Source organism: Saccopteryx bilineata, chromosome 8 (genome assembly GCF_036850765.1).
Source record: "Saccopteryx bilineata isolate mSacBil1 chromosome 8, mSacBil1_pri_phased_curated, whole genome shotgun sequence".
Lineage (NCBI taxonomy): Eukaryota > Metazoa > Chordata > Mammalia > Chiroptera > Emballonuridae > Saccopteryx > Saccopteryx bilineata.
Window position 1 is genome coordinate 97,112,764 of NC_089497.1, and position 274,964 is coordinate 97,387,727.

The 274,964-nt window shown below is 39.3% G+C and overlaps 2 protein-coding genes, 1 long non-coding RNA gene and 2 pseudogenes across 4 annotated transcripts; 2 read left to right on the top strand and 3 right to left on the bottom strand.

The window, feature by feature from the left end:
* Positions 1 to 26,054: 26,054 nt before the first annotated feature.
* LOC136311729 (syncytin-1-like) lies at positions 26,055 to 27,506 on the bottom strand. Its single transcript, XM_066240826.1, has one exon. It carries the CDS (start codon positions 27,504 to 27,506, stop codon positions 26,055 to 26,057), a length of 1,452 nt encoding a protein of 483 aa, XP_066096923.1.
* Positions 27,507 to 69,417: 41,911 nt separating this feature from the next.
* LOC136312093 (uncharacterized) lies at positions 69,418 to 148,477 on the bottom strand. The gene is made up of 4 exons (XR_010726888.1): positions 147,858 to 148,477; positions 93,212 to 93,365; positions 92,024 to 92,144; positions 69,418 to 69,550 (listed from the first exon to the last, which is right to left on the bottom strand). It is a non-coding gene; the product is annotated as an uncharacterized lncRNA (long non-coding RNA).
* On the top strand, positions 147,804 to 189,090 carry SPTSSB (serine palmitoyltransferase small subunit B). Of its 2 annotated transcripts, XM_066241532.1 has the most exons (4): positions 147,804 to 147,919; positions 149,150 to 149,310; positions 159,967 to 160,061; positions 188,607 to 189,090. In XM_066241532.1, the coding sequence occupies exon 4, from the start codon at positions 188,627 to 188,629 to the stop codon at positions 188,867 to 188,869; it is 243 nt and encodes an 80-aa protein (XP_066097629.1). In that variant the 5' UTR covers positions 147,804 to 147,919; positions 149,150 to 149,310; positions 159,967 to 160,061; positions 188,607 to 188,626; the 3' UTR covers positions 188,870 to 189,090. The 2 variants fall into 2 exon arrangements, with proteins under 2 accessions (XP_066097629.1, XP_066097630.1); XM_066241533.1 differs by lacking the exons at positions 147,804 to 147,919; positions 149,150 to 149,310 and adding an exon at positions 155,435 to 155,617.
* Positions 189,091 to 195,427: 6,337 nt separating this feature from the next.
* On the bottom strand, positions 195,428 to 195,509 carry LOC136312329 (U4 spliceosomal RNA; annotated as a pseudogene).
* A 40,416-nt stretch (positions 195,510 to 235,925) lies between these two features.
* LOC136312300 (U2 spliceosomal RNA) lies at positions 235,926 to 236,036 on the top strand (annotated as a pseudogene).
* Positions 236,037 to 274,964: the final 38,928 nt, after the last annotated feature.

Below are 274,964 nucleotides of genomic sequence, written 5' to 3' on the forward strand. Positions count from 1 at the left end.
AGAAACAACTGCCAGTCTAAGAGTTCAAGTCTCAGCTTCAGGCCAAGAGCCAACAGCTGCAGGAGCTGAAATGGTCACTGAAGGAGCAGCCGTATCCATGCCAGAGTTGGTGGGGGTAGGCATTTCCAACTCCTCCTCTGAGGATGAGGAGGCTCAGGCTGAAGCTGCTGTCCCCACTCAGAACCTGGCCAGTGGTCACTCAGGAGGTAAAAACACAAGCAGAACTAATGGAGTTGGGGGCACAATTCAGGCAGAAACACACTGAGCCTCTGTAATTTTGCTGCTGTTTTGGGACATAGAGGTGGGTGGCATCATGCTCTATGGAACAGGGATGGAGAAATTAGCCACCATTACCACGTACTCCTTAAGGCAGCATCTTCTGAACTGCCATGACAATAGAGATGAAGAGGGAAGCCTGAGGCTCCATGTGAAATTGGCAATCCACTGGTCCCCTTCTAATGTGCAGATGGTGTTGGTATTAGAAAGTAATAGGTGCTTTTTTTTTTTTTTACAACAGCAGCAGCTAAGAGAATCATCAAGGTGGCACATTCCTTGAATGTGTTTGACCCCGCCAGACCCTTTAAGTTTGCTGAGGAGTTTGGATGGGGTTTGTGGAAATGAACAGCACACTATGGAAAGGTGCTGATGTCTGTGAATAAAGAGCTATTAAGTTAGTTGCCTGTAATGGACCTTTACCTTGGTGATTTGTACAGACAGCTGGGCTGTCTATTGTGGACTGATCATTGAGCAATGTAGTGGTCTCTTGGACTGTGACCAGAGGGGGACACTGGCTCCCTTGTTGGATGGACAGTATGAGAGACCCTGATGGGGGGGGCAGCTCTGGTGGAGGCTCTATTGCACCAGGAAATCTGCTCTCATCCAATTGGAGGGACACATCAAAGACACTTTACGGTTCCCATGGACACAGCCCTGGACTAAACAGGCTGTGGGAGCGGGGGGGCTAGAAATGGGCGTCTAGTTAGTGCCTTGGGCAGAGTGCTAGGAGAGACATTGTGAAGGGCACCTTCATAATTATATTAATTGTGTAACTTGTGCTGTTACTGTGGTCTGTTTGTTTATGTAATGTACCTCACTCCTCACAGAGACCATTATGGAAGATACTTGTCATGTAGATTGTGAAACAAGCAACCCTAAAGGGGTGAAATATTGGGCAAATCAGTGTGTTATTAGTATGTTAGACTTGATTGCTTGCACTTTGTCTAATTGGTGCATGAGCAAGGGGCAGCGCCATGTGGTATAGTCTATGTAAGGCTGTGGGTGCTTGCCCTCAGGATGGCAGCTTGGAAATTGTGAATTTCCTGCCTGCTTAGGAGTGGCTATTGTTTGCTGGAGGTCTACTGCCCCGCCTCTGCCCCACTGAGCCTGTTTTTGGTTTGTGGGTCTGGAGAAAGAGAGGTGTAAGGCCAGTAGCCATGGCCACCATCACAGCCACCTGGCCCATGCAGGTTCACATTTGATTTGGACAGACGGTAATGAAACAATGGAGCCAAGAACTGGTGGGCCATCATCTTTAATCCTAGTTAACACTCAGTGGGCAAGAAATACACACAGTGGGAAAACACTTCCCTTTCCATTCAGGGCCACTGACTTGTCCAAGTTTCCTAGAATCAAAGATTTCTACCTCACCAGCCTTATTCACCTCTGTTCCCCATCTCCTTCTTTCTGCATAAATTCTGCACAAACTGGCCTCTCCTTCAGCACTCCACCAACTTGGCTGCTTCTCCTCTCCTCCACATGACCTTTCTCTGCCCTCCTCTAGCATGGGCTCCTCTGCCCATTTTATAGTGTAGAAATCAAAACCTTTAATCCAATATATATACAAGAAATTCTCTGATACAGAGTTACTTATCTGAGGCATAATGAGATTGCTCATAAGAGTACACCACCCCCTATGCAACAGTAAAGGGTGTGGGGAGAAGCTTAGTCTTAAAACTAAGCCTTAGGTTATAATGACCCTGCCTGTTTACAGCCTGTCCCCATATCCAATGCAATCTATAAGCCAGCAAATATATATATCATATTTACAAATTTATTTGACCAACATTCCACCCTTTTTGCTCGCTTCACAATCTAAAGCACAGGTATTCCTGCACAAGAAAATTAGGCACATTACACAAATTACAACATGACAAACCATATGATTTAAACAATCACAAAGGTACATTTCACCAGTCTCTGAGCACTTTGCCAAAAGTACAAAACGTCTTCAGACCTCTTTCTAGCCATAAGAAAAACTTCCCAGGACAGGGGAAGGGCCTCCAGCATAGCTGCCCCCTGCCCTCAACAGTGTATTTCACATTGTCCAAAATTTGTAGGTCCATTCAACAAAGGAGCCAATGCCCACTTTGGTCATAGTCCAGGAATTAGTCCAAGCACATGGGGCCTCAGCCACCCCCCTCATCCCTGCTGTGCTGGCAGGTCTTACACTGTCCCAAAGAGGAGCACATGGCAATGGCAGTCAGCATTTCCATCTCTGCTCTGGAGAGCATGATGGCATTCACTCCTATGTCCCAAAATCACAGACCTACAAGGGGTATAGCAAGAACTCCTTCTAGCTGGGCTCTCATCTTCTGGAGACTGCGGATTGCAACTCCAGTTCAATTCTTCTCGTGCTCCAAAGAGGAACTGGAAACGCCAGCTCCTGCTGCCAGGCTTAAGCCTTTAGCCTCCTGCTGCTGCTGGCTCTCCACAACATTCAGGGCAATCTGCAACTCACAAACCTGTGATTCCTTCTCCAGCAGCTGCTCCATTTCCAAGCAAATCTCACAAACCTGGTGTTGGGCAGATAAAATGTATTATGCTCACTTTGTTAAAGAGGCCGTTGCCCAGGTGATATTAATGTGTGTTGAGAATTGTAGCATGAGGCTTGGTTTTGGGATTAAGCCTTTCCCACCCTTTTTGATGAGGGGTGGTACAATCCAATCATGCCTCAGAGAAGTGACTTTGTATTAGAGACTTCCCTATTTTGTATATTGGATTAGAGGTTGTGAAGCTACACTATAAAATAGGGGTAGAACGGGAACTTGCGGCTTGGTTCCTGAGGTTAGCATGAGAGAGCAGAGAGAATAGAGCCAGCAGCGGGAGGAGGCCATGTGGAGGAGGCCAGGAAAAGCAGCCAAGATGGCGGAGTGCTGAGTGAGATGCCAGTTTGTACAGAGTTTGTATCTGGGATAAGGAAGGAGATGGGGAACTGAGGAGAATAAGTCTGGTGAGCTAGAAACCTTTGATTCTAGGAAACTCGGATAAATCAGTAGCTTTGTGAGCACTGAATGTGACTGGGTTTTGGAGCCCAGTGTGTATTTTTACTTGCCCGCCGGGTGCAAGGTAGGATTAAAGGCTATGGCCCACCAGTTTTTGGCTCCATGGTTTCTTTACCGACTGTCCGAATCCAATGCGAACCTGCAAGGGCCGGGCTGCTCTGATGGTGGCTCTGGCTTTGGCTTCTGGCTTTACACCTGGTCGGCCTCCTCCGGTGCTTGCTCCAGCCCCAGGGTCGGTATCTCTTTCTCCCACATTTGCTCCAGCTCCTTCCACTGCTCGGTTTTTAGGTCCTGGGCAGCCTCTTCAACAGAGCTCTTGGTTTCCTCATGCATGGCTGTAAAAGTCAGCCAGCCTACAGCCCCCAAAAGGACAGCCATGGGGAATCATAACAGCAGCCAGTCCTCTACTCCACTGCTCAAAGGTGGTGGTGGCTCCATACCAAACTGTATCTAATACTGCCACAGACTACACCAAATGTAAGGCCAGTAGCCACAGCCACTATCACAGCCACCTGGCCCATGCAGGTTCACATTTGATTCAGATAGTCAGTAATGAAACAATGGAGCCAAGAACTGGTGGGCAATTAGCTTTAATCATAGCTTGTACCTGGCAGGCAAGAAATACACACACTGGAAAATCAGGACTCCCAAAGCCACTGACTTATCCAAGTTTCCTAGAATCGAATGTTTCTACCTCACCAGCTTTATTTACTTCTGTTCCCCATCTCCTTCTCTCTGCACAAATTCTGCACAAACTGGCTTCTCCTTCAGCACTTTGCCAACTTGGCTGCTTCTCCTCTCCTCCACTTGGCCTTTCTCTGCTCTCCCCCAGCAGGGGTTCCTCTGCCCATTTTATAGTGTAGAAATCAAAACCTTTAATCCAATATACAAACAAGGAAGTCTCTGACACAAAGTCACTTATCTGAGGCATAATGGGATTCCTGGAGAGAGTGCACCACCCCCTATTATGCAACAGTCAAGGGTGTGGGGAAAAGCTTAGTTTTAAAACTAAGCCTTAGGCTATAATGACCCTGCCTGTTTACAGCCTGTCCCTACACCCAATGCAAACTATAAGCAAGCCAACATATATATCATATTTAAAACTTATTTGACCAACAAGAGGGAAGCAGTTTTCTCTGCCTGCTTGCTTGTCTACTGTTGCAAGATTGTCTTGCCATTTTCTGGCTCCACAGTTCCTCTACCATCTGCTGAATTTAATGAGAACCTGCATGGCCATGGCCACTGGCCTTACACTTACCTTAATTGTAATCTTCTTTTCCAGCCCCCTCAGGGCAGGCATCTCTCCAGAGCAGAAACCAACAATCTCCCTCATTGTTGCTATTATATGTTAGTTGCTAACTGTTAACTATTTTATGCCTGCCTCTGTAAAAGTAGTTTCAGTAAATACATTTTTACTATTTATCCAAACCCAAAGATTTCTCCCCTTTGCTTTCTCCTGCTTCCCTAATTTATCACTAGTCAATTTTACGTAGCCCCTACTGACTTCCGCTTTGATTCTAATGTATAAAGTAAGTGATAAAACTGCCATTTTCCAGAGCATTTTCTCAATCCTTTGAGACTCTGCTTCCCAGCATTATCAACAATTCAGTTCAAATAAATTCATGAAAATTTTTTACAGGCTTGGATATTTCTTATGTTGACCATAGATAATTGAGGTAAAGCACCCAGCAACTGGCTGGAAGGTAACAACATTAAGGGCAATCTGCAACTCACAAACCTGAGTTTGAGAAAATGCTCCAGATTGAGAAAATGTTCCAGAAAATGGTGGTTTACCATTTATTTTATGCATCAATAATTAAAGGGAAAGACGTAAGGGGTTATAGATGAAATTGATTTGTGATAGATTAGGAAGGAGGAAGAAATCTTTGGATTTGGATAAATAGTAAAAATGTATACAGTGGTACCTTGAGATACAAGCAGACCAACATACAAATTTTTAAGATATGAGCTGGGACTCGGTTCATATATCTGTTCAAGATCTGAGTGAAATTCCAAGATACTAGTTGTTGATGCATTGGCACATGGGTCCAGTATCGGTAGCCAAACACTAGCATCTCGTTCTTTCTCACATGTTACTTTCAGAATCAAGTCAAATCTCTTGCACTGTACTCTTTCTTGCATCATTTTGCATTTTTTACTAACTTTTTTTGTGTGCTATTATGGGGCCAAAGAAAGTGAGTGTAAAGGACAGTGGGGAGAAGAAAAGAGAATGATGTCAATAGAAGTACAGCAATAAATAATAGAAAAACATGAGTGTGGTGTATGAGTGATTAAACTGGCAAGGCTATAAGATCTCAATACATCTACAATTTGTACCATCCTTAAACAAAAGGATGCCATCAAAGGTGCAAATCCAGCAAAAGAAACTACAATTTTGTCTCAATTAAGGACAAATATCCATTAAGAAATGGAGAAGCTTCTGCTGGTGTGGGTGAACGAGAAAGAGCTGGCAGGAGATACAGTGACAGAGACTGTAATATGCAAAAAGGCACGTATTATTTACGGCAACTTGAAGAAGAAAGAACCATCAACCTCAAAAGAGGCAGCAGAAGATACATTTAAGGCAAGTCACAGCTGGTTTGAGAATTTCAAGAAGAGATCTGGCATCCACTCAGTGGTGAGGCATGGCAAAGCTGCAAGTGCTGACCTTAAGGCAGCTGAGGAGTACATTGCACATTTTGCTGCGCTTATCACAAAGGAAGGCTACATCCCCCAACAAATGTTCAACTGTGATAAAACAGGATTGTTTTGGAAAAAAATGCCTTGGAGGACTTTCATCACTGCAGAGAGAAGAAGCTGCCAGGCGATAAATCCATAAAGGACCATCTGACCATTGCATTGTGTGCAAATGCTAGTGGTGACTGTAAAATAAAGCTGCTGCTAGTGTGTCATTCCGAAAATCCTTGAGACTTTAAGACTCACAAGATTCTTAAAGAAAAACTGCAGGTTATGTGGCGCACCAATGCTAGGGCATGGGTTACATGGCAGTTTTTTATTGAATGGGTAAATCTTATCTTTGGTCCTACAGTGAAGAAGTATCTTCAAGAAAATAAATTCCTGATGAAAGCATTACTAATCCTTGATATTGCTTCAGCCCACCCACCTGGTCTTGAAGATGACATTCTTGATGAGTTCAAATTCATGAAAGTCCTCTACCTCCCACCAATACAACTTCAATTTTGCAACCTACAGATCAGCAGGTCATTTCCACCTTTAAAAAGCTTTACACAAAGCACTTGTTCCACCACTGCTTTGAGGTGACTGAGAATACAATTCTAACCCTTTGAGAGTTTTGGGAAGATCACTACAACATGGTGATATGTTGACGCATTATTGACTTGATGTGGCAAGAGGTTACAAGAAGAACCTTGAACTCGGCATGGAAAAAGTTATGGCCTGATGTTGTTGCAGACAGGGACTTCAAGGGATTCGAATCAGAGACTGAGACGAGGTAGAAGCATTGGAGGAGATTGTGTCCCTCAGAAAGTTGATGGGTCTGAAGGTAGATGAGGGTGACATAGATGAGCTTGTCGAGGAACATGAGGAGGAACTCTCAACTAAGGAGTTGAAGGAGATACAGATGATGCAACATACGGAACTTCTGCAAGAGATTAGTAGTGAGGAGGAAGTGATTTCTGCAAGTGAAATTAAAGACATACTGGCAATGTGGAAGAAGCTTTCAAGTTTCATTGAAAAAAAACACCCAGGAAAAGTTTCAACAGGTCGTGCTTCAGCACTTTTTAATGATACTTGTTTGTCACATTTCCATAATATTTTAAAAGGCAGGCAAAAGCAAACCTCTTTGGATAGATTTTTATTCAAAAGTCCTGCAATTGAAAGTGCCAAAAGTGCAGCCAAAAAGGCAAAAACAGGTGATGATTAAGTGAAAAATACGTAATGTTAAGCTTAGGTTAAGTTTAGAGTTGGAAAAAAGTGCATTTTTTTACAATTAAGTTTTTGTGGTTTCATTTTAAGTAAAGAAAGTGCAGTTTTAGTTTTGTTTAAAGTAAAGAAAATGCAGTTTTAGTTTACATTTAGTGTTAAGAAAGTGCAGTTTTAGTTTACATGTCTACAGTGCCTGCATTCCTTCCTCCCTCCCTCCTCCTCTGCCATTCACCTCTGTTAGCCACAGTCATCTGTCTCCAAGGTAAGAATACAGTGCTAAATAACACTTTTTTCTTTTATTTCATATATCTTGTATGCATTGGTAAAATATACATGTGTGATTCTTAATTAGAAACATGTCTTTTTTCATAATTTAGGATGGTTTGGGATGTTTCACAGGGCTGGAACAGATATAATCTATTTTAGTTATATTTTAAATGGGAGAAATTTGTTTGATATACAAGTTGACTGACTGACGAGCTTGGTTACAGAATGAATTAAACTCGTATCTCAAGGTACTACTGTATACTAAAACTACTTTTTACAGAGGTAGGCAGGTAAAATAGTTAACAAAGTTAACAATTAACATATAATAACAACAATAAGGGTGTTTGTTGGTCCCTGCTCTGGTGGGGCACCTGCCCTAAGGGGCCCAGAAAAGATTGTGCTTACATTTCAAAGTCCTATTATGAGGTATGTTACTATAGATGCAAAATAATAATAATAAGACAACAGACAGGCTAGATTAAGGTAAGCACTAACCTTTGTTAGAGAAAAATACCTCCCTAGGACATGACTACCCACCATGCACTGCTTTTAGTTAGAAAGTTTTGTTACCAGAAGGAGTTGATTCAGGGTATTTCTTTGCATTCAGTCAATCAACAGAGACGAACTGGACTGAGTATATAAGAGTGTCTTTAATTCAGAAATTGTGATACTGTAAAAGGCAGGGGAGTCCTGTCCACTAAACTACCTTAACACTTTACTGGTGCTGGCAGTTTTTATAGGGTTCAGGGAAAAAGAAAAAAGTAAAAAGTCCATATAGTTAGTCACATAACAATCCATGTTCAGGAGGTAGAGGCTCAGCTGCAGAAACATCTCTGCAAGTTTTTCTGATGTAGCACAAGCCTAATCAGCATGGTTCTATCTGTCATCATTGGTAAATCTTCAAGACAGACAGGGTCAGGTGTTTCCTGGAAACAGCCAGAACCTGGCACCTCTCGGACCATCTCCCTCTGAGAATTATCTGTGAAAAGACTCCCTGTTTTCTTAGCATTCAGAGTAAAGATTTAAGATCAGTTAACTAAATTTTTAATTAATTTCTAGGCCTTAACTTTTCATAGTAAATCTTAGAGCTAGGCTTTTACAAACAACTATTGTAATTTAAACTCCCCTAATTGCCAGGTTCCTCCCCAGTGTAAGCTTTTCCTGACATTCCTGCAAAGGTAAACTTTTTGCTATATTTCAAAATAAAAATCAGGGAGTCATTAAGAGAGAGTAGCATGCAGATGAACTATTTCTCAATCCCTATATATCTCCTATTTGTTACAACTGAAAAGCTACTATTACTGAACCCAAATTTCTAACTTTTGGGCTCCCCTATCAGTTCTAACTTCAGACCCTTCTGTGTGGTTACCTTAGGTTTCTGAGTTTACAAGGCCACCAAGCAGGTCCTCCGCTGAGCTTCAGCTGTCAGGTTCAGCATTTGACCCCTTTTTCATGTACAGATCTCACCTAACCTAATTACATCTGCAAGGACCCTTTTGCCAAATAAGGTCATATTCTGAGGTGAGGGGGGAGTAGGACTTCAGCATATGAGTGGGGGAGGAAAGGCACAATTTATCCTAGAACAGAAGGTTACAAGACTCATCATTCTATGAGTTTTCCGGACTATAAACTGCAATGTAAACAAGCAGGACCTAATTATAACTGGTCATCAGCCTTTTCACACTGCAAGCTAATTTGAGCTGGAGCCTGAATGTAAAACATTATGGATATTAAGAGAAAGAATCTGACCTTCCTACAGAACAGCAGATCTTTCTATGATTTTATCTGGTTTTTTTAAAGTAGAGGCGCCACAACTAATATCTTAAATTTATTGTTTACTTTCATCTATTTGCAATTAACAGTTCAGCTAAAAATCGCTTCCTGGACAAGATGGGATTTCAGGAACCCTGCAGTGGGAAAGGAAAAGCATGACACAGCTTGACAAAAGAGCTTGCCTGAAGAGCTTCAGCTGAAAATGTGAACATTCAATGTTGCTCAAAACAAGGAAGCCAAATTCTAAGGCCTGGAAGTATTTTTGTCATGACAAAATTTTTGTATGTGGTTTTTTGTTTCTGTTATTTAAGTGATTCACACACAGTTGGGTTTTTTTGTTTGTTTATTTGTTTGTTTTTTAAATAAGAGAGCACAGGATGCACAAAGCATTTGCAGTAAAAAATAGAAGAGGCCTCCTGCTGCACCTTCCAGCTACCCAGGTCCCCTTCCTGGAGGCAGCTGCTCTGCCAGGGTCTTTGTTCTCTACAGTTAAAAACACTGGTGCCCAGAGCTCACACCAGAGAGCTGTGGACTGTCCTGCACCTGCTTTTATCTCCTTATCCTATATCTTGAAGATCCTGCCCTATCTGTAGCTGTTTCATTTGTTTTAAGAGCTCCATTTACAGTGATCCAAATACAGGATTCTTCTTTGGTAGGAATTTTATCAATATAAGCACTACAGTGCTTCAAACAATACTATAATGTGTCCCCACCCTGTCCCTACTTCTACTGAGGACCAAGAAGGCAAGTTTATGCATACTGTTAAGCCAAATTCGGAGGGACCCAAAACATGGAAGACAGGAACAAGGTCCATCGGTTACACATCAAAGTTTTATTATCTAGCTTGGCCAAGCGGCGGCTACTCTGACAGAATTCTGAAGGAAAGCGTGCACCAGCCCTTTGTTCTACTTAGTTTTTATAGTTTTGTAAGTGGAAAGTACAGAAGCAAAAATTGCAATTAGGAGCCCCTTACCACTAGTGGTTATAGTCATATGTCCTTTAATGTGATAGGACCACATTCAATTTGCAAGCCATACATCCTTTTGGGGAAAACAAAGTTTACAAGCCAACACAATGGTAGAAAGATGTCTCTTTACATATTAAAAGGCATTCCTGTATTATCTAGTGTTCATCTGCTATCTCTCTGTCCAGAGTCACACGTGTTAACCACACGCATTTACATAGGAGAGGTAGTTTTGGTGGGGACAAATTCCTGCAAATGGCTCATTGCTATGAGAAAAGGTTTATTTTGGCTTTTCTCTCCCTGTACCTGGCTAGCCATTCACCCTTTTCCCCACACGCATAGTGGAATATCTGGGGATCCATGTTTTCCTCCCCTCTGCATTTACAATACAATGCCAAGGGCCATCCTGACTATGCCAATCCCACAGTACAGAGACTACTCTCACAATTTCTCTGCACATCTTAACCCAAATCAACAAAATGTTCTTCAAGCCTCTTAAAATATTAATACTAATTCTGTAGCCTTTGGTACTCTACAACACCTGCGGGTAAAATGGCTCAGTGCCTCCTCACATACAAAACACAATATCAAGTAGAAGGATGGACAGACTTAATAATCAAGGTTTTCAGTGGTACCAGTGTACTGAAGAAGCTCTTGGTGACTTGCAGTTAAAAAAAAATTAAAAACCAGTTTTAGGGATTGCTGTATCCTTATCCAGTCTCTCTTATTAGTCCTTTGCTAATAAAATTTACAAGTGAAAAATAATCATTGATCCTATACTCCAATTGCTAATAGCCTTAGTGTGGAAATGTGATTTATTTGAAACTCCCCTGTTGTTGGACATTTAGGTGGTTTGTAGTTAACCATTCAAAATAATTCTGAAATATATATACTATGACCTTTTTCAAATTGTCTTATTGCCCCCCTAAATAATTTGGACATTCGTTCCTAACATTTGAGAGCATGGACCCTGTCAGGCAAATGAGTTGTAAAATCTGTATTTTCTGGTTGTGTTCACCCTTTTTGTTAAAGATGGCACACCTGTCACCCAGGTGATAATTTTAATGACCTCTTGCTTGGGAAGGGGCTTGATTATGCTAATGTGTGCTGGAGGAGGGCATTGTCCCACCAAATGTTTTAAAAGGAGGAGCTAGGAGGTCATTTTGAGAAGAGTGACCATGTTCTTATAGAGAGGAAGAGCCCATGGTGTAGCAAGGCAGGGAGGCCATGTGGAGAAGGCAGCCAAAATGGCAGAATGGGGAGGAGGCAGCCTTTGATCCTAGGAAAACTCAAATGAGTCAGTGGCTTTGGGAGCCCTGAATGGAAAGGGAAGAGTTTCCCACTGTGTGTATTTACTCGTTTGCCGGGTGCAAGCTAGAGTTAAAGGAAAATGGACCACCAGTTTTCTGTTCATTTGTTTCTCCATGATCTGTCTGGGTCAAATGCAAACTTACAGGAGCCGGGGGGTCATGATACTGGCTGCAGCTACTGGTCATACAGACCCCATTGCAAATCTGAGGGAACTTTCACCTCTCCTCAGAAAAAAGACAAATACGTGCAAAATTCTTCATACAATTTTAGGAAACCTCCCCCAAAAAAGACCCCCAGGTTAAGAACCCAGTACCAAATTGTGCTCCTACCAACAATGCAAATGCCATATTTGCTCATACCCTCACTTTATTTTCAAACTCTCCACTTATTTTATAGATGGGAAGAAAATTATTTTCTTAATTTATATTTTTTATTGCTTATGAACTGTGAACACTTTTAAAAAGTTAATTGGTCATTTATTTTTGTACAGTATTTAAATATTTTATATGATTCAGATTTTAAATATTAAATTATAAATTTTAACTCAACACTTTAAAAGCAGATGATGAATTGGAAACACCCATCCCACAATTTCCTTGACTGAAAGAATAGTCTTTGATTTCAATTTTGCATGTCTTAAGATTTCCACTAGGGGGCAATATTAGCTCGTCTATTACTCTGGCTTCTAAAGCAGGCAGACAGTTCAATTTCTGTTCTCTAGAAAATATTTTTCTGAAAAACATTTACAAAGAATAAAGAGTTATGTGTATAAAACATTGTCATATAAAAGTGACTTTATTCTATTTGTTTCAACCCAAGAAAATATACAAATGGATTTTCAATAATTGTTATAATCAGTGCTTCAAATAGAAACTATGCCTTTATGAGCATTCATTATTACAAAGATTAACTAAAAGTATCACTACTTAGAGAATGGTGTTTACAGTATGATTTATTTCTTTTTAAAATTTTATTTAGAAAATTAACTTTAACAGGGTGACATTGATCAATAAGAGTATGTAGGTTTCAGGTAAACATTTCTATAGCATTTGAATTGTTGATTATGTTGTATACCCATCATCTAAAGTCAAATCTTTTTCCATACCTTATATTTGTCCCTCTTTACACCCTTCCCCTCATCCCCTACATCTCCTCCCATCCACCTCCTCCACATCCCCTTCCACCTTGTAACCACTTCACTTGTATCCATGTCCAAGACTCTCAGTTTTATATCCCACCTATTGTGAAATCATACAGTTCTTAGCTTTTTCTGATTTATTTATTTCACTCAGTATAATGTTCTCAAGGTCCAGCAATGCTGTCATAAATGTCACCATGTCATCATTTCTTATGGCTGAGTAGTATTCCATTATATATATGTACCACATCTTCTTTATCCAATCTTCTATCGAAGGACACTGTTGGTCAAATAAGTTTGTAAAATATGATTTTTATGTTTACTTGCTTATAGTTTGCATTGGGGGCTGGGCAGCCACGTGTGTGCTTGCCCTCAGAACAGGTCAGTTGATTGCAAATTGCAGATTGCATTCCTGCTTGGGAAAGGCCACTGTTTTGCTATATTTGCTGGTGTAGAGGTTTTCGCACCAAAAAGTTTTAAAAACAGAGCAGAAGGAGAAGAGGCAGAGGAAGCTATATTTGCAGAGTGAGAGCAGAGAGAATGCAGAGTGCTGAGGGAGAAGCCATGTTGGCAGGGAAAAAGAAGGTGTGCAGATGAAGAACCAGAGGTGAGGGGCTTTTGTGAGCTCTGCTGAGACTGGTGAGGCCTTTGAATCTAGGAGGAACTGAAGAAGATTCTCCTGGTTGTGGAACCAGATAATGTGTCAGGGCTTTGTGAGCTCTGAATGAAGAGAGAAGTATTTCCCTGTGTGTTTGCTTGTCAGCCAGTGCAAGACTTTAATTAAGGAATGGCCCACAATTTTTTGGCTCCACTCTTTCTTTACCATCTGCCTGAATTCAATGAGAACCTGCATGTACATGGCCATGACAGCCATGGCCCCTGGCCATACAGACACTTTAGTTGTTTCCATGTCTTGGCCACTATGAAGAAAGCTGCAATAAACATAGGCAGTGCATGTGTTTTTACATACAAATATTTTCGAGTTTTGAGGATAGATACCGAGTAGAGGAATTGCTGGGTCATATGGTAATTCTATTCTTAATTTTTTGAGGAACCACCATGCTTTCTTCCATAATGGTTGTACTAATTTGCATTCCCACCAGCAGTGAATGAGAGTTCCTTTTCCTCCACAACCTCTCCAACACTTATTACCTGTCTTGTTGATAATAGCTAATCTAACAGGTGTGAGGTGGTATCTCATTGCAGTTTTGATTTGCGTTTTTCTAATAGCTAGTGAAGATGAGCATCTTTTCATATATCTGTTGGCCATTTGTATGTCCTCTTAGAAGTGTCTGTTCAGATCCTCTCCCCATTTTTTAATTGGATTTTTTGCTTGCTTGTTGCTGAGCTTTGTGAGTTCTTTATATATTTCAGGTATTAACCTCTTATCACAGCTGTTGTTTGAAAATATCATCTCCCATTCAGTTGGCTGCCTATTTGTTTCACTGTCAGGTTTTTTTGTTGTGGTTTTTTTTGTTGTGGTTTTGGGATTTTTTGGTTGTTGTTGTTTTGTTGTTTTTTTTTGTTTGTTTGTTTGTTTGTTTTGCTGTGCAGAAGCTTTTAAGTTTGATGTAGTCCCATTAATTTTTTTTATTTTTTTGCCTTTACTTCCCTTGCCTTTGAGGTCAAATTCATAAATTATTCTCTATGGCCAAGGTCCATGAGCTTAGTACCTATTTCTTCTATTTAATTCATTATTCAGATCTTATGTTTAGGTCTTTGATCCATTATGTATTTTTATGCAGGGGGCAAAACTGTAGTCAAGTTTTGTTCTTTTGCATGTGGCTTTCCAATTTTCCCAGCACCATTTATTGAAGAGGCTTTCTTTACTCCATTGTATGTTCTTAGCTACTTTATCAAAGATAATTTGTCCATATATGTGTGGTTTTATTTCTGGGCTCTCTATTCTGTTCTATTGGCCTGTATGTCGGTTTTTCTGCCAATATCATGTTGTTTGGATTATCGTGGCTCTACAGCATAATTTGAAGTCAGGTGATGTGATACCTCTGGTTTCATTCTTTTTTCTCAGGATTGCTTTGGCTATTTGGGGTTATGGTTTCATACAAACCTGGTAATTTTTTTTCTATTTCTTTAAAAAATGACATTGGCATTTTGATGGGGATTGCAATAAATCTGTATATTGCTTTAGGTAATATGTCTATTTTAAATATGTTGATTCTTCCAATCCATGAACATAAAATATTTTTTTTATTTTATTGTCTTTTTCAATTTCTTTCAATAATGTTTTATAGTTTACAGTATATAGGTCCTTCACACCCTTTGTTAAGTTTATTTCTAAGTATTTTGTTGTTATTGTTGTTGCAATTGCAAATTTTTTTTTTAGTTCATTTTCCAATGTTTTATCATTGGCGTATAGGAAAGCAGTGGACTTTTGTATATTGATTTTGTATCTTGCAGCTTTACTGTATTGGTTTATTGTTTCTAATAGTTTTTTGGTAGTCTTTGGAATTTTCTATATACATGATTATGTCATCTGCAAAGAGTGATACCTTTATTTCTCCTTTTTCAATATGGATGCTTTTTATTTCTTTCTCTTGCCTGATCACTGTAAGAACTGATCACTGTTCAGAACTGTTGAATAAGAGTGGAGAAAGTGGGCAGCCTTATCTTGTTCCTAATTTTAGAAAAAAAAGCCTTCATTTTTAAAAATTTAGTATGACATTACTTGATGGTTTGTTATATTTATATATAGCATTTATTATGTTTAGATATTTCCCTCCTATTTTGATTTTATTGAGTGTTTTAAACATTAAAGTGATGTTCTATCTTATTAAAAACTTTTTCTGCATCTATTGATAGGATCATATGATTTTTGTTCTTTGTTTTGTTGATATGCTGTATTATGCAGATTGATTTCTGTATGTTGAACCATCTTTGTGCTCCTGGAATGAATCCCACTTGATTGTGATGTATTATTTTTTAATGTGTTCTTTTAGTTGATTTGCTAGTATTTTGTTTAGGATTTTTGCATCTGTATTCATTAGAGATCTTGGTCTGTAGTTTTCTTTTTTTGTGTTATCTTTGCCAGATTTTGGTATAAGGGTTATGTTGGCCTCATAAAATGTATTGGGGAGTACTGCTTATTCTATTTTTTGGAAGACTTTGAGAAGGATAGGTACCAAATCTTTTTTGAATGTTTGGTAGAATTTACTAGAGTAGCCATCTGGTCCTGAACTTTTGCTTCGGGGAAGGTTTCTGAAAATTGTTTTTATTTTCTCTCTGCTTATAGGTCTAGTGAGGTTTTCCACTTCTTCATGACTCAGTCTAGAAAGATTATATAGTTCTAGAAATTTATCTATTTCCTCTAGGTTGTTGAATTTGGTAGCATATAATCTTTCATAATATTCTACTATGATTCTTTGTATATCTATGAGGCCTGTGGTAATTTCTCTTCTTTCATTTTGGCTTTTGTTTATATGAATCGTTCCTCTTTCTTCCTTAGTGAGTTTAGCCAGTGGTTTGTTGATTTTATTGATATTTTCAAAGAACTAGCTCTTTGTTACATTAGTTTATTCTATAGCTTTTTTGTTCTCTATTTCATTTAGTTCTGCTCTAATTTTTAGCATTTCCTTTCTTCTGATGACTGGGTTGACTTAGTTCTTCTTTTTCTAGTTTTTTAAGGTGTAATGTTAGGCTGTTTACTCAGGATTTCTCTTATTTCTTGATATAAGCCTGTAATGATATAAACTTCCCTCTTACCACTGCTTTTGCTACATCCAATAAATTTTATGTTATGTTGTTATTTTCACTTGTTTGTATATATCTTTTGATCTCTGCTTTTATTTCTTGTTTGATCCAGTCATTTTTTAGAAGTATGTTGTTTAATTTCCTCATTTTTGTGGGTCTCTTTACTTCTTTTTTACAGTTGAATTTTAATTTCAAAGCCTTATGTTTGATATAATTTCAATCTTCCTGAATTTGTTGATGTTACTTTTGTGGCCCAACATATGGTCAATCCTTGAGAATGTTTCATGCATACTGGAAAAGAATATATAATTTGATGTTTGGGGATGAAATGTCCTATAAAAGTCTATTATGTTCATTTGGTCCAGAGTGTCATTTAAAACCAATATTTCTTTATTGATTTTCTGTTTGGATGAGCTATCTAAAGCTGTCAATGGTGTTTGAAATCTCCAAGTATGATTGTGTTTTGTCTGCTTATATTTTTAGATTAGTTAGTAGATGTCTTATATATTTTGGTGCTCCCTAGTTTGGTGCATATATATTAAGAAGTGGCCTGACCAAGTGGTGGCACAGCAGATAGAGCATCAGACTGGGACACAGAGAACCCGGTTTGAGACCCAAGGTCACCAGCTTGAGTGCAGGCTCATCTGGTTTGAGCAAAACTCACCAGCTTGGATTTAAGGTCACTCAGTCTTCTGGACCCCCTTGGTCAAGGTATATTTGAGAAGGCAATCAATGAACAACTAAGGTGCCGCAATAAAGAATTGATGCTTCTCATCTCTCTCCCTTCCTGTCTGTCCCTTTCTGTTACTCTCTCTTACTCTCTCTGTCTCTGTCACACACACACACACACACACACACACACACGCACACACACACACAAAAGAAGTGTTATGTCTTCTTGATACAGCATCCCCTTTATAATTTTTAAATATCTATCTTTGTCTCTGGTTACCTTTGTTGTCCTGAAGTCAGCATTGTCAGATATGAGTATGGCTACACCTGCTGTTCCTTGGATATTATTGTTTTGTAGAATCATTTTCCAACCTTTTTCTTTGAATCTACTTTTGTCCTTGCAGCTTAGATGTGTATCTTGAAGGCAGCATATGGTTGGTTTTGCTTTTTGATCCAATCTGATACTCTGTGCCTCTTTATTGGTGAGTTCACTTCATTTAAATTCAGGGTAATTATTGACACCTGAGGATTTTCTATAGCCATTTTATGTTTTGCTTTCTGGTAGTTCTGTATCTTATTTGGTTCTTCTCTTTTTTGTTTCTGTCAGTTGTTTTTGTTTGGTGGTATTCCATACTTCTTTCACGTGTTTCTTCTTTTTTTAAGCTGTGTGTTAATGGGTGAGCACCATTAAGTTATTAAGAGAAAAACACTTATATGTACAAAAGTCCTTTGTTTTATGAGTGCTTCTGCATTCCATTCTCCTTTGCTATTGCAGATCTTTATGTTATTGTTGTCACAGATTGTTCTTGTTTTTATTGTGACCTCACTGGAGCTTTTATTTGTAGTTCTGATTTATTTTGTTCTTTGTATCTAATTGAATAACCCCCTTGGGTATTTCCTGCAGTGTGGGGTTTTCTGGTGATATATTTCCTCAGCTTCTGTATGTTTGTAAAAGTTTTTATTTCTCCTTCATATTTGATGGATTTGGTATTCTTGGCTGGTAAATTCCTCTCTTTCAGTACTTTATATGTTTGGCTTCAGCTTCTTCTGGCTTGTAGAATTTCTGTTGAAAGTCTAATGATAACCTAATGGGCTTTCCTTTATATGTTATGTTCTTTTTTTTTCCTAGCTGCCTTGAGGATTCTTTCTTTGTCATTGATTTTTGACAATTTTATTACAATGTTCCTTGGAGTAAGTCTGTTTGGTTGTGGTAACAGCATTCAGTTTGCTTCTTGGATTTGAGGCTCTAATTCTTTCCATAGGCTTAGGAAATATTAAATTATTTGTTTGAATAGACTCTCCATTCCTTTCTCCCTCTCTTCTTCTTCTGATATACTGTATCCACTATTCTTATATTGCTCTTTCTGATGGAGTCAGACAATTCTTGTAGAGCTCTCTCAGTATTTTTAATTCATGAGACTCTCCTCTTCTCCCTGTAGCATCTCTAGTTGCCTGTCTTTGATGTCACTGATTCTTTCCTCTATCTGGCTTGTTCTATTAGTTAAACTTGCTACCTCAGTCTTCAATTCATGTATTGAAATCTTTATCTCTGTTTTTAAAGTTATATTCTCCTTGGTGATTTATTCATTTTGTTCATTAATTTGTTTTCTGAGCTCATTAAGTTACCTATTGGTGTCTTCTCTCATCTCATTAAGTATTTTCAGAACTTTAATTTTGAATTTTCTATTATTTAACTCCAAAGTTTCCATGTGATTGAGATTTTTTTCTGAAAATTTTTTATTTTCTTTCTTAACTACATCTCTGTCTTGTGTAGCAAAAGTATTCAATTTCTTCTTCCTTAATGGCATTTGAGAGTGATATGTTAAGAACCCTAACAAAAATTTAAAAAACAACTAAAAAGATGAAAAATTAGGGCTGACCAGTGGTGGCACAGTGGATAAAGTGTTGACTTGGAATGCTGAGGTCTCCAGTTCACAACTCTGGGCTTGCCTGGTCAAGGCACATATAGGAGTTGATGTCTCCTGCTCTTCCCCCTTCTCTCTCTCTCCTTTTCTTTCTTTGTTCTTCTCTCTATATATATCCTCTCTTTCTAAAAATGAATAACATCATTTTAAAAAGATGAAAAATTAAAATAAAAAATACAGTAAAATTTTTAAAGTTATGATAAAGAAAGAAAAACAGATAAAAAGATCAAAAGCAAAAACAAAATACCCACAAAAAAAAGAATAAAAAAAGAAAATAAAATTTAAAAGAGAAAAAAGAGTAAAAAGAAAAAAGGGAAAAAGAGGGAAAAATGAAAAATAAATCTCAGTTTTGAGAGGTTTCTTTTAGTAGGTGTTGCTGTATTGCAACTTTTAGCTCTGTGAATTTCCTGGGTTGTCCTCGGATGAAAGGTTTTTGTTGCAATGATATAGGTGGGGCTGCAGTAGTGTTGGTGGGTGGGGTGTGTTGTGATGGTTTTACAATTCTAGCAATGGCTATTGCAGGCCTCCATGCACTCCTTCCCATGTCTCAACAGACCTGGGGATTGGATATGGAGCACTTGTTCTTCAAGGGAGAGAGTGGCACTGGAGAGCTAGCTGTGGCATTTGTCTCTGCCACTCTCTGTACTGCAAGATGAGGGAGGTGGAATCTAGGAGGCTGCACTTTAGCTTTCTGTCTTTGCCAAGTGTGGCTGCAGGCAGGCCACAGGAACACTGGGCATGACCCTGTGCTCTGGCTGCTTTGGTTTATCTCCTCTTCTACCCCCTATGTCTCACTGTTCCTTCTGGCAGAAGAAGACCCAGTCACTCTGTATTCCCCTCTCTGTACCCCTCAGACAAAATCCAGAGAGCCCAAGCTTCCCTCCTCCCTATAGTCCAGCAGAGAAAAAAAAAACAGTCACTCCAAGTTTGTCTCCTCTCCTCTCCAAAGTCCACCACAATTGCATTTTGTCTTTTGCCCCACTTCTCACCCTGTCCCACCTTTAGTCCGTTCAGTGCATGGATATTTCAGGCACACCTGCAAGCCCAGCTGGGGTTCCTTCTCTGCATTATAATTATTCAATTTGTTAAAATTTCAGGGGAAAGATCAGGAGTATCTCTCATGACACAATTAATCTGTCATCATCTCTACAGTATAATTTATAATAGAAATTTCATAAACCATTAGTCTCAACTGAGAAAAAAAATATTGACTTCTGAAAAACATCTTGAAAGACAGCCAGATTTATTCTTGATTCCAAATATTTTATTTTATTAGTTGACATGTACTACAAGATAAAGCATGGGGCTTTTTTATTCCATAAACCTTTACAGGACATCCACATTTGCAGGACATTTTTCTAGGGACTGCAAATACAGTAACAGAGAAAGCAGGAATGCCTCCCCTCTAGGAGTTTTATGCTGAGGGCAGAGTGGGGAAGACATACAAACAGACATGTCACATGCTATTCACTAGAAAACTATAGGTGCTGAGAGAATAAAGCTGGGAAGGAAGATTAAACACACTGGGGAGATGGAGGTGGCTAGTAGAAGCTTTATACATGAGCAACATCTGAATGAAGGAAAAAATGTCTTATAAAAACAAGCAGAGTTTTGCCTATAATGCCCCCCACCCCACCCCCATAGCAGAGAAGCCCTGTTCAAGGGCCCATTTCATGCCCTCTGCTGATTCAACACAGAGAATGGACAGTTAAAAAGAATTGCCAAGGAGGAATCAAAACAGTACTGCTAAAAATGAACAGTTTTTAAATCTTTCTAAAGTGTATCAGATTTTGGACTGATTGGCTCTCCTCCTCTGACAAACTAACTTTTCACATTGTTTTATCCTCTAATCCAGGGGTCCCCAAACTTTTTACACAGGGGACCAGTTCACTATCCCTCAGACCGTTGGAGGGCCAGACTATAAAAAAAACTGTGAACAAATCCCTATGCACACTGCACATATCTTATTTTAAAGTAAAAAAACAAAATGGGAACAAATACAATATTTAAAATAAAGAACAAGTAAATTTAAATCAACAAACTGACCAGTATTTCAATGGGAACTATGCTCCTCTCACTGACCACCAATGAAAGAGGTGCCCCTTCCAGAAGTGCAGCGGGGGCCGGATAAATGGCCTCAGGGGGCCGCATGTGGCCCGCAAGCCATAGTTTGGGGACCCCTGATCTCATCAAATGTCACCATCTCAGAGATGTCTTCCCTGAAAGGAGCTAAGCTGCACAATCTCTACCCCTCTTCATGTCCATTGCCCATTCTTTCTCTTTCCTTTGTTTTGCTTTGATTTCCTTTGAGGCCTTTATCATTCCTGAAATTCTGAAGGATATTTCTTTACCTGTTTTATCTCTTCCATATAGGCAGCACACAAGGTGGATTTTGTTTACTCCTCTCCCCAGCACCTAGAACACAGCGTGCAGGAGAAGCTGCTCAATAAATATGTAGGGAGTCAATGAATTGATGTGAATCAGATCAGACAGAAATGAAAGAATAAAGTATTGGAGCTGGCAGAATCAGGAGATATATATATATATAGATATATATATAGATAGATATATATATATAAATTAAGCTTGACCAGGCATGGTGCAGTGGATAGAGCATCAGACTGGAATGCAAAGGACCCAGGTTCAAAACCCCAAGGTCGCTGGCTTGAACATGGACTCATTTGGTTTGAGCACAGCTCACCAGCTTGAGCGCAGGCTCATCAGCTTGAGCGTGGGATTGCAGACATGACCCCATGGTTGTGTGATAAGGTGCCAAGGAATTGCAAAATTGTTAACATTAGTATTTTAAAAGGAAGAGTCAAGCCCCCTTACCCCTTCTTTCTGAGGAAGAAAAAACAAGAAGAGCTTACAGGGGCAAAAGTCAGCTAGTCATAGTTTAACTAGTTTCTATAGTTCTCTGGAAGGACTGACGCCACTTGCTAGAGAGAGCAAAAAAGATAGAGCCTATCTGAAAACCCCTTCCTCTTCTCTTTTCTTAGTAGCCTTCAGAAAACAATGTTTATATACCTTAATTAAAAATTCCTACACTAATCCTGACTCACTCTCCCATCCTGGAGTCAGGAGAGTGAGGTATACCTGTAGAGAAAGGGCTCATGAGCCCCCCCCCCCATTTCCCCATGAACACCTGTATTCTGTAACATTTTATGTGCTTTCTAATAATCATCATTTTGAAATTCTTTGTGTGTACAAAACTTGTAAACTAAGCAAGTGGGGACTAGCTTTAGACTTTGTAATAAGCTAACCCCAACACTCTTAGCAAAAGTAACTTCATTTAGCTTCTCTCCTTATTCTAAACTAAACATTTTCCACTATTGTGGTGACAGAGATAGGTTGTAAATCCTAGAAGGTTTGGGAATGTCTTTGTCAGGTATGTAAAACATTCATCACTACTGTGTTATCTTATGGTCTTAGTGTGTAGGAATGTTTTTTCCTTTTGATAGATTCTATAGATAAATGTGGCAACAAGACAGCAAAAACTCAATAAGCTTGTTAGTAAATGACTTGTGTACCATGCTCCCCTTCTTTTTCCCCCCAAGCAGTATGTGATTATGTCTATAAATCCAGTCTCAGAGCTATATTCTGGACTGTATAATTTGGGTTTGATAATGCTCCATGCATGTTGTCAGTTTAATAATAAAACTCCTTCTAAAATTTCTTCTGTAAACTGCCTTGGTGTCTCTGTGGAACTCATGAATTAAATTATATTACAACAGGCCTGACCTGTGGTGGTGCAGTGGATAAAGCATCAACCTGGAAACGCTGAGGTTGCCGGTTCAAAACCCTGGGCTTGCCTGGTCAAGGCACATATAGGAGTTGATGCTTCCTGCTCCTCCCCCCTTCTCTCTCTCTCTCTCTCTCTCTTTCTCTCTCTCTCTCTCCTCTCTATAATGAATAAATGAAATCTTTAAAAAAATTATATTACAACAGTTGCTGTCTTGAGCCCAATGTTGCTGGCTTGAGCCCAAGGTTGCTGGCTTGAGCAAGGGGTCACTCACTCAGCTGTAGTCCCCCCCTTATAAGTCAAGGCACATATGAGAAAGCAATCAAAGAACAACTAAGTTGCTACCACAAAACTGATGCTTCTCATCTCTCTCCCTTTCTGTCTGTCTGTCCCTATCGGTCTCTCTTTCTGTCTCTCTCACAAAAGAAAAATAAATTAAATGTAATGGGATGACATTGGTCCATAAGAACATATAGGTTCCAGGTGAACATCTCTATAGCATTTGAACTATTGATTGAATTGTGTGCCCATCACACAAAGTCGAATCATTTTTCACCACCATATATTTGTCCCTCCTTACTCCCCTCCCCATGTAATATTTGGGATATATTTTTACTTTAAAAAAAAGAATGTTTGTTATTTATCTGAAATTCAAATTCAACTGAGATCTTGTACTTTATTTAACAGCTCTACCCCTAGATATTTTATTTTTTGGGCAAAACACACCAAACCATGATACATTCACTTTCATGCTTAATGTGGTCAGGAGGTGGCATGACAGGATAGGAAGTAGATCCAGCAGAATTAAGGTCAGGTAGTAGTGCTGGGACCATGAGGCTATTGAATGTTGATTTTAAGAAACTCACTTTCTTGTTTGCCATAAACAAATATGATTTAGTTAAGTTATGTGTTCATTAAATACTATGTGCCAAGCACATAAGTTATTTCACAAGGAACAAACTTTCTTCCATCCAACTTTTTACTTTTACTTTACTGACATCTTGCAAATTAATTACCTTCTCAAAAATTTTTATCTAGTCATTCTTGCACAAAATCATGAAAAAAAATGAGCTTTTGCTTTGCATTGTTTTGCTTAAGGGTGAATGTCTCTATGGACAAGAGCTACACACAAAATGAGTCTTTCCATCTGACTGTGCCTGAAGGAATTTTCTCTACCCTCTTCATAACACCCTTGCACTAACTTAAGATCATTTTCATGACTGTGTAGGGTAGCTATGTATTCATCAGCACTACGTGTTGTTATTAAAAATACATTTATTTCCACTGTCATCGCCTCTTCTGGCAAATGTGATTCTTTATCCCTTGAGTTTACAAAGGGGCATTTTAAACCTGACTGCCTTTCTTTCTTGTCTATATCTTTTTCTATATCTGTTCAATTGGCAGCATTTAGTAACATTGGGTTGCTTTGGGTTCTACAACCCACCTATTCCACACCCTGTGTCTGTCATGAGGCAAATGAGCAGGTGTGACATTTAAGCAGCATAAATTTATTAGTAATCTCCCACAAGATTAATACACTTTGAATCTCTCAGTAGAGGTCTGTACTTTCATTCTCATACTTGACAGTGAAAATGATGAGATTAGAAAAGCCATTTGAAGGAGGGAGAAAGGATAGTTCCCTAAAGAACTAAAAATGGTGCCCTCAATACACCATCGAGGAACAAATTGAAATGAACAAACCAAGTTTTTTGGTTGGACTTTGACTATTTTGTTGTTTTGACTTTGGGGGCAGGTGTTATGGGTAAAATGTACTCTCCTTACAGGTAATTGCTTTGAGCTCTTTTCCTGGGCAGTTGCTGAAGTGGTAGAAGGTCCTTATGTCTGAGAAGTCTTTTTCTAGGGTCATTGGGCCCACCTTATCCATCTGGAAGTTCTGACAAGGAACAAAGGGCCCACTGGTATCAAAGGAATTGAGGCAGAGTCAGCTAAGAGGTAGAAGGAAGAAAATGGCCATCAGGTACACTGCAGGGGAACAGGAGCCCAGGCAGCCTCTCCAGCTCCTGTCCCTAAGGCTCTGTAGAGGAAACACTGAGATCCACCCCCACCGCCCACAGCAGCCTCTCTCCCCACAGGGGGCTGCATTCCCCCAGGGCCCAGAGAAGACCTTCTCACTTTAAAAGTTTAAACCCTGCAACAATGCAGTTATAGTTGTCTTGTCTACCATAGTAAGTTTACTGTATAGTTTTACAACTTAAAAATTATTGAAGCTGTGAAAAAATTCAAGTTATGTAAATTACACTCATAAGCTTCAGGGTATGTGCGCCCAACCTGGATGACTGCCTTGCAGATCTCCTCACCCCGTCCTCAACGATGTGCAGAAACCCCTCTGCTTACTTATGTCTATAATTCCTGATATTCCTTGTGGGCCCAAGCCCACTAAGAGAGAAAATCCCAATCCAATCCAATTGGTAAACCCATGTATGACCAGTGGCTGCAGCCTCCATCACAGCCACCTGGCCCATGCAGGTTCACATTAGATCAGAGGTCCCCAAACTAGGGATTGCGGGCTGCATGTGGCCCCCTGTGGCCATTTAGCCTGCCCCTGCCGCACTTCCAGAAGGAGCACGTCTTTCATTGGCGCCGCAAAGCGTGGCATTGCTCATGTAAAGTACTACTGCCATTTTGTTTTTTTACTTTAAAATAAGGTATGTGCACTGTGCACAGGGATTTGTTCATAGTTTTTTTTTTATACTCCAGCCCTCCAAAGGTCTGAACTGATCCCCTGTGTTAAAAGTTTAGGGACCCCTGCATTAGATTCAAACAGACAATAATGAAACAATGGAGCCAAGAACTGGTAGGCCATTAGCTTTAATCCTAGCTTGCACCAGGTGGGCAAGAAATACACACAGTGGGAAAATGAAGCATCCACCAGGTATAATAAAAAACAAATGTCGGAGACTTTCAGAGGTAGGTATAGATGTAACTTTATTGGCCAGTTTCACCTGCGCAGGGGCGAGTTCCCTGATGTCCAGAGACACCGTACTCAGTAGGAGCTACAAATGGGAACCGCCCTGGGCACTTACAGCTAGTTCCTTATATATCCTAACTAAGCAAGCATAATACAGAAGCAAAAATAGCGGTTACTTATTTGCTAAGGGAGTTGCACATAGCATAGCAACAGGGGCTGGGTCTAGCTCATTGGCGAACTTCAAACATAAACTTCTGATAAGGGTCTCTAACCAATGGAATGCAAATGTTTGTCTTCCTTTGTTCTTAGCCTTACAGGGTCCCTATCCTTACCTCCCTGTCTCTGCATCTACACTCTGGCAATCCCAGCACACTTTCCTGAATCTAACAATTTGATCTTTTCTTGATCCTTACATTCCCTACTCCTGTTGGGGTATAATCAAACCCTTGATTCTTCATCAGAGGGAAGGAGGGTGTAGGGTTGAGACAGGACCATTAACTTAACAGTGTCTATACGATCTTTAACGAAAGCGAGTAGTTTATTTAAAATTATAGGGCCTAAGGATATAAGACACAGGAAGCCAATACACGGACCCAAAAGGGGAAGTAGGTATGGCAACATCCCATTAAAGCCACTCCACAAAGGGCTTTCGAAGAGTTCTCTTCTTCTTTTTACTAAGTCCTCCTGTAGTTTCTTTATTCTATCCCTGACTATTCCAGATTTGTTAACATAAAAACAGCATTTCTCCTGTAATGCCAGACAAATTCCCCCTTGCTCTGCAGTTAGTAAATCTAGACCTCTCCTATTCTGTAGGACCATTTCAGCTAAGGAATCTAATTGATCTTGTATGTCTTGGATGGACCGAGACACAGATTGGATGTCGTCAATCAACTGGTGTGATAATTTATTATAGGAGTGAAGGGCCACCCCTAGTCCAGCCGTTCCAGATGCTATTGCTCCAGTTACTCCTAGACCAACTAACAGGGGGATTAATGTAACCGCTCTTTTGAGCCGTCCACTAATGTAATCTAAAGTGGGAACAGGGACGGGTTCATCACCAGGGATGATGTCTATATCTGGCATTAAAGTTGCTAGTATGCAAACCCCGGTCCAATTCACAGGTAAATAGGAGAAAGCTAAATTACCTCCGCATAGCCATACCTTCCCCGTATCTGCACATAAGGGTGAACTGGAGTTGATGAACCGGCTGCAATTAGCAAAATCTGCCAATCCAACATCTATGTCTAAACTATTATTTTGTGGGTAACTGATTACACAGGAAACATTGAAAAACTCTAGGGGTTGAACTCTAAAAGGAATGTTGCCACTGCAGTTTCTATTTCCTAAGACAAGAGCAAGTGCAGATTCATTAACTGCGCAGGGGATTGCAATAGGTATTGGTGTGCCTAGAGTCATACAAAGCCAACAGTCAGCAGCCAGAATTGGGTTGGTAAGGTTCAGAGCCTTATAGGTAGCTAACAATATCTCAGAGGTTTGGGTATCCAAATCAACATCCCGGCCCTTAGGCAATGTTAGAGGGTGATAGTCTATTCTAGGGAACATGTTCTCAAGTATTTGCTCTAATTTCTTCTGGACTCGAAACTCTCGTACTGCATCTTGAGGCCCACCCCCATCTGAGATATGCAGCGGTAGCTCCCTGGTCCAGCACACTGGTTTTCCCGCTGTACCTCTACATGAGGCTTGCATATAGTGGTTTGTCCCAATATCTGGTGCTTTTTCTTCTCTGTTTCTTATTAGAATTGCAGTATATACTGTCAGATTGCCCTTAATGCATTCTTGTAATTCCTGATAGCAAGTGGAATGCATTTGATCATAAATGGTTTCGCACTCCCTGGGGCACGACTTATCCTTTCCTACGGTTGGTGGCATACTGTGAGGCTTTACACGACAGACCCAACGTTGTTCTAAACCCCCCGTAGGTAGCTGACTTTGTGTTCCTCGTGACCATCCCCCTGAATTTAAGGGTCTGCCTGTTTTAATATCCATAAGAGTGGGTATCCACCATTGATAAGTGAGGTAGGCTACCTTATTGGTGCAGTCTACTGTCCTTGTCCATTGCTCAGGTGGTACACTATATGTGCCACCCTTACACTAGCATGGGGGCCCATATAATTTTCTAAGAAATGTTTCAGGGTCTACAGGAGGTCCAAACCCACTGTTAGCAAAATCAAATAGTATTCCTAGGACACAAATGAAAATCTTAACCTTAAAGGATCCTTGGGGTCTGTATGTACTCTCCATCGCTTGGGATCAGTCTCTTGTTCACTGAGCATAGCGGGTTTCATGTGGGAGAGGTGAATCCAATAAGGTTTCTCAGCCACCTTGACTGCAGAGGGAGTGCTGAGTAAATGGTCCTTGCCACCGTGGTTCTAGGTTTCCTCGGCGGTGGTTAAGGATCCATACCCACTGTCCAGGGTCCGGTGGTGAGGGTCTCTGGGTGTTGCTTCCCGATTCTGCAATCCTTTGCTCCTGCAGTTCCCTTACTTCTCTCTGAATCTGCTGCAATGCCTGTAGGGACTTGAGGAAGTTATGATTAGACACCTCTATTTCCTCTCTGGTAAGCTGGGGAACCAGGGGAACTGGTTGTCCAAACATGAGCTTGTAGGGGGTCCACTTATTAATATAAGGTGTACATCTAACCCAGAATAGGGCAAAAGGGAGTAATTCTACCCAGTTCTCGCCGGTCTCCTCCTTCAACTTAATCAAAGTTTCTTTCAAAGTCCTATTCATTCTTTCTACTTGTCCTGAACTTTGAGGCCTGTAAATGCAATGCAATTTCCAATTAATTCCTAGCCTCTTAGCTAATTCCTGGGAAATCTTAGAGATGAAAGCTGGTCCATTGTCAGATCCTATAGCTATAGGGATTCCATATCTAGGGATGATCTCTCTTAGTAGAATTTTACAAACTGTGGAAGCGGTTTCACCCTTGGTAGGAAAGGCTTCCGTCCATCCTGTAAAGGTATCTATTAGCACAAGTAGATACCTGAATCCTGCCTTTCCTGGAGTCATTTCCGTGAAATCTATTTCCCACAATTCTCCTGGGCACTTTCCTCTATACCTAACTAGAGGGGGAAGCTTCTTATTAATAGCGTTGACCTTAGCACAAGCTTTACATCTAGAAACTATAGATTGAACTATATTTCTAATCTGGGGTCCCCCATAATACTTCTTAATTAGTTGTTCCATCTTATTTTGCCCTAAATGGGAACTTGCATGGATCTCCTTTGCAATTTCTCCTATTACTCCTTGGGGTAGGTATAGTCTAGTATCTGGAAGTTCTATCCATCCTTGCTTATTCTTTTTACCCCCTAGTTGCCTTCCCTCTTGCTCTTCTTCAGGAGCATACTTAGGGTTTGGAGGCAGCAAGGGTTGAGGCAAGAGTGGAAGAATGTCTGCAGTCCCTCTTTCCGCAGCTTCTCTGGCAGCCATGTCAGCAAAAACGGTTTCCTTGAACAATGGGAGAGTCCCCTTTTTGATGTCCTTTGCAATGAATTATGGCTACTTTAGAGGGAAGCCAAATGGCCTCAAGCAGTGCCAAGATCTCAGTTTTATTTTTAATCTCTTTTCCTCCTGCTGTTAGCAAGCCCCTTTCCTTGTAAATGGCACCATGAATGTGGGCAGTGGCAAAGGCATACCTGCTGTCCGTGTAGATGTTGGCCACTTTGCCCTCAGCTATCTGGAGGGCCTGTGTCAGTCCAATTAGCTCTGCTCACTGCACAGACATACCTTTTGGCAATGCCCTTTGCCACAAAACACTGTTCTGGGTGGTTACAGCTGCTCCTGCATATCTCTGTCCATCTCGGACATAGCTGCTTCCATCAGTGAACAGCGTGAGGTCTGCCTTCTCATAGGCCTGGTCCTGAAGGTCCGGTCTGGCCCCTGTGACAGTGTCCAGTATCTGTCTGCAATCATGGACCACTGTTGGGTCTGGCAAAGGTAGCAAGGTGGCAGGGTTTAGGGCTGCTGTTTTCAAAAACTGCATTGCCGGGGGATTCAATAGCTGTGCCTGGTACTGCGTCAGGCGAGCGTTTGAAAGCCATCTATCTGGTGGGGCTCGCAGCACTTGTTCTAGATAATGTTCTCCAATTATCTGGAGGTCCTGACCCAATGTCAGTTTATTAGCTTCTTTGACTAGGGTTGAGGTAGCAGCAAGTGCCCTCAGGAAAGTTGGTCAGCCAGACGCTACGGGATCTAGCCCTTTGGACAAGTATGCTACAGGCCTCTTCCATGTCCCAAGCTCTTGGCTAAGGATTCCTAATGCTACCCCTCTCTTTTCAGCAATGTACAGCTGAAAGGGTTTGGCCATGTCTGGCAAGGCCAACGCTGGGGCAGTCACTAGGGCCTCCTTCAATGCCTGGAAAGCTTTCCTTTTTTTGTCTGTCCAAATAAACTGTTCTTCCCTTCCCCTAGTCAGCTCGTGCAGTGGCCTGGCCAGTTCGGCGAACCCTAGTATCCAGAGTCTGCAATAGCCCACTGCTCCCAGAAATTCTCGTACTTGCCTCTTGTTAGTAGGTTCTGGGATTTGTAATACAGTCTGAATTCTTCGACTGGATAATGTCCTTTGTCCCCCTTGTAAGTTATACCCAAAATAACTTATGGTTTGGGTGACAATTTGGGCCTTCTTGGCAGAGACTCGATACCCCATCGGCTGGAGGTCCAGGAGTAAGTCTAGGGTAGCCTCTTTACATTGTCCTTCTTCTGCTGCAGCAATGAGAAGGTCATCTACATATTGAAGCAGTACAACTGATGGATGAGCAGCTCGAAACCCCTGCAAGTCCTTGCTCAGAGCCTCATTAAAGATAGTGGGGGAGTTCTTGAACACTTGGGGAAGCCTGGTCCATGTATACTGCCCCACTAGTCCTTTCTCTGGATCATTCCATTCAAAAGCAAATATGTCCTGGCTCTTGGGGGCTAATGGAATACAGAAGAAGGCGTCCTTCAAATCTAGTACTGAGTAATAGATATGAGTAGGGGGCAACGAGCTTAGCAAAGTGTAGGGATTTGGCACTGTAGGGTGAATAGTCTCTACCCGGGCATTTACTTCTTGCAGATCCTGCACCGGGCGACAGTCCTGGGTCCCAGGCTTCTGGACTGGGAGCAAAGGTGTGTTCCAGGCTGACTGGCATTTCCGGAGGATACCTGCCGCTAATAAGCGCTGCAAATGCTGTGCTATGCCTTGCTTAGCCCATGCAGGTATGGGGTATTGCCTTACCCGCACTGGACTAGCAGTGCTCAGCAACTGCACTATGATAGGTGGCTGATGGGCGGCTAGGCCTGGAGGGTTGGTTTCTGCCCACACTCTGGGCACCTGTTTCCGTAACTCCTCTGGGACCCCGATAGCTTCATCCTTACATTCCTGGAGGGCTGCTATCAAATATTCTTCAGATATGGGCACCGTTACCTCCAGACTACCTCCCTTGCTGTTCTCTCAAGAGCTGCTATCTTGTTGCTGGAAGGTGATGGTGGCATGGAGTTTCTGGAGGAGGTCTCAGCCCAACAGAGGGTAAGGACAGTCTGGAATGATTAGAAATGAATGGGTGATGGTGCCGCGGCCCAAATTAGTAATTCTTGCGGTGGCCCGTGGGTAAGTTACTGCTTTTCCCATTACCCCTACTATCTTTGTAGTTTCTTTTTGTATTTGTCCTTGAGGGCTTTTCAAGACTGAGTAGGTGGCTCCCGTGTCAACTAGGAAATCAGTGGGCTTTCCTTAGACTGTCAAGGTGACCATGGGCTCCTGGGAGCCAACAGGGCCCCATCAGTCCAATTGGAGCAGTACTTGCAATTCCCGCTCGGGCCTTTCAGCCCGCAGTTTAGGGCAATCCTTCTTCCAGTGTCCCTTCTCTTTGCAATATGCACACTGATCTTTGTTTATTTGCTTCTGCGGTGGGCCTCTCCCCTTGCCTTGGGGCTGCTGACCTTTCTTTCCCTTCCCTTCAGACTTGTGAGCGGCAAGGAGGATTTTTACAGCCGCTCTTCCTAATTCTGGGTCATCCCTGTTTATGTATACTTTCTGAGCTATTTCTAATAGCTTACTTCTATTTTCTCCTTCAAATCCCTCTAATTTCTGAAGCTTTCTTCTAATGTCTGATGCAGCTTGCGTCACAAAGGCTATATTCACCAACCTGCGATTCTCTTCAGCCTCTGGATCTATAGGGGTATATACCTGGTAGGCCTCCATTAGCCACTCTAAAAATGCAGTGGGGGACTCTTCCCTTCCCTGAATAACCTCACTTACCTTACTGAAGTTAGTAGGTCTCCTGGCTGCTGCCTTTAAACCCCGAAGCACAGCCCGGTGGTAGTGGAAGAGTGCCTCCCTTCCCCCAGAAGGATTTGGGTCCCAATGCGGGGTTTGTTTAGGAAGGACATTCTCAACTTCCCCATCCATTCCCCCATCCTCTAAAACAACCTTTGCTGCTTCTATCATTATCCTGTTTCTTTCTTCTGTAGTAAAAAGAGTTTGCAAGACCTGTTGACAATCATCCTACGTTGGCTGGTGGGTCCTAGAAACAGTCTCAAGCAAAGATATTAATCCCTGCGGTTTCTCAGAAAAGGGAGGGTTCTGATGCTTCCAATTGTACAAGTCACTGGTAGAAAAGGCACATAAATGAGGCGAGGAGGCACCCGTGAACCAGCATCTGGTGCCAGCAGCGCCTCCCGGAGCGGTAAAATGGTTGTGTTCTCCTGGGTTCCTCCCGCCAAACCCGCCGAAGAAGAAGGCAAGATGGCGGTTTTTCCTGCCAAACCCAAAGGAGAAGGCAAGATGGCAGTTCTTCCCGCCAAACCCTAAGGAGAAGGCAAGATGGTGGTCTCTCCCATCAAACCTGCTGCTTCCCCGTATACCGCCCCTCCTCGGGTGTGAGGCGGACTTAAAAACCCCTTCTCGTCCTGCCTCGAAGAATCAGGTTCCTCCTGCCGTGGATAGGGTGGGGGAAAATTCACTGGGTCTAAATGATCTTCTGGTGCCCCCGGCAATGCTGGGTAAAGCCTAGATGACAGCGTACTGGGCTGTTCCAGGGGCCCAAGTTTTTCAGAATTTCCTTTCTTTTCCCTGTTTCTCTGTCCTGCCTTCTGATTGCTTGCAGCTAAGCACACTGCCCTTTTTTCTCGCTTATTCTCCCTCAGGCACTTCTTGATATACCCTGGCTTCTCGATAGCAATATCAATCCATACATCTATATACAAAAACTGATCTGGGTGGGGCACCCAATGTATGATAGCTCGTACAGCAAACACAACAGGAAGATCAAAGGTGCCATCAGCGGACCAGCCAACATTAAGGGTTGGCCACTCGAGCTGACTCAGGGTGTGAAGTGTCTCCCGATCTGGAGCTGGTCCGCCATATCCCTGAGCTCGTTTCTGAAAGTCAGAAAAATTAGTTAGTACACAATCCAGTGGAGAATTAGGGACAGACTCCTTCTGACCCATTTTGCTGCTTTCAGTTTGGATCCTCTTCTTTTCTGCTTCTTCAAGGAAAAACCACACAAGAACTACCATGCTTAAAAGTATAAACAGACTTAAACACATACAAGCAAGCTTCTCATTTGGATTTCCCCCTCTCAGTGAATTGCCCGACAGTTACACAGCGCAGCGCAGCGACTTCCTAATGTGACCGGTCACTTCCTAATTTTCAAACTCGTCTCAGAGAGCAGCGTCCTGCCTCTGAGAGTCCTGAGTAGGTCACCAGCAGCGTCCTGCCTTCTACCACAGGTGATATGCTCCGGAGCCCAAACTGAAACCAAATGAGGATCCTTAAAGAATACTTACTTAGCCAGAGCTGTCTCCTTGGTCTCCGACCCAAAACTGCGCCGAGGCAGATCCCGGGCAAGCCCCCATCTGAAGCATCCACCGGGTATAATAAAAAACAAATGTCGGAGACTTTCAGAGGTAGGTATAGATGTAACTTTATTGGCCAGTTTCACCTGCGCAGGGGCGAGTTCCCTGATGTCCAGAGACACTGTACTCAGTAGGAGCTGCAAATGGGAACCGCCCCGGGCGCTTACAGCTAGTTCCTTATATATCCTAAGTAACCAAGCATAATACAGAAGCAAAAATAGCGGTTACTTATTTGCTAAGGGAGTTGCACATAGCATAGCAACAGGGGCTGGGTCTAGCTCATTGGCGAACTTCAAACATAAACTTCTGATAAGGGTCTCTAACCAATGGAAGGCAAACGTTTGTCTTCCTTTGTTCTTAGCCTTACAGGGTCCCTATTCTTACCTCCCTGTCTCTGCGTCTACACTCTGGCAATCCCAGCACACTTTCCTGAATCTAACAATTTGATCTTTTCTTGATCCTTACAGAAAACACTTCCCTCTCCATTCAGGGCTCCCAAAGCCACTGACTTATCCAAGTTTCCTAGAATCAAAGGTTTCCTGCTCACCAGTCTTATTCACTTCTGTTTCCCATCTCCTTTCTGCACAACTCTGCACAAACTGGCTTCTTCTTCAGCACTCCACCATCTTAGCTGCTTCTCCTGGCCTCCTCCATGTGGCCTTTCTCTGCTCTCCTACAGCATGGGCTCCTCCTAGAATGCAATCATTCTTCCCCTGGAACAACTGTGATCTCTCTTCCTTTTAAAACCTTTTGACATTAGAGCCCTCTCCCTACACACATCAACAAAATCACACCCATCCCAAGCAAGAAGGGCAAGTAATATTATCACCTGAGTGACAGGCCTCCATGTGGGCAGTGCTATCCCTAACAAAGTGAGTATAATATATTTTATCTGCCCAACAACCCATTAAATAGTGTCTTTGGGTACCTCGGGCTTTCTGGGGTGAAGGCTGAGCATCTGAAACTTCCTCCATTTCCTCACACTCTGAGACGGCAGTTCAGAGAATGATGTTGGGCCCTCACACATTCCTTAACTGCCTTCTAATCTCCTAGTCTGGTCACCAGACCCTACCTGGCATCCACTGCTCAAGCTGCAATGGAGCCTGAGAAACTGTCAGGTCTGTCTCAGATGGGTCTGATAAGGTCTGATCTGCAACTTCCATTCTGCCTCCAGCCCAGGTAGGATACCCTACCCTTGCAAAGAGTGTCACTTTGTCCCAACCACATTAATAACCACACACACACATACACACACACACATACACACACACCATTAAGTTCACCTATCAGTGCCTTTAGCTATCTAGATAATTTTCTATACCATTATGGAAACTTCTCAAAAACAGATATTCTGGGGAATCTGGCCCTCCCTCCACCTACTTGACCTTGCCATTGCCCACATTGTTATGGGTAGCATCACTCTGTGAGATGTCCCTTTCTGAAGAAGAAAGTAGAACAAAAGCCACTCTTTCTTCACCTCTGCTCTCACCCTTACCTAACCTAAAAATGTCTCCATGCCCAGCACTTTGGCCTAAACAGGGTCATTCAGATATCTTGTCTCATCATGTGCTCCCTCTGCCTCTGTTATCTCCTTCTGCCCACAAAGATGGGGTCTCCTCTCCCCTGTCCCTTTTGTGGGGAGACACACTACTCACCCCAAAGAGTGCCCAGATGGGATGCCCCTCCTGTTCCCTAAAGCTTTTGGTTTAAACTTGAAGGCAAAAAACTGGAATTTAAAAGAATGGTTATAGAACAAAACAAAACTGCATCTGTCAATATTTTCCAAAATGTGATTGATTCCTTTATATCTATTTTCTCAGAAGCAGAATTTCTGAACTCCTTTCAAGAGTGTCTTCACAGGTTTTTAGCATCCTAATTTGCCAGTACACCTATAGAATTCCAAAAAGGCCTTTTCATTATCTCATTTAAAAAAACAACAAAAAACAAACACCCATCTAACCAGTTCCCCCAGCTTTGATGTCAGGTCCAAAGCAGCCCTCACTAAGGGGCTGGAGGCTGCAGAAGAGCTGTGTGGAGGTGTAAACACAGGGTACAGTTCAGAGACAAAATGACTCATGGAGTCTGGGCAAATAAAAATATGCTAGGAAAATTCAAGGCCAGCCTTATTAATGAAGTAGATTTGATTTTATATGATAGTGAACACACATACATAATTATTTTAATAATCTTCATACATAATTATTTTAATAATCTTCAACATCACACAGTGAAGTCACACCTGCCAGTTTCCAAGGGTGAGAACACTGCCTTGTGAAACTTATCGCCTAAACCCAGTTTTATCTAGCTTGTTTTAAAAATTAACCTGAGGACAGAACACCAAGGAGTCAGGCAGAAAGACCAAACTCTCCTTCTTTCCATCTTTTTGTTCTGTTCAGGCTCTGGATGGACTGGACAAGTCCACCCACACTGAGGAAGGCAATCTGCTTTATTCAATCTACTGATTCAAATGTTAATTTCTTTCAAAAACACTCTTACCATCACACTCATAAAGTTTAATCTGGGTACTCCATGACACCTAAAATTAACCATTTCACATAGTGTATCCCATTTAATTCTCATCTACCATTTTTTTAGATGAGGAAACTGAGGCTTGGAGAGATAAAGTAATTAGTGAGCGGTAGAGGTGGGAGGACCAGGCAACCTGGTTGCAGAGACGCATTACTAACTGCTGACTCCATTATGATGCAGTTTCTCACCACTACTTTGAAGGGTTAGCTTCTGGGGATCCTTGTGTCATGGAAACTTGTATCTGCAAGACCAAAAGGTGGATGCTATCTACCAAAGCCTGTATTATGTGGAAGCTGTACTCTTGGTTCAAAATGGAAAGTTTTCCTGAGATAATAAAATAATTTCCCTAAAAATACTTCTTTAGTCATTAAAAGTAAGAAAAAAAATCTAGACTAATTACAACTTTTAAGTAAATTAAGATTTTGTGAAGAATTTTTAAAAACATAACCTTCCAATGTGGTTGTCTAATTGAGTAAAGTTTTAGTATGACTCAATTTCATTTGGGTTTCTTCAAGAACTCATTCAAATACTGATGTAATTTTGGCACAAAAAGTCACTTGCAAGGTCATGTAGTACAAACAAAAAGATTTTCTCATTACTGGTTATTTCCAGATAGTATATGTCTTTCTGAATATTGATTAGATCTCAGGAAAGTTAGAGATTATTTCTGGAGCCTTATTATATCTCAAATAGATTAATGCACTGCTTAACAACAGGGATGGATCCTGAGAAATGTGTCGTTGGGCAATTTTATTGTTATGCAAACATAATAGAATGTATTTACACAAACTTAGATAGTATGCTCTACTGTAATTGTATGTGCTATATTTTTATATGACAAGCAGTACAATAGGTTTGCTTACACCAGCATCACCACAAAGACATGAATAATTGTAGTATAAGACCTGAAATGTGGCTTTTTTTTTGTAATGCAAGTGCCTACTTAAGCTTTGATTGTCTTGGCATCTTTTACAAAGAAGCATCCATTTCAAAGAGACCTCTTACTCATGAAGACTAGATAAAGAGCCTGGCTGCCTCCCCCCACTAGTGCTCCTTTGTTCATTTAGGTAGAAGATCATTTGGGTTACTTATTTTTTCTTTCCTGTGCTTTAAATTCCTCCTGTTATGTTTTAAATTCACCAATAAAAAGTGAGCCCTCTAAACCCTCAAGGAAGAGTAAAGATAGTGAAATTTTAAAATGGAGTCACTTTAACCAAAACTGATAAATTATTAATATTATAAAAGTTGAGTCATGAGGAAACTACTTTTCTTTTTTTGTCTTAACTAGCCGGGGAATGTAAACTTTTGAACTTCCTTGTCCTGAGGCGATGCTTGCACATACATCAAACTGCAGATAACCCTCTGATTAGCCACAAAAGGACTGAGGGTGTGATGAGGCCTCCTGCACCCATCCTCCACACCACCTGGCATCCATCATCCAGACCACCTGACATCTGGCTGATAACTGTACTGAACCAATCCAAGGAGTGATAATTCAGGACTGAAACACTCATGGACTTGACTTTTATGATAAGCACTCTTAACTTTTCTTTCTTCAAAACACTTCTGGGTTTTGTCTAGCTGTGCTTATACTTTGCAAACTCTAAGACCCTTGAATAAATCTTTGTCATTTATTTTTTGCCAAAGCCTCCTCTCTGACGCAACCCAATAAAAGCACAACCTGAGGAACTCTCTCTCTCTCTCTCTCTCTCTCTCTCTCTCTTGCATCTTGTGATCATAATAAGAACCACCAGAGCCCAGGTCAGCTTCCTTAGCAGATAGAGCATCAGTCAAAAATGTGGACACCCTGGGTTCGATCCCTGGTCAGGGCACATATGAGAAGCAACCATCTGCTTTTCTCCCCTTCCCTCTGCCCTTTTGCTCCCTCTTTTACTCCCATAGCCAGTGGCTCAATTGATTCGAGCATTGGCCCTGGGTGCTTCTAAAGCCAGTAGTCAGGGTTGCCACTATCAAAGTAGCCCGGCCCATGCAGGTACACATTGGATTCGAACAGTCGGTAAAGAAACAATGGAGCCAAGAACTGATGGGCCATAGTCTTTAATCCTAGCTTGCACCCGGTGGGCAAGCAAAAAACACACACTGGGCTCCAAAACCCACTCACACTCAGTGCTCACAAAGCTACTGACTTATCCGAGTTTCCTAGAATCAAAGGTTTCTAGCTCACCAGCCTTATTCACCTCTGTTCCCCATCTCCTTCCTTCTCCCTGCACAAACTCTGCACTAATTGGCTTCTCACTCAACACTCCGCCATCTTGGCTGCTTCTCTGCTCTCTCCTCTGTGCTTTCTCCTCTTAATGCTAATCTCAGAAACCAAGAGCAAAAGCTCCCATTCTGCGTCCATTTTATAGTGTAGAAATCCAAAACTTTAATCCAATATACAAAATAGGGAAGTCTCTAATACAAAGTCACTTTCTGAGGCATAATAGGATTGCACCACCCCACATGAAAAAAGGGTGAGAAAGGGAGATGACGTCAGAGTAATGGCGGAGTAGGAAGCGATACCGATAAATCTCCCCCAAACCTCAACAAGATCTTCAACCAGAAACAGAAAAACCTATCCTTGGAGCCTCCAGATGTTTCGCAATACACCCAAAGGTATGATCGAGCGAAAAATTGGCTAAATATATAACCAAACCCCGAAGGAAATAGGGAGTAAGAAATGCTCCGCCTTCCTCACTAACCTAAACAGGGCGGCTTTCTCTGGTAACTGTGAATATAGAAACTGAGGCGGGCAAAGGGGGTGAATAGATCCAGACCGCGGCACAAACGGCCGAACCAGGCTGTGGCACAGAGATCCAAGCCAAGGAAAAACTGTTCCTGTGACAACCTGGGCAATACAGATAACACTCGCGCCAAACCCAGACAAAGAAAGACAAGTGGGGCAGCCATTTTACCTGATCCCGTGGTAGCCACATAGTGGGTGAGAGATTCCTTCAAAGCCCCCGGAGGGTGCGCCCGTGTTACTCCACAGAGAGGCAGAGTCAGAGGCCTTTGTGTGGGCCGAAAGCCTCCGGGCTGCCCCAGCACCCGGGGAGAGCCGCACACGGGGAGGAAGCGAGAGCTAATTCCAACACTGGAACTTTTCAGTGCAGGCGGGAGGATTCATCAGAGGGCGAGACTCCGACCTCACATCCTGGTCTGCGCGCACGGAGAGTGGGAAGGAGACTCCTCCCAGCACCTCCGGAGTGGGAGCCCGTGTTGTCCCATGGAGGGGCAGAGTCAGGGACCTTTGTGTGGGCCGAGGGCGGAGTCACGGGCTGCCCCAGCGCCTTGAAAGAGCGGCACACGGGGACGAGCGAGAGCCAATTCCAACATTGGAACTTTTCAGTGCGGGCAGGGGGTTTCACTCAGAGGGTGAGACTTCCGGTCTAACATCCTGGTCTGCGCGCGCAGACCTGCCTGTGTTACCGGACAGAGTGACAGAGCCAGAGGTCTTTGAGTAGGCGAAAGCCCCGGCTGATTATGCTAGCAGCTCTGACTGACTGAGCCTTACCCAGAGCCCTGTGCTGAGTGGAAATAAGAGTGGGGAGTTGACCGCTCTTTGAGCCTCTTACTATCCAGGCAGAGGCAGCAGCAACCCCATAGTTGGATTCTCAGGCTGCTGGTTGAGGAAGGAAAGACTAGGAGAGAGGCTCCTAAAACACGGACTCTCTCACTGTCAGAGCCTATAAACGCTAATGAGCCTTGACTGCCAACGAGATTGAAGCACAATACATGACATCGCCATAGAGACTTATCAACTGCAAACCTCTACCTGAGCGTGCCAAAGGGGCAGAACCTGGGGTACAGAGTCGCCGACAGGAAGAGGGAGAGAAAAGAAAAAGCAAGAAGATAACCTCTCAAAATCAGAATAATCTGCAGACTTTATAACCTATCCCATTTTATTATATTTGTTCGTTTGTTTCTCTTATCTTCATCCTTGATTTTTTTTTCTTCTTTTTTCTTTTTTTTTTCCTCCTCCAATTTGGTCGTTTAACTCCCTACCGGTCTTACTCTCTCCTCTCCTTGAACTACACTACCCATAAGTGTTACATCTCCCATTATCTTTTCTTTCCTCTTCCTTCCTCTCTATGAGGGTTGCACTCCAAAACCCTTAACTCTCTCTCTCTCTCTCCTATTTTTTCTTTTTTCTTCTTTTAGTGGTTCCCTCTTTTTTCTCTCTCTCTCTCTTCTTTTCTCCCTCTATATTAGTTTCTTCCTTTTTCCTTTACATCTCCTCTCATTCAAACCTCAATAACAAATAAATTATTTTATCTGGGACTCAAACTTATGTTTGTGGCAATTTGGGGGGTTTTTACTTCACCTTTTTAACTCACTAGCAGTGCTACCATCCCTGGCTCTCCATTTTCTCTAGTTCTTGTTCCACTAAATACAATAGTAATTTTTTAATTTGTCCCCCCATTTTCCTGTTTCCCTCTTCCTCACCTCATCATAACTCTTAGTCAACCAACACCTAAACGCAAATCATTTTATTCTTGATCCAAATTTTTTCATTATTTGCTTTTTGTGGGTCCATACCACCACCCCTTTAATTATTTTTTTTTCTTGCCCCTTTATTACTTTTCTCCAATTCAGGCCCTCCATTACAGGCATTGTTTGTTCCATTAAATACAATATAATTCATAGTTCACCACAAGATTTTCTCAAGAAAGAGGGGAGAGGAGAGGAGAGAAAAAAAGGAGGGGGGGAATAATTTCCTTTTTTTTAATTTTTATTTTATTTTATTTTTCTTTATTTCATTATTAATTTTTTTAAAAAAAACAATTTTTTAAATTTTTTATTGTTTTAACTTTTTATTTTTTATTAAATCTCATTAATACTATCAACAAAACCACGCTCAGATGCCATTAAGGAAGAGAAAATCGAATATCATGGATACAAAAGAAAGAGAGGTAACACAGATAGAAGAGGAAAAATCTATGGAGAAAAAATTTAATATATTGGAAACCTTGGAGTTAAATGACAGAGAATTCAAGATAGAAATCCTAAAAATACTCAGAGATATACAAGAAAACACAGAAAGGCAATTTAGGGAGCTCAGAAAACAACTCAATGAACACAAAGAATATATGTCCAAGGAAATTGAAACTATAAAAACAAATGAAACAGAGATGAAAAACTCAATTCACGAGCTGAAAAACGAGGTAACAAGCTTGGCTAATAGAACAGGCCAGATAGAAGACAGAATTAGTGAAATAGAAGACAAGCAACTTGAGGCACAACAGAGAGAGGAAGAAAGAGACTCAAAAATTTAAAAAAATGAGATAGCCCTACAAGAATTATCTGATTCCATCAGAAAGAATAACATAAAAATAATAGGTATATCAGAGGGAGAAGAGAGAGAAAATGGAATGGAGAACATACTCAAACAAATAATAGATGAGAACTTCCCAAGCCTGTGGAAAGAACTAAAGCCTCAAATTCATGAAGCAAACAGAACTCCAAGTTTTCTTAACCCCAACAAACCTACTCCAAGGCACATCATAATGAAATTGGCATAAACCAATGGCAAAGAAAAAATTCTCAAGGCAGCCAGGGAAAAGAAGAATACAACATATAAAGGAAGGCCTATTAGATTATCATCAGATTTCTCAGCAGAAACCCTACAAGCTAGAAGAGAGTGGACCCCAATATTTAAAGTCCTGAAAGAGAGGAACTTTCAGCCACGAATACTATACCCATCAAAGCTATTCTTCAAATATGAAGGAGAAATAAAAACATTCACAGATACAGAAAAGATGAGGGAATTTATCATCAGAAAACCCCCACTCCAGGAATTACTAAAGGGGGTTCTACAATCAGATACAAAGAACAAAAAAAAAATAAAGCCACAAGTAAAAGCTCCAAGAAGAACACAATAAAACCAAATTTAAACTGTGACAACTACAAAAAGAAAGGGGACAGAAGATGGAAATTAACAGTAGCAAAGGATGATGGAGTGCAAAAGTACTCACAAAATAGTGTGCTACAATGAACAGGGTAGGAACCCTTTTCATTACCTAAAGGTAACCACCATTGAAAAAACCACCACAGAAGCACATGAAATAAAAAAGATAGCAACAGTGGAAAGATGTATGGAATAAAACCAAATAAAAACAAAAGATAAAAAAATGAAAGAGAAGGATCAAACAAGACACAAAACTAACAGAAAGCAATCTATAACATGGCAATAGGGAACTCTCAAGTGTCAATAATTACACTAAATATAAATGGATTAAACTCACCAATAAAAAGGCACAGAGTAGCAGAATGGATTAAAAAAGAAAATCCAACTGTATGCTGCCTACAGGAAACTCATCTAAGTAACAAGGATAAAAACAAACTCAAAGTGAAAGGCTGGAAAACAATACTCCAAGCAAATAACATCCAAAAAAAAGCAGGCGTAGCAATACTCATATCTGATAATGCTGACTACAATACAACAAAAGTACTCTGAGACAAAAATGGCCATTTCATAATGGCTAAGGGGACACTGAATCAAGAAGACATAACAATTCTTAATATATATGCACCAAATTAAGGAGCACCAAAATATATAAGACAGCTACTTATTGATCTTAAAACAAAAACTGACAAAAATACAATCATACTTGGAGACCTCAATACACCGCTGACGGCTCTAGATCGGTCATCCAAACAGAGAATCAACAAAGATATAGTGGCCTTAAACAAAACACTAGAGTACCTGGATATGATAGACATCTACAGGACATTTCATCCCAAAGTGACTGAGTATACATTTTTCTCCAGTGTACATGGATCATTCTCAAGAATTGACCATATGTTGGGCCACAAAAACAACATCAGCAAATTCAGAAAAATTGAAGTTGTACCAAGCATATTTTCTGATCATAAAGCCTTGAAACTAGAATTCAACTGCAAAAAAAAGGAAAAAAATCCCATAAAAATGTGGAAACTAAACAACATACTTTTAAAAAATGAATGGGTCAAAGAAGAAATAAGTGCAGAGATCAAAAGATATACACAGACTAATGAAAATGACAATACGACATATCAGAATCTATGGGATGCAGCAAAAGCAGTGATAAGAGGGAAGTTCATATCACTTCAGGCATATATGAACAAACAAGAGAGAGCCCAAGTGAACCACTTAACTTCACACCTTAAGGAACTAGAAAAAGAAGAACAAAAATAACCCAAAACTAGCCGAAGAAAGGAGATAATAAAAATCAGTGCAGAAATAAATGAAATACAGAACAGTAAAACTATAGAAAAAATTAATAGAACAAAGAGCTGGTTCTTTGAAAAGATCAATAAAATTGACAAACCCTTGGCAAGACTTACCAAGGAAAAAAGAGAAAGAATTCATATAAACAAAATCCAAAATGAAAGAGGAGAAATCACCACGGACACTGTAGATATACAAAGAATTATTGTAGAATACTATGAAAAACTTTATGCCACTAAATTCAACAATCTAGAAGAAATGGATAAATTCCTAGAACAATACAACCTTCCTAGACTGAGTCAAGAAGAAGCAGAAAGCCTAAACAGACCTATTAGTAGAGAAGAAATAGAAAAAACCATTAAAAACCTCCCCCAAAATAAAAGTCCAGGACCTGACGGCTATACCAGCGAATTTTATCAAACATTCAAAGAAGACTTGGTTCCTATTCTACTCAAAGTCTTCCAAAAAATTGAAGAAGAAGCAATACTTCCAAACACATTTTATGAGGCCAACATAACCCTCATACCAAAACCAGGCAAGGATGGCACAAAAAAAGAAAACTACAGACCAATATCTCTAATGAATACAGATGCTAAAATACTAAACAAAATACTAGCAAATCGAATACAACAACATATTCAAAAAATAATACATCACGATCAAGTGGGATTCATCCCAGAATCTCAAGGATGTTTCAACATACGTAAAACGGTTAACATAATACACCATATCAACAAAACAAAGAACAAAAACCATATGATCTTATCAATAGATGCAGAAAAGGCTTTCGACAAAATACAACATAATTTTATGTTTAAGACTCTCAACAAAATGGGTATAGAAGGAAAATATCTCAACATGATAAAGGCCATATATGATAAACCATCAGCTAACATCATATTAAATGGCACAAAACTGAAGGCTTTCCCCCTTAAATCAGGAACAAGACAGGGTTGTCCACTCTCTCCACTCTTATTTAATGTGGTACTAGAGGTTCTAGCCAGAGCAATCAGACAAGACAAAGAAATAAAAAGCATCCATATCGGAAAAGAAGAAGTAAAGGTATCACTTTTTGCAGATGATATGATCCTATACATCGAAAACCCCAAAGAATCCACAAAAAGACTACTAGAAACAATAAGCCAATACAGTAAGGTCGCAGGATACAAAATTAACATACAGAAGTCAATAGCCTTTCTATATGCCAACAATGAAACAATTGAGAATGAACTCAAAAGAATAATACCCTTCACAATTGCAACAAAAAAAATAATATACTTAGGAATAAACATAACAAAGAATGTAAAGGACTTATATAATGAAAACTATAAAGCATTGTTAAGAGAAATTGAGAAAGATATAATGAGATGGAAGAATATTCCTTGTTCTTGGTTAGGAAGAATAAATATAATCAAGATGGCTATATTACCAAAAGCAATATACAAATTTAATGCAATTCCCATCAAAATTCTAATGACATTTTTTAAAGAAATGGAGCAAAAAATCATCAGATTTATATGGAACTATAAAAAACCCCGAATAGCCAAAGCAATCCTAAAAAAAAAAGAATGAAGCTGGGGGCATTACAATACCTGACTTCAAACTCTATTATAGGGCCACGACAATCAAAGCAGCATGGTATTGGCAGAAAAATAGACACTCAGACCAATGGAACAGAATAGAAAGTCCAGAAATAAAACCACATATATATAGTCAAATAATTTTTAATAAAGGGGCCAACAACTCACAATGGAGAAAAGAAAGCCTCTTCAATAAATGGTGCTAGGAAAACTGGAAAGCCACATGCAAAAGAATGAAACTGGACTACAGTTTGTCCCCCTGTACTAAAATTAACTCAAAATGGATAAAAGATCTAAACATAAGACCTGAAACAATAAAGTACATAGAAGAAGACATAGGTACTCAACTCATGGACCTGGGTTTTAAAGAGCATTTTATGAATTTGACTCCAATGGCAAGAGAAGTGAAGGCAAAAATTAATGAATGGGACTACATCAGACTAAGAAGTTTTTGCTCAGCAAGAGAAACTGATAACAAAATAAACAGAAAGCCAACTAAATGGGAAATGATATTTTCAAACAACAGCTCAGATAAGGGCCTAATATCCAAAATATACAAAGAACTCATAAAACTCAACAACAAACAAACAAACAATCCAATAAAAAAATGGGAAGAGGACATGAACAGACTCTTCTCCCAGGAGGAAGTACAAATGGCCAACAGATATATGAAAAGATGCTCATCTTCTTTAGTTATTAGAGAAATGCAAATCAAAACTGCAATGAGATACCACCTCACACCTGTTAGATTAGCTATTATTAACAAGACAGGTAATAGCAAATGTTGGAGAGGCTGTGGAGAAAAAGGAACCCTCATACACTGTTGGTGGGAATGTAAAGTAGTACAACCATTATGGAAGAAAGTATGGTGGTTCCTCAAAAAACTGAAAATGGAACTACCTTATGACCCAGCAATCCCTCTACTGGGTATATACCCCAAAAACTCAGAAACATTGATACGTAAAGACACATGCAGCCCCATGTTCATTGCAGCATTGTTCACAGTGGCCAGGACATGGAAACAACCAAAAAGCCCACCAATAGGCGACTGGATAAAGAAGATGTGGCACATATACACTATGGAATACTACTCAGCCATAAGAAATGATGACATCGGATCATTTACAGCAAAATGGTGGGATCTTGATAGCATGATACGAAGTGAAATAAGTAAATCAGAAAAAAACAGGAACTGCATTATTTTATACATAGGTGGGACATAAAAGTGAAACTATGAGACATTGATAAGAGTGTGGTGGTTAAGGGGGGAGGGGGGAAAGGGAGAGGGAAAGGGGGAGGGGGAGGGACACAAAGAAAACTAGATAGAAGGTGACAGAAGACAATCTGACTTTGGGTGATGGGTATGCAACATAATTGAAAGACAAGATAACCTGGACTTGTTTATCTTTGAATATATGTAACCTGATTTATTGATGTCGCCCCATTAAAAAAATAAAATTATAATTAAAAAAAAAGGGTGAGAAAGGCTTAATCCCAAAACCAAGCCCCCGGCTACAAGAATTCTGCCTCCCCACAGCCCACAGAGACAAACATTAATATCACCTGGGCAACGGCCTCCACGTGGGAAGCGCCATCTTTAACAAAGTGATCATAATACATTTTATCTGCCCAACAGTGCTGAGGATGGTTTGGTTGGTCCAAACATGTCAGCCGCAGGTGCAAAAAATAGCTAAGTTGATTTGAGCATCAGCCCCAGACTGGGGTTGCTGGGTGAATCCCAGTCAGGGTGCTTGAGGGAGTTTGTCTCTCTATCTCCTCTCTTCTCACTTCAAAAAGAAAAAATAACCCACCAATGTATGTCCAGTCATAATATTAGTTTCGAAAGGAGAGATGTCTGTGGAAAGCTGACTGGGACTCAGGTGAATACCCCAAGCATTTCTAGCTGATGGCATTGGTATGAAGAAATAAAGCAACACAAAACAGTAATGTGTTATCCTATTGTTGTAAGGTACCAAAAAGGTGAAAAATTAATATTGATATTCTGGGAGGAAAGGTCAGGCTTTCCTGTCCTGTCCTTCCTTCAGGGAGAGGAGGGAGAAGAATGTAGAAGTTTCTGGCTTGCAGGAACAATGGGTTATTTAGTTTTAAATCTAAAATAAAGGTTAACTGAGAAACTTCTTCTCTTTCAATAGGAGACAGGATTTACATACCACCTTGCATTGATTGTAGTTCCTCCCTCTTCCTGGAATCTTGAGAGTAAAATACCTCTGGGCTAGTGAGGGAAGAGGAACCCTAAAATATTTGTAAACATCTTTTACTGTGTTATCTAAAAAGTCTTAATGTTTCTGTGTTTCCCCTAAACAAATGTTGTCACCTTGTGCCATAATGTCATTCTCTCCCCCGCCCATGTGTGATCAAGGGCATATAAACTGGCCCCTTAGAAATATTGGGGACTGCATGATTTGGGTCTGCTGCCCCGTGTCAGCCATATGTGGCCAGCATATTTAATAAATCTCCTCCTTTAATAAAACTCTTCAAAATTCATCTGGAGTGGGTGTATCTATGTAAACCTGATGGAGTGAGGTACAGTGCCTTTCAGAATCTGGGGTACAGTACTTTATAATATATGGGGGCTTGTCCGGGATCTGATGTTTCACATCACTGGATAAAGACACCCCAAATTGGATGGACTCTTCACTGAGCTTCCCAGCCCCACTTGAATCTCGAGGAGAGCTGCCACCTAAGACATTCCAGGGCTCCCGGTTTTCCTGTGGGTCCCTACAGTTCTCTGGTAGATGCCTCCTAGTTCCCAAATTTGACAATTTGGACAATTCAGCAGATAAATCAAGGAGGTAGGTAAAGCAACTCTTTTTGCTTTACTAAATCCTAATGTTCCTCTGAATTCTTGCTTTCGCTTTTCTGTTTGGGACTGGTACTGGTCAATTTGTTTGAGACTAGATGTAGGTAAGGTAGATTTGTGACTTTACTAATTTGTAACTCCAGTGTGTAGGTAAGGCAGATCTCCTGTTTTGCTGATTTGAAACTCTGGAAACTTGTAGGTAAAGCAAACCCTTTTTGCTCTATTAATTTGAAACTCCAGAGGTGTAAGTGAAACAGATCTTTTGCTTTGCTGATTTTAAACTTCAGTGTGCAGGTAGGACCAACTACTTTGCTGTTCAAAACTAATCTCCACATTTGGTGGTGTTCTTAGAAAGAAACCTGAGTAGGGACTGAGTTGATACTGAGCTGATCAGTCCCATCTCAGGACTTTTAGGGACATTTTTGTATTGTCAAGACCTCATTCTTGGCTTTCCTTATGTCTATCTAGAAATCTCTGGTTTAAAGGAATCTCTCTAGTGCATGGTCTGCATGCACCTGAGAGGCCATGAGGGGGAGCCCATCCCTCATATATGAGGCTTTGTCTTTGTCAAAATATCCAGTATTCTTTTAATTAAAATAAAGCACACATTGTTTGTGTGTGTGAAGTCCTTTGTTTAATGTCTAAATGTGTCTGTTTTTATGGCCTGGCTTGAGTCTTTTGTGTCAAAATTGGAAGTTTCTGACTAAAAAGCAATCTTAAGTGGTTCTTTTTGTTCTCGAATTCTAGCTTCAGGGCACTCAGTCTGATTTCTCCCCTGAAGAAATTATTCTCTTCTGTTGGCTTCTTCCTCTGGTTTAGTGTAATAATTACTATCCCTATAGTCAAACACTCTTTTATTCTGGGTGTTAGTTAACTATCTGTCTTATCTTTCTTGTTTTTACTAGTGCACTAATTTCTGGATTTTCCTGAAGTAGTTTTAATTCTTTAATTAGTAACCTTGGCTATTAAATATGGAAGGAGGGGCCAGTTCACAGAAGACCTCTTTAGGTTGTCTTTTAAAGCACTTTCAAGAAGCTAATGGAGACAGCCATGAATATAAAATTAAATGGCCCAAGAAAAGGCTACACTCTCTCTGTGAATCAGAATGGCCTACTTTCGGGACAGGATGGCCAACAGTTGGAACCTATGACATACTTCAAAGATATAGAACACAGATCCCAAAAATTTATATGGAACCAAAAGAGAGCACAAATAGCCTCAGCAATCTTGAAATAGAAGAATAAAGTGGGAGAAATCACACTTCAAGATATCAAGTTATACTACAAAGCCATTGTACTCAAAACAGCTTGGTTTTGGCATAAGAACAGGCATATAGATCAATGGAACAGAACAGAGAACCCAGAAATAAACCCACAGCTCTATGGACAACTGATATTTGACAAAAGAGGTAAGGGCATACAATCAAGTAAAGACAGCCTCTTCAACAAACGGTGTTGGAAAAATTGGACAGCTACCTGCAAAAAAAATGAAACTAGACCACCAACTTACACCATTCACAAAAATAAACTCAAAATGAATAAAAGACTTAAATGTAAGCTGTAAAACCATAAGCATCTTAAAAGAAAACATAGGCAGTAAGCTCTCTGACATCTCTCGCAGCAATATATTTGCCAATTTATCTCCACGGGCAAGTGGAGATTTCTCCAAGTGAAATAAAAGACAGGATAAACAAATGGAACTATATCAAACTAAAAAGGTTTATACAGCTAAAGACAATAAGAACAGAATAAAAAGACAAACTATACAATGGGAGAACATATTTGACAATACGTCTGAAAAGGGGTTAATAACCAAAATTTATAAAGAACTTGTAAAACTCAATGCCAAGAAGACAAACAATCCAATCCAAAAATGGGCAAAAGAAATGAATAGACACTTCTCCAAAGAGGACATACAGATGGCCAATAGGCATATGAAAAAATGCTCAACATCAGTAATCATTAGAGAAATGCAAATTAAAACCACAATGAGATATCACCTCACACTGGTTAGAATGGCGCTCATCAACAAAATAACACAGAATAAGTGCTGGCGAGGATGTGGAGAAAAGGGAACCCTCCTACACTGCTGGTGGGAATGCAGAATAGTACAACCACTGTGAAAAACAGTATGGAGATTCTTCAAAAAATTAAAAATTGAACTGCCTTTTGACCCAGTTATACCACTTTTAGGAAGATACCCCAAGAACACTATAGAACTGTTTCAAAAGGAGAAATGCACCCCCATGTTTATGGCAGCATTGTTCACAATAACAAAGATTTGGAAACGGCCCAAGTGTCCGTCAGTGGACTAGTGGATTAAAAAGCTTTGGTAAAAATATACTATGTAATACTACTCAGCCATAAGAATTGATGACATTGGATCATTTACAACAGTGGTTCTCAACCTTTCTAATGCTGTGACCCCACAATACAGTTCCTCCTATAGCAGTGACCCCAAACCAAAAAATAATTTTGGTGGTTACTTCATAACTGTAATTTTGCTACAGTTATGATTCTGAATATAAATACCTGATATGCATTATGTATTTTCCGATGGCTTTAGGCAACCCCGCCGGGGTCGCGACCCACAGGTTGAGAACCGCTGATTTACAACAACATGGATGGACCTTGATAACATTATACTGAGCAAAATAAGGAAATCAGAAAAAACTGAGAACTATATGATTCAATACATAGGTGAGACATAAAAATGAGACTCAGAGATATGGACAAGAGTGTGGTGGTTACGGGGGGGGTAGAGAGGGAGGTGGGTGGGGAAGGGGCGGGGCACAAAAAAACCAGTTAGAAGGTGTCGGAAGAAAATTGGACTTTGGGTGATGGGAATGCAACATAATCCAATGTCAGAATAATCTAGATATGTTTCCTCTGAACATATGTACCCTGATTTATCAATGTCATCCATTAAAATTAATAAAAATAAATAAATAAAAAATAAAAGTTAGAAATTGTTAATAATATCTTTTTATGTAATGTTTAGTTTATTATTATTTTAAAACAATATTGTTCAATGCTAAGTAATATAAGAAAAGGAGTCATATCCTGAAACTTCTGCAAATCTATTTTTATCATGCTCTTTGTTTAAAATTTCTTTTGAATACTAATGTACTGAGTTATTCAGCAGCGGAGAGACTCTGGAATCCTAAAGGAGACACCAAAGCTGTTTTTCTTGATTTAATCCAGCTAATAATGTTGTTTTTGTCTTTTTCCAAGGGTTTATGTAAACAGATAAGAACCCTCAAGCCCCTCAATGAGATCTTCTGACCATGGCTTTTAAGGTCTATAATGACCAAGATAGTAACAGGAAAAGCAAATAGAGCACAAAAGAGATCAGGAAAATACCAGTTCTTGGCATATACCCTTAAAGGGTCCAGCACCCCAAAAAGGCTTCACAATATTCCATCAGGGCCCTGCTTCAAGAGTGGAAAGGAAGGTCATTGAGCTAAAGCCTGCCAGGCTTCTTGGCCCCACCAGGGGACATGCCTTTGCTGTGGTAAAAAAAAAAGAGAGAGAGAGAGAGAGAGACATGAGAAGGTAAGCTGCCCCCTTGCTCCACAGAGGGAGAGTTCAGTCTCTTCCAGCCCTAATCCAGCTACCTGTGACCTGACCTTGCTCAGCCTGCTGGGACTTGCCATTGAAGGCTAAAGGTACCCAAAGCCATTGGCCCCATCTCACAACACTGTTTACGAGCCTAAGGTATTTCTTCTAAGTAGCCGGTAAACCAATTTCATTTCTTGTAAAAACGAGGGTCACTTACTATGCCTTGCTTAATATTTGAGTTTTATTTATCCCTCAAAGATCTCTATTGTGGGTATTGACAGTCCAATTTCTGTTACTTTGTTTATTGTTTAGTGTCTCCTTTATTCCTCTTGTCTCAATGCTCCATGCCTATTTTAGGCTGGGACCTGCTCCTAATTCCAGTTAAAAGCAGTGGACATTAGGACTTGGACTCAAGCTACAGAGTGTGGAATGTAACCACAACTTCAGTACCTTATAGACTTTTCCTGAATATGTGTGACTCCTGCTCTTTGGGACAATTCTCAGACTGAAGTGGGAATTGGGTTACATTTGCAAATAATATAAAGCAGTAATAGTGTCAACATAGACTTAGTAAAATTACATTAATGTGATAAGGGCATTTATAACTGTAAGGTTTTATTTTAACCTGTTATATTAGCTAGAACTTTATTTTTTTAATAATATAGTAGGCTTTAGTCACTTTATTATATTAAGACATTTGTTATAAAATTTGTTAAAATTAGCTATTTGAATCTTATTGTTTATTTATATTTTTCCTGTCTGCATCAAAATTGGAACATAGTAATTCAAATGAGTAAATGCCACCCAAAACCAGTGGGGTTTTGGGACCTTATTGCCAAAGGTTTATTCAAAACCAATTAGAAAAAGATTTTACCAGTAGTAAAAGGATAATTAGAGAAGCCAAACATAGAATCTGTTACAGAAGGCATAATATCTGAGTATTTAATTTGTGTCCAAGTGAATAATAAGCAAAATAAGAAAATTATAAAAAGAAACAGGGAAAAGGAATTTTTCCAGGTAAACATTTAGAAATAGACTTTAATAAAATAATTGACAAATAGATAAAAGCTTTTCTTTCTAAAATAGGATACAATAACAGTTATAAAAAAATGGGAAGAGGACATGAACAGACACTTCTCCCAGGAAGAAATACAAATGGCCAACAGATATATGAAAAGATGCTCAGCTTCATTAGTTATTAGAGAAATGCAAATCAAAACTACAATGAGATATCACCTCACCCCTGTTAGATTAGCTATTATCAACAAGACGGGTAATAGCAAGTGTTGGAGAGGCTGCGGAGAAAAAGGAAACCTCATAAACTGTTGGTGGGAATGTAAAGTAGTACAACCATTATGGAGGAAAGTATGGTGGTTCCTCAAAAAACTGCAAATAGAACTACCTTATGACCCAGCAATCCCTCTACTGGGTATATACCCCAAAACCTCAGAATCATTGATACGTAAAGACACATGTAGCCCTATGTTCATTGCAGCACTGTTCACAGTGGCCAAGACATGGAAACAACCAAAAAGCCCTTCAATAGAAGACTGGATAAAGAAGATGTGGCACATATACACTATGGAATACTACTCAGCCATAAGAAATGATGACATCAGATCATTTACAGCAAAATGGTGGGATCTTGATAACATCATACGGAGTGAAATAAGTAAATCAGAAAAAAACAAGAACTACATGATTCCATACATTGGTGGAATATAAAAACGAGACTGAGAGACATGGACAAGAGAGTGGTGGTTACCAGGGGTGGGGGGAGGGAGGACGTAGGAGGGAGGGAGGGAGAGAGTTAGGGGAGAGGGAGGGGCACAGAGAAACTAGACAGAGGGTGACGGAGGACAATCTGACTCTGGGTGAGGGGTATGCAACATAATTTAATGACAAGATAACCTAGACATGTTTTCATTGAATATATGTACCCTGAAATATTAATGTCATCCCATTAACATTAATAAAAATTTATTTAAAAAAAAAAAAAAAAAGAAATTGCTATATAGAATACTTTCCAGGTTTAGTTTTTCCATTCTAGGGTTAGGGCTACATTTATATCCACAGTATCAAAGCTGGTAGGAAAGAAATCCAATATTAATTAGAAGCTAATTTGAAGTTACATTGTGCCAACAGGCACCCAAAAGTTCAGGACAAATAACATGCATGAATCAAAGTATAAAGGAAACATAACTACCCCTTCCTTAAGTACTTGCAGAGTTTACAGCAGGGGTCTGGAAGCTATGGCTCACGAGCCAGATGTGGCTCTTTTGATGGCTGCATCTGGCTCACAGACAAATCTTTTTTTTTTTTTTTATAAAAAATTTTTATTAATGGTAAAGGGATGACATTAATAAATCAGGGTACATATATTCAAAGAAAACATGTCTAGGTTATTTTGTCATTAAATTATGTTGCAAACCCCTCGCCCAAAGTCATATTGTCCTCCGTCACCCTCAATCTAGTTCTCTGTGCCCCTCCCCCTCCCCCTAACTCTCTCCCTCCCTCCCTCCCATGTCCACCCTCCCCCCCACCTTTGGTAGCCACCACACTCTTGTCCGTGTCTCTTAGTCTCATTTTTATGTTCCACCAATGTATGGAATCATGTAGTTCTTGTTTTTTTCTGATTTACTTATTTCACTTCTTATAATGTTATCAACATCCCACCATTTTGCTGTAAATGATCTGATGTCATCATTTCTTATGGCTGAGTAGTATTCCATAGTGTATATGTGCCACATCTTCTTTATCCAGTCTTCTATTGAAGGGCTTTTTGGTTGTTTCCATGTCTTGGCCACTGTGAACAGTGCTGCAATGAACATGGGGCTACATGTGTCTTCACGTATCAATGTTTCTGAGGTTTTGGGGTATATACCCAGTAGAGGGATTGCTGGGTCATAAGGTAGTTCTATTTGCAGTTTTTTGAGGAACCACTATACTTTCCTCCATAATGGTTGTACTACTTTACAGTCCCACCAACAGTGAATGAGGGTTCCTTTTTCTCCACAGCCTCTCCAACATTTGCTATTACCCGTCTTGTTGATAATAGCTAATCTAACAGGAGTGAGGTGGTATCTCATTGTAGTTTTGATTTGCATTTCTCTAATAACTAATGAAGCTGAGCATCTTTTCATATATCTGTTGGCCATTTGTATCTCTTCCTGGGAGAAGTGTCTGTTCATGTCCTCTTCCCATTTTTTAATTGGATTGTTTGTTTGTTTGTTGTTGAGTTTTATGAGTTCTTTGTAAATTTTGGATATTAGGCCCTTATCTGAGCTGTCGTTTGAAAATATCAGTTCCCATATAGTTGGCTGTCTGTTTATTTTGATATCAGTTTCTCTTGCTGAGCAAAAACTTTTAATTCTGATGTAGTCCCATTCATTTATCTTTGCCTTCACTTCTCTTGCCATTGGAGTCAAGTTCATAAAATGTTCTTTAAAACCCAGGTCCATGATTTCAGTACCTATGTCTTCTTCTATGTACTTTATTGTTTCAGGTCTTATATTTAGGTCTTTGATCCATTTTGAATTAATTTTAGTACACGGGGACAGGCTGTAGTCGAGTTTCATTCTTTTGCATGTGGCTTTCCAGTTTTCCCAACACCATTTGTTGAAGAGGCTTTCTTTTCTCCATTGTGTGTTGTTGGCCCCTTTATCAAAGATTATTTGACCATATATATGTGGCTTTATTTCTGGGCTTTCTATTCTGTTCCATTGGTCTGAGTGTCTATTTTTCTGCCAATACCATGCTGTTTTGATTATCGTGGCTCTATACTATACTTTAAAGTCAGGTATTGTAATGCCCCCAGCTTCATTCTTTTTCCTTAGGATTGTTTTGGCTATTCGGGGTTTTTTATAGTTCCATATAAATCTGATGATTTTTTGTTCCATTTCTTTAAAAAATCTCATAGGGATTTTGATGGGAATTGCATTAAATTTGTGTATTGCTTTGAGTAATATGGCCATTTTGATTATATTTATTCTTCCTATCCAAGAAAAAGGAATATTTTTCCATCTCATTGTATCTTTTTCGATTTCCCTTAACAATGCTTTGTAATTTTCATTATATAGGTCCTTTACGTTCTTTGTTATGTTTATTCCTAGGTATTTTTTTGTTGTTGTTGCAATCGTGAAGGGGATTATTTTTTTGAGTTCGTTTTCTAATATTTCATTGTTGGCATATAGAAAGGCTATGTACTTTTGTATGTTAATTTTGTATCCTGCGACCTTACTGTATTGGTTTATTGTTTCTAATAATCTTTTTGTGGAGTCCTTCGGGTTTTCGATGCATAGGATCATATCATCAGCAAAAAGTGATAACTTTACTTCTTCTTTTCCGATATGGATGACTTTTATTTCTTTGTCTTGTCTGATTGCTCTGGCCAGAACTTCTAGCACCACGTTGATTAAGAGTGGAGAGAGTGGACGACCCTGTCTTGTTCCTGATTTAAGGTAGAAAGTCCTCAGTTTTATGCCGTTTAATAGGATGTTGGCTGATGGTTTATCATATATGGCCTTTATCATGTTGAGATATTTTCCTTCTATACCCATTTTGTTGAGAGTCTTAAACATAAAATTGTGTTGTATTTTATCAAAAGCCTTTTCTGCATCTATTGATAAGATCATGTGGTTTTTGTTCTTTGTTTTGTTGATATGGTGTATTACGTTAACCGTTTTGCGTATGTTGAAACATCCTTGAGATTCTGGGATGAATCCCACTTGATCATGATGTATTATTTTTTTAATATGTTGTTGTATTCGGTTTGCCAGTATTTTGTTTAGTATTTTAGCATCTGTATTCATTAGAGATATTGGTCTGTAGTTTTCTTTCTTTGTGCCATCCTTGCCTGGTTTTGGTATGAGGGTTATGTTGGCCTCATAGAATGTGTTTGGAAGTATTGCTTCTTCTTCAATTTTTTGGAAGACTTTGAGTAGAATAGGAACCAAGTCTTCTTTGAATGTTTGATAGAATTCACTAGTATAATCGTCTGGGCCTGGACTTTTATTTTTGGGGAGGTTTTTAATAATTTTTTCTATTTCCTCCCTGCTGATTGGTCTGTTTAGGCTTTCTGCTTCTTCATGACTCAGTCTAGGAAGGTTGTATTGTTCTAGGAATTTATCCATTTCTTCTAGATTGTTGTATTTGGTGGCATATAATTTTTCATAGTATTCTACAATAATTCTTTGTATATCTATGATGTCTGTGGTGATCTCTCCTCTTTCATTTTGGATTTTATTTATTTGAGTCCTGGGCCTTTTTTCCTTGGTGAGTCTTGCCAAGGGATTGTCAATTTTGTTGATCTTTTCAAAGAACCAGCTCCTTGTTTTATTGATTTTTTCTATAGTTTTTCTGTTCTCTATTTCATTTATTTCTGCTCTGATTTTTATTATCTCCTTTCTTCGGCTGGTTTTGGGTTGTCTTTGTTCTTCTTTTTCTAGTTCCTTAAGGTGTGAAGTTAAGTGGTTTACTTCGGCTCTCTCTTGTTTGTTCATATAGGCCTGAAGTGATATGAGCTTTACTCTTATTACTGCTTTTGCTGCATCCCAGAGATTCTGATATGTCGTATTTTCATTTTCATTTGTCTGTATATATCTTTTGATCTCTGCGCTTATTTCTTCTTTGACCCATTCATTTTTTAAGAAGTATGTTGTTTAGTTTCCACATTTTTGTGGGTTTTTCCCCCTCCTTTTTGCAGTTGAATTCTAGTTTCAAGGCTTTATGATCAGAAAATATGCTTGGTACAATTTCAATTTTTCTAAATTTGCTGATATTGTCTTTGTGGCCCAACATATGGTCAATTCTTGAGAATGTTCCATGTACACTAGAGAAAAATGTATACTCTGTCACTTTGGGATGAAGTGTCCTGTAGATGTCTATCATATCCAGGTGTTCTAGTATTTTGTTTAAGGCCACTATGTCGTTGTTGATTCTCTGTTTGGATGACCGATCTAGAGCCGTCAGCGGTGTATTGAGGTCTCCAAGTATGATTGTATTTTTGTTAGTTTTTGTTTTAAGGTCAATAAGTAGCTGTCTTATATATTTTGGTGCTCCTTGGTTTGGTGCATATATATTAAGTATTGTTATGTCTTCTTGATTCAACTTCCCCTTAATCATTATGAAATGACCATTTTTGTCTCTGAGTACTTTTTCTGTCTTGTAGTCAGCATTATTAGATATGAGAATTGCTACACCTGCCTTTTTTTGGGTGTTGTTTGCTTGGAGTATTGTTTTCCAGCCTTTCACTTTGAATTTGTTCTTATCCTTGTTTCTTAGATGTGTTTCTTGTAGGCAGCATATAGTTGGATTTTCTTTTTTAATCCATTCTGCTACTCTGTGTCTTTTTATTGGTAAGTTTAATACATTTACATTTAGTGCAATTATTGACACTTGTGGGTTCCCTACTGCCATTTTATAAATTGCTTTCTGTTAGTTTTGTATCTAGTTTGATTCTTCTCTTTTGTTTTTCTATCATTTGTTTTTGTTTGTTTGTGTTCCATACTTCTTTCCTCTGTTGCTGCCTTTTTTAAGTCAAGTGTTTTTGTGGTGTTTTTTTCAAGGGTGGTTACCATTAAGTAATGAAAAGGGTACCTACCATATTCATTGTAGTACCCTATCTTATAAGTATTTCTGCACTTCATCGTCCTTTGCTACTGTTAATCTTCATCCTCTCCCCCCTTTTTTTCCTTTGTTGTCATAGTTTAAGTTTGGTTTTATTGTGTTCTTGGTGGAGCTGTTACTTGTGGTGTTGTTTTCTTTTGTTCTTTGAATCTGGTTGGAAAACCCCCTTTAGTATTTCCTGGAGTGGGGGCTTTCTGTTGATAAATTCTCTCATCTTTTCTGTATTTGTGAATGTTTTTATATCTCCTTCATACTTGAAGGATAGCTTTGATGGGTATAGTATTCTTGGCTGAAAGTTCCTCTTTTTCAGGGCTTTAAATATTGGGGTCCACTCTCTTCTAGCTTGTAGAGTTTCTGCTGAGAAATCTGATGATAATCTAATAGGCCTTCCTTTATATGTTGTACTCTTCTTTTCCCTGGCTGCCTTCAGAATTTTTTCTTTGTCATTGGTTTGTGTCATCTTTATTATGATGTGCCTTGGAGTGGGTTTGTTGGGGTTAAGAAAACTCGGTGTTCTGTTTGCTTCTTGAATTTGAGGCTTTAGTTCTTTCCACAGGCTTGGAAAGTTCTCGTCTATTATTTGTTTGAGTATATTCTCCATTCCATTTTCTTTCTCTTCTCCCTCTGATATTCCTATTATTCTTATGTTATTCTTTCTGATGGAGTCAGACAATTCCTGTAGGGCTTTCTCATTTTTTATTATTTTTGATTCTCTTTCTTCTTCTCTCTGTTGTGCCTCAAGTTGTTTGTCTTCTATTTCACTAATCCTATCTTCAATCTGGGCTGTTCTGTTAGCTAAGCTTGTTATCTCGTTTTTCAGCTCGTGAATTGAGTTTTTCATTTCTGTTTGATTTGTTTTTATAGTTTCAATTTCCTTGGTAATATATTCTTTGTGTTCATTGAGTTGTTTTCTGATCTCCCTATATTGCCTTTCTGTGTTTTCTTGTATATCTCTGAGTATTTTTAAGATTTCTATTTTAAATTCTCTGTCATTTAGCTCCAAGGCTTCCAATATGTTAAGTCTTTTCTCCATAGATTTTTCCACATCTATTTGTGTTACCTCTCTTTCTTTTGTATCCATAATATTCGATTTCCTGTTTCTTATTGGCATCTGAGGGTGGTCTTGTTGATAGCACTAATTAGAATTAATAAAGAGTAAAAAGTAAAAAAAAAAAAAAAAAAAAAGGTAAAACACCCCACACAAAAAAAACAGTAATAATTTATTATTTCCCCCTTTTTTCTCTCTTCTCTTTCCCTCCTCTCCCCTCCTCAGGGAAATATCGTGCCTATAATGGAGGGCCTGATTTGTGGTGAAGAGTTCAAGGGGCAAAAAAAAGGGAGTAGGAACCTACTAAATGCCAAAAAAAAAAAAAAAGGAAGAAAATCTTAGACAAGCATAAGATGATTTGCTTGTAAGTGATGGTCAACTAAGAGATATAATGAGAGGAATAAGAGGGAACCAGAAAAAGGACCAAAACAGAATAATAAAGAAGAAAAATTAAAAATAATAAGTAAAAATCTGTTTTATTAAGTGGAGCGAAGACTAAATACAATGGAGACCTTGGGTTGGGAGGACCCAAAATGCCACAAAAATAAACAAACAAGAAAAAAAAAAAAAAAAGCAAAAAAGAGAAATAATGCCAAAAAAAATCCTTGAGTCCCAAATTAACTAATTTGTTCATGATTGAGGATTATATGGGAGGAAATTAAAATGAGAAAAGAAAAAACGAATAGAAAGGAAAAAATAAGAAAAAGAGAAAAACAAAGGAAGAAATAAAATAGGAAGAGAAAAAAACAAAATAAAGGAAATCAAAAAAAAAACAAAAGAGGAGAGAGTTAAGTGTTTTGGAGTATAACCTTAAAGGAGGGTGAGGATGAAGAAGAGAAATAAAATGCAACACTCATGGGTAGTGTAGTTCAAGAAAGGGGAAGCATAAGATGGGCAGAGAATAGAAGGACCGAGGTGGAGGAAATAAAGGCAATAAGATAGAAGAAACAAACAACAACAACAAAGAAATTAGTGGATCAAGTTGTAAATTCTGTGGATTTTTCTTGATTTTGAGAGGTTAACTTCTTCCTTTTTCTTTTCTCTCCCTCTTCATGCTCGGTGACTCTGTACCCCAGGCTCTGCCCCTGTGTCACACTTAGGTAGGGATTTGCAATTGATGGGATTCTATGGCAATGTCATATAATTGGCTTTAGTCTTGCTGGTAGTCAAGGCTTATTGGCAAACGTTGCAGGGTCCAACGATGAGAGAGTTTGCTTTCCTGGAGTCTCTCTCCTAGTCCCCCCTTTCTGAATTAGCAGCCTGGTGATCCAGCTATAAGGCTGCAACTGCTTCTGCCTGGGGAGTAAGAGGCTCAAAGAGCTGGGAAATCCCCACTCTATCCCCACTCAGTGCAAGGCTTTGGGAAAGGCTCTGAGAGTCAGGGCCTATAGTGTAATCAGGCGGGGGTGGGAGTCAATATTTTTCAAGGTGACTGTTCAGCGCCTATCATTTAGTTGGACTTCTCAACCCAGGCTTTCCACACTTTGTAGCCTGTTTTGGCTGGGAAGAAGAGGCACTAGTCTCTGTTTGCGACTATTGTAGTATAGATCTTATTATCTGCCAAGTCCTTCTTGTTAGCGTTTATCCCTGAATATGGAGGCTCTATTAATCAGAAGTTGCCCCCGCCCCTTTAGCGAGAGGCACTAAAAAATATCACGCCTCTTGTCTTGGATCGCTGAACTGAGAGAGATCTTATCAATTAGAACCGAGGGTGCTCAGATTTCATGGGTTAAGCTAATTTCAGTGATTGGGTCGCAGCTGTGCTTCCGAAGGTATTTTAGGCTGCCTGTGCACGCCCCTCCCCCAACGCTTGATTGTTAGCTTGAATGGCTGGGTGAGGTGCACCGCCCACGGAGAGAATCTCCCAAGCCTCTCCCGCTCGCCCCGCCGCTGGCAGCTGGACCGCACCAGGCGCAGGATAATGGAGCACCCTGGATGTGCGGGCCAGCAGGGCGCCCTGGGCGCGTGGAATGCCCAAGGCATGCGCGCGAATGGGGCGCTCCGGGCACTGGTGGCCGGCGACCCCCACTCGCAGTGTGCGGGCCTCTGGGAACGTCAGCGGTGCTCAACCGGACCGGGCACGCGCGCGGCTGTTCGCGGCGGCCGCTTGCGGCGGCGGCTCGCGACTCCCAAGTATGGGCTGACTCACCACAGGCGCACTTCCTCACGGTTTGAAAGAACGTCCCTGTGGTAGATTCCTCCACACCCTCATCTCTCAGATTCAAGTGATAACAGTCCTTTCGCTATCAGTTTGTGTGGAACTCCGGAATGCTCCGGGGATAAATTTTTCTGTTTCTAGTTGATAAATTTGTTGTGATTTAGGGGAGAGCTGTCGGACGCGCTGCTCATGGCGCCATTTCCGTGACGTCACCGACAAATCTTTAATAAAAATAAATAATGTTAAAAATATAAAACATAAAAAAAACATTCTCATGTATTCCAATCCATTCATTTCCTACCGCTCATGTTCATGGTTGTGGGTGGCTATAGCCAATCACAGCTATCCTCCAGGACAACACCAAATTTTTATTGGATAATGTGTAATATACACAGGTTGTTGTATGGCTCTCATGGAATTACATTTTAAAATATGTGGCATTCATGGCTCTCTCAGCCAAAAAGGTTCCTGACCCCTGGTTTATAGGTTACACAACAGACTGTTCAAAAGACTGTCTGAGAGGTGATTCCAGTATTGCTAGGAGATCCAGGACATCATCCAAGGACTGACTCTCACATGGAAGGGTCCACACACCATAATCCCGACAACTCCCACTGCTGCCAAGGTCGAAGGATAGTGTGCCCTACTCCAACCACAAACTGGAAGCTGGTTGGTCTACATACAGCTAAAGAATGAATAAACTCACTAAGGACTCCCTTCTTAATCAGACTTTAGGGAAAAGGGAAACTAGGGTTAAATGAAAACCAACCTAATTGTCAATAAAGGTTAAAGGTTTTAAAATTAAGAGTTCCAACTAAAAGTAAATTGTTATAAAAGCCAGTTAATTGTATATAAGTTGCAAAAGACTTGTACAGTTTATAGGAAATTAATCAGTAATATTTGTTTCTTTAGTGAACTTTATTGCTATTAATGCTATCTGTTAAATATCTGTTATATGTTATAAGTTAATATTTCTACAAAACATTCTCATGCTCTTCAGTAAATTAAGGCAAGGATTTGACTTAGGAAATAAAACCAGTGGGGATTATTGTAAGGTACCAAAAAGCTGAAAAATTAATATTGATATTCTGGGAGGAAAGGTCAGGCTTTCCTGTCAGGCTTTCCTGTCCTGTCCCTCCTTTGGGGAGGGGATGGAGAAGAATGTAGAAGTTTCTAGCTTGCAAGAACAATGGGTCATTTAGTTTTATCTAAAATAAAGGTTAACCGAGAAACTTCTCTTTCAACAGGAGACAGAATTTACATACCACCTTGCATTGATTGTAGTTTCTTTCTCTTTCTGGAATCTTGAGAGTAAAATACCTCTAGGCTAGTAAGGGAAGGGGGACCCTAAAATATTTGTAAACATCTTTTATTGTGTTACCTTGAAAGTCTTAATGTTCCTGTGTATCCCCTAAACAAATGTTGTCACCTTGTGCCATAATGTCATTCTCTCCCCTGCCAATGTGTGATCAAGGGTATATAAACTGGCCCTTGAGAGATATTTGGGACTTCACAATTTGGGTCTGCTGCCCTGTGTCAGACATATGCGGCTGGCATATTTAATAAATCTCCTCCTTTAATAACACTCTTCAAAATTCATCCAGAGTGGGTGTGTCTACATAAACTCAATGGAGTGAGGTACAGTACCTTTCAGAATCTGGGATATGGTACTTTATAACACTATGACATTACAACAGGCATGGTGTCATTAAGTGATTAGAATTTTTTAGCTCTATTAAATCTTATGAGTCCACCATTAAAAAAGGTGACCAAAACATTGTTATAAGGCATGTGACTATAGATTCCAGGAGAAGATATTGTTACTGGACTACAACTGGTCCAGAGTTCATGTCACCTGCTGCCACAATAACCAATAAGCAGAGACTGGATCAGAGAGAAATAGGCTTCTTTAATCAACTTTGCTCAGCAACTTGAGAAGACAGAGGGCATATCCTAGCACAAAACATGCTTTACAATCTCAGTTGTGAGGGCTGATTAAATATTTTTTCAGGTGAGGTTAGTACAATGGGAGGGCATACAGTTAAGTTAGTCAGAAAGTAGGATAGCTGGTTCCCAGAATTGTAAGTCATCAAGCAGGATGGCCGGTTCCTGGGGCATAATTTCTTCTCTATGACTTTCCAATCTAATCATGGTCTTTGTTTCTTCTTCGGTGCCAGTCATCTCCTCAGGGGGCATGGGAATGTCCTGCTTCAGTAGTTCTCCTCAAGGATATGGGAATATCAGGCTTCAGTAGTTCTCCTGCATTTTGGGACATGTGGTGCACTAGCAACCATATATATGTTATTGATTGTATACTATATGAATTTCCTATCAATATTTGATTGGTGACTATTACAGGCATTACTTTTAAGAGTTATTCCTAAACAAGATAAATTTTATTTAATTTAAAGGCACAAATTCTCATAATATATTGGTTTTAGCAGGTTATCTCCAATGGTTACATAATAGTTCCACTGTTTTTCAGGTATGACTTAGATCCATAATATAAAAAATAAGTTTCAGACAGATACACCTAAGGAACACAGAGGCCTCACCCATTGAACTCCTGTGGCCACACCCTTCTTATACATAGACAAAACGGGAAAGCAGAGAAATGCAACACAAATGAATCAAGAGAAATCGCCAGAAAAAAATTTGAATGAGTCAGATATAAACAAATTACCAGATGCAGAGTTTAAAATAATAATTGTTAGGATGCTCAAAGATCTTAGAACAGCAATAGATGGACATAACAAGCACCTAAATAAAGAGATAGCAAATATAAAAAAAATTGAAATAATAAAAAAGAATCAGTCAGAAATGACAAATACAATATCAGAAGTGAAAACCACAATGGAAGGAATTAAAAGTAGGATGGATTAGGCTGAGGATCAAATCAGTGAGTTAAAGGACAAGATAAATGAAGGCATGGAAGCAGAGCAGCAAAAAGAAAAGAGACTCAAAAAGTTTGAGGAAACTATAAGAGAGCTCTGTGACAACTGACAGCATGAAGAGAAATAACATCCGTATCATAGGGGTTCCTAAAAAAGAAAAAAAAAAGGATAGAAACCTTGTTCAATCAAATCATAGCTGAAAACTTTCCTAAATAGAGGCAGGAAAAAGCCACACAAGTTAAAAAAGCACAAAGAATTCTATTAAAGAGAAACCAAAAAAAATCCATACCAAAACACATTATAATTAAAATACCAAAGCTAAGATATAAAGAGAAAATACTAAAAGCTGCTAGAGAAAAAAAGACTATCACCTACAAAGGAGCCCGCATAGGAATAACATCCGACTTCACAACAAAAACACTTGAGGCCAGAAGGGAATGGCAAAAAACATTCAAAGTAATGTAGAACAAGAGATTACAACCAAGACTACTTTATCCAGCAAAGCTATCGTTTAAAATTGAAGGAGAAATAAAAAGCTTCCCAGACAAAAAAAAAAAGAAAAGAAACCTCAAAGAATTCATTACAACCAAACCAATGGTGCAAGAAATGTTAAGGGGTCAGTTGTAAACAAAACAAAGGGGAAAAAGAATATAGTAAAAGAGGAATGTATGCTTTAAAGAATAAAATGGCAATAAACAACTACATATCAATAATAACTTTAAATAGAAATGGATTAAATGATCCAATCAAAAGACATAGGGTAGCTACATGGATAAGAAAACAGGACCCATACATATGCTGTCTATAAGAGACACATCTCAAAACAAAAGATACACATAGACTAAAGGTAAAAGGATGGAAAAAAATATTTCATGCAAATGAAAATTTAAAAAAGCTGGGGTAGCAATACTTATATCAGACAAAATGGACTTTAAAACAAAGGATATAGTAAGAAATAAAGAAAGTCACTACATAATGATGAAGGGAGCAATCCAACAGGAAGATATAACTATTATAAATATCTATTCACCTAATATAGGAGCACATAAATATATAAAGCAGTCTTGGATATAAAGGGCAAGATTAACAGCAATACTATAATAGTAGGGGATTTCAATACCCCACTAGATAGATCCTCAAGAAAGAAAATTAACAAAGAAATAGCAGACTTAAAGGACACACTAGATCAACTGGATTTAATAGATATCTTCAGAACATTTTATTCTGAAGCAGAAGAATATACATTCTTTTCAAGTGCTCATGGTACATTCTCTAGAATAGACCACATGTTAGGGCATAAAAGCAGTCTCAACAAATTTAAGAAGATTGAAATCATATCAAGCATTTTCTCTGAGGCCATTGTACTCAACACAGCTTGATTTTGGCATAAGAATAGGCATATAGATCAATGGAATAGAACAGAGAACCCAGAAATAAACCCACAATATTATGGACAACTGATATTTGACAAAGGAGGTAAGAGCATACAATGGAATAAAGACAGTCTCTTTAACAAATGGTGTTGGGAAAATTGGACAGCTACCTGCAAAAAAATGAAACTAGACCACCAACTTACACCAGTCACAAAAATAAACTCAAAATGGATAAAAGACTTAAATGTAAGTCATGAAATCATAAGCATCTTAGAAGAAAACATAGGCAGTAAGCTCTTCTGACATCTCTTGCAGCAATATATTTACTGATTTATCTCCATGGGCAGTGAAATAAAAGACAAAATAAACAAATGGGACTATATCAAACTAAAAAGCTTTTGTACAGCTAAAGACCATATGAACAGAGTAAAAAGACAAACCACAAAATGGGAGAACATATTTGACAGTATGTTTGATAAGGGGTTAATAACCAAAATTTATGAAGAACTTGTAAATCTCAACACCAGGAAGACAAACAATCCAATAAAAAAATGAGCAAAAGAAATGAATAGACACTTCTCCAAAGAGGACATACAGATGGCCAATCAACAGATGAAAAATTATTCAACATCACTAATCATTAGAGAAATGCAAATTAAAACCACAATGAGATACCACCTCACACCAGTCAGAATGGTGCTCATCAACAAAACAACACAGAATAAGTGCTGGCGAGGATGTGGAGAAAAGGGAACCCTCCGGCACATCTGGTGGGAATACAGACAGGTGCAGTCTCTGTGGAGAACAGTATTGAGATTCCTCAAAAAATTAAAAATTGAACTGCCCTTTGACTCAGCTATTCCACTTTTAGGAATATATCATAAAAATACCAAATCACTGATTCAAGAAAAGATATGCACCCCCATGTTTACTGCAGCATTGTTCACAATAGCCAAGATCTAGAAACAGCCCAAGTGTCAGTCAGTGGACGAGTGGATTAAAAAGCGGTGGTACATATACACAATGGAATACTATGCGGCCATGAGGAAGAAGAAAATCTTACCTTTTGCAACAACATGGATGGACCTGGAAACTATTATGTTAAGTGAAATAAACCAGGCAGAGAAAGAAAATATCATATGACTTCACTCATTTGAGGAATCCAAGGAACAACATGAACTCAGAGTGGAATTAAATCTGAAGGGAAGGATGGAGGGACCTGATGAGAGGAGGGTAAGGGAGATGTTGAGGGTAATACGGAGGAGGGTGAGATGCAATCTGGGCAACACTAGAATCTATGTAAACAGAATAAATTAAAAAAAAAATAAAGAGAGAATAAGTTTCTGCTCTGATACCACTATAGGTTTAAAGGGGGGAAAGTTATGGAGCAGTGATGAGATGTGTTGAAAAATACAGCTCTAAAGAAATTCTTGAGAAAACAGATGTAAATAGGAGTGATAAACTGAGAATAACAGATCTCTGTAAGCTCCTTGGTTAAACTTCCCTGAAATGTAACGTAATTGTTAACCAGGTCATAAAATGTCATTCAGAAAACCCACAACTTTTTAGGAACTGCGGTCTATCCATCTCTTTTTGTTTTTTTAATTTTGAAATCTACTTTTCTATAACAAAGAAACATAAATACTTCCCTATAAACTTCCACAACTCTTTGTTGGTATGCATATTAACACACCATAAACAAACTTCTGTGTAAGCTTATTTACCACATACATACACACATAGTCCACACACCACATATCACATACCAGATTATAAACTAGGGCAAGGATTGTATCTCAATGTTTTTTAATCTTCCACAAGTCCTATTCAAGTTTCTATAAGCAGTAGGTGCTTAGTAACTGTTGTTCAAGTTGAACCAATGTTTGCTTTAATGGTTTAAAATTTTAGCTCAAGAGAGAATTTCTAAAGGAGATATCTAAAAGACGCCATAATTTTATGGAACACTAGAATGGTGTGCAGACTAAATTGTATTTTTCATCAGTTCTGTCATTACGCTTAGGTTCAGCAGAATTGTGCTAATAAGTCACTATGGTAAATTTCCAAAGTTTTAGGTAACCAAATTCAAAATCTAAAGCTATTTTGACAAAAAGTATGTCAAAAAGACTGACTGTACCAGCTTCTGGTTAAATTAGTGCTGGATAAGCTTTATTGACTCCCTTTTAATTTCTCAGTACTGAAGGCTCAGTGCAGAAAGGTTGAACTTAATTATATCAGCTTTCAGAAAGTATGGCTATCATTCCTGATTCTACCACTTTTTCCTCTAGAACAGTTTTCTCTAATTAAAGAGGTGACTGGTTTGTGTGAGATTTTGTTTTCTGTTTTGTTTTTTTCTCAAGAATGTCTCAAAATGAAAGACCTGAAGAAAGCAATGCCCATGCAGGAAAGGAATACAAGTGGATGCATCTTTGAGGAAGCAGGGTAACCAGGGAGATGCAGGGGATGAAAGAAAAGGGAGCAGAGAAGTGAGTGAAAGGTACGGCAATGAAAATGCAAAATAAAAAATAGAGAAGTGAGTTTTCATAAATGTAAAGGCATCACCGCGGCAGAGCCAAGGCTCCATCTCTTCTTTACTCGGTTACCCAGAAGCACTTATCACATTACTTTGACCTTTGTAGGTCTCAGAAAACATTAGTTGTGTTTCTTAAAATTGAGCATGCATAAAAATCACTGGGGGACCTTATGACAATGCAGATGCTAACACAGGGTGTCTGGAGTTTGTTTTGAGAGCTTGCATTTCTCACAGTCTTCCAGGTGACGCTGATGTCATCTGGGGACATCATTTTCCAAGCACTTTCCACAGTATAGGTGTTAGTTGACACACAAAAATATAGAATGGAATTTCTCAACCATGACACTTGATATTTGGGGCAAGATAATTCTTTGTTGTGGGGACTGTCTTTACATTGAAAGATGCTTAACAGCATCTTGTCCTGTATGCACTAGATGCCAATAGCAAATCTCTTAATTATGACATTCAAAAGTATCTTCAGATACTGCTAAAGGGTGGCAAAATCACCCCAGCTAAGAGTCACTGAAATGTCAAATGTTTTGGGGATGTTATTGGGGGAAGGCTGTTAGATAAAACGCTTGCAAGCAGCCCTGTCTCTTTCAGTTCTGTGCCAGCCCTGACTCTTATCCAACCTTGGCCTTCCTTGAAAAATAACAGGGGCAAGGGGGAAGATCAGCAGTGAAAGCCTTCATGCCAACACTTCTGATGAAAATGTTACAGCTCGGCCAAGTGCAGCCTGGCCCGCCTCCAGAGGAACCTGCCATCCAAGAATCTCCCCCCTCCTTGCTGCAGCACTGGCACAATCTGGAAATATTTCGAGCAACCAGAAGAAAAAAAGTAGTTGTGCCTATTTTTCGGGTGTAGGTAAATGTTAAATTAGTAGATATTCTTACTATTTCAGCAGTGTCGAGTCACACACACAAACATGTGTTGATATATCTCAGAGATTCTTTCTTTCCTTGTATTTGTTGAGGAGCAGAAAAATCACTCCACCTTTATTTAGTTTTTATGGCTGGACTAATAATAAAATAGACACAATACTAAATCAACAAGAGAAAAACCAACTTAATATGTGCACACAGGAGAATCAAGATATGGTATTCAGATTATAGAAAGAAGTCCAAAGATGACCAAGCTGGCACCTTCTCATACTTTGTAGACAGAGGAACAATAAATATGTGGGAAACTGAGAAGACAAAGGAAGTTAGTGCTCATTAGACAGGAATCTAAGAGGTTTGGCATAGGCAGTAAATCAGGGAAGGTGCTGTGAGGTTTGCTTGTATGGGCTGACTCCGGATTTTTAACTCTTGTAATGAGGTTGTCGCTTCAGCCTTCAGGAGCTGTGAGTGCACCCATCACAGGGAAACTGATATCCTGCATTGAGAGGGACAGAGGTGTGTCACAGAGCTCCTCCTGCTCCTGCTGCTTCTCAACTGAGTTTAATTCAAAATAATCAATGTGTCATTGTGGAACATCTTGGGGTGGCCTGCCCTAGGCCCCAACAAGGGAGCAAATAGCAAATACCATATTTGCCCATGTATAAGATGATCCCATGTATAAAACTCATCTTAATTTTGGGGCCCAAAATTGAGGAAAATAAATGTATTACATAAAGTTATTGAACACAAGTTTTATTCATCATAAAATTCATACAACTCCTCGTCACTGTCAAAACTCCTCTCCATTAGCTTGTCCTCATCTGTGTCTGATGACGAATCACTATCTTCAACAATGAGCACATAAAACAAGCCTGAAAAAAACAGGAAATGCAAGTAAAAAACAAAAAACAAAACTACAACCACTTTGTAAGACACACCGTTTTTAGACTCTGAATTTTTCCCAATAAAATGTGTCTTATACCTGGGGATATATGGTATGTTTAGAATATTTCAGAAACAACAAAATTCTCTCCCACCCTGACAAATATATATATATATATATATATATATATATATATACACTGCTCATAAAAATTAGGGGATATTTCAAAATGAATATAAAGCAATAAAATATCCCCTAATTTTTGTGAGCAGTATATTTCAGAAACATAGGAGGCCATAGGGTATATTTCAGTTTTTTCTTCCTGTTAAAAGGCAGGTAAAATAACCTTTTATCATTTCAATGTTATTGTTTTCTCTTCCCCACTTAACTTCCAAATTAGTCAAATTCTGTCCCAAAACATTTTTCTTTACTTTTTTTACTCTGTATTATTCCATTGCATTGAATAAATTCAGTTGAATATTGGGCTATACTAAGTGGGCTATACTAAGTGACAAATTGGTGTATGACAGAGAATAAGACAGTGTCTTGTTTCAAAGAACTAAATTATCTAGTTAGGTAAGGTAAGACTGACACAAATAATGCAACTAGTGAACAACAGAAGCAGTTCTAAGACTCCCTGATTCTTGAACTATGTCTAGGCCACAGACAACCCCCAACTAATTCTTGTGGAGTGAGGAATGAACCATTAATGTTCCAGTTTACAGATGCCATCAAAGATGACAGATGACCCATGAGCAGTCATACTGGTCAGAGAAGGCCTCATGGAACCAACTGCAGAACTTAACCAAGCCTCTGCACTGAGACACTAAACTCCAGCATGGCTTTTAGAAGTGTAAGGCTGTGTCTCTAGGATGACACAGCTGCCCATAAAAATGTCTACCTGAGAGAGCCCACCCACCAGGAAAGTTGACTGCTTTTCCAGCCAATACCTGAAGACAGGCCTCAGCCTCCCTTTCCTAGAGCATTTACTAATAGGGGTTTATAATTGTGAAGACTTCCTCACTCCTACAACTCAAGAGTGTCTTTCACAAGGACTTTGAAAGTCATTAGGCAGGACAGGACAGGATCTCTCTGGTAGAGGATAGAATCCTGACTTTTCCCATTGCCACTGAGCACTCATAGCCACCAAGCACTCATGGCTGGCCTCATCTCCTTTGCACTAACCAACCCTTTGTCATTTTCTACATGAGTCCCACTGTCACAAATGAGTGCAGCAAATAATTTTCAGATCTCAGGTGGGAACGGTGGAGGATTAGAAAATATACACAGAAAAAAAAAAAAAGGATGGGATCAGGAGGACCCATTGCACAGCTGATGGCTTGCAAGAGCGAGTCTCCACCTCCAAACTGCTTCATTTATAGGGCCAAGAGCAAAGCCATTAGCAAATCGAAGAGATTTCTGATACACAGTCACATTTCCGAGGCAAACTAAGAATTCTCCCCAGAGCCCAAAAAACCCCCGCCATGTATAACACCTTAACTTCACAAAACAAAGGGTAAAATGAAAACTGCCTCCAGTCTCTCTGAGGAACATGGGGAGTGGGACAAGTGGAAACACAGCTAACACGGAAGTGTGGGCAAAGGCATAGTCTTTTGCAATTTAATCAAACAATCAGAGATTTGTGGGGAAGAGCTTATACTTTTGGTTTAAGTCTTAAACTGTAAAAACTTTTGTCAACTTGCAGTCCCCCACATCCCACTCTCTCCCCATCCTTACTAAAACAAGAAGGCAGAATTTCCCTGTCATCAAACCTTTCAGTCAGTGTGCCCTCTCCTAGTCCATTTCTTAGACATTGATTGGTGCCCTGTATTCCAAACTCACTACAACCCTTGTCATTCCGACCTGCTCCCATTTACCTACTGAGACTTCTCCCCACCAGCAGTAGCACATGGGGAGTGTGGGCCGAGGGGCAAACTGGTATACACCCCCTGCAGCAGTCTAATATCTGAAGTAACCCCCACTGCACCTACTATCACAATTGCTCAGAAACTGGCCCACACCAGAAGCCCCTAACAGCTGAGGAAAGAGTGAAAAAGTAAAATGGAGTAACTATAGTTAAGCTATTAAATACTAAAATCAATTATGCTGAGGCATTAGAACAGGCATGGCCAACATACAACCCGTGGGCCAGATCTGGCCTGCATAATGAGTTTATGCGGTCCGCGATTAAATTTTTAATATTCTCCGCTACTTTAAAAATCTCAGCTACTCAAAGCAGAAGCATCTTTGATTATTGGAAATCGAGATATTTAAGAAGATAGTGATACACAGAAAAGAATTCCACATGTGACTAATCTAGGGTTAACTTCCAATAATTGGTAGAATGGATTCACAATACTTCTTTATTTAAAAAAAAAAAAATTCCATTATAAAGATTTACAACTTTTGTACTCATCTGTACTCAATATGAACTGTTTGACATTTAGTGGCAATGTGAAACCCACATTCTTTAATGCAAAGTTTGCCAGTGCGCACCCAAGATCAAATAATTTATTATTTTTGTGGTCAAGTGTGCTGAATCAAGTGGCATTGTAGCATAGACAATAACTGCAGTTGATAACTAAAAACGTGTCCAGGCTGTTTGTAAAACAAAATAATTGTTTTATTTGCAATATAACCCTTTCAAGCTCATTCTATTAAATATTGTTTCAGTTTATTGTGATACAGTTTGGATATTTATACAATATGTAATTATATTTTTATTAAAATAATATTACATATTAAAATTTTTATTCACATTTATTCATAAATTACATAATAAAAATTTGTTTACTTAAACAAATCATTTTTGTATTTAATATTTTTAAATTTTAATATTTCATCCGGCCTGTGAAAAAAGTTTTCTTTGTAATCTGGCCCAGGGGCAAAAACTGTTGGCCACGCCTGCTCTGGGAGATGTGCACTAGCTGGGGAACTTAAACTTGTAAACTCTCCAGTTATGACTGGATCTATATCTATATATCTACTATGTCTATACCTATATCTATATCTATCTGTATCATCTATATCTATCTATATTTTTATATAGCTCATATATCCAGACTAGCAGGCATCAGACATCAGGAAGATATCATCTCACACCAATCCAGAATCTAAGAATGAAGGACTGTTCTTCTCAAGAACGTAATTTATAGTATAAGAACTCTTAGCTTTTTTTCTTCTTGGGTACACTCACTCTGGATACTACCTAGTTGTACTTCCAGTTTGAAAACACTAAGGACTTTGAATAAACATTATCATTTATTTCTAGCTAAAACTTGATTCATTTACATCTGGTCAACATGGTAAATTAACTTAAATTTTGCTCCCCCCAGGAGTGGTGGGGACTGGAGGGAAAGGCCTTCCTGGTGGGAGGAGATGAACACACTGTGCTGGGGCTTCCTCCTCTTTTATCCTGCACCCATCTGAGCAGAGAGGTCAGAATGGACCTAGGAACTCCGTTAGTACAATTTCCTCAGTACAAGCTCAGGACAGTAAGACCAGGAGGCATATGCCTACTACCATCATCAACTGCTGCCTTTACCCTGGCACATCGACCCTACACCAGGAATTGTTTCTTTCTTTCTTTTTTTATTTTCTTTTTTTTTTAATTTCTATTTTTGTGTGTGTGTGTGCGATACAGAGAGAGGGACAGATAGGGACAGACAGGCAGGAAGGAAAAGAGATAAGCAGCATCAATTTTTTGTGGCAGCTTTTTAGTCTCCTTCATTGTTCATTGATTGCTTTCTCAAATGTCCCTTGCCGAAGGCAGAAGAGGGGCTACAGCAGAGCAAGTAACTCCTTGCTCGAGTCAACAACCTCGCTCTCAAGCCAGGAACCTTTGGGCTCAAGCCAGCAACCATGTGGTCATGTTCAAGCCAGGGACCTCAGGTTTCAAACCTGGGTCCTCTGTGTCCCAGTTCAAAGCTCTATTCATGGCACCACCACCTGGTCAGGCAGGAATTGTTTCAAGTGCTTCATCCCCCCCTTTCTTTTTAACAGAGGAAGACACCTAGGTTCAAGGAAATTAACAGTCATGCCTGAGGTTATACAGATAACAAGGGGCAGAACTGAAATTCACACCCACTTAAAGAAAATTAATTTAATTTCCAAAGATTTTACAAATATAAAATTTAAAAGAAACAACTCTGTTTTTCTCCAAGTTTAGAAAAAAAATGAAACTGCATTTTTAACTACATTATTTTTTTAAATGTGTACAAAATGATTAGTCCTGATGATGTAGGTTAAAAAGAATATGACATAGAGTTAGAAATATGCAAAGTTTTCTGTAGATTTACCCATAATCACATTTCCTTAAATTTGGCAAAGTTTCAGTAATCATTGATTTAGTACATAAAAATGATAAAATAACATGTTATCCTGAGAAAAGCTAATGCTTATTATAGATCTTAATTTGGTAAAAAAAAAAAATTGCAAATATCAAAAGCTCCATAAGGGGGCAACATGGGGCCAACACAGATGAAACATTTCCAAAAAAATCTGATTCCTCTCTTTAACCTCAAAATTTCTACAGCTCCAGATTACTCCAAAATAATGTTCTAGGAATTGATTTTAAAAATTATTGCCAGCAATTTCAAGCGCTGTGAAATCTTCCCAGTGACAATCAGAGCTATCAAAGTTAAGGAGTATAAGAATTAAAGTTAGGCCCTGGCCGGTTGGCTCAGTGGTGGAGCGTCGGCCTGACGTGCAGAAGTCCCGGGTTTGATTCCCTGCCAGGGCACACAGGAGAAGCACTCATCTGCTTCTCCACCCCTCCCCCTCTCCTTCCTCTCTGTCTCTCTCTTCCCCTCCCGCAGCAAGGCTCCATTGGAGCAAAGATGGCCCGGGGCGCTGGGGATGGCTCCTTGGCCTCTGCCCCAGGCGCTAGAGTGGCTCTGGTTGCAACAGAGCGACGCTCCAGAGGGGCAGAGCGTCGCCCCCTGGTGGGCGTGCCGGGTGGATCTCGGTCAGGCGCATGCGGGAGTCTGTCTGACTGTCTCTCCCTGTTTCCAGCTTCAGAAAAATACAAAAAAAAAAAAAAATTAAAGTTAGAATTTGAGCAAGTTTCTTGCCCTCTTTGGGTCTTCATATTCACTTTTGTATACAGGACTAACATCACATGCACTGCTTACTATAGACGGCCGATGTGACTTTCTAATGCCGATGTGACTTTCTAATGCAATGCTATGCCTACACGTGTAAGACTTGATTAAAAACTTTTAATTTAAATAGGTTGTTGCATTACATGTTTAAAACCAAGACCCTCAAGACAACATATGCCCAAAATCAAAAAAGTGAACATTCTGCAACATGAGGCCCCAAAACCCTGATGTACAGGGAAACCAAGGCCTCAACTAACACCCCTCCTCAACAACTTCCCCCTAGCAGGGACTAGGGGCCCTGGGGGCCATTTCTCAAAGCCAGTGGAACCCAGGTGGGCAAGCTCCATCAGGGATGGGGAATTTCCAGTGGATCTCTAAACACTTTTTGGTATTCCATGTCCACACTTATTAAGGACATATATACAACATAGATTAAAGTTATACATTTAAAAATGCCTCAGATGTAATAAACGTTTCTGAAGATGATTTTATGGGCTTTTATAAAAATAATGTTGTGCCAAGTAGATTGTCTAATAATTTATTTACTAGCTCTTCCCTTTAAAGATAGAAGCTTTAGGTGTCATTATATCCCTGCACTCCAGGGCAGTTCTGGGTGATGTGAATGATACCTTGCTTTGCTTTGTTTATATTTAAGAACTAACTGTGTAGCCTGCCTTAGAGTTTATGATTTTTATAAGAATATTGCTTCATAGTTTAGTATTTTGTGTACATGTTAACCTTCGGAACTAACTCTGAAAGCATTTTCAAATTCTATCATTCAAGGTTCTTTACTTGTAAGGGGGCAGATTTTTCAGAAGTCTCAAAATGAGACTGCTAAAAATCAACTGGTAGAGTCACCAAATCCTCCAGTGACCTGATGGAAGTCAATGGCAGGGGTCACCAAAGAAGTGATGAGATGAGATCAGGGATTTGGCCTCAATCATAAAATGAATTTTCAAATGGGTACCCTGGGTGATAAAAATATGTTTAGCCTTTTTTACAAATGTTAAATATTGGGGGGGGGAGATGATCTCATTCCAGAAAATTCATCAGTTGAGAAATAATAACATATAACCCTTACTCAGACTCATAATAGGTCCCATCCTTGAGGGAAAAAAACCCCAGCTTGTTCAACCTGGGTTCATCCATCTACTGAGTCAATATTTGCACATTCAAAACTTGCAGGTATTAAATGTACATATTTGCTTTGAAAAGAATGTTTGGAACTGGAAAACATTAGATTCTTAAAAATAACCATTTGACCTCTGACTTTTGATCTACCACACATGAAAACTTCTCAAGAGAATTTTAATTCTTACAACCTTCAGAATTATTGCAATTGCGATGAAAAACCCATAGGTAGAAACAGAAGAATTTTATGCCTCTGGGACCACACTCCTCCACAGAGCTTTCCTCGGTGTTCGACTCTGAGGGCTGACCTGGCAAGTGCAGAAGAGGTTCTCAGGAAGTGACAGGAGAAGCAAAGCAGGAATGTGAGAGAACATGGGGGGGAATGTTCTGTTTCATATTAAAACAAAACCCCATGACAGTAGTGTTGTAATAGAAAAGAGCTGTGTTGTGAGCACCAGAAATAAAAGTGTAGAGTATAATAAATATAGATTCTGTTTTGGAAAGAGTTAAAAGAACGTTTGAAGGCAGAGCCACCCTAGACTCAGGTGCTGGTTTAGAATTAGCAGAGCCTTTCACAAAGATCTTTAGTGTGTGTCTATAGGAAGTCTCAGCAACGTCTTTTTTTCCCAGGCTCCACAACTCCCTCTTCACACACACACACACACACAATTGTGAAAACACTGGCCAAATTTCCTCAAACATTGGGTTATATTAACTTAATGCTTATTGATATTTTCAGACCAGCCTTGGCCAGACTGCTTGGCTGGTTAGAGCATTGTCAGGACAAGCAAAGGTTGTTGATTCAATCCCCAGTCAGGGCACATACAGGAACAGATTCATGTTTCTGTCTCTTGCCTTCTCCCTTCCTCTTTTGCTAAAATCAATAAATAAACTTTTTTTTTTTAAAAAAAAGAAATTTTCAGATCAGTATGTACATGTGGATGAGACCTTACCTCCTACAATCCCTGATAAATAAATTTTTGCCCTATAAAGGAGCATCCATCCCCAGCCTGGGAAAGCTGGTCCTCAGCATGGCTTATACCTCTCAGCTTTCAACCCAGTGACCTGTGTGCTGGTTTTCACTGGGGTTCTCACCCACCTGAGCCTCTCCCTGACATTGGTGTAAACCTTTCCCAGTGTGTTTCTTTCACACACCAGCCTTTCACACCGCAGTAAGCCTGCGGTTGTACCATGCCAGAGAATATTTGACTATCCACAGTGATCTGACACTTCTGAGAATTGTAAGAAGATACAATTGTGACATTCGAATAAAAGCTATAAAATATATTAATAGGCTTTAGAAATAACTTCAAAGGAACTAGTCCAGTAAACAGGTGAGCCCAGACTCCCAGGATGGCTAGGAGCTGAAGAGTCCTTGAGATAGAGAAGTCGTTAGACTCCCAGGATGGTTAGGAGCTAAGGAGTCCTTGAGATAAGGAAGTCACAAGAACTCCTAAGACAGTAAATGTAACCACATCCTAGGGGATAGATAGGGATATTTCCAGCTGGGGCTTTCAACTGTATGACTGGTTACTAAGGCACGTGACTAGAATTTAATTTGGGGGAGCCAATTGCTAAATGCCAAATTTGCTTCTGTATGAACTGCTTGCTTGCTATGCTATAAGAACCCCTAGACTGTAGGCGCTCGGTGTGGCTCTTGTGACTACCACTTGAGTTCACCCCTGCGCAGGTTTGTTTTGTTTTGCTTTGTTTTCTTTTTCTCTTGGCCATAAAACTTCATCTGAAACTCTCCAAACGTCTCCAGTGTTTGTTTTACCCGGCGAGTGCAACAACAATGTGTCTTCAGCATCAGCTCTTCCAACTTGCACATCACTGTCAGTCCTTCCTCACTCTTTCATATACCCTTCCTCCTCTTGTCCCAGCAACAGGGGCAGCCCTCCATCAGGGACAGCCTGCCTGAGGACTCCATGGAGAAGCTGAAATTGGACTTTCTGGTGAGCATCTATACAGGGGTACTTGCTGTGTTAGAGAATAAATTCAAAGATGTACAAGATATATCCCCCACCCTTAAGCTGATTACCATTAAGTGTCAAAGGTAATCTGACCTTTTAGCAAACTGTTCTCATACCACTTCCTGGGGCATGAAGAAATGTAATATAACTAGATTGTCAAGAACAGGGTTTTTTTATATGGAACCAAAAGAAAACATGAATAGCCTCAGCAATCTTGAAATAGAAGAATAAAGTGGGAGGTATCACACTTCCGGATATCAAGTTATACTATAAGGCCACTGTACTCAAAACAGCCTGGTACTGGCATAAGAACAGGCATATAGATCAATGGAACAGAACAGAGAACCCAGAAATAAACCCATAGCTGTATGGACATCTGATATTAGACAAAGGAGGTAAGGGCATACAATGAAGTAAAGACAGCCTCTTCAACAAATGGTGTTGGGAAAATTGGACAGCTACCTGCAAAACAATGAAACTAGACCACCAACTTACACCATTCACAAAAATAAACTCAAAATGGGTAAAAGACTTAAATGTAAGCCGTGAAACCATAAGCATCTTAGAAGAAAAGATAGGCAGTAAGTTCTCCAACATCTCTCGCAGCAATATATTTGCTGATTTATCTCTGCCGGCAAGTGAAATAAAAGACAGGATAATCAAATGGGACTATATCAAACTAAAAAGCTTTTGCACAGCCAAAGACAATAAGAACAGAATAGGCCCTGGCTGGTTGGCTCAGCGGTAGAGCATCGGCCTGGCGTGCGGGGGACCCGGGTTCGATTCCCGGCCAGGGCACATAGGAGAAGCGCCCATTTGCTTCTCCACCCCCCCTTCCTCTCTGTCTCTCTCTTCCCCTCCCGCAGCCAAGGCTCCATCGGAGCAAAGATGGCCCGGGCGCTGGGGATGGCTCCTTGGCCTCTGCCCCAGGCGCTAGAGTGGCTCTGGTCGTGGCAGAGCGACGCCCCGGAGGGGCAGAGAGTCGCCCTTCGTGGGCGTGCTGGGTGGATCCCGGTCGGGCACATGCAGGAGTCTGTCTGACTGTCTCTCCCCATTTCCAGCTTCAGAAAAAATACAAAAAAAAAAAAAAGAACAGAATAGAAAGACAAACTACACAATGGGAGAACATATTTGACAATACATCTGAAAAGGGGTTAATAACCAAAATTTATAAAGGACTTGTAAATCTCAACATCAGGAAGACAAACAATTCAATCAAAAAATAGGCAAGCCCTGGTCGGTTTGCTCAGTGGTAGAGTGTTGCCTGGTGTGCAGGAGTCCTGGGTTCAATTCCCGGCCAGGGCACACAGGAGAAGCACCCATCTGCTTCTCCACCACTCCCTCTCTCCTTCCTCTCTGTCTCTCTCTTCCCCTCCCGCAGCCAAGGCTCCATTGGAGCAAAGATGGCCCAGGTGCTGAGGATGGCTCTGTGGCCTCTGCCTCAGGCACTAAAATGGCTCTGGATGCAACAGAGCAACACCCCAGAGGGGCAGAGCATCGCCTCCTGGTGGGCATGCTGGGAGGATCCTGGTTGGGCGCATCCCGGTTGGGCGCATGCAGGAGTCTGTCTGACTGCCTCCCCGTTTCCAGCTTCAGAAAAATGCAAAAAAAAAAAAAAAATGGGCAAAAGAATTGAATAGACACTTCTCCAAAGAGGACATACAGATGGCCAATAGGCATATGAAAAAATGCTCAACATCACTAATCATTAAAGAAATGCAAATTAAAACCACAATGAGATATCACCTCACACTGGTTAGAATGGCGCTCATCAACAAAACAACACAGAATAAGTGCTGGTGAGGGTGTGGAGAAGAGGGAACCCTCCTGCACTGCTGGTGGGAATGCAGACTGGTGCAGCCTCTTTGGAAAACAATACAGAGATTCCTCAAAAAATAAAAAATCAAACTGCCTTTTGACCCAGCTGTACCACTTTTAGGAATATACCCTAAGAATACCATAGAACTGTTCCAAAAGGAGAAATGCACCCCCATGTTTATGGCAGCATTGTTTACAATAGTGAAGATCTGGAAACAGCCCAAGTGTCCGTCAGTGGACGAATGGATAAAAAGCTTTGGTAAATATATACTATGGAATACTACTCAGGCGTAAGAAATGATGACATTGGATCATTTACAATAACATGGGTGAACCTTGATAACATTATATGGAGTGAAATAAGTAAATCAGAAAAAACTAAGAACTATATGAATTCATACATAGATGGGACATAAAAAAATGAGACTCAGAGACATGGACAAGAATGTGATGATAATGAGTGTCAGGTGGGGGAGTGGGGAGAGGGTGAGGAAGGAGAGAGAGGGGATGGGGGGAGGGTAGTGGCACAAAGAAAACCGGATAGAAGGTGACAGAAGACAATTTGACTTTTAGTGAGGGGTATGCAACATAATCAAATGTCAAAATAATCTGGAGATGTTTTCTCTGAACATATGTACCCTGATTTATCAATGTCACTGCATTAAAATTAATAAAAATATGATAAAAAAAAGAATTCAGAGACTTATTGTACTTTAAAAGTGTTGGTCTTACATAAAATGCACACATTTACTTGTATTTAGTGTAAACATATTGTATGACTCTCGCGGAATTACATTTTAAAATATGTGGTAGATGACGTCAGAGTAATGGCGGAGTAGGAAGCGATACCGATAAATCTCCCCCAAAACTCAACAAGATCTTCAACCAGAAACAGAAAAACCTATACTTGGAGCTTCCAGATTCTTCGCAATACACCCAAAGGTATGATTGAGTGAAAAATTGGCTAAATATATAACCAAACCCCGAAGGAAATAGGGAGTAAGAAATGCTCCGCCTTCCTCACTAACCTAAACAGGGCGGCTTTTTCTGGTAACTGTGAATATAGAAACTGAGGCGGGCAAAGGGGGTGAATAGATCCAGGCCGCCGCAGCAAAAACGGCCGAACCAGGCTGTGGCTCAGAGATCCAAGCCGAGGAAAATCTGATCCTGTGGCAACCCGGGCAATACAAGCTAACACTTGCGCCAAACCCAAACAAAGAAAGACAAGCGGAGCGGCCATTTTACCCGGTCTCCTGGTCGGTGCGCAGTTAGTGGAAGAGAGATTTCTTCCTAAGCCGCGGAAGTGGGTACCCGTGTTGCCCCACGGAGAGGCAGGGTCAGAGGCCTTTCTGTGGGCTGAGGGCAGAGTCTCTGGGCAGCCCCAGCGCCCTGGGAAAGCCACGCACGGGAGGGAGTGAGAACTAATCCCAACGGTGGAGATTTTCCGTGCTGGAGGCTGTTTCACTCAGAGCGAAACGCGGCCGGCCTCATATCCTGGTTTGCGCGCGCAGATAAGGAGTGAGCGATTCCTCCGAGTGCCTCGGCAGTGCGCGCCCGTGTTATCGCACAGAGGGGCAGAGTCAGGGGCCTTTGTGTGGGCCAAATCGGAATCTCGGGCCGCCCCAGCGCCTTGCAAAAGCCGCACACGGGGACGGAGCGAGACTCAATTCCAACGCTGCAACTTTTCCCTGCGGTTGGGGGTTTCACTCAGAGCGTGAGACTCTGGCCGGATATCCTGGTTGCAGACAGTGAGTGAGAGTTTCTTCCAAGCACCCCGGAAGTGGGCGCCCGCTAGTGTTACCGGATAGAGTGGCAGAGCCAGAGGTCTTCGAGTGGGCGGAAAGCCCGCCTGATTATGCTAGCAGCTCTGACTGACTGAGCCTTACCCAGAGCCCTGTGCTGAGTGGAAATAGAGTGGGGAGTTGCCAGCAATTTGAGCCTCTTACTATCCAGGCAGAGGCAGCAGCAACCCCATAGCTGGATTATCAGGCTACTAATTGAGGAAGGAAAGACTAGGAGAAAGGCTCCAGGAACACGGACTCTCTCACTGTCGGAGCCTATAAATGCTAATGAGCCTCGACTCCCAACGAGAATAAAGCACAATACATGACATTGCCATAGAGACTTATCAACTGCAAACCTCTACCTGAGCGTGCCAAAGGGGCAGAACCCGGGGTACAGAGTCACCGACCAGGAAGAGGGAGAGAAAAGAAAAAGCAAGAAGATAACCTCTCAAAATCAAGAATAATCTGCAGACTTTATAACCTATCCCATTTTATTATATTTGTTCGTTTGTTTCTATTATCTTCATTCTTGAGACTTTTTTTTCCTCCTCCAATTTGGCCGATTAACTCTCTACCGGTCTTACTCTCTCCTCTCCCTGAACTACACTACCCATAAGTGTTACATCTCCCATTATCATTTCTCTTCTCTTCCTTTCTCTCTATGAGGGTTGCACTCCAAAACCCTTAACTCTCTCTCTCTCCTTTCTTTTTTCTTCTTTTAGTGGTTCCCTCTTTTTTTCTCTCTCTCTCTTTCTTTTCTCCCTCTATATTAGTTTCTTCCTTTCTCCTTTACATCTCCTCTCATTCAAACCTCAATAACAAACAAATTATGTTATCTGGGACTCAAACCTATGTTTGTGGCATTTTGGGGGGTTTTTACTTCACCTTTTTAACTCACTAGCAGTGCTCCCATCCCTGGCTCTCCATATTATCTAGTTCTTGTTCCACTAAATACAATAGTAAGTTTTTAATTTGTCCCCCCATTTTTCCATTTTCCTCTTATTCCTCTCATCATAACTCTTAGAAAACCAACACCTAAAAGCAAATCATTTTATTCTTGACCCAAATTTTTTCCTTATTTGCTTTTTGTGGGTCCATACGCTCTTTTTTTTTTTTTTTTCTTTCTCTCTTTTTTGCCCCTTTATTACTTTTCCCCAATTCAGGCCCTCCATCACAGGCATTGTTTGTTATAACTCACAGTCCACCACAAGATTTTCTCAAGAAAGAGGGGAGAGGAGAGGAGAGGAAAAAAAGAGGGGGGGAATAATTTCCTTTTTTAAAAAATTTTTATTTTATTTTATTTTTCTTTATTTCATTATTAATTTTTTTTAAAAAAAACAACTCTTTTCGATTTGTTATTTTTTTATTTTTTTTAACTTTTTATTCTTTATTAAATCTCATTAATACTATCAACAAAACCACCCTCAGATGCCATTAAGGAAGAGAAAATCGAATATCATGGATACAAAAGAAAGAGAGGTAACACAGCTAGATGAGGAAAAATCTATGGAGAAAAAATTTAATATATTGGAAACCTTGGAGCTAAATGACAGAGAATTCAAGATAGAAATCCTAAAAATCCTCCGAGATATACAAGAAAACACAGAAAGGCAATATAGGGAGCTCAGAAAACAACTCCATGAACACAAAGAATATATGTCCAAGGAAATTGAAACTATAAAAACAAATCAAACAGAGATGAAAAACTCAATTCACGAGCTGAAAAACGAAGTAACAAGCTTAGCTAATAGAACAGGTCAGATAGAAGAGAGGATTAGTGAAATAGAAGACAAGCAACTTGAGGCACAACAGAGAGAAGAAGAAAGAGACTCAAAAATTAAAAAAAATGAGATAGCCCTACAAGAATTATCTGACTCCATCAAAAAGAATAACATAAGAATAATAGGTATATCAGAGGGAGAAGAGAGAGAAAATGGAATGGAGAACATACTTAAACAAATAATTGATGAGAACTTCCCAAGCCTGTGGAAAGAACTAAAGCCTCAAGTTCAAGAAGCCAACAGAACTCCAAGTTTTCTTAACCCCAACAAACCTACTCCAAGGCATATCATAATGAAATTGACACAAACCAACAGCAAAGAAAAAATTCTCAAGGCAGCCAGGGAAAAGAAGAATACAACATATAAAGGAAGGCCCATTAGATTATCATCAGATTTCTCAGCAGAAACTCTACAAGCTAGAAGAGAGTGGACCCCAATATTTAAAGTCCTGAAAGAGAGGAACTTTCAGCCACGAATACTATACCCATCAAAGCTATCCTTCAAATACGAAGGAGAAATAAAAACATTCACAGATACAGAAAAGATGAGAGAATTTATCATCAGAAAACCCCCACTCCAGGAATTACTAAAGGGGGTTCTCCAATCAGATACAAAGAACAAAAAAAAACAGAGCCACAAGTAAAAGCTCCAAGAAGAACACAATAAAACCAAATTTAAACTGTGACAACAACAAAAAGAAAGAGGGGGAGAAGACGGAGATTAACAGTAGCAAAGGACGATGGAGTGCAAAAGTACTCACAAAATAGTTCGCTACAATGAACAGGGTAGGGACCCTTTTCATTACTCAAAGGTAACCACCATTGAAAAAACCACCACAGAAGCACATGAGATAAAAAAGATAGCAACAGAGGAAAGATGTATGGAATACAACCAAATAAAAACAAAAGATAGAAAAACGAAAGAGAAGGATCAAACAAGACACAAAACTAACAGAAAGCAAGATATAAAATGGCAATAGGGAACTCACAAGTATCAATAATTACACTAAATGTAAATGGATTAAACTCACCAATAAAAAGGCACAGAGTAGCAGAATGGATTAAAAAAGAAAATCCAACTGTATGCTGCCTACAGGAAACTCATCTAAGTAACAAGGATAAAAACAAATTCAAAGTGAAAGGCTGGAAAACAATACTCCAAGCAAATAACATCCAAAAAAAAGCAGGTGTAGCAATACTCATATCGGATAATGCTGACTACAAGACAGGAAAAGTACTTAGAGACAAAAATGGCCATTTCATAATGGCTAAGGGGACACTGAATCAAGAAGACATAACAATTCTTAATATATATGCACCAAACCAAGGAGCACCAAAATATATAAGACAGCTACTTATTGATCTTAAAACAAAAACTGACAAAAATACAATCATACTTGGAGACCTCAATACACCGCTGACGGCTCTAGATCGGTCATCCAAACAGAGAATCAACAAAGACATAGTGGCCTTAAACAAAACACTAGAGCACCTGGATATGATAGACATCTACAGGACATTTCATCCCAAAGTGACTGAGTATACATTTTTCTCCAGTGTACATGGATCATTCTCAAGAATTGACCATATGTTGGGCCACAAAAACAATATCAGCAAATTCAGAAAAATTGAAGTTGTACCAAGCGTATTTTCTGATCATAAAGCCTTGAAACTAGAATTCAACTGCAAAAAAGAGGAAAAAAATCCCACAAAAATGTGGAAACTAAACAACATACTTTTAAAAAATGAATGGGTCAAAGAAGAAATAAGTGCAGAGATCAAAAGATATATACAGACTAATGAAAATGACAATACGACATATCAGAATCTATGGGATGCAGCAAAAGCAGTGATAAGAGGGAAGTTCATATCGCTTCAGGCATATATGAACAAACAAGAGAGAGCCCAAGTGAACCACTTAACTTCCCACCTTAAGGAACTAGAAAAAGAAGAACAAAGACAACCCAAAACCAGCCGAAGAAAGGAGATAATAAAAATCAGAGCAGAAATAAATGAATTAGAGAACAGAAAAACTATAGAAAAAATTAATAGAACAAGGAGCTGGTTCTTTGAAAAGATCAACAAAATTGACAAACCCTTGGCAAGACTTACCAAGGAAAAAAGAGAAAGAACTCATATAAACAAAATCCAAAATGAAAGAGGAGAAATCACCACGGACACCGTAGATATACAAAGAATTATTGTAGAATACTATGAAAAACTTTATGCCACTAAATTCAACAACCTAGAAGAAATGGATAAATTTCTAGAAAAATACAACCTTCCTAGACTGAGTCAAGAAGAAGTAGAAAGCCTAAACAGACCTATCAGTAGAGAAGAAATAGAAAAAACCATTAAAAACCTCCCCAAAAATAAAAGTCCAGGCCCTGACGGCTATACCAGCGAATTTTATCAAACATTCAAAGAAGACTTGGTTCCTATTCTACTGAAAGTCTTCCAAAAAATTGAAGAAGAAGCAATACTTCCAAACACATTTTATGAGGCCAACATAACCCTCATACCAAAACCAGGCAAGGATGGCACAAAAAAAGAAAACTACAGACCAATATCTCTAATGAATACAGATGCTAAAATACTAAACAAAATACTAGCAAATTGAATACAACAACATATTAAAAAAATAATACATCATGATCAAGTAGGATTCATCCCAGAATCTCAAGGATGGTTCAACATACGTAAAACGGTTAATGTAATACACCATATCAACAAAACAAAGAACAAAAACCACATGATCTTATCAATAGACGCAGAAAAGGCTTTCGATAAAATACAACACAATTTTATGTTTAAGACTCTCAACAAAATGGGTATAGAAGGAAAATATCTCAACATGATAAAGGCCATATATGATAAACCATCAGCTAACATCATATTAAATGGCACGAAACTGAAGGCTTTCCCCCTTAAATCAGGAACAAGACAGGGTTGTCCACTCTCTCCACTCTTATTTAATGTGGTACTAGAGGTTCTAGCCAGAGCAATCAGACAAGACAAAGAAATAAAAGGCATCCATATCGGAAAAGAAGAAGTAAAGGTATCACTTTTTGCAGATGATATGATCCTATACATCAAAAACCCCAAAGAATCCACAAAAAGACTACTAGAAACAATAAGCCAATACAGTAAGGTCGCAGGATACAAAATTAACATACAGAAGTCAATAGCCTTTCTATATGCCAACAATGAAACAACTGAGAAGGAACTCAAAAGAATAATCCCCTTCACGATTGCAACAAAAAAAATAAAATACTTAGGAATAAACATAACAAAGAATGTAAAGGACTTATATAATGAAAACTATAAACCATTGTTAAGGGAAATCGAAAAAGATATAATGAGATGGAAGAATATACCTTGTTCTTGGCTAGGAAGAATAAATATAATCAAGATGGCTATATTACCCAAAGCAATATACAAATTTAATGCAATTCCCATCAAAATTCCAATGACATTTTTTAAAGAAATAGAGCAAAAAATCATCAGATTTATATGGAACTATAAAAAACCCCGAATAGCCAAAGCAATCCTAAAGAAAAAGAATGAAGCTGGGGGCATAACAATACCTGACTTCAAACTCTATTATAGGGCCACGACAATCAAAACAGCATGGTATTGGCAGAAAAATAGACACTCAGACCAATGGAACAGAATAGAAAGTCCAGAAATAAAACCACATATATATAGTCAAATAATTTTTGATAAAGGGGCCAACAACATACAATGGAGAAAAGAAAGCCTCTTCAATAAATGGTGCTGGGAAAACTGGAAAGCCACATGCAAAAGAATGAAACTGGACTACAGTCTCTCCCCCTGTACAAAAATTAACTCAAAATGGATCAAAGATCTAAACATAAGACCTGAAACAATTAAGTACATAGAAGAAGACATAGGTACTCAACTCATGGACCTGGGTTTTAAAGAGCATTTTATGAATTTGACTCCAATGGCAAGAGAAGTGAAGGCAAAAATTAATGAATGGGACTACATCAGACTAAGAAGTTTTTGCTCAGCAAGGGAAACTGATAACAAAATAAACAGAAAGCCAACTAAATGGGAAATGATATTTTCAAACAACAGCTCAGATAAGGGCCTAATATCCAAAATATACAAAGAACTCATAAAACTCAACAACAAACAAACAAACAATCCAATAAAAAAATGGGAAGAGGATATGAATAGACACTTCTCCCAGGAAGAAATACAAATGGCCAACAGATATATGAAAAGATGCTCATCTTCTTTAGCTATTAGAGAAATGCAAATCAAAACTGCAATGAGATACCACCTCACACCTGTTCGATTAGCTGTTATTAGCAAGTCAGGTAATAGCAAATGTTGGAGAGGCTGTGGAGAAAAAGGAACCCTCATACACTGTTGGTGGGAATGTAAAGTAGTACAACCATTATGGAAGAAAGTATGGTGGTTCCTCAAAAAACTGAAAATAGAACTACCTTATGACCCAGCAATCCCTCTACTGGGTATATATCCCCAAAACTCAGAAACATTGATACGTAAAGACACATGCAGCCCCATGTTCATTGCAGCATTGTTCACAGTGGCCAGGACATGGAAACAACCAAAAAGCCCATCAATAGATGACTGGATAAAGAAGATGTGGCACATATACACTATGGAATACTACTCAGCCATAAGAAATGATGACATCGGAACATTTACAGCAAAATGGTGGGATCTTGATAACATGATACGAAGCGAAATAAGTAAATCAGAAAAAAACAGGAACTGTATTATTCCATACGTAGGTGGGACATAATAGTGAAACTAAGAGACATTGATAAGAGTGTGGTGGTTACGGGGGGGAGGGGGGAATGGGAGAGGGATAGGGAGTGGGAGGGGCACAAAGGAAACAAGATAGAAGGTGACAGAGGACAATCTGACTTTGGGTGGTGGGTATGCAACATAATTGAACGACAAGATAACCTGGACTTGTTATCTTTGAATATATGTATCCTGATTTATTGATGTCACCCCATTAAAAAAATAAAATTATAAAAAAAAAAAAAAAATGTGGTGTTCATGGCTCTCTCAGCCAAAAAGGTTCCCGACCCCTGGTTTACATAAAAGCAGAAAGGTTTTTAATACCAAGGGAAGAAGTTCAACTGAATTCAATGGGTCACAGCCATCATAAAGGTTCTGGTGCAGGGGTTACTAATATGAAACATGAGTTAGTAATACTATTCTGTAGATAGCCCATAGTTGGAGGGAAAGTGTTTTGAAAGCAGAAAGACCAACTGGAAATCTAATGTAATTCTCCACAGAGAAACCACCAGGGTCCAAGCCAGAGAAGGGCAGAGGAAATAAAGAAATATGAGAGACCTTGCAAAGGAAGAATACACAGGTTCGGAGCAGAGAAATGCAGTCAAGGCAAGACTTCAACCCTGGTTCCAGGGAGAGAAGTGGTAACAGGACCCCAGATCCTCTTTGAGTTCATAAAAATCTGCTTCTGAGACACTGAAAACCTGATTCCCCCAAAAAGAAACTGCCATGGCCACGGTGTAAAGTCTACTTTCCCTAGTTGTTCATTTAACAAGTATTTATTTAGTACTTCTATGTGCTAGGCTATTAAGTCAGAAATAAATAAGGTACAGACACCCTGGGAGTTCATCAACCAGTCCCATAACTTACAGGTAATTATTTTGGTGTCCTCATCTCTAAAATATAGAACTACCACTCGATTTTTGTTTATGACTTTTCCCATAACCAATTTTTATGCAACTGCCACTATTTAAATGCATGCTCTCCTTGAGCTATCACTAGATGCTGCCGAAGTGTGAGTAAATAGACTGTGCTCCCCTTCCCAGCTGTATTGTCAAGAACACAAAGCATAAAAGAACACTGTTTCAAATGGGATTTCAGACATCACCAAGGAACAGAGGCCAAGAGCCTTCGCAGGACTTAGCAGAAAGTATCCTCCTCTGCATGCTACTGTCAGATGGAATCTGTGCACCAGGATGAGTATGGGAGTCATCTACGCGGTACTTGAAGTCACGCATCATAGGGTTTGTTATTTGGAAACACCTATTTTACTTGAAGACTTAAAGTACATTGTTGATTTGAAATAAGCTTATATTAAAACACACCAAAACATTGTGCAGTAGGATACAAATTTTACATGGACTGTAAGGTTGTCTAGATACATAGTTAATCTCAAATTACATTGTATGCACATAGATAGCACTTTTTTTTTTACTAAAATCTTTGCATCCATATAAATTGTTAGAAAACTGAACTCATCAAATTTTACATCAAATCCTGAGGAATGTGACACAGAGTGCAATTTAAGGGTTAATTAAATACCCAGAATTGGGGAGCTGGGAGCCTAGTAGTAAAACATTGTTTCCTTTTGCTTTTCCTACAGGTCTTCTTTAACCACAGCCTAATTAGCAGCCTGAACAAAGGTATCTTCTTGCAGATGTTTACCATTTTCTGGAGAAGGGGTGAGAAAAAAAAAAGTGACTAAAAATAAATACTGGTTGTATTCCTATTTTCAGCTCTTTTAAAGCAAACAAATCTCACTATGCCCCTCCTAAGTGCTTTATAGTTTTGAGGACTTGACTGACAAGTAAATTTTCTTATCTCTATTGAGAGTCTATAAATAATGAATAGTGTCTCAGCAATGAAGGGAGGATTAGTTCTTTCATACAATGGAAATCCCAGAAAGCCAAGGGCATCCTTGGTAGAATGAAGAAAGGCAACTTCTTCAGGAACTTCTCACCAAGATCTGGGAGGGGAGCATTAAACTATTACTTTTACAGATGGAGAGACAGACTTAGGTTGGGTTGCCTGAGAGCACCCACAGATAATGTGTGGCAGAGCTGGGATTGAACAAAGCCTGTCTATTACACATGCGTCCTATTTCCCCTTTGCACCATGGAAGACATGTCTTCCTAAAGCATTTTCAGGTCTATAACCCAATGTCATCTAGACCAGTGGTCCCCAACCCTTGGGCCGCGGACCAGTACCGGTCCGTGGGCCATTTGGTACCGGTCCTCAGAGAAAGAATAAATAACTTACATTATTTCCATTTTATTTATATTTAAGTCTGAACGATGTTTTATTTTTTAAAAATGACCAGATTCCCTCTGTTACATCCGTCTAAGACTCACTCTTGACGCTTGTCTCGGTTACGTGATACACTTATCTGTCCCACCCTAAAGGCCGGTCCATGAAAATATTTTCTGACATTAAATTGGTCCATGGACCAAAAAAGGTTGGGGACCACTGATATAGACCCCCTGCTCTGTCTGGTTCATCTTGGGTCAGCCTCAGAAATTTGTTCACTCCACCTAAAAAAACTAAGGATTTGCCAAGGGCAACCTCAGAGTAGGGATGAATTTCTGAAATTTGATGTTCTGAGTTTTTTTCAGTCAAAGATGAGGCAGAATCAGATGGAATCCTGGAGTCATATGGGGCAGAACTCCCGATAAAGACCAAAAGCAAACTGGCCTTGGAAAATGAGAGGGAAGCAGAGGCCCTGGGTCTGAAAGGCTCAATCCTCCTCCTGGACTCATCATTTCCAGCGGTAGGACCTCACGTTGCCTCACTTCTCTGAGCCCCAGCTTCCTAATTTGGAAAACGAAGGTACTGGAACTTTCTACCTATCCAACCTCATTACACTGATGATCAAAAGAAGTAATGAGAACAGCCCAGGTGTGTTCAACAGGATAATGGACAAATTATAGTATATCCATACAATAAAATATTACTTGGCAACAAAAAGGAATAAATTACTGAAACATACAGCAACACAGATGACTCTCAAAAGTATGATACTAAGGGAAAAAAGAAACACAAAATACTGTGTGATTTGATTTATATTAAGTTTTCTATCAGGAACAGCTAACCAATGATAGAAATCAGGGTAGTATTTGCAAAAGGCTGAAGTGGAGAGAATTGAGAAGGAAAATGAGGAAATTTTCTGGGAGGGGGATGGAAACGTTCTATACCTTGATAAATCATACACATTTGTCAGGACTAATTGAATGCACACTAAATACCTACAACTTTCACCATATAGAAATTGACAAGAGAAAAATTCTAAGAAATCCTAAGTTAAATTATAGCAGGTTTGAGGATAAAAGGAAATTAGACAGTTAACAGGGTCACCTACAAAAAACTGCTCCTTTTTCTAAATGCATGTTTGAACTCTGAATCAAGTTCAAGGCAGCTCTTTCAGCTGTTATCTAGAAAGAATAACCAACCACCAGATGCCACTGGATCTTGCTTATCCATGAACTTTCCAGACTTATCAAATACTTCTTCCTTATAGGCTAGTCACTTATCCCAAAACTTACTCTACTTCACTTTCACCCCTCCCTCTTATCTATAACCAATGTAAATTTTTTAAATTTATTAACTTTAGAGAGAGAAAGGGAAAGAGAGAAACATTGATTTGTTATTCCACCTATTTATGCAGTCATTGGTTGATTCGTGGATGTGCCCTGACCAGAGATCAAACCTGCGATTCTGATTTATCAGGACAGTTTTCTAACCAACTAAGCTACCCAGCCAGGGCACCAATGTAAATTCCTTCAAAACAACATCTTTTCCCCCAGACTCATTGTGTAAAAGAGCTCTGTCAACCCCAGGATAGCAGACATGTTTCTTTTCCAAGTAGACCTGCTGCTGGTGGTTCAGGCTGTCTGGCCCAGAATCTGGTCCTTTTTCTGGCTACCATATGGCTCAATAAACCTTTTTCTTCAAGATAACTCTCAGTATTTAAGGTTTTTGTTTAACAAAATTGTACCTCAATAAAAAGGAAAATAAAATATAAAAAACTTTGGTGAATAGAAGAGCTTTGTACAAATGTAAAATTCCATGGTTGCTTACCAGAAAGTTGATCTTCTTTACGTCCCTGCTGCAGTGACTGTGGTGGCTCCAAAAAAGGAACTCAAGTGAGGTTGCTTTATTTTATTATCCAGATTATGACTGGGTCTGAGCATAGGAACTTCTGAGGAAAGCAAATAGCATACAAGTAAGGCAACACTAAATTTAGAAAAATGAATCATAGTCTAGTAACAAATTGGCATATGGGCCATTCCACAGCATATATACATTTCACACAATATATACACCATAAATATATATATATATATATTCCACCCTATATATATTTTTTCTAAATCAGACTCTCTAGATTTTTATAGGAAAGGGAAGTTATTTAAAACTTAGTTCAAGAAAAGCAAGCTGCAATAAAAAGAATAATGGGCCCTGGCCGATTGGCTCAGCGGTAGAGCGTCGGCTTAGCGTGCGGAGGACCAGGGTTCGATTCCCAGCCAGGGCACACAGGAGAAGCGCCCATTTGCTTCTCCATCCCTCCGCCGCGCTTCCCTCTCTGTCTCTCTCTTCCCCTCCCGCAGCCAAGGCTCCATTGGAGCAAAGATGGCCCGGGCGCTGGGGATGGCTCTGTGGCCTCTGCCCCAGGCGCTAGAGTGGCTCTGGTCGCAACATGGCGACACCCAGGATGGGCAGAGCATCGTCCCCTGGTGGGCAGAGCGTCGCCCCTGGTGGGCGTGCCGGGTGGATCCCGGTCGGGCGCATGCGGGAGTCTGTCTGACTGTCTCTCCCTGTTTCCAGCTTCAGAAAAATGGAAAAGAAAAAAAAAAAAAAAAAGAATAATGGCCTTTACCCTGGGCACACCAGCCTCTTTCAAAATGTTCTTGTTTCTACTCATAACAGCCCCACAAAGCAGATAGCGTTATCTCTATTTCATGGATAAGAAAGTCAAGGCTCAGGAGCAGCTAAATTATTTGCTATAAGATACATACCAAGAAATCAAACCTGTGGGTGTCTGGTTCCATAGCTTCTTTGCTCCATCTTGACAGGCTACACATATTTTTCATTCCTGCTTAGTGTTCTCATTAGTTATCTTCACGGTTGTAAGTAAATTTCTCATTACACAACAGTCATAGCAGTAATATCTAACATTTTTTGAGTATTTATAAAGAGTCAGGATTTAACATGTATTAACTCATTAAATGCTTAAAACTTAGTAAAGAGGTAGCCATTATTACTAACCTGATTTTACATATAAAGGCACTGACTGCCCCAGCCACATAGTTCAGTTGGTTGGAGCATCGTCCTGGGGTGCAGAGGTTGCTGGTTTGATCCCCGGTCAGGTCACATACAGGAATAGATGTTCCTATCTATCTCCTTCTCTCTCCCTTCCTCTCTAAAATCAATAAAATAAACATTAAAAAAAAGACACTGACCAAGAAGAGTAAAAGCACTTTCCCAAGGTCACACACATAGCAAATAGCAAAGCCAAGATTTGTGCTCACACTAGCTCTCCAGTCACTGCACTGCCTTTTCTCAATGCTCACCAGTGGGTGGCTCACCTTTGAGAAATCCAAAGTGCAAGGCATTATACAATATGATTAAAACTTTTATTTCAGAAAAGAGTAGAAACACTTTCAAGTTTCCTAGGAAAGGTCTGCAACCAGAGGCTAGTCCAAGGTTGTAAAACAGCATACATCTTCGCCTATCTCAGACTCATAAGAGCTGTTAGGGCTACTGGTATATCTACAGTAGAGGCAAAGACAGAAGCCTTTACACATCTTTATTAACAAGTATCATAAGAAAGTCACAAGATCAGGATATGACTCCATCATGACTGCCTGTCTCTTAGAAAATTTCATTCATCTAGTCCAATGGTTCACCCCAATGCCTCCAAAGAATGTGTCAGATTCTCAGGATAATGTCTCACTCTGTAGTACTTGGAGCAGGAAGAGGGGTAAAGGAAAGGGAAGAAAGTGTGAGCTTGAGGAAAGAAGAAATCCAACTGTTCCTGATACTCTCTTCCTCTCCCTTCTCCTAAAAAACTACTGATCTAAGGCTCATATTAAGCAGTGCGATTTAATAAGTTCACACCGGTTTGGCAGAACCAATACCTAATTTTTTGTTGAGTTCGGTGAACCAGTTGTTAAAATGGCACTTATAATCAGGGTTCTCTCTAATGGGGACGCCTGGGCAGTCACCCAATATGGAAATCACAAATTTACATTCCTTACTTTTTTTTAATATTCATCTATGCAACAGTGTATTCTAAGCACCTGTAGTAATGTTCATTCTGTCCATAGGTGAAAAAAATTGCAAGCGAGGATGCAAATCAAGAAGCAATATGGAAATACCTTAAATAACAGTTCTATTGTTGTTGTCAGGTTTTATTTAATATTTAATTCATTAATATTTTAAAACTCTTTCTTATAAGCTAGTTTTGTGTATCTATTCTATTGTTGTTTTTGGAGAGACAGAGAGAGTCAGAAAGAGAGGGACACACAAGGACAGACAGACAGAAAGAAAGAGAGATGAGAAGCATCAGTTCTTTATTGTGGCTCCTTAGTTGTTCATCAATTGCTTTCTCATGTGTGCCTTGATCAGGGGCTACAGCCGAATGAGTGACCCCTTGCTCAAGCCAGTGACCTTGGGTTCAAGCCAGCAACTTTGGGCTTCAAGCCAGTGACTTTTGAGCTCAAGCCAGCAACCATGGGGTCATATCTATGAACCCACACTCAAACCAGTGACCCTTCGCTCAAGCTGGTGAGTCTGAGCTCAAACCAGCAACCCTTCGCTCAAGCTGGTGATTCTGTGCTCAAACCAGTTGAGCCCACACTCAAGCTGAATGAGCCCGAGCTCAAGCCAGCGACCTTGGGGTTTCAAGGTCTATCCTCTGTCCTTGAAACCAGTCCAATGCTCTATCCTCTGTGCCACTGTGTGGTTAGGCTGTTCTATTGCTCTTATTTAAGTATTAAATGCATAAAATAATAGAGTACCTTTCATTATATTATTTTTTTATACTTTGTAATGTCAGTGGCTGAGGATAGGCAGGTCCGCGTTGGATTCGGGCAGACGGTAGAGGAACTGCAGAGCCAGAAAGCATTAGGGCCATTCCGTTTAATAAAGTCTCACACACAAAAAAAAAATTTTTTTAAAAGAATAAAGTCTCACAATGCAGACAAGCACACAGGAAGGGAAAACCTGTTCTCCTCCAGCACACAAACAGCAAAATGGCCCCTCACAGTGATAGGCAGGCATTCCACCAACCGTAATCCCCCTGAGCACAAACACCCATAGCCTTATATAGGCCATATACACATGTGGTGCTGCCATGTGCTCACACACGAATCAGGCAAAGGGCTTACTTGCAGCCAGTAAACCTGCAAGCAAGCCTAACACAGCTGCCCCACATATTGGTACTTAAAATGTCCATTAGGACAGAGAACCGGTAGTTAAATTGTTTAAATCCCACCACTGCTCATATTCCTATACACAGAGTGCTCAAATTTTAGCTTGCAGTAGAACCACCTGGAGCAGGGAGGACTTTCTAACAAGTTTCCAGGTACAGCTAATGTTACCACTGGTCTAGAAACCACACATTGAAAACCACTGACCTATAATATTAATTTCTACCAAATCGCTTCTTAAATATTTCCAGTCACAATGCACACTAACGTGGAAATAAAACTGCCCACCCAACAAAGCAGGAAGTCACAATTTTATTTATTGACAAAGAGGAGATATTACCAAATGTTAAATAGAAAAATACTTTGCAAGAATAAATGCTAAATGTGTTTATTTCTGAAATGCAAGTAAGAAAAGTTGCTATATTTCACAAAATAAAATAGTTTCATATATATACTACCAGCAAGCCCAGTTCAAAACTGTCCACGTACAATGTTTATCCCTGGTCAGAGGAAAACCCCTGCAGACTCAGAAGCTAATATGCAGGTTCTGCATAAAAGTTAACAGCTCAGTTGAGCTCAATTTGTTTAACCAGTGTCTGACTCCAGTCACAGTGAGAAGCAGAGATCAATAAAACTTCATAATGCTTTTCTGTTGGTCTCCAGACTTTCTTTGCACAAAGAGATAAAGGATGAGCAATACTGTGATAGCCATAAACCATACCTGCCTGCTCATTAGAGCTCATTACATTACAGTCACACAGAATCACAAGGCACTTTTTAAGGGGTGTCTGTGTTTTTCTGAGTCATTTTGGAGAGACACTACCCTTGGTTTGTTGCCAATTCACTAAACACTAGATATGAAAGGACCTTAGAAATCTTTTTAGTTTAACTTCCCTTAGAAAACAAGGATCTTTTCTACAATACTTTTAGGAGATGTAAATATAACAGTCTTCAGAAAGATAAAGACAGAGATCTTCAAGACATCTCTCTTTCAGAGTTCCTTTACCTGGCTCCCTGACCTATTCTTCACATGATAAAATTGTGTTTAAAATAAATCTTTCAAAACTGTAGTGTCTACAACAGCTCAGTTAATTTATCATCACAAAATTGAAAGCTCCACAAGGGACAAAATCAGCCTGACCTGTGGTGGCACACTGGATAAAGCATCAACCTGGAATGCTGAGGTCACCAGTTTAATACCCTGGGCTTTCCTGGGTTTTGAGAATCAGCTACTATGAGTTGATGCTTCCTGCTCTTCTCCCACCTTCTCTCTCTTTCTTCTCTCTAAAATCAATAAATAAATTTTTAAATAAACAAAAAGGATGAAGTCAACCTGTGTTTGTCACCACTGTATTCCAGAGTGGGCACCTCAGGATGTAAGCACTCAATAAATGTTCATTGGATAAATTAATGAATAAATGAGATCATCATAGGTATTCATATCTGTAAAAACATTTTGAAACTTTCTAGAATAACCCTAAAGTGTTGTTCTATTGCTGAGGTTTGCATGAGGATGGAAAGACCAAGTTTTAGCTTCAGATCAGGAGGAACTGTATTTTATACCTAAGATACTTACTAGTAATACCAAAGGAACACTTCAAAATAGTCAGAGGAAACTAAAATGTGTAAAAGCCCAAAGATGCAAATACAAAACATTAAATTAAATATTAGTGTTGTAAAAATAGAGCTGCCATATAACCCAGCAATTCCACTTCTGGGTATTTAACCAAATGAAAAAACACTAATTTGAAAAGACATATGCACCCCTATGTTGATTGCAGTATTTTTTTAAGTAGAAGGAAGGGAGATAGTGAGACAGACTCCTGCATGTACCTGGACCAGGGTCTAACTGGAAACCCTGGTCTGGGGATGATGCTCAAACTAACCAAGCTATTTTTAGTGCCTTTGGATGATGCTCAGACCAACTCGGCTATCCTCAGTGCCCAGGGCTAATGCTTGAAACAATCAAGCTACTGGCTGCAGGAGGGGAAGAGGGAGATAAAGGGGAGAGGGAAGAGGACAGAAGAAGATGGTTGCTTCTCATGTGTGTCCTGACCGGGAATTAAACCCAGGATATCTGCTTGACAGGCTGATGCTCTATCCACTGAGGCACTGGCTAGGGCTTTTATTTTATTTTATTTTTTATTGATTGCAGTATTATGTATGATAGACAAGATATGGAAGCAACCTAGGTGTCCACTGCTGAATGAATGAAAATATGTGGTACATATAAAAAATGAAATATTACTTGGCAATAAAAAGAATGATATCTTGCCATTTGCAACAACATGGATGAACCTAGAGGGTATTATGCTAAGTGAAATAAGATAGAGAATAACAAATACTGTACAATTTCACTTATATATGAAATCTAAAAAGACAGAAATAAATACACAAAACAAACAGACTCATAGATATAAAGAACATTCTGATGGTTGCCAAAGGTGTGGAGGGTGGGAAGAGATGGGCAGAAAAGGGTTTTCACTGAATAAAAATGCAAGAAATCATTGGGGGGGAAATTCTGGTGCTTTATCAAGTGTCTGTGCATGTAACAGAATGTATCTATAGCTCATTTTTATTAGAGGGTAGGGAAATAAACAGTTCTCAACGGTCTCTAACTATTGATGTTTCCCATGTTTCAATGCCTGAATAACTTACCTGGGCTTAATGAACTGGCTTTGGTTGGCTCACACACAGAGCAATTTAGAGAGAGGAAACACCCTGACCTACCTTTTCCTTGAGCTGTTTGAATGAGTTCTCTGACAAGAGAAGGCTGGGCTTGGGCATACAAAGGCAGGATGAAGGACATCCTTGGAGAAGATGGCATTCCATGTACCTGGCCCCCAGGGAAGGGACAGGAGCTAGAAGGAGAGAAGGTGAAGGCCTCTGAGGAAGTGATTCTAAAAGGTTATCTCTGGCTTCAGGGGGAGAAAAAATTTTATATATATAATGATAAGTGGTATAAGTTTTTTTGACTTTTTAATTTTCATTGAATCCTAGCAAGGTTCTCTGTATACATGAACATAAAATCTACTCTGAAAGAACATTAGTGATTCAGTTAACTCATTTCTTCCTAGATTATAATTTTACCTCTTAACAAAAAGGAGAAGATGGCAATGGAGTAGGTGGATGTTCCAACTCCCACCTCCCAGAACCAAAGTGGATTACAACATAACTTGGAAACAATCATCTTGAGAAACCAACTTTGGACTAAACTAAGAGGAATCTATAACCAAGCATCACCAAAGGAACCACACTGAGCTGGTAGGAAGGGCAGAGACATGGAAAGAGCTGCCCCGCTCCAAGGAGTGAGTGGCGGCCCTCACGGCAGGGAGAGGGAAGGGTCGCCCAGAGACTTGTGGTTCCTCAGTCCAAGGAACAGAGCCCCAGCCTAGACCACAGAGACTAGAAGAGGCATACACACAGTATTCAGCTGAGACAAGAGCCAGGTTATTGCTTCCAAGAGGAAGACAGAACTCTCAGACCCAGGCTCTGTCTTCAAGGGACTGCACAGAAAACCTGGCTCACAGCCACTTACCTGGGGCTCTGAGAGTGGGGAGAGTGGAGATAACTGGAGTTGCAAGAGGAAAGTGTAATCTCAGAGGCATAGGGAGAGACACTGTAGGAGACAACCACCCTAACTTCTGGGCTGACTCACTCCCCAAATCTAAAGTGGCCATTTTTCCTGGCAGAAGCAACAGCAGCAAAGGAAAGCAATTAATTTGCCCACTGGAGGCTCTCCTGCTCCAGCTAGAGCAAAGAGTCACTTAGAAGCAGGGGGTGCATCAGAGACACAGGTTTTGAGTCCTGAGATCTGGGCTATACCACCCCCCACATGCATTGAATACCTGCCAAAAAGCAGGCAGGCCTGGCTGTGGTGGCGGTGCTCATACCCATGTGCTAGTGGTGGCAGTGGTGGTGGGGGCAGCACTAGGCCTGCACCCCCAGCCCACACACCTGGCCTGCACCGCTGGCCCACATACCATTGCACCATGCTTGGTGAGTATGGTCCACGTGGCAGAGGCCAATGCTGCAGTGCCCATGCCTGTGCACTCGAGGAGGTGGCAGGCCAGGAGGCAGCCCACACCTTGGGAATACAGAGGGCACACCCACTGGCCAAGAGTAGATAAAAGCCAGCCTAGATGTGCAACTGATATTTGCAACAGTACCTGGGCCCAGCAGAGGAAGCCACAAATTCTGGATCTCCTGTATCTCCAAGAAGGTTGCTAAGGGCCAGTCATAGGCAGTGACCCCACTGGTCTACACCAGGTTTCTGCCAGAAAGGTCCAGGGCTGGCACATCCAGCAGCCAGATACAAAGAGCATAAGTTCGAGACCAAAACAATCCTTGTTAGAGTGGAATCTTAAGGAAGGGATCATCACACCTGATCCAGTTAAGGCATAGAAAATGCTAACACAAAAAGCAAAAAGAACAGTAGCAGCAGACAAATAGCCCACAATGGATTACAAACAGCTGATGCCAACCCAAAAAGATCTAGAAAAAACACAACTGGAAATTGGAGGAAGACAACACCAACCCTAGACTCAGCTAGCTACACAAACAACACATCCAAATGAGGAGTCTATACACAGACAAAATGGGAAGGGAGAGAAATGCAATCCAAACAAATCAATAAGAGAAATCTCCAGAAAAAGAACTGAATGAGCTGGAAAATAACCCATATACCAGATGCAGAGTTTAAAATGATAATTGTTAGGATGCTCAAGGATCTTAGAGCAACAATGGAAAGACATAAAGAGATAGCAGGCATCAAAAAGGACATTGAAATTATAAAAAGAAATCAGTCAGAAATGACAAATACATATCAGAAATAAAAACTACACTAGAAGGAATTAACAGCAGGCTAGATGAAGCAGAGGTTCAAATTGGCGATTTAGAGGACAAGATAAAAGAAAGCACAGAAGAAGAAAAACGAAAATAAAAGAGGATCAAAAAGTCTGAGAAAACTCTAAGAGAGCTCTGTGACAACATAAAGAGAAACAACATCTGCATTATAGGAATTCCTGAAGAAGAGAAAGAATAAAAGGTAGAGAACCTGACTGAAGAAATTATACGTGAAAACTGCCCTAAATTGATAAAGAAAAAAGTCACACAAGTTCAAGAAGCACAGAGAGTCCCATTGAAGTGGAACCCAAAGAGACCTACACAAAGACACATCATAATTTAAATACCAAAGTTAAGAGATAAAGAAAAAATACTAAAAGCTTCAAGAGAAAAGCAGTCAATCACCTGCATAAAAAGGCCCCATAAGGATGACATTTGACTTCTCAACACAAACACTTGAGGCCAGAAGGGAATGGCAAGAAATATTCAAAGTAATGCAAAACATGAGCCTACAACCAGGACTACTTTATCTAGCAAAGCTATCATTTAAAATTGAAGGAGAAATACAAAGCTTTCCAGACCAAAAACAAAAAACAAAAAAAAAAAACTCAAGAATTTACTAAAACCAAACCAATGTTGCACAAAACATAAAGGGGCCTGTTGTAAAAAAAAACAACAAAAAAAAAAAACAAAGGAAAACAAAATTAGAAAAAGAAGAATTTAGGTTTAAGAATAAAATGGATATAAACAATTACATATCAATAATAACCTTAACTGTAAATGGATTAAACGCCCCAATAGAAAGAAATAGGGTAGCTGCATGGATAAGAAAACAGGAATGATACATATGCTGTCTACAAGAGACACACCTTAAAGCAAAAGACACACATAGACTGAAAGTGAAGGGATGAAAAAAAGTATTTCATGCAAATGGAAATGAAAAAAAGCTGAGGTAGCAATACTTATATCTAAAAAAATAAACTTTAAAACAAAGGCTATAGTAAGGGATTAAAAAGGTTACTATATAATGATAAAGGGAGCAATCCAACAGGAAGATATAACCATTATAAATATCTATGTGCCTAAAATAGGAGCATCTAAATATATAAAGCAGATTTTCATAGATATAAAGGGCGAGATCAACAGCAATACTATAATAGTAGGAAATTTTAATACCCCACTAAAATCAATGGATAGATCCTCAAGAAAGAAAATTAACAAAGAAAGAGCAGCCTTAAAGGATACACTAAATCAACTGGTTTTTAAAGATATCTTCAGAACCTTTCACCCTAAAGCAGCATAATATTTGTTCTTTACAAGTGTTCATGGTACATTCTCTAGGATAGACCCCATGTAAGAACACAAAACAAATCACAAAAAATTTAAGAAGATCAAAATTATATTAAGCACCTTCTCTGATGACAAAGACATAAAACTAGAAATCAACTAATAGAAAAACTAAAAAACATTCAAATACTTGGAGACTAAATAGTATTTTATTAAATAACTAATGAGTTAACAATGAGATCAAGGAAGAAATCCAAAATTTCCTTGAAACAAATGAAAATGAACATACAACTCAAAATTTATGGGACACAGCAAAAGCAGTCCTGAGAAAGAAGTTCATAGCATTACAGGCACACTTGAAGAAGAAAAAATACAAAGAAACAATTTAACCCTGCATCTAAAAGAATTAGAAAAAGAACAGTAAATAAAGCCCAGAGGATGTAGAAGGAAGGAAATAATAAAGATCAGAGTGGAAATAAATGACATAGATGCTAAAAAAAATAATACAGAAGATGAATTAAATCAAGAGCTGGTGCTTTGTAAAGGTAAACAAGATTGATAAACCTTTAACCAGACTCACCAAGAAAAAAAGAGAGAGGACTCAAATAAATAAAATTAGAGGCTGCAAGATGGTAATGGAGTAGGTGGATGTACCAAGTTGCACCTCCCAGAACCAAAGTGGATGACAAACTAATTTTAAGAACCATCATTTGGAAAAACCAAGTTTGGACTAAACTAAGAGGACCTTAACCAAGGAACACCGAAGAAACCACACTGAGAATGGTAGAAAAAGCAGAAATGTGGAGAGGGCTGCCCAGCTCCCAGGAGCAAACAGCATCCCGGAGAGACTTGCATGGCAGGAAGTGAGTTTAGCAGAGAGGGGAGGGCCTTGGGCCCCAGGAACAAAGCCCCACCCTGCAACCCCAGAGCCTAGAAGAAGCATATGGACAGTATTTAGCTGCAAAACAAGTCAGGATACTGTTTGTGAGAAAGAGACAGATTTCACAGACCCAGGATTCTTCTTAAAGAGACTGCGCAAACAAACTCTTTTACAACCACTTACCCAGGTCTCCAGGGGATGAGGAGAAAGGAGAGGACTGGAGTAGCAGAAAGAGAGTGTAATCTAAGGAGGCACAGGCAGAAACATTTTGAAGGACAGCCACCTTAACCCCTGGGCTGAGTCACTTCCCAAATCTGAAGTGAATATTTCCCCTGAAAACGGCAATACCAGCAAAGGGAAGCAGGACACCAGCCAAACAAGCTCTTGTGCAGCACTCAGAGCAGAGTCGCTTAGAAGGAGGGAGCCTTAAGGAATATGGTATTGAATGATAGGGTCTGATGTGCAGGGCTCCTAACCACACTGCTAAGGGCTACCCAGAGGGTGGAAGGCAGTGGGAAGCAGAAGTGAGGTCCCATCAGCAGGGGTGAAAGCCAGGATGGCAATGACAGAGGCCTGGTGTGAGCTCAGTCTCACCCAGCAGGGGCAGAAAGGGCACACAAAAGCGGTCCTGCAATCCCACCCACAGGGGAAAGGCGAAAGCCTGGAATCTGCAGAGACCCATGGCTGAGCGCGGGCATGCAGTTCCACCCGGCCCACAGAGCCGGGGGTTTGAGGCCCAACTCACAAGCACAGCTCCGCCCATAGGGGCAGGGCAAAAGTCCAGAAATAGGCCAAGACCCACTCCTAAGCAAAAGTGATCACCCCAGCCCACAGTGCCAAAGCTTGCAGCTCCGGGCATGTCATACAGCTCCACCAGTGGTGGCAAGGCGAAGGCCAAGGCTTGTAGATCTCAGCACATGAACACAGCCACTCCCATGGAGGAGAGGCAGAAACTGCAGATACAGCCACAGCCGGCAAGTGCTGGCAACGCCCATACCCAAATGCCTGAACGCCTGAGGCAGCGGCAGAGGGGCTGGTGGGCCTGCAGACAGACCACACCTAGGAAAGACAAAGGCCATGCCATTGGACTACAGTGGCCACACCCTCCTTATACACAGACAAAATGAGAAGGCAGAGAAATGCAACCCAACTGAATCAAGAGAGATCCCCAGAAAACAAATTGCATGAGTCAGATATAACCAAATTACCAGATGCAGAGTTTAAAATAATGATTGTTTAGGATGCTCAAAGATCTTAGAACAACAATAGATGATCATAATGAACAACTAAATAAAGAGATAGCAAGTATAAAAAAGGACATTAAAATAATAAAAAAGGATCAGCCAGGAAAGACAAATACAATATCAGAAATGAAGAACACAATGGAAGGAATTAAAAGCAGGATGGATAAAGCTGAGGTTCAAATCAGCAAGGTAGAGGACAAGATAAATAAAGGCATAGAAGCAGAGCAGCAAAAAGAAAAGAAACTCAAAAAGTCTGAGAAAACTCTAAGAGAGCTCTGTGACAACATGAAGAGAAATAACATTCACATCAGAGGGGTTCCTGAAGAAGAAGAGAAAGAGTAAAGAATAGAAATTTTGTTCAATCAAATAATACCTAAAAGCTTCCATAAATTCATGCAGGAAAAAGTGACACAAATTCAAGAAGCACAGAGAATTCCATTAAAGAGAAACCCAAAAAAATTTACACCAAGACACATCATAATTAAAATACCAAAGCTAAGTGATAAAGAGAAAATATTAAAAGCTGCTAGAGAAAAAAAGGCTATCACCTACAAAAGAGTCCCCATAAGGATGACATCCGACTTCTCAAAAGAAACATTTGAAGCCAGAAGGGAATGGCAAGAAATATTCAAAGTAATGCAGAATAAAAGATTACAATCAAGACTATTTTATCCAGCAAGGCTATCATTTAAAATTGCAGAAGAAATAAAAAAACTTCCCAGATAAAAAAAAAAACAACTCAAGGAATTCAATACAACCAAACAAATGCTACAAAAAAATGTTAAGGGAAGTGATGTCAGAGAAATGGCGCCATAAGGAGCAATACCAATATATCTCCCCAAAATTTCAACAAGTTCTTCAACCAGAGACAGAAAAATCTATCCTTGGATCGTCTAGAAGTCCCACACTGAACACGAAGGTATGATTGAGCAAAAAATTGACTAAATATATAATCAACCCCAAAGGAAAAAGGAAAAAGGAACACTCCGCCTTCCTCACTAACCTAAACAAGGACTGCTTTCACTTGGAACTGAGCATATAGAAACTAAGGCAGGCAAAGGGTCGGTGAATAGAACCAGGCTGCGGCACAAACATCTGAGCCAGGCTGTGGCATGGATGTCGAAGCCGAGGAAAAATTGTGCTTGTGGTGACCCAGTCAACACAAGCTAAAGCTCACACCAAACTCAGACAAAGAAAGGCAAGTGCAGCAGCCATCAGCCCCGATATCCTGGTTGGCGAGCTTGGATAGAGTGAGAGAGGTCCCTCTGAGCACACCGTGAGTGAGCGCCCATGTTACTGGACAGAGGGGCAGAGTCAGAAGCCTTTGTGTGGGCCGAGACTGGAGTCTCGGGGTATCCCCTGCACCCTGAAGAGTGGAGCGCAAAAGCAAACTTCCCTATGCTCGAACTTCTCCGGGCGGGCAGGGCACCTCATCCGGGGTGAAAGGCAGCCACCTGATATCCTGGTTGGCGAGTGCAAATAGTGGGAGAGAGGTTCTTCCTAGCAACCAAGGAGTGGGCACCTGTGTTCACTGACAAAAGGTCAACGTCAGAGGCCTTTGCGTGGGCTGTGACCAGAATCTAGATGTCGTCCCTGCGCCCTGAAGAGCAGCATGCAGGAAGTGCGTGGAAGGGAAATTCCCTATACTCAAACTTCTCTGGGTGGGTGGGGTGCCTCACCCAGCCATACAAGCTAACAGACCCAGGAAGGATTAGCTCAACCCGCAGTCTGCTTGCCTCCCAACTGACCTATGGACCCTAATTGACAAGATCTCTCTCATTTCAGTGATCTAAGACAAGAAGCATGATTTTTTTAGTGCCTCTTGCTATGCTACGCACATAGGGGTGGGGGCAACTTCTGATAGGCAGAGCTTTCATACCCAGGGCTATATGATAAAAAGAGGGATTTGGCAGCTTGTAAATCCTCCTGCTTTGCAAACAGCGACTAGGGCATCTTCTACCCAGCCAAAACAGGTTACAAAGTGCCAAAAGCCTGGGGAAAGTGGTCCCACACAGTACTGAGGTATTCTGGACATGCCTAGAGGCGCATAGAAAAAAGCTTGAAAAGAATTGGCTCCCAGCCCCGCCTGATTATACTAGCGGCTCTGACTGATAGAGCCTTACCCAGAGCCCTGCGCTGAGTGGGGATAGAGTGCGGATTTGCCAGCTCTTAAAGCCTCTTACTCTCCAGGCAGAGGCAGCAGCAACCCCATAGCAGGATCATCAGGTTGCTAATTCAGGAAGGAAAGACTAGGAGAGAGGCTCCGGGAAAACGGACTCTCATTGTCATAGTCTGCAAATGCTAATGAGCCTCGACTGTTAACGAGACTGAAGCCTAATATATGACATTGCCATAGAGACTTATCAACTGCAAACCTCTACCTAAGAGTACCACAGAGTCACTGACCAAAAAGAGGGAGAAAAAAGAAAAAGCAAGAAGATAACATCTCAAAATCAAGAAAAATTTACAGACTTTATAACTTTTTCCATTTTATTTTTGTTCGTTTGTTCCTTTCATCTTCTTGTCTTGATTATTTTCTCCTTCTTCCACTTTGGTCATTTAATTCTCTACCGGTTTTACTCATTCCTCCTTTTGAACTACACTACCAATAAGTGTTACATCTCCCATTTTCTTCCTTTCCTCTTCCTTTCTATCTATCAAGGTTGCACTCCAAAACCCTTAACTCTCTGTCTCTCTCTCTTTTTGTTCTTTTTTCCTCTTTCTTTTTTTCTCCCTCTATATTAGTTTCTTATTTTCTTCTTTATTTTTTCTCTGATTCAATCATCAATCACAAACAAATTATTTTATTTGGGACTCAAATTTTTCTTTGTGGCACTTTGAGTGTTTTTTACTTTGCATTTTTAACTCATTAGCAGTGCTCCAAACCCTGGCTCTCCATTTTATCTAGTTTTTGCTCCACTTAGTACAATAGTAATTTTGAAATTTTCCCCCCTTTATTCTGTTTCCCTCTTACCCTCTCATTATATCTCTTAGTCAACCATCACTTAAAAGCAAATCATTTTATTCTTGACCCAAATTTTTTCCCTTTTTGCATTTTGTGAGTCCATACCCCATTTTTTGCTCTTTTATGACTTCTCACATACTCAGGCCCTCCATAATAGGTAGATTTTGTGGGGTTTTTGCACAATAAAATTCACTATCCATCACAATTTTTTCTCAAGAAGGAGGGGAGAGGAGAGGAGGAAAAAAAAAAAAAGAAAAGGAAAATAATTGAAAAAAATAATTTATTTTTACTTTTTATTCTTTATTAATTCTCATTAGTACTATAAAAAAAGCACCTTCAGATACCATTAAAAAAAAGAAAATGGAATATCATGAATACAAAAGAAAGAGAGGTAGCACAGATAGATGAGAAAAAAATCTATGGAGAAAAAAATTTAATATATTGGAAATCTTAGAGCTAAATGACAGAGAATTTAAAATAAAAATTCTAAAAATACTCAGAAATATACAACAAAACACAGAAAGGCAAATTAGGGAGCTCAGAAAACAACTCAGTGAACACAAAGAATATATTATCAAGGAAATTAAAACTATAAAAACAAATCAAACAGAGATGAGAAACTCAATTCATGAACTGAAAAACGAGGTAACAAGCTTAGCTAATAGAACAGGCCAGATAGAAGGTAGGTTTAGTGAAATAAAAGATAAGTAACTTGAGGCACAACAAAGAGAAGAAGAAAGAGACTCAAAAATTTAAAAAAATGAGAAAGCCCTATAGGAATTCTCTAACTCCATCAAAAAGACTAACATAAGAATAATAGGTATATCAGAGGGAGAAGAGAAAAAAAACGGAATGGAGAACATAAACAAATAATAGATGAGAACTTCCCAAGCCTGTGGAAAGAATTAAAGCCTCAAATTCAAGAAGAAAACAGAACACCAAGACTTTTTAACCCCAACAAACCTATTCCAAGGCATATCATAAGGAAGATGGCACAAATCAATGACAAAGAAAAATTCTCAAGGCACCCAGGGAAAAGAAGAATACAACATATAAAGGAAAGCCTATTAAATTATCATCGGATTTCTCAACAAAAACTCTACAAGCTAAAAGAGAGTGCACCCCAATATTTAAAGTCCTGAAAAAGAGGAACTTTCAACCAAGAATACTATACCCATCAAAGCTATCCTTAAAATACAGAAAAGAAATAAAAATATTCACACACACAGAAAAGATGAGGGAATTTATCATTAGAAAACTCCCAAGATCGTCAGAGTAATGGCGGGGTAGGAAGCGATATCAATAAACCTCCACTAAAACTCAACAAGATCTTCAACCAGAAACAGAAAAACCTATACTTGGAGCCTCCAGATGCTTCGCAATACACCCGAAGGTATGGTCGAGTGAAAAATTAGCTAAATATATAACCAAACCCCGAAGGAAATAGGGAGTAAGAAATGCTCCGCCTTCCTCACTAACCTAAACAGGGTGGCTTTCTCTGGTAACTGTGACTATAGAAACTGAGGCGGGCAAAGGGGGTGAATAGATCCAGGCCATGGCACAAACGGCCGAACCAGGCTGTGGCATGGAGATCCAAGCTGAGAAAAAACTGATTCTGTGGCACACCGGGCAATACAAGCTAACACTCGCGCCAAAGCCAGACAAAGAAAGACAAGTGGGGCAGACATTTTACCTGATCTCCTGGTCAGCACACGCAGTTAGTGGGCGAGAGATTTCTTCCTAAGCCCCGGGAGTGGGTGCCCGTGTTACCCCACAGAGAGGCAGAATCAGAGGCCTTTCTGTGGGCCAAAAGCAGAATCTCTGGGCAGCCCCAGAGCCCTGGGAAAGCCACACACAGGAGGGAGCGAGAACTAATTCCAACGGTGGAAATTTTCTGTGCTGGTGGGGGTTTCACTCAGAGGGAAATGCGGCCGGCCTCATATCCTGGTCTGCGCGTGCAGATAGTGAGTGAGAGATTCCTCCGAGTGCCTTGGCAGTGCGCACCCATGTTATCGCACACAGGGGCAGAGTCAGGGGCCTTTGTGTGGGCCAAAGCGGAATCTCGGGCCAACCCAGCACCTTGCAAAAGCCACGCATGGGGACGGAGCGAGGGACAATTCCAACGTTGCAACTTTTCAATGCGGTTGGGGGTTTCACTCAGAGTGTGAGACTGCTGGCCGGATATCCTGGTCTGCACGAGCAGATAGTGAGCGAGAGTTTCCTCCAAGCGCCCCGGAAGTGGGCGCCTGCCTGTGTTACTGGACAAAGTGGCAGAGCCAGAGGTCTTTGAGTGGGCGGAAAGCCCGCCTGATTATGCTAGCAGCTCTGACTGACTGAGCCTTACCCAGAGCCCTGTGCTGAGTGGAAATAGAGTAGGGAGTTGCCAGCTCTTTGAGCCTCTTACTATGCAGGCAGAGGCAGCAGCAACCCCATAGCTGGATTATCAGGCTACTAATTGAGGAAGGAAAGACTAGGAGAAAGGCTCCAGGAACACGGACTCTCTCACTGTCGGAGCCTATAAATGATAATGAGCCTCGACTGCAAAGGAGACTAAAGCACAATACATGACATTGCCATAGAGACTTATCAACTGCAAACGTCTACCTGAGCATGCCAAAGGGGCAGAACCCCGGGTACAGAGTCACCAACCAGGAAGAGGGAGAGAAAAGTAAAAGCAAGAAAATAACCTCTCAAAATCAAGAATAGTCGGCCTAGCGTGCGGAGGACCCGGGTTCAATTCCCGGCCAGGGCACATAGGAGAAGCGCCCATTTGCTTCTCCACCCCTCTGCCATGCCGTCCTCTCTGTCTCTCTCTTCCCCTCCCGCAGCCAAGGATCCATTGGAGCACAGATGGCCCGGGCACTGGGGATGGCTCTGTGGCCTCTGCCCCAGGCGCTAGAGTGGCTCTGGTCGCAATATGGCGATGCCCAGAATAGGCAAAGCATCGCCCCCTGGTGGGCAGAGCTTCGCCCCATGGTGGGCATGCCGGGTGGATCCCGGGCGGGTGCATGGGGGAGTCTGTCTGACTGTCTCTCCCTGTTTCCAGCATCAGAAAAATGCAAAAAACAAACAAACAAAAAAAAAAACACATGCAGAAAAAAAATCAACAATAATCTGCAGACTTTATAACCTATCCCATTTTATTATATTTATTCTTTTGTTTCTCTTATCTTCATTCTTGATATTTTTTTTCCTCCTCCAATTTGGCCGACTAACTCTCTGCCGGTCTTACTCTCTCCTCTCCTTGAACTACACTACCCATAAGTGTTACATCTCCCATTATCTTTTCTCTCCTCTTCCTTTCTCTCCATGAGGGTTGCACTCCAAAACCCTTAAAACTCTCTCTCTCTCTCTCTCTCTCTCCTCTTTTTTCTTTTTTCTTCTTTTAGTGGTTCTCTCTTTTTTTCTCTCTCTCTCTCTTTCTTTTCTCCCTCTATATTAGTTTCTTCCTTTCTCCTTTACATCTCCTCTCATTCAAACCTCAATAACAAACAAATTATCTTATCTGGAACTCAAACTTATGTTTGTGGCATTTTGGGGGGTTTTTACTTCACATTTTTAACTCACTAGCAGTGCTCCCATTCCTGGCTCTCCATTTTATCTAGTTCTTGTTCCACTAAATACAATAGTAATTTTTTAATTTGTCCCCCCATTTTTCTGTTTTCCTCTTATTCCTCTCATCATAACTCTTAGACAACCAACACCTAAAAGCAAATCATTTATTCTTGACCCAAATTTTTTCTTTATTTGCTTTTTGTGGGTCCATAACACCTTCTTTTTTCTTTTCTTTTTTTTCTTTTTTTTCCTTTTTTTTTTTTGCCCCATTATTACTTTTCCCCAATTCAGGCCCTCCATTACAGTCATTGTTTGTTATAATTCACAGTTCACCACAAGATTTTCTCAAGAAAGAGAAGAGAGGAGAGGAGAGAAAAAAAGGAGGGGGGTAATAATTTCCTTTTTAAAAAATTTTTATTTTATTTTATTTTTCTTTATTTCATTATTAATTTTTTTAAAAAAAAAACAACTCTTTTCGATTTTTTATTTATTTTAACTTTTTATTCTTTATTAAATCTCATTAATACTTTCAACAAAACCACCCTCAGATGCCATTAAGGAAGAGAAAATTGAATATCATGGATACAAAAGAAAGAGAGGTAACACAGCTAGATGAGGAAAAATCTATGGAGAAAAAATTTAATAAATTGGAAACCTTGGAGCTAAATGACAGAGAATTGAAGATAGAAATCCTAAAAATTCTCTGAGATATACAAGAAAACACAGAAAGGCAATTTAGGGAGCTCAGAAAACAACTCAATGAACACAAAGAATATATGTCCAAGAAAATTGAAACTATAAAAACAAATCAAACAGAGGTGAAAAACTCAATTCACGAGCTGAAAACGAAGTAACGAGCTTAGCTAATAGAACAGGTCAGATAGAAGAGAGAATTAGTGAAATAGAAGACAAGCAACTTGAGGCACAACAGAGAGAAGAAGAAAGAGACTCAAAAATTAAAAAAAAAATGAGATAGACCTACAAGAATTATCTGACTCCATCAAAAAGAATAACAAGAATAATAGGTTTATCAGAGGGAGAAAAGAGAGAAAATGGAATGGAAAACATACTCAAACAAATAATAGATGAGAACTTCCCAAGCCTGTGGAAAGAACTAAAGTCTTAAGTTCAAGAAGCAAACAGAATTCTGAGTTTTCTTAACCCCAAAAAACCTACTCCAAGGCATATCATAATGAAATTGACACAGACCAACAGCAAAGAAAAAAAAAATTCTCAAGGTAGCCAGGGAAAAGAAGAATACAACATATAAAGGAAGGCCCATTAGATTATCATCAGATTTCTCAGCAGAAACTCTACAAGCTAGAAGAGAGTGGATCCCAATATTTAAAGTCCTGAAAGAGAGGAACTTTCAGCCACGAATACTATACCCATCAAAGCTATCCTTCAAATATGAAGGAGAAATAAAAACATTCACAGATACAGAAAAGATGAGGGAATTTATCATCAGAAAACCCCCAATCCAGGATTTACTAAAGGGGGTTCTCCAATCAGATACAAAGAACAAAAAAAAACAGAGCCACAAGTAAAAGCTCCAAGAAGAACACAATAAAACCAAATTTAAACTGTGACAACAACAAAAAGAAAGAGGGGGAGAAGATGGAGATTAACAGTAGCAAAGGACGATGGAGTGCAAAAGTACTCACAAAATAGTTCGCTACAATGAACAGGGTAGGAACCCTTTTCATTACTCAAAGGTAACCACCATTGAAAAAACCACCACAGAAGCACATGAGATAAAAAAGATAGCAACGGAGGAAAGATGTGTGGAATACAACCAAATAAAAACAAAAGATAGAAAAACGAAAGAGAAGGATCAAACAAGACACAAAACTAACAGAAAGCAAGATATAAAATGGCAATAGGGAACTCACAAGTATCAATAATTACACTAAATGTAAACGGATTAAACTCACCAATAAAAAGGCACAGAGTAGCAGAATGGATTAAAAAAGAAAATCCAACTGTATGCTGCCTACAGGAAACTCATCTAAGTAACAAAAATAAAAACAAATTCAAAGTGAAAGGCTGGAAAACAATACTGCAAGCAAATAACATCCAAAAAAAAGCAGGTGTAGCAATACTCATATCGGATAATGCTGACTACAAGACAGGAAAAGTACTCAGAGACAAAAATGGCCATTTTATAATGGCTTAGGGAACACTGAATCAAGAAGGCATAACAATTCTTAATATATATGCACCAAACCAAGGAGCACCAAAATATATAAGACAGCTACTTATTGATCTTAAAACAAAAACTGACAAAAAATACAATCATACTTGGAGACCTCAATACATCGCTGAAGGCTCTAGATCGGTCATCCAAACAGAGAATCAACAAAGACATAGTGGCCTTAAACAAAACACTAGAGCACCTGGATATGATAGACATCTACAGGAGATTTCATCCCAAAGTGACTAAGTATATACATTTTTCTCCACTGTACATGGATCATTCTCAAGAATTGACCATATGTTGGGCCACAAAAACAACATCAGCAAATTCAGAAAAATGGAAGTTGTACCAAGCATATTTTCTGATCATAAAGCCTTGAAACTAGAATTCAACTGCAAAAAAGAGAAAAAAAAAATCCCACAAAAATGTGGAAACTAAACAACATACTTTTAAAAAATGAATGGGTCAAAGAAGAAATAAGTGCAGAGATCAAAAGATATATACAGACTAATGAAAATGACAATACGACATATCAGAATCTATGGGATGCAGCAAAAGCAGTGATAAGAGGAAAGTTCATATCACTTCAGGCATATATAAACAAACAAGAGAGAGCCCAAGTGAACCACTTAACTTCACACCTTAAGGAACTAGAAAAAGAGGAACAAAAAAAACACAAAACCAGCCAAAGAAAGGAGATAATAAAAATCAGAGCAGAAATAAATGAATTAGAGAACAGAAAACCTATAGAAAAAATTAATAGAACAAGGAGTTGGTTCTTTGAAAAGATCAACAAAATTGACAAATCCTTGGCAAGACTTACCAAGGAAAAAAAAAAAAGAATTCTTTTTTATAAACAAAATCCAAAATGAAAGAGGAGAAATCACCATGGACACCGTATTTATACAAAGAATTATTGTAGAATACTATGAAAAACTTTATGCCACTAAATTCAACAACCTAGAAGAAATGGATAAATTCCTAGAACAATATAACCTTCCTAGACTGAGTCATGAAGAAGCAGAAAGCCTAAACAGACCTATTATTAGAGAATAAATAAAAAAAAAACATTAAAAACCTCCCCAAAAATAAAAGTCCAGGCCCTGACGGCTATACCAGCGAATTATATCAAACATTCAAAGAAGACTTGATTCCTATTCTACTCAAAGTCTTTCAAAAAATTAAAAAAGAAATAATTCTTCCAAACACATTTTATGAGGCCAACATAACCCTCATACCAAAACCAGGCAAGGATGGCACAAAAAAAGAAAACTACAGACCAATATCTCTAATGAATACAGATGCTAAAATACTAAACAAAATACTAGCAAATCGAATACAACAACATATTAAAAAAATAATACATCATGATCAAGTGGGATTCATCCCAGAATCTCAAGAATGGTTCAACATACGCAAAACGGTTAACGTAATACACCATATTAACAAAACAAAGAAAAAAAACCACATGATCTTACCAATAGACGCAGAAAAGGCTTTTGATAAAATACAACACAATTTTATGTTTAAGACTCTCAACAAAATGGGTATAGAAGGAAAATATCTCAACATGATAAAGGCCATATATGATAAACCATCAGCTAACATCATATGAAATGGCACTAAACTGAAGGCTTTCCCACTTAAATCAGGAACAAGACAGGGTTGTCCACTCTCTCCACTCTTATTTAATGTGGTACTAGAGGTTCTAGCCAGAGCAATCAGACAAGACAAAGAAATAAAAGGCATCCATTTCAGAAAAGAAGAAGTAAAGGTATCACTTTTTGCAGATGATATGATCCTATACATCAAAAACCTCAAAGAATCCACAAAAAGACTACTAGAAACAATAAGCCAATACAGTAAGGTCGCAGGATACAAAATTAACATACAGAAGTCAATAGCCTTTCTATATGCCAACAATGAAACAATTGAGAACGAACTCAAAAGAATAATCCCCTTCATGATTGCAACAAAAAAAATAAAATACTTAGGAATAAACACAACAAAGAATGTAAAGGACTTATATAATGAAAACTATAAACCATTTTTAAGGAAAATCGAAAAAGATATAATGAGATGGAAGAATATACCTTGTTCTTGGCTAAGAAGAATAAATATAATCAAGATGGCTATATTACCCAAAGCAATATACAAATTTATTGCAATTCCCATCAAACTTCCAATGACGTTTTTTAAAGAAATAGCGCAAAAAATCATCACATTTATATGAAATTATAAAAAACCCCAAATAGACAAAGCAATCCTAAAGAAAAAGAATGAAGCTGGGGGCATTACAATACCTGACTTCAAACTCTAAACGTGGCCGTATAAGGCCACGACAATCAAAACAGCATGGTATTGGAAGAAAAATAGACACTCAGACCAATGGAACAGAATAGAAAGTCCAGAAATAAAACCACATATATATAGTCAAATAATTTTTGATAAAGGAGCCAACAACACACAATGGAGAAAAGAAAGCCTCTTCAATAAATCATGCTGGGAAAACTGGAAAGCCACATGCAAAAGAATGAAATTGGAATACAGTTTGTCCCCCTGTACTAAAATTAACTCAAAATGGATCAAAGATCTAAACATAAGACCTAAAACAATAAAGTACATAGAAGAAGACATAGGTACTCAACTCATGGTCCTGGGTTTTAAAAAGCATTTTATGAATTTGACTCCACAGGCAAGAGAAGTGAAGGCAAAAACTAATGAATGGGACTACATCAGACTAAGAAGTTTTTGCTCAGCAAGAGAAACTGATAACAAAATAAACAGAAAGCCAACTAAATGGGAAATGATATTTTCAAACAACAGCTCAGATAAGGGCCTAATATCCAAAATATACATAGAACTCAGAAAACTCAACAACAAACAAACAAACAATCCAATAAAAAAATGGGAAGAGGATATGAACAGACACTTCTCCCAGGAAGAAATACAAATGGCCAACAGATATATGAAAAGATGCTCATCTTCTTTAGCTATTAGAGAAATGCAAATCAAAACTGCAATGAGATACCACCTCACACCTGTTCGATTAGCTGTTATTAGCAAGTCAGGTAATAGCAAATGTTGGAGAGGCTGTGGAGAAAAAGGAACCCTCATACACTGTTGGTGGGAATGTAAAGTAGTACAACCATTATGGAAGAAAGTATGGTGGTTCCTCAAAAAACTGAAAATAGAACTACCTTATGACCCAGCAATCCCTCTACTGGGTATATACGCCAAAAACTCAGAAACATTGATACGTAAAGACACATGCAGCCCCATGTTTATTGCAGCATTGTTCACAGTGGCCAGGACATGGAAACAACCAAAAAGCCCGTCAATAGATGACTGGATAAAGAAGATGTGGCACATATACACTATGGAATACTACTCAGCCATAAGAAATGATGACATCGGAACATTTACAGCAAAATGGTGGGATCTTAATAACATGATACGAAGCGAAATAAGTAAATCAGAAAAAACCAGGAACTGCATTATTCCATACGTAGGTGGGACATAAAAGTGAAACTAAGAGACATTGATAAGAGTGTGGTGGTTGCGGGGGGGGAGGGGGTTAATGGGAGAGGGAAAGGGGGAGGGAGAGGGGCACAAAGAAAACTAGATAGAAGGTGACAGAAAACAATCTGACTTTGGGTGATGGGTATGCAACACAATTGAACGACAAGATAACCTGGACTTGTTATCTTTGAATATATGTATCCTGATTTATTGATGTCACCCCATTAAAAAAATAAAATTATTAAAAAAAAAAGAAAGAAAAAAACTCCCACTCTAGGAATAACTAAAGGGGGTTTCCCAACCAGATACAAAGAACAAAACAAAACAAAACCACAAGTATAAGCTGCACTAAGAATACGATAAAACCAAATTTAAACTGTGACAATAAAAACAAAAAAATGGGGTGGAGAGGATGGAGTTAAACAGTAGCAAAGGACAATGCAGTGCCGAAGTACTCACAAGATAGTGTACTACAATGAACAGGGTAGGAACATTTTTCGTTACTTAATGGAAACCACCCTAGAAAAACCACCACAAAAGCACATGACTTAAAAAAGATAGCAACAGAGGAAGAAGTATGGAATACAACGAAACAAAAACAAATGATAGAAAAACAAAAGAGAAGAATCAAACAAGATACAAAACTAACAGAAAGCAATTTATAAAATGGCAATAGGGAAACCACAAGTGTCAATAATTACACTAAATGTAAACGAATTAAACTCACCAATAAAAAGACACAGAGTAGCAGAATGAACTAAAAAAGAAAATCCAATTGTATGCTGCATACAAGAAACACATCTAAGAAAAAAGGATAAAAACAAATTCAAAGTGAAAGGCTGGAAAACAATACTGCAAGCAAATAACATCCAAAAAAAAGAGCAGGTGAGCCTGACCTGTGGTGGCGCAGTGGATAAAGCGTCAACCTGGAAACACTGAGGTTGCCGGTTCAAAACCCTGGCTTGTCTGGTCAAGGCACATATGGGAGTTGATGCTTCCTGCTCCTCCCCCTTCTCTCTCTCTCTCTCTCTCTCTCTCCCCACTCTAAAAATAAAAAAGAATAAAAAAAATAAAAAAATAAAAAAAAAAGCAGGTGAAGCAATACTCATATCTAATAATGCTGACTACAAGACAGCAAACGTACTCAGAGACAAAAATAGTCATTTCATAATGATTAAGGGCACCTGAATCAAGAAGACATAACAGTCCTTAATATATATGCACCAAACCAAGGAGCACCAAAATATATAAGACAACTACTTATTGACCTTAAAACAAAAACTGACAAAAATACAATCATACTTGGTGACCTCAATACACCGCTAACGGCTCTAGATTGTTCATCCAAACAGAGAATCAATAAAAATATATTGGTCTTAAACAAAACACTAGAGCACCTGGATATGATGGACATCTACAGGACACTTCATCCCAAAGTGACAGAGTATACATTTTTCTCCAGTGTACATGGATCAATCTCAAGAATTGACCATTTGTTGGGCCACAAAAATAACATCAGAAAATTCTGAAAAATCAAAATTGTACCAAGTATATTTTCTGATCATAAAGACTTGAAACTACAATTCAACTGCAAAAAAGAGAAAAAAAACTCACAAAAATGTGGAAACTAAACAACATACTTTTAAAAAAAATGAATGGTCAAAGAAGAAATAAGTGCAGAGATCAAAAGAAATATACAGACAAATGAAAATGACAATACGACATATTAGAATCTATGGGATGCAGAAAAAGCAGTGATAAGAGGAAAGTTCATGTCATTTCAGGCCTATATAAACAAATAAGAGAGATCCCAAGTGAACCACTTAATTTCACAGCTTAAGAAACTAGAAAAAGTACAAAGAAAACCCAAAACCAGCTGAAGAATGGAGATAATAAAAATTAGAGCAGAAATAAATAAAATAGAGAACAGAAAAACTATAAAAAAAAATTTAGAACAAGGAGCTGGTTCTTTGAAAAGATCAACAAAATTGACAAACCCTTGGCAAAACTCACCAAGGAAAAAAGAGAAAGAACTCATATAAAAAAAAATCCAAAATGAAAGAAAAGAAATCATCACGAATATCATAGATATACTAAGAATTATTGGAGAATACTACCAAAAACTATATGCCACTAAATTCAACAATCTAGAAGAAATGAATAAATTTCTAGAACAATACAACCTTTCTAGACTGAGTCAAGAAGAAACAGAAAGCCTAAACAGATCAATTAGCAGGGAAGATATAGAGAAAACTATTAAAAGCCTCCCCAAATATAAAAGTCCAGGCCCAGATGGTTATACTAATAATTCTATCAAACATTCAAAAAAAACTTGGTTTCTATACTCCTCAAAGTATTCCAAAAAATTGAAGAAGAAGCAATACATCCAAACACATTTTATGAGGTCAACATAACCCTTATACCAAAACTTGGCAAGGATGGCACAAAATAGAAAACTACAGACCAATATTTCTAATGAATACAGATGCTAAAATACTAAACAAAATACTAGCAAATCGAATACAACAACATATTAAAAAAATAATATATCATGATCAAGTGGGATTCATCCCAGAATCTTAAGGATGGTTCAACATATGTAAAACAGTTAACGTAATACACAATATCAACAAAACAAAGAAGAAAAACCACATTATCTTATAATAGGTGCAGAAAAGACATTTGATAAAATACAACACTACTTTATGTTTAATACACTCAACAAAATGGGTATAGAAGAAAAATATCTTAACATGATAAAGGCCATATATGATAAACCATCAGCTAACATCATATTAAATGGCACAAAACTGAAGTCTTTCCCCTTAAATCAGGAACAAGACAGGGTTGTCCACTCTCTCCACTTTTATTTAAAGTGGTGCTAGAAGTTCTGGCCAGAGCAATCAGAGAAGATAAAGAAATAAAAGGTATTCATATCAAAAAAAGTAAAGGTATCACTTTTTGCAGATGATATGATCCTATACATAGAAAACCCCAAAGAATCTAAAAAAGACTACTAGAAACAATAAGCCAATACAGTAAGGTCGCAGAATACAAAATTAATATACAAAAGTCCATAGCCTTTATATGCCAACAATGAAACATTAGAGAATGAACTCAAAAAAATAATCCCCTTCACAATTGCACCAAAAAAATAAAATACGTAGGAATAAAGACACATGCAGACTCATGTTCACTGCAGCATTATTCACAGTGGCCAAGACATGAAAACTACCAAAAAGTCCATCAATAGATTATTAGATAAAGAAGATGTGGCATATATACAATATGGAATACTACTCAGCCATAAGAAATGATGACATCGGATCATTTACAACAAAGTGGTAGGATCTTGATAACATTGTATGGAGTGAAATAAGTAAATCAAGGAATGTAAAGGACCCATATAATGAAAACTACAAAGCATTGTAAAGGGAAATCAAAATGATACAATAAGATGGGAAAATATTCTTTGTTTTTAAATAAAAAGAATAAATATAATCAAAATGGCCATATTACCCAAAGCAATATACACATTTAATGCAATTTCCATCAAAATTCCAATGACAATTTTTTAAAAAATGGTCAAAAAATCATCAGATTTATATGGGACTTAATAGTTTTTATAAAACCCCAAATAGCAAAAGCAATCCTAAAGAAATTGAATGAAGCTGGGGGCATTACAATACCTGACTTTAAACTATATTATAGGGCCACGATAATCAAAACAGCATGGTATTGGCAGAAAAATAGACACTCAGACCAATGGAACAGAATAGAAAGCCCAGACATTAAACCACATATATATGGTCAAATAATTTTTGATAAAGGGGCCAACAACACACAATGGAGAAAAGAAAGCCTCCTCAAAAAATGGTGCTGGGAAAACTGGAAAGCTACATGCAAAAGAATAAAACTCGACTACAGTTTGTCCCCTTGTACTAAAAATTAATTCAAAATGGTTAAAAGACCTAAATATAAGACCTGAAATAATAAAGTACATAGAAGAAGACATAGGTTCTAAACTCATGAACCTTGGTTTTAAGAGCATTTTATGAATTTGACTCCAAAAGCAAGGAAAGTGAAGGAAAAGATAAATGAATGAAATTATATCAGAATAACATATTTTTGCTTAGCAAGAGAAACTAGAGAGTGACGTCACGGAAATGGCGCCGTGAGCAGCGCGTCCGACAGCTCTCCCCTAAATCACAACAAATTTATCAACTAGAAACAGAAAAATTTATCCTCGGAGCATTCCGGAGTTCCACACAAACTGAAAGCAAAAGGACTGTTATCACTTGAATCTGAGAGACGAGGGTGTGGAGGAAGCTACCGCAGCGACGCTCATTCAAGCCGCGAGGGAGTGCGCCTGCGGTGAGTCAGCCCATATACTTGGGAACCGCGAGCCGCCGGGAGCGGCCGACGCAAGCCGCCACCACGAGCGGCCGCCACGAGCCGCCACCGCGAGCGGCCGCCACGAGTCGCTACCGCGAGCCGCCGCGAGCAACCGCGCGCGCGCCCGGTCCGGTTGAGCACCGCTGACGTTCCCAGCGGCCCGCACACTGCGAGTGGGGTCGCCGGCCACCGGTGCCTGGAGCACCCCATTCGCACGCGTGCCTTGGGCATTCCACGCGCCCAGGGCGCCCCGCTGGCCCGCACACCCAGGGGACTCCATTATCCTGCGCCTGGAGCGGTCCAGCCGCCAGCAGCGGGGCGAGCGGGAGAGGCTTGGGAGATTCTCTCCGTGGACGGGGCACCTCACCCAGCCATTCAAGCTAACAATCAAGCGTTGGGGGAGGGGCGCGCGCAGGCAGCCTAAAATACCTTCGGAAGCACAGCTGTGACCCAATCACTGAAATTAGCTTAACCCATAAAATCTGCGCACCCTCGGTTCTAATTGATAAGATCTCTCTCAGTTCAGCGATCCAAGACAAGAGGCGTGATATTTTTTAGTGCCTCTCGCTAAAGGGGCGGGGGCAACTTCTGATTGATAGAGCCTCCATATTCAGGGATAAACGCTAACAAGAAGGACTTGGCAGATAATAAGGTCTATACTAGTTGTAAGCAGAGACTAGTGCCTCTTCTTCCCTGCAAAAACAGGCTACAAAGTGTGGAAAGCCTGGGTTGAGAGGTCCAACTAAATGATAGGCGCTGAACAGTCACCTTGACAACAATTGACTCCCACCCCCGCCTGATTACACTGGAGGCCCTGACTCTCAGAGCCTTTCCCAAAGCCTTGCACTGAGTGGGGATAGAGTGGGGATTTCCCAGCTCTTTGAGCCTCTTACTGCCCATGCAGAAGCAGTTGCAGCCTTATAGCTGGATCACCAGGCTGCTAATTCAGAAAGGGGGGACTAGGAGAGAGAATCCAGGAAAGCAAACTCTCTCATCGTTGGACCCTGCAAACGCCAACAAGCCTTTACTTCCAGCAAGACTGAAGCCAATTATATGACATTGCCATAGAATCCCATCAACTGCAAATCCCTACCTAAGAGTGACACAGGGGCAGAGCCTGGGGTACAGAGTCACCGACCAGGAAGAGGGAGAGAAAAGAAAAAGGAAGAAGTTAACCTCTCAAAATCAAGAAAAACCCACAGACTTTACAACTTGATCCACTAATTTTTTTTTGTTGTTGTTGTTGTTTGTTTCTTCTATCTTTTTGCCTTTATTTCCTCCACCTCGGTCCTTCTATTCTCTGCCCATCTTATGCTTCCCCTTTCTTGAACTACACTACCCATGAGTGTTCATTTTATTTTTCTCCTTCATCCTCACCCTCCTTTAAGGTTATACTCCAAAACACTTAACTCTCACTCTCTCCTCTTTGTTTTTTTTTTTTTGTCTTGCTTTATTTTGTTTTTTTTCTCTTCCTATTTTATTTCTTCCTTCGTTTTTCTCTTTTTCTTATTTTTTCCTTTCTATTCGTTTTTTCTTTTCTCATTTTACTTTCCTCCCATATAATCCTCAATCACGAACAAATTAGTTAATTTAGGACTCAAGGCTTTTTTTTGGCTTTATTTCTCTTTTTTGCTTATGTTATTTTTTTTTCTTGTTTGTTTACTTTTGTGGCATTTTGGGTCCTCCCAACCCAAGGTCTCCATTGTATTTAGTCTTCGCTCCACTTAATACAACAGATTTTTACTTATTATTTTTATTTTTTCTTCTTTATTATTCTTTTTTGGTCCTTTTTTCTGGTTCCCTCTTATCCCTCTCATTATATCTCTTAGTTGACCATCACTTACAAGCAAATCATCTTATGCTTGTCTAAGATTTTCTTCCTTTTTTTTTTTTTTTTTTTTTTTGCATTTAGTAGGTCGCTACTCCCTTTTTTTTTGCCCCTTGAACTCTTTACCCCAAATCAGGCCCTCCATTATAGGCACAATATTTCCCTGAGGAGGGGAGAGGAGGGAAAGAGAAGAGAGAAAAAAGGGGGAAATAATAAATTATTACTGGTTTTTTTTGTGGGGTGTCTTACCTTTTTTTTTTTTTTTCTTTTTACTCTTGACTAATTCTAATTAGTGCTATCAATAAGACCACCCTCAGATGCCGATAAGAAAGAGGAAATCGAGTATTATGGATACAAAAGAAAGAGAGGTAACACAAATAGATGTGGAAAAATCTATGGAGAAAACACTTAACATATTGGAAGCCTTGGAGCTAAATGACAGAGAATTTAAACTAGAAATCTTAAAAATACTCACAGATATACAAGAAAACACAGAAAGGCAATATAGGGAGATCAGAAAACAACTCAATGAACACAAAGAATATATTACCAAGAAAATTGAAACTATAAAAACAAATCAAACAGAAATGAAAAACTCAATTCACGAGCTGAAAAACGAGGTAACAAGCTTAGCTAACAGAACAGCCCAGATTGAAGATAGGATTAGTGAAATAGAAGACAAACAACTTGAGGCACAACAGAGAGAAGAAGAAAGAGACTCAAAAATAATAAAAAACGAGAAAGCCCTACAGGAATTGTCTGACTCCATCAGAAAGAATAACATAAGAATAATAGGTATATCAGAGGGAGAAGAGAAAGAAAATGGAATGGAGAATATACTCAAACAAATAATAGACGAGAACTTCCCAAGCCTGTGGAAGGAACTAAAGCCTCAAATTCAAGAAGCAAACAGAACACCAAGTTTTCTTAACCCCAACAAACCCACTCCAAGGCACATCATAATAAAGATGACACAAACCAATGACAAAGAAAAAATTCTCAAGGCAGCCAGGTAAAAGAAGAGTACAACATACAAAGGAAGGCCTATTAGATTATCATCAGATTTCTCAGCAGAAACTCTACAAGCTAGAAGAGAGTGGACCCCAATATTTAAAGCCCTGAAAGAGAGGAACTTTCAGCCAAGAATACTATACCCATCAAAGCTATCCTTCAAGTATGAAGGAGATATAAAAACATTCACAAATACAGAAAAGATGAGAGAATTTATCAACAGAAAGCCCCCACTCCAGGAAATACTAAAGGGGGTTTTCCAACCAGATTCAAAGAACAAAAGAAAACAACACCACAAGTAACAGCTCCACCAAGAACACAATAAAACCAAACTTAAACTATGACAACAAAGGAAAAAAAGGGGGGAGAGGATGGAGATTAACAGTAGCAAAGGATGATGAAGTGCAGAAATACTTATAAGATAGGGTACTACAATGAATATGGTAGGTACCCTTTTCATTACTTAATGGTAACCACCCTTAAAAAAACCACCACAAAAACACTTGACTTAAAAAAGGTAGCAACAGAGGAATGAAGTATGGAACACAAACAAACAAAAACAAATGATAGAAAAACAAAAGAGAAGAATCAAACTAGATACAAAACTAACAGAAAGCAATTTATAAAATGGCAGTAGGGAACCCACAAGTGTCAATAATTACACTAAATGTAAATGGATTAAACTTACCAATAAAAAGACACAGAGTAGCAGAATGGATTAAAAAAGAAAATCCAACTATATGCTGCCTACAAGAAACACATCTAAGCAACAAGGATAAAAACAAATTCAAAGTGAAAGGCTGGAAAACAATACTCCAAGCAAACAACACCCAAAAAAAAGCAGGTGTAGCAATACTCATATCTAATAATGCTGACTACAAGACAGAAAAAGTACTCAGAGACAAAAATGGTCATTTCATAATGATTAAGGGGAAGTTGAATCAAGAAGACATAACAATCCTTAATATATATGCACCAAACCAAGGAGCACCAAAATATATAAGACAGCTACTTATTGACCTTAAAACAAAAACTAACAAAAATACAATCATACTTGGAGACCTCAACACACTGCTGACGGCTCTAGATCGGTCATCCAAACAGAGAATCAATAAAGATATAGTGGCCTTAAACGAAATACTAGAACACCTGGATATGATAGACATCTACAGGACACTTCATCCCAAAGTGACAGAGTATACATTTTTCTCTAGTGTACATGAAACATTCTCAAGAATTGACCATATGTTGGGCCACAAAGACAATATCAGCAAATTTAGAAAAATTGAAATTGTACCAAGCATATTTTCTGATCATAAAGCCTTGAAACTAGAATTCAACTGCAAAAACGAGGGGGAAAACCCACAAAAATGTGGAAACTAAACAACATACTTCTAAAAAATGAATGGGTCAAAGAAGAAATAAGCGCAGAAATCAAAAGATATACACAGACAAATGAAAATAAAAATACAACATATCAGAATCTCTGGGATGCAGCAACAGCAGTAATAAGAGGAAAGTTCATATCACTTCAGGCCTATATGAACAAACAAGAGAGAGCCGAAGTAAACCACTTAACTTCACACCTTAAGGAACTAGAAAAAGAAAAACAAAGACAACCCAAAACCAGCCGAAGAAAGGAGATAATAAAAATCAGAGCAGAAATAAATGAAATAGAGAACAGAAAAACTATAGAAAAAATCAATAAAACAAGGAGCTGGTTCTTTGAAAAGATCAACAAAATTGACAAACCCTTGGCAAGACTCACCAAGGAAAAAAGACACAGGACTCAAATAAATAAAATCCAAAATGAAAGAGGAGAGATCACCACAGACATCATAGATATACAAAGAATTATTGTAGAATACTATGAAAAATTATATGCCACCAAATACAACAATCTAGAAGAAATGGATAAATTCCTAGAACAATACAACCTTCCTAGACTGAGTCATGAAGAAGCAGAAAGTCTAAACAGACCAATCAGCAGGGAGGAAATAGAAAAAACTATTAAAAATCTCCCCAAAAATAAAAGTCCAGGCCCAGACGGTTATACTAGTGAATTCTATCAAACATTCAAAGAAGACTTGGTTCCTATTCTACTCAAAGTCTTCCAAAAAATTGAAGAAGAAGCAATACTTCCAAACACATTTTATGAGGCCAACATAACCCTCATACCAAAATCTGGCAAGGATGGCACAAAGAAAGAAAACTACAGACCAATATCTCTAATGAATACAGATGCTAAAATACTAAACAAAATACTGGCAAACCGAATACAACAACATATTAAAAAAATAATACATCATGATCAAGTGGGATTCATCCCAGAATCTCAAGGATGGTTCAACATACGCAAAACGGTTAACGTAATACACCATATCAACAAAACAAAGAACAAAAACCACATGATCTTATCAATAGATGCAGAAAAGGCTTTTGATAAAATACAACACAATTTTATGTTTAAGACTCTCAACAAAATGGGTATAGAAGGAAAATATCTCAACATGATAAAGGCCATATATGATAAACCATCAGCCAACATCCTATTAAATGGCATAAAACTGAGGACTTTCCACCTTAAATCAGGAACAAGACAGGGTTGTCCACTCTCTCCACTCTTATTCAACGTGGTGCTAGAAGTTCTGGCCAGAGCAATCAGACAAGACAAAGAAATAAAAGGCATCCATATCGGAAAAGAAGAAGTAAAGCTATCACTTTTTGCTGATGATATGATCCTATACATCGAAAACCCGAAGGACTCCACAAAAAGATTATTAGAAACAATAAACCAATACAGTAAGGTCGCAGGATACAAAATTAACATACAAAAGTCCATAGCCTTTCTATATGCCAACAATGAAATATTAGAAAACGAACTCAAAAAAATAATCCCCTTCAAGATTGCAACAAAAAAAATAAAATACCTAGGAATAAACATAACAAAGAACATAAAGGACCTATATAATGAAAATTACAAAGCATTGTTAAGGGAAATCGAAAAAGATACAATGAGATGGAAAAATATTCCTTGTTCTTGGATAGGAAGAATAAATATAATCAAAATGGCCATATTACCCAAAGCAATATACAAATTTAATGCAATTCCCATCAAAATCCCTATGAGATTTTTTAAAGAAATGGAACAAAAAATAATCAGATTTATATGGAACTATAAAAAACCCCGAATAGCCAAAACAATCCTAAGGAAAAAGAATGAAGCTGGGGGCATTACAATACCTGACTTTAAAGTATATTATAGGGCCACGATAATCAAAACAGCATGGTATTGGCAGAAAAATAGACACTCAGACCAATGGAACAGAATAGAAAGCCCAGAAATAAAACCACATATATATGGTCAAATAATCTTTGATAAAGGGGCCAACAACACACAATGGAGAAAAGAAAGCCTCTTCAACAAATGGTGTTGGGAAAACTGGAAAGCCACATGCAAAAGAATGAAACTCGACTACAGCCTGTCCCCGTGTACTAAAATTAATTCAAAATGGATCAAAGACCTAAATATAAGACCTGAAACAATAAAGTACATAGAAGAAGACATAGGTACTGAAATCATGGACCTGGGTTTTAAAGAACATTTTATGAACTTGACTCCAATGGCAAGAGAAGTGAAGGCAAAGATAAATGAATGGGACTACATCAGAATTAAAAGTTTTTGCTCAGCAAGAGAAACTGATATCAAAATAAACAGACAGCCAACTATATGGGAACTGATATTTTCAAACGACAGCTCAGATAAGGGCCTAATATCCAAAATTTACAAAGAACTCATAAAACTCAACAACAAACAAACAAACAATGCAATAAAAAAATGGGAATAGGACATGAACAGACACTTCTCCCAGGAAGAGATACAAATGGCCAACAGATATATGAAAAGATGCTCAGCTTCATTAGTTATTAGAGAAATGCAAATCAAAACTACAATGAGATACCACCTCACTCCTGTTAGATTAGCTATTATCAACAAGACGGGTAATAGCAAATGTTGGAGAGGCTGTGGAGAAAAAGGAACCCTCATTCACTGTTGGTGGGACTGTAAAGTAGTACAACCATTATGGAGGAAAGTATGGTGGTTCCTCAAAAAACTGCAAATAGAACTACCTTATGACCCAGCAATCCCTCTACTGGGTATATACCCCAAAAACTCAGAAACATTGATACGTGAAGACACATGTAGCCCCATGTTCATTGCAGCACTGTTCACAGTGGCCAAGACATGGAAACAACCAAAAAGCCCTTCAATAGAAGACTGGATAAAGAAGATGTGGCACATATACACTATGGAATACTACTCAGCCATAAGAAATGATGACATCAGATCATTTACAGCAAAATGGTGGGATCTTGATAACATTATAAGGAGTGAAATAAGTAAATCAGAAAAAAACAAGAACTACATGATTCCATACATTGGTGGAACATAAAAATGAGACTAAGAGACATGGACAAGAGTGTGGTGGTTACCAAGGGTGGGGGGGGAGGGAGGACATGGGAGGGAGGGAGGGAAAGAGTTAGGGGGAGGGGGAGGGGCACAGAGAACTAGATAGAGGGCGGCGGAGGACAATCTGACTTTGGGCGAGAGGTTTGCAACATAATTTGATGACAAAATAACCTAGACATGTTTTCTTTGAATATATGTACCCTGATTTATTAATGTCATCCCATTACCATTAATAAAAATTTATTAAAAAAAAAAAAAGAGAGAAACTAACAACAAAATAAACAGCCAACTAAATGGGAAATGATATTTTCAAACAACAGCTCAGATAAGGGCCTAATATCCAAAATATATAAAGAACTCATAAAACTCAACAACAAACAAACAAACAATCCAATAAAAAAATGGGAAGAAGACATGAACAGACACTTCTCCCAGGAAAAATACAAATGGCCAACAGATATATGAAAAGATGCTCATGTTCATTAGTTGTTAGAGAAATGCAAATCAAAACTACAATGAGATACCACCTTACACCTGTTAGATTAGTTATTATCAACAAGACAGGTAATAAAAAATGTTGGAGAGGCTGTGGAGAAAAAGGAACCTTCATTCACTGTTGTTGGGAATGTAAAGTAGTACAACCATTATGGAAGAAACTATAGTGGTTCCTCAAGAAACTGAAAAGAGAACTACCTTATGACCCAGCAATCCCTCTACTGGATATGTACCTAAAAACTCAGAAACATTGATACGTAAAGACACATGCAGACTCATGTTCATTGCAGCATTATTCACAGTGGCCAAGACATGAAAACAACCAAAAAGTCCATCAATAGATTATTAGGTAAAGAAGATGTGGCATATATACAATATGGAATACTACTCAGCCATAAGAAATGATGACATCAGATCATTTACAACAAAGTGGTAGGATCTTGATAACATTGTATGGAGTGAAATAAGTAAATCAGAAAAAAACAAGAACTGAATTATTCCATTCGTAGGTGGGACATAAAAACGAGACTAAGAGACATGGACAAGAGCGTGGTGGTTTCTGCAAAGTGGGATGAGAAGAGGGAGGGAGAGGGGAAGAGGAAGGGGGAGGGGCACAAAGAAGACTAGATAGAAGGTGACGGAGGACAATCTGACTTTGGGGGATGGGCATGCAACATAATTGATTGACAAGATAACCTGGCCATGTTTTCTTTGAACATATGTACACTGATTTATTGATGTCACCCCATTAAAATTAATAAAAATTTAAAAAATGTTAAGGGGCCTTTTGTAAACAGATCAAAGGGGGGAAAATATAGCAAAACAGGAATACACTTTTAAAGAATAAAATGGCAATAAACAACTATATATCAATAATATCCTTAAATGTAAATGAATTAAATGATCCAATCAAAAGATAAACGGTAGCTGCATGGATAAGAAATCAGGACCTGTACATATGCTGTCTACAAGAGACACACCTTAACACAAAAGATACACATAGACTGAAGATAAAAGAATGGAAAAAAATATTTCACACAAATGAAAATGAGAAAGAAGCCGGAGTAGCAATACTTATATCAGACAAAATGGACTTTAAAACAAAGAATATATTAAGAGATAAAGAAGGTCACTACATAATAATAAAGGAAGCAATCCAACAGGAAGATATAACCATTATAAATATCTACGCACCTAATATAGGAGCACCTAAATATATAAAGCAGACTTTGATGAACTTAAAGGGCAAGATCAACAGCAATACTATAATAGTAGGGGATTTCAATACCCCACTAGTATCACTAGATAGATCCTCAAAAAAGAAAATTAACAAAGAAATAGCAGACTTAAAGGACATACTGAATCAATGTAATTTAATAGATATCTTCAGAACCTTTCACCCTAAAGCAGCAGAATATACATTCTTTTCACATGCTCATGGTACATTCTCTAGGATATACCACATGTTAGGACACAAAAGAGGTCTCAACAAATTTAAGAAGATTGAAATCATATCGAGCACTTTCTCTGATCACAATGGCATGAAACTAGAAATCAACCACAACAGAAAAGCTCAAAAATACTCAAACACTTGGAAACTAAATAGCATGTTATTAAATAACGAATGGGTTAGCAATAAGATCAAAGAAGAAATTTAAAAATTCCTAGAAACAAATGATAATGAGCATACATCAACTCAAAATTTATGGGACACAGCAGAAGCAGTCCTAAGAGGGAAGTTCACAGCATTACAGGTATACCTCAAGAAGCTAGAAAAAGCTCAAATAAACAACTTGACCCTGCATCTAAAAGAACTAGAAAAAGAACAGCAAGTAAAGCCCAGAGCTAGTAGAAGGAAGGAAATAATAAAGATCAGAGCAGAAATAAATAACATAGAGGCTAAAGAAATAATACAGAGGATCAATGAAACCAGGATCTTTGGTTCTTTGAAAAGGTGAACAAGATTGATGAACCTTTAACCAGATTCACCAAGAAAAAAAGAGAGAGGACTCAGATAAATAAAATTAGAAACGAGAGTGGAGAAATAACAACTGACACAACAGAAATACAAAATATTGTAAGAAAATACTATGAAGAACTGTATGCCAAAAAACTAGGCAACCTAGATGAAATGGACAAGTTCTTTGAAACATATAATCCTCCAAAAATTAATCTGAAAGAATCAAAAAACCTAAACAGACCAAGTACAACAAATGAGATTGAAACAGTTATCAAAAACTCCCAACAAACAAAAGTCCTGGGCCTGATGGCTTCACAAGTGAATTCTACCAAATATTCAAAGAAGAACTAACTCCTATCCTTCCCAAGCTATTTCAAAAAATTCAAGAGGAAGGAAGACTTCCATGCTCCTTTTATGAGGCAAGTATAATTCTGATTCCAAAACCAGGCAAAGACAACACAAAGAAAGAAAATTATAGGCCAATATCCCTGATGAATTTAGATGCTAAAATCCTCAATAAAATATTAACAAACCAGATCCAGCAATATCTGAAAAAAAATCATACACCTAGATCAAGTGGGATTTATTCTGGGGAGGCAAGGCTGGTACACAAATCAATTTCACAATCAATCAATGTGATTTATTACATAAACAAAAGGAAGGAGAAAAACCACATGATAATTTCAATAGATGCAGAAAGAGCATTTGATAAAATCCAGCACCCATTCATGATCAAACCTGGGTCCTCTGCGTCCCAGTCCAATGCTCTATATACTAAGCCACTGCCTGGTCAGGCTGTACGTTTTTGTTTGTTTGTTGTTTTAATGAGCTCTAGTCTTGTTTTTATAATTACTACTAAAATTGTCTTGACATCTGCTAAATCCTTCTTCTAAGCCTCCCTGAATGAGAACTTGAAGATGGGTCCATGAAAAGCAGATATCTGTAAACCCTGAGGAGTGTGCATTGCGAGAGGGCATGCATCTAAGAACTCCTGACTACTTATAAAGCCAATCAGTGAATTAAAAAAATAAAAAATAAATAAAAGGCATGATGAAAGAAAAATATCAGTATAGAATATTTGGGGCAAATGAAATGTAGCATCACTGAGATATTAGCAAACTCACACTATTACATTGTTTCAGTACGCAGCAGAAAAGAAAAGAAAAGAACACCACTGATTTTAAGTCCTTAGAAGGACTTAAGTATGGATTTGCAGTTTCAAAGACAACTCACAGAGACTTCTGAATATGCCCTTCACAAAACTGTGTTGCATCCAAAAGCCATTGCATTAAGACACTTCTTGATAGAAGACATTTTTCAAAAGTAAGAGGAAATTCCAAGTGCTCATTTTGTTTCAGCTATTGTTCTACTTTTTAATTGCTCTGTCCTTTGTTATTATTGATTTCAGACTGAAAAGGAGGGCTTCCCATTTATTCATTTTTATCCTCAAATGTCTTTGAGAGGCAGGGTATTGATGGGGAAAGGATAGTATCTTCCTGCCTCTGCAGCTTCTAAACTTAGAGACAGTCTCTGAGCCAAATGCCTCACTGGGGGGGGGGGTGCCAATGTTGATACACTGCTGACTGAAACAACTAGCTCAGCTTATATACATCAGTGAACAAAAATCCATGCTCCTAGATTCCTCACAGCTTCAGATCTACCATCAGGTCCTACCAGGGATCCAAATTCAGCTCTGCTCTTTGTTCCTCAATATCAGGTCCTTCATTGCTGATTGCAGTGGGTCCTGCTCTGGCTCTGTTCTCCTGGGACCTGAAAAATCTTTAGTCTTCAAAAGGACTTAAGTTTGGATTTGCAGTTTCCAAAGACATCCCAAAGACTCTTCTGAGTATGCCCTTCACAAAACTGTGTTGTATCCAAAAGCCCCTGCAGTAAAAATAGTTTTCACCCTTATAACCTGGAACTGATCATTTATTGTTCACACAACAGTTTGAGGAAAATACGTAGGTAACCTATTACCTACGTAATATCAAAATCATATCTCAACTTTCCTTAGTAACATCAATAATCTGATTCTTTTATTTTTAAGAAACTATGAGCCTACTTAAAACTAAGATGAAAAAATAAAGTGTTCTAATTTTTATTTATTTGTCTCCTGAATTAGACTTGGATACTTTCTATGGAAATGCAGCTTCATGACAAAAGTCTTCATCTTCCTATTTGTCATCTCTAAGAAACTCCTAAGTAGAAATGTGGAGCAGCTCTATCTCCGCCATACAAGCTCCATTATCTACGTTAATGGAAGATAAAGTTAACATGAAATAAAACTCAAGTAGTTCAAATATGTTACTGTAAATATCCATGTTACTTACTACCTATTTTTACCAAAGTCGCTGGTAAATTAAAAAACAAAACAAAACAAAACAAAAAACCCAACTTTTAAAGATGATCTCTTCAATTCTAGCCGGGTCACTTTCTAACTAAGCAACTTCCTCTTTCATTCCAACCTGAAATTCTGAAGTCAAACTCATGACTCAGCAAAGTTACAAATTTCACAGACCTCTGGAATGATTTGCATACAGTGGAATTACAAATGTTACAGTCACCTATGCCCATGGTCTTATTTCTTGGCCTCCATTAATGTTTATCTTGCCTTTATATTTATTGATGTGACTCTCAAATAACTAATAAAATAAGAACTAAGATACTTTGTTATTCACAGCTTTATCTGCAACTCACAGCTTTATCTGAAAGTTCTGTTGCAGTTCACTGCTATTTCAGAAGTGCCCTGTCCCTATATTTACATATTTCTACAAAGAATATCCTTTTTTAAAATTTATTTATTTATTTATTTTAGAGGGTGGAAGGGGGGGAGCAGGAAGCATCAACTCCCATATGTGCCTTGACCAGGCAATTCCAAGGTTTGAACCTGCAACCTCAGCGTTTCCAGGTCGACGCTTTATCCACTGCACCACCACAGGTCAGGCCAGAGAATATTCTATTATCACAAATGTTAACCGGGCTTCCTTGGAAAACACTTCCTGGAGTATGAGGTCACTTCTTTTTTAACTGCTTATCATTGAAATTTTTTTCATCTTGGGTCTAGGCAGCCATTATCATTCTTCCAGTTCAGGCCTGAAAGGCATCAATCACAGCAGTTTCTTTTAGATCACAATGTCTGATACCCTAGATAACAGGGATTTCTCTTAATGCACCTACTGTTTTCATCCACAAGAAACTCTCACTGGTGCTCTCTTCTAGTTTCTAATGAGAGCTCTGTGACCAGTAATATCTACCCAGGTCTACACTCTCCTCTTGGTCCATTTGGTTGTCTCACCTTGAAAATGTATTCCTGATTGACATGTTCTCAATAAATAATAGACACCCATTTCTTGCTCCCCTTTCAAATGCAGTAATTTAACAACTGTTTCATCCTGTCACAAGCTTCTTTATTGGATACTCAGCCAAATGCTTAACTGGATGTTCAATTCTGAAACCTGAAGTAGAGACAGCATTCTAGGAGGTGTAACCTTGTAAAACAGATTTCTACCTCTGAAACATAAATAGAGAAGAGAGTTTAGAAGGTTTGCAACATCTTTAACTCCATCCCTAGTAGTCAGAACTTAACTATCGTTAAGTAAAGATTCTTATAGTCTCACATCAATGAATCATGTGGCATGGAGATAACTGCAAACTGCTTTTTCAAACTCTTTGCTAACAAGTTAAAGAAAGAACATTGGCCCTGGCCAATGGCTCAGTGGACAGAGCGTTGGCTTGACATATAGATGTTCCAGGTTCAATTCCTGGTCAGGTCACACAAGAAAAGCTACCATCTACTTCTCTCCCCTTGCTTCTCCCCCTTCTCTCCCTTTTACCCTCCTGCAACAAGTGGTTCAGTTGAGCATGGCACTGAGGATAGCTCAGTTGGTCTGAGTGCATCAGCCTCAGGTGCTAAAAATAGCTCAGTACTCAAATATCAGCCCCAGAAGGGGTTGCCGGGTGGATCCCGGTAGGGGTACATGAGAGAGTCTCCCTGACTATTTCCCCTCCTCTTACCAAAGAAGGAAAGAAGGAAGGAAGGAAGGAAGGAAGGAAGGAAGGAAGGAAGGAAGGAAGGGAGGAAGGGAAGAAGGGAGGAAGAAGGAAGGAAGGAAGGAAGGAAGGAAGGAAGGAAGGAAGGAAGGAAGGAAGGAAGGAAGGAAGGAAGGGAGGAAAGAAAAAAAAAGTCTCCTGAGTGAAATCCTTCTTTTAACCTGAAAGAAGCTATATGATATGACAATATACATTTTTAATGTAATTCAATAAAATCACTTAGTGCCATCCTCTTTTTCTCCTGATTTTCTCCATGTGCTTCTTGGCTTAAAAACTTTTAGAAATAATACTAAGCAGAAATGTTAAATTTGTGCTCTAATTTTGAGTAGGTATCTTTGGCCATGCCAATTAACTTTCTTGGTCTTAATATATTATCCGTCAGTTAACTTTTTTATTATTAAATAAAATTAATACTTTTTCTGTTTCCTTAATGAAATGCTGAAGCAAAAAAAAAGAAATATAACATACACTTTCTACATATATAAAAGGTATTTTCTAAATTCACTTTAATAAGCAGAGGTGTTGACAAGCACAATTCAAGACAATAAGTTAGAAAGAAGGGATACAGGCTTGACTAAGAAAGACATAGTCCCTGGATGTTGCTAAGCTTCATTCATATTTGGGGTTTAGAAAAAGAGTTTAATGAAAGAAATGTAAGACATGTACACTGGAAACTACAATACTATCAATAAATTAGAGATTTAAATAAATAGAAATATACACTATCCTCATGAATCAGAAGGCTTAGTATTGTTAATATGATCTGCTCCCCAGTTCAACCTATAGAAAGGTATAAAAATCCCTATCAAAATTTCAGCTGCCTTTTTCACAGAAATTGACTACTTCTAAAATGAAAATGAAAAATGCAAGGATCCAGAATAGTCAAAACAATCTTTAAAAAGAAGAACAAAATTGGAAAATGAACTCTTCCCAATTAAAAATTTTTTAATTAAAAAATTACTTTTTATAAAGCTACAGTAATCAAAACAGGATGGTACAGCATGTGGCTAGATTTATTGGTCAGTAGAACAGAATTGAGTATCCAAAAATAATCCCTGATATGTGCTTGTCAAATTGGGCCGCTATAACAAAATACTATAAACTAGATGGCTTATAAAAAATAGAAATTTATTTCTCCATTCTGGAGGCTAAAAGTCTAAAATCAATATGCCAATATGGTCAAAATCTTGTGAAAACCCTTTTCCAGGTTGCAGTTGATAGACTTGATGCATCCTTATTAGGTGCAAAGAGGAAACCTAGTTCTCAAGCTTCTTCTTTTTTTATATATATAAATAAATTTTTATTAATGCTAATGGAGTGACATCAATAAATCAGGGTACATATATTCAAAGAAAACATGTCCAGGTTATCTTGTCATTCAATTATGTTGCATACCCATCACCCAAAGTCGGATTGTTCTCCATCACCCTCTATCTAGTTTTCTTTGTGCCCCTCCCCCTCCCCTCCCCCTCTCCCTCCTTCCCTCCCGCGCCCCCCTCTCCCCCTACACCCAGTAACCACCACACTCTTGTCCATGTCTTTTAGTCTCGTTTTTCTGTCCCACCAATATATGGAATCATGTAGTTCTTGGTTTTTTCTGATTTACTTATTTCACTTCGTATAATGTTATCAAGATCCCACCATTTTGTTGTAAATGATCCAATGTCATCATTTCTTATGGCTGAGTAGTATTCCATAGTGTATATGGTTGTTTCTATGTCTTGGCCACTGTGAATAATGCTGCAATGAACATGGGACTACATGTGTCTTTACGTATCAATGTACTGAGTTTTGGGGGTATATACCCAGTAGAGGGATTGCTGGGTCATAAAATAGTTTATTTTCAGTTTTTTGAGGAACCACCATACTTTCTTCCGTAATGGTTGTACTACTTTACATTCCCACCAACAGTGAATGAGGGTTCCTTTTTCTCCACAGCCTCTCCAACATTTGCTATTACCTATCTTGTTGATAATAGCTAATCTAACAAGTGAGAAGTGGTATCTCATTGTACTTTTGATTTGCATTTCTCTAATAACTAATGAACATGAGCATCTTTCCATATATCTGTTGGCCATTTGTATTTTTTCCTGGGAGAAGTGCTGTTCATATCCTCTTCCCATTTTTTTATTGGATTGTTTCTTTGTATGTTGTTGAGTTCTTTGTATATTTTGGATATTAGGCCCTTATCTGAGCTGTTGTTTGAAAATATCATTTTCCATTTAGTTGGGTGTCTATTTAATTTGTTGTCAGTTTCTCTTGCTGAGGAAAAACTTTTTAGTCTGATGTAGTCCCATTCATTTATCTTTGCCTTCACTTCTCTTGCCTCTGGAGTCAAATTCATGAAACGCTCCTTAAAACCCAGGACCATGAGTTTAGTACCTATGTCTTCTTCTATGTACTTTATTGTTTCAGGTCTTATAATAAGGTCTTTGATCCATTTTGAATCAATTTTAGTACAATGGGGCAAGCTTTAGTCCAGTTTTGTTTTTTGCATGTGGCTTTCCAGTTTTCCCAGCACCATTTGTTGAAGGGGCTTTCTTTTCTCCATTGTGTGTTGTTGGCCCCTTTATCGAAAATTATTTGACCATATATATGTGGTTTTATTTCTGGACTTTCTATTCTGTTCCATTGGTCTGAGTGTCTATTTTTCTGCCAATACCATGCTGTTTTTAATTTTCGTGGCCCTATAATATAGTTTGAAGTCAGGTATTGTAATGCCCCCAGATTCATTCTTTTTCCTTAGGATTGCTTTGGCTATTTGGGGTTTCTTATAGTTCCATATAAATCTGATGATTTTTTTTCCATTTCTTTAAAAAATGTCATAGGAATTTGATGGGAATTGCATTAAATTTATAAATTGCTTTGGATAATATGGCCATTTTGATTATATTTATTCTTCTTATCCAAGAACAAGGAATATTTTTTCATCTTATTGTATCTTTTTTGATTTCCTTTAACAAATGCTTTGTAGTTTTTGTTATATAGGTCCTTTACATTCTTTGTTATGTTTATTCCTAGGTATTTTATTTTTTTGTTGCAGTCGTGAAGGGGATTATTTTTTTGAGTTCGTTTTCTAATATTTCATTGTTGGCATATAGAAAGGCTATGGACTTTTGTATTTTAATTTTGTATCTGGGACCTTACTGTATTGGTTTATTGTTTCTAGTAATCTTTTTGTGGAGTCTTTGGGATTTTCGATGTATAGGATCATATCATCAGCAAAAAGTAATACCTTTCTTTTTCTTTTCTGATATGGATGCCTTTTATTTCTTTCTCTTGTCTGATTGCTCTGGCCAGAACTTCTAGCAGAACATTAAATAACAGTGGAGAGAGTGGACGACCCTGTCTTGTTCCTGATTTAAGGTGGAAAGTCCTCAGTTTTATGCCATTTAATATGATGTTGGATGATGGTTTATCATATATGGCCTTTATCATATTGAGATATTTTCCTTCTATACCCATTTTGTTGAGTGTCTTAAACATAAAGTTGTGTTGTATTTTATCAAATGCCTTTCTGCATCTATTCATAAGATCATGTGGTTTTTGTTCTTTGTTTTGTTGATATGGTGTATTATGTTAACCGTTTTACATATGTTGAACCATCCTTGAGATTCTGGGATGAATCCCACTTGACCATGATGTATTATTTTTTTAATATGTTGTTGTATTCGATTTGCCAGTATTTTGTTTAGTATTTTAGCATCTGTATTCATTAGAGATATTGGTCTGTAATTTTTTTGTGTGTGTGCCATCCTTGCCAGGTTTTGGTAGGAGCGTTATGTTGACCTCATAAAATGTGTTTGAAAGCATTGCTTCTTCTTCAATTTTTTGGAAGACTTTGAGTTGTATAGGAACCAAGTCTTCTTTGAATGTTTGATAGAATTCACTAGTATAACCGTCTGGGCCTGGACTTTTATTTTGGGGGAGGTTTTTAATAATTTTTTTCTATTTCCTCCCTGCTAATTAGTCTGTTTAGGCTTTCTGCTTCTTCATGACTCAGTCTATGAAGGTTGTATTGTTCTAGAAATTTATCCATTTCTTCTAGATTGTTGAATTTGGTGGCATATAGTTTTTGGTAGTATTCCCCAATAATTCTTTTTATATCTATGATGTCTGTGGTGATTTCTCCTCTTTCATTTTGTATTTTTCTTATATGGGTCCTTTCTCTTTTTTCCTTGGTGAGCCTTGGTTTGTCAATTTTGTTGATCTTTTTAAAGAACCAGCTCTTTATTTTATTAATTTTTTCTATAGTTTTTCTGTTCTATATTTCATTTATTTCTGCTCTGATTTTTATTATTTTCTTTCTTTAGCTGGTTTTCAGTTGTCTTTTTTCTTCTTTTTCTAGTTTCGTAAGCTGTTAAGTGGTTCACTTGGGCTCTCTTGTTTGTTCATATAGGCCTAAAGTGATATGAAATTCCCTCATTTACTGCTTTTGCTGCATCCCAGAGGTTCTGATATGTCATATTGTCATTTTCATTTGTCTGTATATATCTTTTGATCTCTGTGCTTATTTCTTCTTTGACCCATTCATTTTTGTAAATTATGTTGTTTAGTTTCCACATTTTTGTGTGGGTTTTTTCCTCTTTTTTGCAGTTGAATTGTAGTTTCAAGGCTTTATGATCAGAAAATATGCTTGGTACAATTTTGATTTTTCTGAATTTGCTGATATTATTTTTGTGGTCCAACATGTGGTCAATTCTTGAGGATGTTCCATGTACACTAAAAAAAATGTATACTCTGTTGCTTTGGGATAAAGTGTCCTGTAGATGTCTGTCATATCCAGGTGCTCTAGTGTTTTGTTTAAGGCCAATATATCTTTATTGATTCTCTGTATGGATGAATGATCTAGAGCTATCCACGGTGTATTAAGGTCTCCAAGTATGATTGTATTTTTGTCATTTTTTGTTTTTAGGTCAATAAGTAGTTGTCTTATATATTTTGGTGCTCCTTGGTTTGGTGCATATATATTAAGGACTGTTATGTCTTCTTGATTCAGTGTCCCCTTAATCATTGTAAAATGACCATTTTTTGTCTCTGAGTACTTTTGCTGTCTTGTAGTCAGCATTATTAGATATGAGTATTGCTACACCTGCTTTTTTTTGGATGTTATTTGCTTGGAGTATTGTTTTCCAGCCTTTCACTTCGAATTTGCTTTTATCCTTGTTGCTTAGATGTGTTTCTTGTAGGCAGCATATAGTTGGATTTTCTTTTTTAGTCCATTCTGCTACTCTGTGTCTTTTTATTGGTGAGTTTAATTTGTTTACATTTACTATAATTATTGACACTTGTGGTTTCCCTATTGCCATTTTATAAATTGCTTTCTGTTAGTTTTGTATCTTGTTTGATTCTTCTCTTTTGTTTTTCTATCCTTTGTTTTTGTTTGGTTGTATTTCATACTTCTTTCCTCTGTTGCTATCTTTTTTAAGTCATATGCTTCGATGGTGGTTTTTTAAGGCTGGTTACCATTAAGTAATGAAAAGGGTACCTACCATATTCATTGTAGTACCCTATCTTATGAGTGTTTCTGTACTTCATCATCCTTTGCTACTGTTACTCTCCATCCTCTTCCCTTTTTTTTGCTTTTGTTGTCACAGTTTGAATTTGGTTTTATTGTGTTCTTGGTGGAGCTTTCAGTTGTGGTTTTGTTTTACTTTGTTCTTTGAATCTGGTTGGAAAACCCCCTTTAGTATTTCCTGGAGTGGGGTTTTCTGATGATAAATTCCCTCATCTTTTCTGTATTTGTGAATGTTTTTATTTCTCCTCTTATTTGAAGGATAGCTTTGATGGGTATAGTATTCTTGGTTGAAAGTTCCTCTTTTTCAGGGCTTTAAATATTGGAGTCCATTCTCTTGTAGCTTGTAGAGTTTCTGCTGAGAAATCTGATGATAATCTAATAGGCTTTCCTTTATATGTTATATTCTTCTTTTCCCTGGTTGCCTTGAGAATTTTTTCTTTGTCATTGGTTTGTGCCATTTTCATTATGGTGTGCCTTGGAGTAGGTTTGTTGTGGTTAAGAAGACTTAGTGTTCTGTTTTCTTCTTGAATTTGAGGCTTTAGTTCTTTCCACAGGCTTGGGAAGTTCTCGTCTATTATTTGTTTGAATATATTCTCCATTCCATTTTTTCTCTCTTCTTCCTCTGATATACCCATTATTCTTATGTTATTCTTTTTGATGGAATCAAAAATGAGGGCTTTCTCATTTTTTAAAATTTTTGAGCCTCTCTCTTCTTCTCTCTGTTGTACCTGAAGTTTCTTGTGTTCTATGTCACTAATCCTACCTTCTATCTGGCCTGTTCTATTAGCTAAGCTTGTTACCTCGTTTTTCAGTTCATGAATTGAGTTTTTCATCTCTGTTTGATTTTTTTTTATAGTTTCAATTTCCTTAGTAATATATTCTTTGCATCCATTGAGTTGTTTTCTGAGCTCTCTAAATTGCCTTTTTGTGTTTTCTTGTATATCTCTGAGTGTTTTTAGGATTTCTATTTTAAATTCTTTGTCATTTAGCTCCAAGCTTTCCAATATATTAAATTTTTTCTCCATAGATTTTTCCACATCTATCTGTGCTACTTCTCTATCTTTTGTATCCATGATATTCAATTTCCTTTTTCTTAATGGCATCTGAGGGTGGTCTTGTTAATAGCACTAATGAGAATTAATAAAGAATAAAAAGTAAAAAATAAAGTAAAAAAATGAAAAAAAAATTGAAAATAACACAAAAAAAAGAATAATAATTTATTATTTCCCCTCCTTTTCTTTTTTCTCTTCCCATACTCTCCCCTCCTCCTTAGGAAAATATCATGATGAACTGTAAATTATATTTTCCTAAATGGAATAAAAACTGCCTATAATGCAGGGCCTGAGTTGGGGGGAAGTGTTCTTGGGGAAGAAAAGGAAGTAGGAACCCACAAAATGCAAAAGAGGAATAAATTTGGGTCAAGTATAAAATGATTTACTTGTAAGTGATGGTCGACTAAGAAGTATAATGAGAGGGATAAAAGGGAAACAGGAAAAAGAAAAAAATAACAATTGTATTAAGTAGAGCAAAAACTAAATAGAATGGAGATCCTGGGTTGGGAGGAATGCTAATGAGTTAAAAAGCAAAGTACAAAACACCCAAAATGCCACAAAAAAACCCTTGAGTTCCAAATTAAATAATTTGTTCATGATTGAGGATTGAATGAGAGGAAAAGTAAAAGGAGAAAAGAAGAAACTAATACAGAGGGATAAATAAGAAAAAGTGAAAAAGGAAAAGAAGAAAAAGGAAAAAGAAACAAGGAGAGAGAGAGAGTTAAGGGTTTTGGAGTGTAACCCTCATGGAGAGTAAGGAAGAAGAAAAGAAATAAAATGTAACACTCATGGGTAGTGTAGTTCAAGAAGAGGACAGAATAAGATGGACAGAGAATAAAAGGACCAAGGTGGAGGAAATAGAAATAATAATAATAAACGCAAGAAGATGAAAGAAACAAAAAAAATAGTGGAATAGTTATAAAGGCTGTGGATTTTTCTTGATTTTGAGAGGTTAACTTCTTCCTTTTTCTTTCCTCTCCCTGTTCCTGGTTGATGACTCTGTACCCCAGGCTCTGCCCCTGTGGCACACTTAGGTAGAGATTTGCAGTTGATGAGACTCTATGGCGATGTCATATATTAGGCTTCAGTCTCGTTTGTAGTCAAGGCTTGTTAGCATTTGCAGGCTCTGACAATGAGAGAGTCCATTTTCCCGGAGCCTCCCTCTCAGTCTCTCCTTCCTGAATTAGCAGCCTGATGATCCAGCTATGTGGTTGCCACTGCCTCAGCCTGGGGAGTAAGAGGCTCAAAGAACTGGCAAATCCCCACTCTATCCCCACTCAATGCAGGGCTCTGGGTAAGGCTCTGGCAATCAGAGCCACCAGCGTAATCAGGCAGGGATGGGAGCCAATTGCTCTCAAGGTGACTTTCTATGAGCCTCTCAGCCTGTTCAGCATGCCTAGCACTCTGTGGGATCACTCTCCCCAGGCTTTCCACTTTGTAACCTGTTTTGGCTGGGAAGAAGATGCCCTAGTCGCTGCCTGCAGTACAGGAGGTCTTAACATCTGCCAAGTCTCTCTTTTAGCGTATATCCCTAAGTATGAAAGCTCTGCCAATCAGAAGTTGTCCCCACCCCTTTAGCAAGAGGCACTAAAAAATATCATGCCTCTTGTCTTAGATCGCTGAACTGAGAGAGATCTTGTCAATTAGAGCCATGTAGGTCAGTTGGGAGGTGAGCAGACTGTGGGTTAAGCTAATTTCAGTGATAGAATCCGCCTATCTGCTCCAGAAAGGACTGCAAGCTGCCCACACGCCCCTCCCCTGACTCTTGATTGTTAGCTTGAATGGCTGGGTGAGGTGCCCCACCCGCCCAGAGAAGCTCAGGCATAGGGAAGTTTGCTTTGGCGCACCCCCCACGTGCCGCTGGCAGTGCTGCTTGCGGTGCGCGCCTTTGCTCGCGTGGGCTGATTCACTACAAGCACATTCTTTCCTCAGCTTGAACGAATGTCCGTGCCACAGCCTAGCTTCCTCCACACCCTTAGCCCTCTCAAATCTTAGTTCCAAGTGAAAGCAGCCTTTGCTCAGGTTAGTGAGGAAGGCAGAGTGTTTTTTTGTCCGACTTATTTCCTTCAGGGTTGATTATATACTCAGTCAATTTTTCACTTGATCCTACCTTCGCCTTCAGTGTGTAGAACTCCTGGATGCTCCAAGGATAGATTTTTCTGTCTCTAGTTGATGAACTTGTTGAAATTTTGGGGAGATTTGTCTGTCGCACTCCTCAGGGCACCATTTCTCTGATGTCACTCCCTCAGGCTTCTTCTTACAAGGACATTAATCTCATTCATGAGGGATCTACCATCTTGACCTAATTACATCCCAAGAGTCCCAATTCAAAATACCATTTATAATCCATCAGAATGGAGATTAGAATTCAGTGCATGCATTTTGGGAGACATGAACATTCAGTCCATAGCAAAGCTCTGTTGATTTTGGCAAGGGTGTTAAGACAGTTCAAAGAGAAAAACATAGTCTACCAACAAATGGTGCAGGGACAACATGATATCCACATTCAAAAGAATGAATTTGGATATTTACCTCATACCATGAACAAAAATGACCTCAAAATGGATCATACACCTAAATGTAAAATCTAAAACTTTTAGAAGAAAATGTGAGAGAAGTGAAACCTGAAGAGAACACCTATTCAGAATGTTGTTTACAAAAATATTTTTAAATGATGCAAAGAATATTCATTTGATTTCAGGAATATCATATTCAGCAGAATTAAGCCCTGGCAGCCAAAGCAAGACTCCTTGGATGGCCATGACAGAGAAGTCCTGGTGGGTGGACATTCTGTGAGAGACTGCCAACAGCTGCTGCATTGAAAAAAAGGACTCATCTGATAGAACCCTCTGAAAGCAGTAGCCACCATGCTAACCATCTGTCACAGTTGTTTGGCAAATGGAAACCACTGGAGAATTTATCAGGGATAATCAAAATAGGAGGTCTTACTTTTCAGTGAAAATTGTTAAGATGCAACTTTTTTGAGGCCTTATGATTCAGGGGCTTAGTCACTCGATTAGAAAAATAAACCATTGTTTCTTTAATTGTAACTATTCATTTTAAAGCATATGTGTTCAAGCATGACAGAGATAGAAAAAATGTTATTACTAAAAATAAAGTGAATGGAAGTATCACTAAAAAAAAAAGATACAAAAAAAATGCAACCCTCATACATTACTGGTGGGAATGTAAAATAGTGCACCCACTTTGGAAAATAGTTCAGCAGTACTCCAAAAAGTTAAACATAGAATTGCCACATGACAGCCATTCTACTCCTAAACACACAAGAGAAATGAAACATATGTCCATACAAAAAGGTGTATACAAATATTCTGATCACAAAAATTAGGGGATATTTTATCATTTTATATTCATTTTTGAAATATTCTCTAATTTTTGTGAGCAGTATAGTATTATTCTTAATAGACTAAGGGTGGAAATGACCCAAATGCCCATCAGATGATAAATGACCAAATAAAATGTGGTATAGCCACACAATAGGGTACTTATTATTCAGCAATTAAAAGGGATAAATAACTGATACGCACTACATGAATAAAGCTTGAAAATGTTATGCTAAATAAAGGAACTAGTCACAAAGACTACATGACTTCATTTACATGAAATGTCCAGAATAGGCAGTAGAGAGACAGAAGATGGTAAGTGGCTCCAGGATGCTGGGAAGATGAGGAGATCTCAGCCAGGTCAAGGGCATCAGATCTCACTGTCTTCCCAGTGCTCCTACCCTGCCCCAAAGGCTCTCAATAAAATGGTTTGATTCCTCCCAAAAAAATAGCAGTGGTTACTTAAATCTGGAGGTGAGGGTGAAACTGGGAAGTAACTACTAATAAATGTGGGATTTGGGGAGGGGTCATGAAAATATTCTGGAATTAGATAGCAATGATATATACACAACTCTGTGGCACAATAAAATCCATTAAACTGCATTATACAAATGAGCAAATTGTATGATATGTGACTTATATCTCAATAATGCTGTTTAAAAAATAATAGGTAGGAAAATATGACAACCATTAAAAATATAAAAAGGTAGACATCAATATAAACTTTTGGTTGCTATTCATGGTGAGATTCTGTTCTAATTTAAACAGGCAATGACACGCTGTGACCTGCCCCATTTTTACAAGTCTAGTCCCACTAAGAAGGTGATTGGTGAATATTATGTGGTTTGTGCAATGCTTCAAGAATTCCCCTAATGTTTCCCATAAAGCTGTCATAACAATTTCAAATGTAGGTCACCAGGTCAGAAGTTGAAGACTGAGACAGACTACCCTGAAAGGACTGTGGCCTCATCTCTTGTCACATGTGTTTCCATGAACTTGTTTCCTGTTGTTTACATTTGGTGTCTGAATTTTCTTATTGCCTTATTTTTTTATTTCTTTTCACTCTGGGTTTGTTCTTTGTGTCTGTCCTTCATAGCAACCCTGACCCAAAATTTTAACTTGACAGAAATTAAAATAATACCTTTACATGAATGCCAAATGCTCCATAGAAAAATATCACAACAATAGAGTTGCTATGGAGTTTTTATAGTACATTAGGGTCAGAGAAAGTTGTTTCATTGAAGATGGGTGACAATTCAGTGGAGAAACAAGCAATAATGTAAGGAGGAAGGAAGGAGAGACTATTCATATTCCTAAAAGACTAGTTTAAAACTATATATTATAAAACAAAACATTTTAAAAAGTGAAATGACACTTTCTAAGAGTCAGACACTGAGTTAACTGCTGTGAAAAACTATATAAGCAGTCATTCCCAAATGGAGTTGGAGCCACCATCCCAGAGGAACTGCCTTGCACATCCTATTCTTTGAGGCTTTGGAATGTTTGAATTGGGTCAAACCAACACTGTATTCCAAACAACTGTTTGTAGATTTAATAGGAAAACAGACATGCTGAATACAAGGACTGCAAATTAAAGGCAGTCTTTAGAAACAATAAAGAGCCATGCATAGCTAACAAATAATTTATTGATAGCTTATTAGCACCAATAGAAATTCCTTCCTTCTGTTTATAAAATTATTTCCCATTTCTTTCTCATAAAACCCCTTTGCCTTCACCCCATAGTTAGAACACTATTGGGATTTCTGCCTGAATCAGTGCTTTCCAGAATTGCAATTCTCTGGATCTCAAATAAATGCTTGATTTTCTCTTCCTTTGGTTTTTTATTTTAAGGTTAACTCTGCTTTACAGGCATTATAATGTCATTGAATACTCAAAACAAAAATAGTTTATACTTATGGGATATTTTATTCAGTGCCAAGCATGCTTCTACATGTTTTTTGTATATTAACTTACATAATTTAATATGCTTATTATTCTTTATGACAAATGAAAAAATTGAGGCTTTTATAGAGGTTTAAGTAAGCTGTCCCCATTCACAACTTAAGTTCACAAGTTAAGTAAGTGGTCAAGTTGAGATTTAAATATGGAGGTCTGGTTCAACATCTGTTCTCTTACCCAGAACAACACAGCCACCTTCTCTGAGAAAAAGGATATGTGAGAAGTCAATGAGGAATTATTTAAAATGAGTCAGCAGAGTGTGGGATTCTGGGTATAGTGTCCAAGTCTCAAAGTTGTATAATCTTAGAAAGAGTTACATAGTTTCTGATTCTTGATTTACTGTCTATAAAAATGAGATAAAAGTGCTTACCATGCAAAAAGGTCCTACTTGTGGAAAGAGAGGTGATCTATGGAAACCTTGAAAGTAGTACTTCAATAAATAATAGTTATTCTCATCATTATTATATTCTGTTGAAGTATGGTAGAGTTCAAAGACCCAAGCCATACAACTTTTCTGGTCTGCTTTGTTTTTAACCTGATAGTTCTAATTAATGAAGAAAATAAAAATCTGTGTTCATAAAAGGAAACTAAAACAAAAAACAAAAATGATAATAATGTAACAGAGGATATCAGGTTCATCTCTTTAACAACCTAACTGAAAGGGGGAACATATCTCCCATTTTATAGAAAAATAGAATTATCCTCTTATTCTGAGAAAATAAGGTAAATATAAGATTACTAATGGACTTTCCTTACACTAGCCAGAAGGAAATTGATATCAATTCCTTTAACTGATAATGTATTCCAGAAATTTATCCAAGTACCTGGTTTAACTATGATATGGTTCTGGATAAGTCATCTGTTTTGCCAAAGGTAGATAAGTATTGGGGACACAGTAAAGACTAACTTATGTAAAACTTCATTAACAAATGATGGTCCCTTCAAACACCTGTAGAATTTTACTGGGTAATATGAAGACTTTAATCTGAAAAATAGTATTTTATGTCAGCATAAAAATAAAGAGTTTGTAATTTTCCATTTGTGCTTCTCTTAAATCTAGATTTAAAGCACTTAAAATTTTCCAATTGTATATCAACCAGGGGAAATTTTTGTTGATAATTTTATCCATACTGCATTTTCATGGATGATGTGCTTTTCATGACTTCTGTCCTTTTAAATGTGTTGATCTTTATTTGGTGATCTGGTTAAGTTTTGAGAATGTTCTATGTTTGTAGAGAAAAAAAAAACATCTATTTTTCACTGGGGTTGCAAAGGTATCCATAAAGGTATATCTGTTTGTGGTTGTATTACATGTGCCGTGTAGGATTATTTTTAATGGTCTGGATGCTTCTGCCAGCTGTACCAGTTTCTCCCAACCTTGAGTTGTAGTAATTACAAGATTCATTTCACAAACCTTAAGAAGGAAGTGAGACCTGTTTCTATACTTCCAGAAATGTGCAATCACATGGGGATGGGGTGAGCATGTCACGATTTAGTGAGAAAACAAATAATGGATAATGAGACCTACAAACTAGTGTAAATCCTATTGGCCCTACCACAAAGCGGGTGTTGGGAATCTGGACAAGTTACATTCAGGGTTTCCAGTTCCTCACCTTTCCAAAGGGGGTCAATCATACTTGCTCTGACAACCACCATGTTTTTCAGGTAAAGCAAAGAGATAAGGAATGCGAACAATATAAAATGATAATGTAAAATTTAGAAATACTGGCAGTGGTTAATACTGAGATCCAGGAGAAGGAAAAGATACCGACACATGCTCCAAGGTGCTCGATTTCTATTGGTTCCCTTCCCTGACCCCAACCACTTTCAGCCTCCTTTGTGGACACCCCCGCTTCTGCACGGAGAAACGCCGGCGCAACAACACAAGTCTCCCTCTACGCACCGCCAGCAGCTTGGAACCTGCTTGAAGACCGTCGTGAAAATGGAGCAGCAACTTGCCAGCAGGTCAAATTTGTGTGCTCCAGCCGAGTCAGCTGCGGTCGAGCCTGTGCAGTGCTCCTCCTCAGGCAATGGGGGCTGAGTGTCCGATGTCGCCCCAGAGCTCATTAATCAACCTTAGATCTTGGGCAGAAAGAGTCTCGGCTACAGAGATATTCAGGGTTGAGGGCCTCTAGGGCCTCTACGCTCTCAGCACGCAGCCCGCATTAAAACCGAGCATTCTTCTCTGGGTAGGGAAGGGGTCGATAATGTTCTGCATGCGGGTGTCGGAGGTGGATGTCCCTCGCGGTCCCGCAAGTCCTCGGAAGACAACTGAGCGCCGCGCTTGGCACGCCCGCCGGAGCTGGGGAGCCGGAGCCTAGCGGCACTGCATCACCAAGCCGCCTCCTAGCACTCTTTCCCCAGGTTGTCTTCCTGCTGCAGCCCGGGCCCAAATTAATTCTCTCCGTGTGCGAGTGAGCACACACAAGTCACACAAGTTCCCCGGGCAGGGCACGATCCTTCCATCCGTCTCCTCGGGGAGCCCAGCTTTTCAACGATTAACCTCCCGGCCACAGGGCAGAAGGAAGGTGGCAAGATGGAGGGACGCTTGGGGGGGGGCGACTTTGAAAGGCACAAATAGCTTTAGACACCGCAGTCCTGCTCGCGTCTGCAGGCCTACGCCCCCTGGGCCATGTCTGCGGATGGATGGCCGCTGGGCTAGGCTTTCCCGGGGCGGGTTAACACGGCCTTTACGCTAAAGCCCAAAGCTCCCACCTTGAGTCTCCAGTTTATCTTTCCTCCCCACCAAAGGACGCACCCCTTTGGTAGTGTCGGGGCTCCCAGCCAAGGGTGGGGGGTAGAGCACCTCCCCATCCCTGCCGCGGCTTGGGGTTTTACTGCGGCAGTCAGAGGTGACAGCGACTCCTTAGCCTCCTAGGTTGCTCTCAGAGCCCCGGCTTCCCCAGCATTGGGAAAGCGCCCCCTCCTGAGTGGCTGGTCCGGGGAGAAGAGTAACGAGCTGCAGAAAACCAAATTTAAAAATGTAAAAGTCGCTGGGCTGCATTCCTCAGAGGACGAGCCCGACTGCCTGAGACTGAGAGTGGCAGCGCGTGGGAAGTTGGGCCATAGAGCAAAGGGGGAGGGGAATGGTGCAGCCAGCATTCTCTTCTGGAAGGAGTCGCTGGAACAGTGCGGTTGGACACAATTTTGCCTGGGAGTATTTTCCTTTTGTCAATAATTAATCACCGTGATCAGTCTGGCAGAATCGGAGTTTCGGCAATAGTGCAGACAGTGGGACGAACACCTGACTCTGGGAAGCTCTGAGTTGCCCTGCGCAGCGGGGAACTCCAAGCATCTGGAGAGGCGCCCAGCTCTGGTGGTCACGTAAGCTGCAGGGAGATGCACACAACCAGGAGGTAAGTGTCTTCTTCCAAAATATCCAAATTTGTCTTTATAGGGGTAACATCATACCGAGCTTTAATGCATTTCATCAGTTTATTATTTAACTAAACTAAAATTTCAAGAGTTGAATGGGTTTTTCCATTTGCCTTTAACTATATGTGAGAAACTGCCGGTTTCACTCAACAGAGACCAAACTTTATTACTGAAACTTTCCACGGCAAAAGAAGAGAAAATTCCTTGGTAAATTACTTTTATTACTTCTCTTTATATAGTTTAGTAATAACTATTCAGTGATCTATCATTAGGCAGTGATTGGTTTCATTCTTAATATTTCTCTTTATCTAGTTCCGTGCTCTTACACGGTACTTTTTTGCCCATAAGCTATTTCAGACAGTAATACACACAAATCAATTGCCCCAAGAGTGATGAATTTCCAAGTAATACGTTTTTACATTTTCTCATAAGTATTATGCATTTTCTGAAAAAATATTTAAGTAATAATTTATAAGTAAACAGACTTCTAAATGCAAGAAGAATGGTATAGTTAACGTTGCCATTTGGGATGCAGGAATGGCTAGAGAAGAGTTTTAGATATGAGCAGAGATTTTAGGTCTGTTTCAGCTAAAATGACATTCAACTGGTTGGCAGTTAACATATAAGCTCAGCCCATAATCAAATAAAGAAGTTGAAGAATTATTAACTGTAAATCTTTGCCCTAAAATGATAAATAAATGCATCAGGGAAGTTGGGAAAGTTCTTTTTCTAAAAGACTTTGTGGCATGGTATTTCTTTTGAATGAAACAAAGATTAAGAAATACATGGTCATTTTTGCTTGTGAACTTTTTAGATTATTGCATAAAACTAATGAGGTTTTAATAACAATTTTTCATCAGAATTATTCCTGTGCTTTTTAAAATAATCATCATTTTGAGTACTGTTTCAATAGTTGTGATAGCTTTATACTTAGATTACTAGAGCAATAACAAACTCTCATATGTAATACAATCACCCTCATTATTCAAATATTTCTATACAACTATTTAATAACAATAAATTAAGAATGGTTGGTCAAACCAAATGTATAGACAATCTAGAATTTGACTCAATATGAAGGTGAAAGTCATCCAGTCCTCAACTTCAATCAATTGTTTTAACCCACTGTATGTAAGTTTGCAAACACTCTTGTAAAAACTCCTTCTTAATTTTCCATGTTATGTCAGCATAAACTCTTTTACCACAGAATATACGAGATGCTAAATCATTAAAAATTATCCAAATGGGATTCAACCTCCAGAATGGTAGAATGAGGATCCCCATTTACTAAATGGGGAACTCCCTCTTTAGCAACACAACAATAACTGGTGAAAATTATAGATAAACAACTATTTAGTCTCTAAAAATTGTCCTGAAAAAATGCAACAAATGAAGAAAATTTATTCAAGACAATCTACTAAATTTTAGTATGAATAGCAAGATTTGGTGGCATTTGACCCGCAATCCACTCTCCAGATGGGTATGATAGTACTCTACTCCTGGTGCAGCTAAGAACACAGAGTTTCATCTCAACCTCACTCCTAGTCTAGGTCTAATGTATATCTCAGGAAAAAGCAGGCCACCAGCATCTCATCCACCCCAGCTTTGTATTGCAGAAGCTCTATTTTAGTCAAGAGCAGGCAAGAGGTCTCAGGCTATATTTTCCCAACCATCCCTCATTCATAAAGCAAAAGAAGAAAAACTCAACAACTAAAAGTCCAATAACCCATTTAAAAATGGGCAAAGGATTTTAAATATTTCTCTAGAGATAGAATTTCTCCAGAGAAGATGTACAGATGTCCAATCAACACATGAAAATGTGCTTAGTATCATTAGTTTTTAAAGAAATAAAGATCAATACCACAAGATACCACTTTATACCAGCCAAATGGCTATGATAAAAAGGAACAATTGTTGTTGAAGAGGAGGTGGAGAAATTGGAACCATCATATATGGCTTGTAGGAATGTAAATGTTGAGATGCTGTGGAAAATGGTTTGGTAGTTCCTTACAAAGTTCAATATAGAGGTATAACACAGCCATTTCACTCCTAGGTATATATACAAGAGAACTGAAAACCTATGTCCATGTAATAACTTGTATACAAATGATTACAGCAGCATTACTCATAATAGCCCCAAAGTGAAAACACCCACATGTACACTGACTGATGAATGGGTAGATAACATATGATATGGAATGGCACAATGAAGTGTTATTCAGCAGTAAAAAGGAATGAAGTACTGTTACATGCTACAACATGGATGAATGTTTAAAAGATTTTGCTAAGTGAAAGAAGACCACATATTTTTTTTTTTTTTTTTTTTTTTTTTTTTAGGACAAAAACACATTTAATTGGTAAACGATAAAATCCAGCAGAGAAATTCCATATAGAAAACACACAGTATGTCAGATAGTCTTAGGAAAACATTTCAGGCTGACATTAGTTTCCCATCATTTATTTCAATGCTGTCTTTTTTTTTTTTTTTTTTTATATATAAATAAATTTTTATTTTAATGGGGTGACATCAATAAATCAGGGTACATACATTCAAAGAAAACATTTCCAGGTTATCTTGTCATTTAGTTATGTTGCATACCCATCACCCAAAGAGAGATCATCCTCTGCCACCCTCCATCCAGTTCTCTCTGTACCCCTCCCCCTCCCCTCCCCCTCTCCCTCCTTCCCTCCCCCCACCCCCCATAGCCACCACACTCCTGTTCATGCCTCTCAGTCTCGCTTTTATGTCCCACTAATGTATGGAATCCTGCAGTTCCTGTTTTTTTCTGATTCGCTTATTTCACTCCGCACAATGCTAACAAGACTCCACCATTCCGCTATAAGTGATCCAATGTCACCATTTCTCCTAGCTGAATAATATACCATGGTGTATATGTGCCCCATCTTCTTCATCTAGTCCTCTATTTTTTTTACAGTGATTAAAAGCCTTTAAGCAAACTCTTGGCCAATACAGCAAGAATCCATAAATGAGTAGTGTCCTTAACATGTTCCCCAAGTCCAAGTTGGCCCCCTCACCATGCCAAATCCCTGAAAAATGCAACCCAACCACAGTTCAGTCTGTTAGGAGCTGTCACAGGGAGCATGAGTCCAGGAACGTTCCCCACAGGAAAAGTCCGTATGGCACTGGAATTGTTGTCACCATTCTATACTTTGCAGCTCATGTCCAAGTCCCAATGACCGCTGCTTCTAGCTGGTAATGATTCAGGTAGACTGGAAAAAGCCATTTGCAGCATGCGTGGATATGGAGCTTCTGTTCTCCTCTGCCTGGAGAGTTGAGACCAGGTTGCTTTTCCCTGGAGCTCTGTGACTGTGGCCTGGTAAAGAGAACCTTGGGATACCCTAAGCTGAGTGGCAAAGGTAAATTCATAATACAAGTTGGCAAAAGGAGGAAAGAGAGCTCTAAATTAAGAGTAGAAGACCACATATTTTATAATTACATTTATATAACATACTACCAGTAGGCAAACCCACAGAGACAGAAAGTAAACTCATGGTTGTAAATGGCTGGAATGGAGGGTTGAGAAGAATGCAGAGTGACTGCTAAAGAATGCAAGGTCTTCTGGGGTGATGAAAATGGTCTACAATTGACTGGTGATGGTTGCATAACTGTAAGTATACTAAAAACCATTGAATTGTGTACTTTAAATGGGTGAATTGTATGCTATGCGAATTTTATGTCAAAAAAAGTTTTTTAATAAATAATAAATAATTCAAAGTATTAAAAAAAAGATGCATTTAAAACTTGAAGTTCATGAATCCCCATGTACCACTAGACCAATAGTTTACATGAGGCTTTTTCCCAAGGGCCACATTGAATTATATGAAATAATTAAGTGTGGCACAGGTGTTACACAGTTATGTATTTTGCATATGTTTATACACCTGCCCAGCTTTCTTCTGTTGAGACATAAATCAAATGTCAGTAATATAGTCCTATAGAGACTCTGTTTGCAATGCCCTATCTTTTGAGATTTACTCATTCACAATATTAATTCAGGCCCAGTGAGGCCAGTTGTTTCTCCTCCTTCTATTAAGTCTAACGTTCTATCAGTTCTGTAGGCCAGTTGTTGAGAAGGGCCACACTAGCTGAGAGAGGGAGGTTACCTGACACTCAGATCGGCCTGACTTCACATGCACTAGATTGGCCCCAGAAGAAGGGGTCTTGGGGAAAAGGAAGAGCTGGAGCAGCCAGTACGGTCCTTAGAACATGCTGACATGTCAGTGCTGGGAAGCATCTCCTGTGATTATAACAATGTCAAATATAAGAGAAACTCTCAGATAATTAATATACTCTTCAATTCATCTTTTATGCTTTAAGTTCCAATAAACTGCTTGATCCTGTACTAAGAATTTTGAAATAGGATGATAATGCTTTATCTAGAAATGGGAATATAAAGTTAGTGACTCTTTTCATGGGTGTCGCAAACAGCACCTGAAGTTGTTGCCAGGAACAGTTATGAGTACGCTGAGCCAAACCACACCCTGAGCTTTAGGGGTACAAGTAAGTCCATCTGCATCATGAGACCTCAAGATTTTCCATTCCCACAGCACAGGCTTATCTATCTGTGTCTGTGTCTTGAAGAGCATACCATGTTGATGAAAATGGGTTCTGTGTGGCTTTTGACCATCAACGCCTTTGTAGAGGTCCTGTGACTGTCATATTTTGCCCAATTAGAACATTTCTATGAAATAATTTTAAATGTCCAACCATTGTCTATAAATTAAATACATCTAGGAAAAATTTGATCATAGTTATTATTTATTAATATTGCTTTTATCAGTATTAATAATTCACTTATTCAACAGATAGTAATTGTGCATCTGCCCTGAACCAGGACAATTCTAGGCTCTGAATGAATAAACAAAACAGGCAGAAATTCCTGCCCTGGAGGGAGCTTCAATTTTAGAGGGGATATCAGACATTTAAAAAACAAAATGTCACAATAATAGGTGAATTATACAGCATATGAGAAGGAGATAAGGTTCTGAGAAAAACTGAACAGGGAAGGGAACGAGGGACAATTTTAAACTGTAGAATCAGGCTAGGAAGTAAAATTATGTAATCAGAGATGTAAAGATGGTGTATGAACCTGGCCACTGTGACGCTGGTGTTGGCTGTAGGATTTCGAGCTGAGTTAACTCCTCCCCTGAGGAGCTTTGGTTTTCCCTGCCCATCAGCATTACGTTGCTACCTTGAATTTACTGCTGTTTCACTAAGGAAAATATTACATTAGCCCCAACACATTCCAAGCAGGCACAAGAAAGACATAAATGTAATACCTGCTTATAGCTAAGAACTACAACCTAAATAAAACACCACCTTATGATACAAAATTACTTGTTGAGGGAAATCATTAGCCTGGGCTTTGGGTTTTCTGTTGTCCTTTGTCTCTCGCTTTGCCCGGGATTCTTATAGTCTACCAGAGGATTGTGTGGTACATAATTAAAAACTGTTTTCCTCAAATTAACACCATTTGAAGAGTGAAAAGGTAGGGAATAGGATGAAGGGAAGAAAAATTTCCAAGCCCTCTTGGAAAGGTAAAGAGAGAACAAATCTTTCATAATTACAGACAGAATAGAGCAGGGAATCCCACGGATCAACAGGAAAAAAGAGAGGGAAAGCTACCAGTCTCCACTTTCCCAAACTGTCTCCAAATCTCTAGTCAGGGAACCTGCTTTAAAAGATAGCTGAGGACATCCTGTTCTAGTAAAATGTAATGGTGAGGATTGTAGGAGGGGAGCAGGGTGGGGGAGATGGAGGAGGGGGAGGAGGATAGATGGTGATGGATGGAAGCTTGACTCCGGGTGGCGAACACACATGCAGTATAGAGATGATGTAGCACTGTGCACCTGAAACCTGTATAATCTTATTAACAATGTCACCCCAATAATTTCAATAAAATTAAGAAAATAAATTGGCTTAAAAGGGAGCATGAACTTGATTTTTTTTTAAGCCAAAAGGGAACGTTTATTTCAGGCTTAGAGGAGAAGCATTTAAGAATGCTCAGTCATTAGAAATAAGTTAAAAGACTCCCTGTAATAATGGAGTTTTTATGGAACATTAAAATTTTCATTTATTCAACAGATTTTAATTGAGCAGCCACTATGTGCCAGGCCCTGGGGAACAACACAGAGGAGGACCTTGCTTTAAAGACTTATTTCTAGAGGTTACATGATATGCCTTTTGCTACCAAATAGTTGAAGCGTACAGTGATGAGGACAATAAGTCTTTGACCTGCTTGTCCTAACACACCCTTTCCAGACTGGGTAAGAGTCTCCTTGTATATCCCGGCACATTGCACTTTCCTGTCTTGAGTGTAGCACCTAACCACGACTCTGCAGATGCTTGTGCAACCATCCTCTTCCTCTCGAGGAGAGTGACCATGCCAGTTCATTCATAGTTTATATTCCTAGTACATGCTTGTTAACCATTTAATTAGGTGAATGGATAAATACTTTGCCAAGTTGTTATTAGAGCTCTTTGCATAGAGAGACAGTTAAGAGTACATGTTCTACATTAGCTGTGAAACTTTGGGTCCGTTTTTTAAATTTCCAAATGTCTCAGTTTCTTCATTTGTAAAATGGGTATAGAAATAGTGCTTCATTATAGTGTTGTTAAGTGAATTGTATAAGGTTATACATTAGGTAGTTAGCAAAGTTCTGGGAGTTGCTCAATAAATATCTGCTATTATTATCAATGCAGAATGGCAGTTTCCTGGGTGCTATTCAAATATTGCAGACCTGCCCTTTCAGCTCTATTATACGATCAAAGGATGTCAATTAGGAATTTCAAATTAAAATGATCACTTTGAGTTCAAGATTGCTCAAATGATTAAAAAGGAATTTGAAAATGACTATAAGTAGGATTTTGAGCAATAAAATTAAAAAGACTAGAAGAAGAAAAAAAGAGTAAAGTTCAAGATGACAGATCCAGAGCAAGTTTTCTGGAGCAGTAGAAGCCTCTACGACTCTCACCCACCCACACTTACCCCTTGCAGATAGTCAAGTGCCAGTTCATCTCTGTTCTGATGTTCTGGTTATGCCTCATAGAATGTCATACCCAATAAGCATCAGTAGATGTTCACTGAGATAGGAGAAACAAAAATGTAAAAAAAAGTTTTGAAGTCTTTTTAAAAATTTTTTTTAGATTTTATTTATTCATTTTTAGAGAGAAAGAAAGGGGAGGAGCAGGAAACATCAACTCCCATATGTGCCTTGATCAGGCAAACCTGGGGTTTTGAACCAGCAACCTCAGTGTCCTAGGTCAGTGTTTTATCCACTGCACCACCACAGGTCAGGCTGAAGTCTTATCTAAACCTATGAGTGTTATATTATCATTGTTTCTTTTGAAAATCTAATCCTCTTTTTGAGTCAGACCTTGAGTCAGAATTACCATACTACTTCCTCATATGCAGTTATCTGTTGCCTTCTAAATGAGATTAAATGTCAACCTGTGAGCAACGTATGTAAACCCAGTAACTTTAATACTTCCTTCTACTTATATCAGAGAGAATTCACTTGGCCTCTTCCCCAACCATGGGGGAAATAATCATGTTTTTGTCTTGTACAAATAAGTTAGTTTACTAACTGATTCTTTTTTATTCACCCATTGAAAAGTAAGTGATTTTTAAGTAAAATTAGCTATTGTCACTTTACTGATAGAAAAAATAATAGGCATAGAAAGACTTTGTAACTGACCCTAATACTGTACTTCAATTACCAACTCTTTTTATTCCTTGAAGCTGCAGATACTTTACTTCACAGGGACAGCTTGAGCCTTACATTTTTAATAGGATGCTTCATTGAGTAAAACTTTAAACAAAGAAAAAAATCAATTAGGTTGGCCTAATTCTGGTTTTGATGGGCAGAAAAATCAGTTTATAATATATGACAAAAATGTTGTTCCAAAGGTTCCCTCCATTTAGCAGGAAACAAAAACTGATGCAAACACAAAACAGCTGATATGGTACTTGCATGGCCTTTGGGGTGAATTCTTTCTCCAGACCAATTGGAGTCACCATTTTACCCTTTTATATAATACATCTCTGAAGGGTTTAATAGAGTCACCTGAAATGAATTTCTTAGAAGAAAAGGAAGTAAAATACATATGGTAAGGTATAGAGTGAAGAAATAAAATGGAGTCTCTTTGGTGAAGTTGCTAAATTATTAAAATCAAGTAGACAGGCTTGAAAAAACAATTCTATTTTTGCTTTAACTAGCTTGGGAGCTTAAACTTTTGAAACTTCCAGGTGCCTGAAGATATACATATATATAAATCTTATAAGATAACACTCTAACAGCCCCTGAAGTATTTAGGAAAAAAAGTTTACATAACCAGACCACTTGGCACCCAGCCTCTAGACCACCTGGCATGTATCATCTAAACTGGCACCCATCCATACCACCTGACATTTGTCTAATAACTGCCCTGGACCAATACAAAGTCCAAGAATGCGAGACTGATTATTCTCAAGGATATGACTTTTACAATAAGACCTCTTAACATTTCTTTTTCTTTGGAACAGTTGTAGAATCTACCTAGTTGTGTTTCCAGTTTGCAAACTATAAGACTCTTGAATAAATCTTTAACATTTTTTCTAGCTAAAGCCTCCTGATTTATTTTTACTTAGTCAACATTAGAAATTAAAAGGAAAAAAATAATAATTGTGTTGTCCAGTATCTGCTCAAACAGTAGCCCTTATGGAATTCTCACTATTTCAACCAGGCCACCTCTTCCCCTTTAAGTTGATCTTATTGCTTAAAGTTTTTCCCAAGATTCACCTCTGAAAACAATAAAACAATTCCAGATCTTCCCCTCCGTGACAGCCTGTGACCACTTAAAACCTTTAAGATCTTTTAAGATCTCCATGACACATTTCTCCCCCCAAATCTTCTCACAGCATTTCCCATCAAAAACCCTCCAGACTCTCCATCTAGCTTCCTAGGAATGTGCTCAGCTCGCTGGAGTAGTCTTCAACAGCTGGGAGAAGGATCTAATCAAAGCCAAGAGCTGTAGCCCTCTTTTCTCATACATACTATATATCTATAAATATATAAGAATACAGTATTAGTGCTTTGGTTTGAATGTACTCCCTAAACTTTTATTTATTGAATACTAACTCCCAAAGGTGATGGAGGTACTTAGGTCATAAGGATGGAGCCCTCATAAATGTGAGGACACAGCAAGAAGGTGCTGGCTGTGAACCAGGAAGAGGGCTTCTACCAGAATGCAGCCATGCCAGCAACTTGATCATGGACTGTACAGTCTCCAGAAAGTGAGAAATTAACTCCTGTTGTTTATAAGCTACCTAGTCTGTGATATTTTGTTATAACAACACAAATGGACTAAGACAACTGAATCACTTATTTATTTATTTGCCAATCATATCACAATACTATTGGCTCATAATGAACTTGAAGGCAAGTAAAATTCCTTAGTCTTTTTTACTTAAATTGCTCATAGGCTACATTTTCCCACATCTCACCCTTGGACAATTGACCTTATGAAGTGAATAACAAGATATTATATTTCCCCCAAAGTTGTATCCTTAGTCATTCTCTAATTTTCTAAGTCTTTTACTTACTTATTTATTTTAAATGCTTGATATTTCTTTTTTTTTTAAGTGTTTATTTTATTGATTTGAGGCAAAAAGAGAGGCAGCAACATCTATCTGCTCCTGTATGTGCCCTGATCAGGGATCAAACAGGCAACCTTTGTGCTTCAGGACAATGCTCTAACCAACAGAGCTATCTGGCCAGGGCTCTACTAAGTCTTTTATAATACTACTCCATAAGTTGGGTTCATCTGCAAATTTGATCACCCATAGTTCCTATGACTTAATTCACATGGATAAAAATGCTACAATGGTCAGGACAAAATACTTAACCCTTGAGCTCATCATTAAAAACCCACTTTCCATTTTTATGACGCTTTACCAATTATAAAATACTTCAAATCGAAGTATCAATTCAAGTTGTAATTCTTACAACTCTCCTATGACTAAAATACTATCATCATTCTAAGTGTGAAGACAAAGATTCAGAAAATCTATCTGACTTTGCCTGATGTGACGAAGACAATAAACAGCAGGATAAGAAAGAAACAAGCCTGAGGGTTTCTGACTCTGTTTCCAGTGCTTTTCCAAAGACAGATTTTTAAATACAGTGACAAATGTAATCTATTTTTCTTTCTTTCCCTCCTATGAATATCAACAGACTAATGAAAGTCAAGAAACATTTTCCTACCAACAAAATATTACCCAGAAATCCAGTATGTAAAAAAGATTAAAAGTAAGTTGCTCTGATAGAAGCAATATGGGAGATACTTAGGCTCATCTCTCTGTCCCACTTGGGGGCATACCCTCAACATTGCCGCAGGTAATGTAACACTTTATAGTCCTTAGAGTACATTGGGAAGTCACTAGCCAATGGCATGTCCTCACAATGTAACATTTTCTAAAAATAATTTTTAACGTAAGGTTAGGTCATGTCTTTTTAAAATATAATACGTACATTCTAAAATTTTGTGGGAGAACACTCATCTCATCTTTTACAAGGAACAGAAATATTTTAAAGTTTGAAGCATCTTTGGGTTTATTCAAATGTTTATTTCACAGATGAAGGAACAGGAACTCAGAGAGGAAAAGTAGCCCAGGATCACTGTGGAGGAACAAGGACAAACAAGAGTCCAAACCTGGATCCTTCTATGCAGGTAAATTCTTCTGATTATATCAAGGGGTCTCACTTTGATTAGAGATCTGACCCTTTTAATTACAAGACAACATCTTTAACCAGATGAAGTTTCTGATTCTCACTATAGCAACCAACAAACATTGGTTATATACTTGATATAGTAGTGTCATGAAGGTAACAACAAGCATTGGTTATATACATTATATAGTAGTGTCATGTAAGGTAACAATAAGCATTGGTTATATACATGATATAGTAGTGGCATGTAAGGTAACAACAAAGGGGAGAATGTGGCAACTAGCTATAGTAATGAGACCTTGAAATACTGGTTTTTAGCTTACAGACATGACAGGCTCCTTTGAAGTATATGCAGAAAACTGTTTTTGCAAAATCTGCAAACATTTCAAGGAGTCATAGATGTCCCCACCCCACTACACCCCCAAGTTTTGGCCTCCAGGCTAGGAACTTCTGGCTCAGGAGCCAGTGTCGGGATTGCATAACACCAGCTGCTCTCTTATTCATGGACCTGTTGGTTAAAGGCTGCTTCTGTTTCGGCATCTTTCATCTTTTATTTAAATGGAGCAGCATCTTTTTCTGAGAGACCTTTGATGCAAAAGAAGAGTCATGTTTTAATAAATTATTAGTTAACCAGATGGGACAAATTAAGAGCAAAAGGTAATAAAATGAAAAATCTTCTTTCAAAAATGTTAACAATAAAAGTGAGTATGGTCAGCAGTCATGATAAAACATTCTTTTTCTTTCTGTCCCTTTTTTTTAAGAAAGAAAGAGAAATAGAATTAAACCAAAAACTAGATTATCATTAGCTGCCTGCCTGCTTCTCTTAAATCTATAGCAAATGGAAAAGGAATAATAAGTGTGGACAAAAAAAGTAAATTTATCTTCTGAATGATGGTTTTATAATTTTTCCCCTTGCTATAATCTTTTAAGAGATTTATGGTTCTGAAGTGGTTGGCAACAGTCTCTTCATTTTTAAATTGTTTGGGAAGCACCCATATAACTTTAAGGTTATATACAGATAACAAGGTTTGATTTCACTAATTTAAAAAATACTTGTTGAACTTAGCATTTGGAAAGACCTGCTATGGGCAGGATGATGTGACAGGCCATTTTAGAGTGAGAGAATTCAGGACTGAACCCAGTGTTGTTTCTTCCTTGGCTTTGACATTAAGTAAGGGACAAAAACTAAATAAGCCCCAGTCTCCTCATCTTTGAAATGAGGTAATAAGTCTTTTATTTCCTTTACAACAGCCACACCAGAATAAACATTTTGAAGAATAATCTCTCTAAAAATGACTTGTAGTTTAATAACTGATAAAGCTTACATGTTCTGCCTTACAGATTATCTCATTCTCTTCTATTCTTTTCATGGTATTCATAGCCTTAGCAATAGCAATTAGCATAGCGTGTGGTGGTCATAAAAATTAACATTCATTTAGCCCTTGCTATGTATCATTTTAAATACTTTACACTTTTTCATTTTCCCAGAAATTGTATGAAGTTTTATTACCATTTCTATTTTCCAGTGAAGGAAGTTAAATCCAAGTGTTGAGTAACTTAACCAAGGTGAAACCCAGACGGAATCCAGAGCCAGAGTTGCTAACTGCTCTCCAAGCTGCCTCTTGCTAGGATTCTCACCTGCCTCCCTATGTCTTCACCATGGGGAGAATTAAGGTGTTCAATACATGGTGACAAATGGAAACTAAACTTTTGCCAGTGAGCACACAATAGATATCAAATTATAATGTAAACCTGAAATATATAATGACATTAACAAATGTTACTGCAATAAATATAGTTAACAAATATAATAGGAATCATTTAAGTGAAGCCTCTAGCCAGTGCCTGCCACTGTGGTACTTAATAAATGCTGTTTCTGTTCCCTGAAGAGGTCTACAGTCTAAGAATTTGTTTCCTAAGGCTACTGCCACAAAAGCACCAACCATAGCATTGTGGCTTAAAACAAGAAAAATTGATCCTCTCGCAACTCTGGAGGCTGCAAGTCTGAGATCGGGATGTTGCAGGTTCCAGCTTCTGGTGACCACAGGGGCCCTTGGTTTATCACAACATAACTCCAATCTCTGCCTTTGTCTTTGCACAGCCTTTTCCTCTGTGTCTCTCTTCTGAGGACTCTTGTCATTGGATTCAGGACTGAGCTGGATAATCCAGGATGATCTCTTGCTGAGATCTGTAACTTAATCTCATCTACAAAGACCCTTTTCTCAAATAAGATATGTTCACAGGCTCCAAGACGTGGATGTGTCTTTTGGGGAGCGGGGGCACCGTTCAACCTACTATAATATCCTAATCCAAATATTTTTATATCTTGAGATATTCCCTCTGGTATTCTTGATAAACAGGCCCACATTCATTCAAAGAGGAAAAAGAACATTTCTTCTCATCCAGTTTAAGCCTATAGTTATATTGGTTACAAAATCTTTGGGTTGAAAATATTTTTCTTAATATGCCCAGTTGTCATGAGCCTTCTCCACACTTACTTGAGGATCAACAAAGTTTTTAGGAAACAAGCAATTGTCACCCATTTAAAAGAACAAGCTTGGAGTTCAGCATTTCTCCACTTTTCACAACGAGCATACACATAGCCATAGACTTGGGAGAAAGCAAAAGAGAATGAAGCCAACAGTAAGTAAGATGTCCACCCTGTTCTTCTCAGGAGAATAGAAAATCAATTTGACAGAATTGTCAGTAAACTATTTTCTTTTAGTATAGTTTATTACTTAAGCAACTCATTTATAATTACAAGATTACAAAATATAATTAGAGTACATAATTTAATTGCCTAAAAGCAAGTATTTACATACTCTATAAATTCTTGCCCTTTACCTCTCTTCTCCTCACCTCCCCCCCCCCCCATCACTCCAGAAACTAAATGGCCTGGAATGCTAACCAACTCAGTACGGAAATGTTCCTTGATCTAGGGGTTGGCAGAAAAAATACTTCAACAATGCTGTATCTAGCTCCCTGACGCTAAGAGTAAGGCTGACTCTCCACTCATTTTCCTAAAAGCAGTAGTAATTAAGACACAAGAGCAGGTCAGCTTAAGGCTGTGAAAAAAAAAACAGGCTATATTACTATTGTCACAAAATTCACACCTCTGAAAGATCAATGTTGCTAGTCACCGAAATAAGGAAAACACTGAACTCGTCACTAGACGCTTTCTAGACTTTGGACTAGGAAATAGAGATACCACCAGAACAATGAGAGTGGGAGGAGAATGAACAAGGAAGGTGAACAATAGAAACACAAACATAACAAAAAGTTATAGTAGTAAATTTATTTAATGTTACTCAAAAAACTCCACAAAAAAAACCCCAGAAAATTAATCCAAGAAAATACTGTTGGAAGAGTTTTGTTTGCCAAACTGCCCATGCAACCAGATTTTCTTTGACAGAAGTCTGGAAACAAGCACAGCAGGTGTGCTTTTGGCAAATCAGTATTGCAGTACCTCACCTTCCTCACCCTCAAATTGTTCCTTGAACAAAAGTCTTTTGTTTCTGAATACACATCAAATAGAATGACAACAGGTAGGGGTGAGATAATAGCTTAATTTTTTATGGGCTGGTTTCTAGCTTCTAAGAAAACTTGAGTCCTTAGAAACACATAGTAATAGTAGTTCCTTTACCAAATTGTGGGCTTGGTGGCCAACCCAAGACCTGAAAAGAGAAAGGCCAGACTGTTGATACAAGTGGCACAGTTTCGGTAATGACAGAGAAATACTTTCAGCTGAACGATTAGCCACTTTTCCACTCTTAACTCCCTTTTAGTGCAGTGGGTATTGGGGTCTTATGAGCCCTTTATTTCACATCCTTATCAGAAACATAAGTATATGTTAGGATTTATAATTTCCACAAGTACTGTAGGATAGGAAGCTATTAGAATTTCACTGACGTCAAGAATAAACCTAAACCTTCCTCTCAGAAGGGTTTTTGTTCTTTGACAGTTTCCAATTCTCCCCAGAAGATAGAAACACCAGCTGGGAACTCACAATTATTTTTTGAGGATCTTTGGGACTATTTGTTTACTCATCTTTGGAAGGTATACCTACAAAGTTTTGCTAGACTACTAATGCCCCACTACAAATTAAAAATCTCAATGACTTCTTCAAAATATTATTCAGACTATTTCTAAGTATATTTTAAAATTTTAGTCTCTCATAATTTTTAGAGATATTCAGTGACATTTAATTTTTTTAATTCTATTGAAATACATATAAAATAAGTTTATTATTTTTAACTGTTTTTAAACATACAGTTCAGTAGTGTTAAGTATATTCACATTGTTGTGCAACCAGAAACTTTTCATCTTGCAAAACTGAAACTCCCTACTCATTGAACAACAACTTTCAATTTCCTGTTTCCTCCAGCCTCTGGTAACCATCATTCTACTTTGTTTTTCTGAGTCTCATGTAAGTGAAATCATACAGCATTTATCTTTTTTGTGGCTGACTTATTTCATTTAACATGATGTCCTCAAGGTTCTTCCATGTTGTAGCATGTGTCAGAATTTCCTCACTTTTTAAGGATGAATATTATTCCATTGTATGGATATTCTCCAGTTTGTTTATCCATCCATCTGCTGGACGTTTGCGGTTGTTTTTCACTTTTGGCTGTTGTGAATAATGCTGCTTTAACATGTGTGTGTACATTTAATGACTTTTTTTTGAGCGAGAAAGAGAGTAAGAAAGAGAGAGGGAAAGAGAGGAAGAGAGGGGGACAGGAAGGGAGCGGGATGAGAAGCATCAACTTGTAGTTGTGGCACCTTAGTTGTTCATTAATTGCTTTCTCATATGTGCCTTGACCAGGGGAATCCAGCTGAGCCAGTGACCCCTTGCTCAAACCAATGATCATGAGATCATGTTGATGACCCCATGCTCAAGCCAGCAATCCTGCACTTGAGCCAGATAAGCCTGTACTCAAGCCAGTGATCTCAAGTTTTTAAACTGGGACGTCAGAATTCCTGGCCAACTACACACTGCACCACCACTAGTCAGACACATCTAGTGGCTTTTTAAAAAGGATTTTTAATGACTTTAAGGCCACTGTTACTGTTGTAGCTTTGTTTACTTTTTACTTCTAAAAATGATGTGGTCACCCATGGGGAAAATATCTTCAGAAGGAAAAGACCACCCAGAAAGTATACTCTTCACTCTTTATTGAATAGTTTATTTCTTGATTTTTTTAATAGAATAATAATAAAGAGTCTCATTCTACAAAATAAAATTATGGTTAAAAACTTGGCCTGGAAGCACTATATTCTCCCTCTAATATTGGCAGAAATAAACAGGGGTAATTGCCCCATTTTTGTGTGAGGAAATGAAGGCTCATTAGGACAAGGCAGATATATCATGCCCCCACTACAAATTTCTCTTCTGATTCGTAAAGTCTATTCAACATTAATGTACTTGCTGCTCTTTTTAATTTCAAAATATATATCTTTTTTCTTTTGATAGCTATACAACATTGAGACTGATCTAATCTGAACTTAGTATTTCTTAAATTATCATGAAATTTCTGCTAAAGTCAAATTCTAAATGATCTTTTCCAGTCAGAAGTCCTTCATTCATAAATCCCTCTGGAGTCTGTCAGACAATGACAAACAATAAGTACAGCTTTGAATATACAATTACTCAATTTATGCTTAGTTGCCTAATGGGCTCAGCTGATAGTTGGACTGGAAGTACGTGTTTCCCATTGTTCCACTTATGTTAGGGTTAATAAAAATGAGGCAGTAAGGGGTTTAGGAGCTGCAAAAACATTCTCTTCTTATATGTAACTCAAACTGACACTGTACCAACAACTTAAGATAAATTATTGGTGAGACTTTTCTTATTAGTACATTATTTCAGTAACTTACTTCTATGTACAAGATTATAAAACTTAGAGTAACTTAGTTGCCCTAAAGCAGAAACATGCTTTGACTTACAATGGTTTGTTTTTACCTCTCTGAGGAGTCTATAGAATTGTCCAATTATTTCATGAATGCATAAAGAAAGTTCCTTAATTGCCCTGTGGTTGTTTGATTTTCTTCTCTGGCTTTATTTGCTTCATTAAAAACTTTTAGGTTGATTTTCTTCACTCCCCCTAAAGATTTGAACTCCTAAATCTATCACTCCTGGTCTTCTAATATTCAGCCTGGTATCTGCATGACGACTTGCTTACCAAAGGATGGCTGGAGAGCATTCTAAGATGGAAAGATTATTCCCAGAAGAAAATGTTAAGCAGAATATACTGTATATATTGTAGTTTCACACAGAAAACTTAGAGCCAGATATCTGGAAACTGTAAAGCCAATAAACTAATATTGTGCCTGATTCTTACATAGATGCGTTAAGAGGTTTTGCCATTAATCATATGAACTGATTCATACTACAGAAGCAGCTTGTGATTAGTTTCCCAAGGCAAGAACCATCCCACAAGATTGTGCATACACACAATGGTGTATGGTGGCCCTGACCAAGCCACATTTAAAAATTTGTTCAGAGGTTGCAATGACTTTCAAGTAGTGGTTTGTGGTAATGGCTATGTACATGCATTCGTTCTTTTTTTTTGGGGGGGTGTCTTTTTTTTACTCTACTAGGCAATTCAATTGGCAAAAATAAGTGAGGACTAAGGTTTTTCCCTATAAAATATACAAAGTACTCCATTATTGAAGTAAGCGCTATAGAATATCCCACAAAGACTTTTGACTTTATAATTTAGTAAATTCTTGCAAGTAGTTTAAAGTTGTACCAATTCACGAGGAAGAACAGTAAACACTACTATTATAATTACTTCCAAAGAGTTCAAAACCTTTTCCCAGACATGTTCCAACTTCACTGAGACAGACTCAGAGGCAATGAACAGGTATCTTCATTTTACACTGAAAAGCTGTGACAGAGAAAGATTTTGGAACTTGCTCAAAGACACAAAGTAAAATAAATGAATGGATAAAGAGACAAAGAAAAGGAAAGAAGAGCTGTGATTGCATGCAGGTCTCTAGATACACTCATCCTGGAATTTGTTTTTCCACTAGAGCCACTTTTCCACCTACCAATCTTATCTCACACACAGCGACAGCACTTGTAAAAGCCACTTTAATGGATTTAAAACCACTTCATGAGTGTTTTTTGTTCTATTCCCCACAAAGTCCATGAACTTTTCATAGTGTGAGAAAGTAAAAAAGCATTTGTTATATTAAAAATTATTTATCTGCTACCAGTTCCCCTTCATCCTACAAAAAGACAGATTGTACTGGATTTGCAGAAAACAATCTAAAACTAATTGCCTACAATCAGACAAAGAGAATTCATAAGCATCTTTTATGTGCCTCACATTGTACAATGGAGATATTAAAATATGTACAAGTGTGGTCCCTGCCCTCAACAACTTTGTACTTCCGCCAGCCAGCCCACCACCACCATGTGAGCATTGCACATTCCAGGCATCAGGGATGGAGAGATGAAAGGGGCATATTCCTAATAGTCAAAAGCCTCATAGTTCAGAGGAGAAATAGACTGTACATGGTTAATTATAATACAATATAAGTTCTAAAAGTTGCTAGAGTAGTACCATATAAAAGAAAGCACTTTTATTTTTCTTGGAAAGGGTGGTCTCCTGAGAATGTTTCCAAAAAGGAAAATACAGAAGCTAGGTCTTAAAGTAATTTAAGGATTTTATCTAGAAGAAAAAGGGGAACAAAAACATTTCTAAAAAAGAACGAACTAGAACCTGAAGGCTTAAGAGTGACTTAGCAGGGGAATTCAGAAATAGAGCTGGCAAGGTAGAGAAATCAAACCATGAAGGGCCTTAAAAGAATGTCTTATTTCACAGGAAATGGAGAGCCCTTGGAGGGTCTCAAGCTGAGAAGTGGATCTGTAACTTTAGAAGTTAATTCCAGCAGTAGCAGGAATGATTGTAAGATAAAAAGGAGACAAGTTGGTAGGCTATTTAGTCCAAGCAAGAGATGAAGAGAGTCCACAACACTCATCATTGCATGACTTTCTCTGCAATGATGGAAATAGTCCGATTTGTGCTGTCAACTATGGCAGTCATAACCACATGTGACTAGTGGTGCCAACTGGGCAGTGCAGAGACATTGTGCAGTGTGGCCCTTGAGTTAGGTCTTAATGTAAGGTTTTTCCAACTACAGATTGTAATTGGTAGATTAAGAAATTGATGTGGAAGCTCACAATTAGAATGTTTTTTAAAGAACATAGAGTACTGTAAAAACAAATCAAGTAAAACAGAATAAAAAAGAAAATATCAATATGCACTTCAGAACATTATTAGGAGATGTTTTAGTTATATGGCTATGTGTGTGTATGTATGTACCCTGCCTCATAATGTAAAATGTACTTTTCCTCTCTTTTGTGTTTAAAAACATTTGAAAGTCAGTCCTTTATGAAAGGGTATTACTTAACTGTTATGAATTTTTCGTAAAGTTTTCCAGAAGTGCAGTGCAACATAAGCAAAGTTCACTAAAGTTTGGAATAGAGATAACTCTAGACTTTTCTAAAGTTTCCTAATTATTTTTTGCCTTCAAAAATATTTAATAGACTTTATTGTTTAGAACAGTTTTATATTTACAGAAAAAGAAGCTGAGGAAATAGCACTGAGAGTCCCCATACACTCCGCATCCAGTTCCCCTATGAACCTCTTACATTAATATGACACGTGTGACAATTAATGAACCAATCGTGATACACTATCATTAACTAAAGCCATTACTTGACTCAAATTTCCTCAGTTTTTACCTATAATCTGTATTAGGATTCCATTCAGGATAACACATAACATTTAGGATTCCATTCAGGATAACACATGGTTCCTAAGGCTCCTTTGGGCTGTGACAGCTTTTCACACTTTGCTTGTTTCTCATGACCTTGAGAGTTTTAAAGAACATTAGTTAGGTATTTTATAGGATGTTTCTCTATTGAAATTTGCCTGATTTTTATTTTCCTCTCATGATTAGACTGAGGTTGTGGGTTATGGGGAGGAAGACCACAAAGGTTAAGTACTGTGGTCATGGAATGAGATCATGGGTACATACTATTAACATGATTTATTGCTCTTGATGTGGGTGGACCTTGATCAGCTAGCTGGCTGAGATAGTGCTTATCAGTCTACTCTACTGTAAATCTACACTTTTTAAATCTCCCTTTCCATGCTATACTCTTTGGAAGAAAATCCCTCTGCTCCTCTTTTTTCTTTCTTTCTTTCTTTTCTTTCTTTTTTGGGACAGAGACAGAGAGGGGGACAAATAGGGACAGACAGACAGGAAGGGAGAGAGAAGAGAAGCATCAATTCTTCATTGCAGCACCTTAGTTGTTCATTGATTGCTTTCTCACATGTGCCTTGACCGTGGGCCTTCAGCAGACCGAGTAACCCCTTGCTCAAGCCTGCAACCTTGGGTCCAAGCTGCTGAGCTTTGCTCAAACCAGATGAACCCATGCTCAAGCTGGTGACCTCGGGGTCTCGAACCTGGGTCCTCCGCATCCCAGTCCGAAACTCTATCCACTGTACCACCACCTGGTCATGTTCTGCTCCTTTTTAAAATAAAAACTTAAAGAAAGGTTTAAATTTGAATAAATCATATTGAATTCTTTCTATGGAATGCTACTTGTGAGTATGGTCCCTTTTTAGATGCAGTGTCTCTTTCTACAAAGGTAAGACACATTTTTTACTTCTCAGATTTTCAGGTTTTAAATACGAAGCACAAAAAAGTTGAGTGATTGACAGAATTCCAAAATAAGTTGGGAAGAAGTTAACCAAAAATCAAGTATAGGTCTGATTTTTCAGCCCCAGATTCTGACATTTTTAAAGTAAATTTAAACCAAAATGTGCTAAGGTTTTCTCTAACCACCACCACCACCACCACCACCCCTGCCCCGGGGAGGGAATATTCCTTTTTAGCTAGTGTTTACAAAAGGAAATCCCTTACTGAAAAAATCTAGTAATTTGGAATACATTTTTAGGTGGAGAAGGGCTAGCCATAGGGTCAAGTCTTCTGAAAAATTGCAGGTAAATTCTCCCCAACAAAATACCTGCTACTCATCTTTCATTGTAGTTGCCTAACTTTCTACCACTCCTGTGCCATGGACAGAAACCAACAACAAAGAACTCCCCGAGCAAGCCCAGACTCTCCTTTTGTTACTTCCCTGCAATGTTCCCCTTACTGCGCGCTCATTTTGTGACTCACACAATGGCTCATGTGAGCACATGGTTTTTTCTTGCTCTGTTTATTTTAACTCTCTTCTCCACACAGGCCCAAACAGTTTTCCCCTGAATAATGTGAGTTATAAGTCCCAGGTCTTCTCGCTCTATTCTGGGAAAGGAGGTGAAATTTTATCTCCTTCCCCACTGTACACAAATCTAGTGAGAGGAATATTGCCTATTGATAAAAGGGCAGTGAATTCAGAAATAAAAAATAGCCTCTTACTCTCCAATCAGTTATGAACTAACTTCTTAGTGGACTTCAGAGTCCCTGCTATTTTCCACTGTGACTGTGTCCCTATTTATCCACAGGATTCACTTTAGGATTCAGTCTCTCCCTCTGGCTCCCCAAACTCATAGTCATTTTCCCTCTTCTTCCTGTCAATCTGGCAAAACTCTGCATTGGGTCTTTTATTCATGCTAAGATGAACATGACTAACAAGAACCTTAGCTTTGCCAGTTCCCAGTAATATTTACAATAAGTAAGCCTTCAGATCTTCATTCAGCTAGAGGAGAATCTGAACTGTGGAGCTGCAGGGAGGATTCTTGCATAAGGATGAGCAGAGTCTGGGGAAACAGAGGGTGGGGCTGAGTTCTTGCAGACATCCTGCACACCTGACTCCACTGGCCTTATTCAACTTGGAGTCTTCAAAGACCACAGAAAACCTCCATTGGAATTTCTACTTCTTTTATCCAGTGTCAGTTCACAAAAACAGGATATCTTCCACCTAGTTCAGTTGCTACAGTATGGTTTGAAAAACCAATTTAATGTCAACCAATTTAATGTTAGTCCATAGACTTAGTCCTTTTCTTTAAAATGAGTGATTTGGTCAGGGGATCTCTAGCCCACCCAGCCACTAACATTCTAGGATTCGGCTCTAGCTGCTTAATATATGTGGGAAACATTGTTTAAAATGGACGTCAGTGGAAAATACAGTACTCAGCTGAATTATAATCCTTGAGGGCAATGGCCATGACTGTCTTGATCACCAATCTTGCAGTTCCTAGTGTGATTACCAGTCTGTTAATTATTACTTCTGATAAATAAAGATAAAGGAAGGAAGGAGGAAAAGCTTTCTCCAATTAGAGTCTTTCTTTCAACCTATGTACTTCCTCCCTGTGTAAATCCCTTAAATCTATGCTTTGCTCGCATTTCTGCTAATCCTCAGAGGAATCCTAAACAGTAGGGGTTATTGTCTCCATTTCACAGGCAAGGAAATTAAGGCCCAGAACAATTAAGTAACTGAGTCAAGGTCACAGGGCCTGTAGGTGGAAGAGTCAGGACTTGAACCAATGTCTAATTTTATTTCCAAACTCATATTCTGCATTATGTAAATATAATAAAAGTACTTTCTACATTACAAATAATCTTATGAAAATATAAATTGTTTTGTTTTTATTACTAGAGGAACTTTGACAAATCAAATCTGATAAGCATTTTAGAATGTGATACTACACCAGGTCTCCTGAAGAAGGAGACATGATCAAGTTTTTAAAACAATGGCTCAGAGAAAGCCTTTCCTCTGGCTTCCCAATTATCGCTCCAGGTAAGAGAGCTGACAGTCCCCCGTCCTCCACTTCCTACAGGAGCTTCTACTGTTCTGGCTGCACAGTGCTTCCTGCCCTCCTCATCCACAGGAGCCTATCATCACATAGCTCTAGCCATTAGTTCTATCCATCCAGACCACCATACCCCTGAAGACACAAAACAACCTGCTTAGGCAGTACCATCTTTGAATGTACAACCTCAAACAGCTAAATTTTTAAATCATAAAGTTTAGAGGAAAATTTTAAAATATAAAAAAAATAAAAAAGAAAGAGACCACTACTCCCTCTTTTCCATATACAGAAAATCATCTTTTAAAAAGACACATAATTAAAAACAGGAAATTCATGGTGTTCTTGAATAAATAAACATTTTTGGCCCTTTATTTAGCTTTTCTGGGCATTAGGTCTTTAATGGAAGTGGGAAGATTAGTTTCACATTTCCTTGTGAAAAATTAAGGCTAAGATGCTTGCTGTCACTAGTTCTAGGTTACCTTTGGATGGTTAATTTTGTGGCGTCTCAACCATCTTATTTCCCGAAATTCAGTCTCTTTTTCTAGCTTCCTCCTTAGCATTTATTCATGTTCTTTCTTCCATTGGTGCTCAGTCTTGACCCTCATTAACTGCACGTTTGTTATGAGAGGAAGCAGAATTTGCTGACACAAAATATGCCTTTTGACTATTTTAAGGTAGTTATGTTTAAGAAACAAGACTCAGAAAGGACCTTTCACCCTCTGTCTTACCTGCCTACTCAGATAAAAAAAAATCTTCTATGCCTGACCAGGCAGTGGCGCAGTGGATAGAGTGTCGGAGTGGATGCAGTGGACCTAGGTTCGAAACCCCGAGGTCACTGGCTTGAGCGCAGGCTCATCTGACTTGAGTGAGGGCTCACCAGCTTGAGCGCAGGGTCACTGGCTTGAGCGTGGGATCATAGACATAACCCTATGGTCTCTGGCTTGAGCTCAAGGTCACTGGCTGGAGCAAGGGGTCACTCACTCTGCAGGAGCCTCCCCTCCCCCATCAAAGTACATATGAGAAAGCAATCAATGAACAACTAAGGAGTCGCAATGAAGAATTGATGCTTCTCATCTCTCTCCCTTCCTGTCTGTCTGTCCCTGTCTGTCCCTCTCTCTGACTCTCTCTCTGTCTCTGTTAAAAAAAAAAAAAGGTACATATAAAAAGAAAAAAGAAAAAACTTCTAAATGGAAAGGAGCTGTCACCTTGGCATAATATAAATTCAGTGTGGCAGACAGGGAACCACTAGTAAAGTCTATTTGGTAGACTCCTCTTTGTGTTCCATTGTTTTTGGTGGTCCTGCAATAATTTGTTTACCAAATGTAAAGCCAGTAGCCACGGCCACCATCACAGCTGCCTGGCCTATGTAGGTTCTCATTGAATTCGGACAGACGATAATGAAACAATGGAGCCAAGAACTGGTGGGCCATCATCTTTATCCTAGCTTGAACCTGGCTGGCAAGAAATACACAAAGTGGGAAAACACTTCCCTTTCCATTCAGCACTCCCAAAGCCACTGACTTATCCGAGTTTTTCTAGGATCAAAGGTTTCTAGCTCACCAGTCTCATTCACCTCTGTTCCCCATCTCCTTCTCTCTGCACAAACTCCCTTCTCTTTCAGCGCTCCACCATCTTGGCTGCTTCTCCTCTCCTCCACGTGACCTTTCTCTGCTCTCTCCTCTAATGCTAATCTCAGGAACTGAGAGAAAACAAGCTCCCGGTCTGCTCCACTTTATAGTATAGAAATCAAAACCTTTAATCCAATATACAAACAAGGAAGTCTCTGATACAAAGTCACTTATCTGAGGCATAATGGGATTCCCCATGAGAGTGTACCATCCCCATATCAAAAAGGGTGGGAAAGGCTTAGTCTTTTTTTTTTCCTTTTTTATTTTTTTATTTATTCATTTTAGAGAGGAGAGAGAGAGAGAAGGAGGGAGGAGCAGGAAGCATCAACTCCCATATGTGCCAGGCAAGCCCAGAGTTCTGAACCGTCAACCTCAGCATTCCAGGGCAACACTCCATCCACTGTGCCACCTCAGGTCAGGCAAAGGCTTAGTCTTAAAACTAAGCCTTAGGCTATAAGGATCCTGCCTGCTTACAGCCTGTCCTCCACACCCAATGCAAACTATAAGAGAACAAACATATATATCATATTTGCAAACGTATTTGACTGACACCAAATGTTTGCTCTTTCTCATCTACTTGTGAATTTCCTACTTTCCCTTTGAGTCCCAGACCCCTGCCTCCCTCTCCTTAGTCTAAATGGCATATAAATAGCTAAGGCCAATTTGTCCTCAGGTTCCATACTTTTATGGAACCTCCTATGTACATATATAATAATTTCATAATAAACTGGTAATCTGTTTTATTTCAATTTAATTATTAACCCAGCCAGAAAAACTTAGAAGGGTAAAAGAAAAATTATTTTCCCTTCACTATATTTGCATGGTCCAGTTTTCTGCTGCCAAGAAGAGCATCTTCTGGCCCTGGCCAGTTGGCTCAGCGGTAGAGCGTCAGCCTGGCGTGCGGGGGACCCGGGTTCGATTCCCGGCCAGGGCACATAGGAGAAGCGCCCATTTGCTTCTCCACCCCACCCCCTCCTTCCTCTCTGTCTCTCTCTTCCCCTCCCACAGCCAAGGCTCCATTGGAGCAAAGATGGCCCGGGCGCTGGGGATGGCTCCTTGGCCTCTGCCCCAGGCGCTGGAGTGGCTCTGGTCGCAGCAGAGTGACGCCCCGGAGGGGCAGAGCATCGCCCCCTGGTGGGCAGAGCGTCGCCCCTGGTGAGCGTGCCGGGTGGATCCCGGTCGGGCGCATGCGGGAGTCTGTCTGACTGTCTCTCCCCGTTTCCAGCTTCAGAGAAATACAAAAAAAAAAAGAAGAGCATCTTCTGTCTGTGCTAGGATAGGGTAGGATAGAGTCCTTTGGAAGCCAGAGGAACCCACATAGTAGTACTCAAAATGTGTTTGTTTAATGAATTAATAAATTCTCCTACCCACATTACTCATCTTAAATTGCCTAAAATGTTTTTTTAATATTTCATATAGTTCTGTAGGAATTAAAAATGGACTCAATAAGCAGTAGAAATATTATTACTTAAGCAAATATAGAAGCTAAATATAGTATATATTCTAACAACAGGTTGTAGCAGATGGTTTACCAATAATAACCAACCCTGTCTCTTCTCACCTTTTCATAATAAGAAACAATAGATAATCTATAAAATTGCTTCTCATCAATAAGAGGGAAAAAAGAATCAAAGAAAGGAGGAAATTAATGCTTTTTACAACTGACTTTTAGATTTCACGAAACTAAAGTAAGATGTGACAATATAAAGCACTTTTGACTCGTCCTGCCAAAGCCAGCTACTGAGAAGGCTGGGAAATGATACAGGGGACTGTAGAAACTGGCAAGAAAAAAAACTTTTTAATCTTAATTTTTTAAATTGTTAGTGGTATGTTACCAGGCCTTCCCAGGTACTTGCCCTGGGTGTGATGGGTGTCTCCGTGGCTCAGGCGTCTAGCACAGCTAAGCCAAGTGCCTCTCTCAGGGCCTCAGGCAGAGGGCACCCCAGCTGTTCCTCAGAGATGGCCAATCCAGAAGTTCCATTTTAGAAAGGAAAGCAACAGCAAGGCAATTAATTTGTGCTTTTTTAAAAGCAAAAATGTATAAAGAAAAAGTCAATATTTCTAAATGAGCAATTTATCTCATTCATAAAATTATAAAGAGTATTAAAACAACTTTAAACAGATTTTCAGTACATGATTGATTTGGAAGAAGTAATACCTATAAAAGGGCAGAAGCATACACAACTCTGAGTTTATGCTTCTCATCTCTCTCCCTTCCTGTCTGTCTTTCTCTCTCTATCTGTGTCTGTCTGTCTCTCTCTCTCATAAAAAAAAGAAAGCAAAGGCATAGATTTTTCTGAGACAATTGTTATTCAAAATCATTTCAACTTGGCTTCTGAGTACAGGGAAGGCAAGACGTCCACAGGAGTGGAAAGCCTTGTCCTCTCGGCATTCTTCCCTCAAAAACCTCTGGAGATCCCCTCACTCAGAGAATTAAAACAAAACTCTCAGCCTATCTAACTAGGCCCTAGCATGTATGGCCTTACTCTGACCATTCTCCTCTTCAGCTTCCTCATAGTCCCAGCCTCCCTCATTAGCTCTCTAAGCTCCATGACATGCCCCTCTGCTCTTTGCATTAAGCACAAGTTGATCCCTCTGCCTTGTTCATTCTTCCCACCCATTTATTTGTTTGAGGCACAATCATCCCCTGGATCTCAACTCAAATATCTCTTCCTCAGAGATATACTCAGACTGGATCCGGCTTCCCTAGCCTCTTATACACTGCTTCTTTCTATTTGGGCACAATCGAGTTGATAGTGATATATTTGTACATATTATTGAATTGTTCTCTGTCTCCCCAACTGAACCAAGCCTCCTAAGTGGAGGGCCTCTCCTTGTCTGAGCCATCCTTCTCCCACGTCTACCCAGCACAGCCTGGGACTTGATACCCGATGAATGTGCTCGTATGCTCCTGATACGTTACCTGGGGCCACCCCAGACTCTAACCAGATAATGAAGAGGAAGCAAGTGTGGGTAGGTATTAGGTTGACTTTGAAATACAGTTGTCTAGTGGGACAACCTACAAGCTCAAACAGTGATAACTTTGAATTTTCTGTGGAAAATCTCAGTTGCTTGTATAATTTCACTCGCTGATATGATCACTCCTTCTGTCACTCATTTCCTTCAAGACCTAACACTGTTGGTCATTGCTCTTTCTCTGCAGCCACAGCTGATAATTAAAACAAAAACAAAATATTGGTGGTTAACTTCACAGAGGTCCACCTCCCAGGACAAGGCATTGAAATACAGCCACGTAGTTCTCATTCTGGCTTTGAGAAAGATGGATGTTGACTTTTCTTTCCATTGGAAAGTAAAACAACTTCAGTTGTTTTATCTGCTTTTTAAAATTATCCTGGTCCTTATTATAGGTAACCTCAACTTGGTAACACAAAGACTTTCCATTTTAAGTTTTTTTTTAAATTCTCTTTATCAGAAAGTGTTACTTATCAAAGCCAAGCTATTGAAAGCCAACAGTAGCAAACAATATCCTATGTAAGTTGGAACTATGAGTGATCTATAATTGTTTTTCAAGTTGGTTACTTGACATTCATTTTTTTACTCATTCATTCAGCAAGCATTTACTGATTACATATTTGGGCCAGGCACTGGGTCATGAGGGTCTCCTCAAAGTCTGGGAAGTCCTCAGTCTTATGGAGCAGAAACATCTCGCTGTATTCAAAGGAGAATCAAAGGAGAATAAAAGGAAAAAGAGGTGGTTCCAGGTCAGAAGAAAGGATCTGCAAAAAATTTAACTGTGATTTGAATAGTAAAAGTTATTAGAATGGATTTAGATATTGGCACTATTATTCTTAAGAGTAAGAAAAACAGGCAAAAAGGTCAGCTTGTATCCCTATAAACATATATAATGTCTATGAAACTGGAAAATCTTCCCAAGGATCAGTTTAAGACATGATAGATGCTCTTCTTTCTTGAAAAATTTACATGTAATTATAACTGTCCTATCTGAGGGCCAAAAAAACACACATTTTTATATGGCTTTTATGAGCTCTACTTAAATAAAACTAAGTGACTACCCAAAGGTACACTTTGGGCTTCCCATTTGTATCAGAGCTCCCCAAGACCATCCACATATTCAATGACTCACTAGAAAGACTCACAGAATTCAACAAATATTTAACTCACAGCTGTGGTATATTACTATAAAAGGATATCCAACAGGACAACAAAGAGGAGAGACACAGGTGAAGTCTGAAGAAACTCATTACAGTCTTCCTATGCTCTCTGTCTCCCATGAGTGGACACATGGAGTATGCTCCTTTCTCTACCCACAAAAAAGTTGATACGTGTGCAGTGTTTCTGCCCAGGGAAGCCCATCAGAGACTCGGTACAAAGGTGTTTATAGAGACTGGTTATGTAGCCATGCTCTTCCTGACAATTGGAAAAGTTTCAGACTCCCAGAATAAAGCAGGCGTTCCTCATTAATTACAGTGCTTGCACAATCTATTCTAGGCATAGTGAATCATCTTTATCCTTAGAGAATGGAGAGAACATTCCAATACCCAAGATCCCAGTTGCTAGCCAAGGGCCAAACTTGCTAGCAGGCCCTTCTAAAAATAGCAGTCTCAGACTTGCTATGTTAACTCATTTGCACACAATTCTTTAAAGATGTTAAAGGAAATAGAAATTTCACGTTCCTTTCTCTCACTGTATATGTGGCTAAAGAAAATGTGGTGGAGTGATGTCAGAGAAATGGCGCCGTGAGGGTGCTCCCAATACCTCTCCCTGAAATTTCAACAAGTTCTACAACTAGAGACAGAAAAACAATCCCAGGAGCATCTGAAATACACATACATCAAACAAAGGTATGATTGGGTGAAAAAGTAGCTGAATATATAACCCACTCTGAAGGAACTAAGATGGAGAATGGAGTATTCTGCTTTCCTCACTCACCTGAGGAAGGGCCACTTTCGCCTGAAACTGAGAGGAAAGGAAGGATAGAAGCTGGGCTAGGGCAGATGATCAAGCCAAGGAGAGTGTGCCCGGGGCTCAGCCCACAAGGAGCTAACGCCAGTGGCAGACCCAGGCAGGGGTGGGAGAGGGGGTTGCTTGCGGAAAAGCATACTAGAGTGGCTTTCGGCTTTGTTTACTCCTGGTATCCTGGCCGGCAAGCACAGGCAGTGTGCTAGTGGTTCCACCTGGTGCTTCAGGTGTGGGCGCCCGCATTTCCAGACGAGGGTTCCCAGACGAGGGTTCCCAGACGGTTGGAGACTGTCAGCAGTGGCCTTCTGTGTGGGCTGTAGCCAGAGTTTCTGTGAAATATCCGCTCCCCAACCAATAGCGCACTGGAAGCAAGCTAGAGTCGGCTTCCCTATGCCCGGACCTGTCCGGGAGGGTTACCTCCACCAGCCATACAGGCTAGCAAAGCACATTCCCACAAAAGAAAACTGCGAAAGAGCTGGAGGGCAGGGCACACAGGCAGCTTGCTGGAGCAGGCAGCCTCTGGAGAGCAGATCCGCAGAACGCTGAAGCAAACTAGACATACCCCAGGACCCTAGAAACGATCCTAATCCGCAGTCTGCTCACTGCCTGGCCGGCTTATGATGGCGGCTCTGGCTGACAAAGCCTTCTTTCCCAGGCCTGTGATTTAAGTAGACCCAGAGGAGGGACTTGCTAGTTCTTATGGCCTCTCGCTCTATAGGCAGTGGCTGGGGCAACTTCCAGCCAGCCGATACAGGTTAAAAAGCACATTCCTACAGAACAGATCTCAGAGAACACTGCGGAAGTTGGGCAGGCTGGGCTGTAGGCTTCCCAACAAGGGAGAAGCCTGTGCAGAGCAGACCCAAGGAGCGCTGAGGCAAATTTAACTAGATATATCCGGGAACTGTATAAAGGAGCCTCTCCAGAGGTCAGCTCACTCCCCCGCCTGCTTAAGCTGGTGGCTCTGATTAGCAGAGCTCTCTTACCCAGGGCTGTGCTTTGCACGGACCTGGAGGAGGGACATGTCGGCTTTTAGAGCCTCATGCTCTGCCGGCAGTGACTGGGGCATCTTCCTGCCAGCCAATACAGGTTACAAAGTGCAAAAAGCCTGGGGAGAGTAGACCCGCAAAGAGCTGAAGCATGCTAGACATGCCCGGAGGCTCATAGAAGGACATCTGAAAAGCAATCAGCTCCCAGCCCCGCCTGATTATACTGGTGGCTCTGGCCGACAAAGCCTTACCCAGAACCCTGTGTTGAGTGGGGATAAAGGGGAGGATTTGAGCAGCTCTTAGAGCCTCTTGCTCTCCAGCCAATGGCTGAGACAACTTCACAGCAGGTCCCTGGGCTGCTGGTTCAGGAAGGAGAGATGTGGGGAGAGGCTCAGGAAAAACAGACTCTCCCATTGTCAGAGCCTGCAAACCCTAACAAGCCCCGCCTACCAATGGGACTGAGCCCGAGTTTATGTCATCGCAGTCATCATCATAGCGACACATCAACTGCAAATCTCTGCCTAAGAGTGCCACAGGGGCAGAACCTGGGGTACAGCACCACCAGCCAAAAACAGAGAGAAGAAAAAAAAAGGAAGAAGATAACCTCTTAAAACCAGAAAAAATCCAATCTTTATAACATTTTCCATTTTTTCTTTCATTTTTTTTCTTCCACCTTGGAAATTTTATCCTCTTTCCATTTTATTATTCTCTTTTCATTTGAACTTCAGTATCCATAGGTGATACATTTTCCATTCTTTTCTTTTTCTATGAGAGTTACATTCCAAAAACCTTAAGTCTTTTTTTTCTTCTTTTTATCTTTCTCTTTTGTTTCTTCTTTTCTCTTTCACTTTTTCTCTTATTCAATCCTCACTCACAAAAAAATCATTTTATTCTGGATTCAAATTTTTTCTTTGTGGCATTTTGTGTGCTCTTTACTTCACTTTTCACTTCATTAGCATTTCCCTCAACTCCTGCTCTCCATTCTATGTAGTTTTTTTTTCCACTTAATACAATAGAATTTTTATTTTTCACTGTCTTTTTTATCATTTTTCTCTTTTCCTTTTTTTCTTCTTTTCTCTTTCACTATTTCTCTCAATTGACCATCATTTACAAACAAATTATTTTATTCTTGATCCAAATTGTTTTCCTGTAACATTTTGTGGGTTCTTATCTCATTTTTTGCCTCTTTGTCACTTCCCCCCAACTCAAGCCCTCCATTCTATGTAGTTTTTGTTCCACTTAGCACAATAGAATTTTCAGTTTTTCACTGTATTTTATCAAAAAAATTTTATATTAACTCTTATTAGTGTTATTAACAATACCACTCTCAAGTGCCATTAAAAAAATAAATCGACTATCGTGAATACAAAAAACAGAAATATAGCCCATGTAGATGAGAAAAAAATCCATAGAAAAAAATTCAATAGCTTGGCAACCTTGGAGTTAAATGACAGAGAATTTAAAAATGAAGTCCTAAAAATACTCAGGGATATACAAGAAAGCACAGAAAGGCAACTTAGGGAGCTCAAAAAACAGTTCAACAAACAGAAAAAATACATCACTAAGGAAATTGAAACTATGAAAATGAATCAAACAGAGATGAAAAACTCAATTCATAAACTGAAAAATGAGGTAACAAGCTTAGCTAATAGAACAGGCCAGATAGAGGAGAGAATTAGTGACATAGAAGACAGGCAACTAGAGATACTACAGAGAGGAGAGGGACTCACAAATTTTAAAAATTGAGAAAGCCCTACAGGAATTCTCTGACTCCATCAAAAAGAGCAACATAAGAATAATGGGTATATCAGAAGGAAAAGAGAGAGAAAATGGAATGGAGAACATATTCAAACAAATAATAGACGAGAACTTCTCAAGCCTGTGGAAAGAACTAAAGCCTCAAATTCAAGAACCAAACAGAACACCGAGTTATCTTAACCCAAATAAACCTACTCCAAGGCACATCATAATGAAATTGGCACAAACCAATGACAAAGAAAAAATTCTTAAGGAAGCCAGGGAAAAGAAGAATACAACATATAAAAGAAGGCCTATTAGATTATCATCAGATTTCTCAGCAGAAACTCTACTAGCTAGAAGAGAGCGAACCCCAATATTTAAAGTACTGAAAGAGAGGAAATTCCAGCCAACAGTACTATACCCATCAAAGCTATCCTTCAAATATGAAGGAGAAGCCCTGGCCAGTTGGCTCAGTGGTAGAGCATTGGCCTGGTGTGCAGGAGTCCTGGGTTCGATTCCCGGCCAGGGCACATAAGAGAAGCGCCCATCTGCTTCTCCACACCACCCCCCTCCTCTTCCCCTCCCGCAGCCAAGGCTCTATTGGAGCAAAGTTGGCCCGGGCGCTGAGGATGGCTCTGTGGCCTCTGCCTCAGGCACTGGAATGGCTCTGGTTGCAACAGAGCGATGCCCCAGATGGGCAGAGCATCACCCCCTGGTGGGTGTGCTGGGTGGATCCTGGTTGGGTGCATGCAGGAGTCTGTCTGACTGCCTCCCCATTTCCAACTTCAGAAAAATACAAACACAAAATAAATACAAATATGAAGGAGAAATAAAAACATTCACAGATACAGAATAGATGAGGAAATTTATCACCAGAAAAACCCCACTTCAGGAAATACTAAAGGGGGTTTTCCAACCACATACAAAGAACAAACCAAACAAAACTACAAGTAAAAGCTCCATCAAGATCATAATAAAAACAAGACTAATCTGTGACAACAAAAACAAAAAGGGGAGAGGACAAAGATTAACAGTACAAAGCAGGATGGAGTGCAGAAGCACTCATGAGATAAGGCAGTGTTTTTCAACCAGTGTGCTGTGAGACACGGTCAGGTGTGCCATGGGGAAATTAAACATGGGTCCCCAAACTACAGCCCGCATGCCGGATACGGCCCGCGGAGGCTATTTATCCGGCCCGCCACCAGCCACCTCCATCCGAACATAAACATTCCTCTCACAATCCCTCCAGCTATCAGGGACAGGAAGAGTGGAGGCACAGGGAACACTCAATAACCAATCACCTTCTAGGATTCATCCTGACCACTAGCGATGAACCAATAGTAGGCCGCCTCTCATCCACACCCATGAAGGTCCCCGCTCGGGCTGCCACGCACTTGTCATTGTGTGGCCGCAGCGAGTAGTTGAAGCTGCTACTCCTCCCCATGGTCCCGATTTCTAATCCTGGTCAAGACTGGAGGTAAATGTTGCCACCACTAGATGAAGCCTCAGCCTCAGCTGGTTATGTCTATCCTGATGGTGTATATAGATATTTGACCTTTTTCTTTTTAAAAGAAAAAGGTCAGAGGGTGAAATACAATGCATCACAATGCATCACAATGTTATCTAACTTTAAAGCTAAAGTTTGCTGATCTTCCTTTGGACATTTTTTGGTTATCTGTTGCCAAGGAGTTCCCCATTCTGGCCAACAAAGCTATTTTGATATTGCTCCTGTTTTCAACTACGTATCTATGTGAGCTGAGCTTCTCAAGCTTGACTGCGATAAATACTAAAAAACAGAGAGAGACTGAGAACTGTTGAGGAAGAGCTTTGTGTGTGTCTTTCTACAATTCCTGCCAGGATATCCCCTTTGTGTTCATCGAAACAGGCCCAGGTTTCACACTAAGTGAATATAAATATATTTAGAACTATATTATTAACTATATGTATAATATGTACTGTGTTAGAGTGTCATTTTGTGTCATTTTGGTAGGTGGTGTGCCCCAGGATTTTGTAAATGTAAAAAATGTGCCGTGGCTCAAAAAAGGTTGAAAATCACTGAGATAAGGTATTACAATGAACATGATATGTATTCTTTCCATTACTTAATGGTAACCACTCTTGAAAAAAACCACCACAAAAGCACATGGCTTGAAAAAAAAAGTAAGAAAGAAAAGAAGTATGGATTACAACCAAACAAAAACAAATGATAGAAAAACAAAAGAGAAGAACCAAACAAGATACAAAACTATCAGAAAGCAATATATAAAATGGCAAAAAGAAATGCTCAAGTGTCAATAATTATATTAAATGTAAATGGATTGAACTCACCAATAAAAAGACACAGAGTAGCAGAATGGATTAAAAAAAATCCAACTGTATGCTGCCTACAAGAAACACATCTAAAATACAAGGATAAAAACAAATTCAAAGTGAAAGATTATAAAACAATACTCCAAGCAAATAACATCCAAAATAAAGCAGGTGTAGCAATACTCATATCTAACAATGCTGACTACAAGACAGCAAAGGTAATCAGAGACAAAAACAGTCATTGATAAAGGGGACATTGAATCAAGAAGACAACACTTCTTAATATACATGCACCAAACCAAGGAGCACCAAAATAGATAAGACAGCTACTGACTGACCTAAATACAAAAACTGACAAAAATACAATCATACTTGGAGACTTCAATACACCACTGACAGCTCTAGATCGTTCATCCAAACAGAAAATCGATAAAGAAATATCGGCCTTAAACAAAACACTAGAACAATTCGATATGATAGACATCTACAGGACATTTCATACCAAAGTGCCAGAGTATACATTTTTCTCTAGTGTAGATGGAACATTCTCAAAAATTGACCATATGTTGGGCCACAAAAATAACATCAACGAATTCAGAAAGATTGAAATTATACTAAGCATATCTCTGATCATAAAGCCTTGAAACTGGAATTCAACTGCAAAAAAAGGTAAACAAACCCACAAAAATGTGGAAATTAAATAACATATTTTTAAAATGAGTGGTCAAAGAAGAAATAAAAGCAGAGATCAAAAGATATATACAGTCAAACAAAAATAACAATACGACATATCAGAATCTCTGGGATGCAGCAAAAGCAGTAATATGAGGAAAGTTCATATCTTTAAAGGCCTATATGAACAAACAAGAGAGAGCCCAAGTAAACCACTTAACTTTACATCTTAAGGAACTAGAAAAAGAAGAACAAAGACAACCCAAAACCAGCAGGAGAAAAGAAATAATAATAGAGCAGAAATAAACAAAATAGAAAACAGAAAAACTATAGAAAAAATTAATAAAACAAGGAGCTGGTTCTTTGAAAAGATCAACAAAATTGACAAACCTTTGGCAAGACTCACTAAGAAAAGAAGAGAAAGGACTCATATAAACAAAATCCAAAATGAAAGAGGATAAATCATCACAGATATCATAGATATACAAAGAATTATTGGAGAATACTACCAAAAACTATATGCCACCAAACTCAACAATCTAGAAGAAAAATGGATAAATTCCTAGAACAATACAATCTTCCTAGACTGAGTCATGAAGAAGCAGAAAGCCTAAACAGATCATAAGCAGGGAGGAAATAGAAACAACTATCAAAAACCTCCCCAAAAATAAAAGTCCAGGGCCAGATGGCTATACTAGTGAATTCTATCAAACATTCAAAGAGGACTTGGTTCCTATTCTACTCAAAGTCTTCCAAAAAATTGAAAAAAAAGCAATACTTCCAAACACATTTTATGAGGCCAACATAACCCTCATACCAAAACCTGGCAAGGACAACACAAAAAAAGAAAACTACACACCAATATCTCTAATGAATACAGATGCTAAAATACTAAACAAAATACTAGCAAATCGAATACAACAACACATTAAAAAAATAATTCATCATGATCAAGTGGGATTCATCCCAGAATCACAGGATAGTGCAACATATATAAAACAGTTAATGTAATATACTATATCAACAAAACAAAGAACAAAAACTATATGATCCTATCAATAGATGCAGAAAAGCCATTCAATAAAATACAACATCATTTTATGTTTAAAATACTCAACAAAATGAGTATAGAAGGAAAGTATCTCAACATAATAAAGGCCATTTATGATAAACCATCAGCTTACATCATATTAAATGGATAAAACTGAGGACTTTTCCCCTAAAATCAGGAACAAAACAAGGTTGTCCACTCTCTCTGCTTTTATTCAACATAGTGCTGGAAGTTCTAGCCAGAGCAATCAGACAAGAGAAAGAAATAAAAGGCATTCATATTGGGAAAGAAGAAGTAAAGGTTTCACTTTTTGCAGATGATATGATCCTATACATCAAAAACCCCAAAGACTCCACAAAAAGACTACTAGAAACAATAAACCAATACAGTAAGGTCGCAGAATACAAAACTAATATACAAAAGTCGATTGCCTCCTATATGCCAACAACAAAACATTAGAAAATGAACTCAAAAAAAATAAAATAATCCCCTTCATGGTTGCAACAAAAAAAAATAAAATACCTAGGAATAAACATAACAAAGAATGTAAAGGACCTATATAATGAAAACTACAAAACATTGTTAAGGGAAATTGAAAAAGATACAATGAAATGGAAAAATATTCCTTGTTCTTGGATAGGAAGAATAAATATATTCAAAATGACTATATTACCCAAAGCAATATACAAATTTAATGCTATCCCATCAAAATTCCAATGTCATTTTTTTTAAAAATGGAACAAAAAATCATCACGTTTATATGAAACTATAAAAAAACCCAAATAGCCAGAGCAATTCTAAGGAAAAAGAACAAAGCTGGGGGCATTAAAATACCTGACTTCAAATTATATTATAGAGCCACGATAATCAAAACAGCATGGTATTGGCAGAAAAATGACACTCAGACCAATGGAACAGAATAGAAAGCCCAGAAACAAAACCACATATATATGGTCAAATAATTTTTGATAAAGGGGCCAACAACACACAATGGAGAAAAGAAAGCCTGTTCAACAAATGGTGCTCGGGAAACTGGAAAGCCACATGCAAAAGAATGAAACTTGACTACAGTTTGTCCCCCTTGTACTAAAATTAATTCAAAATGGATCAAAGACCTAAATGTAAGGCCTAAAACAATAAATTACATAAAGAAAACATAGGTACTAAACTCATGGACCTTGGTTACAAAGAGCACTTTATGAATTTGACTCCAAAGGCAAGGGAAGTGAAGGCAAAGATAAAGAATAGGACCACATCGGCCCTGGCCAGTTGGCTCAGCATTAGAGCGTCGGCCTGGCGTGCGGGGGACCCGGGTTCGATTCCCGGCCAGGGCACATAGGAGAAGCGCCCATTTGCTTCTCCACCCCGCCCCCTTCCTCTCTGTCTCTCTCTTCCCCTCATGCAGCCAAGGTTCCATTGGAGCAAAGATGGCCCGGGTGCTGGGGATGGCTCCTTGGCCTCTGCCCAGGCGCTAGAGTGGCTCTGGTCTCAGCAGAGCGAGGCCCCAGAGCGGCAGAGCATCGCCCCCTGGTGGGCAGAGCTTCGCCCCTGGTGGGCGTGCCGGGTGGATCCCGGTCGGGCGCATGCGGGAGTCTGTCTGACTGTCTCTCCCCATTTCCAGCTTCAGAAAAATACAAAAAAAATAAAAAATAAAATAAAGAATGGGACCACATCAGACTAAGAAGCTTTTGCACAGCAAGAGAAACTGACAACAGAACAAACAGACAGCCAACTAAATAGGACATGATATTTTCAAACAACAGCACAGATAAGGGCCTAATATCCAAAATATACAAAGAACTCATAAAACTCAACAACAAACAAACAAACAATCCAATAAAAAAATGGGAAGAAGACATGAACAGACACTTCTCCCAGGAAGAAATACAAATGGCAACAGATATATGAAAAGATGCTCATCTTCATTAGCTATTAGAGAAATGCAAATTAAAACTACAATGAGAGCCCTGGCCGGTTGGCTCAGCGGTAGAGCATCGGCCTGGCGTGTGGGGGGCCCGGGTTCGATTCCCGGCCAGGGCACATAGGAGAAGTGCCCATTTGCTTCTCCATCCCCACCCTCCTTCCTCTTTGTCTCTCTCTTCCCCTCCCACAGCCAAGGCTCCATTGGAGCAAAGATGACCCGGGCGCTGGGGATGGCTCCTTGGTCTCTGCCCCAGGCACTAGAGTGGCTCTGGTCGTGGCAGAGCAACGCCCCGGAGGGGCAGAGCATCGCCCCCTGGTGGGCAGAGCGTCGCCTCTGGTAGGCGTGCCGGTTGGATCCCGGTCGGGCGTATGCAGGAGTCTGTCTGACTGTCTCTCCCTGTTTCCAGCTTCAGAAAAATACAAAAAAAAAAAAAAAAAAACTACAATGATATACCACTTCACACCTGTTAGATTAGCTATTATGAACAAGACAGGTAATAACAAGGGTTGGAGAGGCTGAGGAGAAAAAGGAACCCTCATTCACTGTTGGTGGGAATGTAAAGTAATACAACTATTATGGAAGAAAGTATGATGATTCCTCAAAAAATTAATAATAGTACTACCATATGACCCAGTAATCCCTCTACTGGGAATATACCCCCAAAACTCAAAAACACTGGTACGTAAAGACACATGCAGCCCCATGTTCATTGCAGCATTGTTCACAGTGTCCAAGACATGGAAACAACCAAAAAGTCCTTCAATAGAAGACTGGATAAAGAAAATGTGGTACATATACACTATGGAATACTACTCAGCCATAAGAAATGATGACATCGGATCATTTACGACAACATGGATGAACCTTGATAATATTATACAGAGTGAAATAAGTAAATCAGAAAAACTAAGAACTATATGATTCCATACATAGGTGGGACATAAAAATGAGACTCAAGGACATGGACAAGAGTGTGGTGGTTACCAAGGAGGGGGGGAGGAGGAGGGGGGAGGGGAGGGGCACAAAGAAAACCAGATAGAAGGTGACAGAAGAAAATTTGACTTTGGGTGATGGGTATGCAACACAATCAAATGTCAAAATAACCTGGAGATGTTTTCTCTGAACCTATGTACCCTGATTGATCTATGTCACCCCATTAAAATTAATAATAATAAAAAAGTTATATAACAAGCCTGCAAAAAATAAGAAAGAAAGAAGAGAAAATGTGGTTAGCCTCAGTTTTTAGACATTATTATCACTAGAGTTATTAGGAATTATCACTTTAAGATGAATGTTACTATTAAATTAACAATGTTGTTGCTGTCGAGTATTATTAGTGGCAATATTATTAAATCCTATGATACAGTGTGCATCATATTTCCATGTAATATTCATATTAACCCCTTTTGAGATCATTAATATTTTTTGAAAGGTTTTAACATGCTGAAATAATGAATATCTAAGGAGACTCTGTTTTTGGTTCCTTATTTTAGTTTTCTTCTGATCTGTTGCCTTCTTTACAGGATAGACCTTCTGGAGCTTGATGGAGCAAACCATGGATTTCAGGCGTGTGAAGGACTATTTCTCCTGGCTCTACTATCAGTATCAAATCATTAGCTGCTGTGCTGTCTTGGAGCCCTGGGAGCAATCCATGTTCAATACCATCTTGCTAACCATTTTTGCTATGGTGGTATATACAGCCTATGTTTTTATTCCAATTCACATCCGCCTGGCTTGGGAATTTTTCTCCAAAATGTGTGGCTATCATAGTACACTTTCTAACTGATCTTATTTGCATTCTGTGAATTGGCATTGCATATGTATATGTTGCTTACAACTTAATGTTTTAGGCTAATACTGTGTCTTCTTTCACTGTCTGATTTAAAAAGCTCTCACTTCTCTATGCACTCTGATATTATGCCTGAAATTTTATGTAGATGTCTCTTTATGTTATTTTGTAAGTGTTACACTGTACAACAGACCATAGAGAATAAAATGATCTTACTTCATATACCATATTTTCTCAACTTAAATCTATGACTTTAGATTTTTATTTTATTCAGGAAGTTTCATATAAAATTTTTCTGAAATATAAGTTCATAAGAGACTTACCAGAATCATGTTTAAAATGCTCTCTTGATACCTATTCTATACTAAAGGATATATTTTTAAAATTTTGTTCATAGGCTACCGTCAAAAGTATTATATCCTTGTTTACAAAATAAAAAGATGTGAATAAATTATATGAGCATTGTTTCTTACTAAACTACTGATACCTAAAATTCTTTCACTTCAAGTACAAAAGAATAGGCTGGAGGCAATTATCTCCTCTCAGACATGGCTTATGAATTGTTTCAAATGTTTCCAAAAGTTTGGCTTTATAACAATTTAAAATCAACAATATTGATTTTAGATAATCCAGTAAGCATTATAATACAAAATAATGTTGAGTATAAGAAACAAAATATAATCAAAGTAAATTCATGGCCTCACTTGTGATGTTGTCTTGCCTTGCTGATGCTGCGAGGAATGGGGGGTAAAGGGAAGAAAAATAATAGCTTTTTGTCTATTCTTTTCACTCAGTGGAGGGGAGAGCATGTATTGGGCTACAGGAAGAAAAGCTAATAAATAGACTGGAACTAATATTCTACCCGCAGGAACTGGACAGTTCTAGTTAAATGCTTTGATATAGTGGCTCCTTTGAAGAGCAAAACAAGATTTATTCAATTTCCTTCAAAGTGTTTATCTTAAAAACAATTAAAAGTTTATAGTTATACTACTAAATCATATGTGAATGCCAAAGACCAACCTTTGCAGTTTTCCTCTCCTCTCAATAAATATTAATGTTAGTAATCCTGGGGGGTAGAAATATAAATAGTTTTTGGACAATATTTGCACTCTTGCTTGTGTTATGAAAAAAATTTTTGCAAAGTGAGCTCGAAAGAAAGATGTTTGGCATGCTAAATTAACTTGCATGTTTGTTAAAAACAAACACGTGGTTTGAAGATAAACCACATCTGAACATGTATTTGTTGATTTTTGCAAAATAAAATTAGGTTTAATTTTGTAAATAAAATATCCACCTCCCTATGTGCTTTTCCCTCATATTGCACTGTCTAGGTGCTTACATCTGTATTTCTCCTCCAAATGATCATTTCTTTCTAATGCAATGTGGCAACTAATGTTAAAATGATAGGGTAAAACTGACATATATCAGCAGTCTTCTCCATGGTAGACCAGTTTCCCATGTTGAAGTAGGTATTAAGGTCTCCCAGTTCCAGGGAAGAAACCTGGAACTTGAAAAAGGTACGTATCTTGTTCAAGGCCCTTTAGCTACCAGTGGCAAAGCAAGGAAGCAACCCCGGTCAGGGCCACACTGGGCCCTGAAATATTTGCCATACGGAAGTCCATGGGAGGACAATGTGAACAAATGAAAGTTGATGGAATAGGAGCCACCAACATGTTAGAAAGCAGAACTCCATCAAACGAAAGGAGTAGGAGGTACACATGAGGAGACAGCTTAGGTCAGAAACAGCAAACCCAGCTCCCAGCTTTGCCTTTGCTGCTCATCTGCGGGCTGTCTTCACCATTTCCATGCTGTTCGGGCTCATATGCCTATTTGGAAAGATTGTTTTCACTTTTCAATATTGAACAGAAGATTCTCAGTTAAAGCATGAACTTGGATACCATCCAAGTTCACAGAGCTTCTTCACCCTTATTACATGGACCCCTGCTGAATACTCTTAGAATTCAATCACAAAGATACTGCACTGTCTAGACAGTCTTCCTTGCAACCAACACTACTTCCCTACAGTTCTTCAGTAGAAAAGTACTGACACCCTCGTAAGAGCTGGAAGTACTAGGTAGTTAAGAATATCACAGTCCCAGCTAGATTTTAGTCCATGCAATGATATCTTCAATCATTTCATCATGCAACATTTAAAAGCAGTAAAATATCACAATTTATGCTTATCTGCATGAAGCTCAGTGCACTCAGTCTGCCGCGGATGAGCCTGGTGGAGCTTTTTCATTTGCAACCCGAGCAAAGATCATGTCACAATAATTTCGGTAATCCAGACAGTGCCATCGGCACTGCTGCAGAGCAAGCACTGCTCATCCCTTTCACTGCAATGTGGTAGGGCATCCTGGGGATGCAAAAGTGTACCTCGCTTCCTTCGTTTTCAATTACTTGCAACTATATCTCTTTAATGTGGTATATATTAGATATATATGTATACCATATATATGATATTGTTAAAATAAAGAACAAATGGAGACCAGCCTTGAAAATTTCCTGAGTAGATAAAACTAGTTTAGTCATATAAGCAAAGCTTAAAGCTTAATTTAGTTTATGTATTTTTCACTCCATAAGATGCACTTTTTCCCCCCAAAGTGGAGGGGGAAATGCCCATGTGTCTTATGGAGCAAAAAATACGGTATTTTGCAAGACTGACTTGACCTGGGTAATTTCTTGCTTATGCCTCTGAAAATAATAAGCAAAACTTAAAATTGTTTCCTAAAATTGATGTGAGGTAACCACTAACCAATTCCCTATCACTTAAGATAATTCTAACATGATAACCAATCGCTGTGAGGAATAAAGTCACTGCCTACCCACTGTGCACACCGCTTTATAACAACACAACTTGAAGCCTTGGTCCACTTTTGGTTTGAATGCTCCCAGTTCACAAACTTCTTTTTAGTATGTGTACAATAAACTTTTACTAATTACAGCTACAGTAATTTATTAGTTTTACATCTGCTACTTATACACAGAAGTAAACAATATATGTACACACATATATATACACAGGCTTATATACATTATATTAACCATCTAAAGCTACATTAATGTAACTGGTGGCAGAAGCCATTCTAATTAGAAACTAAGTTAGTCAAATGATATGTGTGATAAAAAAAAAGAAATAGTGGTCATATCTGGTGGAAAGATAAGTATTAATCAGAGAGTAGTAAGACCCACATCTAGATCATGCTCTGGCTAGCCATGTGTCACCTTGGCAAGTCACTTCACCTTTTTAGGCTCTAGGTTTCTCTGCTATGAATTGAGAAACTCACCTGGGGGTAGTATCTGTGTTTTTATCCTTTGGTTCTTCCAAACACTGGCAGGACCTCCTTCAAGGCTGTGCTGAGTATTCTGAGACTGCATCTGCTCACTGGCAAGAATAGCATTAACAACATATCAGTGTCTGTCATGCAGCCAAGAGAAGGGAAGTAAAATTTAGGTTTCACTGGGCCAAATACCAGAGAATTACTTCCCAATCAAATGCAATGGATTAAGACCAGTAGAAAGAAAATGGAAGAAACTATGTATACCATCTTAGCTGCTAATCTTTACAGGCATATAAAAATGTGTGCACATCCACTGGTATGTAGCTGTCTTTATCCAGTCACTTACCCTTCCACTCTAGTTCAAACTCGACCTCTTCTAGACCAACCACATTCCATAATAATAAATGTTAATTATGGCCCTGGCCGGTTGGTTCAGCGGTAGAGTGTCGGCCTGGCGTGCGGGGGACCCAGGTTCGATTCCCGGCCAGGGCACATAGGAGAAGCGTCCATCTGCTTCTCCACCCCACCCCCCTCCTTCCTCTCTGTCTCTCTCTTCCCCTCCCGCAGCCAAGGCTCCATTGGAGCAAAGATGGCCCCGGGCACTGGGGATGGCTCCTTGGACTCTGCCCCAGGCGCTAGAGTGGCTCTGGTCGCGGCAGAGCGACGCCTCGGAGGGGCAGAGCATTGCCCCCTGGTGGGCAGAGCATTGCCCCTGGTGGGTGTGCCGGGTGGATCCGGGTCGGGCGCATGTGGGAGTCTGTCTGACTGTCTCTCCCTGTTTCCAGCTTCAGAAAAATACAAAAAATAATAATAATAATAATAATAAATAAATAAATAAATAAATGTTAATTATGTAGCATGTACTATATGTGTCAGACACTGGTATAAACATTTTGCATATGCAATTCATTTAATCCTCACACCAACCCTGTTAGATACTGTTACTATTCCCATTCTACAGACGAGGTAAGTCTAGGCACAGACTGTGTAAGTGACTTGCTCAATGTCACAGTTAGTGAAAGAGCTGAAACTGAAATCCAGGCAGTCTTCTCCAAAGAAAATGTATGTAACCTTGTTTGAAATGTTACCTTCTTCTGAACATTCATAGAAACCATACCCTGCACCATAGCTTTTAGGGTTTAGTTAGGTTGTTTTGTTTTTGTTTTGCATTCTATTGTTTACTGATGTTCTGCAATTACAGGAGATAATCAATGTGGCAAGCACTTTGAGATTTAGACAGCTTTTTATAGAGGGTGACCATAAAATCTGGTTTGCCCACCCACGGTCTTTGGCTGAAGGTGGGAATATTAAGAGAATGTTTCCTATGAGAAGTGATGCCTGAGTTACATATTAAAGGTATTAAAGGATAAATAGCAATTAGCCACATTAAAATAAGCAATTAAAATCAGTTTGTTCTCTAAAAGACATTCTCCCTGACCAATTGTGTGGGTCCCAAAATACATCCTTTTGTTAATGGAGTTGACCATCCTTCCTCAAAACTCAAAAGAAAACATTAAATACCTGTAAGAACAAAGTTCAGTCTTATCATAATTGTGGTAACTTGCTTAACTTATGAAAGGCTTAAAATGTCATTTCAAGGTGATATTCTTGGATTATTGGGAAGAGAGAGAAAATTTTTAAGAAAACTTTGATTAGGAGAAGAGAAAATATTTCAGGGCACCAGACAGTGAGGGAAAGAGCTCCCTCTTAGAGTTGAGTGCTTCAGACTCTTCAATCAATCAAAGGTATTGAGCAAGGATATGAGGTAAAAGATGCTACATTATGGTGTATTGCATACAAACAAAAACTGAGACCTACTTCAGGGATGCTTGAGTCAACAGCAAAGTACACTTATCAGATACAGAATAAAAAGGGACAATGTTGGAATTCTATTTTTTCCTGGTTTGGTGATCATGCTTTTCTACTTTACAGTTATATTTTGCAAATGTACTATAATAATAAATAATTTGCAACCTGACCACGATGGTGACTTAATTCCATCAGTCTTGCAAAAATATGTTTCATAAGACACATTTTCCTGTAAGACCAGAAAGCACTTAGAAACTCAGAAATGCCTTTGAGGATGTACTTGCTTCTCACTTCTTAAAACCACACCAGGGCAACTCTGGGCTAATTACCATACTAGAACTTGCAAACCAAGCTCGAAAGTCTATCTGCTTTCATATAAATGGGCAGTCAAAACACATATATTCCTAGATAAGGGGTGTGGGAAATGATGGTAGACATCATTTCAATACCTCAGGATGATAGAAACCTGACTCTCCAGAGTCAGAATCCAACTGAGAAACAAATAGAAACCAGTCAGAGGTTAAAAACAGAGGTCAAGATCTGGGCCAAAAGGAAATAATTAGGAGCTAGGAGAACAGAAATAGGGTCCAAAGACAAAGTGAGAAATTCCAGAGGCTAGAGTGGAAATATACCAGGAAACTCAATAATTAGTTTCCTGAATATCTTGGGGTTCTAAATTCTAGGCTGCCCCTGGGAGGTTGGGGTGGAGGGGACATTTGGTCAACCTGATTCAGTTTTCTAGGCTCAGTGCTAAACCAGCTCTATTACTTTCAGAGCTCATTCTTGGTACCATTCTTGACTTTGAAAAGGTGACTTTGATAAATCAAAAGACTCAAGAAGGCAGCAGAACAAGTGTCCACCTGAAGTCATCTAGCATTAGAACCCACAATCAAAGTGACCCTATAAGTTATAGCAAACCCACTGTGCTCATTTGCACACTCCTCTGCAAATTGGAACATTTCATAAAGATGTCATGGCCTTTCCTCTATTAATGTGCTCAGCAAAACCTTTGTTCACAGGACAAAGGTATAGTGGAGCATAATCATATTTAAAGGATCACAAGTCTCCCATAATAGTAGTACACTTTCTTCCTTTCATAATGTGTGACATAATTCATTTCATGTCAGTTCTCTCTGAGACAATAAGTACTAACAGGGCAAGAACTGTGTTTATTTTTGTCTACCATTTTAGCCTCATCACCTGAAACACTACCTGGCACCAAGTAGCTCCCAATAAATGTTTGCTATATAGATACTATCAACTCAAAAAGCTGTGCAGAGAAGATGTATGTGAAGTATCTATCCATCACAGTGCCTGGCAGCTCAATCAATCTTTTTTGAATGGAGTTAACAAGTGGAGAAGATTTTACTTCACTCATACTCAGTGACCCTCTGGTTACCTTCCTGGTTTTTGGCTTTCTTTTGTTACCATACTTTTCAAATGAGGGCTCAATGCTTTAGGTTCTTTTTTTTTTTCTTTTTTTCAATTAGCAGTGATCACGCCACAGGTAAACCTCATTGGCCATGATGCTGCCACTGCGCAAAACTGAGCGCTCAATGTTTTTATTCCTTCAGGTTGTTCTTGAACTTCTGTCCTTTCTCTTCCACTGAAACAACCCTCTCAAAACTGTTTCAAAATTCAACAACTGGCAAACTATACCTATTGAAGCTGTCTCTTTGCTGTGTGTGACATCACCACGGATTGTGCTGCAACTTCTTCAGTACTTTTTGTCACTGACTCGACTTCTACTGTTCTCTCTGCATTAATCTCAGCAGGACTCATAGATTACCTTTTCTCTCTCATTAAAATTGAATTTAGCCAATCTAGGCTTCTACTTACCACTTCTTGCTGAGGACTCTAAAATTTTCAGATCTTTCATATTTTGCCTGACCTGTAGTCCTGTATTCCCAGCACCTTGAAACAAGTGCACTTCCTTTATGCTCCTTGAGCCTTTCTGGCCTCCCTACAATCACAGCCTGCATGTCAGTCTCTCCTACACTCCTTTAGGATAAGACCCACACCATTGGTTTTTGTATCTCCCACATCTAGAATAAATCCTGGCACAAAACAGGTAATTGTGGAATAAATTAATGAGGTTTAAAAAACTATTACTAAAACATTTTCATTTTAATCTCTTGAAGTATCAGACTTTATACCGTTTTCCCAGAAATTCCTTTGCCTCTTGATTTCCTGCTGTCAATGACACTGGTATCCACCTACCTGAGCCCAAAATCCTCAGGTCCTCTGTGGCTCCTCTCTGTTTTCCTCAGTTCATCACATTTTGACTATTTCCTTTGGTATTCTGTGTCATATCCATTCTCCATCCCCATTATCAACATCCAAACCTAGCAAGGCCTCAGGTCCCATCTGTATTACTACAACAGTCTCCTTATTCCAAAACATACAAAGATTGTTTATTATCTTCTGTAGGTTTGTAATCTAATATCCTTGAACTAATTATTAGGAATATCAATAATCCATTCTCCCTTCTTTGCCTACTACTAGTTATTGATCGAACCTGAGGTCAATTTCCACTGCCCACTCCAAGCAGGTTGTTCTTGTCATTGACCACCCCGTGGTGGTTTGTTCTCTCCTAACCTGAAAACCTTTCCTTCTCCACCATTTATGAAATTCTGCCCACAATTCAAGACAGAGGGCAAATAATTTCCTTTTTTAACAGCTTTGAGATATCATTGGCATTTAAAAATTGTATATATCTAAGGTGGATAGCTTGATGATTTGATAGTCAAATAATTTCTTATGGAAGCAACTTATTGAGACCATTCCAGCCCCCTGACCAGCATGCCTCCCACAGCACTTCTATTCTGCACCATGACCTCATTCGGACCTTCACTTAGGATTTTTTCCTGATTTCTCTATATTCACCTTGTTTTTAAAAAAATATTGTAAGCTTATTGAGGGTTACAGCTATGTTCTGAGTTCTCACCAAATGGTAAGTAGACATTTGCTGATTAATTTTATCAGATTTAGATGCAACTGTGACTCACTTAAAAGATGAGATATACAAATAACTAGGGGAATCAAACTCATTTTCTCTCCCTCTAAAGTTGGAAATGAGTTCTCAATCAGAAAAAGTATATGCTCAGAATTTTATAATGATAACATTTAAACTACAACACAATTATCAAATTGCACTTGTTATGGAAAAACAAAATATTTTGGTTAAAAATGGGAAACAGAGAACAAAATAAAATCAATGAAATTCCTCACCCAAACTACAATGTATGAATGTTCTCAAAGATCTTTATCCTGTCAACTTGCATGACCCTCTAAAAATGGTCCTAAATTTTTCAAACATTTCTTTCCTTGTCAAGAGGAGAATATCTCATCAAGCTGACAGCTCTGGAGTTGAGCATGGGGTTGCTAGGTAGGGGGTGGAAGGATTAAGAAAAAAAGAGACAAAAGAGAAAAAAACTTATGGGGGAAATGGAGGAGGGTATAGAGGAGATAAATAGTGATGAAAAAGACCTGATTTGGGGAGGTGAACACACAATACAGTGTACAGATGACGTGTTATAGAATTGTGCACATGAAACGATATAATAGTGTTAACCAGTGTCACCCCAGTAAATTCAATAAAAAGGAAAAAGGAAAGAGTCTCTGTCCTGAGCTTTTCAGCTTTTTTTAACTTTAATTTCCTATTTTGAAATACTTTTAGATTTGCCAGAAGCTGCAAAAATAGTTCAGAGGGTTTCCTGTTCCAAATGTACTCCCTTCACTCAGCTTCTTCTAATGTTCACATGTTGTATAACCATAGCACAATTATCCAAAGCACAAAGTTAATATTGGCACAATACTATTGACTGAACTACAGATCTTATTTGAATTTCTCTGTTTTTTTCTTTACTGTGCTTTTCTGTTTCCGGATCAGTTCCGGATTCTACATTGCACTTGGTTGTCTCCTTAATATCTTCCAGTTTTCCTTGTCTTTCATAATCTGGACATTCTTATGAGTATTGGGCAATTATTTATAATCTAGCAGAGCCGAAATATCTGCAGAACATTCTTCAGTCTGGGTTTGTCTGGTGTTTTCTCTTGATTAAACAGAAGCTGTATATCTTCTTGGCAAGATGATTACAAAGTGATGTTATGTCCTTCTTGGTGCATCATTATCAAGAGCTATGTGCTATTGACATGTCTCAATGCTCTTTGACCACTTGATTAATGTGGCATCAGTTGGGTTTCTCCATTGCAAGTTACTATTTTCCTTTTATAATTAATAAATACCTCTGGGAAGAGACTTTGAGATTGTGCTAATAATCCTGTTTCTACTTCAACTTTCACCCACTAATCTTATCCATCAATGAATCTTGCCTGCAAAAGTTATAACTGTGGTATTTGCCTAATGGTGGTTTTATATTTCTTTCATCCTTTCTATACTTATTAACTGGAATTACAAAATGCTGAGTGTTTCTCAGTATTGGTTTATGCTCCTCAGCAGATGTCCAGTATGGAGAACACAGTCCTGGGAGTCTTGAAGATTTTTATCTAGTAATAGTTCTGACTCTAACAGGTTTCATCAACTCAGAGATATGTCTGTTTTATATTTTCAAGTCAAAGGAGGCGCCTAACAAATATCTTTCTGCAAAAAAGAAGATGGGGGAAAGGATGAGGAGGAGGAGTAGAAAGGAAGAAGATTAAGGAGGTGAAAAAAGGAAACATTAACTTTTTGTGTCTTTTTCTTAACTATCAATTAATTTGAAAATGAGTAGTATTTTAAGGGGACACTTTCTTTTCAATGAGTTATAACCATATTAAATCCCAAGGAAAGATCTAGAAACAAAGGACAATTTGGGGACTCATGCCAGCCAGGTGGGTTACACAGCAGGGTAATACATTTGTGAGGCCATTACCTCCCATACAACCACCACTGTGGCCTTCCTTCTTATCTTTTTAAGGTGAATGAGTATATCTTAGAGCAGAAAAATAAAAGCTTCAAGCCACAGTATGAACTAGCAGAGTGGAAACTCAGAAGGTTGACATTAATCTAGCAGAGCCGAAATATCTGCAGAAGAATTTACTCTAAGCCTAACTACAGAAGGAAAAAATAGCTCCTTGGTTTGGGGTTTGGGAAGGTATAAACCCACACAGACCACAGTATCCCATTCTTAACACTAACTTCCTTGCTAGCAACAGACAGAAACTTTGTAAGAGTTTGATGATGTTTGTTTTCTTTCTACTCCAGCCGTTCTCATGCCCGTGCCCTCAACCCTGGTTACCTTTGTAACCCAGGAAGAAAAGCAGAACATAATGCACAGTAGTTCTCAAACTGAGGAATTCTCACTTACACAGAGTTGGGGCATGGTTAACCACAAAAACCTTGAGACTAATTCTTAATTTCAAAAACCTTGAAATTAATTCTTTATTTTCATATGATTGATATTCTTGAAAATATAACTAGGGTATATTCTGGATCAAACTGGATCATTACCTAATACCCACAAACAGCCGCTAATTCCAGTGCCTAAATTATTGCACTGCTGTTTGTAATCAGATTATTATCAATTGATCACTTGAAGGGATTAATTTCCATTAATTTCAGCATTTAACTTCTAGGTATTAATAGATCTAACTGAATGCATTTGAGCTGGCATGTCCTATCCAAATGACAATATTCTATATTTGTTATTACCTTAGGTGATTTATTGTAACCAATATTAAAGCTAAATCTTGAGATTTGCAAATTGAAAGACATTTTCATGAACTAAAACTTTAGTTTCTCAAGTTCCTTAATAAATGGGGATTTTAGGCCCTGGCCAGTTGGCTCGGTGGTAAAGCGTCGGCCTGGCGTGCGGGAGTCCCGGGTTCGATTCCTGGCCAGGGCACACAGGAGAAGCGCCCATCAGCTACTCCACCCCTCCTCCTCTCCTTCCTCTCTGTCTCTCTCTTCCCCTCCCGCTGCCGAGGCTCCATTGGAGCAAAGTTTGCCAGGGCGCTGAGAATGGCTCTGTGGACTCTGCTTCAGGCGCTAGAATGGCTCTGATTGCGGCAGAGCGATGCCCCAGATGGGCAGAGCATCGCCCCCTGCTGGGCATGCCTGGTGGATCCCGGTTGGGCACATGCGGGAGTCTGTCTGACTGCCTCCCCGTTTAATATTATTAAAAAAGAACATTTAAAAAAAATAAATAAATAAATGGGGATTTTAACATGGCATCATGAAAATAACAGTGTATAATGAGGAAAGAATTGAAGCAGACCTAGAAAGGAAACAAGCCACAGGGTCAAATGGAGGCCAAATTACCTCATCTTGTCCTAATCAAGAGCTTAACAATAGTGTGAGGAGGGAAAAACTTGTTGGAGAATTGAGTCATATTATATACAGTAATTCAGATATGGTGGTATAATCATTAGTGCCATTCAGGAGACAAGTGGATATTTTGTATGTTTCTCCTTCTGTAATAATCCACTGCAAAAATTTATTACCAGAACATGGAAAACATTTTTGTTGAATGGTTTTTAAATTTTTTTCAATATGTTTGGACATGCATTGACTGGTCATAGGATCAAAAGAAATTATATTGTTTACTGTTTAAAAGGAATAATAATAATAATAATAATAATAATAAAATAAATGCTCAAAATAAAAAAAAGTTAAGTCAAATAAAAAATTAAACATCTTATTATTAAACCCAACCACCTAGAGTTTTATGTCATGTTAAACTGCATTGCATTAACACTGATAATTTTTTTATTTTGAAATTTTGTGGGTCCTTAATTTATTTGGGTTTTATAGTTGAGTACCACCTAGAAGTACAAGAAACTTTTATACCTAATTATATATCTGCCTGTATATGCATAGAATAATAAAATAATTCAAGTTACTGTGGTAGGGAGGAGTCCAAAGTGGAAAATAAAGGCTTGAGTAAAAGAAAATGAAAGAAAATTATAAACAAAATGATTCCTATTGTGTAAAATAGAATAGATATATATATGTGCTTATGTACATGCAAATTTGTAAATTCATAGGAAAAAGGGGGTCTAGGAGGAGACATACCCACAGTTAACAGTGATAACTTCTGATGAGGGACATGTTTTGAGAGATAAATATGTGAAGGACTAACTAAATTAAACTTTTGACTCTAATTCCTGTAGTGTTTCAGTTTTCATGCAAATATACTCACCTGAGTAAAAAATACTTTAAATAAATGCATAAATAAAAGCGATCAGATTATTCAAGTGGTAAAAAATGGGGGGTGGCATGAACTTTGGCTTCAGAAAACTTGGGACAAGACTGATTCTTGTGCTCATATGAGCTGCGGGGCTTTGGGCAAGTCACTTAACCTCTCTAAGCCTCAGTTTTCCTAATCTGCAAGATAGCAGTGATACTGGCTATGGGAATATTGTGAGAATTAAATTAAATAAAGTATGCAATGTGCTGAGCATTGCGTTGCATCACTGGGCCTCTAGGAGATGCCCAGTAGATAAAAACCACATTTTTGCTATACCAGTTATTACTATTAATATTAATACAGTTGTTTTATGAGACTAGGTTGACTTTGAAAGCAGTCAAATAAGCTGCCTGGCCCATGCTGTGGTTCTCTGTTTCAGTTGGCCATCAGTTATTTGCCCTTTCAGGCCCACTCCCCTGCCTTCTCCACCAGCTCTCTGCTTTGAGAAAGCTGACTCTTAAGAACTGCATCAATGGACTGATTATATGCTTCCTAACTTCCACACAGGTTCAGCCATTGGGTGCACTGGCAGGAGACTGAAAGATAGGGGAACTGCTATTCACTCTCACAACCCCTCTTACCAGGGAGCCGTTGGTTGGATGTCCCCTCTGTCAAAGAACAGCCTCTGTCCTTGTCCCTTGGCCCTCGGCTAACTCTGGGTTTTAGTCAGCCTCCCTACCATTGCCCCATCAGGGTTAATGGGTAGTCAGGTTTTCCCAAGGTTGCTAGCCTCAATGTTTTTGTTTTGCCTAGCTCTGTAAATAATCCCTAAATATATCAAATTATAAAATTAGAGTGTGGCATCTGTTTCTTCCCAGAAGCTTACATAATCTCTGTTCCATAATTTGGCTCAACTGGGATAATCTAACACAGACAACTTCACTGTTGGAAATTTCCACTGGAAATTCTTAAGAACTTCAACAGGCCAGCCTTACACACAGGCAACAAAGAGAGATGCTTACATTGTGCCATTTCAGTGAAATGGAAAAAATTTCCTTCTTGCAGGTCTGAAATTCCATCACTATAACAACTACAGTTTGCGCTTCTGATGGTTATAAAAGACATAAAATTTTTAATTACAAGTTATAATTGCAAACTGCCCATTCACAACTTGTCTGCAAGAGGCAAAAGATAGATTCTTTGAAATATAATTTTCTCATCCCCATTTCCAAGGTTTTTCTCCGCATGTGGTGGCTCACCAGCCTTTCTTATCCAGGCAACATGCTTTGGGTCAGTGAAAATCAGACTCTGATAAAAACAGCACCTGTAGTTGGACCACTGGTCCTGCCTTTATTACAACTTCTCACCCTGCTCCAAAACACCAATTTAACAATTACTGCTGTAGAACTTAACTATGTTTGGGCACTAGTCTAAGCAATTTATAAATAATAAATTGTTTAATCTTCACATTTTTCCTTTGATAGTCATTTTTAGATAACGAAACTAAAGCATACATACATATTTTTAATCTTTAATTTTTTGAGGGTTAAAATGTACCAGCCTATATAGTCCTACCAACAATGCACAAGGGTTCTCTTTTCTACATATCCTCACCAGCATTTGTTATCTCTTGTCTTTTTGATGATGGCCATTCTAACAGCCATGAGGTAACATCTCACTGTGGTGGGGGGTTTTCTGTGTTTTGTTTTTTTTTATAACTACTAACACAATTTATTTTATTTTATTTTTTATAGACACAGAGAGAGAGTCAGAGAGGGACAGACAGGAATGGAGAGAGACGAGAAGCATCAATCATCAGTTTTTCATTGTGACACCTTAGTTGTTCATTGATTGCTTTCTCATATGTGCCTTGACCGCAGGCCTTCAGCAGACCGAGTAACCCCATGCTTAAGCCAGCGACCTTGGGTCCAAGCTGGTGAGATTTGCTCAAACCAGATGAGCCTGCGCTCAAGCTGGAAACCTTGGGGTCTCGAACCTGGGTCTTCCGCATCCCAGTTCGACGCTCTATCCACTGTGCCACCACCTGGTCAGGCTCACTGTGGTTTTGATTTGCATTTCTTTAATGACTAGTGATGTTGACCATCTTTTTTTTTTTTTTTCTTTTTTTTTTTTTTACAGAGACAGAGAGCGAGAATTAGAGAGGGGGTAGATAGGGACAGACAGACAGGAATGGAGAGAGATGAGAAGCATCAATCATCAGTTTTTTGTTGCGATTCTTTAGTTGTTCATTGATTGCTTTCTCATATGTACCTTGACCGTGGGCCTTCAGCAGACTGAGTAACCCCTTGCTTGAGCCAGAGACCTTGAGTCCAAGCTGGTGAGCTTTTGCTCAAACCAGATGAGCCCATGCTCAAGCTGGCGACCTCGGGGTCCTTCACATCCCAGTCCGACACTCTATCTGCTGTGTCACCACCTGGTCAGGCATTGACCATCTTTTTATGAACCTGTTGCCTATGTGTTTATCTTCTTTGAAAAGAATGTCTATTCACCTAGCGTGTGGAGGACTCAGGTTCGATTCCTGGCCAGGGCACATAGGAGAAGCGCCCATTTGCTTCTCCACCCCTCCGTCGTGCCTTCCTCTCTGTCTCTCTCTTCCCCTCCCGCAGCCAAGGCTCCATTGGAGCAAAGATGGCCCGGGCGCCGGGGATGGCTCTGTGGCCTCTGCCCCAGGTGCTAGAGTGGCTCTGGTCGCAACATGGCGACACCCAGGATGGGCAGAGCATCGCCCCCCTGGTGGGCAGAGTGTCGCCCCATGGTGGGCGTGCCGGGTGGATCCCGGTCGGGCACATGCGGGAGTCTGACTGTCTCTCCCTGTTTCCAGCTTCAGAAAAATGAAAAAAAAAAAAAAAAAAGAATGTCTATTCAGGTCTTTGGCCTTTTTAAGCTGAATTATCTGGTTTTCTTTTTTGTTTGTTTATTTGTTTTTGCTTTTGTTTGTTTTTTGCTATTGAATTGTTTGAGTTCTTTATATATTCTGGATATTCTATATGTTGTCTTTTTACCTTGTTGATTTTTATTTTTGCTTTACAAATAATTATTTATGCTCATTTGTTTTCTCACTACACTACTTTTATATTTTATTATTTGTATAACAAGCAATTATTTATGTAAAAATTAAATCTCAGTTAAAACATACAAGAATCAATATTTTCTCTAACAATAAAGTAACACTGATTTTAATGAATTGGTGAAATCTAAATTTTTAGAATAGATCCAAAACTATTTCTTTGAATATCAATATTTTCAATCCAATCTATGTATTTTTTATAAATTTCCACACTATTAAATACAACATTTTCTCAGGGGAATACAAAGAAGTAAAAAGAGGTACCTTCCTGAAAATTTCATTTCAATAAAGTTCAGAAAGCAGGAAAAATCATTCTGTGCTATTAAGGTAAAAAGAATACCCTTCAGCTTGAGAAGTGACCAGAAGGAAGCGTCATAAACTCAAGGGTTCTAGTATACTTGGTTTCTTGACCTGGAGCTGGTTACATATGGGCATGTTTACAAAATTAACCAAGCTGTGTACTTGCGATTTGTGTTCTTCCATGTATATGTATTTCAATTAAAAGTTTGCTTAGAAACACACACAAATTTATAATTACCAATTTTGGTGCTACATGCCAATCACTCTATTTAGCTCTTTCTGTATACTATCCTCTTTATTACCATCACCCAGGATCCTCTGAAGTAATCCCTTTCTTTAACAGAGTTGACCTTGTCCTGCCACCTCCCAGGTTTCTCCCAAGAATATTACCCTTATTCCCTTCCTAGCATTTAACACAACAGGTAACAATTTTATGTTTGTTTGTTTATTGTCTGTCCCCTTATCCAAATATACAGCCCCATATTTGGATTGACTTTTTCATTCACTAATAAAGCTAGTAGGCGAGCCCAGTGCCTGGACTAAAGCAGATCTTCAATACTATTAACAATTATTAAACAAAGAACATCTAATTTTTGTTAAGGCAAAGAATACAGTACAAGAGAGTGGCAGGTGGGACCTACTTGAGTTTGGCTACTCAAAAACATCCTCTAAAAATAAATCCTCTATAAGGAAACAGTCATCTCAGGCTGGCCAGCAGAGAGGAGAAGAAGGAGATGCCTGAGCAGAAGAAGAAGCGAGGGAGAGAGCAGAACTGGGAGACAGACCAGTGGCAGTGGGTCTGGAGCAGGGGAGCAGGGAGCTGCAGAACCCATGCTCCCCAAGACATTCCACGATTCTGCCTCCAAACCTTTCCTCCTGCCAGTCCCTCTTCCTAGAAGGTGATTTCCTAAAATTATATTCAATGTTCAAGACTCATCTCAAATTCCAACTTCTCCAAGAAATCTTTCCAGACAACCCCAGCCAGAAGCTATGTGCAGTAGAATTTAGGTCACCACACGTTGTACACTCAGTAACAACAACTGCACTTCTTCTGTGACATTGCCCATATCCTACTTTGTGTTGCAATTACGTGCACATATCTAATTCTCCCTTCTAAATAACAAACATCTTAAGAACAAAGAATTTATCTCACTCATTTTTATAGGACCTCCAGTGCAAGTGCTAGTGCCACGCCTTGCAAATAATTGCCCAATAGGAACTGAGTTGGGTGTTGGCACAATTTAGCAAATGTGGGGAGTACAGGAATGATGGGAAGCATTGTGTATCTGTCAGTAAAGAGGAAGGGAGAGGAATGGATCAGTTAGGAATGCCTTTGTCTGCAAGTAACAGAAAGCTGAACAACCATGACTTAATAAGAAGGATTCTTTTTTTTTTTTTTTTTGATATAACCAAATGTAGGCAGTTAATTGCAAATCGGTTTAGTGACTACACCCAAGGGCCCAGACTCTGGCTTTATTGCTGCTCAGTATTCTTTACAAAATTGGTTTTTGCCCATGTGGTTTTCTCCTTATGGGTATAAGATGGCTTTTGCATCTCCAGAGAACACTGTCCACTTCAAAGCAGGAAGAAAGGGGGAATGGTCAAGGGCCAAACCAACTGTATCTGTGTCCTTTCCAGAAAAACACAAACTCCCCAGCTTGCCGGCACGTTCTGACTACATCTTGTTGGTCAGAACTGGGTTGCATGGTTAGCAACAAGGGAAGCTGAGAAATAAGGGAATGTGAATAAAATTTTTGGTATAGACTTAGCTGTGGGCACTTTGCCACCATAAAAAACTCAGAGTTTTACTAAAAAGAAAGAAAAGGAGACTGTCTCTTGGGATAAGAAACATAGTATTTCAGCCTCCAGGGTGATCTGTGCCCAAAGATGAAATCAGAAGTGCAAAAGCAAAACTAGGTCTCTTAAACCCAAAGTCTACAAGGGGAAAAGTTAGTAAAAAAGGCAGATTATTTCTATGCAGATATATTTTATATGCATATAAAATTTTAAGGTATTCTTCATTTCCAAAAGAAAATATGCCTCTCTAACTGCTCTCAAATCATGTGGCATCTTGGTCTATATCACACTTCTGATACAGACAAGGTTATAGGACATATTCTAATATACTATCAATTCTACCATGCGACACACAACTGTGCAATCACATGACAGATGGCAATTAGCACTCAGCACTCAGCCTTCATGTCTGAATAAAATGGATGTGAGTGCAGAAGATGGACAATGAGGAGCCTGCCCTGTTCCCAAATGAGCAGCCACTATTTGGTCCAACTCAGTGATTGTTGCTATGGTGAAATGCTATCAGATTTTTCAAGAGAAATCAGAAATGTGGATTTGTATATGAAATCTCATGATTAAAGTTCCAAATGTTATGAGGGCTAGGCTAAATGTTGTGTGCCCTCCCAGAGCTACTGTCAAGCACAAGAGTGCTCACTGCAGGCCAAGCCGAGCCCCACCCCCAGCTTTCCTTCCCACTACAGATCCCAGCACTCTCAGCACACATGCTCCTTTTCCACTCCCCAATATCTAGGTATCACATCAAGTCTGACAAACAACAACAGTGAAAAGGAGGACACTTTTCATTCTAAAACTGAAGTTTGTTTATAAGAACAAACCTCTTCTACTGTTAGGAAGTTCTTTCCAATATTTTTACTAAAGATTGAACTACCTTTGTTTAACCTTTAGTAAAAAATGTATAAAATTTTACACAATCAGAATTAAAAAAACAAAGTCAGGCATTTCTGGTAATCAGAATGAGCAAATATTGACTCACTTAGTGGTGAGAAGACTGTTGTATTGTTGACTCTTCGTTTATTTGTTTTCATTTAGAAAGTGCTATTTGCTTCAGTTCAAGAAAATGCAGCACTTCTTTATTTTCTCCAGTTTTCTAGAGTAACTCTTTAATAAATAAACTTCTGCCTTGTCATCAAGCATTTTGATTTTGATTTTTCTCTTCTATTATTTCCTGTTTTCCAATTTCACTCTAGCCTTGGGCCTTTGGTAAGCCTATAGAGAAATTGACAAAGAATATCCTCCTCACTTTACACAATAATATTCTTATTGGTTTGTGTCACTGTAACTAGCCAAAGCAAGTATTTCCCCACAATTTCAAATCTAATACTGCGTTTCTCTTATTGGACCCCGCTGTCTGACATTGGTCCCTGTAGCTTACATCTTCTCTTCTGACCACTGGACCACTGGGCAGCTTTCTCACCAGGTTCACAATAGTTCTTTTATTCTGAGAAATCCTTTGGATTTTCTGTTCTTCTCTCTTTTTCATATATATATATATATATATATATATATATATATATATATATTAAACAAGTAAAGGTAGGTGCATTTTTCAATATATGGTTCTTTTAGCTACATAATATTCATCCATGCCAAGTCAACTTTAGCAACTCTCCCCTTTTAATGTACCTATTGGTGGTTTATATATCAGCTGTCAATTATTTGAATAATCCTTATTTTTATTTTCTAAGCATAACAAATACCCCCTCCCAATATTTAACTAATAGTTACTGCTCCTTGATTTTTCTTAATGTTACCATATCATAGTGGTTAAGTTCACTGTCTTCCTTAAACATAAATCAGAGATGAAGCAAAATTTGCAAAATATGTTTATTTACAATTTATGATCTTTGTAGTTCTTTTTTTTTAATTAAAAAAAGTTTTATCAACTGAGAGGCAAGGAAGTGGATATACAGACTCCCACATGTGCTCCAACCGAGATCCACCTGGCAACCCCCATCTGGGGCTGATGTTCTGCCCATCTAGAGCCGCTACTCTGTTGCTCAGCAACTGAGTTATTTTAGCACCTGAGGCAAGGCCATGTAGCCATCCTCAGCTCCTGGGGCCAACTTGCTCATTCAAGCCATGGCTGTGTGAGGGGAAGAGAGAGAGGGCCGAGGTGAAGAAGCAGATGGTCTCTTCTCCTGTGTGCCCTGACCGGGAATCAAACCTGAGACTGAAACACACCCAGCCAATGCTCTACCACTGAGCCAACTGGCCAGGGCCTATAGTTCTAAAAAGCATGTGATGTCACTTATAAAAGTACGTAATCAGGTTAATTTAAAGAAAACTAACAACAGAAGTTAAAAATCTTTTAGTTATTGTCACAAAGCATTAAATCTGGATTGAACCTTTCTGCCATGCAAGGGAAAAAATGATACAAAGCTCTCATTATGTAATCAAATATAGTACATGAGTTCTTTCTTCACTAAATAAATCTATTTAATAAATATTTGTGGAAGACCTACAATGCCTCAGATACCATCCTCACTATTAAATACAAAGACAGAAAATATATAAGAAAACTTCAAGAGATCAGCATACAGTGGTGTAGACAGTTTCATAATGATGACAATAGAATGAATTTAATTTAGTAAATGAAATATATACAGGACATTATGGGAGCACTTACTGAAGTCAGGAGTAGTTCCCTCTCCTGAAGAAGAAGCAGGTTACCACCTCAGGCTAAATCCACAGACAGGGTTTCCATGCACTAGATGCTCAAGCTAGAGGATAACAGTGCACAAAGAATCACAGGGCTTCAGGCAATTGTATTAAATATATATATGATCAATTTGTGTACAATTTTAATTGTTTCCTCTTTGGGTAGTGACAGTATATTTGAGGAATTTTAAGTTCAAAATCTATTAAATTTAAAATAGCTGGATATGTACTTAGAAAAAGAAAAACATTCTGGGCTATATGAAATATAAAACATGAACCATGCTGCTTTGTTCAAGAGCAGTTCACACGACCTACAGTTTTAAGACAATGCATCACTAAATTATATTTGGATCAATCCTACCAAGAGGGAATTTAATCAATGTCATCAGTGCCTAGTAGGGGACCTTCATGATAGATGGTGACTAACACATATACGCACAGCCTCTCTCTCAGTGTGATGGTTAATTTTATGTGTCAGTTCAACTGACCACAGGGTCCTCAGATTAAACATTATTTGTGGGTATATCTGTGAGAGTGTTTCCAGATGACTTGTACTTGAATCAGTGGACTCAGTAAAATACATGGCCCTCCCCGGTATGGGTAAGCATCATGTGATCTATTGAAAGCCTGAATAGGACAAAAGACAAAAGAAGGAATTCACTCCTTTTTTTCCTGCCTCATTACTTGAGCTGAACCCCTCATCTCATCTCTCCAGACCTCAGACTGGGATTTATACTATTAGTTCTCCTGGTTCTCAGACATTTGAACATGGACTGAATTACATCACTGGTTTTTCTGTGACTCCAGTGTGTAGACAACAAACAGATTGTGATACATCTCAGCCTTCATAACTGTGTGAGCCAATTCTTCATAAATCAATCAATTTCAGTCAATCTTTATGTATGTGTATGTGTGCTTGTATACATCCACCCATACACACACACACACACACACACACACACACACACATATATATATACAGGTACATATCCTACTGGTTGTATCTATATCTACATATACAGATATCCTACTGGCCTATCTCTGGAGGACCCTAAGTAATGCACTAAGAACGGGTGAATGTGAACAGACACAGAGGAAGCAGCCAGATGAGAGCTACTGTTGCCTCACAGTGGGCACTAGTGCTGCTCAAGCCCCCAAACAGTGCTGAGTGGTGTTCCCTTTGAGGGAGGCCTGATGCACATGCCAGCCTTGTATGTGCTGGATGCTGGGGGATCCCCAGATTGCAGGGTTCACTGTTGACCTTCATGGTAGGCTGAATAATAGCCCCCTCCAAATATATATACATACGCTAACCCTCCCCAACCTGTGAATAGATAACTTGTGTTATCTTACCTGGCAAAAGAGATTCTGCAGATGTGATTAAGCTAAGGATCATAAGATAAGGAGATTTGCCTGGGTTATCCAGTTTGGCCCAATATAATCACAATGATCCCTATAAGGCAGTGGTTCTCAAACTTTTTGAAGTTGGGGCGCATTTAAAATCCTACACATGACCTGTGGTGGCGCAGTGGATAAAGCATCGACCTAGAATACTGAGGTCGCCGGTTCGAAACCCTGGGCTTGCACGGTCAAGACACATATGGGAGTTGATGCTTCCTGCTACTCCCCCCGTCTCTCTCTCTCTCTCTCTCTCTCTAAAAAGAATAAAGTCTTAAAAAAAAACAAATTAAAATCCTACACATAATTGTAGGCACACTATATACAAATTTCTAAGAAATATGTTATAATAATTAAGTCAAATATTAAAGAAAAAAATATAAAGTTGAAGCGTGCTTTTATGGTAATTAAACAAAATAAATACAACAAAATTAAATTTATTCTGACATTAAAAATGATTTTTATGTTACATTTTTTGTTATGCTTTTTAGAATTTGTAAAAAAGAGGGGTTAAAAAATAAAGAAACAACAAAAAAATTATCTTTTTATATATATATAGATACATTCTTAGTAAGATTTAGTAAATTCGGCAGGTCCCGGTGCAAATGTGTTAAGTTTTTTCATTCTTATGTTTATAAGAAACATGAGCCTGATGTGTCCTAGCAATTTCTTCAATGTTTGGACATACATTTGAAAGGCAAACTCTCATTTCCTTGTCAATACATTGAAGAATTCCTCTCTTTTTACTCTTAACTGTGTTGAGTGCAGAAAACCCCCACCATACATATAATTTTACATCAAACAAAGGATAGAAGAAACTTGCCTCCAGTCTTTCCGGGGAACATGGGGGGTAGTGTAAACAATCCAGCACCACAGCTTAACAGCCTTTTGCAACCTAATCAGGCAAGTGAGGTGGGGGGTGGGGCAGACTGTCAGCTTACAGCCAATTCCCCACAGTTCTGTCCCTCAAAATCTAAACTCCAAAAAGCCCTGTTGGTTATTTGGTCCCCAACAGGCACATATTTCTCTAGAATACCATAGGGCACACCTGGAAATCATCTAGGTCGCACACTTTGAGAACAACTGCTATAAGGAGAAGACTGAAGATGGAAGAGCCAGCATCAGAGAGAAGGTGAGATGATGTCAGAAATACAGAGCAGAGTGATAAATTTCCAAGATAAGCAAGGGGGCACAAGCCAAAGAATGCAGGAGTCCATAGAAGCTGCAAGCATCGGGAAGAGGAATTCTCCCCTCAGTGCTGCTGAGAGGAATCAGCCCCGCTGATCCTTGACTTAGCCCAGTAAGAATGATTTGGGATTCCGAACTCTGGAACTGTAAAGCATACAGTTGTGTTGTTTGAAGGCATTGAGTTTGTGGTAATATGTTACAACAGCACTAGAAAACTAATACCAAGACCTTTGATCCCTCTCCTCTGTGATACTGTGGACTACCTTATGCCTTCGGCTCATTTAGGAACAGGCAAGGTAGTGTGATGGGAGATTGTACACAAGCACACATGAGAAAGAGCAAGACATCCACTTAACACTTGTGCTAATTACTGAACAAGGAATATAGAAAATCAAAAGTCTCTGGTCCCCCAACTAGAGTGAGTGCTAGGAGCAGAAAGTCTAGTTTTGGAGGACTCATTCCCAAGTAGGGGATGAGAAAATTAGACAGCCAGTGAGTGTGGACCATGAGTTCACACTGCTTGTCCTGAAAGAAACAAAATTTGTCCATAAATTCTAGAAAGAACAAAGCATTGAATTCTTACATAAGGGAAAATCTGTAACATAACAGAAACAATGTTTTCAAACAGCAGTTTTATAGAGATGTTCTTAAAAACCTCAAGAGAATGAGATCATACTCTTCAATTAAGTCTGGGAAAACCACATTTTATAGGTGCAAGACAAATTAAGTCAAAATATATATTTATGGTAATACAACTTTAAAAAATCTAGAGTGTAGAGCACCTGAATGAATTACTCCAAGTGAGTCAAGGGAAATGACCTGAGTGGGGGCAGCGGTGGAGGAGGGGTGAGGCGTGAATAGTGATGGAAGGAGACGGGACTTGGGAGTGAACACACAGCACAGTGCACAGATGATCTGTTGTGAAATTGTGCACCAGAAACCTGTATCATCTTGTTAACCAGTGTCACTCCAATATATTCCATTGACAAATAAGAAGAAAAGTTTGCTTTAAAAACCAATGCATTAGCAGTGACTTCTAATTTTTTTTTAACAAAGAAAAAGTAAACAGACTTCACCTGTGTGGACAGAGCCTGAATCTGTTGATGCAACTACTAAATCTCTGGATAACAGTTGGATAGATTTGAGAATCTTTTCCCAGTGTGAGTAGCTAAGGGCATTGACCCCAGGCAGTTCGATTCTGCCTGGTTTTACACTCCACTGCAGATCCTGGTTTATATTTCGTGACGGGACCAGATAATCTGATATATTTGTGCTGATGAGAGAGTAATAGGCATATGGGTTACACCACACCCATGTAGAATTCTCTAACAACTCATTCCTCTGGGAGGAAGAAAAAATGAGTGTATATTCTGACCTGATTAGGTCTCCAGCAATCATTAAGGCAGACCATGTATAAAGGCAGACCTTTTACAATGCCCCGATACAAAGAGGGATATGTGGGGTAGAAGTTTAGATTTTTAACTCTTCCCACTGCCAGCACACAGTCTCTCTAATCCACACATTTCAGAAGATGTAGCTGGGTTTTAGCTCACAAACTCAATATTACAAAAAGTATTTATTCCCTTTCTTTTAGTATTTTTTGTTATTCTTTCCATTTTATTAGCTTTATTCATTAAACTCATATTAATTTCTGTTTTGGCCTTCTAATCTGCTGGGCAGGGAGAAAATACAACTTCAGGTCAGGGCTCCTCCCGCCCTGGGCATACTGGGGTCCCAGAATCTTGGGCAAGCAAAGGCAGTCAGGAAAAGACTGACTTAGAAAGATCATTCATGGCAGGTACTGGCCCCTAGAATTTCAGGGTCTCTGCCCTGCTGCCCTCCCCACCTCGGGCCCAGGAGTCTATGTGAAACTGCCCCAAGCAGCTTGTCTCAGCTCTTGCATCTTGCCACCCTCCCTATGCCCTACCTGGAAATTAAGCAAGCAATTAAGAAAAATCATGCCAGCTTGTCTAGGTTTAGTATTCAAATCTGATACTTGCTAGGCATGGGATCAGCACATTATGCAACTTTCTATCTCAATTTCTTCACTGGTAAACTGAGAATATAGTATCTAGCTCAACCGGTTGTAAAAAGTACTAAATACAGGCCGTGCACTTAGAATAGTGCCTGGAATGTCATGACCTCATACATTATGATATTCACTAAAATGTAAGCTCCATTAGTACAAGGATCTTTATATATTTGTTCACTGCTCTTAGAACAGTGCATGGTTTACACTGGAGTTCAATAAATGAATAAATGAATGAATGTTAAAAAATTCAGGGCATGTTTATCTCTCCCAGGATTTCTGAGCTCTGTTTCTCCTCATGTTGCCCCTTTCCAGCCTGGACAATCTTTTTCTAGTCTCAGAGTAATCTTTTTTCTTTTGGGTTTTGGGCTAATATGTTATTTCTGTACTTTCTGACCTACATCCTACCTTCTCCTAAACCCATACAAACTATGCTTACTTTTCTTCTAACCATACCCCTCCGTGGAAGGAAAGAGCAGACTTAATTTAACTACATGCTTCAACAGAAGGAAGATAAAGGAGGAAATACAGAAGAAAAGACAAGATTTTAAAAATCTCAAAATAGTATCCTATCCCAAGGGCTATAACCTTTTTTTTTTTTAACATTCAGTTTCATATTAATGAGGCCTAGGATTGTGCAAAATTATAGGGCTTTTCTTATAATCATTATATAAAACGCACCTCATGCTTGCTCCCACATCAGCTGAATCTAATCCAGGTATGATTCACACACTCATCACCATATTCCCTTGCTGGTCAGAACAGAGCTTCCTCCTGGCCCCTTTGGGCAGGACAGGGCTGGCTCTTGGGTGGCCATGTTACTGGAGTCATATCAGTGAACAATTTACTTTCTTTGATAAAATTCTACTCTAGTTGTTAGGTACATACACAGCCCACACCCAAGCATACCACATACAGTTTCTAAACCAAGGTGGGGATAGCACCATAGGGGCAGCTTCCTGCCAAGTCAGACTTCATGGTAATGCTCTCCTCCTCCACCCTCCCTCCCACATACTTTATCATCTTCAGCTCTAGGCAATGCAGATAGTTTCCAAATTCTTATTTATTAGCCAAAGCAGTCTGGCTTTCTTTGCAAAAGGCACGCCCAGGAAGAATTGTTTGCCCACATCCAGTTACACCAGCCCTCATGCCAGGTGGCCGCCTCCTTGTCCTTCATTTTTGTGACAAGCCCTGAAACCCGGCTCTGAAATTAATGAGGCTTCTGGGACAGCAGCACCATATCCTACCATGTCCACTGACATTTATGAAATTGTTAAACACTCTATTTCAACACAGACCTGAAGTTGACTTAGGGTTTTGTTTTAAGCCAGATGCATTTTCTGGCTCTTAGTTTGTCCAGGTGTGGCTGACTTACATCTTAGTCTATTCTGTGCTTCCTCGAGCTGAAGATGGTGAACTGCCTTACCGGCAAAGACTTCTCTCTCTCAGCCTAAATACTTTCCAGGGCTCACTATTATACCATACTCACATGTTGTGAAGGGTTAGGAATGACATAATATGGAGGTAAGGGCCCTGGAAGGGAACCCAAATCATGGGCTTGCCTGAGTCTGCATCCCAAATCATGGCCTTGTCACTCTTGTCCTTAGGAAAGTCAGTGACCTTGTCTGGATGCAGTTTCCCCATCTGTGTGTTATGAGGTATCATATTTTTGACACACACTCATATTCAATAATTAACTTTGCCTATGGCAGCTCACTCATTGGCCCTGTTGCAGCCAACCCTTCAGGCAGGCAGACAATCAGGCGTCCCCAAACTACGGCCTGCGGGCCGCAATGCGGCCCCCTGAGGCCATTTATTCTGCCCCCACTGCACTTCTGGAAGGGGCACCTCTTTCATTGGTGGTCAGTGAGAGGACCACTGTATTTGGCAGCCCTCCAATGGTCTGAGGGACAGTGAACTGGCCCCCTGTGTAAAAAGTTTGGAGACCCCTGAGAGCTTTGGGCATACCATTTATGCCCAAAGCTGCTTTTTATTAAAATGCACAGTAATGCATAAAAATTCTAAAATCTCTAACTTCTTTCAGCTTCCCTTGTATAATAAAAGCAAGCCTGGGAGTAAGGTAACCAACTCATCTTGATTTGCCCAGGATTTTCTCAGTTTTAGCACTGAAAGTCCCACATTCCAGAAACCCCCTCAGTCCCAGACAAATCAGGTCAATTGGTCACTCTACTTAGAGGCAGAGGCAGATTAAGGTCAGTTGAGGCCCCGGACGCAGAAGAAAATATTGAGCCCCTTACATTATAAAAAATTGTAAAGTTGGGGTTTTGCTAGGCCCTTCAGAAGTTAGGGTCCATGGCATGCCCCTGGTGTGCCCACCATTAAATCTGCCCCTGCTTAGAGGTCTGGATGTACAGTTTAATTGTGAGCAATAATGTAGAGATTATTTAAGATAGAAGAGAAAGACTGTAAAAATGTGATCTCTAGGAGGAGTGAGTTCTCCAGTTATCTACAGCTAGTGCTCGGCTTACAATAATTGGTTCCAACAGACCAGTCGTAACACAATTTGGTCGTAAATTGAGTAGGCTATATGTACAGTACTGTGAAATGATGTTATAAAAATCTTTAAGTCATATTTTATCATAATTTTCTTTCATTATTGTTATATATCATAATTTTCTTTGTTCATTTTATGCCATTTGTATATCTCTATACCATTTTGTTTCTTATTTTTACACTCATCAGGTTTAAGTAAAACACTGCATTACTAGTACAACTGGTTTAATATTTGCAAAACATACAAAATTACAAAATACAGGTGTAAAAAATACCATAGGAAACATTTCCCAATTGCAAACATATAAAAATATATAAACATGTAAGAAACATTTTATTGGCCAGCACTGTCATATGCCCAGCTGGACAACACTTGCACTGCCAGATGCAGAGCAGTGGTGGCTAGCGATTGTGGTCGTAAAGTCGAATGGTCGTAAGTTGCATAGGTCGTAAGTCGATCAATACCTGTATTAACAAACCACCCTAAAAGAGTGACTGAAAACAAAAGCAATCCTTTATTTTGCTCATCAGTCTCACTACTGAGTGGATTTAGCTGGTGCTTCTTGCTCTGGGTGTGTCCTGAGGCTGCAGAGAGATGGTGATTAAAATTGATATGATTGGCCCTGGCCGGTTGGCTCAGTGGTAGAGCGTCGGCCTGGCGTGCAGAAGTCCGGGGTTCGATTCCCGGCCAGGGCACACAGGAGAGGCGCCCATCTGCTTCTCCACCCCTCCCCCTCTCCTTCCTCTCTGTCTCTCTCTTCTCCTCCCGCAGCCAAGGCTCCATTGGAGCAAAGATGGCCCGGGTGCTGGGGATGGCTCCTTGGCCTCTGCCCCAGGCGCTAGAGTGGCTCTGGTCGCGAAAGAGCGACGCCCCGGAGGGGCAGAGCATCGCCCCCTGGTGGGCAGAGCATTGCCCCCTGGTGGGCGTGCCAGGTGGATCCCAGTCGGGCGCATGCGGGAGTCTGTCTGACTGTCTCTCCCCATTTCCAGCTTCAGAAAAATACAAAAAAAAAAAAATTGATATGATCCTGAAGCCTTATCTTGCATGTCAGCACCTGGGCTGTGCAGTCTTACAGCTAACAGCTCAAGCTCCTCAGATCTCTCTCTCCTGCCTGCCCTCCCCCACAACACACATCTCTCCTCGTGATTTCCCTGAATGGTGGCCTCAGGGAAGCCGGACTTCTCACATGAAGGTGCCCAGAACAAGTCCCAAGAGAAACTGGTATAGCCTTTTCTAATCTAGCCTTATGCCATGCATGGCTTCTGCCATAATTCTTTTATTAATGAAGTCACAAATGTCTACCCAGGTTCAAGGGAAGTGAGATAGACTTCACTTTTTGGTGAAAAGAGCATCAGAACATTTGCAAATATGTTTTAAACCCACTATAAGGAGGAAGGACACTACCCCTTCCAGCTCAGAGAACTTGCTATATAGAAAGAGGAGACAGGGAAAGCAAGTTGTCAGATGCATGTGTTGTGGATCACTATGACAGCTCCTCAGACCATAAGTTCATAGGGGCTAGTGTAGACAGGACAAAGGTCAAGAAAGCCAAGAGCAGAGAAACTGCCATCACTTCCCACTTACAACTCAGAGAATATCACCACAAAGGACATCAACAGTGAATGTCTGCACCAAAGTAAAAATGGCAGCACATTCCTATTACATAGTGAGAGTGCTTAGTTACCCAGAGTCTTCCCTGGCTCTCATGTGGCACAGAATAGCCCTAAGGGTCCTTCCTGCCTCAGGAAGAGTATGAGAAGGCAGTGATGCCACTAGCAGAGACGCTGCAGAGCAGTGATGCAGTGACTCTGAAGTGCCTTGAGTCGGGAGTCACAGGAGCCCTCAGACCTTAAGGAGAAGGAACTGTGGCATTACAGTAAACAGAAGTTGGGGTGAGTCTGCAGGATAGACCTCCAGGCCAACTGAGCCCAGAGGGCAGCCCGAGAGTTCTCCAGACACGGTCAGCAAAGAACCCTCAACCCCATAGCCTAACTAGACAGACAAAGACAAGACAGAGACAGGAGGAGCCGGAGAGCAGGAGACAGCTGTGTGTGGACCCCAGGCTGCTCTCTTCCCTGCTACCTTGCAAATGCAATGGGGTCACCTGAAAGTCATGGCTATGGCAGAAATTGACAGGTTTAAATTTCTGTCATTTCTTTCAGTCTGAGTTCCTATCTAGGATGTCAGCTGTGAGAAAAATTAGGTCAGTTAGAAAGGGAGAAAAAGCAATATTTCTTTTTTCTCATCTAAATTACAGTGTTAAACTTGCCCCTGAGCCACATGAAAATAAAAACCATTCTTTGTGATGATATGCCCTCCTGCCCTACAGCGGTAGTGGCTCCCTGCCTGACCTCGGACTTGGCAAGCCGTTTCCTCCCTTGTGCCTTTGCACCTGTGTTCCCTCTATTTGGAATATTCTCTCAGCTGGTTCATTGTGCCTTTCAGGTGTGACCTCAAATGTTAATTTTTAAGTGAGGTTTTCATTTACTGTTCTACTGTTTTTCCCAATCTCAGTACCTATTTTTCTTTTTCTTTTTTTTTTTAGGAAATGATTCCTTAGCCTGACCAGGTGGTGGCACAGTGGATAGAGCATCGAACTGAGACACAGAGGACCCAGGTTCGAAACCCTGAGGTTGCTGGCTTGAGCGTAGGCTCACCAGCTTGAGCGCAGGTCACTGACTTGAGCATGGGATCACAGACATGACCTCATGGTCACTAGTTTGAGCCCAAGGTCGCTGGCTTGAGCAAGGGGTCACTCAGTCTGCTATAGCCCTCCCCCCTCAGTCAAGGCACATCAATGAATAATATCAAGGCAATCAATGAACAACTGAGGTACCACAACAAAGATTTGATGCTTCTCATCTTTCTCCCTTCCTGTCTGTCTGTTCCTATCTGTCCCTCTCTATCTCTCTGTCTCTGTTGCAAAAACAAAAACAAGAAAAACCAAAAACAAACGATTCCTCAGCCCATCTAGCTCTCTGCAACCTGCTTCTTACCAGTTGTCCCCTTTTTGGGAAATGGTCCTACCTACTGCGTAAGCCGAAAACCTCAGTCCTGATTCCTTTTCTTTGGCCTCACATCCACTTCCAATCCAACCATTGTCCTAAAATAGAGACTAAATCCATCCACATGTCTGGCTGCCTTCTGTCAATACCCTGTTCTAGGCCACACCATCTTGCCTGGTCTGACTGCGATGCCTGTCTCCTGTGCCAGCTCTTCCCTCCACCAGTGTGGGACTCAAATAATTTAACAACCGGTTCTCCACTCTAATGACTGTTTTAAGTATAAAAAAAGATATAGTGAAAGGTAGTTTATTACTTCATGCATTTAATACTTAAATAAGAATAAAAAAGATACTCAAAACTAAATTATATTATAAGAAAGAGTTTTAAAATATTAATGAGGCCCTGGCTGGTTGGCTCAGTAGTAGAGCATTTCTGGCCAGAGCACACAGGAGAAGTGCCCATCTGCTTCTCCACCCCTCCCCCTCTCCTTCCTCTCTGTCTCTCTCTTCCCTTTCTGCAGCCAAGGCTCTATTGGAGCAAAGTTGGCCCAGGCATTGAAGATGGCTCCATGACCTCTGCCTCAGGCGCTAGAATAGTTCTGGTTGCAATGAAGCAACACCCCAGATGAGATGAGCATCGCCACCTAGTGGGCATGCCAAGTGGATCCCCATCAGGGGCATGCAGGAGTCTGTCTCTGCCTCTCTGCTTCTCTCTTCAGAAAAATACAAAAAATAAATAAAATATTAATGAAAAAACATTAAATAATACCTGGCAAAAAAACAATAAAATTGTTTTTTAATATATTTCCATATTGCTTCTTGATTGGCATCCTCACTTGCAATTTTTTTTACCTATGGATGAAATGAACATTACTACAGGCGCTTAGAATACACTGTTGTGCAGATGAACGTTAAAAAAGAGTACAGACTGTAAATTTGTGATTTCCACTTTGGGCAGCTGCCCAGGTGCCCCCTTAGAGAAAGCCCTGATTACAAGTGCTGTTTTAACAACCAGTTCCCAGGCTCCTTCAACCAAGCACTGGGGCTCTTCTGTAACTGCACGTGCACTCAGACAGTTGGTCCCGCAAGAGCATTTCCATTCTACAGGGCTCTTTCCATCTTTTCTTAAAGTATGGATCCACGTCTGCCAAAACTTCACTAGGTACATAATATAGTTATTACTTGCCAATAAGTAAAGCAGGGCCAAGTAAAATATGTCCCTTATTACAACAAATGATGGAATAAATTGCTTGTGCTCTGGTCTATTTATATCTGGTGTATAGCTTTCCTTTGGACATTTAGCTTCTCTTGGCTGGAGTCTAAATTTAAGTAAATGCAAGAAAATACAGAATCAAGACTCTATTGGCCCTGGCCGGTTGGCTCAGCGGTAGAGCGTCGGCCTGGCGTGTGGGGGACCCGGGTTCGATTCCCGGCCGGGGCACATAGGAGAAGCGCCCATTTGCTTCTCCACCCCCACGCCCCTCCTTCCTCTCTGTCTCTCTCTTCCCCTCCCACAGCCAAGGCTCCATTGGAGCAAAGATGGCCCCGGGCACTGGGGATGGCTCCTTGGCCTCTGCCCCAGGCGCTGGAGTGGCTCTGGTCGCGGCAGAGCGACGCCCCGGAGGGGCAGAGCGTCGCCCCTGGTGGGCGTGCCGGGTGGATCCTGGTCGGGCGCATGCGGGAGTCTGTCTGGCTGTCTCTCCCCATTTCCAGCTTCAGAAAAATAGAAAAAAAAAAAAAAAGACTCTATTAACTACAAATGCTTTGTTATGTCCCTAGCCTACCAGAGGCAAGATTCTTTATTGTCAGCAGTACTTGGTTTTCCATTGCAATTCATTTTTTAAGTTCTTCCTAAAATGAAAACAACTATGAGGGTGAAAAGAATACTCTTATTTTGGCAGTGTTCCTCGCACCATGACTGCAGCTTGGTATGCCCAGGCAAATGGCAGGAGAATCCAGGGCTTCAGATTCTCTTGCAAGGCAATTCTCTTTGAAAATCCATAAAGTGGCTCTAAAAGCTCTTTGAACTTCAAAACAAGCATAGTTCCCATTTCAATCCAGTTCCCATGATGCATTTTTACCATATATAAACACATCTAGCTTCATAAGCTAAAGGCATGAAGAATATGTTTGGGAAAAATAGTAGAAGTTTGATTAAGAAAATCCTAATCAAAAAAATCTAAGATGTACATGAAAATCCTTCTTCCCCTTCTAGACCTTCAGCACCAGACTCATCCTTCCAGGCTCAGTCAGAATCACACCCTCCAGGGAACTTTCCCCCAGTCTCTCAGGCTGCGGTGAAGTCTCTTTCTCTCAAGTCCTGTTGCACTTGGTTTGGAATTACTCAACTTGTTTGACTCAGAGAAACTATGTATTTGTTTGCTGCTTACACTGAACTCCTTCCCACTGCCTGGAAGCACCTGGAAGGCAAGCTCGTTTCCCTCAGCCAGCACGCTCTCCAAGGCTTAAAACCTCACTTTCTCTTCAATGTTTCAAATCATTATTGCCTTTATACAAATTACTAATGAAATACAAATTTTTAGAAGCACTTTTGCTCACTACTTAGTTTCTTAAAACTTTTTATTTTGAAATATTTATAGTATCCTTCATCCTGCTTCCCCGAATGGGGATATCTTATATACAACATCAAAATAGAAATTTTACATTGGTACAAAACTGTTAACTAGACTACAGACCATGTTTAGCTTTCACCAGTATTTACACAAACTTGTTCGTGTGTTTGCTTGCGGTTTCTATGCACCATATGCATATGCAATTGCATGTGTATGTTTATGTTGCCAGCACCACAGTCAAGATAAGAACTGTTCCCTCAGCATAAAGGAGCCTTCTCACTCTCTCCATTTCTATTCTCACCCCTTTCCAATGCCTGTCTCTGCCCCCCCACAACCACTAACCTGTTTTTCATCTCCATAGTTTTGTCATTTTGAGAATGTTATATAAAAGCTGTATAAAAGGCCCTGGTTGGATGGCTCTGCTGGTTAAGCATCATCCTGATACAAAGAGGTTGCAGATTTGATGCCTGGGCAGGGCACTGACAGGAACAGATTGATGTTTTTGTCTCTTTCTTTCTCTCCCTGCCTCTCTCTTTAAAATCAATACATTAAAAAAATTATAAAAGGTTGTATACGAGTATGTAACCCTTTAGATCAACTTTGTTTTTCACTAAGCACAATGCCCTTGACACCCATCCAGGTTGTTGCATGTACCAACAGTTTGTTTGTTTTTACTGCTGAGAAGTATTTCATGGTAGGAATGCACCATAGTTTGGTTGTTTCCATTTTGGAGTTATTACAAATAAAGGTGCCATAAAAATTCATGTACAAAAGTTTGCATGAACATAAGTTTTCACTTCTGTAGTGTGAGTGCCCAAGAATGCAATTGCTAAGTCATACCAGTTAAGAACATGGTTAGTTTTATAAGAAACTGCCAAGCTGTCCTTCTGGGGTAATTATGCCATGTCCACTACTGATGTATGAAAAACCTAGTTTCTCTGCATTCTCTCTAGCATTTGGTATTATCATTATTTTTTTATTTTAGCTCATTTTTTAGGTGAGTAGTGACATCTTGTTGTAGTTTTAATTTGAATTTTCCAGTGGCTAATGATGTTGAACAAATCGAATATGCTTATTTGCCATCTGTGTCTCATTTTGGTGAAATATCCCTTCAAGTCTTTTGTTTTTTTTCTAATTAGATATTGTTTTCTGTTGAATGTGAGGATTTCTATACAGGCACATCTCACTTTATTGTATTGCACCTTAATGTGCTGCAGAGATGTTGCATTTTTTACAAGTTGAAGGTTTGTAATAACCTGTGTTAAGCAAATTGAAAACTTTTTTTGAAAGTTTTTCACCATTCAAGATGCCATTAAGAACATTCATGATTCATGGGAATAGGTTAAAATATTGTTATTAGCAAGCATTTGGCAAAAATTGATTCTAACCCTCACAGATAACTTTGAGGGGTTTAAGCCATCAGTGGAGGAAGTAACTGCATATGTGGTGGAAACAGCAAGAGAACTAGAATTAGAAATAGAGCCTGGGCCTGACCTGTGGTGGTGCAGTGGGATAAAGCGTCGACCTGGAACACTGAGGTCGCCGGTTCGAAACCTTGGGCTTGCCTGGTCAAAGCACATATGGGAGTTGATGCTTCCTGCTCCTCCCCCTTCTCTCTCTCTCTCTGTCTCTCTCTCTCACTCCTCTCTCTCTAAAAAATCAAAAAATAAAATATAAAAAATAATAAAAAATAAATAGAGCCTGAAGATGTGACTGAATTGCTGACGTCTCATAAAAACTACAAGATATTGTTGAAAAAAATTGAAGATACAAAGAAATGAGAAGATATTCTATGCTCATGGATTAGAAAAGTTAAATTACTGAAAGTTCATATTACCTAAAGCAATCTACAAATGCAATGCCCTGTCAAAATCCCAGTTTCATTTTTTTATAAAAACAGAAAAATCTTAAAATCTGTATTTTAGAGCCCATTGCCAAGCAATCCTGAAAAAAAGAATAAAGCCAGAGTTATCTCACTCCCCAATTTCAAACTACTTTACAAATTACAGTAGTCAAAACAGTATGGTATCAGTAAAAAAGACCCCCAAAACCCACAGACTAATGGAACAGAATTGAGAACCTAACCCAGAAAAAAACCCACACATGTATAGGCAACAAATTTATGCAAGAAGCCAGGAGAATAGGCAGTGGAGAAGAGACAATCTCTTCAATAAATGGTGTTAGGAAAACTGGATAGCCATATGCAAAAAAATTACAAAAATACACAAAAAATCAACTGAAAATAGATTAAAGACTTGAATATAAAACTCAAAACAATAAAATACATAGAAGAATATATAAGCATTTAAGTTTCTGAACATTAGTTTCAGTGGTTTTTTGTGCATTTGACTCCAAAGGTAAGAGAAACAAAAACAAAAAATAACTAATGTGACACATCAGACTAAAACACTTTTCCACAGCAAAGGAAACTGTCAACAAAACAAAAAGGCAACACCATATGGAATAAGATATTTGCAAATATTTTTGATAAGGGTTGATATTTAGATATAGAAAGAACTTATACCACTCAACAACAACAAAAGAACCTATAAGCAATTCAATTATAAAATGGACAGAATATCTGAATAAATATTTTTAAAGGAAGATATATAGATGTCCAATAGACATATAAAAAGATGTTTAACATCAATAATTACTAGGGAAATGCAACTCAAAACCACACTGATATTTCACCTCATACCTGTTAGAATTGCTATTATCAAAAAGACAAGAAATAACAAATGTTAAAGAAGATGTGGCCTGACCAGGCGGTGACGCAGTGGATAGAGTGTTGGACTGGGATGCCGAGGACCCAGGTTCGAGACCCCAAGGTCACCAGCTTGAGTGAGGGCTCATCTGGTTTGAGTCGCTGGTTTGAGCAAGGGGTTACTTGGTCTGCTGAAGACACGGGGTCAAGGCACATATGAGAAAGCAATCAATGAACAACTAAGGTGTTGCAATATGCAATGAAAAACTAATGATTGATGCTTCTCATCTCTCCGTTCCTGTCTGTCTGTCCCTGTCTATCCCTCTCTCTGACTCTCTCTCTCTGTCTCTGTAAAAAAAAAAAAAAAAAAAAAAGGATGTGGAGAAAATGAAACCATCATATACTGTTAGTGAATTGGTACAACCATTATGGAAAACAGTATGGAGTTTCCTCAAAAAATTAAGAATGGAACTACCGTATAATACAATAGTTTCTATTCTGTGTATTTATTACAGAATTTGAAAACATACTTAATGCAGCATTATTTACAATAGCCAAGATATAGAAGCAACTCAAGTGCCCATCAACAGATGAGTGAATAAAAATTTGTGGTTAAAATATGTGTGTGTGTGTGTGTGTGTGTGTGTGTGTGTGTGTGTAAAATGGAATATTAGTCATAAAAAAGAATGAAATCATACCATTTGCAACTGCACTGATGGACCTAGAGGATATTATGCTAAGTGAAATTAGCCAGATGAAGAAAGAAAATACCATATAATTTCACTTATATGTGGAGTATAAAGAGCAAAATAAATGAACAAACAAAATAAAAGCAGACTCATAGATACAGAGATCAGATTAATGGTTGCTAGAGGGGGAAGGGGTTGAGGGACTAAGTGAAAAAGGTGAAGGGATTAAGAAGTACAAACTGGTAGTCACCAAATAAATGCCTGGATGTAAAGTACAGCATAGGAATACGGTCAGTAATATTTTAATAATTATATATGGTGCCAGATGGGCACTTAAAGTGCCAGGGTTCAAATTTGTAAAGCATATGATTATTGTAAGGTCGGTGTAAATGGGGGATGGTCACATGGGGAACCCAGGCCCTCGAACTTTGGCTAGGACCACCCACAACCAAGTGCACCCAAAGAAACTTCCCAGGAGTCCTTGGGAAAAAAGCGACTGATTGTCAGCCAGTGAGATTTTGCTACGTCATATTAGCCCGACTTCTCTAGAGGAACCCCTTTAAATTTGCCCACATGGTCTCTCCATGCACAATTTTCCTGACCTCCATCTTCCAGGCCAGTGAATCTCGTCCAAGAAATGCTCTGTACTGAATAGAGCCTTTACTATTCCACACTTGGTGGCTCTGGCCCCTTCCTTCCTTCTCAGCAGGGAAAAATACCTTACAATTATCTAACCACTATGCTGTACATCTGAAACTAATACAAAATAATATTGAATATAAACTGTAATTAAAAAATAAAATAGCCTGACCAGGCAGTGGCACAGTGAATAGAGCATTGGACTGGGATGCGGAGGACCCAGGTTCAAGACCCCGAGGTTACCAGCTTGAGCACAGGCTCATCTGGTTTGAGCAAAAGCTCACCAGCTTGGACCCAAGGTTGCTGGCTTGAGCAAGGGGTTACTCGGTCTGCTGAAGGCCCGTGGTCAAGGCACATATGAGAAAGCAATCACTGAACAACTAAGGTGTCACAACGAAAAACTGATGATTGATGCTTCTCATCTCTCTCTGTCCCTGTCTGTCTGTCCCTGTCTATCCCTCTTTCTGACTCTCTCTCTGTCCCTGTAAAAAAATAAAAAAATTAAATTAAATAAAAACACAGATTGTGCCAGATATATAGTAGGTACTCAATGAATATTTCTTAAATGAATATACTTATTAATTTATTATCTCATAAAATTTATTTCTAGAACATGTCTTATATGCCAGACACTGTTCTCTATGTGGTAATATAGCACTTCACAAAGCATGCAAAGTTCCTTATATTATATTAAAGAAAGGAGACAAACATACATCCATAAAAAGGTTTCAGGTAGTGATAATGTATATGAAAATAAAGCAAAGCAGAGTGAATGAGGAACTCAGAGCTAGAAATCAGGCAGTTCAGACTACTGTCATTGAAGCCAACTGTAGTGCTAAAAATTCAAACTTGAAATTACATGGATTTATTTGTCTTCTAGATGTCAACCATCACTCTAGGTCTAGAATGCAGCAGGGAACAGAACAATTTTTATTAGAAATTTTTATTCCTCTCCTATTAAGCTTACATGGGAATATTAACAAGTAAATATATGTCAGAGGCTGATGAGTGCTTTGAAAAAAATTAAGCAAAGAAAAATGCAAAGAAATTCTCTAGTACCTATGGGGGTGGGGTTAATTGGTATTTTAAATCACTGGGCAAGACCTCACAAAGAAAGTGGCATCAGAGCAGAGAACTGAAGGAGGTGAAAGAACAAGCGAAATAGTTATCCACAAAAGGAACAGTCTAAAGGAAAAGAACAGAAACTGCAAAGACCTGGAGGCCTGGGATAAGGCCTCGAAACCTGAAAACTGCTCCTAATATGCAGTAGAGTGAGTTGTAGCTAAGAGTGATCTGGACTGAGAGCCAGATAGACCTGGGTATGATACTCAAAGACCCCACTTTATTGATTACATAGCTTTCACCAAGTTTTTAATCTCAAGTCTCCAATTTCTCATTTGTACAATTAAGGCCTATCTAAAAGTGTAGGAGACTGCAAGCTGACAGGGTCCTTGAAATTTAGACTTGTAGGAGACAAAGAGGTGTGGGGGACAGACAGCAAGCTGACAGGGTCCTTGCTGCCCACCCCTCACCTCACTTGCCTGGTTAAGATGCTAAAGGCTAAGCTCTTCCCCACAACCTCTGTTTATTTAAATTGGTAAAGCAATTTACATGCCCTTCCCTACACCTCTGATAAAATCAATCGGAGTCTGAAAGACCAGTTTAACAGGCTTTAATGAAAGGAAACCTGCTGAGCTGTCTTGTAAGGGAGAGCAGCCCCGCTACAGACTCAGACCACGTTTTAAGGGTTAGGTTAGGGAAGTAGGGAGGATAGCGGGGCATTTGCTGATGGCTGCCGCTATCACTGGGCACAGGGGTGCTTTTCACCAATTATGGATGTTGGTGCATTTTCAATCATCATCAGTTTCAACCGTCCATGACTTCTTGGAATTGTGACGTTGGACATTCCTTTGTGGTTGGTCACCTGCCGCAAGCCCTGAAATGAAACTCGTGCCGGCAGGTTAAAGAAACGAAACCTAAGATTCCCGACTATTTGATATGTTTATATAAAAAGGAAAGAGATTGATTTCTAGAGAGGCTCAAGGGAAAGGGGATGGAGGTCATCATCTTCTGTAACTTCTTCCTGCTGAGTAGGGGTGGTGAAGGGTTCTGGCCTCTCTAAGGATTACTCTCAGTGAGGGGTAGAGAGGTGCAGTGATGGCTTCCTGCCGGGTAGGGGTGTATTTACAGGGGTCCAGATTTTTCTGTTTCATGAGGGCAGGTTTCAGGGTTGGTGTGTAGGGCTAGGTAGATTTCTCCAATTTTCTGATTGGCGAAGGTCTGCATGCGGTTCTGTAAGAAACTAGTGAACAGATATGAGAGGCAGGGTCCAAAAGCTAGAATAATAAATAGGAGAGTGAGTGGACCAATGAAAGGCAATAGCCAAGACACCCTGTTTGTGTGAAATCACTGGTTCCACGATTCAGTATGTTTTTCACGAATTTGCTAGGCTCGTTCCTTTAATTTGATTGCTGTGTCTCTAACTAGTCCTGACTGATTAAGGTAAAGACAACACCCTTCTTCTAGAAAGGCACAAATACCTCCTTTTTCTGCAGTCAAAAAATCAAGTCCTCAGTGGTTTTGTAGCGTGACAATGACTAGAGAAGCAATTTGATCCTGGAGTTTTTTTACTAGGGTGGAGGCAGTTTCTTCCAGGGAGCTTTGGAGGTCTTCAGAGAGAAAGGTAATAAGACAGGGCAGTGGCCAGTCCCCCTGCCTCAGACCTACTTCTGTAGAGATTCCTAAAGCAACAAGAAGAGGGGTTACCTGTACAGCTCGTTTGGTCCTTAGATTGATGGGTAGTGTACTAGGAACTGGAAGAGACTCATGGGGTGGGATTAGGTTGATATTTGGGGTGAGATAGATTAGGGTACAGGTTCCTGTCCAATTAGTAGGGAAACACATATAGGTGTTGGTCCCACACAAGTAGAAAGCCCCTGATTGAGTGAGGCAGGCTGAGAGGTGAATAGAGAATAGATGGACAAAGGGTGGTTTTGTCCATCCAGCTCTGACCTCCAGATGGTCAAGGTGGAGGAAAGTGCAGCCCCAACTAGGGGGGAGACATGGTCAGAGGCCTGCTCTGAGCATTGCAACTGTGTGGTAGGGGTAGTGAGCCAGGGACATAGCTGTGTGGTGGGATAGGAGCATCTTTGTTGTGAAGCTGTAAGAGTAAGGGGTCCTGTGAATGGAACGGGGTTAGAAAATAATTTGTTTGCTTCTGGAGAAACTTGATAATTGTGCAGAGGTTAGAAGGGAGGTGACCCACCGGGACAGTACCTTGAGCAGTAAAGCATAGATGGGCAGGTAAAAGCAGGGGGTGTTCAGGGTGACTGGTCCCTGAGTAGGGGGAATTTGGGGTTTTAATTTTTTGAGCTGGGAATAATAGGTTTGATATAGCTTATTTGCTTGGTTGGTGGCTGAAGTAGGATAATACCCTATAAGAGTGTCGGCTCTCTCAAAGAAGGAAGCCCATTTTTGGGTTTGGTATATGAGAACTGTCCATAGAAGGTGGGTGTTGTTGTTTGGGATAGGGAGGACAGAGTAGGCTGAGGAGCACATAGACATACACATCCAGCAATTAACTGCATAGGAAGAATTAGCTTCAATTAAAAGTCTTTGAGTGAGATTCAAAGAGCGTTCTATATATGTGGCCTCTAGGAGAGAGGAGATGTGGGCGGCATATGTGGTTCCCAGTAAGAGAGAAAGTAGAGCTGGTGTGAGGAGATCAAGAACTGGGGGCATGGTGGTTGGGCTTAGGGGTGATTAAAAGGAAGAGAAGAAGAAATTAAAAAGCCGCTGTTTCTTCTGGAGAAAATTCAAGTAGAGAACCTTGCCAGGCCAACTCTCACATTCAATTGAGGAGTCTGTCAATTCCACTGGAGTGAGGCCTAAACCAGGAGAGTCCTCAGAGGTCTGAAGAAAGAAGTAGAAGAATCTGGCAAGGTGGTAATTGGCAGTTGCCTGTTGTGAGTGCCTGCAGGACTGGGCAGTATGGTGGGATATGGCCTGTTGGAGGAGCATTATGAGATGGACTGGTCTGGTTCTTCTTGGATAGGGAGACATGTGGAGATTCTGAGAGACAGAGGACCTGTGGGGGTGGAGATGTAGGTTTTAGGGGTATTAGTGGTATAAGGCTTAATGTGGGAGAGGTGAGTTCAGTGTGAGTCTCCTTCCACTTTGATGGCAGTAGGGGTGGACAGGATAACAGTGTGGGTCCCTGTCCAGGTAGGCTGGAGAGGGGTTTTTCCCAGTGTCCCCCTGTAGACCTTGGCCCCAGGGAAGATTGATAGGTGTGAGTCTGTAATTGGAAAGGGCTGTGGAAGGAGCTTGTCAAGCTGGGAATAGTAGGTTTACTATAGCTTGTTTGCTCTGTTTGCAGCTGAGGTGGGTAATCTCCTATGAGAGTGCTGGCTATCTCAAAGGTGGCCCCTTTCTGAATCTTGTACATAAGAGTGGTGTGAAGGAGATGAGTATTATTAAGAGGAATAGGGAGGGCTAAGTAGGCTGAAGATGACATGGACAGACATATCCAGCAGTCGGCTGCATAGAAGGAGTTAGTCTTGATTATAAGATTTTAAATAAGATTAAGAGTTTTCTAGATGAGAGGATTCCAAGAGGGAGGGTATGGGGGCAGAGTATGCCTTTAAGGGTAAGGAGATAAGAAAGAACAGAGCAAGATGGAATCTCCATCCTGTCTGTTGTTAGGGAGTAGTCATAGTTACTCACGGCTCAGACTGTTCTTCTTCTGGAATTTTAGTCAGACTGACCTTGGTGGGCCCTAAGGGGGAGCAGGCATATCTAGGTGATGATTCAGGTTGACAGGAAGGGTCATTCGTAGGCATGTGTGGAGATGGAGTTTCCATTTTCTTTAACCTGGAGACATGAAACTAGGAGGCCTTTCCCTGGAGTTTTACCTCCGTGGGGTGGTGGGGAGAACCTTGGGATTCACTATGCTGGGTGGTAGAGGTAAATTTATAACAGAATCGGGCAAATCTCACTGGCCGAGAAGCAGTAACAGAGCTGACTCTGAGGACGGGAAGTGAAAGGAGAGGCTCTGAATTTGGAGAGTAGGTCCCGGCCTAAAAGAGACATGGGGCATTGAGGTAGGAAGAGAAAAGAGTGTGCAAAGAAGACACCATGTATTAGACAAGGCAGTGGATCCATGGCCAATAGGGAGGAAATAAGACCATCAACTATCCATCAGTGGACGAGTGGATTAAAAAGCTTTGGTAGGCCCTGGCCGGTTGGCTCAGTGGTAGAGTGTTGGCCTGGCGTGCAGGGGTCCTGGGTTCAATTCCCGGCCAGGGTACACAGGAGAAGTGCCCATCTGCTTCTCTACCCCTCCCCCTCTCCTTCCTCTCTGTCTCTCTCTTCCCCTCCCGCAGCGAGGCTCCATTGGAGCAAAGATGGCCCGGGCACTGGGGATGGCTCCTTGGTCTCTCCCCAGGTGCTAGAGTGGCTCTGGTCATGACAGGGTGACACCCCGGAGGGGCAGAGCATTGCCCCTGGTGGGCAGAGCATCACCCCTGGTGGGCATGCCGGGTGGATCCCAGTTGGGCGCATGCGGGAGTCTGTTTGACTGTCTCTCCCCGTTTCCAGCTTCGGAAAAATACAAAAAAAAAGAAGCTTTGGTACATATATACTATGGAATACTACTCAGCCATAAGAAATGATGACATCAGATCATTTACAACGACATGGGTGGACCTTGATAACATTATACTGAGAGAAATAAGTAAATCAGAAAAAACTAAGAACTATATGATTTCATACATAGGTGGGACATAAAAATGAGACTCAGAGACATGGACAAGAGTGTGGGGGTTATGGGGTGGGGGGAGGAGAAGGAGGAGGTTGGGGGAGGGGAGGGGCACAAAGATAACCAGTTAGAAGGTGACAGAAGACAGTTGGACTTTGGGTGATGGGAATGCAGCATAATCAAATGTCAAAATAACCTACAGATGTTTTCTCTGAACATATGTACCCTAATTTATCAATGTCACTCCATTAAAATTAATTTAAAAAAAAAAACACCCACAACAGAGATCTTTAAGGGATGAGCAGGACCTGAATATTTGGGCAAGGCAGAGTAAGTGGCCCCTGTGTCTATAACAAATGAGATCGGCTTACCTGCTACTTGAATGGCTACCCTAGGCTCTTTGATGGTGATGTGAGATGGGGCCAACAGCCCTGGGCACCTTCAGTTATCACAGGTGGCTGAGGTAGGGATAGATGAGACTGAACCCTCCCTTAGAGGAGCGAGGGGGCAGTCTACCTTCCAGTGTCCCTTTTTCCCACAGTGAGGACAAGACCTTGGTGAGAGCTGAGGAGCCGGACAGGCTTTTGCCCAATGACTTTTTTTCCACACTTGAAGCAGGACCCTGGTGGGTTTTGTTTTGTTTTTTTCCCTGGTGGAGTTTTACGAGGCCCTTAGAGGCATTGGAGACTTTAAGGGCAGCTGCCAAGAGCTGGTATTTTGTCTTATTTCTTTTGGGCTGTCTGCCTTCTCCTGGTCCTCTCAGTTATTATAGACCTTAAAAGCCATGCTGAGGGGTTTGACTAAGGAGCAAAATTGGAAATCCAGTGTCTAAAGAAACCTATTAGACTGAGGAAAGAGAGGATTTGATCCACAGTGGTAGGTGGTTGGAGACAGCAGAGGGTCTGAGTTCAATCTAGGGTGAGACCTTGGATGGTAGGGGTTAAGGCAATGCCCAGATAGACTACAGACTGAGAATGAAGTTGAGCCTTAGCAGAGAAGACACGATATCTCTTCATGGCAAGGAAGTTAAGAAGGGTGGCAGTGTGTCTCTTTGAGGCAGGCAGGGAGGGATTGCAGAGGAGTATGTCATCTACATATTTTAAGAGAGTACTAGTTTTGAGATTGCGTGCTGCTAAATCCTGAGCTAGTGCCTACCCAAACAGGTGTGGGCTGTTTCTGAACACCTGGGGTAAGACAGTTCACATAAGTAGCTGGGCTGCATTAGTGTCCAGGTCAGTCCAAGTAAAGGCAAACAGAAAGTAAGAGTCAGGGTGTAGAGGAATGGTAAAGAAGGCATTCTTGAGGTCTAGGACCATGAAGTGAGTGGTGTTTGAGGGAATGTGTGACAATAACTTGTAGAGATTAAGGACTACTGGATGGAGGAGAATTACTGCCTCATTTATTAGGTGTAAGTTTTGTACGAGGCAATAAGCCCCTGAAGGTTTTCAAACAGGAAGGAAGGAGAGTCCATGGGGATGAATAAGCCTTGATTTAAGAGGTGGATAATTATTAGTTTAAGGCCTTAGAAACAGACACAGTTACACATTAAACAAAGACTTTACATACAAATTATAAATTAAGAAATTTAAATGAGTGCACTTTATTTGTTTTAATTAAAACTATACTAGAGATATTTTCTGACAAAGAGACAAAACAAATTACTTACTCAAACAGCTTAATAGACAACTCTGCCTTTTTAAGCTTCTCGAGATGGCAGGGAGTTGTCAGCACAGAGAGGAGGGAGAGAGGAAGCAGACAGACGAACAGCATGAACAGCTGGATGAAAAAAAGGAGAGTCAGGTGGAAAGACAAGATAGTGATGAAGTAGGCGGACGTACTACCTTCCACCTCCCAGAACCAAAGTGGATTACAAACTAATTTTAAGAACCATCATCTGGAAAAACCAACTTTGGACTAAACTAAGAGTACTCTTCAACCAAGGTACACTGAAGAAGCCACACTGAGACCGGTAGGAAAAGCAGAAATGCAGAGAGGGCTGCCCAGCTCCTCGGAGCGAACGGCAGCCAGGAAAGACTCACATGGCAGGAAGTGAGTTTAGTAGAGAGGGGAGGATCCTGAGTTCCAGGAACAAAGCCCCAGCCTGCAGCCCCAGAGCCTAGAAGAGGTGTATGGACAGTATTTAGCTGGAAACAAGACAGGATACTGTTTCTGAGAAAGAGATTGATTTCTCAGACCCAGGATTCTTCTTAAAGGGACCGCACAGAAAATCTCTCTCACAACCACTCACCCGGGGCTCCGGGAGATGAGGAGAGAGGAGAGAGGAGAGAGGAGAGGACTGAAGTAACAGGAAGAGAGTGTAATCTAGGAGACACAGGGAGAAACACTTTGAGAGACTATAAATAATATACTAAATATACTATAAATAAAGCTTTTAGGAGTGCAAGCGCTTTAGGTAGGCCATCAGCCACCATAAAACCTCCCAGTCCCATCCTTTTTCTTTCTGTGTTTATTTTCTAATCCTCTACCATTCCCACCTGCGATCTGCAAAATTATTTGTTGTGCTGGTTCACGACATAAAAGTGTGGTCATGCTATTATAGCGGGATGATGGACTCTGTAATCTGTGCTCTATAAACTGTAGAGTGTTACAAGTGTCAGTTTTAACTGTCTTCTCATACACATTGTCTTCTAAGGCTGCCATGAAAGTTAACTAGCTAGTTTAAAAATCTAATATAGCTTGACCAGGTGGTGGTGCAGTGGATAGAGCGTTAGACTGGGAAGCGGAGAACCCAGGTTCAAGACCCCAAGGTCGCCGGCTTGAGTGCAGGCTCATCTGGTTTGAGCAAGGCTCACAAGCTTGAGCCCAAGGTCAGCAGCTTGAGCAAGGCAAAGCTCCATTTGCTGTAGCCCCCCCTTCACCCAAGTCAAGGCACTTATGAGAAAGCAATTAAGGAACTAAGGTGCCTCAATGAATAATTGATGCTTCTCATCTCTCCCTTCCTGTCTGTCTGTCCCTATCTGTTTTTCTATCTCCTTCTGTTTCTGTCACACACAAAAAATCTAATTATAGTGATCTAGTTATGATAAAACAGCACTTGTTATATCTGAATGTCAATCTTCAATGTGAGATAACAGGACTTTCAGCTTCTTGTGTGTTGTTTGTAGTACATGGCTGCTCATTACTTATAGTTAGAAAACGTCTCAGAAGATCTTTGTTTATGGAATACAATAGGAAATAAAACTGTCTTCCACACCAGACTGGTAACAAATAATAGCATTCCCACATATGGAATTCAGTGCAAGTATAAAAGCAAATTTTTTAGGATTGCTAAGGAGGCAGGAAGATTCCGTAAACATGAAGTAAGGGAGGTAAGTCACAGAAAGTCTTTATACAATATAATCCTATCAAGAGGGAATACTTTGCCCTTCTTCCCTTTTAGGCTCTTTGGCTGATCTAATATATAATTAAGTTGACGTAAGAAAAAATAACAGAAAAAAAACAAAATTAATTATGTATATACAAGAACCCCATAAAAAAGTATGAAACTGAAAGAAGTGACCGAAGCAGGCAGTTTTTATCCCTGCCTGGGAAAAAACAAACAAACAAACAATAAATTTGTGAAGAATTGACAAGATTGAAGGAATTTGGGCTTGGTGCAGTCAATTATTGAAGAAATAATGAAGTTTTCTTACACAACCTCCTGGGCCTTAAGTTCCCTATCTTGGGTGGTAAGGATGCCTCCCCTCTCCTAGTACAGGGAGGTACCTTTCACACAGAGACTTACATTTTGCTCTCAGGGGGACAAAGGAGAGTCAGAGCATCCTTCTTGCACTGGCTGTTCTTTAAGTAACTTTAATTCAAAATAATTAATCTGCCCAAGGGGCACATTCAGGGGTAGCATATTCAGCTTTCCTTCAATTACAGTTTTTTGAAGGTTCTATAAGACAGGCAAGAAATATAGCACAATTTTAACTGTGGTTAATGGCTCATTTTTACTTTCTGGAAATAATTAATACTCACCTGTCTGTGCTCCATCCCTACAGGGCTGATTCAATAAACAGTGATACTGTGCTGGGCACTCAGTGCAGTGCAATGCGGACGGCAGACAACAGAACCTTCCTGGAACCAGTGCCTGAAGCCCAAGGCACAGTGGAAGGCAAGCAGTGCAGACTTTTCAAAGGGAGATGAGCTCTCAGCTGCTCAGACCACACCAAGTTAGTGTTCACGAGGGAGCCAGGAATTGTGTTTATCATAGGTGGTTTCATTTAAACCCCAACAGTCCTATGAGTTAGGTAACAGTATTAATCATATATGGAGAAAATGAGGCACAGAGAGGTTAAAGAACTTCCTCAATGGCCTGACATGTGGTGGCGCAGTGGATAAAGCGTTGACCTGGAATGCTGAGGTCGCCGGTTCAAAACCCTGGACTTGCCTGGTCAAGGCACATATGGGAGTTGATGCTTCCTGCTCCTCCCCTCTTTCTCTCTCTCCTCTAAAATGAATAAATAATCGCTTCTCGGCCTTTTGGCTAAGATCAAGTGTAGTATCTGTTCTTATCAGTTTAATAAAATGAATAAATAAATTTTTTTAAAAAATTAAAAAAAAAAAAAAGAACTTCCTCAAGGTTGCACAACTAACAAGAGATGGAGCCAGGATCCAAATGCAGACAATGACAGGGAGTCCACATTGACTACTACATTCTCCCACTCATTTTAATAGAAGACAGAAAAAAAATCCATCCTATACATCTCCTCATGCTAAGATCCCAGCTGCAATGTCCTTGGTGGAGAGTTAGGCAGGATGCCACCTAACAGGAAAATTCTGGGTGGCACCTGTAGGAGCCATCTCTTACTGGTTCTGACTTACTATTTTTGTAACTTTGGGCAAGTCATAACCCCCCCCCCAGCCTTGGCTTTCTCATGCATAAAAGGGAAATAATATTACCTGATCTGCAAGCCTCCCAGGATGGCTGTGAAGATCAAAGGAGACAAAAGTCCTGTGAACATTGTTAAGTGCTGTGCAAGCAAAAGGTATCATTAGTCATAATACCAACATGGAACACTCAGAGGGGTAAGATTGGACACCAAATTGCTCTGAGAAACTCCCAAAGGGACATTCTCAAGGGCTATGGCATACAATTCCACAGACATTTGCTCCAGTTGTGGCCTGATAATTGTGATGTGCCATTTGCACAAGGCACCTGATCTGCACCATGGTGCAGCACACCATGTAGAAATACTCACCATGAGTAATGGACACTGAGGTGAGCTACCTAACGGTATCCACACACCCAAATCTGGGCCTGAAAAGCCTTCCAGAGAACTTACTCTGCTATACAGCAGGTAGGTCCTTTTCATTTATGAGGGAGAATGTAACAGGCAGAGAAAGATAATACACCCCACACACCAGGCCCTGTTGTGCTCAGCTTCTCATAAATATCTTCTCTAAGCCTCAGGGCACACCTGCCATTATCCCCATTTTACAGTTCAGAAAATTGAGGCTCACTTGCCTACCAGACAGCTAAGGGATAAAGAGAAAATTAAGAGATGATGATACAGTTGTGTTCCTTCGTTTCTATTCCTATAAAGTGTGTAAATTCTTTGTTCAGTCCCTCCAAAATGTAGCTAATTAATAAATCATATTATTTCTAGATTTTCTGTTGACTTGTCAGATGAATAAAACTGACATTGATTAAAAATATTTTATTATAATATATATCGTTATTTTGAGACCAATCAATGCATGGCTGCAGGACTTGTATGAAAATTATGTAAATTTAAAAGAAAATAATTTGTCTAATTTTTTTCAATTAAAAAGGAAAGGTTTATGATGTTTATTAGGGACATGAAAGGAATATTTATAACAAATACGATATACTCTCCATGCCAATAATAAATAACTCATATAATTTTTATGTTTAACACAGAAACAAATTGTACCAAAAATGATTATACAATTCACAAAGAAAATATATATATAAATTTTTATCAAAAATATGAGAGATCAAAAATAAATTCAAAGTAAATCAATGAGATCCCACATTTCACATACTAAATAAGTAGAGATTTAAGAATTTTTAATATCTAATGTTAGTATGATAATTGACATTCACAATGAGTTGCTAATAAAATCGCAGATCAGCACAACCTTGCTAGAAAGATATATCACGATCCTGCAAAAATGTGCTCCTTGACTCTGGCAGACTCAATATAGCCATAGATTATTTGTCACTTCCTGCAGAAAGAGATGTGGTCTATGTATCTCCCTCCGAAATCTGGCCTGTAATTTTATTAATCAAGAGAGCATTCTAGAAGAGACTCTGTGCCAGTTTGGGGCCTACCTTTCAGAGGACTGGCAGTTTCTACTTTTTCTACCTCAGAACAGAGTGAAGAAGCCCACCTGGTAGAGAGCTGAGCCCCCAGCCAACAGTTGGCACCAACTTGTCAGTTGTGTGAAAGTTCCCCAAGAAGTGGATTCTCCAACCCCAAGTACACCACCCCAGCCAGCTGGCATCATGTGGAGCAGAGACAAATTATCCCCAAATTGCAAAAATGTGAGCAAATGAACAATTGCTGTGGTTTTAAGTGTGACTAGGTTTTAAGTTTCAAGGACATGTTGCACAGCAAGATGCCTGAAATTGACTCAATGATTTTACTCTAGAAATTTGTCCACAGGCACTAATAAGAAATGCACAGGCCTGACCGGGCGGTAGCACAGTGGATAGAGCGTTGGACTCGGATGCGGAGGACCCAGGTTCGAGACCCTGAGGTCGCCAGCTTGAGCGTGGGATCATCTGGTTTGAGCAAAAGCCCACCAGCTTGAACACAAGGTCACTGGCTCAAGCAAGGGGTTACTCGGTCTGCTGAAGGCCCGTGGTCAAGGCACATATGAGAAAGCAACCAATGAACAACTAAGGTGTCGCAGCAAAAACTGATGATGGATGCTTCTCATCTCTCTCTGTTTCTGTCTGTCCCTGTCTATTCCTCTCTCTGACTCTCTCTCAGTCCCTATAAAAAAAATTTTAAAAAAGAAAGAAAAAAGAAATGCATAGAAAGGCTTATGTTCCAGAACATCTATGGCAGAGAAGATTTGGAAAACCGTAATGTCTAAATTAGAAAAATAAATATGTAGATCATAGTATAACCAATATTAAAGTAATTTCAATGTTGGCAATATGGGAGAGTACTTAAGATATACCTTTAGGTGGAAAAAGTCACATAAATAACTATATATAAACAAAGAAAACATAAAAGTTAATAGTGGTTATTTCTGGGCAATAAGATTATGAGTAATTTTATTCTGATCTTCACATTTTTGTGATAATTGCATAATTAGGAAAAAAAAACCTTAAAATGAGAAAACTACCAACTTGTGAAATCTCTCCACAGGAAAAAAATATTTCTAAATAAGGCTTCATTTTTAACTATAGTTTTAAACATTTTCATACAACCATTTTATCAAGGCATTCAGCAATACTGACATTGATCATCTGCTATTTTTAATCATTGAAAGACTGATAGCCAGTTATACTGCAATTTTAAAGATCAGCAGAAAACAGACTTATTAGCAAAGGGCTTTGACAATCCATAAATTGGATGTTCAAATCCTAAAGAATAACAGTTCTAATGACATGGCAGATAGTAAAATAATTAAAGAAAAGGCTTAAAACAATCAGTCTGACGCCTGACCAGGTGGTGGCATAGTGGATAGAGTGTCGACCTGGGTCACTGAGGTTTGAAACCCTGAGGTCTCCAGCTTGAATGCAGGCTCACCAGTTTAAACCTGGGTCACTGGCTTGAGTGTGGGCTCATCTGGCTTGAGTGTGGGTTCACCAGCTTGAGCCTGGGGTTGCTAGCTTTAGCGTGGGAGCATAAATATGACCCCATTGTCTCTGGCTTGAGCCCAAAGGTTACTCGCTTGGCTGGCCCCCCACACTCCCAGCCAAGGCACATATGAGAAACAATCAACAAACAACCAAAGTGCCACAACTACGAGCTGATGCTTCTCATCTCTCTCCCTTCCTGTTTGTGTGTGTGTGTTTGTCTGTCTCTAAAAAGAAACAAACAAACAAACAAACAAAAAACAAACAAAAAAACCAGACTGACATCAATGAAAGCTTGTTACCAGCTAGGAGCTTTCCCACAGCCATGCCTCTTAATTCTTTCAACTATCTTGTGCGGTCAATACTATTCCCATTCTACAGATGAGGACCTGCTGCCGTGGCCAAAGTACCTATAGCCTGCAACTGCAGGGCCAAGAGTAGGGGGCCCAACGCCCACAGCATCACGCCCTCCACAAAGGTCATGGTTCAACATACATGTGGGATAAAAGAAAATTATCAAACATGTGGGCAATCTGAAAAAGCCTTTCTTTTATCCTAACACAATTATTTAAAACATGTTTAATTGGACTTATGCCTCTTTGTTTGGATCATTTTCTTTTTGCAGAACTTGAAACAATCCCAAAAAGTCTATTCCAGTTTTGTGAGAAGCTTAGATGATTCTTGAGCAATTGAAAGAGGCCCAGGGGAGGGGGACCAGCTTACAAAGCAGAGGTACATATGGCACAACTCCCCGCCTCCTAGCCTCTTTCCCACAGCATCTCGGCAAAGTCTCGTCTTTCTCATGACTGCTATTTTTAGTAAGTTGAAACCTGGTTGTGCTTGTTGGTTTCTATTCTCTATTTATACTTGTGTTTTGTTTCCAATAGGCTGTATCCATTTTGGAGCCAAAATGTGAGGGATTAGTACCATAAAGAAGTCCCACAGTACATGTGACAGGATAAGCTGGAGAGCCAGATGTCAACCAAGCCCAGTGTTTTGTTTGTTTGTTTGTTATAATGAACGATAACTATAATAATAACAGCTAAAGCTTCTACAGTGTTTCTATGCAATCAGCTCTGTGCTATGCACTGTGCCTATGAATAGGATCCCACTAATCCTCATGACACTAAGAGGTAGGCACTATTTTTTATCTTTGTTTTACAGATGAAGATGCTGAGGACTGGACCCAGATAAGTAGTGGTTGGGGAACGATCTGCTTGATTTCCGTCTATGCTCCTAACCACCATGTGCACTGTGTAGTCAGAGCTGGGGTTTCTCTCCCATACTGCAGAGGGCACCAGGAGTGTGAACAACAGGGGAAGGGCTGTGGCTAGGAAAATGGAGAACTGGGAATCCTAGTCATGAAGGCCAGGCTGGAAAAGCAGCTTTCCCCAGAGCAGGGCTGCTGGTGTCCCAGTTCCAAACAGCTACGTTCCATGAGCTTTCATTTACAATGTATGATATTTCTATGCATTCGTTGTTCTCTGTATTTAAAAGGAATATAAAGTAGTTTATAATGGCACAAAAAATATAACACAAAGTAAGAAAGAGAAAGAAATTAGTAGACCTTTAAATATTCAGTGGACAAGATCATGATCAGCAGAGATTACAGCGTTCACTAGCTTGGAAAAGAAAAAAAAGAAAATCAGCTCAAGACAAGCACAACTAATAACAGAATTAAATTTGGGGAAACATTTTCTCCTGAAAGCAAAGAAGCACTGTGCAATGTGATGAGCAATGCCCTTGCATCTCCAAATAATTGCACCAGGCAGCAGGGCACAGAACTTGAACACATGGACCCCGGAGCCAGACTGCCTGGGTTCTACCACTTTCTAGCTCAGTTATTTAACCCGTCTGTGCCTCAGTTTCTTCATCTATAAATGCAAACTGGGGAAACATGGAGGATTAAACAATGGACATAAAGCCTTTAGAAAAGTGTCTTGCATGTAGGAAGCACTATGTGTGCTAATGTTATCATCAGCCTGTTTTGGAACGCACCAGACACTTCCTACCTCAGGGCTCCTATCCCCCCTGCTCTGTCTGCCTGGCACACCCTTTCGCCCTTAAGCCTCACTTAAGGTGCGTATTAAACATGCAGAACTTGGGGAGAGACCCCAGGATACATGTGGATCCCACTTACTACTAAGTGTCACATGGCTGCACAGGCCTCAGTGATGAGCGGCCTCATCACTTTTCAAACAGTGGAAGGCAATCTAGCAGAATGGAAACCATGCTACAGAAAGGGCAAACAGAGGCTACCAAGGTGAGTAAAACCCCAGCTGGAGCTAAGAAGTTCTCCCAGTCACCAAGGCAGATTGACCCATGTCGTCTACATTTGATAAAGTGCCAATCCTGAGCAGAGGCCGTTTCTGTACATCACTCAAACGAAAGGGTTTGGGGAGCTCTGGGCTTTCCCATGGCTGAAGTATGAGAACCAGGAATATCTCCATGGTAAATGAGATTTCTTCATAAGGTATTCACAAGAAGAAAACTGAACTGACTAAGGCTGCATTCTGAGCAGCTTACTGTTGTCTTTACCTTCATTCCTGTGGACTGTGGCCTGAGCACAGACCTCACTGAGGTTCCCGACATGAGAGAGGACCTTGTGGCATGGATCGCTGCTTGTGATGAGTCAGCCCTTCAAGGCTCCCAAGGACCTTCTGCATCCTCCACTCACAGTGGCCTGTCCACTTAGGCCTTTACTCTCTCTCATCCCCCAGTCCTTAATTAATTCAGTCTCATCTTACTCTGTTCTGTTTACCTTTTAGGTGTGTTTCTTCTCTCACAGTTGAACTATAGATTCCTTAAGAGGCAAGGACCACATTTTAAGATTCTTCTTTTGCAACCACAGAACTGAGCATATTGAATTGACACTTAATACTTAACATTCAGATTAAAGTGTACAACATGTTGATTTGATACACTTACATATTGCCAAGTGATTGTCACACCATTAGATAACACCTCCATCAGTGCCTTCTGATTGGCGAATTCAATCCATTTATGTTTAAAGTAATGATTGATAGGTACACACTTACTAATGCCATCTTATTAATTGCTTTCTGGCTATTTTGTAATTCCATTGTTCCCTTTTTCTCTCTTTCTGCCTATCTTTGTGAATTTGTGATTTTTTGTGGTGCAAAGCTCTGATTCCCCTTTCTTTATCTTCTGTGAATCTGCTATTGGTTTTGCTTTGTAGTGACCATGAAGTTTACATAAGACATCTTATAGCTAAAACATCCATTTGAAGTTAATAGCAAATTTGATTTCATACAAAAACTTCACCCTTTTATGTTTTTAGATGTCACAATTTTCCTTTCTTATACTGTGTTTAACAAATCATAGTAGCTAAAGTTATTTTTAACACTCCGGTTCTTTAACCTTTACATCAGAGTTAAGTGGTTAACACACCACCATATTACAGTATTTGAGTATTCGGAATTTTCATGTTATCAATTAGCATTCTTTTCTTCAGCAGGCAGGAATTTTTATCAGCATTTCTTGTAAGACAGATCTTATAGTGATAATACCTCAGCTTTCATTTTTCTGCGAAAGTCTTTATCCCTCCAAGGATAACTTTGCCAGATACAGTATTCTTAATTGGCAGGGGTTCTTTTTGTCTTGTTTTGTTTTAATTTCAGCACTTTGAATATATCATCCTAGTCTCTCCTGGCTTGAAAGGTTTATGCTGAGAAATCCACTAATAGCCTCATGAGGGTTCCCTTGTAAGTTATAAATGTCCCTTTCTTTTGCTGCTTTTAAGATTTCTCTGTCTTTAATTTTGAGTTTTATTATAACATGTCCTGGATCTCTTTAAGTAGAGTGTGTTGGTGACTGACGAGATTCATAAACTGGGATATCCAAATCTCACCCCAGATCTAGAAAGTTCTCAGCCATTATTAGTGTGTGTGTGTGTGTGTGTGTGTGAGAGAGAGAGACAGAGAGAAGGGGGACAGATAGGGACAAACAGACAGGAAGGGAGAGAGATGAGAAGCATCAATCATTAGTTTTTTGTTGTGACACCTTAGTTGTTCATTGATTGCTTTCTCCTATGTGCCTTGACCTGGGGCCAGACCAACTAACCCCTTGATCAAGCCAGCAGTTGGGTTCAAGCTGGTGAGCTATGCTCAAACCAGATGAGCCTGCGCTCAAGCTGGCGACCTCGGGGTTTTGAACGTGGGTCCTCTGTGTCCCAGTCAGATGCTCTATCCACTGCACCACTGCCTGATCAGGCAGACATTTCTAAAATAAGCTTTCTGCCCCTTTCTCCTTCTCTTCTCCTTCTAGAACTCCAATACTTTGCCATTTTTTTTTCCATTGTATATCATTAAACCCTTTGAGTATTGAGTTTCTTTCATGCTCACTAACCCCTGGGAGTGAGTTTTTTTAATCAAAAAAAAAAAAGAAAGAAATTAGGTCCAGTTACAGTTCTATTAATTTAAAATCATGTTTTTTTTGATAACCAATTTATGGAAACAGGAAGAACATAAGTTCACCTTTTGTAATGTTGCCTTACACATGTACGATCATACTCTGGATAGTCAGGAAGCATGAGGACGTACATGAACGTTCATACTACTCAAAGGGTTAATCAATAGACTTTCTTCACTCTTTTTCATTCTTTTTCCTTTGTTCTCCTCTGACTGGCTAACTTCAGTTTCCGTCTTTTAACTTGCAGATATTTTTTCTTCTGCTTGATCTATTCTATTTTTGTTGCTCTCCATTGAAGTTTTTGTTTCATTCATTGTATTCTTCAGTTACAGATCTTCTGTTTGGTTCTTTATGATTTCTATCTCTTTGTTAAACTTCATTCATTCATGTCTGTTTTCCTGATATTTTTTAATTGTCTTCTGTATTTTCTTGTAGCTCACTGAGTTTGTTTCAACAGCTATTTTGAGTTCTTTATCAGGTAAACCACACTCCAAGTCTTTAAGATCGGTTACTGGGAGATCATTATGATCCTTTGGAGGTGTCCTGTTTCCTTGATTTTGCAAGCACTTGAAGCTTTGCCTTGCCCTATTCTTATTTGGAGTAGCAATCCCCTCTTCCAGTCTGTAGTAACCTCCATCAGCTCTGCTTGGAGAAAGCAACTTCATTTAAATTATTTTCATTAAACTATTATATAATTAACAAGTACAATAAGTTGCTGAGTGACAAACATCTGACTTACATGTAACTTGTACTTAGGAATGGAGTGCCATAGGCTATTGTTAATCAACTGACATTGAACATCAGTGAAAATATTCTAGTTACTCAACTCCCATGGCAAAGAACTAACCAATGAAGACCTTACAGAACTAGAGTAGCACATGACAGCATTTGGGAAAGAAAACAGGGACCTAGAAACTCCAGAACTAAAAGTATTTTTAAAAAGTTAGCTGATGGGCCCTGGCCGGTTGACTCAGCGGTAGAGCGTCGGTCTGGCGTGCGGGGGACCCGGGTTCGATTCCCGGCCAGGGCACATAGGAGAAGCGCCCATTTGCTTCTCCACCCCCTCCCCTCCTTCCTCTCTGTCTCTCTCTCTTCCCCTCCCGCAGCCGGGGCTCCATTGGAGCAAAGATGGCCCGGGTGCTGGGGATGGCTCCTTGGCCTCTGCCCCAGGCGCTAGAGTGGCTCTGGTCGCGGCAGAGCGACGCCCAGAGGGGCCGAGCATCGCCCCTGGTGGGCAGAGCATCGCCCCTGGTGGGCGTGCCGGGTGGATCCCAGTGGGGCGCATGCGGGAGTCTGTCTGTCTCTCCCCGTTTCCAGCTTCAGAAAAGAAAAAATACAAAAAAAAAAAAAAAAGTTAGCTGATGCTTTTATCTCATTGAAACAAGAATGGCAAAGTTAGAGGAGCAAGATCCTAATACAGACAGTATCAGCATCTCTCTGTACAAGTTTACCGAACAGTTACTAAAGGCCTGACATGCTACAGAGCCATTTATAATGGGAAACAGAAAAGCTCTGTACAAACCTCCCTGATGCCTACTTCAAGAAACTGACTCTAACCGCAGAATCAAATCCTGACTCTCTAATACCAGGCCATGCTCTCCAAGTCCATCATCTTTTGCATCATCCAAGATTGTTTAAGGTTGTATTTGAAAATGTTTAAGTATTTATATGTACAGAAAAGAAAAAATAAATACAATATTAAGACAAAAATTTGTCTAAGCTGCATTTAATAGGTATTAAATGCACCTGTTCCAACTTACATACAAATTCAACTTAAGAACAAACACTCAGAACCTATCTTGTTTATAAGCTGGGGACTGCCTGTAATGATAATATTTTAAATGGTACAGAAGTTTTGGTTCTTATAACTTCCCAGTCACCATTGTACACGATGTTCACAGTTCCTTCTGACATAGGCCCTGAGACACTAACTGCACCTGCTCAGCTCCTCAGCTTACAAAGCACAAGTCAAGCCCATGAAGGCTGATTTCCAATTCTGTGGTGTCCTAATCCTGTCAAGTGTGGCTACCAGAAAACCACTGTGATCTTTTTACTTAATTAAGCCATTTCCAGATTCTACCTGTCAGGAGCTTTCCATCTGCATGTCTCTGGTGACAAATTCCTATAGCTGACTGTTCAGCATTCAAACTACCAAACTTCTGAATACCTGGCTACATACTTTATGAAAATGTTCTGTGGTAATGTTTGAAACAAATCATCCTCTTTTTCTTTATGATGTCTTTTCCCTTTCACATATAATAAAAGGAATATAAAACTAAGTGTACATCAGGCTTGTCAATGTCTAAAAATCACAATGTGGATAACTGTGTACAAAAGGTGGAAGAAGCATGCTGCTAAGGAGTTCTAAGGAACAATTCATCTCAACTGAGACTAAAAAAAACATCATCTATTGTCTTATTTTAAAATCTGAATTCAGGAATATGAAAGGATGCCAGTGAAATCATTAACCTGTTGGCCATTGTATAGAAAGTACTTAGTGCCCAACTACATGCTCACTGGTCCCCAGCATTTCCTGGGCTGTCCCCACCTCTTGTCACCCACATGCTCACCACCACCTCAAGACAGGACAGGAGTCCCCTTTCTTACCCAGTGTTTCACTTGCAGCTTTGCCTTGCCTGAGTTCCAGCTCCGGTCTCTGCTATTGCCACAACCTTTGAAAGAAGCATGGTGTCACATGTTGAATGGGAAATAAATTTTCATTAAAATCACAAAGCAACAAATGGAAAACCCAACAAAATAGCTTAATGAAACTTGGCAGCAAGCAGCAAATAAAAATGTCCTGTTCCTCTTTTTAAACTTATTTTTTGTTGATAGCTGTTGCTCGTATTACTTGGGTTACAGATATAAGCAAAGCCAAAGGGGCAAAGGAAGGAATAGGGGAGGAAAGAAAGGATGTTAGCAGGCCTCACCTCTTTAAAGCTTTGCTCAAAACTGCTAGGTCACTGACATTTGTCAATCAAGCTTAATACATTAGTCTTTCAAGAATATCTTTCTAATAGTTGAACTGGAAGAAACTGCAAAAGTTTAAAAGACCATGATACCTGAATGGAGAGACTTTGTTGGGAAATGCCTTCTAAGGCCTCTTATGTCATGACAACCTTTTACATTTCAAAATCAAAGCTCAGACTTAGGCCCTGGCCAGTTGGCTCAGCGGTAGAGCATCAGCCTGGCGTGCGGGGGACCCAGGTTTGATTCCTGGCCAGGGCACATAGGAGAAGCGCCCATTTGCATCTTCACCCCCTCCCCTCCTTCCTCTCTATCTCTCCCTTCCCCTCCCGCAGCCGAGGCTCCACTGGAGCAAAGATGGCCCGGGCGCTGGGGATGGCCCTGGAGGGGCAGAGCATCGCCCCCTGGTGGGCAGAGCATCGCCCCTGGTGGGCTTGCCAGGTGGATCCCGGTGGGGCGCATGCGGGAGTCTGTCTGACTGTCTCTCCCTGTTTCCAGCTTTAGAAAAATACAAAAAAAAAAAAAAAAAAGAAAAAGAAAGAAAGCTCAGACTTAGTTATAAGTCTTTAATACAAGTTATCACAGCACCTATCCTAAAAGAAAATTATAAGACTCCACCTGTTATTTTCTGAGTGTACCCCAGTTTATCCTCTTTGGTAATCCATAACCTTTTCTCTGATGCCAGCCTGCCCAGGTACAAATCTCAGTTCTGCTACTTACTAAATGCATGAATCAGGGCACAGTATCGAACCTGTCTCCACAATTTACTTGTTGTATAACCTTTAGTAAGTGATTTAACCCTCTTTTGCCTCAGTTACCTCATAAAGTCTTTGCAAAGATTACAAGAATTTATGTACATAAGGCACTTAGAATGATGCATGATATGTAGCAGGCATTGAGACAAATTGTTATTTCCCCTTGAGGATAAAGATATCTTATAATAGGCCTCTGATCTCAACTAGAATTTTTTTTTAAATAATTTTATTTTTTTTAATGGGGCAACATCAATAAATCAGGATACATATATTCAAAGATAACAAGTCCAGGTTATCTTGTCGTTCAATTATGTTGCATACCCATCACCCAAAGTCAGATTGTCCTCTGTCACCTTCTATCTAGTTTTCTTTGTGCCCCTCCCCCTCCCCCTTTCCCTCTCCCTTTCCCCCCTCCCCCCCGTAACACCACACTCTTATCAATGTCTCTTAGTTTCACTTTTATGTCCCATCTACGTATAGAATAATGCAGTTCCTGGTTTTTTCTGATTTACTTATTTCGCTTCGTATCATGTTATCAAGATCCCACCATTTTGCTGTAAATGTTCCGATGTCATCATTTCTTATGGCTGAGTAGTATTCCATAGTGTATATGTGCCACATCTTCTTTATCCAGTCATCTATTGATGGGCTTTTTGGTTGTTTCCATGTCCTGGCCACTGTGAACAATGCTGCAATAAACATGGGGCTGCATGTGTCTACGTATCAATGTTTCTGAGTTTTGGGGGTATATACCCAGTAGAGGGATTGCTGGGTCATAAGGTAGTTCTATTTTCAGTTTTTTGAGGAACCACCATACTTTCTTCCATAATGGTTGTACTACTTTACATTCCCACCAACAGTGGATGAGGGTTCCTTTTTCTCTACAGCCTCTCCAACATTTGCTATTACCTGTCTTGCTAATAATAGTTAATCGAACAGGTGTGAGGTGGTATCTCATTGCAGTTTTGATTTGCATTTCTCTAATAGCTAAAGAAGATGAGCATCTTTTCATATATCTGTTGGCCATTTGTATTTCTTCCTGGGAGAAGTGTTTGTTCATGTCCTCTTCCCATTTTTTTATTGGATTGTTTGTTTGTTTCTTGTTGAGTTTTATGAGTTCTTTGTATATTTTGGATATTAGGCCCTTATCTGAGCTGTTGTTTGAAAATATCATTTCCCATTTAGTTGGCTTTCTGTTTATTTTGTTATCAGTTTCTCTTGCTGAGCAAAAACTTCTTAGTCTGATGTAGTCCCATTCATTAATTTTTGCCTTCACTTCTCTTGCCTGTGGAGTCAAATTCATAAAATGCTCTTTAAAACCCAGGTCCATGAGTTTAGTACCTATGTCTTCTTCTATGTACTTATTTGTTTCAGGTCTTATGTTTAGATCATTGATCCATTTTGAGTTAATTTTAGTACAGGGGGACAAACTGTAGTCCAGTTTCATTCTTTTGCATGTGGCTTTCCAGTTTTCCCAGCACCATTTATTGAAGAGGATTGCTTTTCTCCATTGCGTGTTGTTGGTCCCTATATCAAAAATTATTTGACTATATATATGTGGTTTTATTTCTGGACTTTCAATTCTGTTCCATTGGTCTGAGTGTCTATTTTTCTGCCAATACCATGCTGTTTTGATTGTCGTGGCCCTATAATAGAGTTTGAAGTCAGGTATTGTAATGCCCCCAGCTACATTCTTTTTCTTTAGGATTGCTTTGGCTACTCGGGGTTTTTTATAGTTCCATATAAATCTGATGATTTTTTGCTCCATTTCCTTAAAAAATGTCATTGGAAGTTTGATGGGAATTGCATTAAATTTGTATATTGCTTTGGGTAATATAGCCATCTTGATTATATTTATTCTTCCTAACCAAGAACAAAGTATATTCTTCCATCTCATTATATCTTTTTCGATTTCCCTTAATAATGGTTTATAGTTTTCATTATATAAGTCCTTTACATTCTTTGTTATGTTTATTCCTAAGTATTTTTTTGTTGTTGTTGCAATCGTGAAGGAGATTATTCTTTTGAGTTCGTTCTCAATTGTTTCATTGTTGGCATATAGAAAGGCTATAGACTTCTGTATGTTAATTTTGTATCCTGTGACCTTACTGTATTGGCTTATTGTTTCTAGTAGTCTTTTTGTGGATTCTTTGGGGTTTTCGATGTATAGGATCATATCATCTGCAAAAAGTGATACCTTTACTTCTTCTTTTCTGATATGGATGCCTTTTATTTCTTTGTCTTGTCTGATTGCTCTGGCTAGAACCTCTAGTACCACATTAAATAAGAGTGGAGAGAGTGGACAACCCTGTCTTGTTCCTGATTTAAGGGGGAAAGCCTTCAGTTTAGTGCTATTTCATATGATGTTAGCTGATGGTTTATCATATATGGCCTTTATCATGTTGAGATATTTTCCTTCTATACCCATTTTGTTGAGAGTCTTAAACATAAAATTGTGTTGTATTTAATCAAAAGCCTTTTCTGCGTCTATTGGTAAGATCATGTGGTTTTTGTTCTTTGTTTTGTTGATATGGTGTATTACATTAACCGTTTTACATATGTTGAACCATCCTTGAGATTCTGGGATGAATCCCACTTGATCGTGATGTATTATTTTTTTAATATGTTGTATTTGATTTGCTAGTATTTTGTTTAGTATTTTAGCATCTGTATTCATTAGAGATATTGGTCTGTAGTTTTCTTTTTTTGTGCCATCCTTACCTGGTTTTGGTATGAGGGTTATGTTGGCCTCATAAAATGTGTTTGGAAGTATTGCTTCTTCTTCAATTTTTTGGAAGACTTTGAGTAGAATAGGAACCAAATCTTCTTTGAATGTTTGATAAAATTCACTGGTATAGCCGTCAGGGCCTGGACTTTTATTTTTGGGGAGGTTTTTAATGGTTTTTTCTATTTCTTCTCTACTAATAGGTCTGTTTAGGCTTTCTGCTTCTTCTTGACTCAGTCTAGGAAGGTTGTATTGTTCTAGGAATTTATCCATTTCTTCTAGGTTGTTGAATTTAGTGGCATAAAGTTTTTCATAGTATTCTACAATAATTCTTTGTATATCTACGGTGTCCGTGGTGATTTCTCCTCTTTCATTTTGGATTTTGTTTATATGAGTTCTTTCTCTTTTTTCCTTGGTGAGTCTTGCCAAGGGTTTGTCAATTTTGTTGATCTTTTCAAAGAACCAGCTCCTTGTTCTATTAATTTTTTCTATAGTTTTTTTGTTCTCTAATTCATTTATTTCTGCTCTGATTTTTATTATCTCCTTTCTTCGGCTGGTTTTGGGTTGTCTTTGTTCTTCATTTTCTAGTTCCTTCAGGTGTGAAGTTAAGTGGTTCACTTGGGCTCTCTCTTGTTTGTTCATATAGGCCTGAAGTGATATGAACTTCCTTCTTATCACTGCTTTTGCTGCATCCCATAGATTCTGATATGTCGTATTGTCATTTTCATTTATCTGTATATATCTTTTGATCTCTGCACTTATTTCTCCTTTGACCCATTCATTTTTTTAAAGTATGTTGTTTAGTTTCCACATTTTTGTGGGATTTTTTTCATATTTTTTGCAGTTGAATTCTAGTTTCAAGGCTTTATGATCAGAAAATATGCTTGGCACAACTTCGATTTTTCTGAATTTGCTGATGTTGTTTTTGTGGCCCAACATATGGTCAATTCTTGAGAATGATCCATGTACACTGGAGAAAAATGTATACTCAGTCACTTTGGGATGAAATGTCCTGTAGATGTCTATCATATCCAGGTGCTCTAGTGTTTTGTTTAAGGCCACTATGTCTTTGTTGATTCTCTGTTTGGATGACCGATCTAGAGCCGTCAGCGGTGTATTGAGGTCTCCAAGTATGATTGTATTTTTGTCAGTTTTTGTTTTAAGGTCAATAAGTAGCTGTCTTATATATTTTGGTGCTCCTTGGTTTGGTGCATATATATTAAGAATTGTTATGTCTTAGTCCTGGCCGGTTGGCTCAGTGGTAGAGTGTCGGCCTGGCGTGCAGGAGTCCCGGGTTCGATTCCCGGCCAGGGCACACAGGAGAAGCGCCCATCTGCTTCTCCACCCCTCCCGCTCTTCTTCCTCTCTGTCTCTCTCTTTCTTTCCCACAGCCGAGGCTCCACTGGAGCAAAGTTCGCCTGGACGCTGAGGATGGTTCTGTGGCCTCTGCCTCAGGCGCTCGAGTGGCTCTGATTGTGGCAGAGCGACACCCCAAGATGGGCAGAGCATCGCCCCCTGGTGGGCGTGCCGGGTGGATCCATGTCGGGCGCATGCAGGAGTCTGTCTGACTGCCTCCCCATTTCCAACTTCGGAAAAATACAGAAAAAAAAAAAAAAGAATTGTTATGTCTTCTTGATTCAGTGTCCCCTTAGCCATTATGAAATGGCCATTTTTGTTTCTGAGTACTTTTGCTGTCTTGTAGTCAGCATTATCAGATATGAGTATTGCTACGCCTGCTTTTTTTTTTTTGGATGTTATTTGCTTGGAGTATTGTTTTCCAGCCTTTCACTTTGAATTTGTTTTTATCCTTGTTACTTAGATGAGTTTCCTGTAGGCAACAAACAGTTGGATTTTCTTTTTTAATCCATTCTGCTACTATGTGCCTTTTTATTGGTGAGTTTAATCCGTTTACATTTAGTGTAATTATTGACACTTGTGAGTTTCCTATTGCCATTTTATATCTTGCTTTCTGTTAGTTTTGTGTCTTGTTTGATCCTTCTCTTTCGTTTTTCTATCTTTTGTTTTTATTTGGTTGTATTCCATACATCTTTCCTCTGTTGCTATCTTTTTTATCTCATGTGCTTCTGTGGTGGTTTTTTCAATGGTGGTTACCTTTAAGTAATGAAAAGGGTTCCTACCCTGTTCATTGTAGCGAACTATTTTGTGAGTACTTTTGCACTCCATCGTCCTTTGCTACTGTTAATCTCCATCTTCTCCCCTCCTTTCTTTTTTTTGTTGTCACAGTTTAAATTTGGTTTCATTGTGTTCTTCTTGGAGCTTTTACATGTGGCTCTGTTTTTTTTATTTTTTTATTCTTTGTATCTGATTGGAGAACCCCCGTTAGTAATTCCTGGAGTGGGGGTTTTCTGATGATAAATTCCCTCATCTTTTCTGTATCTGTGAATGTTTTTATTTCTCCTTCATATTTGAAGGATAGCTTTGATGGGTATAGTATTCGTGGCTGAAAGTTCCTCTCTTTCAGGACTTTAAATATTGGGGTCCACTCTCTTCTAGCTTGTAGAGTTTCTGCTGAGAAATCTGATGATAATCTAATGGGCCTTCCTTTATATGTTGTATTCTTCTTTTCCCTGGCTGCCTTCAGAATTTTTTCTTTGCTGTTGGTTTGTGCCAATTTCATTATGATATGCCTTGGAGTAGGTTTGTTGGGGTTAAGAAAACTCGGAGTTCTGTTTGCTTCTTGAACTTGAGGCTTTAGTTCTTTCCACAGGCTTGGGAAGTTCTCATCTATTATTTGTTTGAGTATGTTCTCCATTCCATTTTCTCTCTCTTCTCCCTCTGATATACCTATTATTCTTATGTTATTCTTTTTGATGGAGTCAGATAATTCTTGTAGGGCTATCTCATTTTTTTAAATTTTTGAGTCTCTTTCTTCTTCTCTCTGTTGTGCCTCAAGTTGCTTGTCTTCTATTTCACTAATCCTCTCTTCTATCTGACCTGTTCTATTAGCTAAGCTTGTTATTTCGTTTTCAGCTCGTGAATTGAGTTTTTCATCTTTGTTTGATTTGTTTTTATAGTTTCAATTTTCGTGGACATATATTCTTTGTGTTCATTGAGTTGTTTTCTGAGCTCCCTAAATTGCCTTTCTATGTTTTCTTGTATATCTCTGAGTATTTTTAGGATTTCTATCTTGAATTCTCTGTCATTTAGCTCCAAGGTTTCCAATATATTAAATTTTTTCTCCATAGATTTTTCCTCATCTAGCTGTGTTACCTCTCTTTCTTTTGTATCCATGATATTCGATTTTCACTTCCTTAATGGCATCTGAGGGTGGTTTTGTTGATAGTATTAATGAGATTTAATAAAGAATAAAAAGTTAAAAAAATAAAAAATCGAAAAGAGTTGGTTTTTTTTAAAAAAAAATTAATAATGAAAAAAAGAAAAATAAAATAAAATAAAAATTTTTTAAAATTATTTCCCCCCCCCCTCCTTTTTTCCTCTCCTCTCCTCTCCCCTCCTTCTTGAGAAAATCTTGTGGTGAACTGTGAATTATAACAAACAATGCCTGTAATGGAGGGCCTGAATTGGGGAAAAGTAATAAAGGGGCAAAAAAAAAAAGAAGAAAAAAAGAAAGAAAAAAGAAGGGGGTATCGACCCACAAAAAGCAAATAAGGAAAAAATTTCGGTCATGAATAAAATGATTTGCTTTTAGTTGTTGGTTGACTAAGAGTTATGATGAGAGGAATAAGAGGAAAACAGAAAAATTGGGGGACAAATTAAAAAATTACTATTGTATTTAGTGGAACAAGAACTAGATAAAATGGAGAGCCAGGGATGGGAGCACTGCTAGTGAGTTAAAAGGGTAAAGTAAACCCCCCCCAAAATGCCACAAACATAAGTTTGAGTCCCAGATAAGATAATTTGTTTGTTTTTGAGGTTTGAATGAGAGGAGATGTAAAGGAGAAAGGAAGAAACTAATATAGAGGGAGAAAAGAAAGAGAGAGAGAGAAAAAAAGAGGGAACCACTAAAAGAAGAAAAAAGAAAAAAGAGGAGAGAGAGAGAGAGTTAAGGGTTTTGGAGTGCAACCCTCATAGAGAGAAAGGAAGAGGAAAGAAAAGATAATGGGAGATGTAACACTTATGGGTAGTGTAGTTCAAGGAGAGGAGAGAGTAAGCCTGGCAGAGAGTTAAATCAGCCAAATTGGAGGAGGAAAAAAAAATATCAAGAATGAAGATAAGAGAAACAAACGAACAAATATAATAAAATGGGATAGGTTATAAAGTCTGCAGATTATTCTTCATTTTGAGAGGTTATCTTCTTGCTTTTTCTTTTCTCTCCCTCTTCCTGGTCGGTGACTCTGTAACCCGGGTTCTGCCCCTTTGGCACGCTCAGGTAGAGGTTTGCAGTTGATAAGTCTCTATGGCGATGTCATGTATTGTGCTTCAGTCTTGTTGGCAGTCAAGGCTCATTAGCATTTATAGGCTCCGACAGTGAGAGAGTCCGTGTTCCTGGAGCCTTTCTCCTAGTCTTTCCTTCCTCAATTAGTAGCCTGATAATCCAGCTATGGGGTTGCTGCTGCCTCTGCCTGGATAGTAAGAGGCTCAAAGAGCTGGCAACTCCCCACTCTATTTCCACTCAGCACAGGGCTCTGGGTAAGGCTCAGTCAGTCAGAGCTGCTAGCATAATCAGGCAGGGTTTCCGCCCACTCAAAGACCTCTGGCTCTGCCACTCTGTCTGGTAACACAGGCGGGCGCCCACCGGGGTGCTTTGAGGAATCTCTCGCTCACTTTCTGCGCGCGCAGACCAGGATATTCAGCCGGCAGTCTCACGCTCTGAGTGAAACCCCCAACCGCATGGAAAAGTTCCAGTGTTGGAATTGGCTCTCGCTCCGTCCCCGTGCGCGGCTTTTGCAAGGCGCTGGGGCGGCCCGAGATTCCGCTTTGGCCCCCACAAAGGCCCCTGACTCTGCCCCTCTGTGCGATAACACGGGCGCGCACTGCCGAGGCACTCGGAGGAATCTCTCGCTATCTGCGCGCGCAGACCAGGATGTCAGGCCGGCTGCGTTTCCCTCTGAGTGAAACTCCCACCAGCATGGAAAAGTTCCACCTTTGGAATTAGTTCTCGCTCCCTCCCATGCGCGGCTTTCCCAGGGTGCTGGGGCTGCCCAGAGATTCCACTTTCAGCCCACACAAAAGCCTCTGACTCTGCCTCTCTGTGGGGTAACACGGGCACCCACTCCCGAGGTTTTGCAAGAAATCTCTCACCCACTATCTGCGCATGCTGACCAGGAGATCGGGTAAAATGGCTGCCCTGCTTGTCTTTCTTTGTCTGGGTTTGGCGCGAGTGTTAGCTTGTATTGCCCGGGTTGCCACAGGAACAGTTTTTCCTCAGCTTGGATCTCCGTGCCACAGCCTGGTTCAGCTGTTTGTGCCGCGGCCTGGATCTATTCACCCCCTTTGCCCGCCTCAGTTTCTATATTCACAGTTCCCAGAGAAAGCCGCCCTGTTTAGGTTAGTGAGGAAGGCGGAGCATTTCTTACTCCCTATTTCCTTCGGGGTTTGGTTATATATTTAGCCAATTTTTCGCTCGACCATACCTTCGGGTATATTGCGAAACATCTGGAGGCTCCAAGGATAGGTTTTTCTGTTTCTGGTTGAAGATCTTGTTGAGTTTTGGGGGAGATTTATCGGTATCACTTCCTACCCCGCCATTACTCTGACGTCATCTCTCTCAACTAGAATTTTTATGCAAATATCAACCAGAAAAGAACAGAGAACATAATGGGGAAACAAAGTACAGTGGTACCTTGAGATACGAGCAGACAAACATACAATTTTTAAGCTAGGAGCTGCAACTTGGTCCATATTTTTGTTCCAGATCCAAGCAAAATTCCGAGATACAACTTGTGATTTGGGAAGCTGCCACTAGTTGGCACATTAGTGCACGGGTCCACTATCAGCAGCACAACACCAGCATCTCGTTCTTTCTCACGTGTTACCCGCAGAATCAAGTCGAATCTTGTGCGCTGTACTCATTCTTGCATCATTTTTGCATTTTTTTACTAACTTTTTTTGTGTGCTATCATGGGGCTGAAGAAAGTGAGTGTAAAGGACAGTGGGGAGAAGAAGAAGAGAATGATGTCGATAGAAGTAAAGCAAGAAATATTAGAAAAACATGAGCGTGGTGTGAGTGATTGAACTGGCAAGGCTGTACAGCCGCAACACATCTACAATTTGTACCATCCTTAAACAAAAGATGCCATCAAAAGCACAAATCCAGCGAAAGAAACTACAATTTTGTTCCAATTAAGGACAAATATCCATGATGAAATGGAGAAGCTTCTGCTGGTGTGGGTGAAAGAGAAAGAGCTGACAGGAGATACAGTGACAGAGACTGTAATATGCGAAAAGGCACGTGTTATTTATGGCGACTTGAAGAAGAAAGAATCATCGACCTCAAAAGAGACAGCAGAAGATACATTTAAGGCAAGTCATGGCTGGTTTGAAAATTTCAAGAAGAGATCTGGCATCCACTCAGTAGTGAGGCATGGTGAAGCTGCGAGTGCTGACGTTAAGGCAGCTGAGGAGTACATCACATGTTTTGCTGCGCTTATCGCAAAGAAAGGCTACATCCCTGAACAAGTGTTCAACTCTGATGAAACAGGCTTGTTTTGGGGAAAAAATGCCCCGGAGGACTTTCATCACTGCAGAGGAGAAGCTGCCAGGCCATAAACCCTTGAAGGACCATCTGACCCTTGCATTGTGTGCAAATGCTAGTGGTGACTGTAAGGTAAAGCCACTGCTAGCGTATCATTCTGAAAATCATCGAGCTTTTAAGATTCACAAGATTCTTAAAGAAAAACTGCAGGTTATGTGGTGTGCCAATGCTAGGGCATGGGTTATGTGGCAGTTTTTTATTAAATGGGTAAATCTCATCTTTGGTCCTGCAGTGAAGAAGTATCTTCAAGAAAATAAACTCCCGATGAAAGCATTACTAATCTTTAATAATGCTTCAGCCCACCCACTTGGTCTTGAAGATGACAGTCTCGATGAGTTCAAATTCATGAAAGTCCTCCACCTCCCACTCAACACTTCAATCTGGCAACCTATGGATCAGCAGGTCATTTCCAACTTTAAAAAGCTTTACACAAAGCACTTGTTCTGCCACTGCTTTGAAGAGACTGAGAATACAAATCTAACCCTTTGAGAGTTTTGGAAAGATCACTATAACATCATGATATGTTTATGCATTATTGACTTGGCATGACAAGAGGTTACAAGAAGAACCTTGAACTTGGCATGAAAAAAGTTATAGCCTGATGTTGCAGACAGGGACTTCAAAGGATTCGAACCAGAGACCGAGACTGAGGTAGAAGCATTGGAGGAGACTGTGTCCCTCGGAAATTCAATGGGTCTGGAGGTAGATGAGGGTGATGTAAACGAGCTCATTGAATAACATGAGGAGGAACTCTCAACTGAGGAGTTGAAGGAGATACAGATGATGCAACATACGGAGCTTCAGCAAGATATTAGTAGTGAGGAGGAGGTAGAGTCAGAGGAAGTGATGTCTACAAGTGAACTTAGAGACTTGCTGGCAATGTGGGAGAAGCTTTCAAGTTTCATTAAAAAAAACACCCAGGAAAAGTTTCAACTGGTCATGCTTCAGCACTTTTTAATAACACTTTTTTGTCACATTTCTATAACATTTTAAAAGGCAGGCATAAGCAAACCTCTTTGGATAGATTTTTATTCAAAAGTCCTGCAAGTGAAAGTGGTGAAAGTGCAGCCAAAAAGGCAAAAACAGGTGATAATTAAATGAAAAATACGTAATGTTAAGCTTAGGTTAAGTTTAACGTTAAGAAAGTGCATTTTTTTTACAATTAAGTCTTTGTGGTTTCATTTTAAGTAAGGAAAGTGCAGTTTTAGTTTATGTGTCTACAGTGCTGCATCCCTTCTTCCCTCCCTCCTCCTCTGCCATTCACCTCCATCAGCTGCACTCGTCTGTCTCCAAATTAAGAATACAGTACTAAATAACAATTTTTTCTTTTATTTTATATATTTTTTTATACATTGGTAAAGTATAAACGTGTGTTTCTTAATTAAAAACATGTCTTTTTTTGCCTGACCGGGCGGTGGCGCAGTGGATAAAGCATCGGACTGGGATGCGGAGGACCCAGGTTCGAGACCCCGAGGTCATCAGCTTGAGCGCGGGCTCATCTGGTTTGAGCAAAAGCTCACCAGCTTGGACCCAAGTTCACTGGCTCCAGCAAGGGGTTACTGGTTCTGCTGAAGGCCCGCAGTCAAGGCACATATGAGAAAGCAATCAATGAACAACTAAGGTGTTGCAATATGCAATGAAAAACTAATGATTGATGCTTCTCATCTCTCCATTCCTGTCTGTCTGTCCCTGTCTATCCCTCTCTCTGACTCTCTGTATCTATAAAAAAAAAAAGTCTTTTTTCATAATTTAGGATGGTTTGGGGATGTTTCACAGGGCTGTAACTAAATAAATCTATTTCAGTTATTTTAAATGGGAGAAATTTGTTTGATATACCAGTTGACTGACTTACGAGCTCAGTTAAAGAATGAATTAAACTCGTATCTCAAGGTGCCACTGTAATTCAAAGCAATGTTAATCACAAATTTCACTTTCCATCCATTCACTTTTCCTTCCCTTGATCACTCTTTTAATCTAGGAATACAAGAAGGGTGATGAACTTGAGAGGCAAACAGCAAGAAGTAGGAATCAAGAAATAAGAAACTGGGCTCTGGCTGGTGGCTCAGTAGATAGGGTGTCAGCCTGGCATATGGATGTCCTGGGTTTGATTCCCAGTCAGGGCACACAGGAGAAACGACTATTTGCTTCTCCCCCCTCAACTCCCCCTTCTCTTCCTCTTTCCCTCCTGCAGCCAGTGGTTCAATTGGTTTGAGTTGTTGGACCCAGGTGCTGAGGATGGCTATAGGAGCGCATCAGCCTCAGGCACTAAAAATAGCTAGATACTTGAACATCTGCCACAGATGGGGTTGCTGGGTGGATCCCAGTGGGGAGAATGCAGGAGTCTGCCTCACTATCTCCCCTCCTCTCACCTAAAAACAAAAGAAGAAGAAATTGGTGGTCTTCAGAATGCATTAGCCCCTTACTGTGGAGTACCTCACCTGCCCCAGTTCTGCCTTGACACAGACCTTTTCCCACCTACTCCCAGCTACAGAAGCATGGAAGGTGGGGTAAGGCCTGTGGTAGGACTGGAAAATTTTCAGGTTTCTCATCTGGGGCTCTGCCGCAGATCTTTGAGTGAGTTAGGAATAAGTCACCTGAATTCTCTCATATCATCTACAGACTGAGAATAACTATGCTATGTACCCCATAAAATTTTGTTAAAATAAATGGACATAAGGCATAAGCATTTTGAGAAGTAAAAAGTACCATATAAAGTTTTGTTAATGACAGGGTTTGCATTAGTTTAGCTTCCCTAAAGTTAACAGATGTTACACAAAATAAAGGTTCATTATCACAATGATTCAGCAAATGCTTGGTTAAGAAAATTCTCCAGAGTCTGTACCTAAAATATATCAGATACTTTGGGCCCTTGTTGTAAACATGTATATTTCTAACACCTCCTTTGCCATCCTAAAACAAATTCGTAGATAAGTCCTACACAAACATAATGTCCAAAAAAACCATCACCAACAACAACTTATCTATTTGTGTATGTAAATGATTGGGAATGACAAGGCTAAAAAAAAATAGTTTTTTGCATCTATATGGAGAATCATGGCAAATACAAGTTACATACAGCCTACAGAGTTGTGCTATATTAGCGACTGAAACACAACTAGTAGCATTTGCTCATATTGTGCTTTCTTGAATAGTAAAAATAATTCTTTGTAAAGCTCCAAACCAAAATACAACCTTTCCTTGATTTACATGGTCATTGTAGTCGTAAAATATTCAGCATCTATGATTATAAAATCACAATTACTTTGTGTGTATACTTAAAACAAGTCTGAAGCTTAATGATCAATGCATTTTTCAGCTACATCACTACAGGGACAAGTGTGAGTTGCAGGCGCTGAGGGACAGCTCTTGCTTTTATGGGTCTGTCTGTGCACTGCAGTCTGACTACCATTTCCCCAGAAATAAGACCTAGAGCAATTTTTTCAAGCTTAGAAATATAAGATATCCCCAGAAAATAAGACCTAGTGTGTCTTTAAGAGCAAAAATTAATAAGACACTGTCTTATTTTGGGGGAAACACGGTAGCATCCATGACCTCTGGACCAATCAGAGCAACAAGAAAAACACTTTTATGAATTTATAATTTATAAAACGTTCCCAAGGGGGCAGTAGAGCTCCATTGAGATTGGCTACTTATAGGGTTTACAGAGTCTTTTAACATGATAATGTTAAGAGATTGTTTGCCAATGCTTAATTACAGAATACCATTTTTCCCAAGTAGCTTCTGGAAAGACTACAGTTTCACTAATCACAGTTTAAGAAATATTGGTACTAAGTATTTTTAAGGAGTAAGTCAAATAGTAAAAGCATCCTTAGTCCTGCCACAACTGAACAGCAATAAGAAGTTTCTGGAGATATGTTTCCCAGAGATGAAAAACCTGATACTTGCCTGGGTCTCTCAATATTATCAATAATACAGAAAAGATATCCCTAAGACACTCAGACATCACAGTTACACAGCCAAATTCATTAGTGCCATTCAGGATAAATGGTATCAAAGGTACATATTTGGAATCTAGGCTGTTGCTTGGAAGTCACTTTTATGATCCTTGAACATATTACTTCATAAATTTATTTTTCTAGGGGCTATAAATTTCTCTATGCCCTTTCCCAATAGGAAATGGGTTTTGTAGGTCAATCTAGTGAATGTGGTGGATAACATCAGCTATTCTTTTCTTTATCAATTCAATATACAAAATTACAGCAATGAAATGTTATTTCCATTATTTTCTCAAACCTACAGGTTTTATAAGTACTGAAAGATATGTTTAAATTGGACCCCAAACCTGGCTTTAACTCATAACCTAATGATTTAAAAATTAAAAATCCCACTATTCAGGACCTGGTGAGGCTATGTGCTTTGATTTCTACAAATGAAATAAATTACAGTAAATAATTACAAAGCAATCATAAAAATGCTGTTAGTTACAGGACTACAGAACCTTAATTACATTGTTAATGTTTTTATTTTCTCATATTTTAAGACACATGTGAGAACAATGCTTCTAATTTTCTAAAATATTTATCATGTATTGGTGCCATCTGGTGGACATTTTCAATTAAAGCTAAATCATTGTTTAAAAAAATTGGAGGGATAGGTTTCTCCCCTCTTAAAAAAAAGTAGAAAAACAGGTTTATTATTTGCAACACACTTTATCTTATAGTTTCTGTAATTTGGGACCAACGCATCAGTTCACTCCTACTCGGTTCTATCAACCTGCGGTCACTTATCACATGGCCCTACCTCATCTTTATCCAGATTTGTGAATGGATTAAGTTATCACATTACTTGAGAAATAAGTACTTAACAGTGACAGTATTTGTAAATTAAACAATAGAATGAGTGAAGATAAATGCAATGTCTGAAATCAACAAGGGCAACTTATACAAGACATTTCTTCAAATCAAGAGAGAATAAGCAAAGAAATGTGTAAGCACTGACCAGAAAGGGCTATGAAAGTATACTCAGCATGTTAACAAATAATTAAAGATATCACTTTATACCTATCAGGTTGGCAAAAATTATTTTAATTTTAAAAGTCTGATATTAGCATATTAACAGGTGCTAGTGAAAGTATGAAACAGAAGCCTTCAAATACTGCTGGTGGGAAAGGAATCTAGCAATACTTAAGTACGTATGCATACAGCCTACAACCCCAAAATCACATTCCTAAGTGTATTAATTACCTATTGCTGTGTAACCACTTACCCCAAGATTTGGAGGCTTGAAATATCATTTGTCTCAAAATTTTGTGGGTCAGGGTTTCTCAAAAGTCGGCAATCAAGAGTCAGCTGGGGCCTGACCTGTGGTGGCGCAGTGGATAAAGCGTCGACCTGGAAATGCTAAGGTCGCCAGTTCGAAACACTGGGCTTGCCTGGTCAAGGCACATACGGGAGTTGATGCTTCCAGCTCCTCCCCCAGTCTCTGTCTCTCTCTCCCTCTCTCTCTCCTCTCTAAAATGAATATATAAAATAAAAATTAAAAAAATAAAAATTTTTTTAAAAAAGTCAGCTGGAGCTACAGTGCTCTCAAGGCTAAATGGAACAGCAGCGGCTTCCCGGCTCACTCAAAGAGCTGTTAGCAAGCCTTAGGGCCTCACTGGCTATGGGTCAGAGTTAGTTCCGTGCCACAGGGACATTTCCAGAGGACACTTCACAACACCGCCCTCTGCTTACCTCAGAGAAGAGAGAATGAGAAATAGCAAGACAGAAGTCACAGACCTTGGGGAAACTAATCTCAGAAGTGAGGTCTCATCACCTTCGCCATAGTCTACTCATTAGAAAGCAATCGCTAGGTTCAGCCCACATTAAAGGAATGAGATTAAAGAAGGGCATGCAGATAACAAACCTAACTTTCTGCGGTCATTTTGCAATGTATACAAATGTGAATCATAATGTTGTACACCTGAAACTAATATAATGTATGTCAATTATACCTCAAGAGGGAAATGAATATCAGGAGTCAGGGAACACTGGGAGCCATTTTAGAGGCTGCCTACCACACTGGTTATACACCCCAGAAATTTTCAACAGATCAACAAAACAAGGATGAGACTGTTCACTGCAGGATTGTGTTGGCCTGGGTGACAAAGGGAGAAAGGCATGGGCATGATGACTTGCATCGGCCAAAATCAATGGGCAATGAAATGAGTATAATAATTCAGTTCTGTGATTCGAAGACTATTAAAAACAAAACCCCAAAGACGAGAAAAACAAATGCATCCCTACAAAGCTGTGCTCAAGCCCCCTTGATTGTTCTCTTTCCTCCAGACAGCCAATTATCGGTTATAAGATAAGTGCCATGTATATAGTCAGCACAGGCCAGGTACCTGTTGTTTTTCAACTCACCTACCCTTCTATATGCTACTTTGAACATCTGAGGCTGGGAGACATTACGCTACATTTCTAAGTTCTCTGTCCAGTGGCTAGGGCCCTGAGGAAGCTGAAGGCTTCAGAAGGAAGGAAGCAGACAGGCTTTGGCTACCAGTGTGACAGTTGCTGCAGGCGTTCTTGCTGCTGTGGGGATGGGGGATTCCAGAGGAGCAGTTGGAGCAGAGGCAGCACCCTTGGCTAAGGGACACCTCCTCAGCAGCTCCAGGCTGCTTCTGATGGTGCAGCTGCAGGTCAGCTCCAGCACCCAGCATCTGCTGTTTGGCTATCACCCCTTCATTTCCCTTGTTTGCTCCAGCCCCTCTTGCCTACCTTTTTGCACTTCCTTTTGATACTTTTTACCAGTACAGAGAAAAAAGGCTATCTGAAATATACTGCTTTCTATTAACCTCCTAATAATAGGACCTTATAATTGTAAACAACTAAATCTCCACTTTACAGATGAGGAGATTCAGAGAAGGTAAGTATTGTACTTGCCTGAGGGTAATAGCTGGGATTTAAATCCAGTACACCTGGCTCTTGAGCCTATCACTTCACTATACAGTATGCTACACTTCCTTTCACATACATATAAGTAAAACTATGTTTCCCCATGATGTCATATAAAAGAAAGAAGTATGACACCATGATAAAGACAGCTAAATAATGCCAGCGGCCCTTTTAAGTAAACATTTATTATGTATCCTCATGATTTAGAAAAAAGAAAATGTGAAAAAACAGTTACACAACAAAGGACATACTGGTCTCCTTTCCTTTTTGAAAGATTTGTTCATATGCTTGGGGTACAATTATATATAGTTCCATATGTCATAATACTGTAGTCTGATGCTGAGCTTCCCATGGCTTAGTCAGTAGGAAGCACCAGATCAGGAAAAGATCCTCTCAGACCTGTACCATGTTAGATTGTTTTGCATTAAAAGCCATTTTCTTAAAATAACTAAATGAAGTTCTAAGACAAGTCCTATCACAATTTAAAATTTTTAAAAAAGCATTTCTATTATTCTTGCTTACACTGGGAATTCTCAAATCACAGAACAGTGGGGGCAATGGACAGGACATGGTTTGTCATCTGAGATTAGGTTCTAGTCCAAAGCCAAGAGCTATTAGATGACTTTATTCTCCAAATAAGTAAGCCTCTACCCACCTCCTGTGACCTTCATTTTATTCCCAAATACATGACAGTAAAGAAGCATGTTATAGTGAACATCACAACTCTGAACTCTTCTAATGGAAAGAAACTGATTTCATTTCCTCACACACATCTCTCTGGACTGCCAAAACTGAAAATTGCTAGTTCTCTTTAGTTGTCTTCTCCCTAATATAATATCTTCATATTAAATGAGGACCCTCATTTCTTTTCCTTTACCTAATATCCTCCTTTTCCCTTTTGCTAATATCAGCAATAACAAAATGAAAAAAAATCAGCCCTTTTGTAGGGAGGGAATGAATGAACAAATTCACATGAACACACAGCCCCAATGGGGGCTATGTCAAAGAGCTCCAAATGACCACAGGTAGAACAGTTCAAACACTAAAGTAGTATAAGATCATAACATAACCCAAAGTTTCAAGTACTCGAGTCCATACTGCTATAAATGATTAAACAAATTAGTAAATGAAACACATCTCCCATACAGAAGAATTTCAAATAATCTATGTAGATATCCCAACTCCTGAGAAGGGGCAGGATGACTCACTGCTTATCAAGTGTGGGCTATGCAAAGTGACTTCCTCCAAAGTGTTTTACAGAAAGAGGAAATAAAACAATAACTACAATGGAGACAGCTGAGAAACACTACCTTAGAGTATCAATAGGGTTAAATCACGTTGATAGTATGTACCCTTGATAGAATCATGAAAATAGCATTTTACCTGTGCTCCTTCCACCAATAACCCGCAGCTCCAGTCTTATCAGATGAAAAGTATCAGACAAATTCCAAGAGTGAGGCGTCTTAAAAAATACCTGACCAGGGCACCTCCAAACTGTCAAGGCCATCAAAACAAAGGAGGTCAGAGAGATTGTTACTGCCAAAGGAAGCCTACGGAAACATGACAGCTGTGATGTGCTGTCCTGGAGGGAATCCTGGAAAAGGAACAGTACTTCAGATAAGAACTAAGGAAATCTAAAAAAACCACTAACTTTAGTTAATAGCAATATATCAGTATTGGCCCTTTTAAGTGTAACAAATGTATCACACTAATATAAAATGTTATTAACAGGATAAGCTGGAATATAGGAACTTTGTACTATCTTCTCCATTTTTCTTAAAATCTAAGAACTAATTTTAAAATATTAATAAAGACCATTAAACAGAAAAAAATTCCAAAATGTTAACAGTGATAATCTCCCTAGTAGAATATGGGTAATTTATGCTTTTGTCTTTTTCCCTCACACACATTTTCTACAAGCTCTATGCTGATCTAAAAAGTATACACATACAAAATGTGTTTCTCAACTTGCTTAAATGCCAAACACTAAATCTGTGATTATAAATATTAAAAGAAGACACTATTTATTGAATAACTGCAATTTGTTGCCTACTAACTATGCTTAAGAATCTGACCAATCCTCTGTGTAGTAAACTGTATTAGTTTTTAAAAGATGAAGAACTAGAGGTTCAGGAATTTTAAGTCAATTACCTAACAGGCAGCAGGTAAGCTTAACTCTAAAATATGCTTTTATTTCTATATAATACAGCTTCCCTAGATTTGTTCAGCACTGCATAAACTAGTGCTAGTACAAATACTAAAGTACTTCACAACAACGCTATGAAATGGGTTATCAATACCTCAACTTGTGTGAATTGAGTCAGAAGAAAAATATGTGACAGGAATCACTACAGTAAAAACACCACTAAAAATAAAACATAACTTCCATCAAATAAAACAATACAGGCAGCACTGCCACATCACAGTAGTTGGCAAATCTACTCACAGTAACTTTTAAATACCAGAGATTTTGTTTTACCAGAAGGCATCCTGAATCATGCTTCTTCCCAAGGTAAATAAGGTAGTTCTTTCAAACTATATTAAGTCAAAGAACTAAGTTCAAAGAGATGATTGAGACTGATTTCCTGCCTCCCTCAAGGCTCACTACCCACTGTTGAAGTTATTTCAACATGTGACAGAGTTGATTAGTCAACATCTGTGTTTCATGCCATTTCATGGCTCCTGAACTCACAGGATGATGCGATTAAGGTTAGCTTGTTTTTAAGTAAGTTGGTCTATTTTAGGAGTTAGTAACCATCATAAAAATAAGCCAAAGCAAAGTACCTTGGATCTGAACAAGGGAAATCCAAAACCTGCTCGAAGAATTATAACACCAGCATCAGCCCTGGTTGGCTGGCTAGGTGGATAGAGTAGCAGCCTGGCATATGGATGTTCTGGGTTCAATTCCTGGTCAGGGCACACAAGCAACCACCTGCTTCTCCCTCGCCCTTCTCTACCTATTCCCTTCCCACAGCCAGTGGCTCAATTGGTTCAAGCATTGGCCCTGGGTGCTGAGGATAGCTTGGTTGGTCCAAACGTCAGCCTCAGGTGCTAAAAATAGCTCGTTTGATTCTTGAATTGGCCCCAGACCGGGGTTGCTGGGTGGATCCAGGTCAGGGTGCATGCGAGAGTCTATCTTCCTTCATCTCACTTAAAAACATAATAATAATAATATCAGCATCCATGAAGAAAATCAAATACATGAAGCAGCACACCTGTCAAAAGGACATAGGAACCAGATTGATAGGGTACCCACTGACCAATTCTGGGATAATGCAAACATCAAAATAAAAAATCATCTCATACAAATTAGATATGAGGATATAAAGCATAGGAAATATAGTCAATAAAACAGTATTGCAATATGGGACAGTTGGAACTGGAAATACCGAGGAACACTATGTACACTATGTGATTGTCTAACACTAAGCTGCACATCTGAAACCAATATAAAATAATAAATATTAAAATAATATTTTAAAATTAACTCAAAAAGAAAACCTGATTTTAAAAAGTAGACCAAGACTTGAGATATACAGATATCAAATAAGCACATGAAAAGATGTGCAACATAATTAGCCATTATGAAAAAAATTATAAACACAAAGGCACCATCATCTACTTACCTAGGACAGCTAAACAATTAAAAAAAAACTGGTATCAATCAGGTAGTGGCAAGGATGCAGAGTAACTGAAATACATACTGATGGTGGGAAACTAAATGGCACAAACCACTTTGGAAAACAGGCAGATTTTTATAAAGTTAAAATATAGTTTATGTAATTTAATATAGGATCTAACAAGTAAAGTTTTTAATTTACCCAAGTAAAATATAAACCAGTGCAGAAATGTTCACAGCCATTTTACTCCTAATCACCAAATCTGGGAAATTCAAATATGCCTCAACAGAATGAATAAACTGTGGTCTGTGGTACATCCACACATTGCAGTATCACTCAAAATAAAAAAGTACAAGCTCTTGATATATACAACACCTTGGGTGAATCTCAAGTACACCATGCTAAGTGAAAAGAATCACACTCAAAAGCTGTATTTCATTGACATATTTTGGAAAAAGTAAACCCTAAGGTCAGAGAACAGATCAGAAAGTGTTAGGGTTAAGGTGAGGGGAAGGGTTTAAAAACAAAGGGAAAGTAAGTGGACTCTTGGGGCAGTTGAGGATAAATTATAGAACTGTTCTGCCTCTGTCATTCCTGCCTCTGTCACAGCCTTATTTCAACCAGTAAGTTTCATTACTCATATCGCAATTTGATTGTGGTAGTGATTACATGAATCGGTAAGCATTAAAATTCATAGAACTATAAATCAAAATAACAAACTTCACTGCCTATAAGTTAAAAATTAAGTTAAGAAGAAAAACAAAGTGAAAATAACAATTATAAAGGATTAAATTCTTTAAAACAGAAAACCAATATCCCAAGAAGTCTGAGAACCTCTGGACTAATTGACAGCACAGGTCTCCCGATACAATGCAGTGAGGATTTGGCATTACTTCTGAGGAAGTCCTGGTAAAAGAGCTTAACATAAATAAGAAAACATCAAACCCATATTGAAGTCACTCTACAAAATGACTGGCTTGGACTCTTCAAAAGCATTAATTACATAAAACATAAAAACTCGTTAAGACACACAGTAGGTCAGAGTAATGGCGGGGTAGGAAGCGATACCGATAAATCTCCCCCAAAACTCAACAAGATCTTCAACCAGAAACAGAAAAACCTATACTTGGAGCTTCCAGATGCTTCGCAATACACCCAAAGGTATGATTGAGTGAAAAATTGGCTAAATATATAACCAAACCCCGAAGGAAATAGGGAGTAAGAAATGCTCCACCTTCCTCACTAACCTAAACAGGGCGGCTTTCTCTGGTAACTGTGAATATAGAAACTGAGGCAGGCAAAGGGGGTGAATAGATCCAGGCCGCCACAGCACAAACGGCCGAACCAGGCTGTGGCACGGAGATCCAAGCCAAGGAAAATCTGATCCTGTGGCAACCCGGGCAATACAAGCTAACACTCGCGTCAAACCCAAACAAAGAAAGACAAGTGGAGTGGCCATTTTACCCGGTCTCCTGGTCGGTGCGCAGTTAGTGGGCGAGAATTTCTTCCTAGGCCCCGAGAGTGGGTGCCCGTGTTGCCCCACGGAGAGGCAGGGTCAGAGGCCTTTCTGTGGGCTGAGGGCAGAGTCTCTGGGCAGCCCCAGCGCCCTGGGAAAGCCACGCACGGGAGGGAGTGAGAACTAATTCCAACGGTGGAGATTTTCCGTGCGGGCGGAGGTTTCACTCAGAGGGAAACGCGGCCGGCCTCATATCCTGGTCTGCGCGCGCAGGTAAGGAGTGAGAGATTCCACCGAGTGCCTCGGCAGTGCGCGCCCGTGTTATCGCACAGAGGGGCAGAGTCAGGGGCCTTTGTGGGGGCCAAAGCGGAATCTCGAGCCGCCCCAGCGCCTTGCAAAAGCCGCGCACGGGGACGGAGCGAGACTCAATTCCAACGCTGCAACTTTTCCCTGTGGTTGGGGGTTTCACTCAGAGCGTAAGACTGCTGGCCGGATATCCTGGTCGCAGACAGTAAGTGAGAGTTTCCTCCAAGCGCTCCGGAAGTGGGCGCCCGCTTGTGTTACCAGACAGAGTGGCAGAGCCAGAGGTCTTTGAGTGGACGGAAAGCCCGCCTGATTATGCTAGCAGCTCTGACTAACTGAGCCTTACCCAGAGCCCTGTGCTGAGTGGAAATAGAGTGGGGAGTTGCCAGCTCTTTGAGCCTCTTACTATCCAGGCAGAGGCAGCAGCAACCCCATAGCTGGATTATCAGGCTACTAATTGAGGAAGGAAAGACTAGGAGAAAGGCTCCAGGAACACGGACTCTCTCACTGTCAGAGCCTATAAATGCTAATGAGCTTCGACTGCCAACGAGACTAAAGCACAATACATGACATTGCCATAGAGACTTATCAACTGCAAACCTCTACCTGAGCGTGCCAAAGGGGCAGAACCTGGGGTACAAAGTCACCGACCAGGAAGAGGGAGAGAAAAGAAAAAGCAAGAAGATAACCTCTCAAAATGAAGAATAATCTGCAGACTTTATAACCTATCCCATTTTATTATATTTGTTCGTTTGTTTCTCTTATCTTCATTCTTGATACTTTTTTTTCCTCCTCCAATTTGGCCGATTAACTCTCTACCGGTCTTACTCTCTCCTCTCCTTGAACTACACTACCCATAAGTGTTACATCTCCCATTATCTTTTCTCTTCTCTTCCTTTCTCCCTATGAGGGTTGCACTCCAAAACCCTTAACTCTCTCTCTCTCTCCTTTCTTTTTTCTTCTTTTAGTGGTTCCCTCTTTTTTTCTCTCTCTCTCTTTCTTTTCTCCCTCTATATTAGTTTCTTCCTTTCTCCTTTACATCTCCTCTCATTCAAACCTCAATAACAAACAAATTATCTTATCTGGGACTCAAACCTATGTTTGTGGCATTTTGGGGGTTTTTTACTTCACTTTTTAACTCACTAGCAGTGCTCTCATCCCTGGCTCTCCATATTATCTAGTTCTTGTTCCACTAAATACAATAGTAATTTTTTAATTTGTCCCCCCATTTTTCCGTTTTCCTCTTATTCCTCTCATCATAACTCTTAGACAACCAACACCTAAAAGCAAATCATTTTATTCTTGACCCAAATTTTTTCCTTATTTGCTTTTTGTGGGTCCATACGCTCTTTTTTTTTGCTTTTTTCTTTTTTTTTTTTCCTTTTTTTTTTCTTCTTTTTTTTTTTTTTTTTTTTTTTTTGCCCCTTTATTACTTTTCCCCAATTCAGGCCCTCCATCACAGGCATTGTTTGTTATAATTTACAGTCCACCACAAGATTTTCTCAAGAAACAGAGAAGAGGAGAGGAGAGGAAAAAAGGAGGGGGGGAATAATTTCCTTTTTTTTAAAATTTTTATTTTATTTTATTTTTCTTTATTTCATTATTAATTTTTTTTAAAAAAAAACAACTCTTTTCGATTTTTTATTTTATTTTTTTTAACTTTTTATTCTTTATTAAACCTCATTAATACTATCAACAAAACCACCCTCAGATGCCATTAACAAAGAGAAAATCGAATATCATGGATACAAAAGAAAGAGAGGTAACACAGCTAGATGAGGAAAAATCTATGGAGAAAAAATTTAATATATTGGAAACCTTGGAGCTAAATGACAGAGAATTCAAGATAGAAATCCTAAAAATACTCAGAGATATACAAGAAAACACAGAAAGGCAATTTAGGGAGCTCAGAAAACAACTCAATGAACACAAAGAATATATGTCCAAGGAAATTGAAACTATAAAAAGCAATCAAACAGAGATGAAAAACTCAACTCACGAGCTGAAAAACGAAGTAACAAGCTTAGCTAATAGAACAGGTCAGATAGAAGAGAGGATTAGTGAAATAGAAGACAAGCAACTTGAGGCACAACAGAGAGAAGAAAGAGACTCAAAAATTAAAAAAAATGAGATAGCTCTACAAGAATTATCTGACTCCATCAAAAAGAATAACATAAGAATAATAGGTATATCAGAGGGAGGAGAGAAAATGGAATGGAGAACATACTCAAACAAATAATAGATGAGAACTTCCCAAGCCTGTGGAAAGAACTAAAGCCTCAAGTTCAAGAAGCAAACGGAACTCCGAGTTTTCTTAACCCCAACAAACCTACTCCAAGGCATATCATAATGAAATTGGCACAAACCAACAGCAAAGAAAAAATTCTGAAGGCAGCCAGGGAAAAGAAGAATACAACATATAAAGGAAGGCCCATTAGATTATCATCAGATTTCTCAGCAGAAACTCTACAAGCTAGAAGAGAGTGGACCCCAATATTTAAAGTCCTGAAAGAGAGGAACTTTCAGCCACGAATACTATACCCAACAAAGCTATCCTTCAAATATGAAGGAGAAATAAAAACATTCACAGATACAGAAAAGATGAGGGAATTTATCATCAGAAAACCCCCACTCCAGGATTTACTAAAGGGGGTTCTCCAATCAGATACAAAGAACAAAAAAAAACAGAGCCACAAGTAAAAGCTCCAAGAAGAACACAATGAAACCAAATTTAAACTGTGACAACAACAAAAAGAGGGGGAGAAGATGGAGATTAACAGTAGCAAAGGACGATGGAGTGCAAAAGTACTCACAAAATAGTTCGGTACAATGAACAGGGTAGGGACCCTTTTCATTACTCAAAGGTAACCACCATTGAAAAAACCACCACAGAAGCACATGAGATAAAAAAGATAGCAACGGAGGAAAGATGTATGGAATACAACCAAATAAAAACAAAAGATAGAAAAACGAAAGAGAAGGATCAAACAAGACACAAAACTAACAGAAAGCAAGATATAAAATGGAAATAGGGAACTCACAAGTATCAATAATTACACTAAATGTAAACGAATTAAACTCACCAATAAAAAGGCACAGAATAGCAGAATGGATTAAAAAAGAAAATCCAACTGTATGCTGCCTACAGGAAACTCATCTAAGTAACAAGGATAAAAACAAATTCAAAGTGAAAGGCTGGAAAACAATACTGCAAGCAAATAACATCCAAAAATAAGCAGGTGTAGCAATACTCATATCGGATAATGCTGACTACAAGACAGGAAAAGTATTCAGAGACAAAAATTGCCATTTCATAATGGCTAAGGGGACACTGAATCAAGAAGACATAACAATTCTTAATATATATGCACCAAACCAAGGAGCACCAAAATATATAAGACAGCTACTTATTGATCTTAAAACAAAAACTGACAAAAATACAATCATACTTGGAGACCTCAATACACCGCTGACGGCTCTAGATCGGTCATCCAAACAGAGAATCAACAAAGACATAGTGGCCTTAAACAAAACACTAGAGCACCTGGATATGATAGACATCTACAGGACATTTCATCCCAAAGTGACTGAGTATACATTTTTCTCCACTGTACATGGATCATTCTCAAGAATTGACCATATGTTGGGCCACAAAAACAACATCAGCAAATTCAGAAAAATTGAAGTTGTACCAAGCGTATTTTCTGATCATAAAGCCTTGAAACTAGAATTCAACTGCAAAAAAGAGGAAAAAAATCCCACAAAAATGTGGAAACTAAACAACATACTTTTAAAAAATGAATGGGTCAAAGAAGAAATAAGTGCAGAGATCAAAAGATATATACAGATAAATGAAAATGACAATACGACATATCAGAATCTATGGGATGCAGCAAAAGCAGTGATAAGAGGGAAGTTCATATCGCTTCAGGCCTATATGAACAAACAAGAGAGAGCCCAAGTGAACCACTTAACTTCTCACCTTAAGGAACTAGAAAAAGAAGAACAAAGACAACCCAAAACCAGCCGAAGAAAGGAGATAATAAAAATCAGAGCAGAAATAAATGAATTAGAGAACAGAAAAACTATAGAAAAAATTAATAGAACAAGGAGCTGGTTCTCTGAAAAGATCAACAAAATTGACAAACCCTTGGCAAGACTTACCAAGGAAAAAAGAGAAAGAACTCATATAAACAAAATCCAAAATGAAAAAGGAGAAATCACCACGGACACCGTAGATATACAAAGAATTATTGTAGAATACTATGAAAAACTTTATGCCACTAAATTCAACAACCTAGAAGAAATGGATAAATTCCTAGAACAATACAACCTTCCTAGACTGAGTCAAGAAGAAGCAGAAAGCCTAAACAGACCTATTAGTAGAGAAGAAATAGAAAAAACCATTAAAAACCTCCCCAAAAATTAAAGTCCAGGCCCTGACGGCTATACCAGCAAATTTTATCAAACATTCAAAGAAGACTTGGTTCCTATTCTACTCAAAGTCTTCCAAAAAATTGAAGAAGAAGCAATACTTCCAAACACATTTTATGAGGCCAACATAACCCTCATACCAAAACCAGGCAAGGATGGCACAAAAAAAGAAAACTACAGACCAATATCTCTAATGAATACAGATGCTAAAATACTAAACAAAATACTAGCAAATCGAATACAACAACATATTAAAAAAATAATACATCATGATCAAGTGGGATTCATCCCAGAATCTCAAGGATGGTTCAACATACGTAAAACGGTTAATGTAATACACCATATCAACAAAACAAAGAACAAAAACCACATGATCTTATCAATAGACACAAAAAAGGCTTTCGATAAAATACAACACAATTTTATGTTTAAGACTCTCAACAAAATGGGTATAGAAGGAAAATATCTCAACATGATAAAGGCCATATATGATAAACCATCAGCTAACATCATATTAAATGGCACTAAACTGAAGGCTTTCCCCCTTAAATCAGGAACAAGACAGGGTTGTCCACTCTCTCCACTCTTATTTAATGTGGTACTAGAGGTTCTAGCCAGAGCAATCAGACAAGACAAAGAAATAAAGGGCATCCATATCGGAAAAGAAGAAGTAAAGGTATCACTTTTTGCAGATGATATGATCCTATACATCGAAAACCCCAAAGAATCCACAAAAAGACTACTAGAAACAATAAGCCAATACAGTAAGGTCGCAGGATACAAAATTAACATACAGAAGTCAATAGCCTTTCTATATGCCAACAATGAAACAACTGAGAAGGAACTCAAAAGAATAATCCCCTTCACGATTGCAACAAAAAAAATAAAATACTTAGGAATAAACATAACAAAGAATGTAAAGGACTTATATAATGAAAACTATAAACCATTGTTAAGGGAAATCGAAAAAGATATAATGAGATGGAAGAATATACCTTGTTCTTGGCTAGGAAGAATAAATATAATCAAGATGGCTATATTACCCAAAGCAATATACAAATTTAATGCAATTCCCGTCAAACTTCCAATGACATTTTTTAAAGAAATAGAGCTAAAAATCATCAGATTTATATGGAACTATAAAAAACCCCGAATAGCCAAAGCAATCCTAAAGAAAAAGAATGTAGCTGGGGGCATAACAATACCTGACTTCAAACTCTATTATAGGGCCACGACAATCAAAACAGCATGGTATTGGCAGAAAAATAGACACTCAGACCAATGGAACAGAATAGAAAGTCCAGAAATAAAACCACATATATATAGTCAAATAATTTTTGACAAGGGGCCAACAACACACAATGGAGAAAAGAAAGCCTCTTCAATAAATGGTGCTGGGAAAACTGGAAAGCCACATGCAAAAGAATGAAACTGGACTACAGTTTGTCCCCCTGTACAAAAA

What these genes read in the sequence shown, in the direction of transcription:
- LOC136311729 (XM_066240826.1), bottom strand. Translation starts at nt 27,506, where the DNA reads ATGCCACCAACCGTAGGAAAGGATAAGTCGTGCCCCAGGGAGTGCGAA.
- SPTSSB (XM_066241532.1), top strand. Translation starts at nt 188,627, where the DNA reads ATGGAGCAAACCATGGATTTCAGGCGTGTGAAGGACTATTTCTCCTGG.